This window comes from Pongo abelii, chromosome 6 (genome assembly GCF_028885655.2).
Source record: "Pongo abelii isolate AG06213 chromosome 6, NHGRI_mPonAbe1-v2.0_pri, whole genome shotgun sequence".
NCBI classification, from domain to species: Eukaryota; Metazoa; Chordata; class Mammalia; order Primates; family Hominidae; genus Pongo; species Pongo abelii.
The window spans coordinates 146,231,072-146,519,429 of record NC_071991.2 but is presented as its reverse complement, the minus strand read 5'-3'; the positions used below and the strand labels follow the sequence as shown (position 1 = coordinate 146,519,429).

The following is a 288,358-nucleotide window of genomic DNA, read 5'->3' as shown; positions in this document are numbered from 1 at the left end:
CACTTGAACCCAGGAGGTGGAGGCTGCAATGAGCTGAGATACTCCAGCCTGGGTGACAGAGCGACTCCATCTCAAAAAAAAAAAAAAAAAAAAAAAAAAAAAAGATAAGATAATATATGTATTATAGGCCAGGCACAGTGGCTCACATCTGTAATCCCAGCACTTTGGGAGGCTGAGATGGAAGAATCTCTTGAGGCTAGGAGTTCAAGACCAGGCTGGTCAACATAGAGAGACCCCATCTCTTAAAAAAAAACAAAAAACTGATAATATATGTATTATATACAATAAAATGTTACATTAAAAAGATATTTTAGGCCAGTGCAGTGGCTCACGCCTGTAGTCCCAACACTTTGGGAGGCCGAGGTGGGTGGATCACGAGGTCAGGAGTTTGAGACCAGCCTGGCCAACATAGTGAAACTCCATCTCTACTAAAAAAATACAAAAATTAGTTGGGCGTGGTGGCGGGCGCCTCTAATCCCAGCTGCTTGGGAGGCTGAGGCAGGAGAATCGATTGAGCCCAGGAGGCAGAGGTTGCAGTGAGCCAAGATTGCACCATTGCACTCCAGCCTGGGCGAGAGAGCAAGACTCCGTCTCAAAAAAAAAAAAAAAAAAAAGATATTTTAAAATTTCTTAAATGATTTACTATCCCAATTTTATCCAACCTTCTGTATGTTGTTTTGAAGAAAACAATTTTTTTCAATGTGATTTTACAGCATACTTTGGTGTTACTTTGTGGTTCTTTAGAGAGAAACACAGTGGCAGGAAAATAGCATTATTTACTAGGCTACTTGAGGACAGAGGCTGTTTCTCTTGTGTTTTCCTTGCCAGTGTGCTTTGCCAATAGCGGCGGCCAGTAAATATTTGTTGACAATCTTCTTGTGAAAGTGACTGGTGTTTTGCTTCTATGTAAAGGATAGAAAGGGGATGAGAACCCAAGTGTTAGGACATGGATACCTGGAACCCTTTTTGAATTCAGATTCTTAGGGATTAAAAGATCTGCATTTGAGTCAAACAAGTCCCTGAGTGCAATTATTTATATTGTTAAGTAACACACAAATATATAGATACAAAATCAAATAACTATTTTTTAATCATTGTGTTCAGTAACTAGTAGTTTGAAAACTCATCAAAATGGTCAAGGTCACTACCAATCCTCAATCCTGCTGAGTTTCATCAGTATTCCTAGTAGTTTGGAATCTTTTAAAGGTTGGACACAGCAACTCGGAGGTAAAGAGATCGAGCATCTTCTGGTGTTCATGTGATTCCTGAAGTCAACCTAGATCTTGCTTATAGTTGATAACATGGGTCCTTGTTTTTATTTTTTTATTTTATTTTAATTTTTTATGGTTTTGTTTTGACTTGAGACAGACTCTTGCTCTGTTGCCCAGAGTGGAGTGCAGTGGCATGATCTCGGCTCACTGCAACCTCTGCCTCCTGATTTCAAGCAATTCTCCTGCCTCAGCCTCCTGAGTAGCTGGGATTACAGACGTGTACCACCACACCCGGCTAATTTTTTGTATTTTTAGTAGAGATGGGGTTTCACCGTGTTGGTCAGGCTGGTTTCAAACTCCTGACCTCAAGTGGTCCACCCACCTTGGCCTCCCAAAGCGCTGGCATTACAGGCGTGAGCTACCACACCCAGCTTAATTTTTATGTTCTTTCTTTTTTTTTTTGAGATGGAGTCTAGCTCTGTCACCCAGGCTGGAGGGCAGTGGCGTGATCTTGGCTCACTGCAACTTCTGCCTCCCGGGTTCAAGCAATTCTCCTGCCTCAGCCTTCCGAGTAGCTGGGACTACAGGTGCGTGCCACCACATCCAGCTAATTTCTTAGTAGAGACAGGGTTTCACCATCTTGGCCAGGCTAGTCTCAAACTCCTGATTTCAGATGATCCATCTGCCTTGGCCTGAGTATCTTTGTTTTTTTTTTTTTTCTTTTTTTTTTTTTTTTTTTTTTGAGATGGAGTCTCACTCTGTCATCCAGGCTGCAGTGCAGTGGTGCAATCTTGGTTCACTGTAACCTTCGTCTCCCAGGTGCAAGCAGTTCTCCTGCCTTAGCCCCACCTAGTAGCTGGGACTACAGTTGCCCACCACCATACCCAGCTAATTTTTGTATTTTCAGTAAAGACAGGGTTTCATCATGTTGGCCAGGCTGGTCTTGAACTCCTGACCTCAAGTGATCCTCCCACCTCGGCCTCCCAAAGTGCTAGGATTACAGGTGTGAGCCACCACCCCAGCCTGGGTCCTTGTTTTTAAAATAAGCAACTCCTATGTAGAAGGCATTGAGGCTAATGAAACGAATACAATTGCATACCCACTACTAAAGAAGTTATTATCTATTTGGGGATATAAGACACATTTGCAAATTATTAGGAAACAGCAAAGGATATGCTAAATGGCAACATACAAAAAAGGAATAAACAAGACTCTTTCATGGTTTCCACAACAGAGGAGCAGACCCAAGGGAGGGGATCCAGTCCCATGAAACTGCGGAACAGCAAGGATCTGTCTATTGGTTAGAGCCAGAAGGGATAGACTCAGCTGGACACCCTCACAAGCAGCAGAAGAAAGTCAAATGGGGAGGTTTAGCAGTCAAGGAACCCTCTAAAATAACTCAGTAGTTCTTTTGAGGTCTCTGGCAGGGGAACAAAGGTAGTGGCTTCCATAAGGGCCAGCCTTCAAATCTGGCATGGGCTCTGATAGAATTGCCCTTGGGCACAGCAGCAGCAGGGGTTAGCTGAAGGAGTGGAAAGTTCTAGTCGAAGTCTGATATATTACTAAAAAAAAAAAAAGGTCAGGCTTTACATGAACAGCAAATTCTTAACTTGCTCCTTCGAGCTTGTGCCTTTCCTAGATCTGGCCGAAGATAGTTGCTCTGATTAATTTTCCCTTCTCTTACAGGAGAATGTATGAACAAACAATATCAATTTCATGTTTCACACACTTTCCTAACCCATCTATTTGAAATATTATCTGAGTAGAGGTGAAATTTTATTACAATGAATATTAAGGAACTGTTTGTTATTGTCTTGAACTTATTATTGTATGAGATATATAACTAGAAAACAAAATGAACAAACACAGAAGCAAATTAGTTTTGTAGTAAAGTGCAAAGTCCCAGAAGCCAGACTGCCTGGATTAGAATCCTGCTGTGCCACATACTTGATGTGTGCCCGTGGGCCACTCCTCTACCTCAGTTTCCTCAGCTATAAAACAGGCATAATGGCACTTACCACATAGAGTTATCATCAGTAGGAAGTGTTATATTTTTGTTAGATACTAAATAAATAAACACAGCACAACTCATTCATTGAGGAATTGGTGCATTAAATATCCAAAGTAAATACTCTACTATCCATTTCAAAATAATCAGTTGGAAAAATTATTCCAAGGATGTAGCCATTGATAAAAATGTATTCAAAATCTCGGGATACAAAGCTAACCAGGCGGCCTGCGCTGTAGTCCCAACTACTCTGAAGGTTGAGGTGGGAGGATCACTTGAACCCAGAAGTTCGAGGCTGCAGTGAGTCGAGATCGCATCACTGCACTCCAGCCTGGGCGACAGAATGAGACCCTGTCTCAAAACAAAGCAAAATAAAAACTTGGAGCCCAAGGCAGGAGGATCAATTGAGGCCAGAATTTTGAGATCCCAATATATATACACATTTTTTTGAGACAGAGTCTCACTCTATCACCCAGGGTGGAGTGCAGTGGTGTGATCTCAGCTCACTGCCACCTCCACCTCCTGGGTTCAAGCAATTCTCCTGCCTCAGTCTCCTGAGTAGCTGGGATTACAAGTGTGCACCACCACACCCAGCTAATTTTTGTATTTTTAGTAGAGGAGGGGTTTCACATATTGGCCAGGCTGGTCTTGAACTCCTGACCTCATGATCCGCCCACCTTGGCCTCCCAACATGTTGGGATTACAGGTGTGAGCCACTGTGCCCAGCCACAAAAATATTTTTATTTTCTTTTTTTCCCCAGATACTTCAGAGACGGATATGAAAAATTTTTGTTTGTTTTTTGAGACAAGGTCTTGCTCTGCTGCCCAGGCTGGAGTGCAGTGGCACGATCTCGGCTCATGGCAACCTCCGCCTCCCAGGTTCAAGTGATTCTTCTGCCTCAGCCTCTTGAGTAGCTGGGACTACAGACGTGCACCACCACACCCTGCTAATTTTTGTATTTTTAGTAGAGATGGGGTTTCACCATATTGGCCAGGCTGGTCTCAAACTCCTGACCTCGTGATCTGCCCGCCTCGACCTCTTTCCAAAGTGCTGGGATTACAGGCTTGAGCCACCGTGCCTGGCCTCAAAAATATTTTTTAAAAGTTAGCCAGGCACTGTGGCACATGCCTGTAGTCCCAGTGACTTGGAAGGCTGAGGTGGGAGGATCATTTGAGCCCAGGAGTTCGAGGCTGCAGTGAGCCATGTTTGCATGCCACTACACTCCAGGCTGGGTGACGGAGTGAGATCACAACTCAAAGGTAAATAAAATAAAATAATAAATAAAACCAAATGAGTTTGTCTTCAGAAGCTGTGAAATATTCTTTTTGGTATCTCTGGGGCAGCAAATTTCCCTCTTTTGAAGATAGATTTGCTTTTTAAAACGATCCAGAGTCCATCAAAGTCAAGGATGTTGAATATGATAACGCAATGGGAAGCACTGTCTTGGCAAAAATGAAGTGATGTAAAATAACACGACCCATTTTCTTGCATGGGCCACACTTCAACTTTGAAGGAGACTTTCAAAACAGAAGCGTTCCAAATATGCTTCAGCAATGGCAGCACTTCTTGGTAAAGTGCATGTATTAGTTATTGATGGCTGCTTAACAAACAAACCCAACACTTAACAACTAACATTGATTTCCTCACACTAGCTGTGGGTCAGGAATCTGGCCACAGTTAGCTGGGTGCTCAGGCTCAGGGTCTCCCAAGGCTTGAAATGAAGGTGTGGTCCACGGCTGTGGTCATCTCAAGGCTCAGTTGGGGAGAGATCGGCCGCAAGCTCTCTCACAGTGCTCAGGGCCTCCCTGGCTGTTGGCTGCATATATAGCTCCTTGCCTCCGTAGGGCTGTTCAGTACGTGACAGCTGGCTTTCCCCGGCAAAGGAGAGAGACACTTTACTTTTGTCTTATTCTATTCCTTAGAAATGAGTCAATAAGTTCAGATTACACTCAGGGAGAAGGAATTACACAAGGGCACAAAAAAATTAGTGCCAGGAGGCGGGATCCTTGCATAGTTCCCTGAAATGCAAGGGATGATAACATTCATTTCAACAAGATATCTTTCTCTCTCTCTCTCTATGGTTGCTTTTACATTTTTCATGTTCTGTAAGGATGCTACTTTTTTCCTTATACTATATACACAATATATAATATATATCATATCATATACACAATATATATCATATCATATACACAATATATAATATATATAATATACACAATATATAATATATCATATACACAATATATAATACATATCATATACACTATATATTATATATCATACACACTATATATAATATATATCATATACACTATATATAATATATATCATATACACTATATAATATATATCATATACACTATATAATATATCATATTATATATTATATTGTATACATAATATATATTATATTGTATACATTATATATTATATAGTATACATAATATATATTATATTGTATACATATATAATATTGTATACATAATATATATTATATTTTATACATTATATATTATATACATTATATATCAATTATATAATATATAATATTATATACATAATATATATTATATACATTATATTATATACATAATATATATTATATACATTATATTATATACATAATATATAATATACATTATTATATTATATCTTATATATTATATTATATACATAATATATTATATTACATACATAATAATTATATTACATACATAATAGATACTATATTACATACATTATATATATTATATTACATACATAATACATATTATATTATATTACATACATAATACATATTATATTACATACATAAAATATATTATATTATATACATAATATATATCATATACATAAAATATATTATATTATATTATATACATAAAATATATACATAAAATATATTATATATTTTTGAGATGGAGTCTCATTCTGTCACCCAGGTTGGAGTGCAGTGGCACAATCTTGGCTCACTGCAACCTGCACCTCCCAGGTTCAAGCAATTCTCCTGCCTCAGCCTCCCAAGTAGCTGGGATTGCAGGTGCCTGTCACCACTCCCGGCTAATTTTTGTATTTTTAGTAGAGACGGGGTTTCGCTATGTTGGCCCGGCTGGTCTAGAACTCCTGACCTCGTGATCTACCCACTTTGGCCTTCCAAAGTGCTAGGATTACAGGCTTGAGCCACCACACCTGGCCGAATTTTTGTATTTTTAGTAGAGACCAGGGTTTTACCATGTTTGGCCAGGCTGGTCTCGAACTTCTGATCTCAAGTGATCCGCCCACCTCAGCATCCCAAAGTGCTGGGATTACAGGCATGAGCCACCGCACTCAGCGATATATATTTTTTCATAAAAAATTATTTCACTCTAAAACCTGATCTTACTCACTGTCACTCTTGGGTTTGAGTCATAGGTTGAAGTTATATATGCAAAAGCTAAGTTCTGGTCCATTTCCTTCACGGTGGACCTCATTTCTGATTATTTGTCACCTGAAGTGGATATTGAAGTGCCTATCACATTTAGCACATTGAACAAGATTCTGGTATTCTAACTTTGTAGACTACCAGCCTTTGTAGAATTTGGGGGGGGCTTTGTATGTCAAGGCTTTTACATTCAGGACTCAGGTATTAATAGTTTAAGAAGTTTAAAACGGGACACAAAGTGCCCGTTTTCAGCAAGCTCTCAGCAGCTTGTGAATGCTCCTCAGGTCCTTATTAACAATGATGCCCTTTTTTTCTGTCGAGATTTAGTAACGATAGGGCCCTTTTGCCAGTTTTTTCGAGGGCATTTTTTTTTTTGGAGCAAATTTACAATAGAGGGTGCATATTTTTCAACAGTGCGGCCGTTTATTTGCTAATGAAGAAAGCCAGTGTGTTGGACTTTTTTGATTGAATCTGAGTGTCAACTCTAACCAACTGCTGGCTGACAACTGCAGACAGAAAGGCTGGATGAATGCCAGCGAGGAAGCCTTGCCAGGGAGGTGAAACCGACGAACACCTCCATTCTTACCTGGTTATAAATTGGATATTGATCCGAATCTGTGAACCTATATATTCTTAAAATTTTTTTTCTTATAGCTCTCAGATTTTAAAACCTATATATTTTATATCTGAAACAAATGAACAAGCTTATGCAAAAAATGTACATTATCTGCTCACTCACGCCTACACAATTATTGAATTTATAGCAACAAACTGTTGATATCTTTTTTATTTTTCATTTTTGAGACAGGGGTTTTGCCATGTTGCCCAGGCTGGCCTCAAACTCCTGGACTCAAGCGATCCCCTCCCACTCCCACCTCGCCCTCCCAAAGTGCTGGGATTCCAGGCGTGAGCCACCAGGAGGTGGAGGTTTCTGTGAGCCGAAATCGCGCCACTGCACTCCAGCCTGGCAACAAAGCACGACTCTGTCTCGGGGTGGTGGGGGGAAAGTATACATACATATATGTATACATACATATACATACATATATGTATACATACATATACATACATATATGTATACATACATATACATACATATATGTATACATACATATACATACATATATGTATACATACATATACATACATATATGTATACATACATATACATACATATATGTATGTGTGTGTATATGTGTACGTATGCGTGTATATATATATACATACACACATATATAGAAAATTAACCTTGATTATAGGGTTTATTAAAAACCGAATACAATATTTAATACATTCAAAGGTAATTAAAGCAAAATTATTCCTTTCGTGTAAATTTTCTTCCCAGGCATTTTGAAGGTTAATACTTCAACGCTGCTGGGAAGTTAATCTTACTAAAAGAAGATTATAACCAATAGGCTTCCTTGAAAGTTTTTCAAATCAGCTAAAAGCTACTCTTTCATTCAAACCGTCAACTAAAAGTTACTTCTATATGCATTTTGATTGATTTATGTAAACGTTGTCTACTACTGTTATTAGTGCAAAACGTCTAGCTAGTCAAGCGCGGTTGTGGGGGGAGACAATGTTAAATCAACTTAACAATAACCCACAACACTCGGACCAACTGCACTAACCCCTGAGTCTCTTGTTATTTATAGTGCCTAATTGGGGTCTTTTCTAGGTAAGGAGACTTTTCAGAGCCTATGCCATGATCGTAAAAAATAAAATGTGTAAAACTTTTTGATTAAACACAATGAAAACAAAACAAAAAAGCTCTCTCTTAAGAGAGTTTGTGAGAATTATGTTAATCAACCAAGGTTTTTCTGCATTTCATTTTTACAAATGCATTGTGGGTAGCGCCTAGCTAAATATGAAAGTAAACCCGGCGCGTGGTTCGCAGCCACGCGGGCTCCAGGCAGTTGCGCTTTAGTCTGGGTGGACAGCTTCGCCGGAGCTGGGAGCCCATGACCTGCCGGCCCGGGGCTGGCCCGGGGGTCAATGATCCAGGAAATGCAGTCACTCGCGTGCCTGTAGCTGAAGCGCGGCAGCTTGTCTTGTCCGTTTTCGTGTCAGTTTCAGGGCTGAGTGGCAGCGTCTGGACTTTGCGGACGCCGAGGACTCAGAAGCTGGGCTCTGGGGAGGGAGAGGGCGCCGGCCAGCCTGTCCCTCTCCAGGGATTTGCAGGTACCACCTGTCGGCTTTGTTTCATCATCAGGAGCCCCTTTGCCCAGAAATCCCGATCGTCTACACCCAGGTCTCTACTGATCAGAGATTGAGAGTGAGTCAACAAGAGTCCAACACGTGACCCCCATAAGTCTACCCTCTTTCTCCCCAATACTTGTAGATACCACCCGGTAACACCCGTGTGTGCTAAAAATCCTATTCTGGGAGTTCTTCGGCAGTTTAAATCGCCATGAATTACTCATATTTTCTCAATCCACCATGAGCCTGGCACATTTCTTTTCAGTAATTGATTGGGAAAGTGCAAGCCATTGGTGACCTTTAGAAGTTTTAAATGTTTATAATGAAAGGGCTAAGGACAGAGGAGATTACCCACACTAAAATATTTTGCACCTTAAAAATGCTAGCAAAAATATGAATTTATATTCCTTCAGGGAGAAGATTTCGTCTGAGGACGTAGGCTGAACCTTGTGTTTTATACGTCATATGAATTATGCTCTGAGACTAAAATATGAAATAGATTCCATAATTAAGCCCTTTGGAATATCAGCCTCATCTGAATTATTTCTAAGGATATTTTTGCCTTTTTTGGTTTATTAAAAACTTCGTTTTGGGGAAACTTGTATAGATTTTCTGCACTTAGGCAAAATAAAGCATTTTATTCGAAATATTTCTTAGGGTTTTCCTAGAACTTACTCTTCTTTCTTCCTGTAAAGACAAACCTAGGAAATTGTTCAGAAAAAGGCCCAAGGTGATTTCCTAATAACCTATAGTGATTAGTGAGAAAAACTTTGGATATTGGGGATTTCGGGGTTGATTTGATAATTTCAGGAAAATGAAGAAAACCTCAAATTTAAGATATTAAAATGTTTAAAAATTGTCCTAGAGAAAATGATGGTACTAAAAGCTTAAAAATTTCTGAAGATTAAGAGAGCAGACAGTGATTTAAAAAATACATTTAATCTAGGAAAGGCAGTAGATTAAGAAAGATATTAGGAATGTTGTCAAATGCTGTCTTTTAAAGGTGGATAATTGCTTCAGTGACACTTATAATTTTGGGAATTTTGTCTTATGATTAAGGTGGCAATTACATAATAGTCATCATTCTAGATTGTATAAATTATACTTTTTGCATTATTTCATTATATTACTGGTATATTTTTCTTTAGAATTGATAGAATGCATCAGCTTTTTATCTCCCTTTGTAATAGTTATTTAACCTAAGGGAGATCAGAATATGCCATGCCAAAATATGATACTTTGTCATCAGGATTATTTTGAGCTGAAGGCAATTGAGAATGAACATATAGAAAGAAACTTTCTCAGAGCTTCCCTTATCTGACTAAAAGCAGTGACTTCTGAGAAAGGAGGCTGCTATAAATTCCCCCTTTGGGTTAGGTCTACTCATATATGCATTCATCAGGGAAGTTTTATGGCCCTGAAGGAGACCACCCATACCTGTCTAGACAAACAGTCTCACAAACTTTCTTATCTCCTGTTTCTTCTCCTGAAAACTCCTATTTGTCTTTCCTAAGGAAACCCATTTGTTTTTCCCACGATAGCCTTTCTCTCCTCTCTTTTTCCTCAACTAAGTTAGGTATATAAGCCCCAAATGCGAACTACCCCTTTGAGTTGCTCATCACTGAGGACTCCTGTGTGTATGTGTATTACACACATAAACTGCTTTTCTCCTTTTGTTAAAAGTACCTGTCTTTTGCAGCTTAATTTGCAAGCCCCCAGTTATTGAACATGAGAGTGTAGAGGAAAAGCATTTTCCCTTCCCTACAGGCCTAAAGGAAACTACATGAAATATTAGAACAAGTACTGATTAAAGGCCAGGCGCGGTGGCTCAAGCCTGTAATCGAGACCATCCTGGCTAACACGGTGAAACCCTGTCTCTACTAAAAATACAAAAAAATTAGCCGGGCATGGTGGCGGACGCCTGTAGTCCCAGCTACTCGGGAGGCTGAGGCAGGAGAATGGCGTGAACCTGGGAGGCGGAGCTTGCAGTGAGCCGAGATGGCGCCACTGAACTCCAGCCTGGGCGACAGAGCAAGACTCTGTCTCAAAGAAAAAAAAAAAAGAACAAGTACTGATTAAAAAGGTTAAGGGGTTATGTGATGGGAGGGGAATTTTGTGGCCCAGGCTGGTCTCGAACTCCTGAGTTCAAGGGATCTGTCCGCCTCAGCCTCCCAAAAGTGCCGGGATTACAGGCATGGGCTACCGTGCCCTGCGTCTTTACTGTTTTATTGGGATGTACTTCCATGGATCTTCACTAGTATTATATCATTTCATCCTCAAAACAGCTCTATCAGGTAGTTACATCAGGTAAAGTAAATATCTTTCCAGCTTATGCCTGTTATGGGCACGGTGGCTCACACCTGTAATTCCAGCACTTTGGGAGACCAAGGTGGGAGAATCACTTGAGGCTAGGAGTTGGAGACCAGCCTGGGCAACATAGGATATCTAAAAAAATAATATCTAAAAAAATCTAAAAAATATCTAAAAAAAATTCTATAAAATCTATAAAATCTATAAAATATCTAAATCTATAAAAAAAATCTAAAAAAATAATAAACAATATTAGCCGAGCGTGTTGGTGCATGTCTGTGTGTGCCTGTGGCTTCAGCTACTTGGGAGGCTGAGCCGGGAGGTCGAGGCTGTGTCAGTCATGATTGCACCACTGCATGCCAGCCTGGGTGACAGAGGGAGAACGCTGTCTCAAAAATAAAAAATAAAAATAAAAGCAAAATAAATATCTTCCTCTAGGACCACAGCTGTAAAGAGCAGAGCAGATTTCCTCTCAGCTTAAAAGACTAAACGCTGATGTGCCTGCACGCTAGTGCTTGGCCCATGCATCTTTCTCTACCTCAGAGATAATATTGTAGGGGTCAAAGGTACCTAATCTAATGCCTGGGATATAGTACCTATGCTCACTAAGGTTCATTTGAATTTATTTATATTAATTAATTAATTAATTAACTTTTTGAGATGGAGTCTCGCTCTGTTGCCTAGCCTGGAGTGCAGTGGCGTAATCTCAGCCCACTGCAACCTCTGCCTCCCAGGTTCAAGCAATTCTCCTACCTCAGCCTCCCAAGTAGCTGGGATTACAGGCATGTGCCAACATGCCTGGCTAATTTTTTTTTTTTTTTCCTGAGACAGTGTCTCGCTCTGTCACCCGGGTTGGAGTGCAGTGGCACAATCTTGGCTCACTGCAAGTTCCGACTCCCGGGTTCACGCCATTCTTTTGCCTCAGCCTCCCGAGTAGCTGGGACTACAGGCGCCCGCCACAACACCCGGCTGTTTTGTATTTTTAGTAGAGACGAGGTTTCACCCTGTTAGCCAGGATGGTCTTGATCTCCTGACCTCGTGATCCACCTGCCTCGGCCTCCCAAAGTGCTGGGATTACAGGCGTGAGCCACTGCGCCCACCTGGCTAATTTTTGTATTTTTAGTAGAAACGGGGTTTCACCATGTTGGCCAGGCTGGTCTCGAACTCCTGACCTCAGGTGATCCACCCAGCTCAGCCTCTGAAAGTGCTGGGATCACAGGCGTGAGCCACCGCGCCCAGCCCATTTGAATTTATTAAGTAATGACCATTGAATTTGATTTTTCTGAGTTTTAGTTGTTTTTTGTTTGTTTGTTTGTTTGTTTTGAGAAGGAGTCTTGCTCTGTTGCCCAGGCTGCAGTGCAGTGGCGGGATCTCGGCTCACTGCAACTTCTGCCTCCCAGGTTCAAGTGATTGTCCTGCCTCAGACTCTCGAGTAGCTGGGATTACAGGTGCCCGCCACTACGGCCAGCTAATTTTTTCATATTTTTAATAGAGATAGGGTTTCACCATGTTGGCCAGGCTGGTCTCGAACTCCTGACTTCGTGATTTGCCCACCTCGTCCTTCCAAAGTGCTGGGATTACAGTTGTGAACTGCAGCGCCTGGCTTGAGTTTTAGTTTTGAAACTGACCAACACTACATTTGTGTCCTCTTTTCAACTCCTATTATCCAAAGCATTTATGCTAGTAATACCTTCTTTTTCTTTTGGCTATTTAGTTGAATATAACCAGCTTTGTTCACACAGCTAGAGAAAGACCTACAGTCAGCCCTCTGTTTCCGTATCCGTGGGTTCTGCATTCATGGATTCTTTTTTATTATTATTTTGAGACAGACTCTTGCTCTGTCCCCCAGGCTGGAGTGCAGTGGTGTGATCATGGCTCACTGCAGCCTTGACCTCCTGGGCCGAAGCAATCCTCCCACCTCAGCCTCCTGAGAAGCTGGGACTACAGGCACATGCCACCATGCCCAGCTTGCTTATTTATTTATTTATTTATTTATTTATTTAGAGACGGAGTCTTGCTCTATTGCCCAGGCTGGAGTGCAGTGGCACCATCTCGGCTCACTGCAAGCTCCGCCTCCCAGGTTCACGCCATTCTCCTGCCTCAGCTTCCCAAGTAGTTGGGACTACAGGTGCATGCCACCACACCTGGCTAAGTTTTTATATTTTTAGTAGAGGCGGGGTTTCACCGTGTTAGCCAGGATGGTCTTGATCTCCTGACCTCGTGATCCGCCCGCCTCGGCCTCCCAAAGTGCTGGGATTACAGGGGTGAGCCACCTCGCCTGGCCATTTTGTTTGTCTTTTGTTTTTTTTTTTTAACTGAGGCTCGCTATATTGCCCAGGCTGGAGTGCAGTAGTGCAGTCTTGGCTTACTGAAATCTCCACCTCCCAGGTTCAAGCAATTCTCATGCCTCAGCCTCCTGAGCACTCACCACCACGCCTGGTTAATTTTTGTATTATTAGTAGAGACAGGGTTTCACCATGTTGGTCAGGCTGGTCTCGAACTCCTGACCTCAAGTGGTCTGCCCACCTAGGCCTCCCAAAGTGCTGGGATTACAGGAGTGAGCCACTGCTTCCGGCCTAATTTTTGTACTTTTTGTGTAGAGACAGGGTTTTGCCATGTTGCCCAGGCTGGTCTCGAACTCCTGAGCTCAAGCAATTTGCTCACTTCGGCCTCCCAAAGTGCTGGGATTACAGGTGTGAGCCACTGTGCCCAGCCTTTTTTTTTTTTTTTTTTTTTTTTTTTTTTTAAGAGACACGAGTTTCCCTGTGTTGCCCAGGCTAGTCTCAAATTCCTGGGCTCAAGGGATCCTCCTGCCTCAGCCTCCCAAAGTGCTGAGATTATAGGCATGAGCCACTGTTCTGGGCCATTCATGGGTTCTCCATCCGTGGATTCAACCAAATGCCCATCAAAAATATTTGGAAAAAATATTTTCCAAATATTTACAATATTTACATTGTATTAGGTATTATAAGTAATCTAGAGATGATTTAATGTATACAGGAAGATGTGCATCGGTTATATGCAAATATTACACCAATTTATATAAAGGACTTGAGCATCTGTGGGTTTTGGTGTCTGAGAGGGTCGTGGAACCAATCCCTTGAAGATACAGAAGAATAACTGTATTGTATTGGCTAGGTGGGTCACATGTAGGAATGAGACAACTCAGGTGTGTACTATGTACACACTATGTAGTGGCGCTAGGAAGAAGGCAGCCCGTTTCGGCCCTGCTGTGGCTGTTCTGCCTCTGGCACCATCTTTCACACCAATGCATGGTGGCTGCAATTTAAATCCGATGTGGAAAATTCAAGTAGGGAATAAGAGCCAAGTGGTGCCAAAGGTTGGCCCTTGTAGGCCTGGAGGGCCTCAGGCTCAGTGTTGGCTCAGTGTTTCTTGTCTGCCCTTCTGTTGCTGGGCATCCCAGAGCCCACATGCCAGGGTACACAGGCGTTCTGAAAAAGGTGCAATTGCTGTTTCTGATTCGAAGAGCAATATATGATTATCGATAAAATTTGAACATGCAGAAAAATAGCAAGAGGAAAATAAAAATTGCTTGATACGCTCATTACTCAGAGTAGTTATTTTCTTCCAGTTCATTGTCTTTGCATTTTTCTTTAGTTGCAATCACACTTAATAAAATTTACTTACTTTGTTACATTTGCTTGAAATATATATAAGTTAGCTGGGTGTGGTGGCTCACGCCTGTAATCCCAGCACTTTGGGAGGCTGAGGCCGGTGGATCACCTGAGGTCAGGAGTTCGAGACCAGCCTGGTCAACATGGTGAAACCCCATCTCTACTAAAAATACAAAAATTAGCACGCCTGTAATCCCAGCTACTTGGGAGGCTGAGGCAGGAGAATCGCTTGAACCTAGGAGGTGGAGGTTGCAGTGAGACGAGATCATGCCATTGCACCCCAGCCTGGGCAACAAGAGTGAAACTCCATCTCAAAAACAAAAAACAAAAACAAAAACAAACGTTAAAGGCCGGGCACAGTGGCTCACGCCTGTAATCCCAGCACTTTGGGAGGCCGAGGTGAGTGGATCACTTGAGGTCAGGAGTTCCAGACCAGCCTGGCCAACATGGTGAAACCCTGTCTCTACTAAAAATACAAAAATTAGCTGGGCGTGGTGGCGGGCACCTGTAGTCCCAGCTATTTGGGAGGCTGAGGCAGGAGAATTGCTGGAACCCAGGAGGCAGAGGTTACAGTAAGCCGAGATCGTGCCATTGCACTCCAACCTGGGCATCAGAGCAAGACTCCATCTCAAAAAAAATAAATACATAAATAAAGTTAAAGCGGGCACGCATGGTGGCTCATGCCTATAATGGTGGCTCACACCTGTAATCCCAGAACTCTGAGAGGCTGAGGTGGGAGGGTTGCTTGAGTTTAGGAGGTCAAGGCCAGCCTGTGTGAGACCCTGTCTAAGTTAAAGCACTTCCCCATACGTTTAAAATCTCTTCATGGGCATCATTTTCCTTGCTGTGGCCAGCCTGCCTTTTACTCAGTCATACCCCGACTGGTGAACACGCCAGTGACTTCCAGTTTTCACTGTTTTACCTAATGCCAACACGTACATCTGAGTTCATGACTCTCAACTGGGTTATTTCCTTAGTATTTTTGGAAGTGAAATCACCAGGTCTCAGCATACTCTTCAGGTTATCGTAACATCTTGCCAAGGGCTTCTCAGAAAGACTATGAGCATGAATAGAGGGTTCTTGACTAGTGCCTCACCTTAGTGAGGTTTTTGGGGATGACCATTTTTCTTTTTTTTTTTGAGACAGAGTTTCGCTTTTGTTGCACAGGCTGGAGTGCAGTGGCATGACCTTGGTTCACTGCAACCTCTGCCTCTAGGGTTCAAGTGATTCTCCTGCCTCAGCCTCCTGAGTAGCTGGGACTACAGGCGTCTGCCACCATGCCCGGCTACGTTTTTGTATTTTTAGTAGAGATTGGGTTTCACTATGTTGGCCAGGCTGGTCTCGAACTCCCAACCTCAGGTGATCCACCCGCCTTGGCCTCTCAAAGTGCTGGGATTACAGGCATGAGCCACTGTGCCCAGCCATGACCATTTTTCTTTTTCTTAATCTTTGAACATTTGAATGGTGGCAGTGGTTTCTTGTGGCTTTAATTTGCATTTTTAATTTAATTTTATTTTTTGAGGCAGGATCTCGCTCTGTCACCCAGGCTGGAGTGCAGTGGCATGATCACAGCTCAATGCAGCCTCAACCTCCCGGGTTCAAGTGATCCTCCCACCACAGTCTCCGGAGTAGTTGGGACTACAGGTGTATGCCAGCATGCCCAGCTCATTTAATTTGCATTTGTTTGATTTGCAGTCAGCATGAACTTTTTCCATGTTTACTAAACATTTCCCCTTGAATGCTTTCCTTATTATTTGCATATGCTCTTTTATATATATATATATATATATATATATATATATATTCTTGAGATGGAGTCTCACTCTGTCATCCAGGCTGGAGTGCAGTGGCACGATCTCAGCTCGCTGCAACCTCCACCTCCCAGGTTCAAGCGATTCTCATGCCTCAGCCTCCAGAGTGGGATTACAAGCTCGCACCACCACACCCAGCTATTTTTTGGTATTTTTAGTAGGGGTTTCATTGTGTTTGTGAGGGTGGTCTCGAACTCCTGACCTCAAATGATCCGCCTGCCTCGGCCTCCCAATGTGCTGAGATTACAAGCATGAGCCACCCGCCTCCCGCCTCTCTAATATAAATTTTTGAATAATTAGCTGAATCTGTAGCATAGGCTGAAAACATTTCCCTAGTTTGTTGCTTGCCTTTAATTGTATGATGTTTTAATACATAAACATTTTAGTTTTTAGCAGTCACATGATTTACTCTATGGTTTCTTCTATTGTTTTTAAGTGTAGAACGTTCTTCTCATTGATAATTCAGTTAAATATTCCCTTACCTTTTTTTTTTCTAGATTTTCCTCTTATTTTCACTTAACTGTTTAATAATTTAATTTTATTTTGGTGTGAGTGATAAGAAACCAGCTTCTTATCTTTCTTGCCTAGCCCTTTCCTCTTATCTTAATTGAGATTTCTAATTTCTACGGTATTTCTTAGCTTCAAAACATCTCCAAGTAGTGTTAAAAACAGTTAAATTTTACTACACTGTACGTTATTTTCTGAGAACAAATTATAGTCTTTCAAGAACTAACGGGCTAAATGACTTCAGTCAGTTCTTTTCACCTCTCTTGGCCTCAGAATCTGTAAAATGAGACTTGGAACAGATCCGCTTTTCTACCAAGTATTCCAAGGAGCACAAGTTTGGTAGGGTTAAATGAGAAAAGAATTTTGTGGTCAACTCTGGGAAATTCTCAGTTATATTAAGTGTAAGAGGAATTTTCTTTTCATTTTATTTTACATTCAGTATTATCATTTATTCAAAAGCATTTATTTGAATGCCTCCTAGGCCAGGCATTGCTAGAGGTAGAGCCCTGAGCGACAACATAGTCCTTGTCCATTGAGCAGGCCATGGATTTCAAGGATGTTATGAAAGAGAAAATCCGGGACCGGGTGTGGTGGCTCACACCTGTAATCCTAGCACTTTGGGAGGCCAACGTGGGTGGATCACCTGAGGTCAGGAGTTCAAGACCAGCCTGGCCAACATGGTGAAGCCTGGAGTAAAAATACAAAAATTTTTTGGGCGTGGTGGCGGATGCCTGTAATCCCAGCTACTGGGGAGGCTGAGGCAGGAGAATAGCTTGAACCCGGGGGGCGGAGGTTGCAGTGAGCTGAGATCGCACCATTGCACTCCAGCCTGGGTAAAAAGAGTGAAACTCTGTCTCAAAAAAAAAAAAAGGAAAATGGGAGTGCATGGCAGGGGGCATCCTCAAAGAAGTGCTGAGCCCCGCAGGATGAGGAGGAGTTGCCCAGGTTATGATTGAGAGTGGCAGAGAAAAAGAGCAAATGCCCCTATTGAGAGAGCGTGGAACATTGGAGACACTGGGGAAGTCCAGCCTGAAGCCAGATGGATAGGGAGCTCAGAGGCCTTTTTAGGGATTTTGAACTTTGTTCTCAGGGAGACATGAAACTATTGAAGATTTTCATCAGGGGAGTGATATTTCTGTTTTTCTGGGAGCTTCTGGCTGCTTTGTAGAGAAGAGGGAGAGGAAGGCAGAACCATTAGGAGGCCCAAGGTGTTTTAGAGGAGAGACGTCACGCTGGCGGTTCTGAGTAATGGAGTGAAAATGGGGCAAAAGTGGACAGATTTCAGAACAGTTTTGGAGATGTAATTGCAAGAAGTAAGAGAAAGCGAAAAATCAGAAACGACTCCCAGATTTCTGGCTTGTGCCATTGGGTGGATACCATTTCCTGGAGTATGGAAAAAGTGATATTGACATGGAGACTATGAGGTGGAGGGCGGGATGTGTGGAGACCGATGAGCTCTGTTTTGGAGCTGATATTGTGAATCCCTAAAACAAATAGTATGTAGCATCTGTCATGTTTATTTGACCCATATGCATTTCTGTTTTTCAGACAATCTCTTGGGGCCAGGGTTCCACGGAACACATGTTGGTAAAGGCTAGTCTAGCTACTCTCAGAGGTCCTTCCCAGCTCAAATATTCTCTTTTCCCATAATGCTAATGAGAACCAGAAAGTGAACTGCATTGGCTGATGTTTTAAATAAACTTTTTAATTGAATTGTAAAAAAGACGTAGAAGATGCTAACATCCTAAGTGCAGAGCTTGATGAATTTTTACATAGTGTGCATACCCGTGTAACCACTGCCTAGAGCAACACAGCATACATTATTGCAGATGCCTCCCAGAGTGCTTGATTTTTAAGTATGAAAAGCTTTGGAGGGGTGGGCCATTTGGCTGAACCATCACTTCCAGTCTGTCTTCCAGGACAAGTTTGAGGATACAATGGTACAGAGCAGCTCAGACTCTGAGTGCAGCAGGAGTCTGGTGCACTTGGCCTCTTTTTCTTGGAAAGGGCATTAAAAACTAATGGATGAAGTGAAGGATGTTCATCCAGAGTTGGCCTCACCTGCCAAGTGGCCTTTGTGTGAAGATCTCAGGAAGGAAGGGAAGGTCCCTCATCCATTTGTCAAATAAGCCCCAGCAACTCTTGTTGCCTGGGGTTAACAATGACACAGTTTAGGGTCGACAGATATTGATAGGGTTAATGAGTGAATGACTACCAGAATCTCTGCTTCCTGCCCAGGTTCTAGTCTACAGATGCCAATGCCTCCGAGAAAGCAGCATTCAATGGTAGCTCAGTATCAAACTCCAAATGAGAGAGTAAATGAACACATGAATGAATTCATTTCCTGGACGGAAACGTTCCTCCCCTACCTCTTTCTCTGATGACTCTTCTATCTGCCTGGCCCTAATTTAATTGTCTCCCCACTCTAAGAAGCTATCCCTGAGCCCAGATGGTGTCAGGTCCTCTCCTCATATACTCTCCCAGCACCTTATACTTCCTAATGCTTGCACCACTGCTGTTATCAACGGTTCGCTGCCCTATGTGCACAGAAGCCAACAGCTAGGCAGGAAAGGCGTTTTTTTTGTTTTGTTTTAATTAATTAATTTTTTTTTTTTTTAGACGGAGTTTCGCTCTTGTCGCCCAGGCTGGAGTGCAGTAGAGCGATCTCGGCTCACTGCAACCTTTGCCTCCCAGGTTCAAGAGATTCTCCTGCCTCAGCCTCCTGAATAGCTGAGATTACAAGCATGTACCACCACACCCAGCTGATTTTTGTATTTTTAGTAGAGGAGGAGTTTCTCCATGTCGGCCAGGCTGATCTGGAACTCCTGACCTCAGGTGATCCACTCGCCTTGGCCTCCCAAAGTGCTGGGATTACAGGCATGAGCCACTGCACCCGGCTGGCTTTTTTTTTTTTTTTTTCTTTTTTTGAAATGGGGGTCTCACTATATTGACCAAGCTGGTCTCCAACTTCTTGCCTCAAGCGATCCTCCCATCTTGGCCTCCCAGAGTGCTGGGATTACAGGCATGAGGCACGGTGCCTGGCTGAGAAAGGAAAGGCTTTATTGCAAAACCTGCCAGCAAGGAGATGGGAATTGGGCTTAAATCTGTCTCCCTGACTTGGGATCTGGGGCAAGTTTACGGGCTCGGAGGGAGAGGGAAAGAATTTGGGAATGTTGGCTGGACAGGGTCCAATTGGAAGGCTTCAAATTTGGCCATTTATGGTAAGGTATGTGGAGGCCAATTTTAGTCCCGGATCTTCCGGCCACTGGACCCCTCGCTTCTGGAAGAGTTCCGGAGTTCGGGTTCCGGTCATGTCTCAGTCTTCTTGGTTCCGAAGCAAGGAATCGTAGGTTCCGGGTGTTGTTAGAGGGTCCAGCGTTTTCTATTGCGCCTGCCTGGGCTCCATGACGTGAGAGCTTTTTGGCTGTGTTGTACCTTCAAGGTAACTGACCATTTTGTTATCAACAGAGTAGGCCCAGTGTGGGCTGGTCTCAAGGTTACACAACTGTCAGCAAATAAAAGGCCCCTAGAGGTTGTCCCATGCCTGAGAGGAGGCCTAATGAGGAAGCCACCCAGAGCAGGGCCACTGACCTTGGACTTCCGGGGCTCAGGTCTTGGCTTCCTCTGTTGCTCACCAGCTTGTGCCTTTGGGCAGGTTACTTACCTTCTCTGTGCCTCGGTTCCTTTATCAGCTGAATGAGGGCGAGTACAGTACCTACCTGAGTCATGCCGTGGATATTAAAGGAGAGGATATTTATGAAAAGTGCTCAGTGCAGTGTCTGGGGCATGGGAGGTGCTCAAAAAACACTTGCTGTGTGAGCGAACGTTGAGTTACTGTTAGACTGAGGGGAGGTGGAAGGTCCTATGGGGTCTGAAAAAGGAGAGAGGTGGAAAAAGCAGGGGTTTGGCGGGGGGAAGGAGGGTGACAATGAAGGAGAGCATGGGATAATGCCAGAGAAGGAGACTGCGACTTTTTTTTTGTTTGTTTGTTTTGAGACGGAGTCTCGCTCTGTCGCCCTGGCTGGAGTGCAGTGGCGCCATCTCCGCTCGCTGCAAGCTCCGCCTCCTGGGTTCACGCCATTCTCCTGCCTCAGCCTCCGGAGTAGCTGGGACTACAGGCGCCCGCCACCACGCCCGGCTATTTTTTTTGTCTTTTTAGTAGACATGGGGTTTCACCGTGTTAGCCAGGATGGTCTCAATTTCCTGACCTCGTGATCCACCTGCCTCGGCCTCCCAGAGTGCTGGGATTACAGGCGTGAGCCACCACGCCTAGCTAGGAGACTGCGACTTCTAATACACACTTTCATTTTAGGATAGGGCCTGACTTGCTTTTACCCATACAAAAAATGCTTCTTAGCATTTGCCCAAGTTAGAATGAATCTGGCCTTGGAGATAAAGAAACAATTGTTTTCATGTAGATGTCACGAAGTCTGTCTCTTCTTACTGCTAGTTCCTGCCTTGGGAATTTGGGCAGGGGGATCACCTAGGTTGGACTAGGCTTGGCTGCTGGTGCCTACCCTGTTGGATAACCTGGCGATAAGGAGAGAAGAAAGGGTGGGGCTCATCCCAGAGTGTTTACCTGTGATCCCTGCAGATGTTCCCAGTGGGGGAAGTACTCATGGACCATCACACCTTCTTCTCCAATTCCCTTTATATTTTTATTTATTTATTTATTTTTGAGACGGAGTCTTGCTCTGTCGCCCAGGCTGGAGTGCAGTGGTGCGATCTCAGCTCACTGCACCCTCTGCCTCCCAGGTTCAAGCGTCTCCTGCCTCAGTTTCCTGAGTAGCTGGGATTACAGGTGTGCACCACCTTGCCCGGCTAGTTTTTTGAATTTTTAGTAGAGATGGGGTTTCACTGTGTTAGCCAGGCTCAGGTGATCTGCCCGCCTTGGCCTCCCAAAGTGCTGGGATTACAGGCATGAGCCACCGTGCCCGGCCCAATTCCCTTTTTTAAATTTAGATGTTTATGGACTTGATCCCATTCTACCTGAAAATATTTTTAAGGGTGGGAGGTGGAAGCAGAAAGGGATTTACGGAAAAGATACATTTGGTCATTTATTTTCTGGCCTACTTAAGATATGGTTTTGAAGACAGCAGGAGGCCTATGATCTGTTGGCTCTCTAGATGGCTTCCAGCCCTGTGACTCTATGATCTAATAGAATTTATAGCATTAAATATTCCAGTAGTGACTTGCAAAGATTGCTTTGAAGGGATTACAGATGGTTCTGTAAGTATATACTTTCAGAAGAACATAATGCAATTTGCTTTCTAGCCCAAAGCCCTAAAAATAATTAGGTAGGAGTTCAGACAAGTGTTAAAAGACAGTCGTTTCTGGTGAATCCAAGTGGCTTTTAAAAAAATCAATTTCACTTCTCATCAGAAGAGGGCTTGCATTTTAGATTCCTCATGGTTTGTTGAATAGCGATGCCCAATGAGCACACTGGCATTAAAAAAAAATAAGCAATGAGAAAAATTAGTGTGATATTCCAAGCTCAAATTAAGTATAATAGAGTGAGGAGAAAGAATTTCAGAATGCTGGAGTGAGTAATGTAACTGAGACCTAAGCACTCACCTTTAGGGATTCTTACTTGGTCCAGTTGTGACTTTAACATATGTCTTCCATCTATTTCTGTCTGTTGCCCCTCATGCCTTGGAATAGTTTTGGCCCATCTGGTTTCCTTTCATGGGATCCGAGGGAGACTTTCTCAGTGAAGTGCAGGTCAGAGTTCAGTTTTGGCTGCACGTAGAGAGGTGGAGATCACTCAAGGAGGAAGAGAAGGAACTAAGGACATGCCAGCAGTGAGGGTCCGGCTGCCAAGGGCTCTTGGGGGTGGGCCCCTGAAGATATTTGGCAGGCGAGAGGGAACCATTCAGGAGCTTTCTTTTCCATAACTTTTTATAATAAAAAGAGCAAAACGTTAACATAGAAAAACTAGAAAAAACAGAATAGTATAAAGAGGGAGATAAACATCCCTTGTAATCTCATCTCTCATTGTGGGGTTTTCTGTTTTTCTTTTTGGTTAGGGAGAGATGTGAAAGTGATACTCTTAGAACAGTAACTTGTTAGGTGGTAGTAGGTGTTATGGGGCAGGGGGAAATTCACTAAGGAGGCAGATTGCGAGTGTAGCAGGGCCCAGGGTGAAGTGCGTGATCAGGGAAAAGCCCACAGACTGGGGATTTTTAAATAAAGAACTGAGGCTGACTGGCCACAGTGGCTCATGTCTGTAATCCCAGCACTTTGGGAGGCTGAGGCAGGGGGATCCCTTAAGCCCAGGAGTTAGAGATCAGCCTGGGCAACATAGGGAGACCCTGTCTCTACAAAAAATAATAAAAAAAAAAAATTAGCCAGACATGGTAGTACTTGCCTGTGGTCCTGGCTACTTGAGAAGCTGAGGCGGGAGGATTGCTTGATCTGGGAACTCAAAGTTGCAGTGAGCTGAGATTGCACTACTGCACCCCAGCCTGGGTGACAGAGTGAGACCCTGTCTCAAAAAAAAAAACCAAAAAAAAAAAAAACAGAGTAAAGCAAGACTAATGGGGCTGAGGAAATAAGCACTGGTTACCTGGAGGTGGGAGTGTGCCCTTCAAAGGAGGAGGGCGTAATGGGGAGGAGGGAAGCCCTCAGCTGGCTGCTGTAAGCTGTTGTCTGACTTGGAGAGGGGTGAGGGTGGAAGTGAGCAGAGAAATGGCACTTCCACAGAAACAGGGAGGTCCGTTCATTTCCTGGCGCACATTAGCACCACCTGAGTGGCTTAAAAAAACAGAAGTTTACTTTGGGAGGCTGAGGCGGGTGGATCACCTGAGGTCGGGAGTTCGAGATCAGCCTGACCAACATGGAGAAACCCTGTCTCTCATAAAAGTACAGAATTAGCCGGGCGTGATGGCGCGCGCCTGTAGTCCCAGCTACTCGAGATGCTGAGGCAGGAGAATCACTTGAACTCAGGAGGTGGAGGTTGCAGTGAGCAGAGATTGCGCCATTGCACTCCAGGCTGGGCAACAAGAGCAAAACTCTGTTTCAAAAAAACAAACAAAACAAAACAAAACAAAACAGAAGTTTACTCTCTCACAGTTCTGGAGGCTGGAAGTCTGAAATCAAGGTGTCAGCAGGGCGGCTTCCTTCTGGATTCTTGCAGGCAGGACCTGTCCTGAGCCTCTCTCTCAGCTTCTGGGAGTGGTCAGCAACCCTTGGCTTGTGGACGCATTGCTCCACTCTGTGCCCCCGTCCTCACATTGCCTCTCCTCTCTTATTAGAATCCTTGTCATTGGATTTTGGGATCATCCTAAACCAGGGTGATGTCACTTTGAGATCCTGAATTGTATCTGTAAAGACCCTTTTTCCAAATAAGGTCACATCCACAGGCTTTGAGCAGGTATATCTTTTTGGGAGCTCCCCATTCAACCCATTTTAGGTCACCAGGAGGAACCAGTTTCTGGAGGAAGGTGATATTTGGTGATTCTCTACAGTTTCACAGGGCACGTGCCATCTCATTCTCCTCAAAATCTATGAGTTAGTTTTGCTTCTCTCAGCAACATCATCCTGAAAATGACCTGGCCATAAAGAGCCAAGTTCATAACCTTGAACCTTTCCAAGACATTTCCTCAAAAAGCCACAGCTCTACTGGTGTGTTCCCATCTTGTGATCTGCCCTGATAAATGACTGATCCTGGAGGACAGTGCGTGGCCCTGTCACTGTTCTAAGATAGCCTTTATTTGAGTGAATGAAGGGATAAATGAATGGCCAATTAAATCTGACCTCTGGCCAGTGTTGAAATTCAGTGATCTTCGGATACATAAAGTCAGTGGTTCTTATGCTTTTTTGTGGAGTCAAGGGTGTCCTTGGGAATATGATGGAAAATAATGGATCACTCTTCCCATACAATTGTACTTATTCTCACCGGGGCATGGTGGCTCACAACTGTAATCCCAGCACTTTGGGAGGCCGAGGCCTGAGGTCAGGAGTTCGAGACCAGCCTGGCCAACGTGGTGAAACCCTATCTCTACTAAAAGTACAAAAAAATTAGCTGGACGTGATGGTGCACGCCTGTAATCCCAGCTACTCAGGAGACTGGGGTAGGAGAATCGCTTGAACCTGGGAGGCAGAGGTTGCAATGAGCTGAGATCGTGCCACTGCACTGCAGCCTGGGCAACAGAATGAGACTCCATCTCAAAAAGAAAAAAAAAAAAAGTACTTATTATGTACAATTCCTAGAAATTCCCTGATAGAGAGTCAGCTGGCCGATGAGAAGGTGGCCACAGAGCATCTGAAAGTCATGACCACATTTTTCTTATGAGAACTGGATGGACCTGAAATCTTTACCCGGTAAAACTTCCCACCCTATTTCATCTCATGTGGCGTGGCAAAGAAGATTGGACCTGGAAGTTTTCTAGGGCCCAGTATGCCAGAGGGCTTAGAGGAGAAAAGAGACTAAAAAGAGGGCCTGGTCAGGAGATGGCAGATATAATCCAGAGGAGAGGCCACGAGGGCTCCACCACTGGCTCTGGGAAGGTCAAAGCCCACACTCCTTTCTGGAGCTCACTGGGTGATAAGCTGCCTGCAGCGAGCAAAGGAAAGAGGACTTAAAAATGACTCCAGGCGTGCAAGCCTCAGAGTCAGGCAAGACCCGCACGGTAACCTATAGGAAGAAGGGAACTATTTTTATAAATTCAATCTGTAGCTTTTTGAATCTTTATAAAGTCCATATTTAGTTTGCAGTCTTTAAATTCTAATCACGGAGCTTATAGAAATGATAGAAATGAGTAGCATTTATGAGCATTTTGGACTTCCTTCTCATAGCAAAGATGGACTTTAATTGCTGTCAGCTTCAGGTTACTGCTTACCTTTTTCTCTGACAGCCATTTTCATTAGTCTTAGGATCTGCATTATATTATATATAATTGTGTAATGAAAGTGTGCTAAAGTTAAATAAAATAGTTTTTAAATGGCACTTACAGTTTCTATTGAACACCCAACCTAAATCATAACAGCTTAAAACTCTTAAGAGCTTTTATATGTGAAGATAGTATATTGTGAAACATTTCAGATTGTACAGGATGTGTTTAAGAGGAAAAGGAAGCCCTATGGGTTTACGGAGGCTTAGGAATAGAAAGAGAATGATATTTATGTTTTAAAATTCTCTCTGTGTGCTTGTGTACATGTGTATATACAGAAATGCATAGAAGAAGGGAGGAGGCCCCACGGTGGGAGGGGAGGGAACATTCCCTTTTCTCCTGTGTGTTCCTGTGTTGTTTGAATCTTTAAAATGGAATATATTAAGGAATTACTTGTGAATCAAAATTAAAGTAAGATGGAGGCAAATCATCAAGGCCAACACAGCTGGCACAAACAGCCTGATCCGGGATGGACAGACACCCATACCTTTTGGAAAATGATATAGGTCAGCTCATCTTCTTAGGAACACCGCAGATAGCCTTTGCTTTTTTTGTTATCTTTTTTTTTTTTTTTTTTTTTGAGATGGAGTTTTGCTATTGTTGTCCAGGCTGGAGTGCAATGGCGCGATCTCGGCTCACCGCAACCTCCGCCTCCCAGGTTCAAGCGATTCTCCTGCCTCAGCCTCCCTAGTAGCTGGGATTACAGGCATGTGCCACCACGCCCAGCTAATTTTGTATTTTTAGTAAAGACGGGGTTTCTCCATGTTGGTCAGGCTGGTCTTGAACTCCTGACCTCAGGTGATCCACCTGCCTCAGCCTCCCAAAGTGCTGGGATTACAGGCGTGAGCCACCGCGCCTGGCTGTTTTTTTTTTTTTTTTTTTTTTATCTTAAGTAAACTTTGTCTTTCTTTTTTTTTTTTTGAGATGGAGTCTTGCTCTGTCGCCCAGGCTAGCGTGCAGTGGCGCAATCTCGGTTCACTGCAACCTCTGCCTCCCAGGTTCAAGCAATTCTCCCTGCCTTAGCCTCCAGTAGCTGGGATTACCAGCACCCACCACCACGCCTGGCTAATTTTTGTATATTTAATAGAGACGGGGTTTCACCATGTTGGCCAGGCTGGTCTTGAACTCCTGACCTCAGGTGATCCACCTGCCTCGGCCTCCCAAAGTGCTGGGATTACAGGCATGAGACACTGTGCCTGGCCTGTCTTTATTTCGTTTGGCATTTTGAGGAGTAAAATCAGTGCTGCCTTCAAAGCTTCTTTGCAAGGACATAGCTGGGTGGTGCCAGGCTGTGCTGGGGTAGTGCTGGGCGAGCCAGCTGGGCTTTCCCACAGGCAGCGCAGTGTGTGGTGGGTGCTTCCATTTGCTGCTGTTCTCAGAGTGTAAGAACGCGTCCAGAGAGCGAGATACTAAACACCCAATGACATGGTGAATGAGCACCCTGCTCTTCCTAAGCTTTTTTGATAACAAAATTGAATAGACCCAAATATAACCTGGGTTTGATGGGTTTTTCCTGCCCCAGTTGTCTCATCAGCCCTCCCCACGGTCCCGTGATGCCTGCCCTGCTGCTCATTTGATGCAGTTGGAAAAGTCTCAGAGAGGTGATGGGGGGACACATCTTGTGTCACCAGGCTTCTATAGGTACGTCCGTCACCTGGCGCCGCATAACAAAGTACCACAAACTGGATGGCTTCAAACAACAGAAATATGTTGTCTCACAGTTTTGGAGGCCAGAAGTCCGAAATAAAGGTGTCAGCAGAGCCATGTTCCCGGCACTCCTTGATGTTCTTTGGCCAGCAGCTGCAGCGTTTGGATCTCTGCCACCCTTGCCACGTGGCCTACTCCCTGTATTGGCCTCACACAGCTCCTTTCCTCTTCCAATAAGGACATCTATCACATTAGATTAGGGGCACATCATCCTGTGATATGATCCCATCTTAACTCTTTGCATCTGCCAAGACCCTGTTTCTAAACAGGCCGCATTCATAGGTCCTGGGCATTAGGACTTCAACTTACCTTTTCTGGGGGACACAATTCAACCCATAACAATAGGCCACGGCTGGAATTTGAGTTTTCATCTTTCCTTCCCAACAAACCAAACTTATGTGACTCACTTTCTCTCCTTACTCCATTTAAAAAATATCATAGGTAGCCCTTGGTAAATAACAGCATTAGGTGTGCCAGAAACTTTCTGAGAAGGGATGATCTAGTGGGAGGACCTGGTACCCTGCTGGGGAGCAATCCTGGATAGTTACAGGAGAGAGATGTTCCTGCGGATTTACCACGGGGGGACGTCCCGGCAGGAAGTGGTAGTACCACCCTACTGGCTGCTGTTAAAACAACTTGCTATTCTTCATCTGCAGATTTTGCCAGCCCATGAAATTACAGTAGCCATGGCTGATGTCATTCAAAATTCCACAGGCTTGAAACCTCCTAAGTGTAGTGACTCTGTGTGTGTGTGTATGTTTGTGTGTGTGTACATGGGTGTTTGTGTGTGCTGTGTGTGGACAGAGTGTATGCATGTGAGGCTGAGATTTAGGTGTGCTGATGACATGAGCTGATTGTCTTTTTCAGGACTGAAATCAAACCACAGTTTCTACAGATGTCCCTTGATAAGGGACACCTTGTAACCTAAAGCCTGGACATTTGAAGATTTAGCTAATTCTAGCTAGGGGTTTTATGGAAGTGGTTTAAGTGAGTTTCTTCTTTTAGGGAGTAGTAGAACTAGGACTTGTTGTTTCACAGGCCTCTAATATGCCCACTGGACACAGGCTTTTTGGCTGTAAACTCTGAGTGCAGAAAGAAAGACAGAAAAAGCTAGATAAATGCCGAGCTATCACTGCCGTCAGGAGCTTGGCGGGAGGAGGAAAAGGCTTACAGAGAGGAGGGAGGGAGAAGAGACAGGAGAGGGACAGATTGAGGGAGAGGCCTACGCCGACCTGAACTGGGAAGCACATAGACCAGGGTTCCCCAGGGATCTGACATCAAAAGTAGAGTTTCAGTGAATTAAAAAGATTATCGTTTTAACAAAGGCCCAGGATACGATTAGAGATAGCATAAAAGCTGTTTCAGGAAAAGTTCAGAATAGAAAAGATTCAGTTATGTGCTGTAAAGTTAATATAAATTATCTGCTCAAAAAGTGTATCATCTTAAACGGCACTTCCAGTAGCCTAAAACATACCTGCACACATAAAGATGTGTTTTCCATCAGACTGTACATAGTGGTGGCATCTCTAATCGCCTGGCAAGGAAAATGAGTGAAAACCACGGAATCCTTGGAGCTGCCTCCCGGTGACAGCCATGATGCTGTTTGTCGGGTCAGATTCACCAGATGACTTAGGAGAAAAGTGTATTTTTGTTTATTTATTTTTAACTTTTAATTTTTTCAAAGTGCATTCAGACTTTAATTGCTTTTTAATTTCGAGAGGAAAGAAACGTATTTTTAGAAGTGAGGCTGCTGCACTCATAGTAAGGCTTGGATATTAGACTCTCTAGTCTCAGGAAACTAATCAACTATTTTCTGTCTCTTTACCTGATAGACTGATAAGACAAAAGTAAGTTCTACAAGTGGAATTAAAAGAAAACTCATTAAGAAATTGCTTGAGAGTTACAGCTAGACATGCATAGAGGTCTAAAGCTGAAGTAGAATTTAACGGAATCCCGAAGCTCCAGGAACGACACTATCTACAGTGGGACTAGGATGTGAAACAGACACAAATGACACTGTCAGGGTTTCAGGATCGATTTAGACAGGTTTCATTTTGCAGCGATGGTCATGAGGGCATTTTCAGAGTCAGCTTTAGTAAGTAGATAAGCCCTTTACAGATGAAGAGAAACTTTTAAAATTTGGCCAATATTATTATCATTAATATACTAATTCAAAAATGAAAATTTTTTGAGTACTTGCTAAATGCTGTACACTGCTAAGCATGCATTTTCAGTACGTGTGATTTCTAGATGCTTGCTTTTTCAATAATAATTTTCTTTCATTCCAAGATAAAGATTTTTTTCAAAAAGCGTATCTGATTTTATAATAGAAGGATTTATTTAGCAGAAATTCATATTAAGGAAACTAAAATATTCTAATCCGTCAGGTGAGATATGTCTATACTGAGAAGATATTAATATGCACCAAGGCAGCAAGAATGCTTGCTTGAAATCCAATAATTTTTTGATACCCAGTACATGAGCTTAAGTCACCAAATATTAAAAAAAATTTTTTTAAGTGTAATTATTTCTTAAGGAAACTCCTAAGAAATCTTTGCAAGGCAGAGACTCTATTTTAATCATCTTTGTATCACCCATGGCACCCAGCTCAGAGCTTAGAATGTAAAACATGTTCAAAAAATATTCTTTGCAGGAATGTTTGATTTGGGAATCCAAACCTGACAGTGGCATTTATTTACCTGTAGTCATCAATGCTTGCTTTTTTAAAGCAGCATTTTTTTTCCTGCCCTCAGTGATAATTAATACTCAGCTCAGACTGCAGGGTTTGAATGGAGAAATCTGAACAATAGCTAGACAAGACAAAGCCTGTGAAATCTTATGCAGGCTTCTCTATTAATGTGGTTTAGAATGATATGTTAGGAGCACTGTATACCAGAAAAATATTGATTGCATTTCAGATAATGCAATTTACAGTTAATAAGATGGTTAGGCTGGTCCAGGGAAATATTTGTTTTCTTCAACAATGTTAGGCAGAAAACATACATTTTAATAAATACTACATGAGAACAATCCTTTTGGGTGAATTTCAAGGAAACAAACAGACTACCATATGGCTACACATCGGTGGATTTTCACATTTCTAAAATCTGGATAAATGTGTTATCAGTAATACTTTGCTTTACAAATAGATTTGTTTGAATTATTCTTGCTTTAGTACCAGAAACCTTTGCTGACATTTTGTATGTAACGTTTAATATCTTAGGATGATAGTTCTAGGACAGAATATATTATGTGATCACATTTGTTTAAAAAAAAAAATACACACACACACACACACACACAAGAAAAACTCTGGAAGACTAGACCCCAGGTTTCATGCGGGTTATGGTGAAGAACAGGGCAGAGTGAGATTATAGGGTATTTTTACTTTTAGAGTTAAATATTTCTGTGACATTTGAATTTTTACAATAAGTATGTATTGTTTTTGAAATCAGAAAAAGATATATTAATTTACGGGGCTGACACTGATGATGTTGACAGTCAAAATAGTATTGCAAAGAGCCTGAAAGTAATCTAGCTGCAGAATCATCTACCAAAACTGATTCCTGCCTGCATGTACAAGGTGGATGCTGCAGCATTGCTCAGAGTGGCCACAGATCTGCCACTCCTTGAAAGACCATCATCAGAGGGAGAGAAAGAGGAAGTACGAAGGCGCATCTGTCTGCATAGACTAGGAAAATCTTGCAGAGGATGAGAACCTAGTAACTCTAAAGTCACTGGGGGCTGTGCTTTTTCAATTTGGTACGATGTGCTTGATCCACATGTTAAAAAAATTGGGCGGCCGGGGTGGTGGCTCACACCTGTAATCCTAGCGCTTTGGGAGGCCAAGGCGGGCAGATCACAAGGCCAGGAGTTTGAGACCAGCCTGGCCAACATGGTGAAACCCCATCTCTACTAAAAATACAAAAAGTTAGCTGGGCATGGTGGCAGGCACCTGTAATCCCAGCTACTCGGCAGGCTGAGGCAGGAGAATCACTTGAACCTGGGATGTGGAGGTTGCAATGAGCCGAGACTATGTCATTGCACTCTAGCCTGGGCAACAGAGCCAGAATCTGTCTTAAAAAAAAAAAAAAAAAAAAAAAAAAAAAGACGAGTGTGGTGGCTCACGCCTGTAATCCCAACACTTTGGGAGGCCGAGGTGGGCGGATCACAAGGTCAAGATTTCAAGACCAGCCTGGCCATCATGGTGAAACCCTGTCTCTACTAAAAATACAAAAATTAGCCGGGCATGGTGGCGCGTGCCTGTAATCCCAACTACTTGGGAGGCTGGAGCAGGAGTATTGCTTGAACCCAGGAGATGAAGGTTGCTGTGAGCCGAGATCGCACCACTGAACTCCAGCCTGGGCGACAGGGCGAGACTCCATCTCAAAAAAAAAAAAAAAAAAAAAAAATTGAGACGGAGTCTTGCTCTGTCACCCAGACTAGAGTGCAGTGGCACAATCTCAGCTCATTGCAACCTCTGCAATGGGCAGAGTTCAAGCAATTCTCCTGCCTCAGCCTCCCAAGGAGCTGGAATTATAGGTGCCTGCCACTATGCCTGGCTAATTTTTGTGTTTTTATTTTTGTATTTTTATTTTTTATTTTGTTTGAGATGGAGTCTCACTCTGTCACCTAGGCTGGAGTGCAGTGGCATGATCTTGGCTCACTGCAATCTCCGCCTCCCCAGTTCAAGTGATTCTCCTGCCTCAGCCTCCCGAGTAGCTGGGACTATAGGCGTGTGCCACCACACTTGGCTAATTTTTGTATTTTTAGTAGCAACAGGGTTTCACCATGTTGGCCAGGCTGGTCTTGAATTCCTGACCTCAGGTTATCCGCCGGCCTTGGCCTCCCAAAGTGCTGGGATTATAGGCATAAAGTACCGCGCCTGGCCGGGCTGTGCTTTTTCGATTTGGTACCATGTGCTTGGTCCACATGTTAAAAAAAATTGTTAAAAGATTATATATTTTTAAAAAGATTATATTTAGGTTCACAAGCCACAAGATAGCAAAAGAATCTGCTGGGATATTTTCTGTCTCCTCTCAGCGGCCTTCTTACACATAGATGTTGGTTGTATTCTTCCTCCGTCAGGGCTTCTAAACCCATCCATGGTGAAAGACCAGTTTTGTTTTGCTTTTTATTTCTCCAAAGGCTTACAGACTGATACTTTAATACAATCAATAAAAATGAATTACTGGTAAAATGAAATTAAAAAACAACAGAAACATACAAAATTCAAGGTCCAATTTAAAAATTATTAGATGGAGCAGACATACCATTCCTCTGTCAAATTGCTTTTAAACAGTGGTTAGTGGTTCTCAACCAGGAAGAGGTAGGGAGGGCTCTTGATTTTGCCCCTCCACTTCCGAGGACATTTGACAATAGCAGAGACATTTTTGCTTGTCCCCCCTGGGGAGGGGGATGCTACTAGCATCTCGTGGGCAGAAGCCAGAGACGCTCAGAAGCATCCAACAGTGCAAAGGACGGCCCCCACAACAAAGAATTATTGGACCCCAAATCAGTAGTGCCAAGGTTGAAAAATCCTGCCTTAAAAGTTTCTACATTGCTAATCTCAGTTTTTTGTATTTATCTCTTGGCAGAATGGTAACATTTTTGGACTGTGGTCCACAGACCACATTTTGAGACAACTGCCCTTACATACTTGAACTCTGACCCAGTAAGGTTGCCAGACAAAACACAACTGGATTCTCTAATCCTTTAACTTTGTGAGGCTTCTGAATAAACAAAATAAGAATGAGCACAAGGGAATGGAGCTTAGTGATGTAATCAAATGAAACATAAATTATTCTCTGCAGTCTGCAGGACTGGGGCTTAAAGCCTAGCTTTGTTACTTCTTAGCTGTGTGAGCTTGGGAAAGCTATTTAAAAAAATTTTTTTAATTTGATTTTTTTTTTTTTTTTTGAGATGAAGTCTTGCTCTGTCACCCAGGCTGGAGTGTAGTGGCATGATCTCGGCTCACTGCAATCTCCAACTCCCTGGTTCAAGTGATTCTCCTCCCTCAGCTTCCCAAGTAGCTGGGACTACAGGTGTGTGCCACCACGCCCCGCTAATTTTTGTATTTTTAGTAGAGATGGGATTTCATCATAATGGCCAGACTGGTCTCAAACTCCTAACCTCAGGTGATCCACCCACCTTAGCCTCCCAAAGTACTGGGATTATAAGCATGAGCCACCGCACCTGGCCTGGTTTTTAATTAAACAAAATTTTTTTTTGGTGGAGATGGTGGGGGGAGGTGTCTCACTATGTTGCCCAGGCAGGTCTTGAACTCCTGACCTTAAATGATCCTCCCGCCTCAGCCTCCCAAAGTGCTGGGATTACAGGCGTGAGTCATTAAGCAAGGCTGGGAAAGCTATTTAATATCTTCAGACTGTCATTTTCCCCTCTGTGGAGTGGGGATAATGCCCTCTTCCTATGGCTGTGTGAGGGTTAAGTGTGATTTTCGGTATGGAGAGCGCCTAACCCACAGAGGCACCTGATAGTTGAACTTCTCCATCAAAGGTCACTGACAGCCCCAGAGCATTCTTCTCAGTCTTTTTATTTCTGCAGTGGAGCCTGAGGCAACACCCCTCACATTTCCTCCTCCTTCTCCGAAGAGTGGGGCTCACCAGGAACTTTGAACTGCCAGGTACCTGAGTGAAGGGCAGGTCCTAACTCTTCAAAGAAGATTCCAGGAAGCTGCTTTGTAAAGTGGAAAGTGTGATGCAAATGTTAGGAATCACTTCGCTGGTTTCGCTGATATTGACTGGGCCTCTACTGGATGCCCTTAATATAAAGCAGTGACAGTCTGGGCATGGTGGCTCACACCTGTAATTCCAGCACTTTGGGAGGCTGAGGCGGGTGGATCACTGAGGTCAGGAGTTCAAGACCAGCCTGGCCAACATGGTGAAGTCTCATCTCTACTAAAAATATAAAAATTAGTGGGGCGTGGTGACAGGCGCCTGTAGTCCCTGCTATTCGGGAGGCTGAGGCAGGAGAATTGCTTGAACCCGGGACGCGGAGGTTGTAATGAGCCAAGGTCGCGCCACTGCACTCCAGACTCCGTCTCAAAAAAAAAGAAAAGCAGCACTAGGCTCCCATTTATTCACAGGTATTAAATAAAAATGATCAGGGAGGAAGGGAAAAGACGATTCACAAGGAGCTTCTAGTCTGAGTTATAAGGTAGCCACAGTGCAGTCAGCTCAGGCATTGGCAGGAACTACTGGGGGGATGTCACCCAACAGATTCCACCTTCACCTTAAAAAGTAACTGTCCAGCTGGTCCTTGCCCTCCTGTCCAGACCCGGAGCAGCAGGGCCCATGCACCTGGCACCTGACCTTGCTGCAGGGAACCACAACAGCGTGTTCCTGTTCTAGGAACTGGGAAAGGGGTGAAGGGTGGCTGTGGGCCCAGCTGGAATGCTGGCCTTGGTGGAGGAGGTGCAGAAATGCCTGGGCAAAGCCAGGGGCAGACCCTCCCATCAGCGGGGAAAGGCCCTTGGCAGGTGGCACCAGAGGGGGCCACGTGGTAGTGTGCCCAAACAGGGGCCCAATAAAGTCTTTACTTCCCTAGCTGTCTTTCTTGAGAATACTTCCCTCTGTGTCATAATTGGAATGTGTGAGTCATGCTCTCAATCTCCGAAAACTCAGTGCTCTCGGTTCGTCTGAGTCTGTAGCAGGTGCTGCGGGGGAGGCTGCGGGAAGCCGAGGACTTGCAGCCACCAGGGGCCAGAGCTTCCCTGGACAGCACCGAGGCGTGAAAGGCATTGCACCGAAGACAGGGCTGGGTGGGGAGAGGTATGGCTGCAGAACACACCTGTTAACTACCGGTAGCTTTCTGGGGGCAGAATCTGTCTGTCTCAAGCCCCCCAGCATTGCAGCCACCTCTCCCATCACAGTCCCGCCACTGCTTCTGCTGCCAGGCAGGGCCTGGAGATATGGCTCTTGGTCACCTTTAGTACACAAGGTGCGGGCAGGCCCTGATAATGAAGAGAATTAAGACAGTTTCTCTCCCACAGACACTCACAGCCTAGACGAGGAGATGAACCATCAACAAATAATTTAACAAGGATTTGGGAACAGAGTGGCAGAAGCTATTCCTCTGCCCAGGAACAAAGAATCGCTCCTTTCTGTTTCCATGTGGGCTCCTGACACAGATACTCAACAAGCGGAGCCAACATGATTGATCTTATGCCCTGATTATGTGGCAAACACGTTTGCATTTTATGATTGTTCATTTTAATTCATATTATCAGGTTTTGCTACCATGGTAGAACATAACGGTCTTAAACCCTGCGTGTTAATCCCAGTTATCCAAGACTTCCCATGATACACTATAAAAATGTCTTTTTACCCCGGACATGCTTGTGACACTATCTTATATCTTACACGATGTGCCTTTCATTTCTAAGAGCAATTCATTCACATAAATGTTCCTGCAGATTGTTAAAGCCTTAGACTCTGGGACCAGGCATAATTGGAGAACGAATCAGATGTATGTTTCAAAGAAACAACCCCAACACGTATCCAAACAACATTTAAGATTTCTTCCTATTTCACAGGAGATGACTTACGAGTGAACACTCACCCTTTTTTGGTATGTTAGTCTCATATTACCTTTTTCTATTAAACCAGGCATGGGTACACTTTCCAGGGCTGAGCTTTTTGCACATGAGCCCTGTGACTCAACTTTGCCATAACCAGGTATCTTGGGGGCTTTTAAAAGTATGAAGACATTGTTAAGATTAGTAAAAACAGAACCTTCAAAGTCATGAACACTGAAAGTACAGAAATAAATCATTTTAGCTTTTGATGGTTTGATGAAACTTTCTATTCACTGGCTTCATAATTCATAAGCATCAAAGTAAAGGAAATTGTGGTGACATGATTTTGCAGTCATAATTTCTGAGCCTCAGAAATGCATTCAGCTGAATCGAATGTAGTATCTTTCTTTTAATTTGAAATGGGTAAAATACAGATCCACAGTTTAAGAATCAAATTCAGTTTAACAATTGGAAAGAACCTTTGAGAAACTGTGTTCCAAACACATTTTACAGATGAATACTATCAGAATACAACCAGTTGATGATCAGGCAGGCCCCTTAACTTCCCCAGTGCTCAGCTTCCTGATCTGTAAAGTGAGGGGCTGGGCTGTATGAACCCCTAAATCCCCTGTCACCTCAAATGTATTTCAGGATTCTAGTAAAAAGGTGCTGAATGAATGAAGCTAATCCCAAGAGAGACTTGGATTTGCTTGAGATCAGACAGTCAGGGAGAGACACACATCCTCTGACTCCCCGCCATTGCTCTTTATAGAGAACAGGTTTAGGGTAAAGATCTTGAGTTTAAAAAAAAAATTACACAGAGATTAATGAACAGAACACCTTATAAAAAACAACAACAACACACAACTCTATATGAAAACCAAGTCACGCAAACTTCTGAGCAATATATTTCAGTAACCTGCACTTTTAAATCATAGACTGGCAGCTATGATTTAAGCACCCTTAGACATCCAGCTTGTGTCCCTGGCATGACCAGGTATAGACTGGAGGAATGTCAGCCAGTGTACTGGCTTCTGCTGCTACATCATGAACTTCTCCAAAATGGAGAGACAACAATTCATTATACCATGACGTCTCATTATAGATTGAATTGTAACCCCCAAAACGACATGTTGAGGCCCTGACCTCCACTACTGTATCTGTGAATGGGAACTTATTTGGAAATAGGGTCTTTGTGATGTAATCAAGTTAAGATGAAGTCACTGGGGGGTGGGAGGGGCTAATCCAGTATGACTGATGTCATTAAAAGTGGAGGGAAATTTGGACACAGGGAGAAGATAGCCGCATAAAGATTGAGGCAGAGATTGGAGTGATGCTGCCACAAACTAGGGAATGCCCGGGGCTACCAGAAGCTGCAAGAGACAAAAAAGGGTCCTCCCCTAGAGCCTTCAGAAAGAGCATGGTCCTGCCAACACCTTGATTTTAGACTGTTAGCCTTTAGAACTGTAACACAATGAAATTGTGTTGTTTTAAGCCACACAGTGTGATACCTTATTATAGCAGCTCCAGGAAACAAATACACCTCTCATGTCTCTGTTGGGTTGACTGGGCTCACCTGGAGTCCTTCTCACTCAGGGTATTGCAGAGAGTGGCTGGAGCTGGCATCACCTGAAGTCTCAACCGGGCTGGATCCAAGATGGTACACTCACGTGGCTACAGTTGATGCCGTCACTGGCTGGGGGCTCAGCTAGGGTGTGGACCAGCACACGGCCTCTCTGTGGTGTGGAATTATCAAAGCATGGCAGTGTCACTCCAAAGAGGCAGGAAGTAGAGACTGCTGTGCCAGTAAGGCCCTGGCTGGGAATGGGTGCGGCATCTGTTCTGCTGTCTTCTATTAGTCAAACCCATTGAGGAGGTGTAGCAAGGTGACTACAGAAAAGCATGTGAGTTGGGAGAAAGTGCTGAGCCATGATTGGAACATACAATCCAGCTCAACAATGTTTAATTGGATAAGTGAATGTGAACCTACTAGAAATCATGTAATTCACTGTTAAGCCAAAATATTAGTGGATTTAGAAAGATATTTGAGATATTTGGAGCCATTGCTTCCCTCTGTTCTTTTTTTTTTTTTTTTTTTTTTTTTTTTTGAGATGGAGTCTCACTCTGTCACCCAGGCTGGAGTGCGGTGGCACGATCTAGGCTCACTGCAAGCTCCGCCTCCCAAGCTCAAGCGACTCTCCTGCTTCAGCCTCCTGAGTAGCTGGGACTATAGGCGCATGCCACCATGTCCTGCTAATTTTTGTATTTTTATGAGAGATGGGATTTCACCATGTTGGCCAGGCTGGTCTTAAAACTCCTCACCCGCCTCTGCCTCCCAAAGTGCTGGGATTACAAGCGTGAGCCACCATGACCGGCCCCTCTGTTCATATTGATTAATAAGATCAGGTTGTAGAAAACATGATTCCTCAGGACAGTTACTAATATACTGGGACCCAGAGGAGTTACTGCAGCCCCCAAGGGTTCTATATGACAAGGAAGGCTTCTTCAAACCAGATTTTCCCCCAGAGTCTTCATCACCCCTGAATCACAGCTCAGGAGACTGGAAGAGATACTTCCTCTCCCTGCTTGGAATCATTTGTTACAACTGTTATACTATGTTCAGTGATCCCCTAGCTGATGGGGAAAGATTCTCCCTGAAGCGCCTAGCAATTCCTTAGTCAGCATGCCTTTGTTAAATGCCTTCTGGGGGTCAGCATTGTGTTGGCTGTTGATGCCTGCAGTCTTGAGAGATGGAGCTGTGAAAACTTCTGTATTCCCCCTCTTTCTTTCTCCTTTCTGAACTGTAGGAGGTGTGGGAGCTCTGCGTCTTGGAGCCATCTGTGTCATGTCTCTGTCCTTTAGATATTCTTTTTCCCACTGTGTGGGCCTGAGGAGGCCCCTGGAGGCTGCAGCAGTGAGGCCGGACCATTCTAGGCTATCTGGTTCCCTTTCCTCTGACAGGGTAGGTGAGCTTTTTATGAGCTGGAAGGTCTCAGGTGGTGCTAGCACCTGGAAGGGCCACCCTCTGAAAGACAGATTCCTGCTACCTGTTTGGGGGAGGATGTTTAGAAGAAAGAAAGGCTGCTTAGAAGGGGGCCAGAAACGGGTGCTTAGAAGAGAGAATGGTGCAGCAACCATTTGGAGAGGGCTGCTTTTGGGTTCTTGTTCTCCTTGTGGGGTGGGGGTGGGGGGTTGTGGGGCAGTGGCTTTTTGTTGTTGTTGTTGTTGTTTTTGAGCTGGAGTCTCGCTCTGTCACCCAGGCTGGAGTGCAGTGGCATGATCTCGGCTCATTGCAACCTCCATCTTCCAGGTTTAAGCAATTCTCCTGCCTCAGCCTCCTGAGTAGCTGGGATTACAGGTGCCCGCCACCCTGCCCAGCTAAATTTTGTACTTTTAGTAGAGACGGGGTTTCACCATGTTGGCCAGGCTGGTCTCGAACTCCTGACCTCAGGTGATCCGCCTGCCTTGGCCTCCCAAAGTGCTGGGATTACAGGCGTGAGCCACAGTGCCCAGCCAGGGCAGTGGCTTTCATACTGTACATATTCAAGCCCTTGAAGACCTTTGGTGGCATCAGGGACCACCCAAAGGGAGGAGTGAGTTAAGAAGGGGAGGAAACTTTGGACCCACTTATTTATTTATTTTTAAAACAGATTTTATGTTTTTAGAGCCTTTTTAGGTTCACAGCAAAATTCAGTAGAAAGTGGAGGCTTCCAATATACTCCCTGCCCTTTGCCCCACTCCCCCAGCCTCCTACACCATCAACATCTTGCATCAGAGTGGTGCGTTTCTTACGACTGATGAAGATACATCACATGTCATTATCACCCACAGGCCATAGGTTAATTAGGGATCACTCTTGGTTGGAGTCATAAAAGTAGTTTCACTGCCTCAAAAATCCTCTGGGCTCTGTCCCTGCCTCCTCCCAGATCCTGGCACCTGCTGATCTTTTCACTGTCTCCTTAGTTTTGCCTTTTCCCTCACCGCTTTTCGACCAGAGCTTATCTGTTTTCATGTTGGTCTTTTGTTTAAAAATTCATTCGAAGACTAAATTATACTACTTAAAAAGAAAAAAAGGAATAAAGTTACAAGTTAACAGGCAGTCCTATTCCTTGTTAGCTGTGTGATCCTGGGAAAGTCACTTCACCTCTCTGAAACTCAATATTTCATCCATAGAATGGGAGGAATGATGACTGTCTCGCGTCAATACTGTTAGATATGGAAAGTATCCGACAAGCACCTGGCGAATAGCAGAGGCTCAACAAGGACAGGTTTCTTCCCTCTGCTCATCCTGCTCCTTCTCCCATTCAGTCACTGAGTTCAGCCTGTTTCATCTCTAGAGTTTAGAATTTCTCTCTTCTCATCCTCATCACAACTCCTTTCTGGTTCAGGCTTGATCTTATTCAGAGTGTCTACAAACAATGATTATCCCACACATTTGTGCCAAATGCTCACCGTTAATGCAACAAAATGTGTAGATACTGCTTGGCAATTTGGAGATGAGCGTAGGTAGATTCCTAGGGGTTGGCCGGTGAGTTCTGCTGGCTGTTCCCCAGTGCCGCTCTCTGGGGTCTTTTCCTTCACTCTGACAAACTGCCAGGGGACTTGGGTGGTTCCTGTAAGGGGCTTTCATGGTGATGGCAGGCTATCCATTTAGAATTCCACTTCCCAAATTCCTTATACACCAAGCTATTACACTAGCTAGCACTAATCTCACAAGATACAGTGTAACAGCAAACAACCACACCACACACACATAAGACCTTAGCGGGGCAGCTTCCTGGATGGTGTCTCCTTAAATTCTCACCTTTGGGTGTCTTTTGAGTAAACCCTTCCAAATAAAAGGCCCTCATTGTGTCTCTCACTGGGACTGCTCTGTCATCTCCGGAATGGTCTCTAGCCCTGCCCCCAATCCGGGATTTGAGAAATAGATCCTAAGATGAGCAGAATTGGGTAACTGACTGGAAGCTGGAGATGAAAGAAAATGTCAGGGTAAGTCCCGGAAATGGTGGCAGTGTCACCAAGTAAAGCAGGGAACACAGGAGGACCCGCAGCCCACAGGTGTGGAGCCCGGGCAGGCTGCCGGATATGTGCATATAAAGCTGAGTGAGTCCTTTGCGGGAGGCTTGTTTTGATCCACCTGAATTTCCCAGTCTACCTCTTTGGAGACATCTGTTTCCTCTTATTTCCAAGGTCTGGGGAGGGAGCAAATCATTCTCACCCCATGTCCTGTCTACAAGACAATTCTTGTACGGCTTGGCATTTAGTGTGATGCTTTATGCTTTATGGTGTGATACATCTAGTGTGTAGAAACGTGAAATACTGGTTTATCCTTTAGCTGAACTGACTAGTTGTGTTTTGATACTGTGTATTCATGCATATTACAAATACACACACATGGCTGGGCATGGTGGCTCATGCCTGTAATCCCAGCACTTTGGGAGGCCGAGGCAGGTGGATGGCTTGAGGTCAGGAGTTCAAGACCAGCCTGATCAATATGGCGAAATCCTGTCTCTACTAAAAATACAAAACTTAGCCAGGCATGGTGGTGCACGCCTATAGTCCCAGCTACTCGGGAGGCTGAGGCAGGAGACTCACTTGAACCCGGGAGGCTAAGCTTGCGGTGAGCCAAGATGGTGCCATTGCACTCCAGCCTGGGTGACAGAGCGAGACTGTCTCAAAAAAAAAAAAAAAAAAAGAAAGAGAGAGAAACAGAGGGTGAGAGAGAAAGAATGCTAAAGCCAGTGTGGTAAAATGTTAACATTGGGGAATCTGGGTGAAGGATATATGGGAATTCTTTGTACTATTTTGCCAACTTTTTTTCTCAGTCTATAACTTTTTCAAAATTGAAAAGTAAAACAAAAATTAGTTTAATATATGCTATAGGACCCTTTAAGGACTGAAACGAGGTGGTGGAGGTGGGGTGTGTGTGTGTGTTGGTGTTGGAAGTGGGTAGGGAGCACTAAAAACTTGATGGCATCAGCTCTAAGGAAACTGGTAATCACCCAACATAATTGTGGACAGTCACCTCAACTTCTCAGTTGTTTTGAGAAACAATCTTTTTGCTTTTTCTAGATGTAAAGAGGTATAATTGAATAAGTCACAGCAGAAAATGAAAAGATTATCTGTTTTCTGTTACAGCGATTGTGAAATGCACATAGATCTCAGCCCAGAAGGAATTAATTTGACTAACGTAGATGTAAAATCAAAATTAATAGAACTATAATCCCTTTGGTGATCTGCATTTGTCCTGAATGATCTTATCAAACGTTCCTGGTAAGACAGGACACAATATTATTGCTAAGACACCAGGAGTGGGGAGGGCAATAAGTCAGATGGAGAGAAGATACTAGATGTCATGTGCTTCCCTTGCTTAGAGAAAATGGATGAAGAGAGATTGAGCTACCAACTGTAGAGCCTGGACTGCCGAACCAGGATCCTGACCTTAGGAGCCCCTTCGTGATATGAATACACCGGGTCAGACTGAGATGTGGCCAGAGCATGTGGTCCTGATTTGTATCAGGGCACTGGAGGCTTATGAATGATTCCCAGACTCAAAGGAAACAGAGCACCCTTAATTACTTAAGTCTTGTTAAAGTCCAGTACCATCTGCTCCAACAGGTAGGTTTCACCAGGAAGACAGTCAGGGAGGGTTGCTTATGCAACAAGTATTTATATTAAGTGCCTTCTATGTATAAGGCACAGTGCAGAACGATGGAAATAAAATGGAGAATAGGATCTATGCCATTGGAGGACTCATAGGCTGGAGACTTCTGACCAAGGAATTCCCATACAACCCAGTTTCTCCATGTGTAAAAGGGGAGACCTACCTCCCTCACATGCTAAACATGAGATTAAATGAATTGAGGCCAGGGGCGGTGGCTCAGGCCTGTGATCCCAGCACTTTGGGAGGCCGAGGTGGCCGGTTTTAGTAAAAACCCTGTCTTTACTAAAAATATAAAAAGTAGCTGGGCGTGGTGGCACACGCCTGTAGTCCCAGCTACTCAGGAGGCTGAGGCAGGAGAATTGCTTGAACCTGGGAGGCGGAGGTTGTAGTGAGCAGAGATTGCGCCACTGCACTCCAGCCTTGGCAACAGAGTGAGATGCCATCTCAAAAAAAAAAAAATGAATAAAAACAAAAGAATTGATATATGTAAAGCAAGCAGTAAACACTTGGCATGTATCCAGTGCTCAGTAGTTGCTGGTTCCCCCTCTGTCTCTTCTCCAGGGTCCTCTCCTGCCTGAGCTGTCTTTGGTTACTCTGAATCTTGCCCACTCTGGTCTGTCCCACCAGGATAGTTCCACAGACCCAACTCTTGACCTTCTGCTGTTGTTTTAACCCAGATACCCTAACAAAGCCTGAACTTGTCCTTACAGTGCATCCCACCCTTGTACCAAGACCTCTCACTATAGGGCTGACATTTATTTGGTTAGGAAAGCCATCTGGCTTTAAAATGTGCATATATCTGGGCTGCAACAGTGATTTCAATTTGTAGATTTCACCATGGTTGTGCTGTGAAGCAGTGTTCAGGCTTATTAATTTTATATGCATTGGACTTTTTGAAATTGTTAGTTTGTATGTATGGAAATAAATTTTCATGAAACGAACTACAAGTTCCGTTATATAGGACATCTTTAATACCACAGTAAAACAGCTTTTAGATTACTAGAATGTCAGGTTTCTGCTATAAATTTTTGTCACAAAAGGGAAAAAAGAAAGCATGGATGAAATACAAAAAGAAAAAATAGATGTGAAGTTACTGTGGTTTTGATTATGTTTAGAGGGCAATTTTTACTGTTTTCCCAGGGACCCAGACCTTTCTCCATCCTACGAAGAAGGCCTGTAAAGGTTGGGGTTATTTATCTCAATTCCACTGGTGCTCAGGGCAACCTAGGCCAGCTGGAGTTGAGCTAGAGGCTGAGCCAGAAGGAAATAAGAGGCCAAAGTAAGGGCTGCAATTGCAGGCAGCCTCCAACAAGCACCTGGTTAGGTAACTGGGCTCAGACATGGAGGAAATAGGATCTCACAGCCTCCGGGTTGAAACCTTAGCCCAGACCTACCCAAGATGGAACCCAGCTGAGGCTCTGCTTGCTAATGAGCCCTGCCTGCTCTGTGGACCAAGGGTGGAGGAATATTGATGTTTCAGCTTGATGGTTTTCACTGAAATCACATCGATGGCTGTCTGCCTGAGAAAAGGCAGTTTAGGGTGCTCTTTTCTCCTTGGAGTTAATTTTCCCATCTGCCCCAGGCCAGAAAGCCATGGGAGATATTTCATAGCTGCTTACAGAATGATTCAGGTCTTCACAAAATCAAAACTATTAATAGTACAAAGTACAGAATTCAGCAGAAAGCAAGAAAAGGAGCCATGGAGAATGTCTGTTGTTAGAGAAGAAATGTGAAGAGTTGAACCAGAAGCTTAGATATTTAAAAAAGCACAAAGTTGCACGTGATACTGCTTTACTGGGACTGACAAGGAAATAAAATGGAAAAGCAAATTATCCTACTCCAGTCAAAAAAAAAATTATTTTTACATATTTCCCACAATTTTTGTTCTACTCCCTTTATATACTTTTTTCTCTGCCTAAGAATGAATTTTGAATCATCATTCTGCTGCCAGAAATTTGTCTCACATTACCAAGTGTGTTTGCAAAGTAAGGATACTGATTTCTGCAAATCATGCATAAGAATCAATGTCATTATTTCATAATCAAAGTATGTACACTATCTGTTTAGCAGATATAATTTGAGACATTGGCAATCTCTGATTTTACTTGTCAGAATATGGAGTTTGGATTTATTTCAGAACTTTGCATTTTCAAAATAGTTTATACTTCTAAAAGTAATCTTACCTTATTTAATAACTTAATATTATCTGCTGCCCTGCCCCCATTTGATAACGCAAGTGAGATTATCACTAGATTGTCTCAGATTATAAATTCTTTGTCAGCAGGGATTAGACCCCTGCAGTTTCCTGTATATAATATTTTGCAATTAGATGTTTGACATTGATAGTGCTTTGAAATAGGAACTCAGTTTTTAACTTTTGGTCTTTTTATTTTCAACATAATAAACCATGAAAATAGTGAAAATTCCATTTTTCTTGTTATATGATTTTAGGCATTGTCATTTTTTTCAGTTACAAGCTCAGTTACAGAGAGAAGGAATTATGCTACCTTATACAGAATCAGCAACCCACAGACTCACAACACAACCAACTGGAAAAAGCAGAACAGAACCTAGGAGCTGTATACTGTGGAAGACCAGGTTGAAAGACTGAGCTGACTTTAGGTCAGCCTTCTTCATGTAGTCACCCACAGATGGGTTTTAGGAGCTCTGGACATCCCCCAGAATTCCTTGTTGGAAAATTTGGGGGTGAATTAGTGTCTGTTGCTTACTCAGATGCCCAAAGAAGCTCAGGTATCCCCACTTCCCTCAAAAAGGTAAAATCACAATTCTGTGTTTTCTGTTTTCCTGCTTCCATTAGATTGAGAAGGCAAAGTGTTTAAGGGCAGCTAAGGCAACTTGCAGATGATGCTTGGGTGCCTTAGAGTCATTCCCTCTCTTCTTTCTGCTAACAGAACCCTGACTTTGCTGAGGACAACAGTGTGCCCAGCCTGAGGAGATCATTCATGATATTTCAAATCATGACAAGCTCATTCTCTTTCCTTGTAAATATCCCAGCTGCCCTTTAAGCTAGGACATGTGTTCCATGGACATGTGTTGCCTTTCTTGCCAATAAGATGCAGAGAAGTCTTCAGGGAGGCTTCTGGAGAGCTTCTGCTTTCTTGATACATGATAAAGTGGGGGCTGACTCAGTCCCTTCCCCGTCTTTCTGCCTTGAATTTGCATGTGATACTTGGAACTACAGCAGCCACCTTGCAACCATGAGCACACGCATGAGGATGATAAGCGAATATGCAAAATGAGAAGACAGAAAGAGCCTGAGTCTAATGAGTTTTTATGAAGCTGGCAGACCAATCCTGATATGGACTTTCTCTGAGTTTCTTGTTAAGTAAAGAGTAAACCATCCTTATGACTTAAGCTACGGTTAGTAGAGAGTTTCTGCTACTTGCAGCCAAATGTGGGCCTCAATGGATACAGTGAATAATCTTTTATGGCTTAAAATACAATAAATTGATTCTGTTAAAAAGGTACCACTAGATGATGTTTTCAATGAATTCTGTGAACTACATTATTTTGCTAGACTTCTAACTACGCCTGCAGGAAGTGCAAGGGAAAAATCAGGAGTGAATAGAGTGATCATCTGCATTTAAATGGTATTCCTCCTGATATAAAAAATAGTGGATTTCATCTTATTTTTGGTCTGTAATATTCAATGAGTGGAAATAGTTATATAGGCAGAGACTGCATCTCTACTTCCAACTGACGTGGACATTGTTTCTATGCTTTTCTGCTCCAAAGATTTCTTTTTCTTTTTCTTTTTTTTAAAAAACTTTAATTTTAGGTTCAGGGGTATAGGTGCAGGTTTGTTATATAGGTAAACTCGTGTCATGGGGGTTTCTGGTACAGATTATTTTATCACTCAGGTTAGTAACCAAACATGCATTTATAACTTGATAAAATTCTTGTACTATTTCATCATATTGCCTGCATACAGGTGTAAAAGAGCAACCCATTTATTAAGGTTTAAAATTTTTGGCCAGGCACGGTGGCTCACACCTGTAATCCCAGCACTTTTGGGGGTGAAGGTGGGTGGATCACTTGAGGTCAGGAGTTCTAGGCCAGCCTGGCCAACACGGTGGAACCCCATCTCTACCAAAAATACAAAAATTAGCCAGGCGTAGTAGTGCACACCTATAGTCCCAGCTACTTGGGAGGCTAAGTCAGGAGAATCGCTTGAACCTGGGAGGCAGACGTTGCAGCGAGCCGAGATCGTGCCATTGCACTCCCGCCTGGGCAACAGGGCAAGACTCTGTTTCAAAAAAAAAAAATAAAAATAAATAAATTTTTTTGTTTGCATTATATGTATATATGTTTTTTGAGACAGAGTCTCGCTCTGTCGCCCAGGCTGGAGTGTAGTGGTGCGACCTCAGCTCACTGCAAGCTCCGCCTCCAGGGTTCACACCATTCTCCTGTCTCAGCCTCCCGAGTAGCTGGGTCTACAGGCACCCACCACCACACCCGGCTAATTTTTTGTATTTTTAGTAGAGATGGGGTTTCATTGTGTTAGCCAGGATGGTCTCAATCTCCTGACCTTGTGATCCGCCCACCTCGGCCTCCCAAAGTGCTGGGATTACAGGTGTGAGCCACCATGCCCGGCTGTTTGCATTATATTTTTTATGTGTTGTAAAAAACTGGCTGGGCATGGAGGCTTACATCTGTAATCCCAGCACTTTGGGAGGCTGAGGTGGGAGGATCGTTTTAGGCCAGGAGTTTGAGACCAGCCTGGGCAACATAACGAGACCCTGTCTCTATGAGAAAAACAAAAGAAAAAAAAGAAAAAAAGCCCATTTGGACATGTAAACCACTTGGAATTTTAAAATCAACTTCTATTGTATTCAAAGATAAAGCACTTAAAAATATTGAGGAAGGAAAAAGCCACGGAATTAAGTTAGCATATTCTCCTCCAATAAATTTAATTACATGTATTTCTATAAATTTACATACTACTTCATATACATTTATGTATATATTTGTGGATTATTACTTTCATTTTTTAGAGACTGTGGTCTTGCTCTGTTGCCCAGGCTGGTCTCAAACTCCTGACCTCAAATGATCCTCCTGCCTCAGTCTCCCAATGTGCTGGGATTACAGACATGAGTCACTGTGGCCAGCCAGATTATTACTTTTTTAAAAACAGCTTTATCTATAGTATACCAAAGGTGACAGGGTTGGATATTTATCAGTTAGTATTGCTGTGTAACAAACCCCTCCAAAACTTAGTAATTTAAACAGCAAAGGTGTTATCACTTGTGATTGCAGGTCACTTGGTCTAGCCTGGGCTTGACTGGGCATCACTCCACACTGAAGGTTGGTTCCATGCCTGTCTCACTCTTCTTGGACCAGCAGGCTGGCTGGGACTTGTTTTTCTTATGGCAATGGCAGGGATGTGAGAGGGTAAGAGGACAAGCCAAATGTGCAGATGCATTTCAAGCCTTTGCTTGTATCGCGTCCCCTGACATGCCATTGGCTAAACTGAGTCATAGGGCCAAGCCCAGCATTCACAGTGTGAGGAAATAGACCTCACTGCTGGGCGGGAGGGACTGCAAAGTTAAATGGCCATGTTCCCAGGAAGATCCAAGGGACAACAGGTGAAAACTAGAATGCAGTGTGAGGGAAGAAACACTGGTAACAAAGGCCAGCTTCTGACATTGTTCCAGCTCAGTTTTTAGAAACTGACAGAGCTAAGAGTTAAAGAAACTATCTTAGGAAAGAGAGATGCCTGGTACTCCTGCCACAGAAGATAAAATTCTTCATACTGAACATGTTTAGGCAATGCTTAGAAGAATTACCTTGACAATGCTTTTAAAAAGATCACCATTCACTACTATTGTACTCATGTCCCTTTCTAGAGTGAGCCTAGTATTTCTGTGTAATAAAGAAAGTTTTTTTGTCATTGTTTTGCCTTTCTGTTGTGCCGGAATTGTACAGATATTGTTTTTACAAAACCCATAATATGTTTTTGTTTGGTTTTTTTTTTTGTTTTTTTTTTGTTTTTGGCGGAGTTTTTTGCTCTTGTTGCCCAAGCTGGAGTGCAATGGCATGATCTCGGCTCACCGCAACCTGTGACTCCCAGGTTCAAGGGATTCTCCTGCCTCAGCCTCCAGAGTAGCTGGGATTACAGGCATGCGCCACGGTGCCTGGCTAATTTTGTATTTTTAGCAGAGATGGGGTTTTTCCATGTTGGTCAGGCTGGTCTCGAACTCCTGACCTAAGGTGATCCACCTGCCTCAGCCTCCCAAAGCGCTAGGATTACAGGCGTGAGCCACTGCACCCGGCCATAATATGTTAATGACCAATTTTTTTTTTTTTTTTTGAGATGGAGTCTTGCTCTGTCACCCAGGCTGGAGTGCAGTGGTGCAGTCTCGGCTCACTACAACCTCTGCCTCCCGGGTTCAAGTGATTATCCTGCCTCAGCCTCCTGAGTAGCTGGGACTACAGGTGCCTGCCACCACACCTGGCTAAATTTTTGTATTTTTAGTAGAGACGGGGTTTCACCGTGTTAGCCAGGATTGTCTTGATCTCCTGACCTCAGGTGATCTGCCTGCATTGGCCTCCCAAAGTGCTGGGATTACAGGCGTGAGGCACTGTGCTCAGCCATGACCAATATTTTTAACAATTAGGAACCAAAATAACAGCCATGTTCTTCACATGCAGCATTTCATATTAATCTTCACAGCAACTCTATGAAGTAGGAATTATGTATTATTATATTTTATATTATTTCTGTTTTACAGATGAATTGAATCTTAGGTTAAGTAACCCGCTAAAGATCACACTTAACAGTCAGGATTTGAACTTAGTTCATCTTGGGTGGGTTGGGTGGCTCATGCTTGTAAACCCAGCACTTTGGAGGCCCAGGCAGGAGGATTGCTTGAGCCCAGGAGTTTGAGGCCAGCCTGGGCAATATAGCAAGACCTCACCTTTCTTTAAAAAAAAAAAAAAAAAAAGAAGATGAATTTTGATCATCTCATTTAGGATTAGGACCCACAAGCTTAACACGACACACACTGCTTCTTGTATCCCCTATGTGAAAACAGTGCCCATGCTTTTGTTGTTCTAGTGCAATTTGGCACATGAAACCACAACCAAACTGAGACCATGAAATATACATGCTGTAAAATAAAATAAGTTACGCATCTCTGTTTCAGCATTTTGGGTGTCGTATCACACCTGTAGTCCCAGCTATTTGGGAGGCTGAGGTGGAAGGATCGCTTGAGCCCAGGAGTTTCAGGCTGCAGTGAGTTATGATCATATCACTGCACTCCAGCATGGGTGAGAGGGCCAGACCCTGCCTCTTAAAAAAACAAACAAAAAATAAATCATTATTACAACTCTTTTTCAGTGTTGGAATACAGAAAATAGCCCATCTAGATTACTTTTGAGCACTCTATCCTGCAGATCTTGGTTGATTGTTGGAAGAATGCATTTTATGGAACACATGTTAATTTTCTAAGGTTCTGAGCTCTCTTATTTACAAGGGCCAGCAATATCACTGGCCTCATTGGCTTCTCAAACCAGTCTGGCCTGGGCTAGCCATGCCCATGATGGACTAGCGATCTGAACTCTTGTTCCATGTGCCCTGCCACCCTGTTTTGGCAGGTTCCAGCCCCAGGACCCCTTTCCCCGTTGCTCAGGACCATGGAGGAGTATGTAGGCAGCTGAGTCCCCACTGCTACTTTAAAATGTCTATTTTTTCCTCTCTCATTCTTGATCATGTTCTGCCTACTTTTCTGCAACCTGGTGTTAACTCAACACACAGAAAAACATTTGAAGAAACTTCTCACAACTCAAACCCAGAATTAACCCTTTAGCCTTCAGCCCCACTCTTTGTTTGCTCATGGATCTGAACGAAAGTAATCACTGGGTTTTTAAATGTTTTCAAGAGTCATGAATTATTGTCTTTCTCAATTGTTTTAAGCTATAAAAATTAATTCTTTTAAAAAGGGTATTCTTAAAAATACTTTTGATATGAATGGTAACAGTAGAACACATCCATTTAACCTAAAAGAGTTTTCATGTAACAGCAAGTCAACAATTATTCATTCAACTAGCATGTGATTTTTTCTTCTTTAACAAGAGTGGTACGGTTTTGTGGGTGCTTTGGGGATGGCTAATAAAAATGAGAGGACATACCTGGTTGATCCTGACAGTAGCAAAAGAAGAAAATAATAAATTTTAAAAAGAAATAGGAGGATTGTCAAGGCCTCTGCTGGGGTGGGTAGGGGAGGTGGAATTCAAATTTTTGAGTAACTGACAATGGCACAAGCACTGACCACTCAGAATGGACACTGGTCATAAACAGCCTGTGTGGCCGTATTGGTGTCACCTTAACATTAGATGGGTTGACTTTCCCTTGATGCCAGCACTTACTGGTTTCCAGCTCCATCACCCCAGCTCTGGCTGTAAACTTCTGTTAGGCACTTTTTTTTTTTGAGACGGAGTCTCGCTCTGTTGCCCAGGCTGGAGTGCAGTGGCACGATCTCAGCTCACTGCAAGCTCTGCCTCCTAGGTTCACACCATTCTCCTGCCTCAGCCTCCCTAGTAGCTGGGACTACAGGCGCCCGCCACCACGCCCGGCTAATTTTAGTGTATTTTTTTTTTTTTTTTTTTTACTAAAGACGGGGTTTCACCGTGTTAGCCAGGATGGTCTCGATCTCCTGATCTCATGATCCGCCCGCCTTGGCTTCCCAAAGTGCTGGGATTACAGGCGTGAGCCACCGTGCCCGGCTATAAATGTTTTATAATACATATATGTTTTATAATCTAAAATGTGGTATTTTAAAATGTTATGGTCTGTAACAATTAATGAAGAAGTACATTGTGCAGTTTTACTTTTTAAAATTATAGAAGCAACGCACATATTCTTTTTGTAAAAGAGTCAGGGCAAGCCACAATGGCACAGAGCTGAATGGGAAGGTTCCCTCCTCACTGTCCTCTTGCTTCCCTGCCCAGAGGTGACAGAGTTTTGTGCACATCCTTCCAGTCCCTTTCTATGTATTTTTCTTTGCATATATGTGCATGTATCCTTCTTATATTTACATAAATGTGGTAATACTATACATACTGTTTTATAAATTACATTTTTCATTTTATACCACATCTTACAGATTTTTCACTATCAGTATATACAGATTTACCTTACACTTTGTTCAAAAATTAAAAAAATAAATTTTATTCATTTGATCTCAATAGCTGCATAGTATTTATTAAATATATAAACACACATTGATAATATAGCTGTACCATAATTTATATACATCCTGAATTATAGAGATTAATTATATCCCGAATGATGGACACAAAGCCCTTTCCTGCTTTTTCTATTATAAATAATGTTTCAGTGACTATCCTTATCCTTATGTGCATGTAGATACCTTTTGTTGGAAAGGTTATCTAGCAATGGAGTCTCTAGCTCAGAGAGTGCGCACAAATTCAGTAACAGCAAACACTGCCCAACTGGATTCCTAAACACCGTGTCACTTTACACCCTCCACATGGATGAGTTCTGTTTCCTCAGATCCTAGCATTTTGCTGACATCGTATCTTGAAAAACAGCAAATTTATCAGGTGCGTTTGTCAGATTTCTTGAATGCGCATGTCTTCCTTTTATAATGAGAAAACATGTTTCAAAATCACACAGCGGCTGGGTGCAGTGGCTCACACCTGTAATCCCAGCACTTTGAGAGGCTGAGGCAGGTGGATCACCTGAGGTCAGGACTTCGAAACCAGCCTGGCCAACATGGTGAAACCCTGTCTCTACTAAAAAATACAAAAATTAGCCGGGCATGGTGGTGCGTGCTTGTAATCCTAGCTACTCAGGAGGCTGAGGCAGGAGAATTGCTTGAATCTGCAAGGTGGAGGTTGCAGTGAGCAGAGATGGCACCACTGTACTCCAGCCTGGGTGACAGAGTGAGACTCTATCTCAACAACAACAACAACAACAAAGTCTCATGGAAATGTCGCTTTTCACATCTGAAAGCAAAGACACCAAAATGGTAAAAGTGGTTCTATTTGGGAGATGGGCTGTAAGCAATTTTCATTTCTTTTATAATCTGAAAAAAAGGACAGTTAATGAAAAACAAGAATGTTAACATTCAAACATAGATGTTATAAAAAAAAATAGTGGTTATAAAAAAAAAAAAAGAGAAAGAAAGAGAAAGATACCAAATAAGTCCCTGTGCATTTAGCCATTGAACTAGAACTGGAGAACTGGTTTGTTTATACTGCAAAGTAATGCTAACTTGGGCTTTCAGGACACAAAAAACATTTATCCAGGATAGACATTTGAGTAGATCTTTTTAATATGTTATGAAAACACATATAATTATTATAATCTGAAAGTAGAAATGATTTAATACTTTAGAAAAAAATTAATAATCTATTTCTTGCTAGGATCCAGCCTACTTTAAAAGAACACTGTTTTGTAAAATAATATAAGGTGTGCCATATAAGAAAACTACAGGCAAAAACGAATGCCTTTTTACCGAGAAGTTTCTGCCAGTTCATTAACTATTACACACTATTTTCTTTTTCAGTCATAAGATGTAAAATATTGAGCAACTGATAATTCTTTTAAGATTATCCTAGGATAATCTTTGTATGAGAGTATTCACAAGTGAGTTTACAAGGTCAATTTCCTGTGCAATATTCTAAGTTCAGTGATTTTTTTTTTTTCCAAAAATTTCACAGGTCGGATTATGTGTGACGACACTGCAAAGTGAACCAGCTCTATCACTTGATATATTGCCCTTAGTTTAAAATGGCTGCTTTTAAAAACATATGGCTCCCAGCTGAAGTTTTATCACTGCTGTTTTTCTTCCCAGAAGATTCTATACCAATTTGATAAATTCCATCAGTGGGAAAATATTTTCTCCTCAAGTTAGGAGTGAATTTCTGTAATTGGAGATGTTTCTCGCATGTAAAATACTGAATCAGAACATGTTCTTTTAATGTCAGGAATGTCTTTAGCCAGCAGTTATTAGTACACCAAGAATTGCAAAGCAGCATGTTAATAGACTGTCATAGAACTTGTACAAAACTAGAGTTGCCTTGTCTTTACAGTGGGTGTCCTGGGCCAACAGGCCAGATATCAGCAGTGAGTGTGTGCGACGGTACTCTGCCTGCTGGCCCACGTGTCTAGGACACAAGGTGACAAGAGAACTTTGCAGCTCAAACTCACCAAGGACATGCAAGAGTTTGAGGGCATCACCCTGGATTGGGAACAGTGGATAAGATCAAGTTCAGGATCTTGTTGACAGATCTTTTATCCAGAGAGTTAGATTTCCAAGCTCACTCACTCTATCCAGTAACCCCATTCCCATCAGGAATGCCTCTGTCAGAAATCTGATTTCTGTCCTGGTTTCAGGTTCCAGGTCACACATGCTGCCTTGAGGTCCTAGGTAATGATGACTCTAGCGGTAAAGGAGTTAACTGCCCCGCCAACCATGGAAGTGGGCTGCTGAAGGCACCCAGCTCACTCTGGTCTTGGGAGCAGGTCTAGGTCGTCCCATCGCTGACCTGGCCACCTTCTTACCTTGGCATAGCTAACTACTCCTCTGCTCCAAATCCCACATCCCTTCCTTGCTTTCCTCTTGCTTGCTTTCTCGAGGAATCCTCTACGTCTCCATGACCTCCAACCCCCCATCTTTATTCCTGTAGCTGGGACTACAGGGCATAAAACAAAATAAGCACTAAGTAAATGTCTTTTGAATGAATAAATGAAGGGTCGTGTACAGCCCAGACTTTCCAACATTTTTGCAAACATTTTGAACCGTTTTACGTTTGTCTAATTATACTGTTTTTTTTGGGTAATGAGTTCTTTAAGCTAGTTACCAAGTCAAGTAATTCTGAACTGTTATCAGTAGACACTGCAGAGAATGCAAGAAGTGCTTTTTAGTTGAAACACACTGGAAATCAGTGAAAAAGAAACTGGGTTCATTTTATCCAGATAGATAGTATATATTTTCAGAGAGTTTGAACACTTCATTCACTTCTCGACCTTTGCGTTTTCAGCCTAAAGATCAATCCCTTGTCTTCATTTAACGGAATCTCTTTTCTTTTCCCTCCCTAACCCCTACCTCACTCTCTCTCTCTTAATCTTTTTAGGTGCAGTGATCAAACATGCTTGTAGTATTTACTTTTGTAGATACCTCCAGTTTTTTTTTTTTTTTTTAAGTTTGATCATGGCTCACTGCAGCCTCAACCTCCTGGGCTCAAGTGATCCTCCCACCTCAGCCTCCCATGCAGCTGGTATTACAGGCACAACCCAGCATGCCCTGCTAATTTTTATATTTTTTGTACAGATGGGGTTTCACCATGTTGCCCATGCTGGTCTCGAACTCCTAAGCTCAGGTGACCTACCCACCTCAGCCTCCCAAAGTGCTGGGATTACAGGTGCAAGCTACCACGCCTGGACTGTTAAGAAACTTAGATAAACAAGATCATACGATAAATATTGTCTTCTTTCACTTAACACTGTATTTATCAGATTCATTCACATTGTTGTATGTAGCTATAGATTCTCTGCATCATTGTAGGATATTCCATTATGTAAATTAACCGCAATTTATTCATTCTACTTTTGATGGGCATTTGGATAGTTTCCAGTTTGCATTATGAACTTTTTTGTACATGTCGTTTGGTAAGTATATACATAGAAACATACACTTGCTAGAGCTACACCTAGAAGAATGGCTACGGTATGGAGTATTCCATATTTGTTCAAGTTTCATAGATATTATCTCTTCTCAAATTTCCAAAGTGGCTGTACCAACTTGCACTTCCATTAGCAGTGCATAAAAATTTTCACTGCTTCATATCCTTACCTACACTTGGTATCTTCCGTATTTTTTCATTTTAGCCATTGGGTAGGTATACAGTGGTATTCCATTATGGTTTTATTTGCATGTCTCTGATAACTAATGAAGCTGGGCACCTTTTTATATGCTTATTGGACATCTGTATATCCACTTTTTTGGGTGCCAGTTTATTAAGGGTATCTCCCCTTTGGCCATTTCCTAACATTTTCTTTTTCAAATCATCTCTTGTGGTTTATATGATCTGGATGACAAGTGTTTTGTTAGGTAAGTGTATTGTGAATTTCTCCTATTCTTTGGCCTGCTGTTTGAATATCCTAATGGTGTCTTTTGACAAACAGAAGTCTTAAATTTAATACAGATCAATATATGATCAATTGATCAATATATCACTTTTTCATTTATGGTGAGCCCCTTTTTTTTTTTTTTTTTTGAGACAGAGTCTTGTCCTGTTGCCCATGCTGGAGTGCATGGCACGATCTCAGCTTACTGCAACCTCTGCCTCCTGGGTTCAAGAGATTCTCGTACTTCAGCCTCCCGAGTAGCTGGGATTACAGGTACCCACCACCACGCCTAGCTAATTTTTGTATTTTTAGTAGAGACGAGGTTTCACCATGTTGGACAGGCTGGTCTTGAACTCAGAACCACAGGTAATCCACCCGCCTTGGCCTCCCAAAGTGCTGAGATTGTAGGCGTGAGCCACTGCACCCGGCCATTTATGGTGAGCACATTTTTGATTCTGTTTAAGAACTTTTTGACTATTCCAAAATCATTCCCTGTTTTCTTTTACATTTAGATCAGCAACTCATCTGGTTTGAGGCAGGGGTCAATATTTCCCCTCCCCACCCCATAAGGATAGCCAGTTGACCCAAAACCAATTATTGAAAAGATGATCCTTTCCCAACTGCACTGAAAAGCCACCTTTGTTATAAACCATATAGGTATGAGTCTGTTTCTGGACTCTTTGTTTTCCATTGGTCTATTTGTTGATCTTTGGGGCAGTATCACTGTCTTAATTACAACAGCTTTAAAAAGCTACGTTTTGGCCGGGCATGGTGGCTCACGCCTATAATCCCAGCACTTTGGGAGGCCGAGGCAGGTGGATCACCTGAGGTCAGGAGTTCGAGACCAGCCTGGCCAACATGGTGAAACCCCGTCTCTACTAAAAATACAAAAATTAGCCAGGCATGGTGGCAGGCACCTGTAATCTCAGCTATTTGGGAGGCTGAGGCAGGAGAAACGCTTGAATCCAGGAGGCGGAGGTTGCAGTGAGCCAAGACCATGCCATTGCACTCCAGCCTGTGCAACAAGAGTGAAACTCCATTTCAAGAAAAATAAAAAATAAAATAAAAAGCCAGGTTTTGATATTTGGTAGTAAAGTTGCCCAGTTTCATTCTTCTTTAATTCTCTTGGCTCTTTTCGGCCTTTTGCATTTTGCATGTATTTTAGAATCAACTTGTCAATTTCTACACACAACACAGATGCAAACGCACTCACAAATCCTGCTGGGATTTTAATTGGCATCGTGTTGAATCTGTGCATCTTCCAAATCATAAAAATAACATTACCTCTATTTAGGGCTTTAAAAAAGTTTTCCTCAATATTGTTTTGTAATGTTTTGTGCATAGGTCTTACACATCTTTCATCAGATGACTAGATATTTGATATTTTCCCAAAGGTAAATGGTATATATCACTTTAAAAGTTTAATTTCCTGTTTATTGTTAGTACACAGAAATGGACTTTTTTGTAAACTAGGTTTGTATCCAGTGACCTTGTTAACTTCACTTATTAATTCTAATACTTGAAGATTACTTATACAATTGTGCGGTTTTGTTTCGAAGTCTTATCCTTTCCTAAAACCATTTTTTTTTTTTTTTTTTTGAGGCAGTCTTGTTCTCTTGCCCAGGCTAGAGTGTACTGGCGTGATCCCAGCTCCTTGCAACCTCTGCTGCCCAGGTTCAAGCAATTCTCGTACCTCAGCCTCTCGAGTAACTGGGACCATAGGCATGCGCCATCACACCCGGCTAATTGTTGTGTTTTTAGCAGAGACGGTGTCTCACCATGTTGCCCAGGCTGGTCTCGAACTCCTGAGCTCAGGCAATCAGCCCACCTCAGCCTCCCAAAGTGCTGGGATTACAGGCGTGAGCCACCACGCCTGGACTTAAAAAAAAAAAAAAAAAAAAAAAAAAGATGGGGTCGTTTTGTTGCCCAAACTGGAGGGTAGTGGCTATTCACAGGCATAATCCCACTAGCAGTAATCAGCACAGGAGTTTTGACCTGGTCCATTTCCAACCTGGGTCGATTCACCCCTCCTTAGGCAACCTCGTGGTCTCTAGTTCCTGGAAGTTCACCATACTGATGCTCAACTTGGTGCAGACACCTTATCAACACAGCCCACTACAGCCCAGCACTCCTGGGCTCAAGTGATCCTCTATGTCCTCTCTTTGTACAGTATTTTTTAGTCTTTATTGAGCTTCTCCTTTGTTATAGCCCAGAATAATGGTAAGATTAATAAGTTCTCTGCTTCCCCAAATCCTCAATAGTCTTTTACAAGACAGGTGTCACATCTGGAAAATGATACTCTGCCCAGGGGTTGTTTATAACCATATTTTGGCCAAGTACTCCTCAGTTTCACACTTGAATTTGTTTAAAACAGCCAGGTAATTTCTAGATAGTCAAAGGCTTTTATCTATTTTAGTCTACTTATTTTGTTTGATCAAATTTCTTTCTTAAACGTCTTAAAATGGTAACATCTTGATCAGTTTAGCTGAAACTCTGTTTGGGAAAGTGAATAATACAATACGGCTGGAACTTACGGTAGTGGAGCTATGAGATAAAGCTGAAATAGCAGCTTGTTACAGCCAGAGGAAGGGACACGGGAGCTGGGAGGTCACGATCTCCTCATTATGTAATTTTGGGGTAACATCCCATTCCTTTTGTGGCCATATCCTATTAGAAGCAAGCCACTAAGTTTAGCCCACAACAAGGGAGATTACACAAGGCAGTGAATACCAGGAGGTGGTATTAATAATACGGGAGCATTGGCTGGGTATGTTGGTTCACACCTGTAATCCCAGCACTTTGGGAGGCCGAGGCGGGCAGATCACCTGAGGTCAGGAGTTCAAGACCAGCCTGGCCAACATGGTGAAACCCCATCTCTACTAAAAGTACAAAAATTAGCCAGGCATGGTGGTGCGCGCCTGTAATCCCAGCTACTCGGGAGGCTGAGGTAGAACTGATTAAGCCCAGGAGATGGAGGTTGCAGTGAGCCAAGATTGTGCCACCGTACTCCAGCCTGGCCAACAGAGCGAGACTCTCTCTCAAAAAAACAAAAAAATAAAAATGAAAACAAAACCAAAAAGGGGCATTTTAGAGGCTGGCTACCACACCTTCCTTGGGTTTTCTAGAGGTGACTCAAGCTGGTTCCGAAAAGGATCAGGTTAATTTCAATCACAACCAAAAATTATGTTATCTTTATTAAGGTTTCTCGACATGCCACACATCTCCTGGCCCAGCCTGGGGTGTGTTCCAGGCTGTAGTATAATGCTACTCTGGGTCTTCATGAGCGCTCACCCCTTCTCAGGCTTCTTGTATTGAGAACGATACTCCTTATATGCAATCTTGCTTGTATCCTATATCCAATCTGTCAGGAAATTCTGTTGCTTATACCTTCAAAATATATCCAGACTCTACTTCCCACCAGCTCACTGTTACCGCTTTGGTCTGAGCCACAATCATTTCTTGCCTGGCTTATTACAACGGACTCATCGCTGTCCTCTCTGATTTGGCCCCAGCTCCGCTTCAGGATCCTTTCAACACAGGAGCTAGAATGATCTTGTTTAAATGATCAAATCGCCTTTCTGCTCAAAATCCTCTCATTTTGTAAAAGATAAAGACCTAACTATGGTCCACAAGGAGCTGAAAAATCTGCTTGTGCCTCCTCCATTCTTCATCATTTCCTACTTTTCTTCCCCTTCCCGTCCTAGAGCACATCAGCCACGCTTCCGCCTCGGGCCCAGGCACTGACTGGCCCTTCTCTCTGCCTAGAACAGTCTTCTCTCAGTAAATGCTCCCTCAGCTCCTTCAAGTTTTTCTTCATATGTCACCTTCAAAATGAGGGCTTCCCTAACCAAGTGGTTTTTAAAAAATTATTTTATTCCCAGGCTGGAGTACAGTGGTCCCATCTCACCGCAACCTCCGCCTCCCAGGCTCAAGCGATCCTCCCACCTCAGCCTCCAGAGTAGCTGGGACTATAGGCACTTGCCACCATGACCGGCTAAGTTTTGTATTTTTGGAAGAGATGAGGTTTCGCTATGTTGCTCAGGCTGATCTAGAACTTGTGAACTCAAGTAATCCTCCCATCTTGGTCCCCAAAGTGCTGGGATTACAGGCGTGAACCACCACATCCAGCCCCAAGCTGTTTTAAAATTACAGCATTTGCACCCAGTACTCCCCTCTTCCCACGCCTTATTTTTATCACCACCTCATGTTCGGTGTAATTATCATCCACAGAGTAAGCACTCCATAAATGAGTGCTGTATAATGTGTGCGAAGTAAATCCCATTTTTGGGGTTGAAAGGGAGGTTCTGAGAAGTGAAGGGATGGAAAGGGAAGTTCGGTGGCTGACAGCCTTAACTTTGCACTTCATGTTCTCCAGTTCCCCCAAGACAACCCTGAGAATCAGCTGTGTGCCGGGAACGCTAGGCCCTGGGGTTACAACTTTGGGGCTTAACTGTTTTTGGTTTCATCTTTTAACTTTAATACTGAATCTTTGTTGTTCACACAGGACAGAACAATCTTTACACAGAAATGAAAAAGCTTTGTGACCCTCAACCTCCATATCCACCTTTGTGTTTAGCCTGGCTTTCTGCTTCATCTAGGCCCCTTGAGTAACTGGCATTCACACACACACTTGCTTATATGTTTACTATTCATTACACACATTAAAAATTTTTTTTCCCATTGAAATAGTCATAGAGGTCTGTTAAACAGGCCTGTATATTTTCTTGCTTTCCTGGGTTAGGCATCTTCAGACAGTTTTTTTTTTTTGGTAGCAAAAGCAAAATACTTCTTCACCCTCCTAACTTTGCTGTATTTGTCATATACGGAAAGGAGTCGCAAGACATCATGAACCCCACATACAATGAAGTCCTTCTGGAATATTTTCAAATTATCCCTTTTCTGCCATTACTGTGGCCTAAACTACCTTGCTTAAATGGATAATGTCATCATTGAATGAAGAAAATACTGTGATCCACTGGCATCCCTTTTCACCCTAGCCTTCATATTATATTTATATTAAGTGTCTGTTATATATAGTATCATCCCACCTAGCTCTTTAATGGTTAGAGGCCAACCTTCACACTCTTCCCAGTGGGAATGGCTGCTCTATAAGTTCTTTGTACGTGTTTCTTGTTTTTCCTAACATTCACTTGGTGCCAATAATTCTATTTTGTCCAATCACTTTTTTTTTTTTTTTTTTAAAGAGATAGGGTCTCACTCTGTTGCTCAGGCTGGAGCGCAGTGATGCGATCATAGCTCACTGTAACTTTGAGATCTTGAGCTCAAGCAGTCTCCTCACCTCAGCCTCAGGGGCAGGTGGGACTATAGGTACTTCTGTGCCACCACACCCAGTTATTTTTTAAATTTTTTGTAGAGATAGGGTCTTGCTATGTTGCCCAGGCTGGTCTTGGAGCTTCCCACCTCGAGTTCTGAAAGTACTGGGGTTACAGGTGTGAACCACTAAGCCTGGCCTGGAACATCTTGATCCATCCATTCCTTGATTCTAAACGTCTAGCAATTTATATGACATTTTACACCATGTTGCACAGTTATATACTGCTTTGATTTGCTTTATGGTAGTCTCTAATTTCGTTGATCTTCCTCTTAAAAAAATGCCTTATTGTTCTAATATTTAATATTACAGGACTGATAAGTTCAGTAATTTGATAAGCAACTTAGGGATAAGTAGTTAATTTCTGAGATTTAAATTGCTGGTTTTAAAAAATTGTAAATTGCTGGCCTAGACAGATATATTTCATCTTGGAAAATGAATGTATTGGTGACTGTAAGTAATGACAGCTATAATTCGTTACGTTATTTTACAGTCACATCTCAGTTGCATAACCTATTTACTTTTTGAAGTCTTATCATTGATTCACAAGATAATTTTGCTTTTATCTGGGCACATGATTGCTTGTTTCTCCTTATCTCTTAGCTTCCCTTCATATATACTTTCCAACATTGGAGTGGTTCAGAATATATGTGAGGAATGGGATGGTGATTTAGGAAAGGCGGGCAAATTATGGGCTAAATCATCTGATGAAAAATTCTGGCCCAGCGCAGTGGGATTACGCCTGTAATCCCAGCACATTGAGAGGCCGAGGCGGGTGGATCATCCCGGTCAGGAGATCGAGACCATCCTGGCTAACAAGGTGAAACCCCGTCTCTACTAAAAACACAAAAAATTAGTCGGGCGTGGTGGCGGGCACCTGTGGTCCCCAGCTACTTGGGAGGCTGAGGCAGGAGAACGGTGTGAACCCGGGAGGCGGGGCTTGCAGTGAGCTGAGATGGTGCCACTGCACTCCAGCCTGGGCGACAGTGAGACTCCGTCTCTTAAAAAAAAAAAAATTCTGGCTAGTTATTAAAATCATTAAAAATATTTCTTCAGATTTTTACCTCAACAGTTCATAGGTGACCTTTTTTCAGTTTCCAGTCTGAACTCTCAATATGGAATCTCAGTTTACATGACAATGATATTTTACCCCATAGATACATCCTAGTAAAAATAAATTCGGAATACTCTTAACTGCATTGCCACATGAGGCAATAGGAGAGATTGTATCCTAAGCAGAAACCCTCTAATTCCTCTGGGTTGAGGCAGCTTGACCCCCCCGTAACCAAGATCAATTTTTTTTTTTTTTTTGAGACAGAGTCTCGCTCTGTCCCCCAGGCTGGAGTGCAGTGGTGCGATCAAGGCTTACTGCAAGCTCCACCTCCCGGGTTCACGCCATTCTCCTACCTCAGCCTCCCGAGTAGCTGGGACTACAGGCGCCCGCCACCACGCCCGGCTAATTTTTTGTATTTTTAGTAGAGACGGGTTTTCACCGTTATTAGCCAGGATGGTCTCGATCTCCTGACCTTATGATCCGCTCGCCTGGGCCTCCCAAAGTGCTGGCATTACAGGCGTGAGCCACCGCGCCCGGCCCGAGATCATTTTTTAATCACTAAAGAATATTGCAAATATCCTCATACTTTGCAGAGGCGGCAAGTGAACAGTGCTCACCTTCATAAACGATTTTTAACACTGACACATGCTTGGAACTACAAACAGTGGAAGGGTCTGAAATGGCAGCAATGTCGCCCTTTCACAAGTTTCTAGGGCGATAAGCACTGCGAACTCGGCCAGCCAAAGTCCAGCGGCGCGGGGATAAACGGCCAAGGTAGCAGCAGACATAATCAACGGGGCCCGGGTCGGCGGCGGTGGCTCACGCCTGTAATCCCAGCACTTTGGGAGGCCGAGGCGGGCGGATCACCTGGAGCTGGGAGTTCGAGACCAGCCTGACCAAGACCCGTCTCTACTAAAAATACAAAATTAGCCGGGCGTGGTGGCGCATGCCTGTAACCCCAGCTACTCGGGAGTCTGAGGCATGAGAATCGCTTGAACCCGGAAGGCGGAGGTTGCGGTGAGTCGAGATCGCGCCATTGCACTCCAGCCTGGACAACGAGAGCGAAACTCCCGTCTCAGGAAAAAAAAAAAAAAGAAGTAACGGGTCCGGCGGCAGCGAGCGGGCCGGGCGAGCGTCTCCCCGCAAATGCGGCGCCACAGCAGAGCCGACCTCCGGGGCCCGCGCCCTCCCCTCCCCGGGCACCACCAGGAGCGGCCAGCCCGGGCCTCAGCTCCGCGCGCGGGGAAACGAGCGCGGCGGTTAAAACCGTTACCACCCCCGAGTTTTGAACTGGTTCAAACTTGGCTTCCAGCCCCTGCCCCGCCCCTCCCCCGCCCGGGAACTCTGCGGCGCCGGTTCCCGCCAAGAGCCGCTGGCGCGTCGTCCCGCCCTTCGGCCGGTTCCCGCCACCTATCCTCCCCGCCTCCCGTCCGCGGCGGGCTTCGGGCCCCCGCGATGTCTCCCGGTCCCCGCGTGCCTGCACACCGCCTTCCTGAGAGGCGCCGTGTGTTCAGCGAAAGAACAAAGAGACGGCGGCGGCGCTTCCAAACGGCCAGTCGCGTCCCTTACAGCGAGCCCCGCCGCCGCCCGCGCGCGCACGCGCTGCCAGTGCCCGCCCGCCCGCGAGCCCTGAGCGCACTCTGCGTGGGGCTGGCTCGGCGCCTCCGAGCCCGGCGGGCCCTGTGATTGGACGGGCGCCCGCCTCGCGTCCCGCCAATCGGGGCGGCGCTTGATTGGGCTGGGGGGGCCAAATAAAAGCGATGGCGATTGGGCTGCCGCGTTTGGCGCTCGGTCCGGTCGCGTCCGACACCCGGTGGGACTCAGAAGGCAGTGGAGCCCCGGCGGCGGCGGCGGCGGCGCGCGGGGGCGACGCGCGGGAACAACGCGAGCCGGCGCGCGGGACGAAGGTAACGCGCCGCTGCTGGCGGCCCGGCCGGCGGGGCTCCGGGAGTGCAAACCGGGCGGCGGCGGCGGCGCCAGGACCTCCCCGCCACTGCTGTGCCGGTCCCGGGTATCGCCGAGCGGGGCTCACCGGGGCGCCGCGTTTGTAAGCGTGCGGGGGGCGGAGGGTGAGGGGAGAACCCCTCCTCCCCGGAAAGAGCTGTGAGCTTCGGGCTGGCCCGCGGGACCCTGCGAGTGGGGCAGCGCAGACCCCCGGAGCTGCGGGGCGGGGGGCGTGTGGGGGGCTCCTTTCCCGGTGCCTGCCCTGGCCGGGGCGCCGGGGCCGGGGTCGGGGCGTTCCAGTGCCCGGTCCAGGGTGGCAGCTCGAGCCTCAAGTCTCCTTTGTGTGGCGCGGCCGCGGCGGGAGCGCCCGGGTGGGACGGGACAGACACAAGTTGGTGGGACCCAGCCGCCGAGTCCGCACTCAGACAAAGGACGGACTGTGTCTCCGGAGGGCTCGGCGCGAGGGGAAGGGGCATGACACCCGGGCCCGCCGGCGGGCGGGAGAGGGGCGTGGGGAGGCGCGGGCCGCTGCCGGGGTGGGCAGGGCTCGGCCCCCGCCTCGCGCACGCCCCCGGTCCCGGGCGCGCCGACCCCGGGCTGGGGCCGCGGCGCCCGCGGGACAACGTTCGCGGCGGGGAACTCGGAGTAGCTTCGCATCTGACGTTTCCCCAGGACGCACCCCGAAATCCCCCTGAGCTCCGGCGGTCGCGGGCTGCCCTCGCCGCCTGGTCTGGCTTTATGCTAAGTTTGAGGGAAGAGTCGAGCTTCTTTGCTCTCTATTGATTGTGTTTTTGGAGGGCGTCCTGTTGAATTCCCACTTCATTGTGTACATCCTTTTCCATTCCCCCCAAAAATCTGTGCCACAGGGTTACTTTTTGAAAGCGGGAGGAATCGAGAAGCCCGATCTTTTGGAAAACTTGGTGAACGCCTAGTGAGTTGCCACTTTCTAAAGAATCGTAATCCTTAAACATTACAAGCTGTTTTGGCCAACTTGTGTGATACATCTGAGAATGGCGACAGGTGCTAACGAAATCAACTGTCATTCAGCCAGAGATTATTCCCCAAATCCCGACGGGTTGAATGAGGATGAGGTGGTAGAAGTAGGTGATCAAAATAGAATGGCTATGACAAATGTGTGTTTAGATTATATGGTTAGTAGTTTCTTATTAATTGGTCTTGTTTTCTGTGAACAATAGCTTTGGTGATTCAGAAAAGACTGGATGGAGAAATGTTTGTTGCCTAAGAAATTTAACGTGTGCTGTCCACAGTTAAACTTCCTTTGTTTATCGCACAGGATCTGTAACATTTAAATTCATTTGGAAATAAAAATGTGTCTTTGCTATTTACTTAAAGGCTTGCTTTTTAGGGTTCAAGCAAGTTATTATTAGCTTAATTTTGTGGCGTTTTCATGTCACCATAAAACAGCATTTAATAAACCTTTGAAAAACACGAATGTTGTCACAGTTGAATGTAGTCTGTACTTTTAGGGGTTTTGGAGTTTATTTTCTATTACTCTTCATAAGCATTAGCCAACTAATTCATATTTAGGAATACTGATCAAGTGTGTAATCCTAACTTGTTTATTTGTAATTTTATTTGCAGGAAAACAGAAGTATTTAAGATATATTTTAATTTTCTATTCATGGTCTCTAAAGTTAGGAATAGGTAGGATTCTAGTCATAGATATAAAGCATCTTGTTCTCTCTTTTCGGAGGTGTGTTGGGTTATGTAATATTTAAGGTTTCCCGGAAACAGGAACATTGCATCTTAAATTCTCGTTTTTGTGGAAAGTGAATATATTCCAAGAAAACAAGTTAGAAAAACATAGGCGTTCTTCTGGTTGCACTGTCCTATATGACAAAGATCTAATGTGCATCTGCTAACTTATGGTTTCATAAAAATGGAGACAAATAAATGCAATATAAATTTATTACATATATTTTGGAGAGTGTTGACACCACTGTACAGGCATTCCAGGTGCTGGTCTAAGTGTTGAGACATAACAAAAAAGTAACGTTTATATTAGTTACTAATAATTCTGTACTTAAAAAATCCTATTAATAATCTTGTCCATTATGAGATAAGCTAGTTATGCAGATTTTTGGCAGAAATTCGGATATCTTAGGATATATATGTGTGTATGTATGTGTATATATATATATATATATATATATATATATATATATATATATATAATGTTTTTTTTTTTTTTAAACAGAGCCTTGCTCTGTCGTCCAGGCTGGAGTGCAGTGGCTGAATCTGGGCTCACTACAATCTCTGCCTCCCGGGTTTAAGGAATTCCCCTGCCTCAGCCTCCCGAGTAGCTGGAACTACAGGCACGCACCACAACACCCGGCTAATTTTTGTATTTTTAACAGACAGGGTTTCACCTTGTTGGCCAGGTTGGTCTCGAACTCCTGACCTGAAGTGATCTACCCGCCTCTGCCTCCCAAAGTGCTGATCCAGACGTGAGCCACCACGCCCAGCCTAGGATAAAAATTTCTAACTTTGCCCTTGAGTGTTCCCTGTATTTGATAATTACTATTCTTTGTACTTGCCATGAGATATTTTGAAAAACATCTCTTTGGGGAATTGGTTTAAAAATTCATATTAAATTATTTTCTGGTACAACTGAGAATGTATTTAGTCAATTTAAGTAGCAGTGACTTAAAAAAAAAAACACACTTGTTGATCTAGTGTAGTTAGAAAAAGTTCTGATACTTTGATACCTAGCTTTGCCTTGCACAAATACATTTAAGTGAATATCTTTATGTTGGCCATTTAAAAATTTTAGGCAAATTTCTCCAAGTCATACTGGAATTTTCCCAGGATAGCTTCCTTCTTTTGAGGTAGTGTGCTCAAGGATTCTGAATTTATTTCAGTATTACCCTTTACATGAGCAGTGATTGAGAAAGTTGATCTGCTTTTTAAAAACCAACAAGGACAAATCCTCCAATATAATGTATTCTGTGGTTAATTAGCAATGATTTATGGATTAGCCTTGAAGTCTTTATATCAGTATAGATGACAAATTTTCTGTAAATCATGATAGATTCTATGTGAGTAGGTGAAATCTTTGGGGGAGAGCATAAGTGAACAGCAGCAATTCATTAAATTCAGAGAAAGGTTCATGGTCAGATGATACATACTTTACCTTTTGGAGGTCTTCCCTGAATTCCCACTCTCGTATTCCCACAGGGTTTTGATCATATTTTATTGTAGCATGACTCAATTATATTGTAATCACTTGTTTATGCATCCCTCTCTTCCCTACACTCAAAGTGCCTCCCGGTAGAGGCTCTGTCTTATTTTTTTCTTTGTATACCTAGTACCTATACATTGGTAGTTGCTAGAGAATAGGGGTTTTAAATATAGTGGAATGAATTAAGGAAACATGAAAAATGTAGGGAAATAATTTGACAAAGGAACTTGCAAAGTGAACAGGATATATCAGTATTCATGTGAGGAACTTTGAAAGGTGTTTTTCTCCCTCTTTAATAGGGAATGATTACAAAGAAAAATAGTTGTCAAGGTGAACAAGTTCCAAGTTTTCTCTAGTTATAATCTGTAGTACTGAAAATTAGATATCCTTTAGATGCAACTATTACACTCGGGCAACTGGAGAGAACTTGATGAATCATCTGGATATTTAGTAATAGTATCTGCTTAATTTGATTTAATGTTGATATTGATGATCTCTTTGCAAAAATATAAGGAAGGGAAAGGGCGAGAGAGGGTAGTAGATCTTTTAACTGAAAAGCTGTTTTGTTATAATTCATGAGTTCTTTATTGGAGTAAATTGAGGTAGGTTTTGGAGCTAAAACTGAAGGATGTAGTGACAGTGTAATTGGATCATTTATTGGGATGCTTTTCATCATTCTTTTAAAATGATTTAAATATGGATTAGCAAATTTAGTGATACCTCAAAAGTTACAGCTGGTAAATTTCTAAGATGGTTGTACCATTCCGTATCTTGCCACTGTTCCACTACTTGGTATAAAAATATGACAAATTTGTGTTTAGATTATATGGTTAGCAGTTTCTTTATAATTGGTCTTGTTTTCCATTAACAATAGCAAGACAGAACAAAATCATAGCTCACTGCATCCTTGAACTCCTGGGCTCAAGGGATACTCCTGTCTCAGCCTCCTGAGTAACTGGTACTACCAGTGCACACCATCGTGCTGGCTAATTTGATTTTTAAATTTTTTGTGGAGATGGGATCCTGCTTTGTTGCGCACGCTGATCTCAAACTCCTAGCCCCAGGCAGTCGTCCTGCCTTGGCCTCCTAAAGTACAGGGATGACAGGCTGAGCCATTGTGTTTGACCCAGATACTTTTTTTTTTTTTTTTTTTTTTGAGACGGAGTCTCAGAAGTGATTCTTGTGCCTCAGCCTCCTGAGTAGCTGGGACTACAAGCGTGCGCCACCACGCTCGGCTAATTTATTTATGTATTATTTATCTATTTTTTTTGAGATGCAGTCTCACTCTGTCACCCAGGCTGGAGTGCAATGGCACCATCTTGGCTCACTGCAACCTCCACCTCCTGGGTTCAAACGATTCTCCTGCCTCAGCCTCTCAAGTAGCTGGGATTACAGGCATGCACCACCATGCCTGGCTAATTTTTGTATTTTTAGTAGTGATGGGATTTCACCATGTTGGCCAGGCTGGTCTCGAACTCCCGACCTCAGGTGATCCACCTGACCTGGCCTCCCAAAGTACTAGGATTGCAGGCATGAGCCACTGTGCCCAGCCTCAGCTAATTTTTATATTTTTAGTACAAACTGGGTTTCACCGTGTTGGCCAGGCTGGTCTGGAACTCCTGACCTCAAGTGATTCACCTGCCTCGTCCTCCCAAAGTGGTGAGATTATAGGCGTGAGCCACCACACCCTGCTGTGTTGTTTTTGTTTTTTGATACGGAGTCTCACTCTTGTTGCCCAGGCTGGAGTGCAGTGGCGTGATCTTGGCTCACTGCAACCTCTGCCTCCTGGGTTCAAGCGATTCTCCTACCTCAGCCTCCCGAGTAGCTGGGATTACAGGAGCGCACTACCACACCTGGCTAATTTTTGTATTTTTACTTGAGATGGGGTTTCACCATGTTGGCCAGGCTAGTCTCGAACTCCTGACCTCAGATGATCCGCCCGCCTCGGCCTCCCAAAGTGCTAGGGTTACAGGCGTGAGCCAGTGCGCACGCCTGGCCTGGATACTTTTTAAACATTTTTAAATTAAAAATTTTTTTTGGAGACAGGGTCTTGTTGTCACCCAGGGTGGAGTGCAGATGCATGATCTCAGTTCACTGCAACCTCTGCCTCCTGGGCTCAAGTGATCCTTCCATCTCAGCCTCCCAAGTAGCTGGGACTGCAAGTGCATGCCACCACGCCTGGCTAATTTTTGTATTTTTTGTAGAGATAGGGTTTAGCCATGTTGCCCAGGCTGGTCTTGAACTCCAGAACTCAAGAGATCCGCCTACCTCAGCCTCCCAAAGTGCTGGGATTATAGGTGTGACCCACTGCACCCAGCTTTTGTTTTTAATATTTGTAAGAACCACCTTTTGTCTATCAACAGGTGAATTAACAAAATGTGGTATATAAACCAATGAAAACATAAAAGGAGTGAAATAAAGACATAAAAGGAGTGAAATTCTGATATTTCAGAATTTCAAAAGGAAATTTCAAAATAAAAATAAAAAGATTTCAAAATAATTCAGACATAAAAGGAGTGAAATTCTGATACATGGCTGGACCTGGAGAATATTATGCTGAGTGAAATAAGCCAGACGCAACCTTTTGTACAAAAATACAAAATTGTGTGATCTCATTTATATGAGGTAGTTAGAAGAGGCAACTCTATGGAGACAGAAAGTAGAATAGAGGTTACCAGGGCTGTGAGGGTAGAGGTGAATGGGGAGTTTAATGAATACAGAGTTTCTGTTTGGAATGGTGAAAAAATTCTGGAGATGGATAATAGTGATGGTTGAACAATGTTTTGAATATACTTAATGCCACAGAATTGTACACTTAAAAATGGTTAAAAATGGTAAATTTTACATGATATATATCTGTATCTCTATATCTTACCAGAATACAAAATTTCCTAACACACCCCGAAAACCTTTACAGATGAGGAAACTGAAGGAAACTGTCTACAGGGGAGGAGTTAAGAATTTGCCCAGGATTATTCAGCTGGGAATTTGCATTCGGGATCCAAACTTAGTTCTGTTTGACTCCATATTATCTACTCCATATTATCTGTTCTGTATTATCTGCTGGCTTTCTGGATGATTAAAGATATTGTCAGCTCCGAGAAGAATGAGTTTATTTGAATCATTCAGAAAGTTACATTTAAAAGTAGGTAATTGTAGTTTGATGAAAGGTACAGTGTGAAACCCTAGACAGACTAAAGGTTAACTTTGAGGATTTCTTTCTCAGCCAGAGTGGTAGTAGTATGCATTTGAGAGGGGAGGAGAGTAGAGTTCTAAGGATGTGGTCTTTGGAGACAGTTTCTTGGGTTCCAGTCCCTGAGCTACCAATTTGTGTCTGGGATGTTATCCTCTTGATGTCTCAGCATCCCTGTCTGTAAATTGGTGAGGATAATGATAACATCTGATAAGGTGGTTGTGAGGATTAAAGGAATTGATACATGTGACATCCTTAGAACTGTACCTGGCATGAAGTGTTTGATAAATGATTTTTAGTTATTGTGCCAATATTATTTTAAAGAGTTGATGTACTTTCTCATTAATGGAACCAAACACTTCTCAAGTTAAAATTACGTGCTTAGGACTGGTAAGTCACAAAAATGGTACCACACATGTTTTATCTATTTCAATTTAGAAATGTCTATTGATTAAATGTGTTCAGTTTAAACTACTGAAACAATGTAGACATTTATAAAATGAAAGCGTATTGATCCGTGTTATCTCATTCCCTACCTTTAACAGTTTGGTGTATATTCTTCCCCAAATTTTCAAATATATTCATATATGAATATGTATTTTTACATATATTTTATAAAAATGGGACCAAGTTATTTTGTTCTAACATGGCTTTTTTTTAAGGTCAATACAAAGATCTATTTTTTTAAAAAATAATTGATACTCCTTTAGGGCTCACTATATGCTTGGTACTCTTCTAAGTCATTATTTTATATAGATACTATAATATCGAGAGATGGAGAGATTAAGTAACAATTAGTTAGTGGTAGAGGAAGGATTTTAATTTGGGCACGTTAGCTTCAAAGTCCTGATCTCCCAGCCAGGGATCATTTTTTGTAAGGCCCGCAAGCTGGGAACGTTAACATTTTAAAAAGAGTTGTAAAACACCACCACCCCACTTCCCTGAAGAATATATAAGGGAGACTAGATACCGCCTGCCAAGCCTAAAATACTTACCATGTGGCCCTTTACAGAGAAAGTTTGCTGCCCCTTGCTCTAAGCCATCCAGCTGTACCTCTTTGGTAAGTGGGATGCATAGTATTCCAGTTTATGAATGTGCATTATGCAGCAAACCAATCTATTGTGATTGACGTTGTTTTCTCTCCTGAAAAGAAGTGAACATCCTTATGTATCTTTGAACATTTGTGTGACAATTTGCTATAGAGTTGGGAGTTGGCTGTTTCAAGATTATGAACATTTCTAGTTTTAATAGGTGGTGTCAAGTTATATTAATTTTTAGTTAAAACAACAACTGTATTGAAGTATAATTTATATACAATAAAAAGCACACATTTGAAGGGTATGATTTGAGGAGTTTTGGCAAATGTATGCACCTGCACCGCTGCCTTGATCAAGATCTATAATGGTTGCCATCATCTCAGAGTCCTTTCATGCTCCTTTACAGTCATTCTCTCAACATTTTTTTTTCCTCCAAGATGGAGTCTTGCTCTGTCACCCAGGCTGGAGTGCAATGGCGTGATCTCGACTCACTGCAACCTCCGCCTCCTGGGTTCAAGCAATTCTCCTGCCTCAGTCTCCCCAGTAGGTGGGATTACAGGCGTCTGCCACCACACCCAGCTAATTTTTGTAGTTTTAGGCGAGATCTCAGCTCACTGCAACCTTGACCTCCTGGGCTCAATCGAACCTCTCACCTCAGCCTCCCAAGTAGCTAGGACCAGAGGCATGTACCACCATGCCCAACTAACATTTATTATTAATATTTTTTTGTAGAGATGGAGTTTTCCTGTGTCACCCAGGATGGTTTCCAACTCCTGGGCTCAAATGATTCTGCCTTGGCCTCTCAAAGTGTTGGGATTACAGGCATGAGCCACAGCACCTGACTTGTAGTAAACTCTCTGAATTAATATTCCATTGTAGGCATATGCTACAGTTTTTAAATTCATTTACCCATGGATGGACATATAGGATTGTTGTCAGCTGTTGATAAAGCTGCTATCACCATTTGTATGTCTTTCCTGGACATGTTTTAGTGGTAAATATTGATTTTTCTTTGTAAGAAACCGTTAAACTCTTCTCCAAAACAGTTGTACCATTTTACATTGAAAGTTACAGTTGTAACTGTGCAGGAGTTACAGTTTCTTCACATTTTCATTGACACTTTGTGTTGCCAGTCTTTTAAATTTTGGCCATCAAATGAGTATTAAGTATCTCATTGTGGGTTTGTGTTTTTCAGATGATCAATGATGTTGGAACATCTTTTCATATGCTTATTGGCCATTTGTATACTTTTTTTGGTTCAAGCTTTTTGTCCCTTTAAAAAATTGGATTGTTTGTCTGGTTGAGTGGTAAGAGGTCTTTATATGTTCTGGGTACATAGTCACATTATCTGTCAGATTGTGTTGCAAATATTTTATTGTCCAGTTCTGTTTGATTTTGTGTATTTTTAATAATATAAAGATCAAGTTAAAACTTTAATATGGGAAGCATAATCAGATAAATTATGTGAAACAAATTGTTCTTAATTCATGAGTCATTTGTGTAACAAAATGTTATGCATTTGCAGAAACATGTAAACTAAAAGGATATTATTCATATACTGTTAGGTGTATGGCATGATAAGTTTTTTTGAATTAAACTAGTTTTGAAAATGGTTGTATTTAGTAATTCTCTTCATTTTGCATAATTCACACCTTTTCATTTATTAGTGAGTTAAACCTTAAATTTTTTCTTCAAAGGATAAATGAGAATATTAAAAGTAAAAAGTGACCTTGATCTTAGAATGTGGTGTGTAGAAATGATGATTGCCAAACTTAGTCTGCCTACTTTGACAATCGAGTAAAATTTTTTTTTTTTTTTTTTTTTTGAGACGGAGTCTTGCTCTGTCCCCCAGGCTGGAGTGCGGTGGTGTGATCTCGGCTCACTGCAAGCTCTGCCTTCCGGGTTCACGCCGTTCTTCTGCCTCAGCCTCCCATAAATTTTTTTATTATAGAAATGGATGGCTTTTCAGATGATATATACTTGGTTTCTGTACACTATTTTTGTAAAGTACCAGTTCTTTTGCTCAACAGCTGAATTGCCCCCACAATAAATTTTTAGTTTTTCTTCAATATTCAAGTAATACATAACTTTTCCTTTTCCTGTTTAACAAAGAAAAAAATATATAAAGCAAGCTGTTGGACCTCCATTGGGTGTTGTTTACCACCACTGTAGGTGATCGTGGCATTGTCCACCTCAGTCTTCTCATGGCTGTGGATTCAAGTTAAGAAATTCCTGAAGGTAGCATTCCAGGTAGTCTGTAGAACAGCCCAAACTCTCTGAATTAGTATTATCTCTGATAGTTTTCTTTGCTTTTTTATTTGAGACGGGGTTTTGCTCTGTCACCCAGCCTGGATTTCAGTGGCACAATCTTGGCTTACTGCAGCCTCCACCTCCTGGGCTGAAACAATCCTCCCACATCAGTCTCCTGAGTAGCTGGGACCACAGGCACATGACACAATGCCCAGCTAATTTTTTGTATTTTTGTAAGAGACAGAGTTTCACCGTGTTGCCCAAGTTGGTCTCAGACTCCTGAGCTCAAGCGATCTTCCCATCATGGCCTCCCAAAGTGCTGGGATTACAGGCATGAGCTGCTGTGCCTGGCTCTGGTAGTTTTCTTCTTATATCTTTCTCCTGTTGATCTCACTTTGTTTTCTTACTAGTCTACAGGAAATTTCACGTGGAGATTCTGTGCCTGTCCTCTTTCTGGAATATCTTCCTTATTTTAGCATCTCAAGATGCTGTTTAGCTTCTGGCTTGAAACCACCCCTCTCCCATCCCAACCAAATTAAGCAGCTTCTTTCCTGCTTAGAAGTACCATAACATGTGTATTAATCTTTTGTCTTTTTCTCTCTCCTTCCCTTCATTTTAAGCTCCTTTTTATTAATCTGTAGGGCAGAGCTTAGGAAAAGGTTTTTGTACATTGTAAGTACTAATAAAATACTTGTGAAGTTGATTTGGGACTTGGGAGACCTCTCTTCTGTAAGCAACTCAATAAATAATTATTTAAGTACCACCCTCACCCAGTGTACTGTTAGCTGCTGTTATGATATTGATTACTATAAAATTTTAATGTATATCCTTGGTAGACTTGATCAAAGTCAGAAAGCTTGAGAAACTCTGAGGCAAAAAAAAAAAAAAAAAAACCAAACAAAGAAGAGCATGAAATGATTCTGCAAACTGATCTTACGATGATGTTTCTTTTTTTTTTTTTTTTTTTTGAGACAGAGTCTCACTCTGTCACCCAGGCTGGAGTGCAGTGGCACGATCTTGGCTCACTGCAGTCTCTGCCTCCCAGGTTCCAGTGATTCTCCTGCCTCAGCCTCCCAGGTAGCTGGGATTACAGGCACACGCCAGTACGCCCGGCTAGTTTTTGTATTTTTAGTAGAGATGGGGTTTCACCATGTTGGCCAGACTGGTCTCGAACTCCTGACCTCAGGTAATCTGCCTGCCTTGGCCTCGCAAAGTGCTAGGATTACAGGCGTGAACCACCATGCCCGGCCTCTTTTTTTCTTTTTTTTTTTTTTTCGTACACAGAGTTTCACTCTGTTGCCCAGGCTGGAGTATAGTGGCGTGATCATAGCTCACTGCATCCTCAGACTCCTGGGTTCAAGGAATCTTCCCATCTCAGCCTCCCAAGTAGCTAGGACTATAGACATGAGACATGATGTCTGGCTAATTTTTAAAATTTTTTATTTTTTATAGAGTTGGGGTCTTATATGTTGCCCAGGGTGGCCTGCCACCTTGTCCTCCCAAAGCTGGGATTATAGGCTTGAATCAGATCCCAGTGATCTTTATCCCTCAGCTGCATTTATATGGGCTAAATTCATACATAGTATATCAAGATGTCTCCAGGAAGTTAAAAAAAAAAAAAGGTATCAAAAAGACAATATGTCATGACTGCTTTATCTATTTTAGTGCCTTAGTTTTTGATACTAAAGACTAGACTGGAGAAATGCTTTAACAAATCACAAAAATCTAAGAAAATAGACAGTTAATTATTTTTAAACAGTGGAAGAATTTCAGTCATAATTAAAGCAGCTTTTGTATTTTTTGATGTCATAGCCTATAGTGAAATTTCATATATTCTATTTGTAGATATACGAGTTCCTACCATATGCTTGCACATAATAGAACTGATTACTATTTGTTGAGAACCTGCCCTGTACCTAATATACATGTAGTTTCTAAATCAAACATTTTACTTTTTAAAAAAATTCTAAAAAGCCCATAGTAAATTAATCGTGTTTACCATTTAAAAATATACAGTTCAGTAGTGTTAAATACATTCACATTGTTGCACAACAAATCTCTAGAACTTTTTCGTCTTGCAGAACTGAAATTCTGTACCCATTGAGCACTAATTCCCACTTCCCCCTCCCCCCACATTCTTGGCAGCCACCTTTCTACTTTCTGTTTCTATGATTTTTGACTGTTTGAGATACTTATATGCATGAGATTAAACAGTATTTGCCCGTTTGTGATTAGCTTATTTTGCTTAGCATAATGTCATTGAGGTTCGTCCATGTTGTAGCATGTGACAGAATTTTTTTCTTTTCTTTAAAGGCTGTATACTATTTCGTTGTATGTATAGACTGCATTTTAAAATCCATTTATCTATTGGTGGACATTTGGGTTGCTTGGTGATTTGGTGATTCACGATTCACGGTTAGCCAAGAGTAATATGCAGTTAATGTTGGTATACAAATATCTCTTTGAATTCTTTTGGATATACGGTTGCCCATTGAACAACACAGGTTTGAACTATGTGGATCCATCTATAAGTGGATTTTTTTCAACCAGCCATAGATAGAAAATACACTATTTGGCTGGGCGTGGTGGCTGATGCCTGTAATCCCAGCACTTGGGAGGCTGGGGTGGGAGGATCATTTGAGGTCAGGAGTTCGAGACCAGCTTGGACAACATAGTGAACCTCATCTCTACAAAAAATAAAAAAGTTAGCTAGGTGTGGTGGCATGCGCCTGTAGTTTCAGCTACTCAGGAGGCTGAGACAGGAGGATTGCTTGAGCCTGGGAGGTCGAGGCTGCAGTGAGCTGTTATTCATGCCATTGCACTCCAGCCAGGGCAACAGAACAAGACCCTGCTCAAAAAAAAAAAAAAAGAGAAAATACACTATTTGTGGGATGTGAAACTTGTGTATAGGGTGGGTGGGCTTTTTGTATATACAGGTTCCATAGGTCAGATTTTGGGGTTTGAGTATGAGTGAATTTGGATGTATACAGGTGGTCCTGGAACCAGTCTTATTCTTCCTCTTTTTTTATTTTTTGGAACCAGTCTTCTGCATATGCTGTGGGACGACTGTATATCCAGAATTGTGATTGCTGGATCATATGGTAGTTCTATTTTAATTTTTTGAGTAACCTCAGTACCGTTTTCCATAATGGCTGCATGATTTTTACAGTCTTACCCACAGTGCACAAAGGTTTCGATGTCTCTGCATCCTTGCCAACACTTGTTATTTTCTGTTTCTTTTGGTAGTGGCCAACATAATGGGTGTGAGGTGCTGTCTCATTGTGGTTTTGATTTGCATTAACAATGTTGAGTATCCTTCATGTTTATTCACCCCAAATATTTTACTTTTGAATTTATTGAAAATCATGCATTTTAATTATGTAAAACTCAATACCATGCGTCATTTGTTAAATGGGAAAAGGAGAATTTGTCCTTATGACTATTATAAAAGATTCTAATAAGGTGAACCTTTTTTTTTTTCTTTTGAGACAGGGTCTCGCTTTGCCATCCAGGCTGGAATGCAGTGGTGCCATCTTGGCTTACTGCAGCCTCTGCCTCCTGGGTTCAAGCGATTCTCCTGCCTCAGCCTCCCGAGTAGCTGGTATTGCAGGCATGCATCACCACACCTGGCTAATTTTTGCATTTTTGTAGAGACGGGGTTTCACCATGTTGGCCTGGCTGGTAATAAGATGAACTTTATACTTTTTTTTTTGAGATAGAATCCCACTCTGTCACCTAGGTGCAGTGGCACGATGATGGCTCGCTGCAGGCTTGACCTCCTGCGCTCAAGTGATCCTCCACCTCAGCCTCTCAGGTGTCTGGGATTACAGGTATGCACCACCACCCCTGGCTAATTTTTGTATTTTTTGTAGAAGATGGGGTTTCGCCATGTTGCCCGGGCTGGTCTAGAACTCCTAGGCTCAAGTGATCTCCCACCTTGGAGTCCCCAGGTGCTGGGATTACAGGCATGAGCCACTGCATCGGGCCAGAACTTTATACTTGTTAAACAGTGTGCTGATGATAGGAAAAAACTGTGCAATCCTTATTCACAAAATTCTGATCTAAAACGTGTTATGTTAAAATTAATTAATAATGCAAGCAAAATTGGCAAATTTATTTGTAAACCCCATTTTGGGTTACTTCGAAAATTATTTATGGATCAGAAAAGGTTGGGAAATACTTTTCTAGAGTAATTGAGCAGGCCCTGTAGATGACAGAAATGTTGCTTGAACTGGCATAGAGGAAGAAAGTGTTGAATTGCCCCCACTTAATTCCTTAAGTAATGTTGCCTCTTTGGAGAATATTTGCCTGAAATAGAGAGCTCAAGTTATGCTATAAAGATTCTTTTTGAAAATTAGAGACAGGGTCTCACATTGCCCAGGCTGGTCTCAAACTCCTGGGCTCAAGTGACCCTTTCAACTTGGCCTCCCAGAGTGCAGGGATTACAGGCATGAGCCATCATGCCAGACCAAGAAGATATTTTGGAGGGCTACATCCCACCAATAGCTTGATGTTGTACAAAGAGTGGTAGGCACTGGGCGAGGCTCTGCCATTACACGAGTTGTATTTCCTTGGCAAGTAGCTTTTGTGGATCTCTCCTCTTCATGGTAACATGAATGAGATGAACAAATAATGGAACAACTTGTGTTTATTAAGTATCTACCATGTATGTGCCTGCAGAGAGGATGTCTTCATTTTGCAGATGAAGTAATTAGTAAATAACTTGCCTAGGTTCCCTCAGCTAGTGGGCCCTTGAATAGGCTTTTATGGCCAAGTGCATTGACTCACACCAGTAATCCCAGCACTTTGAGTGGCTGAGGTGGGAGGATTGCTTGAGCCCAGGAGTTCAAGACCAGCCTGGACAACAAAGTGAGGCCCCATTTCTACAAAAAATTAGCTGCATGTGGTGGCATTTACCTGTAGTCCCAGCTGCACAGGAGAGTGAGGTGAGAGGGTCGCTTGAGCCGAGAACGTAGAGGCTGCAGTGAGCCATGTTTGCACCCCTGCACTCCAGCCTGTGTGACAGAGTGAAACTGTGTCTCCAAAAAAAAAAAAAAAAATAGGCTATTGCTGCCTATAGGATCCTTTTTAGTGCAAATACTGGGATTCTAAGCACTTGGTTTCTGTTATCCAGGTCAAACTATTTCTCTGGAGAGTTTGATTGCCATCACAGGTGATGGTAAGATTCTCCCTAGCTGGCATTTAATCCAGTGGTTATATGCATCTCTCCCAAATTCTTTATCAAGTTAGTCAATTCATAAAACATCTAATGCTGATTATAAGCCTATTATCTTGTTTGTGTCTCTGCATTATGGGCATAATAGCACCTAAAAGCTTTTGCTATAATGGACTATGATGTATCTGAATAAATTACCTTTATAAACAATCAAATCTAAATTGGCAAGTTCAAATTTACCCAGTTTTTCTTATAGAATTTACCCTTGCAGTTAAAGAAATAATTGTTTTTTACCATTTGTCTGGTATGACTTGTTATTTACGAATAGCATGTAACTGGCCAGCTGTACTATACACATTTTCTAGAAAAGAAAATTTCTTCAAATTTCTTATTGGGTGCCTTAGTCTTTTACCCATTAGGGCTATTCAAATAAAGAATGAGATATTCTTTTATTCTCTAGAAAGAGACATTTTATACTAATGGAAATACCAACTTTTGAATCTAGACTACCAAAGAAAAAGTCATGTTTTTCTACTCTAGAGGCTATAGATTCTTAATGTCAGCCACTCATCCTGGCCCTCTCATTTTCCTCTTCCCATATGGAAGTTCTGGGGTGATAAAGTTTGGCTCTGTGGCCCCACCCAAATCACGTGTCAAATTGTAATCCCCAAAGTTGGAGGAGGGGTCTGGTGGGAAGTGATTGAATCATGGGAGCAGACTTTTCTCTTGCTGTTCTCCTGACAGTGAGTTCGTGTGACAGTGAGTTCTTGTGACAGTGAGTTCTCGTGAGATCTGGTTGTTTAAAAGTATGTAGCACCTCCCACTTTGCTCTCTCTTCCTCCTGCACCAGCCATGTATAATGTGCTGGCTTCCCCTTTGCTTTCCGCTGTGATTATAAGTTTCCTGAGGCCTCCCCAGCCATGCTTCCTGTATAGCCTGCTGAACTGTAAGCAAATTAAACCTCTTTTCTTTATAAATTACCCACCCTCAGCTCTTTATAGCAATGTGAAAATGGACTAATACAGAAAATATGTACCAGAGAAGTGGGGCATCGCAATAAAGATACCTGAAAATGTGGATGCAGCTTTTGGACTGGGTAATGGGCAGAGGTTGGTACAGTTTGGAGGGCTCAGAACAAGACAGGAAGATAAGGGAATGTTTGGAACTTCCTAGAGACTTGTTGAATGGTTTTGACCAAAATGCTGATAGTGATATGGACAGAGATGGCTAGGTTGATGAAGTCTCAGATGAAGATGAGGAACTTATTGGGGACCTGGAGTAAAAGTCACTCTTGCTATGTGTTGGCAAAGAGACTGGCAGCATTGTGCTCCTGCTCTAGGGATCTGTTGAACTTTAAACTTGAGATGTTTAGGGTATCTGGTGGAAGAAATTTCTAAAAGCAGCAACGTGTTCAAGATGTGGCCTGGCTGCTTCTAAAAGCCTGGCTCATTTGCATAAGCAAATAAATGACCTGAAACTGGAACTTAAATTTAAAAGGGAAGCAGAACATAAAAGTTTAGAAAATTTGCAGCCTGCCATGTGGTAGAAAAGAAAATCTCACTTTCTGGGGAGAAATTCAAGCTGGCTGCAGAAATTTACATAAGAGGACGATACATGGGGTAAAATGCTTTTTCCTCCCCTAAAAGCCTTGGTATTAATCTGGAAATAGCAGGAAGGTAACTGTAGGAATTATATAATGGTTTCCCTGTTGCTTGGTCATTTCTTTGTATCATTTCCATAGGTCAGTGGAAACTCAGAAAACCAGTTTCTCTGGGCTTTTGGTAAGTAATGTTATAGTAATCAACAGATGGTAACTTTTCGGTAAAACAAATTGTCTTCGTTTGTTTTGTGCTGGTATAACGGAATACCTGAGACTGGGTAATTTTTAAAATTATTTATTTATTTATTTATTTATTTATTTTTGAGATGGAGTTTTGCTCTTTTTGCCCAGGCTGGACTACAGTGGCGCAATCTCGGCCCACTGCAACCTCCGCCTCCTGGGTTCAAGTGATTCTCCTGCCTCAGCCTCCCAAGTAGCTGGGATTACAGTTGCCCACCACCATGCCTGGCTAATTTTGTATTTTTAGTAGAGACAGGGTTTCACCATGTTGGCCAGGCTGGTGTTGAACTCCTGCCCTCAGGTTATCTGCCTGCCTCGGCTTCCCAAAGTGCTGGGATTACAGGCGTGAGCCACCACGCCTGGCCAAGACTGGGTAATTTATAAAGGATAGAAGTCGGCCAGGCGCGGTGGCTCACGTCTGTAATCCCAGCACTTTGGGAGGCTGAGGCGGGTGGATCGCTTGAGGTTAGGAGTTTGAGACCAGCCTGACCAACATGGTGAAACCCCATCTCTACCAAAAAATAAAAATTAGCTGGGTGTGTTGATGTGCACCTGTAGTCTCAGCTACTTGGGAGTCTGAGGTGGGAGAATCACTTGAACCCAGGAGGTGGAGGTTGCAGTGAGACAAAATCACGCCGCTGCCCTCTAGCCCAGGCAACAGAGTGAGACCCTGTCTCACAAAAGGAATAAATATATATATAGTATATACATATATACATGTATACATGTATATATATGCATATGTATGTATGTATGTATATATATATTTCTCACAGTTTTGGGGGTTGGGAATTTTAAGATCAAGGTGCCTGCATCTCATGAAGGCTTTCTTACTGTGTCCTCATATGGTAGAAGATAGAAGGGCAAGCTGGGAACAACTCCCTCAGTCAGACTCTTGTATAAGGGCATTCACAAGGCAGGAACCGTCATGGTCTAATCACCTCTGAAAGGCCCCACCTCTTAATACTGTTACATTGACAACACCTGAGTTTTTGAGGGACACCTTCAGACCATAGCACAGATACTGACAAGTCTCATCAATTATTAAGTAAATAGTACTCGAAGGGTTTGAAATTTTGTAGTACCCCGGCAGTGTGTTTATATTTGTGATAAATTTTAAGTATAGGAAAATCATGGAAAGACTTACTGCTCATAACTGCCCTACCTCGTTTATTTCTATCTTTCCCTAAACTACTACCGTTCTTAGCAAGATCATGAACTGTGGGGCCGACATAAGCCAGAGGAGTTTCTGAAGAGTCTGCTTCAGTGAGGGGTTCTGTTGGTAGCCATAGAATAAAGAAATGGCACTTTGCAGACATTGGTACTTCCTTGAAAGAACTGGCTGTGGCATATACAGAACTCAAAAATTGAAATTACTAGATAATGGTTACTTGGTTTAGGTTGCCTGGAAATTATGAGAGGTTCTGTAAATGCTTTGGGATTAGTAGTTTGAACCACCTAGTCCATTTTATGATTCTGTCTTCAGAATATAGAAGGAATTGCATCTTATTTGGGGATTAGGATATAAAGTTAGTGTACAAGGCAAAATAGCATGTAGGCAAAGTTACCCATGCAGAGTTTGTGGGAAGATGCCTTACCACAAACCAGTACCTTCTTTTTAGCTTCAAGACCAGCCCATTTTTCCTCTAGAATGAGAACAGATCATTGCTCTTCTGTTGAGCCCAGAGTTGTTGGTTTGTACCTAAGGGCAATCCTATTAGAATCACTCCTGAGTGGCTAAATATCCTCAGTCTGAGAGACTTGGCCAGCAGGTTATGGCAACAGCAGATTCATGTCGCCTCTCTCGTGTTCGCTTAGGCATACGCTTAGTGTCTGGAATGGTAGGTAGAACCCTTGTATTTACTACCAAAATTGAGCTTTCTCTGACATTTTTGCTCGATGTATGTTAGATTTGTGTAAGTTAAATTAGATGTTGGCTTATGCGTGGTATAAGATTTAAAATAGACTTCTTAGCAAAAAGCACACCTGGTATCAGATTGACTTACTCCTTCATTTTGTTTGCTTTTATTCAGTGGAGTGTTGAAATAGCAGGTATCTCATGTCTCATCTTTGAATTATAATGAATTTCATATCATAGCTTTAGTTTCTGGTACTTTTTTTTTTTTTTTTTTTGAGACAAGTCTCACTCTGTCACCCAGGCTGAAGAGCAGTGGCGCAATCTCGGCTTACCGCATCCTCTGCCTCCTAGGTTCAAGTGATTCTCCTGCCTCAGACTCCCAAATAGCTGAGATTACAGGCACCTGCCACCATACCCGGCTAATTTTTGTATTTTTAGTAGAGACGGGGTTTCACCATGTTGGCCAGGCTGATCTCCAACTCCTGACCTCAGGTGATTCGCCCACCTTGGCCTCCCAAAGTGCTAGGATTACAGGCGTGAGCCACTTTGCCCCGGCCTCTGGTACATAATTTTTTCCGTTTTCCCTCCAACAGTGTTTCAGTAAACTTGAGTATATACTCGATGAAATGAGAAGATTTAACTTATAAAATCGATTTAGTATAGTTTTCAAGAAAAACTTAAACCTTTTTTTTTTTTTTTGAGACAGTCTCACTATGATTGCCCAGGCTGGAGTGCAGTGGCACAATCTTGGCTCACTGCAGCCTTGGCCTCCTGGGCTCAGGTGATTGGTTCTCCCACCTCAGCCTCCAGAGTATCTGGGACTATAGGCACATGCCATCACACCTGGCTAATTTGTATTTTTAGTAGAGACAGGGTTTCACCATATTGCCCAGGCTGGTCTCAAACTCCTGGACTCAGGCAATCTGCCTGCCTTAGCCTCCCAAAGTGCTGGGATTACAGGTGTGAGCCATGGCCCCCAGCTGAAAACTTTAACCTTTAGATGTCAGTTCAATTAGTGAGTCTGTTTTATCTGTTGTTCAAGCAAATTCTTTAAAACACTTAAAATAGTTCAGTTCTTCAATTGGTTGAAATTTATATGGCCATTTCTTTTCTAAGCAGTACTTTCAGATAAACACCAGAATGCTGGTCTGTGGACTTCAGTTTGAAATCAGTAGTTTACTCTCTTACTGGAAGGAGGAAAGTGATCTTATTGTTGTGGAAAATATATTACTGCAGAATCTACTCACTTTTGCTGCAACGGTCAAGTTAATGTTTTCTATCATTCAGCTAACATTACTAAATTAGTATAACTTTCCTTTACCTCTGAACTTTTTAGCACTACAGAAACCAGGACTACAAATATGTTCTTTACTTTTTTCTGTTATTTTCCCCTATCATGAGACTTCTTGAACGCAAATGCTGTTCATTATGCTTTCTCATCTGTAGTTGCATGTACATGCAATCCACTGTAGTGAAGGCACTACAACCTGTTGTACTTTCCACATTTCGATAGATCTCTCACAGGATTTAACACTTTTGGAATGCTCAGTAAATTATTATTGACTGCTTGATAATACCTCTTTGTTCCTGCCTTTCCCCAAGTCCTTCAACAGAAGTTTCTTCTAGCACTTTGCAGGTCAGTTGAGTGGAATATTTGGGTCCCCCACAGTAATGAGCTTGTGTGTTTTTGTCATTCTTTTTTCTTTCTTTGAAAAAACAATAGAGTCATTTAAGGAAGCAGAAAGGTCCCTGGATCAAGATTTTTATTTTATCTTTTATGGTGGTAGGGTGAGGTGTGAGTATTTAGGGAGATGGTTGGTAGGATGGCGTTGTCTTAGGGTTGCAGGAGGGTCAGAAGGGTGACTGTAACTACTGATGATATCTTACAGTGGTGAAGGAGAAGATAAGTGAAAACAGAAGCAATTTGTTTAAACAAATTTTAGTAGGTATTAGTCTCTTAATTTGGCACTGACATATGACAGATTATTTCATTTAAATTCTGTAGTTTGACAGGTATAATAAAGTACCCTTCATTAAATATTGTTCACATATACTCTTGTTTGCCTTTTTCTAGTTGCAAGAGTGGTGATTTCTATGTTTCATTATACATTTTAGAAATATATAATTTGAATATATGGTCTGTTCTAGGTTCTCTGTGAGTCAAGAAAAGGCAGGGTATTATGACTTCTGATTCATATGATGTCTGGATATATTTAAGGGAGCAGTTCTCAAAGTGTGGCCTGGGATTATGGGATCAAAACTATTTTTTCTTTTTTTTTTTTTTGAGACAGGGTCTCACTCTGTCATCCAGGCTGGAGTGCAGTGGCGACATCTTGGCCCACTGCAACCTCTGCCTCCCAGGTTCAAGTGATTCTCGTGTCTCAACCTCCTGGAAACTATTTTCATAATAATACTGAGTTGTTACTTGCTTTTTTTAAAAAAACAACAACAACAACAACAAAAAAAACCGTGTTGGACATTTGTACCCATGGTGTAAAAGCAATGAGTAGACACTGTTGGCACCTTAGCACTTGCAGTTAAAAAAGCCAGTTTTGTTTGAGAATGTCCTTGATGAAGTACTAAAAATGATTAATTTTATTAAATCTTGATCCTTGCGTGCATGCAATTGTAACATTCTGTGCAACAAGATGGGAATGTGTGTAAAGTGCTTCTGCTGCATATTGAGATATGTTGGGTTTTGAGCAAAAGCACTTATGTGATTAAGTTGTGAGCTCCACTAGCCACTTTTTTCATGGAAATTTCATTTTTACTTAAAAGAGGGTCTGACAAACCATGATTATTCAGACTTAGGTATTTGGCAGACATTTTTTTAAATCAATGAAGTGAGACTGTCACTTCAAGGAAAACAACTGACCATATTTGTTGGCAGAGAGAACATTTGGGCTTTCAAGCAAAAATTAAAATTTTTGGAAAACTTTTGTCTGTTACTGTGAGCATGACAGCTTCCCAGTACTTAAAGACTTTCTGATGAGATTAATGGATTTAACAACATGATTTTTTGAAATATGCCAACTTCTGGAAAATCTGCGTAACTCAGTGGACCAGTACTTTTTAGATGAGGAATGATGATTTATAACATCGTGCTTGGGTTAAAGATTCATTTAAAGTGAATAGACTAATGAATGTTAATGTGGCAGAGTAGGAAAAGTTCACTGATACAGTTTCAGATTCCATGTTGCGTCTAATCTTGTAAGAAAGAAATTACCACTGCTAACTGAAGTATGGTGGTTATTTTGAGGAAAAATACCTGTGAGATTGAATTGTGAACTGAACTAGCCACTTTTTAATAGAACTGTTTTGGTGTAATATCAAAGCACGAGATCCACAATGACCTCAGAAGGCTATTCAAACACTCTCCCTTTTCTAAGCTAAGTGTGTTTGAGATTGGATTTTCTTCATATACTTGAACCAAAACAACATATTGGAACAGATTGAATGCAGAAACAGTTATGAGAATCTGTTTCCTATTAGACAGATATTAAAGAAATTGGCAAAAATATAAAACACCACTTACTAATTAATTTTTTTTTTTTTTTTTTTTTTTTTAAATAGAAGAAGGCTATGTTGCTCAGGCTGGTCTGAAACTCCTGGGCTCAAGTGGTCCTCCTGCCTCAGCCCTGCAAAGTGCTAGGATTACAGGCGTGAGCAACCACGCTTGCCCTCACTCACTAATTTTTTTTTTTTTAAAGGAAAATAGTTTCTTTTTAAAAATGTGTTATTTATATTAATAGGTACAGTTGGCCCTTCATATTTTCAGGTTCAGCTTCTGTGCATTCAACAACTGCAGATCAGAAATACTTGTGGAAAAAAGCCAATAAAATAATAGAACAGGCCAGGTGCTGTGGCTCATGCCTGTAATCCCAGCACTTTGGGAGGCCAATGCGGGTGGATCACGTGAGGTCAGGAGTTCGAGACCAGCCTGGCCAACATGGTGAAACTCTGTCTCTACTAAAAATACAAAAATTAGCTGGGCATGGTGGTTTGCACCTGTAATCTCAGCTACTCAGGAGGCTGAGACAGGAGAATCACTTGAACTCTGGAGGCGGAGGTTGCAGTGAGCCAAGATTATGCCACTGCACTCCAGCCTGAGTGACAGAGTGAGACTCTGTCTCCAAAAAAAAAAAAAAAAAAAGATACAAATAATACAGTATAACAACGATTTATATAACATTTACATTGTATTAGATGATCATCATAAGTAATCTAGAGCCAGATGATTTAAAGTATAAAGGAGAATATGCATAGGTTATATGCAAATACTATGCCATTTTATATAAGAGATGAACATCTGTGGATTTTGGTATCCATGAAGTTCCTGGAACCAGTACCCCCTAGACCGCCATGGATACTGAGGGCTTGCTACAACAGTTTTTAATAAAAATAAAAAACAGGCCAGGTGTAGTGGCTCACACCTGTAATCCCAGCACTTTGGGAGGCCAAGGCGGGCTGATTGTTTGAGCCCAGGAATTCAAGACCAGCCTGGGCAACATGGCAAAACCCTGTCTCTGCTAAAAATAGAAAAAAATAGCCAGACATGGTAGTGTGCACCTGTGGTCCCAGCTACCTGGGAAGTTGAGGTGAGAGGATCACCTAAGCCCAGGAGGGCAAGGCTGCAGTGAGCCTTGATTGCACCGGTGCACTTCAGCCAGGGCCAGAGTGAGACCTTGTCTCAAAAAAATAAAAAAATAAATAAAATAAAAGTAAATTGTAAAAAACTCTTTAGTTTTTCATTTCTATTATGTTAAATGTTAATAGCTATAACACATATAAACTAAACAGGTCATGAGACCAAAATGCTGAAGAATGGTGTTAATGGTGTTCTTACTTTGAACTACCGTTTTTGTTTTTCTGTGCTAGCTAATTACTATGTGAATAATTAACCTCAATGAAGTTCTGTATTCTCTGTTGTAGCAGTGGCTGATTTAGGGCTCAATTGTCTTTTGACCTGTTCTTCCTTCTCATATGATTGCATCTCGATTTTTAATTTTAGACTTAGTTTTTAATTCTAAAATTAAAAATCTTTTTTTTTTTCTTCTATGCCCACTGTTGTCAACCCAGTCAGGGCCCTTATCACTTTATTCTTGAATTACTTCAGTACTCCATTTTTTTTTCTCATGTGGTGTTTTTCAAACTTGAGTGTTGATTGGAATCCCAGGGTTAATTTGACTTTAATTTTATGAATATGAGTTCATATAAGTTCCTTATGATAAAACCAGAGAAGATTTACAAATTAAATATAGACCATCAAATTAGCTACACATATTTAAGGATGAGATTTTGTTAGAACCAAATAGTCAATGTTAGAGCTTATAGAATGACATAGCCTCAGGATCAGCTTTATAATAAATCAGTTTTTTTTAAAATTTGGCTTGATAATACTAACAGAGAATGGCTATTTGCATAAATATGTTTTATAAAATGGTGTTAACTTTTAGTCTTTGTTCAGGATAAGGAGACCTACTAGTTAACCAGAACGGGGCCAGCAAGCAACTCTTGAATGCTAGTTTTAATGCCTGATCAAAATTCTGCAAAGCTGTGTTGATCACTGAGGCGTTGCGGATATACTGAATCTGCATTAAGTGGATATTTAATCTAATTATTTCTGGAATCTTTACCAGAAAACATGTTCTTACCTAGTTTGCTCCTGGGTTTGCTGTTGGTGAACTGCCATTGGTTGGTGGGATCTCTGTGTCCCATGGGCTTTGCCAACACAGCTGGGCCTCTGAGTACTTCAGCTTACATTCCTTAGTGTGCCACCCTTGCCTTAACTCACTTACCTGTATTGTTTTTTCTCCCATAGCACTCAACATCATCTTACATGTAAACATTTTACTTTGTTGTTGTTGTTGTTGTTTTTGAGACAGAGTCTTGCTCTGTTGCTCAGGCTGGTGCAGTGGCACATTCTTGGCTCACTGAAACCCCTGCTTCCTGGGCTCAAGTGAGTCTCATGCCTCAGCCTCCTTAGTAGCCGGGACTACAGGTGTGTGCCACCACTCCTGGCTAATTTTTGTATTTTTAGTATAGACGGGGTTTCACCGTGTTGGCCAGGCTGGTCTTGAACTCCTGGCCTCAGGTCATCCACCTGCCTCCGCTTCCCAAAGTGCTGGGATCACAGGCATGAGCTACTGCACCTGACACTTTGTTTTGGACTGTTTCTATCCAACTAGATTTTAAGCTGTATAAGGTCACAGATTTTTGTCTGTTAATTGCTAAGTCTTCAGTTTCTATTGTAGTCTCTAGCTTGTATTAGATGCTCAATAAATATTTGTTGACTTAATGAATGCATATTAACCCTTCTGCTTTTCTTTATTCAACTGCAAACTCAAATGCTCTTTTCTGAGTTGTGTGCTCCCACTGTGGGTAAAGACCAGTTTTTCTCTTCATTTTAAACACAACTAAACTGGCCCTGAATTGTATAGAAGAATCCTTTTGATTTGTTGTTTGATCAGTACAAGTTCAGTCAGTGGCACAGTTATTTCCCTTGATTCAGATTCTGTAGAAGCCTAAAAGTGCGTTATCTCTTCAAGTAGACATGTCATCATCATATAGGCTGCTATGGAGATCTTTTTTTCCTTTTAAATTGTTTGTGTAACGTTTTCTGTTTTAAAACAGTGGAATTAACAGCCTGGGCACTATAGTGAGACACTTTCTCTACAAAAAATAAATTTAAAAAAATTAGCTGGGTGTGGTGGAGTACACCTGTAGTCCCCAGCTACTCGAGAGGCTGAGGCGGAAAGATTGCCTGAGCCCAGGAATTTGAGGCTTCAGTGAGTTGCGATTGCATCACTGCACTCCAGCCTGGACGACAGAGTGAGACCTTGTCCCTTCCAAAAAAATTGAAAAAGTAGAATTATATTTGGGAGTTTTTTTCTCAAATTCCTTTGAAGTTAAGATTTATAAAAGTATGGGAGGCCAAGCTGGGATTATCATTTGGGCCCAGATGTTCCAGGCTGCAGTGAGCTACGGTTGGGCCACTGAACTCCAGCCTGGGGAACAGAGTGAGCCCTGCCTCAAAATAATAATAAAAAAAATAACAATAGTACAAGCTCTCTTAATTACTACTTGGTTTTTTTTTTTTTTTGAGACAGAGTCTTGCTCTGTCACCCAGGCTGGAGTGCAGTGGTGCTATCTAGGCTCACTGCAAGCTCTGCCTCCCGGGTTCACGCCATTCTCCTGCCTCAGCCTCCCGAGTAGCTGGGACTACAGGTGCCTGGCACCACGCCCAGCTGATTTTTTGTATTTTTAGTAGAGACGGGGTTTCACCATGTTAGCAAGGATGGTCTCGATCTCCTGACCTCATGATCTGCCCGCCTTGGCCTCCCAAAGTGCTGGGATTATAGGCGTGAGCCACCGCGCCTGGCCACTACCTGTTTTTTTTTTAACCCTATGTTTTAAATAATTCTAATCATCTATTCATATTTTTTGTTTTTCCTATTTAACATTTTATGTAACATTTTTAGATTTTAAAATTTGTTTCTGTTATCACTTCTAAAAGTGAATGTCATTTTTAAAAATGAATGCCTTTACATTGGGTTGTTATGTAACCTAATTTGCTTTAACAAATAACTTTATTTTGGAATAATTATTTATTTATTTATTTATTTATTTGGGACAGAGTCTCGCTCTGTCACCCAGGCTGGAGTGCAGAGGTGCGATCTCAGCTCACTGCAGCCTCCACCTCCTGGGTTCAAGCAATTCTCCTGCCTTAGCCTCCCAAGTAGCTGAGATTACAGGTGCTCGCCATCACGCCCAGCTAATTTTTGTATTTTTAGTAGAGACTAGGTTTCACCATATTGGCCAGGCTGCTCTTGAACTCCTGACTTCCGTGATCCACCTGCCTCAGCCTCCCAAAGTGCTGGGATTACAAGCGTGAGCCACTGCACCTGGCCTATTTTGGAATAATTTTGGATTTATATAGCCATGGTATGTTTGTTAAAACTAAGAAATCAGTATCACTATGTTGTCATTAACTAAACTCAAGACTTTATTTGGATTTTGCCAGTTATTCCGCTAATGTCTTTCTTTGGTTGGTTGGTTGGTTGGTTGGTTTCAGGATCCAATCCAAGATACCACAGTTCATTTAGTTATCATGTCTCCCAAGTTTTTCTGATCTGTGGTTCTCAGCATTTCCCTATTTTTCATGACCTCTTAATCATTTTAAAGTGTATCGGTCAGATGTTTTGTAAGAATGTCCTTTGATTTTGGCTTATCGGATGTTTTCTTATGATTAGACTGAGGTTATGGGTTGAGGTTTGGGGGAAGGATACCACAGAGGTGAAATCCCTGTCTCATTTCATCATATCGGGGAGTACATAATGACAGCAGTACTTACCATTGCTCATGTTAATGGTTATGGTTTTTTTTTTCACAGAAACGTTACTGTTTCCCTTTCCAGACTCTTCTTTGGAAGTGAATCACTGAATCTAGCTCACGCTCAGGGGGAAGGAAATTGAATTCTACCTCCCAGAATGGGGACATACACTCATGTATTAGTTGGAATTCTTGTCAGGAAGAGTTGTTCCTTCTCCTCCATTTGTTTATTTAATCACTTATTTATATCATAGACTCATGAATAATTATTTTATTCTGTTATAATACTGTTATGATTTATTCTGCTGCTCAAATTATTCCAGCTTTGGCCACTGAGAGTTTCTTCTATTTGCTTCCAGTCTTGGACCTATCCCTGTCCTTTCATCTTTGGAGCATTTCGCTTCTGCTACTGGCTTGCCTTGTAGTTTCCCTGTCCCGACCCTAGAATCAGCTGTTTCTGCAGACCCTGCTTCCTTGTATTTATTGGAGGGTGGTATTTAGAAACAAAAGTCTTGGGTGCAGGGTATGCTTATTGCTCCTGGGGTGTCACTGCTTCTAGGCCCTCTGTTGGACAGACCCTGGAAATGCACGTATTTCAGCTAACCTACATGTGCATACATAGCTATGTTTCTGTATCTATCCGCATTTATTTGAAAATACGTGTGAGTTCATATTGATACATCTGACTAATTCATCACCACCCCTTGCTTATTTGTAACTTCTTTCTGTGACATTGAGAAACTTGGCTCACATTATCTATACTTTATTTACTTATTTGTTTAACCCTAGTGTACATGTAGAGTATTTTCAGAATTACAGACTGGTACCCTTATGAGAAACAAATTTACCAGCTAGAGTACAGTGTAGATTGTCCAAAGTTCTGTAGATTAGCTCCTCCGGACCTCCTGCTCCTTCCATGAGATTATCTCATAAAATTATAATACTGTTAGACTTGCTGTATAGTTTGCATTCTATCCTGAGATCCCCTGACATCCTGTTTTGTTTTTATTTGCATAGTTTATCATTTTAAAAAAGTCTTTATATTGAGTTGTTAACTTTTTAATATAAATGTTGTAATTCCTGATGTCGCTCATCTGCCATTTATGTAGTTGATAGTCACTACTTTTTTTTTTTTTCTTTTTTTTTTTTTTGAGATGGAGTCTTGCTCTGTCACCTAGGCTGGAGTGCAGTGGTGCGTTCTCAGCTCACTGCAACCTCCGCCTCCTAGGTTCAAGCGATTCTCCTGCCTCAGCCTCCTGAGTAGCTGGGATTACAGGCGTGCATCACCACGCCCGGCTAATTTTTGTATTTTTAGTAGAGATGGGGTTTCACCATGTTGGGCAGGCTGTTCTTGAACTCCTGACCTCATGATCCACCTGCCTCGGCCTCCCAAAGTGCTGGGATTACAGGTGGGAGCCACAGCGCCTGGCTGATAGCCACTACTTTTTTAATGCTGATATAGTGCTTACCATCTGCCAGGCACTGGCTATGCACCGTAAATAAATTTACTTCTCACAATTACTCTGAGGTGGATGCTCTTGAATTAGCCTTTTTTCATGAGGAGAGTGAGGCACAAAGATGTGCAGTAACTTGGCCAGCTTCACACCCAGCTGCTAAGTGGGAGAACTGGGATCTGAACCCAGGGAATGAGCTTTGGAGTCCAAACTCTTGCTTTTTGTTTAATACTGTGTATAGGACTTAGAATTAATACGACTAACTCTTCTTAGTTTCGTTTATTATTTGAATTTGATTTGAAATGGAGAGTGCTGCTACCCCAATTCTCTGCCCCATGTCTGTAACAGGCATTATTAATCATGACAGCACTCTCTCTGCTGAGCTAGAACATGGCCTGGCCTAAGGCCAAGAATCCTTATGGACACAACCCTCAAAGTGGTTGTATGAGATGAACTCTCCTTGCTATCTCTGATCTTGTCTGTTTTAAATCCTGATTCTAGTGCCCAGTGCATGGCAGTGTGTGCCGGCTTCTCCTGGATTCCCCTCTCATGGTCTTCCTTTTTACAGGGACAGGTTTTCTATATTCCCCCTCAGGCATAGGATCTGTTTCTCTTAAGTAATTAATTTTTATCACTTACCAATAGTTTAACATCTATATGTCTAAGTTCTCTTTATATTGCTTTTCTTATCCTTACCTACAAAATCTCATTTACCATTAATTTAAATTTGAGTATATTGAAACAATGGATTGTAACTTTAAAAATAAATGAAATTGCCAAATGATACTAACAGCTGCCTTCAAAGCATTTAAACATACAAACAGGCACTACTGAAGACTGGAGAGTTATCAAAATTGGCAATTTTTTGGCAGTCTTGCTGTTAAGTAGACATTTTTAAAAGGAAGGACATTGAGAATATTGTAATCATATTACTTATATCTTGTTGGGTTTGGATTTGACGTTACTTAGCCTGGTATTCAGTTAAGAGTCAAAGTTGCTGCTATTAATTTAGTTGAGAAGGATAAATAGTGCATGTAGTTTATTGTTTTCTTTAGACAAATAGAAACATTTATTTGGCCAGACCAAATAGGTGGTCATTCCCTTGATTTAGCAAATCCTTGAGGTAGAATTTTTTTTTTTTTTTTTGAGACGGAGGCTCGCTGTGTCGCCCAGGCTGGGGTGCAGTGGCACAATCTCGGCTCACTGCAAGCTCTGCCTCCCGGGTTCACGCCATTCTCCTGCCTCAGCATCCCGAGTAGCTGGGACTACAGGTGCCTGCCACCATGCCCGGCTAATTTTTTGTATTTTTAGTAGAGACGGGGTTTCACCGTGTTAGTCTCGATCTCCTGACCTCATGATCTGCCCATCTTGGCCTCCCAAAGTGCTGGGATTATTGGCGTGAGCCACCGCGCCTCCCGGTAGAATTTTTAAAGAAGCAGTAAGGGCTCTGACAATACCTATGGGACTTTTTTCAAATTATTCAGTTATTGGCAGCTGGGTAAGAAGGGACAGAAATGTCTGATTTAGGAAAAGACCTCTCACAAGTGGAGTAGGGGCGTATCTGGTAGAGAACAGTGCTGATTCCTTGGACTTGTGTGGCCTGGCCACCTGAGAGGTAGGTCGGAAGGTGTGTCTTGGCCATGTCCTGGGGCCTCTGTAAACCTGAGAGGTTGGAGGAAGCTCTACTTTTTCTGACGATGCTGTTGGTGATAATGAGGTAGGCTATGAGAGCCCATCTTCCATTAATTCAGACGTTCCTGTACAGTTGGCCCTCTGTAAATGGGATTCCACATTTGTAGATTCAGCCAACTGTGGGTAAAAATATTTGAAAAGAAACAAAAATGTGTGTACTGAATATGTACATACTTTTTTCTTGCCATTATTCCCTAAACATAATAGTTTAACAACTATTTATGTAGTATTTACATTGTATTAGGTATTTAGTAATCTAGAGACGGTTTTAAAGCAGGGGTCCCCAGTCCCCAGGCCATGGACTGGTACCCATCTGTGGCCCCTTAGGAACTGGGCTGTACAGCAGGAGGTGAGCTCCGTCTCCTGTCAGATAGGCAGCAGCATTAGATTCTCACGGGAGCGTGAGTCCTATTGTAAGCTGCACACGTGAGGGATCTAGGTTGCACACTCCTTAAAAGAATCTTTTTTTTTTGGAGACGGAGCCTTGTCTCACTGTGTTGCCTAGGCTGGAGTGCAGTGGCATGATCCTGGCTCACCTCAACCTCCACCTCCCGAGTTGAAGTGATTGTCCTGCCTCAGCTTCCTGAGTAGCTGGGATTACAGGCGCCTGCCTCCACACCCAGCTAATTTTTGTATTTTTAGTAGAGACAGGGTTTCACCATGTTGGCCAGACTGGTCTTGAACTCCTGACCTCAAGTGATCTGCCTGCCTTGGCCTCCCAAAGTGCTGGGATTACAGGTGTGAGCCACCATGCCTGGCCATCCTTATGAGAATCTAACTAATGCCTGATGATCTGAGGTGGAACAGTTTCATCCTGAAACCATGTACTCTCTCCCCTCTTTGTGGAAAAACTGTCTTCCACAAAACCAGTCCCTGGTGCAAAAAAGTTGGAGACTGCTGGTTTAAAGTATATGGGAGAATGTGTATAGGTTATGTAATAGTGTACCATTTTATATCAGGGACTTGAGCCTTTGTGGATTTTGGTATCTGTTGGGGGTCCTGGAACTAATCCTCCGTGGATATGGAGGAACAACTGTATATATGGTCTCAGTAATAAATATGTATCTCAGATACCCTCTGTATTAAGAAAAAAAAAGATGGGGGGAATTTCTTGGCTCATATAACTGAATAGTTCCGAAATTTGTTTGGGAAGGTCTGCCTGACTTAGGGTTTAGGTCATGAGACTACAGTTCTTTCTTGGCTTTGACTTTTGTTTTTTGTCGTTGTTGACTCTGTTCTTTGTAGGCTCTTCTCTCAGTGGTTGCAAGATGGCTTCCAACAAGTCCTTGGGCAAACATTTTTCCAGGTTTAGACCTAAGGGGAGAAGAGTGAGCATTCTTGTCCTAGCATTGCAGGAAACCTGAGATTTTCACTGTGACTGCACTGATTGTGGCCATGTATCTAACCCTGTACTGGTCACTATGTCTAGGGAGATGTACCTTGGTCAGGCCAGGGTCACAAGCAGCTTGAGTCAGCTTCCTCCAGTGTACTTGGTAGTCCTCAGAGAAGAGGTGGTGTGAAGTTCCCAAGAGAAGGGTGAATTGACCCTGGGTGGCAAAAACAACATAGCATCTACTGTAGTGGGATAAAGTAAGATGGTAAGGCATGGTGTTCAGGGTATTTCTGAGTTTGGTTTCATTCACAAAATAGATTGTGAACACTGTAATTGCCCTTAATTTTAGTTAACCTATGTAAATGTAAATCTGTGAGGTGTCACTACATTCTACTAAAGCTTTGATGGGCTCCTGCCATATTCTGGTTTGGCTTTTGTATTAAAGAGCCATTGTTGTTTTGGTTTCACTGTATACAGGTAGACTTTTGTTTTAATGAATAGAGGTATAATCTGTTTTGAACAGGAAAAGCTGCTTTTGTATTCTGGATAAAGTTCATACTAGAGGGATTTCACCTATGAAACTAAACAAATCTTTGAAAAATTTAAAAACCATATGTATTCACACAGTGTCCATTCAGTAGAAGTCGTTTAAATAAAGGCTTCTGCCAATATATGAATATTTAGAGCTGTATTTTATTATTTTACTTTTTTTGAGACAGGATCTCGTTCTGTCACCTAGGCTGGAGTGCAGTGGTGTGAAGACAGTTTACTGCAGTCTCCACCTCACAGGCTCAAGAGATCCTCCCACCTCAGCTTCCTGAGTAGTTGGGACCACAGGTGTGCGCCACTACACCTGGCTTGCTTGCTTATTTATTGATTTGAGATGGGAGTCTCACTATGTTGCCTAGGCTGGTCTTGAACTCCTGGTCTCAGTCCTCCAAGCTTGGCCTCCCAAAATGCTGGGTTTACAGGCTTGAACCACTGTACGTGGCCTTGAATCTGTGTTTTGATACTATGCTTACTTGGCTGTGGTGTTGTGAAAAGATCACTGAAAATGGAGTCAGAGGCCTGATTTGAGCCTGTCGTTTGTTGTGGGGGAAGGAGGTCAGAGGAGCTAACATCTAAAGGCTCACTATATGCCAGGCACAGAACCAAGTGTTGTTTGCATGTGTATTTCGTTTTTGTTGCCGGACTTTGAGGTAGGTTTTATGGATAAAGTCTTTAAGGCAATATCAGCTTCCTTTTTAAAAAGAAATTCCGGAAACTTGAGTTTTAGGCTCAAGATCTCTAACTGGTAGTAGGGACAACTGAACCACAGGGTCCTAACTGACCCTGCGATTTATCTCCTTTTAGGGGGGTTTCTTGATAATAGGGTACACTTTACCTCATTTTTTGGCTCAAGCATGGTTAGGCCACCCTTCCTTTTCATACCTATAGCTAAGCTTTACAAATGATATGCTGATAAGATACAAGCTACTTGTTATTCGTGTGGGTTAATAGACCTGTTTGTTTGCTTGTTTTTAAGTCTATAGCCACCCTACCCCCAATCTACAATTTTACCTTCTAAGGTTTTAGTTACTCAGTCAAATCGCAGTCTGAAAATGTTATGATATTTTGAGAGAGAGGAGAAGACTCTAGCTACATAACTTTTGTAACAATATATTGTTATAATTGTTCATTTTACCATTAGTTATTGCTGTCAATCTCTTACTGTGCTTTATTTATAAATTAAACTTCATAAGTGGGTACGTATAGGAAAAAACATGGTATATTCAGAGTTTAGTACTATCTGCAGCTTTAGGCATCCACTGTGGGGTTGGCGGGGGGCGGTCTTGGGAGATAAGTGGGGACTACTGTACAATTATCAGGCGCACACAGGCTCTGGGATTTTACAAATGAGTAAAAGTGGTTCTTGCTATTGAAGCACTTACAGTGGGAGTAGAGTGAAATACATGAAAATGTGATTTTAATATGTTATAAATGCTATGATGGTGGGAGTTTGTTTTGTGTAAAACATCCTTTTAATTGGTACTTTAAATTTTAATATTCTTTCACAGGTCTACCTATTTAGTCTTATACTTTCAAAGAACTATCTGGACACTGTAGATCTGTCATGATATACTTTATTAGGTATGTTATTAATGGTAGAAACAGCATGGAAAGTCTTCCAGAATATTAGGCAAGGACAGTTCTAGTACTAAAACATAAAATGCTAACTAATGTCTTCACCAAGACATAAAATATGTATCTTAAAAAATAAATTGTAGGCCGGGCGCAGTGGCTCACACCTGTAATCCCAGCACTCTGGGAGGCCGAGGCGGGCGGATCACAAGGTCAGGAGATTGAGACCATCCTGGCTAACACGGTGAAACCCTGTCTCTACTAAAAATACAAAAAATTAGCCTGGCGTGGTGGCGGGCACCAGTAGTCCCACCTACTTGGGAGGCTGAGGCAGGAGAATGGCGTGAACCCGGGAGGCAGAGCTTGCAGTGAGCGGAGATTGCACCACTGCACTCCAGCTTGGGGGACAGAGTGAGACTCCATCTCAAAAAAAAAAAAAAATTATAATAACACCCACATCATACATCAGTGAAAACTAAACACGTTACTACCCTAGGCCTTATTGCACAGGGGTGCTACCTCCAAGGAGAAATTTGTCTAGGCAGCAGATGGACTAGAGGTGATTAGCCTATGAGCGAATGAGGCTACAGATCGTTCCTTTTTATCTGATTCCTTTTCTTTCTAGTTCCTAGGCCTTGGAAGTGCTAAGTGGTCTTAAGTAATTTGCATAGAATTAGTTGAGTTCATCTGTTAACTAACTAGCAGATAGGAAGAAAACTATTGTCATGAAATTATTTAAAAAATAATAATCCTCCAGTTTCTTCCCATCTTTGACGTCCTTTGGTCCTGCCTCACTGCCTTCCTAACACCATTTTCTGCTTTACCTCAAAGCTGGGGTCATCTTGAGTTTAGCCTTCTTAATCTGAGTGACTGTCAGCTTTATTCCACTTTAGGAACTCGCAGGCAAGGCCACACTTGGAAACTTTTCACTTGGAATAGTTCTATCTTGGTGATTTCATCAGCCTTCTTTATGTCAAATATACTCAAATTCCTGCCCATTCTTATCTCTTCATTCCCTTCAGGTCCTTAGTCCTTTTAATTTGTGACTTTCACTCTCCAGGTCCATTCTTGTTAAATGTCTGCCAGCCAGACTTTAGTTGCCCCCTGTCCAGCTTTCTCTTGCTCAGACCTAAGATTTCTTTAGGTTCTTTTTTTGCCTTTTGAAATCCAGCTCAGCTTTTAAGATTGAGTTCCTTGTTACCTTTCCTGCCATCCTTCTGCAGTTCCTAATATTCTTTTCTTTCTCCCAAAGTGCTTTTGTATAAACAGTCAGCCTTCCATATCCGTGAGTTCCAAATCCATGGATCCTGAATTCATGGATTCAACCAGCTGCAGATAAAAAATATTCAGAAAAAAAAAAAGATGGTTGCATCTGTACTGAACATGTCTGTACTGTTTGCCTTGTCATTATTTTCTAAACAATACAGTATAACAACTATTTACATGGCATTTACATTGTATTAGGGATTATAAGTAATCTAGAGGTGATTTAAAGTATATGGGAGTCTCTCATATCCCAGGAAGCCAAGTAAAAAAAAAAAAAAGTATATGGGAGGCTATGCATAGGTGATATGCAAATATTACACCACTTTACATCAGGGACTTTTGAGCATCTGTGGATTTTGGTATCCGAGGGGTGTCCTGGAACCAATTCCCCAGGGATACTGAAGTATGTCTGTCTATCTCATACTATATTTTTCCCTTTATCTTAGGTAGAATATCAGCTCCGTAGGGGCAAGGATTTAATAATATTTGTATATTCATTTTATTCAAGTTCGTATACACTGCTTGGGTCATAATATGTATTACATGCTTGAGAAAATGAATTTCTTCCCCCATTTGTTACAGCTCTGAGTAAACAGCCATCTGCTTTCTTTGTCATCTGTTGGTGGTTGAGTATTTCTGTAGAAAGCTTCCCATTGGCCTCAGGACTCTTACTCTGAATCTTCTTCTTAGGTAGTTTTCTCTGTGCATGAAGTTTTTATGTAAACAAATAGATGAAGCGTGCCCTACTCATTTATTTGTTCAAGACAGAAAGTCACCTTCTTCTTCACTTTCCATATTTAAATCATCATTTGGTGGAATTTTGGCCTAAGCAACTCTTGAATTCACGTACTTTTCCCTGTCATCGCTAGTGTGGTGTAGAAGCCTCTGTCACCCCTTGTCGGGATGCTGTGCTGCAGCATCATCTAACCTGGTTGCAGTTATTCTTTTACTCCCTCACTGCACACCCTTTTACTTAAAACACTAAAAGTGGCTTCCCATTGTTCTTAAGATAAAGCACAAATTGTTAGTGTGGCCTGTAAAGCTTTGCATAGCCTGACAGAGAATGTCCTGCTAATAATTTGAAGGTACAGGATGATTTTAATACTTTAGGAGAAAATGTTCTAGGAAAAGACGCTTGTTTAGACTTAAGGTGAGGACTCTGCAGTATGAATTAGACATCTGGTGAACTATAAGCTGTCCCCGCATTTAAACATAATTGGTTCTGAGAGCCTGCAACTAAAGATAAGGCAGAAGAATTTACTTTGCATTTCCTGCATTCCTTTATTAACATGAGCAGAAACCCCTCATGTTAATAAAGGTGGCACAAGAGGCAAAAATACAGACTTTATCAGTGTTTAAGGAGAGGTGCATGGTTAAGTGTGTGGGGAGAGAGTACCTTTGTACATTTTATTATATGGTGAACTATATGTTTTCTACCTTTAGTACTGTTTGTAAATTTTACTTCTTGGATTTACCTTTTTCAGTTATATTATTCCATTATGCCTTGCTCCTGTAACAGATAATTTAATGATGAAAAACTTAGGATATGTCTTTATATTTTCTTCCCTCCACAAATGTGGATCTCATAGAGTTAAAAACTAGGTTGTGATATATAGTATACCTAATTCCTGTAATGGGATCATGTTCCTATAATATGGCTGCAATTTAGTGTAGAATTTTTGTAAATAAAAGTGTATTTTAAGTTTAACTTAAACTTTCAATGAAATGTTTTAAGGATTTAACCATGCAGCACAAATGAGCACCTTTCTGCAAATGCCAACAGTGTAATATGTGTCATTTCTTCACTGATTGTTAGTTTGCTGCGGATTAAAACACAGGTGATCATATTCAGGCTGGTTAGATTAGTGATTTTAATATGAAACCATTGCTTTTAGAATAATCATGGGCCAGACTGGGAAGAAATCTGAGAAGGGACCAGTTTGTTGGCGGAAGCGTGTAAAATCAGAGTACATGCGACTGAGACAGCTCAAGAGGTTCAGACGGGCTGATGAAGTAAAGGTATAATTTTATCTTTTGTGAAAATGAATATACAATTAAGTATAGGTTTTTTTCCCCTCCTAAGTTCAATGAGTTTTTATTTAAAATAATTCTAGCCAAGTTTTTATTTACAATAAGATGAGTGAACACTTGGAAGCTTAGGTTCTTGATCTGTCTTAACATTATACCATGCACATTAATCAGTCTTTGTTTAGTATACTTTTATTTGCATATGCAGCTGCAGGACCTAAATGTAAAGGGATGCATTTCATGATTTTATGTTTCTAAAGTCATTGTGATTTAAAAAAAAAAAATACACACACACACACACACACACACACACACACACACACACAGTCAACAAAGAAAGGATGGCAGTCGTTTCCTGTTCTCTAACCACGTGCAATAAAATAACAGATGTGGTGTTTTTGTATTATTTGAATGTGGGAAACTATAGTGTAAAATCTATATGCACCTAAGAAAATGTTCTTGATATTTTTGAGGATACACTAGATTTTTAACCTGCTTTAGAGGTGTTACACATTTTCTAACAATGAACAATTTCTCCTTTCCTCTCCTTCATTTTTTTTTAAAGAGTATGTTTAGTTCCAATCGTCAGAAAATTTTGGAAAGAACGGAAATCTTAAACCAAGAATGGAAACAGCGAAGGATACAGCCTGTGCACATCCTGACTTCTGTGAGCTCATTGCGCGGGACTAGGGAGGTTGGTTAACATAACATGTTGTAGTAATTATCATCATCTTTTGGTTTATGCTATTGGAACATTTGTTTGGTTATTGGGGGGAAATCATTGACCTCAGGGTGTCCATCTTTTTATTGCTATTTCTTTTTAATGTGCAACTGTTAATGGCTGCTGTAGATCACACTATTAGCTATTCCTATAACAGAGTTCTAAGTGTTTGGAATATACTTTGAACTAGGTAGATGCCTAGATTTTATAAGAATGTTGATTTAAAAAAAAAAAGCTTTTAAATCAAATACTCTTTAATGTCCTCATCAGATCACTATTTAGAGCAAGGTTTTCTGACTCACTGTTGTAACCCCAATTTGAATTAGCCATGTGGTAAGAAATGTTTTCATATTCATGGACAAGAAAGCTTTTTATTATATATTTTGTTCAAAGGCTAAGCCTCTCTATAAGAATTTTTAAATTTCATGTTGAGAGATTGGAATTTCTTTTTCTATAGTACTTTCTGAACGAGGTAGCTCTTAATTACTCCAAGAGTTTCCTATATTCAAAGAAAGGCAGTAAATCTATGGTAGAATCTATAATTAAATATCCCATTAAAACATGATTGTAGCAAGATGAGAAGAAAATGGCAAAAGCCTAAATAGCTTTAGGCATTTCTGTTTTTAAGTGCCTGTGTTGTATAGAAAGACATGGCATAGGATATTTAAATGCGAGTTGAAGCAAAAGGGGAAAGAGTGAGTTGGAATTAAAATTACACTATGTAGTAGATTGTTTATCTGAATGTCTAAATATGAGAAGCACCTAAACAATGGAATTTGTTTTAAGATAATTTTTCAATGAGTAGCCATTTTTAATATAACATTGTTGTAACAAGCAACAGTTTGCTATTGTATGAGGCCTTCTGGAGATTGTGTGACATATGAATTTCAAAGACTTGTCAGTGATATCCCAGTAGCAACAGACATAATCCTAATGATGATTTCAGTGATATTCTGGTGGTCTCGACGGTGACACTTGGAATGATTCTTAGTCATTTATGCGTTTTGTTAGGTGACACCTCTGTAAAGCTCTGACTTATAATTGTATAAATATTGATTATACACTGACACTTTCCTCTTCATCTGGTACAGGCCAGAGCCTAGATGTTAGAGGTCAGTGGCATGGGGGAAAGGGATTCTTTTCGATGCCCATCAGAACGTTCTTAAAGGGAATAAGGATGGGGCTTTTAAGTAATTGCTTTGAAAGTTTTTATCTGGTTTTAGAAATGTTGAATTGAAAGAAAAACCTCATTTTCTCTCTGGAGGAATAAATCTTAGAAATTTGGAGAAATTAGGTAGATTCACATGGAAAACTTATTTTTGCCACCCATTAGGAATCTCAGAATGCTACCAAAAGCCTAACTTAGGTTTATAATAAAAGTCAACAGAAATAATGAATTATGTCACTGTGCTAGGTACTTTATACACATTACCTCATTTAATCTTCATGATAAGGAAGGAGTATTACACTTTTTTTTTTTTTTAAATCCAGGCAAGGAAACTGAGCCTTAGAAGCATTTAGTCAGTTTGCCTGCTCTAATGATCTGATGTGGGCCCAGAAGAGCACACTTTGCTCAGACCCATGAAGTATTAGTGAAGTACATTATTGACATACAACTTGAATTGCTCATAGTATATTTGGCATTAAATTTAAGAGTATTGTTTGTTCAAGTGGATATTTACTAATTGAAATTTTCTTTTAATTTTGTCAAATGGAGTCAAGTCATTGAATATAAAGATACCTAATGTTTGTGAGTTTATGTGAAAAATTGTGAGAAGAAATCAGCATTTTAATAAAACAAAATTGTTTTCTAAACTTAGTACTTCCACAGTACCACACACACACATAGATTGAGAATAAACATTTTCACAGAATATGGGGGAAAAGGAGGAAAATAATCCCCAGCCTTAGGAATTCAGTTTTTGTTGCATAGAACTTTGACCTGATTAAGGTCAGTCGTTTTTTTTTTTGTTGCTGGTGTTGGTAGCTGATCCTGCTTCAGATGATCCATCTATTATTTCCCCTTTCTCCCTTTTTAAACCATCACCACTGACTTATAGAAGCCAAAGTTTATATCGTTTGTGATAAGCTTCTTGGTGTTATCACAATAAATCGTAAAGGTTTAGGGCTAAAAAGGACTGTAGTGGTCTCATGGTCCAGCCTCCTGACTTTTCAGATGAGACTATATCCCTGTTTATTTTTTCTTTCGTTTAAGCATTTCCATCTACATATTATTTCTTTTATATATTTGAAAGATTCTAGTCTGAAGTAGGTCAGGCAGGAGGAGAAAATAAAAGTGATTCTTGTTTGGCAAAGACTTTCCTAGTGGTAGGCTTGGCAGAATTTCAGACTGCAGTGTTGATTCAAACACGTAAAGTCTATAGCATTCAACATTTGAAGTGCCATTATAGCATTGTTTTAATTAACTGCTTGCTTTTATAAGCTAATTATATGTAAGTGCTGGTGTCTTCAATTTAAATCCTCTGCAGCATGACAAATCAATGACAATTTTTAGTTCTTTTGTCAGGTCTTAAACTTATACTCCTGTTTGTAGTTGTAGAAGTGGATATACTCAGTTTGAAAATGACTGATTTTCTCCAAGTTATTTTGGTAAAGAATGTCTGACAAAAGTTTACTGAAGTGAGTGCTTTAGATGCTGACTTAAGGTCAGAGAGCTCTGCATTTGAACCCAAAGAGCACATCGCTAGTATGTGGTTTTCTTACTGTGTGTGGTTTTGTTTTGTTTTGTTTTTGTGACAGGGTCTTGCTCTGTTGCCTAGGCTGGAGTGCAGTGGTACAGTCACAGCAGCCTTGACCTCCCGGGCTCAGGCGATCCTCTCACCTCAGCCTCCTGAGTAGCTAGGACTACAGTCACACGCCACCACATCGGGCTAATTTTTTTTTTTTTTTTTTTTTGAGACAGAGTTTCGTTCTTGTTGCCCAGGCTGGAGTGCAATGGTGCAATCTCGGCTCACCGCAACCTCTGCCTCCCAGGTTCAAGCGATTCTCCTGCCTCAGCCTCCTGAGTAGCTGGGATTACAGGCATATGCCACCATGCCCGGCTAGTTTTTGTATTTTTAGTAGAGATGGGGTTTCATCATTTTGGTCAGGCTGGTCTCGAACTCCTGACCTCAGGTGATCCACCCACCTTGGCTTCTCAAAGTGCTGGAATTACAAGTGTGAGCCACCGAGCACATCGGGCTAATTTTTTTGTATTATTTTGTAGAGACAGGGTCACACCATGTTTTCCAGGCTGGTCTCGAACTCCTGGGCTCAAGCAGTCCATCTGCCCTGGCCTCCCAAAGTACTGGGATTACAGGTGTGAGTCACCATACCCGTCCCTTAATGTGTTTTTAAGATACTTTGGGGCAACTCTTTTTTTTGTTTGTTTTTGAGATTACAGAACCTAAGCATTATTGTTCCTAGAATTTTAATACAGAATGTGTTTACTTTAAAAAAACACTTCTGACTTTATGAAGACAGTGACTATATCTGTTTTACATTTATTTCTTTTATTCTTAAGTTAATCTTTTAAAGGAGCATCCAGCTTCACACTGTCATTACTCAATACGTATAGGTTGAGGGATGTACATTTTATTCCCATAATATGTCTCTGTTCGTCAAGAAATTGTTTCTAGGTGACTTTCATAACTTTGTCTTGTCAACCAGTAATAACTATGTTCTGTAGGTCTTCATATTGGTAGTTGTATTCTTCAGTGTGTCTCTTTTTCCATTTTTAATGAAGAAACTGGCTTAAGAGTTACTCTTGAGGTTCTCATTAATGTATTTCTTTTTCGTACATCTGCCCATTTCTTGCTGATAATCACAATCTCCTTCACTGACTTCATATCAAAATGTTTTCTACTGTATGTGTTATGACTGAAAGAGAGGTTTGCTTAGATAATCCCTGTCTTCTGGGCAAATGGTATGATTAGTTTAGTAATTTAATCCATCTTGCCAATATACATTTCTAGATTCCCAGGAGAATATAATGTTCTTGTAAGAGTTCTGTGTCTTGTTTACTAAGGAAAAGAGAGAATATGGTGTATATTCTTGGGGCTTCAGAAGGTCTAAAATAGAAGCAGCATCAGAAGGGGATCATGGTCCTCATATGAAGAATTTAAAAACTTTTGGCCTTTTAAATATTTACAGATTTGCTCTTTGTAGTAATATTTGAAATGATTGTAAGTTGATTGCTTAGCATTTGATACTAGCAGATTTTTTTTTGGGGAGAAGCTTCTATCAAAATAATGTGTAAATTATTTCGTATGTTGGCAGTTTGGACTTAACATTTTTGTTGAAGGAGAAGAAAAATACCTGTTACATGTAAACACTCGATTGCATTTTTTATTGATTTAGTAATGAAGTTCCTTCAGTTAATTGTAAATGAAAATTTAGTTACTGTTTACAAAGAAAAAAAAATATCCTAGTGTATTTCATGTATAATTTAGTGTACTTTACTCAGATACATTCTTTGAGTGTAGTAACATGGTTTCTTTATACATTGCAGGATTATAGGCCCTATAGGTTTAGATTCTCATGAGCCTTTTGAGCAAATATGGCAGAAAGCTGGTCACTTTTCTCATGTCTTTGAATTAAGTGGATGGCTCTTCAAGTGTCTGTCTTACTCTTAGTCTGAACATATACGCTCATTCTTATTGCCTCAAGGAAGTGGTCTGTGAGTTGCTTTCTGTGGCTCCTTGCCTCTTTTAACTATTATTGGTATTTACTTGGAGAGTTGAGTCTTGTTAGGTTAACTGTCAGTCGTTCCCACCTGTATAACTTGTAAATCCATGCAGCCTTTGCTTTCTTTCTGGCTTTATTTAGGCTGAAATAGATGTAACATTTCTTAAATGATCAAATAAGGATTTTTTTTTTCCTTTTGAACAGAAACTAATATAAACATTTTATGCTTTTCCAAAGGGTTAGCTTAAAAAAAAAAGGTCATTTGTGACATTTGAGTTCATATAGCATCATATGTTAAATACATGTCATTTATTATGTTTATATTTTAAATTTGATTATATATCTTCAGTTTAAAAGGTGAATTTTAAAAAGTCAAATTTAGGCAACTAATAAAACTAGCAGAAGTTGCTTTTCATTTGTAGTTTTTCTCCTGGAATATTGTATATATAGTTTGTGTTTTATAAATTATTGTTACAAAGATCATGTATCTTCCCCAAATGCAAAACCGAGTTCTGACAGCTATTTAAAAATAAAACAACAAATCCAAACAAACAAAGGTGCTTGGTTAATCTGGAATGTTAGAAATTGTTTTATTCTCTGAAGAAACAAGAAAATTGCATTAGACTGAGGACTTTTGCCATAATTTAGCTTTATAATAGGGATTGACTTAAATTTACTCCTTAGGATTCTGTCTTACCTTCTCTTAGCAGATTTTATAAAAGAATATCACTTGAGTAACATTTTGGGAAGGCTGGGCAGATTTCATAAGCTGCCCAACAAGGCAGTTTTATACTAGCTAATGTGACTACCTGTTGGGCTAATGAAACTAGTTTAAAAGTTTTATCTTTTTCTCTCCACTGAACAGATCATTGTAAAATGATTATTGTAAAAATTTACATAACAGAAATAGGTAAAACAGAAAGCAAAAGTCCCTGTAGTCCAACTGCTCTGGCTTTTATTCTTTCAGATTTCATTTTTATATATACTAGGAGGTTAATAATATTTTATTTTTAAAAATTATTGGGCAGATATACATCCTTTCCATTTTGGGCCATCACTTTACAACCTCTGTCCAAATTTTCATTCTTTTAAAAAATGTGTAGTGTTTGACATTATGGATATACCATAACTTATTGCCCCATTCTTGATGGACATTTAGATTTTTAATTTTTACTTTTGCAGTCAGTGCTGTACTGAACTTTATATACATCCTTGCATCTTTTGAGTAATTCTGTAGAAGTTCCTAGAAATAGAATTATTAGATCAAGATGATATGCATATTTAAAAATTTAGCAGATATTACCAAATGCACCCTCAAAAGTTTTACATTACACCCCCACCAGCTGTTTATGGAAGATCTGTTTACCTATATTCTCAACACAATATTATCAATCTTAATCTTCAGTCCAATAGGTAAAACATTGTTAGAATTGGTTATTATACCGTGTCTTAATTATTCAGTGAAATTAAATGTCAGTTACTGTGTGTTTATATTTGTGAATTGGCTGTTACAGTGTTGGATCTTGTACAATTAGGTTGGGCTTTTTTTATGATTCATAAGGACTTTTTGTGTATTACAAATACTAGTTTTGGCTGGGTGCGGTGGCTCACGCCTGTAATCCTAGCACTTTGGGAGGCCAAGGTGGGCAGACCATTTGAGATCAGGAATTCTAGACCAGCCTGACCAACATGGTGAAAGCCCATCTTTACTAAAAATACAAAAAAATTAGCTGGGCGTGGTGGCGTGCGCCTGTAGTCCCAGCTACTTGGGAGGCTGAGGCAGGAGGATGCCTTGAACCCGGGAGGCGGAGGTTTCAGTGAGCCAAGATCACAAGACTCAATCTCAAAAAACAAAAAACAAAAAAAAATAGTTTTTTTGTCATATGTTTTACAGATTTTCCCCCCCATTTTGATGTTATTTCTGGTATATCTTGGTTATACAATTCTTTTTCTTTTAATTTTTGTCTTTCTTAAAGGTTCCAAAAGTCTTTCTTCACTTCAAAATTATAAATTATCTACCTATCTTTCCTTTAGTTCTCTGTTTTCATTTTTATATTCTAATATCATTTAACCCATCAGGAATTTCCTTTGGTGTAAAGAATGAGTAGGGGATTTGGTTTTTAATTTTGTTCTTTTTAGTTTCCTGGTTGTTTCAACACTATTTACTGAGTAATTAATGAATAGTGAGGGGCAGCTGTAAACTTGTTTTCGAAGATCAGCAGAATCAGCCTTCTTGGTTGGTGGTTCCCTGGGCAGTTCTACCACTTGAGCAAGACCTGAAGTGTTTCCCTTCAGAAACCACAGCCTGTGCCATCTTGCTCACTCACTTTTCTTTCTTTCTTTCTTTTTTTTTTTTTTATAATTTGACAGAGTTTTGCTCTGTTACCCATGCTGGAGTGCAGTGGCATCATCTTGGCTCACCTCAACCTCTGCCTCCTGGGTTCAAGCTATTCTTGTGCCTCAGCCTCCAGAGCGGCTGGGACTACAGGCATGTACCACCACACCTGGCTAATTTTTGTATTTTTAATAAAGACAGGGTTTCACCATGTTGGCCAGGCTGGTCTTGAACTCCTGACCTCAAGTGATCCGCCCACCTTGGCCTCCCAAAGTGCTGGGATTACAGGCCTGAGCCACTGCGCCTGGTCTTGCCCACTCACTTGAACTCGAACCTCTACTACTTTGTAGTATTAAACCCAGATCCACTGATTTAAGCAAGGTTTCAAAACAATTTTACTGCCACAGCCTATATAAACTATAGATTTATATAATACTCTCTGTTCCATTTTAGTTGTTTTTTCCCCCAATGACAGAAATTGTTCTGTTTTCTACTCACAGGACTGTTACTGAATTAGAAATTTGAGTTTCAGTGTGATGGATGAACATCACTCTTGTTACCTGCTTCGTGTACTTTTTTGAGTGCTTACGTCCTGTGATGATTATTCTATTTCTGATCTCTGGTACTTAGCAAAACTGGAGTTTTTCCGCAAAGCTGCAGATGAGGGAATGATTTACCTTAACAGCCCTTCAGGATTTTAACCTAGGATTAAGTAGGTTTGTATGTTCGTGATTCCTTTCATTCAGGGCCCGGCTTCTGAAGGTAGGATGCAAGGAAGAGCTTTAAGGATCTAAATTTCCTCCCAGCCTGAGCAACATAGTGAGATCCCATCTCAATAAAAAATAAAAAAATTAGCCAGATGTGGTGACACATACTTGTAGTCCCAGCTACTCAGGAGGCTGAGGTGAGATAATCACTTGAGCCCAGGAGTTTGAGGCTGCAGTGAGCCATGATTGCACCACTGCACTCTAACCTTGGCAACAGAGCTAGACCCTGTCTCAAAAAAAAGAAGAGTCTAAACTTCCTGATATTGTATTCCAAATGTCCTATGTTAAATGCTGTGTTATCATTCCCTGCCCCTTGGAATGTAGAAACCGTTACTTACAGATAAAAGTGAACTGAGAAGCAAATACCCTTGTGTTGTACGGTAGAGGTTCTTCACCCAATCTGGAATTGGTCTGTAACAAATATTGAACAACACAAACTGAAATAATTTACAATCTGATATGAATTACTCTTTTTCATTTCTTAACTCCAACACTTGATTAGTTGCTTTCATTAAATACATCTGTGTCGATATCTTAATAGGATTTTTTCTTCCGTTTTTATTTCTGCCTCTCCTGTTGGAGCGACTCATTTCTTTTCAAGTGTCGTCTTCAATCTCCCTTCTTCTATTTTGCCTTCTCAACCTGATTATGAATTCACTTCCATTATTGAGCTTCTCTTTACTTTATCCAAATTTGCTATTTATCTCATTGCAGTTTTTCTTCAGTACTTACTTTGCATAAAAGTAGCCTGAACTTAAATTATATACACGGTCATTTTCACCAGAAGGGCTAGCTAATTTAAAACTTGGGCGTGTTATCTTTTCTTTCCTCAAATCCTGCAGAATATAGGGTAGTTTCAGAAATCACCCCCAGCTTTTCTCTAGACTTGGTGACAGCTGATGCTTTCTTCTGACTCTTCCTCTCCTGGAGTGCCGAACTTCCTGCACCTTCCTCGCTGTTGTCACATGGAAAGGCTACAGGATGTTAGACAATGTCAACAGTTTACTGTGTCTCTGGCATGAAATAAATGGACCAACCAGCATCTGAGAATATTTTTTACTTGGCTAATTGATTGTGTATTTTCCCCTACTATATGGAAGTTGGACTTAGCCCTTCTCATGTTAAAGATTATTCAGAGGCAGGACAGCCATGGCTGTTGTCTTTGGGATGTCCTGCTGTAAAATGGGGAGTCATACCTACCTCACTGGGTAGTTGTGAAATTTAAAGACGCTAACTTTGGTAAAGTCTCTAGCACAGTGCTTGGCACATAGTAGGGTGTGTTAATTTCTTTCCCTTCCCTGCAGGCCATTCACCTGCTCTTCCCTCTACGATTTTCCATAACACAGTTTTTACTTGGAACCAGCCTTCTGCCAAGAGTCTCAGTTTGGTTGTGTACTCCTACAACTACTATTTTTGGCTTGACTTCCCTCTCCAGCTCCCAGTGGTCCAGCCACACAGTCGCCTATTGTACCAGCTGGTTGATGTAAGTCTATCCATCCTCAGAGGAACCTGGTTACTTACCAGTAAGCTGTGTTTCTCTGAAAATGTAGCATCCTTGGTAATGAATCTAATCCCCCCCCACCCCCCTTTTTTTAAACCATTGATGATGAATCATCTCTAACTTCCTTGTGTGATCCTCAAGTTGGAACTGGAATTAGAGAATCTAATTTGTTGGTAAAGGTCTCCTAGTAAGTTCCTGAGTCCAGGACACATGGCTCTGACCAGGTGAAATGTGGAGACCCATGAGGTAAAAATTCTTTTCACTACTCTGAGTGACATGAGACTTAATTATGTAAACTGTCAAGGATGATACATTTTCAAAGAAAAATAAGTTGCTGGTAAGTAACTGGGATTTTTGAGTAATTTTTCTGTAAGTCAATAAATAAGAATCCCACGTTTGTTTTCACAAACAAATGCTTTTGCATTTGAATATTTCATAAATGAAAGGAATATGGTTATTAGTTATGGTTAATAGTTAAAGAATGGGATAGGTTTCTAGAGATACTAGAAATACAATGAGGTGGGGGTAGACCGTCAGTTTTCTAAATAGGTGCTCTCTTAGCTTTAAAAAGAAATTGAAGTCTCCATTAGAGAAAATCATCAAATGTAGTCTGTTCATTCCAGAAACATTTTTTGAGTGCCTACTGTTTTTTTGAGACACTGTGCTGAGTATCGTTTCAAGACAGAGGTGAAGCCACACTTGGCTCAGCTGCTTTTGCCCTCAGAGAGCTTATTTCTTGTCTCTTAGTGACTCTCGCATGACTCAGAACTGAGGCGATGGGATACTGGGGTATGACAGGTATGGGACTGGAAGTAGTACTTAGTGCTGCAGCCTGTGCCTTAATATTTTCTGTGCTTCCATAAGTTCTTTCTGTTAATGGGAAAAATCAGCTGACTTCATTCAGAATTTGCAGAGTATTTGCTGTATCACTAGAGCAACCATAGATGAAGCAAAGCCAATGCTCCTTCTTTGTTGTAGTTGAAAACTCATTCTCTAACCCGTATGTGTGACTTTGGAGTTAGGTGTTAAAGCAGGTGAATAAGTAAGTCAGAGTCAGAGAGGCAGCCCACTCCTCCTTAAGCTTTAAAAGCGCTTCTTCCTTCAGAAGCCACAGAATCAATTTATCCCTGCCAGATGTAAAAAAAATCGGATTTTTTTTTTTAAGAAATGAAAATTGTTTTGTACTTTAAGTCACTGGATAGTATTTGATACTATCAGTATCAGTAATTATATTCAGTATATTCAGTAATTATAAACACCTCCACCCCCAAATTTACCCAGTTAAGTAGAAAGAAGGGAAGAAGACTTGGTAGTATTAATAAGTTGTTGTTGGAGGAGATGCTCCTATTACATTGTCATATGTCTCTATTTTCTTTTTTCTTTTTTTTTTTTTGAGGCGGGGTCTCCCATCACCCAGGCTGGAGTACAGTGGTGCTGATCACGGCTTACTGCAGCCTTTGCCTCCCAGGCTCAAGTGATCCTCCCACCTCAGCCCCTCAAGTAGCTGGGACTACAGGCACGTGTTACCTTGCTGGGCTAATTTTTTGTGTGTTTTTGGTAGAGACAGGGTTTCCCCATGTTGCCCGGACTGGTCTTGAACTTCTGGGCTCAAGCGATCTGCCTGTCTTGGCCTGCCAAAGTGCTGAGATTATACGCTTGAGCCACTGTGCCCAGCCATGTCTCTGTTTTATATAGTAAATACTGCATGGTTGTAATTGTTATTTTACCCCATGAGCATTGCAAGGGCAAGAACTACAGTGCAGTAATTAATTAAGCTCACGGGTGTTGCAGTCAGACTTTAAATCCAGGTTTTAATCCTGGTTTTGTAATTTGCTGCCTTTCTGACTAGACAAATTATATAACTTCTCTGAACCTCAGTGTCCTCATTTGTGAAGTTTTGATGCTAAAACTACACCATAAGGTTGTAATGAGGAATAATTAAGATAATGTATATAAGCACTTAGCACAGTGCCTGCAACATAGTACGTGCTCAATAAATGTTAACTGCTGTTTTTATTGGATTATTGGATGGATGGATGAAGGATTGTATCAGAGGCCAAACAGCAGGAAGGGGAAAGACTGTGGGCTCTGGAGTGTTAGTAAACTGTTCACACCTTCTTGTTTACTTGAGTTATGAGCCTTATTAGTATTATTATCTTTATCTTTGCCTTTTTGGAAAGCAAATTAATAGATGAATCACTGTCACAGTTCTTCCTAACTACTCCATCCTTAAACCTTTACTTCCACTAAGGAAGGAATTATTTTTGTGCTGCAGTGACTGTGATGATTGAGAGATTATCCCACTGGCCTGATGCAACCCAATGCTGAGGGTCAGGTGTGGCCCATATGCCAGATTTCTACTCTGAATTTCACCACACCTAGTTCTGCTATTTTTAAGACATTTTAGATAAAAAATTTAAACATTTAATATGTATGTGTGTGTATATATATATATATATATATATGATTTTTCGGTTTCATTTTACTACACTTCTTTTTTGCTGTATTTTCATTGATTGTGGATTATGAATGTATGTCTAGGATATTTTTGAGAAGGCTCTGGAGGACTTACACCTGGGCAGTAGTACTCTTTAAGGAATCTCGGATTCGTAGACAGGGTGGAAAGTGCTGTGGTTATTTGGGCACAAGAGTTTTACCATATTTCAGAGAATCAAAGATGCAAAATTTTTCACATTTTAACATTGGAAACCAACATGCATCTTAGAATCACTGTGATAAGAATGGATTATATCTTTGTTTAGTTGGCAGCATTTTTTCTTAGTGATACAGAAGATAATGATGTACCTTGAAATCGCTGTCATCATAGATTGTATGAAATATGGTGTTTCAAGGGACTATGTGCACTGACACATTTTAGCAATATGGTATCATGGCAATATAAGGAGTGGGAAGAGCCAGGGGCTCCAGAGTCAGGCTTTTGGAGTTTACATTCTAGCCCGAGAACCATGCGCAACCTTGGGCAAGCTACTTATCCTTTCTTTTCTATAGTTTTCTCACCTGTAAAATGGGGGCTAAGAATAGTACCCATCTTACAGTGTTATAATGAGGATTAAATAGAAGACATGTAATGTGTTTAAAATAGCCTAGCACATAGAAAGTACTTAGTAATTAGCTAATATTATTAATTCAGAGATTACAGTTTTGCAGAATAGATTTGAATTTACTTTGTTGTGATTGAAACACAAACCCATTACCCTTAATATTTATGTATCATCTGATAATATCAGCAATTGACACTTAGATTTTAAAAAAGGAAGATAAAGATAAGGAAGATTAAGTTTTCTTATTCTTGTTAAGTAAGATTTAAGTGGCTTATTTGCTATACATATTACTATTCTGTGTGGTTGGAATGTAAGAGAAATGAAGGATGAGCTAGGAAATAAATGTATAAAAGCATGGAGCAGTTAATTAGATTGCTGAATCTCACATAAGTACAGTTTTTGATTCTTACTGATATTGGTAAGTATGGGAAGGGTTGGAGGATTTGGAAATTTGGAAAATTTGAAGCATTTTTGCACCCTAAGTAAAAGAGAGAAAAGAGAGAATCCTATTTGGTTTATATGACCACTTTACTGTCCTAGGTAAGGACTTTTTTTTCAAAATTAAATATTTAGATAGGCAGCATCTCTTTACAATAATGATGGCTACAGCTTAAGGTTGTCCTTTTAAGAGTCAATTTTATTTTTTCTGTTTTAGTGTTCGGTGACCAGTGACTTGGATTTTCCAACACAAGTCATCCCATTAAAGACTCTGAATGCAGTTGCTTCAGTGCCCATAATGTATTCTTGGTCTCCCCTACAGCAGAATTTTATGGTATGTAAAGAAGATGTCTTCTGCTTATCTGATAATAACTTACTGGAAACGAAAAAGCATAGATAATTTTATTGTCACGGTGAATCAAGACAGTGTAAATTCTAAAAAGCTATCAAAATAACACTTGAAGTAATTAAAAAAAATTGATTAATATAGTTTTTTTAAGGCCTGTGCAGTATCACTCTTTTCCTATACTCTCCAAAGGAAAAGTGTTAAGGAGTAACCATACCTAGGATTAAAAATATTTAAAAGATAGGCTGGGCACTGTGGCTCATGCCTGTAATTCCAGCACTTTGGGAGGCTGAGGCAGATGGATTACTTGAGTCTGGGAATTGGAGATCCACCTGGGCAATATGGCAAAACGCTGTGTCCTCAAAACAAAAATTAGCTGGGTGTGGCGCATGTCTGTAGTCCCAAGCTACTCAGGAGGCTGAGGTGGAAGGATGGCTTGAGGGAGGCGGAGGTTGTAGTGAGCTGAGATTGTGCCATTGCGCTCTAGCCTTGGTGACAGCCAGACCCTGTCTCAAAAAACCAAAAGGAATGAAGCTTATAGTTCTTATCCTTAAAAAAGTCAGTGTCCTATAATCTAAGTCTGACTGAGTTTTTGTTAATTGAGAACTTATTACTTAAAACAATTTTAGGTAGCATTTTATTGTGATAATGTACCTTATGATGTAATATTCATAGGGCTTGTAAAACATGAGCTGAAACATATTTCCATTGCTAACTCTGACCCAGCAGCTTTTGTAATAAAATGCTAGAGAGAAACTGAAGCATGTGTTCTTGACTTGTATTGCTAAATAAAAAATATATAGTTGTATTACTTAATTGATATATAAAGTGGGAAGGCTAATAAAATGTTGATAGAAGTCCTTGGTGAACCTGCTTTAGGGAAGTTTTTAGTAACTTTTATACTTTGTACAGTACAGTGTCAACTTCAGTTACTCTTCTGTAGTTGTATAAATTTGAGTGTAGTTTGAGAATTACATTGCATGACCTTGAGGGAAGTTTCATGTTTTCACAGACTGAAATTCTGGAAGAATATATTATTTAAATTTGTCATTAAATATAATTTGTGAATCATCCATGGATTTTGCTGGTCTAGCCTGGGTGACAGAGCCAGACCCTCTCTGATTTTGCTGACCAAAGCAGATTAGGCACACAATCTTTATTATAACTAAGGTACGTTTTGGAGAGCAGGATGATGTGGATATCATTGAAAAGACAAAATATCTAAGTGTCACTTAATTTTGGCTTAGATATAAAGAAATCAACCCCTAGTTTAAATGAGATTAGTGCAAGTGAAATGAGATGAAAACAGGCCTCTAGTGTGTATATAAGCTTGAATTTGAATATATGAATACATTAAAATCTGCATTTTAATTATATGCTCCTTTTATCCCACTTTTTCTTTTCCTTGTCTGTCTACGGTACTGTTATCTTTATGAACTCTTCAGTTGTCCTAAATTTGTTACCTAGGGATTATTTGAGATTTTCTCCACATTCCCTGGCTGCTACTATTCCTGTGTGTGGGCTTTCCCAGCATGTTCTTCCCTGTGGGCCACGATCATAGTGCCGGGCCGAGCCTACGCCATCTCACCCTTTAAAGAGCTTCTGTGTCCTCCCAGTCAGGCATAGCCAGTCCATTCTGCTTATCAGAATTACCTTTCTAAAATTCTGTTTTCAACCAATACCCTTTTCAAAGGCCTCTTAAGACTTAGACTTATCTTCACTCGGAATTAGTCTCTTTAAACATATACTTCAGAACTGTCCAGTCTTTATCTATAACTACTGTCATTTTTATTCTTCATTGAAAATGCTCTTCCTCCTATGAATGTCAACTTTCTTTATCTTGTATTCTTAAGTATTCTATTCTGTCTTAACTTTTCTTTGATTGGCTCTTCTTTCTTCTCTGTTGTCTTCCAAAGCTTGATAAAAACTCATCTATCATCTTTACTAGCACTGTCAACTTTGATATTCATCTCATTCATCTAAATATTGAAATATTTTGTTTTTGTAGAATGTTCTTATTTTACATATAAGTACATATCCTTTTGGCATAAACTTTAATGGACTATCAATACTCTGTATCCCTAGAATTTTATTATATTGGATGTCTTAAATTTTTTTTCATTTTACCTTAAACTATTATAAGTTAATGGCTGTTTTAATAACTGGATCATCAAGTGGAGTTTGGGAGTCTTACGGTAGTTTTTTGGTATGGGTCTTTATAGTTGATCTTGATATACCGTATTTCATCATCCTCTATTAACATCTAAAGTGTGCCTTAAAACTGATGATGGCTGGGCATGGTGGCTCATGGTGCCAGACACCTGTAATCCCAGCACTTTGGGAGCCAAGGCGGGTGGATCACTTGAGCTCAGGAGTTCGAGACCAGCCTGGGCAGCATAGTGAGACACTCGTCTCAATTAAAAAACAAAAACAAACGGATGATGTCTTCTCATAATCTAGAGCATCTTTTTCTTTCTTAGAGGTATGTAAAATAATGGTAAGTTTTAATGATTGATGACAGACTAAGTGCAGTATTTTTTCTAGAATTAAATTTTTTTTCTGTCAACAGTTTTCTCAGATATGCTTATTGGTGAGAGGGGTCTTTTATTTTTTGATAAATTTTAGAGTTTGCTCTCTTGACTAGTATTTTAAATCTGGAGAACTGGGTACAGACATGTACATATGAAAAGTTGTATTTTAGTTATTTCACATTTGATACTTAGAGTAAACCTGCTTTTTAAATACATTTTTTTCTTTTAGGTGGAAGATGAAACTGTTTTACATAACATTCCTTATATGGGAGATGAAGTTTTAGACCAGGATGGTACTTTCATTGAAGAACTAATAAAAAATTATGATGGAAAAGTACATGGGGATAGAGGTGAGCCATATGCTTCTTCTCTTGGAATAAGGGGCTAAAGAACTGAGAGACACTTTTGTTTATGAAGCATATAGGGCATGAGAAAAATTTTAATACTAAAATTAAGTTTTGCACTGAACTATAAGGGACTGAACCTGGGCCCAGGCCTAAGATTTTCAGTATTTTCCCTAAATATTTTTGGGAAAATTAGTTAGGAGGATTATGTTTGCCACTTGATAATTATGCATAGTTGGTTATAACATAATGGCAATAACATGTAAATTAAATAGAACTTGAGTGTATGTAGATTTTAAGATTCTTTAGTAGTAAAATTGATTAGGATTGGGGCTCTGCTTCTGTGGCATATGGGAGCTCCAGCAGCCCCTACTGCTAAAAAATACTGCTCCTCTAGGGACTACAGTACCTGAAATTCAATCATTAGAGTTATGGTTTCAGTTTTTTATGTCCAGGAGGCCCTGTTAAAGTGTCTGAAAGGATAATATTTGTAATATCATCATCCATTGTCATTATCAGCAGAAAGCAGGGTCTGAAATGATCAGTTAAAGGACAGATCCATTGTTTGGGAGGAGGCTAAAGCCACAATCAGTTCCTAGAAGATTCAGTTTTCTACTAGAAACTTTTGGGGAGGGGCCGTTCTACGGAAAGTAGCAGGTATTAAAGATAATTTTGCTTCCTAACTTTGCCTAACGCCAGTCTTGAAAATGATCTTATCTTTTCCTTCCCTCATTTCAATAATAATGTTTTAGTGCTAGTTACTAGGCTATGCCTGGTTTGTCCAAGTAGAAAAAGGATACATAAACTTTTGACGTTACTACTTCTCCTGTGTGTTTCTGACATTTGATGCATTTCAGAATGTGGGTTTATAAATGATGAAATTTTTGTGGAGTTGGTGAATGCCCTTGGTCAATATAATGATGATGACGATGACGATGATGGAGACGATCCTGAAGAAAGAGAAGAAAAGCAGAAAGATCTGGAGGATCACCGAGATGGTATGCCTGATTATTAGGATTCTGTGTAGCCATTACAGCTTTCTTTCAAAAACAGTAGAAAGAGTAGAAATAGGGCTTAGTTTCTTCTTTCTCTTTTTCTTTCTTTGTTAAATATCACATTGATAGCAGTATAATCAAAATTAGCATATTATGGCCAGACAGGGTGGCTAACCCTGTAATCCTAGCACTTGGGAGTCTAAGGTGGGCAGATTGCTTGAGCCCAGGAGTTCAAGACCAGCCTGGGCAACATAGTGAGACCCCATCTCTACTAAAAAGTAAAAAAATGAGGCAGGGTGGTTGCCTGAGCCCAGGAGGTTTAGGCTGCATTGAGCTGTGATTGTGCCACTGCATAGTCTGGCGGGGTGGCAGAGTGAGACCCTGCCTTTAAAAAAAAAAAAAAAAAAGCATAATACTTGCAACATTATCTTCACTTGAGTATCTTTGTTTCCTTTGGCTAGCAAAGAATGTAGTTTTTTGTGTGCTTCACTGGGCATCATTATAATATATAACATTGATATTCACTATGTACAAATTGTGTAATAATCACTTCTTATGCACCAGCTCACTTAATCCTCATAATGGCTTCACGAGATGGATGTTATTATCAGATCCATTTTCTTTTTTTTTTTTTTTGAGACGGAGTCTCGCTGTGTCGCCCAGGCTAGAGTACAGTGGCGCCATCTCTGCTCACTGCAAGCTTCGCCTCCCGGGTTCACGCCATTCTCCTGGCTCAGCCTCCCGAGTAGCTGGGACTACAGGCACCCGCCACCACGCCCGGCTAATTTTTTGTATTTTTTAGTAGAGATGGGGTTTCACCGTGTTAGCCAGGATGGTCTCGATCTCCTGATCTCGTGATCTGCCCGCCTCGGCCTCCCAGAGTGCTAGGATTACAGGCGTGAGCCACTGCGCCCGGCCTATCAGATCCATTTTCTATTTGAGGAGATAGATTTAGAGAGGTTAAGTAACTTATAAGATTATACTATTGGGAAGAAACAGTCAGTAGTTGGTATTCTCTGCTTGGCAAAGCTCATGCTAAGGCAGCATAGAATAATTTGGCGGGTGAAATAGCAATTTCTAAGAAGCATATTTCAAAAAGAGAAAATAACAGAAAGTTACCTTACTGACCTTATTGATCATCTAGTTCAGCTCCTTCATTTTATAGATGAGTAGACAGACCCAAGAGGTAAAGTGATCACTCTCAGTCACAAAATCAGTTAGTAGCAGAGCTGGGAGTAGAACCTAGGTTTATTGCTTCCCAGTGCTCTTAAAGCTTTTCATATTTGAATTTGAATTTGAATTTTGTTTTTGACTGAGTGGCATTCCACAGACCTGTAAAGTATGTGAGAAGTAAGTAAAACACAAAATTGAGATGATTTCTTAGAAAATCAGCTTTGTTATAGAGACATAGTTGGGTGGAGAAAATGAAAGATCAAAAACTTGTTTACTTCCATTCTTTTTTTCCTTTCATATTCTCCTGTTTAGATAAAGAAAGCCGCCCACCTCGGAAATTTCCGTCTGATAAAATTTTTGAAGCCATTTCCTCAATGTTTCCAGATAAGGGCACAGCAGAAGAACTAAAGGAAAAGTAAGATTTGTTCCTTTGAGGCAATCTTGCCCTGTATGGTATGTAACTCACCATTTTGGTTTATTACAAATGGAATCAATGTAGCGGATGAGCCACTACACTTTGTTTACAATGTTTGCAAGATACTTGAAGCAACATGTATACTTGTGGTACTCTGCATTACAAAATATTTCCTGTAGATAGAATAAATACATATGTATAATTTATATGTACACATAAACACACACATATACACATAAAATTTACAGTAGTACATTTACAGGAAAATTATCTGGATACTGGTAGAAATTTGGTGTTTAGTTAAAACTAATATAATATCCTTTTCCATGATATATTTGAATCATATCAATGAATTTGATTCTTGATAACACCATGCACAATATTTAGTTGTCTCTTTATCTAAATAGAGCCATTCCTTTATGTTTTAGGCAAGATAAACATCAAAAGTAACACATGGAAACCTTTTAGAAACTGTTTTCAAAAAAGTGATTTTTGTTTCATGTTTACTTAAATTTTTCTTGGTTAATGTCAGATATAAAGAACTCACCGAACAGCAGCTCCCAGGCGCACTTCCTCCTGAATGTACCCCCAACATAGATGGACCAAACGCTAAATCTGTTCAGAGAGAGCAAAGCTTACACTCCTTTCATACGCTTTTCTGTAGGCGATGTTTTAAATATGACTGCTTCCTACATCGTAAGTGCAATTATTGTACGTTTTCATTTTCTATCTTTGTTGTGGAATTAATGTTTTTAAGCAGCTTGCAGAGTGCTATCATTTATTACAACTAGAATTTATCATTTAATCTTATAGTTACTTTGAAAAATATCTTTAGATCTCAGTATTATTATTTTTACTTTGTTGCTTGAGGATTGCTCTGAAATCTTTTGCATGTATTTCATTTGGACTACTATTTTCCACTAATACGGAATTCAGGTCAGTGATTTTTTTTTTTTTTCCCCCGTAAGTGCTAACTAAGCAGTTGTTTTACAATAAAACTATTATTATGAACTGGTAGCCCAGAGCAACATTGCTGATATTGATGAATAAATTGTGTTAAATAAGAAATTGGCCAAAAAAATGTTCAGGTAAGTGCTTGTTGATTTAATGTAATTTTATTTTATTTTATTTTTTTGTCCTCTGGGTAAGTTGTTTTTTTTAAAATACCTGCATTTGAATACAAGTAAAACGTAAAATGTTCTCAGTGAAAATTTAAGTATGGTATATACAAAAATACTTTTTTCCTCTGGCATTTCTAGGGAATGTGGTTTCTTAGTAAATTTTCCTGGTAATTGAAACTTTTAAGCACAGTTTAAAAGCATCAACTACTTTTGAGGCACATATTTTGAAAATGTATTTAATACTTCCTAATTTTCCTAGAGTAGTTTGCTTATTATAGTTTGGTTTTTCCTATATTGTATTTTAGTACGTCTGTCTATGGCATGGTAATTTCTTTAGGGGCTTTGACCCATTATAAAATCGTTTTCCCCTGTACTCAACGGCCCCACATTGCTTTGTTGTTTTGAGTTCCTGTGCCTACCATTGACGGATTTATTCCTCCTCATTCACCAATGATACGTCCTTTTAAGCTTGCCCAAGTAGCTGTACCTCACCTCCTCCTAAGTGTTTGCTCTACTTGTTTTTGCTGCAGCTAATAATATGTTGAGTGATGTATACATTGGTCTGGAAATGTTAAGTTTTGTTTTTGTGTGTGATATATTAGTGGTTTAGTTATCTTAAAATAGAAAAACTTGAAGTAGATTTTTAGAATTATCATTATATTATTACCTCTTTGCTGTTGTTCTAACTCCACATCTAGTTTAAATTGATTTGGTAGTTTTAAAAATTCGTAGTAAGTCATCCATTTGTTGCTTCAGCCATTGGACAGTTAAGCCCTTGAAATAGTTGTCTTGAATTTCATTTTAATTCCCCTTTACACACCATGAATTTATGAATTACATCCGGTTTTTGTTAAGAATATTGTACATTTTATGTAGATACCATTATAGCAAAAGAAATGAGTGGAAGCACTATTTTGGAGTCGCTGAAAGGTCCTTCCAATTTGTTGTTTATAGATGTAGCATTTAATAAAGATTTTTGCTGTAAAAATGAACCGTAGAAGTAGGACACTACTTTTAAACATTACAATAGAGTTTTTTATTGTGCTATTCAGAGATGAGTAATTTTTTTTTTTTTTTTTTTAACTTGAATCTTGAACCTGTTACTTATCTCATTATTCTAGCTGGGGGAGAAGAGAGGAATATTTTACTTTAATAAAGTTGGCTTTCATGGGGCTAATTGGCTGCCTCCTTGTAGCATTTGGTGGCCATAGGTCCAACTGTGCTAGGCCCACTTTAGTTCTTTTTACAGTAGAGCCAATGTCTTCATCATTCAGTCCTGTTGAGTTCTGTAGGAACTTCATTGTTTTACATTAACTGTGACAAAATACCACACATGGTATATTTTTCTTAGGTAAAATAAGTTACTAAATAAATCATTAAATATATACAATCATGCATTACTTATGGATGGAGATGCATTCTGAGAAATGTGTTGTTAGGTGATTTTGGCATTGTGTAAACACAGAGTGTACTTAAACCTAGATGGTACAGCCCATGACACACCTAGGCCACACATCCCTGCAGCATGCCGCTGTACTGGATACTGGAGGCAGTTGTGACACATTGGCAAGTATTTGTATATTTAAATCATAATAAACATAGAAAATATACAGTAAAAATACAATATTATCTTATGGTACCACTGTTATATATGCGGTCCATCATTGACTCAGATGTTATGCAGCACACGACTGCTTTTTTTTTTTTTTTTTTTTTTTGAGATGAAGTCTCGTTCTGTTGCTCAGGCTGGAGTGCAGTGGTGTGATTTCGGCTCACTGCAACCTCCGCCTGCTGGATTCAAAGGATTCTCCTGTCTCAGCCTCCTGAGTAGCTGGGATTACAGGTGCCTGCCACCACGTCCCGCTAATTTTTGTATTTTTAGTAGAGATGGGGTTTCACCATGTTGGCCAGGCTGGTCTTGAACTCCTGACCTCAAGTGATCCACCTGCCCTGGCTTCCCAAAGTGTTGGGATTACAGGCGTGAGCTACTGTGCCTGGTCGATTGTATGTTGAATATAGCATTTTGTGCTTTAGTTTTCTGGTCTCTATCTTGGGGATATGGTAGTACTTCCTTTACAGAGCTGTTGTGAGGATTAGATGAATTAATGTGGGGAAGATATTTAAAATGGTACCTGGCTCTTGTTAGCTGTTGTTATTTTTAAAATAGGTCATCATTCACATGGTTATGTTTCCAAAAAGTATTAATATGAAGATATGCTGGGCGCGGTGGCTCATCCTTTTAATCCCAGTGCTTTGGGAGGCAGAGGTGGGAGGATTGCTTGAGCCCAAAAGTTTGAGGCTGCAGTGAGCTATGATCATGCTGCTGTACTCCAGCTGGGTGACAGAGTGAGACCCCATCTCTTTTATTAAAAAAAAAAAAAAAAAGGTATGAAAATGTGTACAATAAAGTCTCCCAATGACTTTCTGTTCCCCATCCTTCGAATTTTTACCTCACTCCTTCCACTTTTATTAGTAGTTAACCACTTTTATTAGTTCTCTTGTATTTTTTTACAGTTTCTTTGACAAGTACAAAGATACTCTTTTTTCTGACCATCTTATTTAAATGGTGCCATAGCATTTAGGCTTTTCCCTTTTTTTGGAATAAGGATAGGATTTAATATTGTAGCTATTAGCTTTATCTGTATAGCTGCATAGCCTGTACTGTAGGAGGTTCCAGAACTTACTGGACTGGTCTCTAATGGTGACCATTTGGATTATTTTGAGCCTTATGCTGTAACGGTGCCACAGCAAATATCTGTACCCATTTCATGCAAGTTTAAGTTTACCAGATGAACTCTATTTAGGTATTGCCAAATGACCTGCCATATGGGGATGCAGCACTTTAAAGCCCTACCAGCAAAGTCAGAGAGCCCTGCCCATAGAAGGTGTTACCAAACTAATTTTTAAAATTGATTTTATAAGTGAAAAATGACTTTTAGCATTATTTTTAAATTCTTGTTTTTCTTTATTTTTTAATTTCAGCTTCCCACAGGTGATAAGCATTGTTTTAATATCTGGATTTAATTCCTTTGAATGAGGGTAGGATCTTCGTATATGTTGAAGAGTGACCTATTTTTATTCTTTGTTTTTTTGATTTTGTGAGACAGGGGTCTCGCTCTGTCGCCCAGGCTGGAGTGCAGTGGTGCAGTCTTGGCTCACTGTGACCTCTGCCTCCTGGGTTCAAGTGATTCTCCTGCCTCAGCCTTCTGAGTAGCTGGGATTACAGGCGCGCACCACCTCGCCTGGCTCATATTTGTATTTTTAGTAGAAGCAGGGTTTCACCATGTTGACCAGGCTGGTCTCAAACTCCTGACCTTAGGTAATCCACCCACCTCAGCCTCTCACAGTGTTAGGATTACTGGTGTGAGCCACCGTGCCTGGCCTATTTTTATTCTTGGTCTCATAGGTCTTTTTGATGTCTTAGGAGCTTTTTATATAATCAGGAAATTAGGTTTTTTGAAATATGAGTTGCAATTTTTTTCAAGTTTATTTGGTAAAAGTCCCATAAGCAAAGTTTAAACTTTTTATTTATTTATTTATTTTTTTGAGACAGTCTTGCTCTGTCGCTCAGGCTGGAGTGCAATGGTGTGATCTTGGCTCACTGCAGCCTTTGCCTCCTGGGTTCAAGCGATTCTTGTGCCTCAGCCTCTGGAGTAGCTGGGACTACAGGCACGTGCTACCACATCCAGCTAATTTTTGTATTTGTAGTAGAGATGTGGTTTTGCCATGTTGGCCAGGCTGGTCTCAAACTCCTGACCTCAAGTGATCTGCCTGCCTCAGCCTCTCAAAGTGCTGAGATTACAGGTGTGAGCCACTGTGCCTGGTCAGTTTAAACATTTTTTAAAAAGTAGTTGAATTTATCAGTTACCTTTCCCATTCCAAGATTATAAAGGGTTTCTCACTTTTTCTAGTATGTTTTAGGCTTCATTTTTTAAAACATAAATCTTTGATCCATTTGGAATTTAATATGATGTGGATTATAAATCTGATCCTCTTCCTCACTTCCAAAGTTGCCTAGTTGTTTCATTTACTGAAAAGTTCATCTTTCATTACCTTGAGATATTTCCTTCATTGCCTGTTGCCATATATATTTGGGTTTCTCAACATTGTGTTCCTTTAGTATATTCATGAGGCGGTATTCAGAGATCTCCTGGCAATTCTTGTTTTTCTATATATATTTATTTATTTATTTAGAGAGAGATATATACATACACACATACATACATACACAGGGTCTTGCTCTGTCACCCAGGCCGGAGTGGTACAGTGGCACAATCATGGCTCACTGCAGCCTTGACTTCCTGAGCTCAAGCTATTCTCCTGTCTCAGCTTCCTGCGTAGCTGGGACTACAAGTATGCACCACCATTGCTGGCTAGTTTTCTTTTTCTTTTTTTCTTTTCTTTTTTAGAGATAGGGTCTCACTATGTTGCCCAGGCTGGTCTTAAACTCCTGGCCTCAAGTGATGCTCCTACTTTGGGCTCCCAGAGTGCTGGAATTACAGGCGTGAGCCACTGCACCCAGCCTATATACATTTCAAAATGTTTGTCTAGTTCTTTTTAAAAAAAATTAGTGGTATGTTTATTGGAATCTCATTAAATTTATAAATTACCTAACTTCTTTTTAAAATATAAGGGTTAAGTCTAACTAACCATACCATCACCTCTCTGTGTCCTTTAATTACCTCCCAAGTTTTCTTTATGTGACTCTTATACATTTTTTGTTGAGTATTTGTAGGTATTAAACTTGCTGCTGCTGTTGGGCTTTTTCCACATTTTGTCTTCTGTTTTGTACCCTGCTACCTTACTGCATTGTCTTCATGTTTATCAGTTTCTCAGTACATTCTTAGGAGTTTTCCAGCTGTGTAATTATACTGTCTGTAGTTATTAATGGTTTTGCCTTCTATCCAGTCTTTATAACTGAAGCTTCTTTCTCTTTTCTACCTACTTTATTTATTTATTTTTTGGTTGGGTGGGGGCGGGGAGTGGGGAGGCTTTCTGATAAAAACCAGAAAGCCTGCTAGACAAATTCTAAAAGAGCTGTAACTGTCTTTTCTACCTACTTTAGCTTGTATTTTCAGTACAGTTTAAAAATTAGTAGTGCTGGTAGATAGAGATAAATGTTCTGTCTCTTCTGGATGAGTTTTAGAAAATTATTCTTTACATCCAGGTTTTGAGATTTATTTGTATGCAGTTTATGTGTTCTCTAATGTTCGTTTTATTTTTGTTAATATTCTTGTTCTCTCTATATTTCATTGTCACTTTTTTGTTAAGAAGTGGTTTTTATATTTTAAATTATGTATTTTTTTCTTCAGAGAACCAGCTACAATGTTAGTTTAACTCATAAACAGAAAAATAGTTGTATTAGGGTTCCTAAGCGAACGTAATCCAGCACCAGATTAGTATTGGTGTTAGGCTGTCTGGAGCCTAATTGCTCACACACTTCCAACAGAATCTGAGCCTTGAATTTTTCTTCTTTAAAAACACAACTTTGTCCTTTTTTTTTTTCTTTCCTTTTCTCATCAGTCTTTAAGTATGGCTTTTTACAAATATTTAAAAGATGATTTGTTTCGTGGAAATGTCACTTGTTTTTCTCCAAATTAATTTTCATCTTGTATAGTTCTTAATAGTCCATTTCCAGCATTTCCCTTTTGTATATGAGGAAGCAAGTTTTTTGCAAGAACTTCTGTGAAGTTTGCACTGCTGTCAGTGTTCACACTCTTTTAATGCAGCAGTGTATCTGCATTTGAATCTTTCTGTTACGTTATTTTGGAATTTTAGGTTTCAAACGGTGTATCTTTCTAAAATCCGTTTTTTTGACATTGCAATTTTCTGTGGCAAGACACTATAAGCTCTCACCAGGTTCTTGGATTGGGTATGATTCACAGGAATTGAATGTTAGTAATCTAGGGCTGTCCTCTTTATCATTAAAAATGAGTTTTTACAACTGGTGACAAGCTGATTGCTGACCTTTCTTTAGAAATCAAGAAATTATATGTCAGAATTAATCTGATTTAATTGTAGAAGGACTATCAACTGCTTAAACAGAGATAGTAAGATTCAATTTAAGTAAATGTTTATAACCATAGTTATGTGCATCAGTTTTACTTGCAAGGAGAAAAATGAGAAATCACGACTCATTCCAGAATTTACTGTTTTTCCTTCCTGCTTAATGGTTGGAGGAGGAGGAATGGAGAATACATTGTGATCATTCAGTAAGAGCCTGAAGGAAAGTTGTATGAAGTAACGTAAACCACATATTAGCAAGATTATAATCCATTAATTGACTTTTCCAGTGGAACTGGAAAAGTGAAAAAGTAAGTATTTTATAGTTATATTAGATTCTTTGTTTCATTTATTTTGCAGCCTTTCATGCAACACCCAACACTTATAAGCGGAAGAACACAGAAACAGCTCTAGACAACAAACCTTGTGGACCACAGTGTTACCAGCATTTGGTAAGACTTAGTGCCTTATTATTGCAGAGGGTACTTGAGAGGACTTAATTTTGCACTTTGGTGGAGGTGATCAAGTCAGCGTTAATGTTGTCTGCACCCGTGCTGTTATGGGCCATATGATAGACAGAGCTTTCTCACCCATGCTGTTTCTTCCATAGCTCATGTACTGCACATTTTAGTCCTTCATTAATGTGGTATTATTCTTTTTAAAATCTGTGTTATCTCTTCAGCAACATTTCAAGGTCTTTAGGATCAAGGACTTTTATGCCTTCCACAAAGTCTATGAGAGTTGCAAGGCACAGATAGTCCACTTAGAAAGCAGGCATGCAGTAATCATATGCAGTAGATCCCAAGCCCCTCTCATAGCCATATCCCTCTGCTTGAGTTATAGATGCACTGTCATTTCAGCTATATGATAGGTTCCACAGATTTTTTTTTTTAAATGATGGAGAAAAGGTAAGGGGTTAGGAAAATATGAGGTAGAAAAGTTGTTTTTTACGGGTACTCTCTTATTTTTACCATTTCCCCTCTTTGAACCAAGCCACTCCTACCTAGGAACTAAATGGGTATATATTGCCTGTTGGATTTTGGACAGAAGATTCATTGAATGGCACCTGCAGAAGGTATCCTATTTTTAAGCAATTTGGTTTTTGTAGAATGAAGTATAAAACTGTTGGCTGCTGTCAAACTTCTCCCTTCTATTTCCACTAAAAAAATGGAATTCTTGAGCACTTGTTTTATAATATTCTTTACAAGGCAGAATTTTGTTTGGCTCATCTAAAATGTTTCTGTGGTCTCTATAAACCATGCTCTTACCATTGTTTTATACTTTGAGACTGGATTATTGTACTTCATAATGCAAGATGTAACCCTCACAGTCTTATTCCTGAAGTTCCTTTCATGTCTTCCTGTGGCTGTGTATCCTTCACAGGAAAAAAAATGCTGGATGTTTTAATAGTAAGACAGGAAGTGACAAAGTCAAGCATGTTTGTGTTTTGTGTTCTTGTATACTTTAAATATTAACACGAAGAGGTATGCATTATCTTAATCTCTGCATAGGTAGTCTGACTCCGTGCACATTAGGTATATGATTCTTTCGTAAAGATTCACTTTTAAATAGACTGTATGTCCATAGAGATAATTACCTTTATTACATGAAGTATATTTCATACTTTATCTTCTTATATTTTAACTTAATTGTAACTAGTTAATATATTTTACAAATTCACAATATAGAACTGTCTTGCCTGATTTTTGTACCATTCTAGGAATATATAGAACCCATATTTCTTTTTCTGAAATTTTCAGACTATCAAAAGCATATCAAAACAAGTATATTAGACATGCAAATGATTATTTGTGATAAATGGATAATGTGATAAATTTTTTGACTAACCTGGCTTATATAGTATTTTTTTTCTCTTCCATCAAAATGAGTTTTAGAACTTTGCCCTGATGTTGACATTTTTCATTTCGTAGGAGGGAGCAAAGGAGTTCGCTGCTGCTCTCACCGCTGAGCGGATAAAGACCCCACCAAAACGCCCAGGAGGCCGCAGAAGAGGACGGCTTCCCAATAACAGTAGCAGGCCCAGCACCCCCACCATTAATGTGCTGGAATCAAAGGATACAGACAGTGATAGGGAAGCAGGGACTGAAACGGGGGGAGAGAACAATGATAAAGAAGAAGAAGAGAAGAAAGATGAAACTTCGAGCTCCTCTGGTAAGACACGTCTAATAACTGGGTTTTACTGTTCTGCGAAAGTTCATATTGTGAGGATTAAGGATGTATAATGCATTGAATAATTTTCTTAAAGTTGGTTAGTTTCAGTATAAAGACCAGAGTCTAAGACCAGAGTTATCTCAAGAATGTGTAGCTGTGTTGTTTCTGTTTCCTGCCTCCACCCCTACCTTAGCTTGTGGTGTTTGCCCTGCTTAGTTGTGTGAAAGTTGATGATGCACTTTATTCTCATTCTTTGTGCCATTTTCCTTTTTCGATCTTTCTCAGGTAGGGAATAATGAAATTTGGATCATTTGGTTTAATATTCTTGATGTTCTATGAGTAGTTTTGTTGGAAAATGTGAACTACTGATGAGTTAGTATTTTACCGATTGGATTTTAGTTGTCCTTACCTTTTTGCTTTTTTCTTAAGCACACCCTGAATTTTACTTCTTAATATTATTTCCAATCATTTCTTGACCAGTGCTTACATTTGGTTTTGTAGAAGCAAATTCTCGGTGTCAAACACCAATAAAGATGAAGCCAAATATTGAACCTCCTGAGAATGTGGAGTGGAGTGGTGCTGAAGCCTCAATGTTTAGAGTCCTCATTGGCACTTACTATGACAATTTCTGTGCCATTGCTAGGTTAATTGGGACCAAAACATGTAGACAGGTAAGATATCTGATAAAAATGTTGTTAAAAGAGCTTCAAACATAGAGATAAAAATGTACTCGTTGTCCAAACAAAGAAAATTCTTGGTTATTACTAAGCTCCTATTCATCTCCTAAAAATAATTTTTTTTTCTTCCCAAGAGGGAATTGAATGAAAATTATTCTCCAGGTATGTTGCAGAATTTCCCCACTGTAGACTTTTAAGGTTAGATAGCAGTAGATTTTAAAAGCTAGTAAGAATTTAAATTTAGCATCACAGTTCTTGACCAGAATATAATTACAGCTACCCCTAATGTGAGGGTAGGGACAGCGATGTGTGTTATGTCCCCAGCATCTAGCAGTGTCACAGAACAGACAAAGACATTTTTCTGGTATGCATGAGTATAAGAATGGTTTGCCTAAATAAGACTGTCCTCATGGCTCTGTGACTGTGCCTCTTGTCAGGTGTATGAGTTTAGAGTCAAAGAATCTAGCATCATAGCTCCAGCTCCCGCTGAGGATGTGGATACTCCTCCAAGGAAAAAGAAGAGGAAACACCGGTGAGTCTGTCATGAAGCTGCTTAGAGAAGTCAACACAGATAGACACTGCAGGCAAGGCCCTTCCTAAGGACTGTTGTTGGTTTCTACTTAGTCTATTTTTAAAAAACCTGAAACTGCCATCAAAAACAGAACTATGGAATCTTATTTCCACTGGGAATTGCTAGTATTTTTCTATAAGAATACAGTAGCCTTCAGTATATTTGGTATGTTAAGAGTCATAAAAATTATGGTTACCAGACTGCATTTGGGTTAAGAAAAACATATTTAGTAGCTTTTGCAGTAAAGGTTACATAAACAATTACTTTAACATCATGAAATGTTCTGTGTTTCTGATGTGAGCTCTGGGCCAGTTTTTAGAAGTATCTTTTATTCCAGGAGCTTGAATTTCTAAGTTGTGTGGCATAGCATTCTGATACTCCTAATGGGTACCCTACTTTAAGCCTGTGTGAATGTTATTTTCACCTTAGTGAATGTTTTCAGGCTGATTTGATTTGTAAATGTAGAGCCAGAAAAATTGATGAATGGACTATCTGCTCTAATCTCCCCATACCTCCACCTCACATTTTAAAAACGAGAAACATAATTGGGTAGGTAAGGGTGCAGTTAGATTATGCTTCTTAAATTGTGTACAGGCTCATGTTACATTTTGTTACTGTAACATTTTGTTACTTTAACAAAAATAAGTGTAGGGCCAACCCAATTTAGAATTTTTTTAAAGTCAAGTTTTTATTTTTATTTAGGCTTTAGGAGATGCTTCTGAAATTTTGGTTGAATGATTTCTGACCATGTAGTTCACTTGATTGGTTTATGATGCCTGAAATAAGAGGAAGTGATCAGTGTCATCCACATCAGAATAAATCAACAGGCAGACACACCTGCTGCTTTGTGCAGCATTGGGAGCTCAGGAGTTCTGACCAGGAGTCATGGATGAACACAGGAAATGACGACTTGCCACACCTGGGGCAGCCTGCGCCATCAAGCTGTTCAAGTTGCTTCAAACTGATGGCAGATAGAAACTGGGCAGGGCATGACTCTTGGCTTTAACGCATTCCTGTATTCATGGCACAGATAGATCCAGTTAAGCAGCTCTCTGTTGGATTTGTAGCTTCCCGCAGAAGTTTGGTTTAATTTTCTTTGTGTTTTTGCAGGTTGTGGGCTGCGCACTGCAGAAAGATACAGCTGAAAAAGGGTTAGCATCTTTCCATTCCCCTCATTATTAACTTAACAATGTCTGCTTTGTTTTCATTTGTTTTAGAATAGTAACTGGATTAGAGCTTGGGTTATTCTAATATAATTGCCTTCCGTATGTTAAACCAATTTGAATGGAGGATGTCTACTGATGAATCCCCAGTCAATTCTCTTCTGTAAAAGTGGAGGCTGACTGGAAGGTGTGAGTCCGAGTCAGTTGAAGGAGAAGTGCTTTGGGATGGGACTGAGATGTAGCCATGCTCTAGATGGAACTCATAAGCACTTGGGGGTGGGACAGTATTTTTGCCATCGTTTTGGAAACCGGAATATGTGTAATGTTATGCATTCAGTAAAGGCAGGCCAGTTACACTCCACAGGTAGTAGGGAAGAATGTACTCGTGTTAATTGTGTATGATCGTTTCCATCTCCCTGGATTCATTGGCCTGCATGATGTTATCTTTACTCAGACGGCTCCTCTAACCATGTTTACAACTATCAACCCTGTGATCATCCACGGCAGCCTTGTGACAGTTCGTGCCCTTGTGTGATAGCACAAAATTTTTGTGAAAAGTTTTGTCAATGTAGTTCAGAGTGTAAGTATTTGTTGCTTTGATGCAATTGCATGAGAACTAAATAGGTCTTTGGTTAGCAATTTAAAAAATCAAAAAGAAGAACACGGGAGCACTCCCTTGTTTACTTGACGAAACTCATCAATTTGACAAGTGTTTATTGAGCCCCATACCTGGCCCTGTGCCAGTGGCCAGTCAGTCGCCTGGGTGTTGTGTGTCTATGTGTGTGAGGCAGGCAAAGTTGTACTAAAGGAACCTGAATTTTATTTTTTTCTTCTTTGATCATTTAAATTAAGTTGTATTAAAGTTGGCACAGATTGTAAGAGGAATCTAGAAGGAGCTACCCAAATAATTTTTGGGCACCAGAAATTGTCAGAGTAGGAGAGTTTTAGTCTTCAGATTAAGGGAATGTAGCATAAACATAGATTTTTATAATTGTTTAATGAGACTGCACATGAAGCTTGGGTACTAAGGGAGTGTTTAGAACTAGGGGCTATTGGAATGGTCAAGGACCATGGATATTGTTCCATCCAGACCCTTTATTCACACTGACTTTAAATATATACACTATTTAACAAATGGAAAATGGAAAAACAACTCAGTGGTGGTCTTTTTCAGTGCAAACAGCTATAACTTCGCTGTTAATACTTCCATTTCCTTGTCTATATAGTAGGGTAATAAGGTGGTTGTGAGGGTTGAGAGTCAGTCAGATGCCCAGTACAGCCCTTGCCATGTATCTTTCTGCAAGTTTTTGCATATGGTGATGATGGTGATGAGTGAAGAACCTCCAAACCTCTCTCTCAAGGTCAAAACCGCTTTCCGGGATGCCGCTGCAAAGCACAGTGCAACACCAAGCAGTGCCCGTGCTACCTGGCTGTCCGAGAGTGTGACCCTGACCTCTGTCTTACTTGTGGAGCCGCTGACCATTGGGACAGTAAAAATGTGTCCTGCAAGAACTGCAGTATTCAGCGGGGCTCCAAAAAGGTGAGCAACAAGTCGCTTCTGGAAGATTGTTTGTAGTTAGCTATTTAGTGATGCAAATGTCAGGATTGTCTTAGATGATTTAGCTGGGGCAAAAAGTAAAAGTGACCCTTGAAAGGTGCAACTGATGAGAAAGTGTTGATAATTTTCTCTGGGTAATGCACCCTTGGGCAGTCTCTTCAGTTTTATATAGAGCACCGTACTCTGATAGTAGGAGAAACCAGCAAATTCTGAGAAGTAGCCATTTATGGTATCAGATTTAGGAATAAGAGGTATTTTTTCTAGCTGTTTAATAGATTATTTGAATTTCTCTTTTAGTTAATAGAACTAGTAGTTTATCTAGTATCCTTAATGCAAATAAATGGTAATTTCTATCAAAATATAGACTCATTCTCATCAAAGAGTATTTATAGATTCCTTGTTATGTAGAGTAAAAGATGAAATTTCCCATGGCAGGTTTTTATAGACTTACTTCCTGTTTGTTTAATAACCTTGAAAAAAACCCAGCTAGGAACTCTATATTTTTAGTCTGGGGAATTGTATGTAGGTGATTTAACTCTATCAGCCAGGAAGTAATGATTGAGCAAAAGACACTTCAGCAGCATGTATTTGGGAAATTACGTATCTTTTTTTTTTTTTTTTTTTTTAGGGCAGATGATAAGTTCTTTCTTCAGTCAGTTCTTTTTATAATAATAGCTGACATTTATTAAGCATGTAAAAATAGCAGGCACTGTTTTGAGTGCTTTAGTGGATTCGTTCATTGATTCTCCTAACCCTGTGAGTGAGGAATAAGTGTTAACCCCATTTTACGGGTAAGGAAACCCAAAGTCACAAGACTTATTAAAGGAGCAGGAGATCAAATCCTCCAGGCTCCCATTAACCTGCTCTTACACTCTGTGTGTGTGTGTATGTGGGGTGTAGAGTAGACATATCTTTGTTGTTGGACCATTTATTTATAATTGAGAACACACTTCTTACCAGCAAGTCCTCTTCTACCAGAAATTCTGCTCCAGGCAAAACATTGAAGTTCTCTTGGTTTTGTTTGTGTCTTTGAACCAAAGTCTGTGTTTATGGCAGAGAGTTGTGCAGGGTGGTGGGTTTTTTGTTTTTGTTTTTAGCTTTGACTTTTTTTCTTTTCTGTTAGACGTTTAGATCATTTTACTCTAGGCAGTTACATGTCCATTTAGGTCATTGGATCACAGTGACTCTGGTTCAGTTTCCGATGGCATACCTGCTCAGACCTAAAAATCTCAATTTCCCCCCCAAACAACTTACCATTGTACGCCTTCCTCACTTTGTTCAGAAAGTGGGTAATTCTATTCATACTGACATGTCCTGTTTGTAAGACATTTTTTAACTCTTAAAAATGTTAAACTATGGAGATACCTTTTACCAGCTGGGTTTCATTTGCATAGCAGTATTTAGCTAATTTAGTTTCTGATCAGAAGGCTATTTGGGAAGTTCACCCTGACAGTTGAGTGGTAAGATGGTCCAGAGTAGGAATAGATAGGAAGCCTTTGGAAAGGTCACAAGAAAATTTTGGATGAAAGCATAATACTGAGCCGTGATGAAAAATTGGCATATGTTTGGGAACACATCCCTAAATACATAATTTACAGCAATGATCATCTTGGCATTTCTGCTGAAAGTAGACTGCTGGACTGACAAGATCATGATAACACCTCCCAGTAGTTTCTTGTGTTATCCTGAGGAGGTGAGGTGGAAGAACAAATCCAAAGCCAAGCTGCTATGGGCTTCAGAGGGAACCAACGCCAGTGAACAATCAGGGGGTGTCCTGGGGCTGAAAATGGAATAACTATTAATAGAATCACTTGGGGGAAGTAGAGGGAAAGGTATGAAGAGGAAGAGTGATTTGGTGGTGTCCTTATATTAAATTCAGGTTGAAAGTGAATTACTCGAGGAAATCAAGGGCTGAAGAAACAGGGAAGCCAAAAGTGCAGCAGGCCTAGAGCACCTTGCTGAACGATGGTCATTGCAGAGGACCAACACCAGCAAAAGATTTTCTGTAAGACAGAGATTCTTATCTGCTGCATGAGGAAAACATAATGTTCATAGTTAGCCATTCTCAGCAGCTTTCACATTGACTGAAGCTGTGTGCTCAATTACTGCCTTAGAACAAACAAGGTCTGAGGATTTACATTGATAGCTTTTGTTTTCATTCTGTAGTCTACTTTGTCCCCAGTCCATCTTCACCCTCCTTTTTTGATTATGTGATTGTGTTTTATTTTCTAGCATCTATTGCTGGCACCATCTGATGTGGCAGGCTGGGGGATTTTTATCAAAGATCCTGTGCAGAAAAATGAATTCATCTCAGAATACTGTGGAGAGGTAAGGCACTGATTACCTGTATTCAGGTGGCATTGTATATACTAACTTTTCTTTATTTTAGATTGATTTTATTAGATAAGTCTGTGGGTTTGATTGGAAATAAATTGCCGTAAACTGCCTTTTCAGCCTGGACTTCTGCATGTTTGTGGATTTGCATGCTTAGTAACTGGATTGTGCTGGGCGCAGTGGCCGACTCCTGTAATCCCAGCATTTTGGGAGGCCGAGGCAGGTGGATCGGTTGAGCTCAGGAGTTGGAGACCAGCATGGGCAACATGGCAAGACCCCATTGCTACAAAAACTGCACAAATTAGCCGGGCATGGTGGTGCCTACTTGTAGTCCGAGCTACTTGGGAGCTGAGGCAGGAAGATCACTTGAGCCTGGGAGAGCCTGGGAGGTTGAGGCTGCAGTGAGCCATGTTTATGCTACTGCACTCCAGCCTGGGTGACAAAGTGAGACCCTGTCTCAGAGGGAAAAAAACAAAACAAAACAGGATTGCTTGGTTCTAGCCACATTTAGCTTTTCTCATCTAGGGACAACAGGGAGAACAAGAGCTTTACCATAGAGTGTCCTGCTTAATCCACAACCTAGTTGATAAGGACCGAGAAACAATGTCATTAGTTATTCACCTTTTACATTGTTGAGTTACCGAAAAATCATAGGCCTAGCTTCAGTTTGGAACCAGCTCACCCAAAAAGAATTTTTTTTTTTTTGAGACGGAGTTTCGCTCTTGTTGCCTAGGCTGGAGTGCAGTGGCATGATTTTGGCTCATTGCAACCTCCGCCTCCCGGGTTCAAGCGATTCTCCTGCCTCAGCCTCCCAAGTAGCTGGGATTATAGGCATGCGCCACCGCACCCAGGTGATCTGCCTGCCTCGGCCTCCAAAAGTGCTGGGATTACAGGCGTGAGCCACTGCAGCTGGCTTTTTTAAAAAACTCAGCAAAAAGATTTTGATTCCTCACTTTCTCCAAGGATAATTACTTCAGGATGTGGAAATATTTCTGAGTTGGGGTCCTTAGTAGACAGTTATTCTTTGATTTATTAGTGTGCAGACTGAATGGGAAAGAGAACTTGGCTGTAGTGACCCTTTTTGTTGCGTTTTCTCCAGAAGGTCCAGTATTCACTCTGTGTGCTTTTGTGTGTTCTGTCAGGCTTGATCACCTTTATCCAAAAGAATTTTCTCCTGTGTCTTTCTTTTTAGATTATTTCTCAAGATGAAGCTGACAGAAGAGGGAAAGTATATGATAAATACATGTGCAGCTTTCTGTTCAACTTGAACAATGGTATGTTTCAGAGCTGGGAGGCAGTGAGTTCCTCTGAGTTGCATGTGGCAGCCTTCTGCCGGCCGAGTGTTCAGAAACGAGGGTAGAGGTCAGGGCGGTGACCAGAGGGAGGATCTCCTTAGAGGCATGGGGGGGCTGCTTGCTTGAAAGGAACTGCAGCAAGGAATTCCTCGGAGCAGATAGACTAGATGTGCAGGAAACCGCCTCTTTCGAGTTCGGGCCGTCTGTGGGTGGCGCTATCCCAGCATGTGGCTGTGAAGGGGACGTTGTGCTCTTGCTGCTCACCTCACCTCTTGTGTTCAGGTAGCTCAGCACACCTCCTCCAGTCAGTGCCTCTGAGCGGGGAGGGAGGGGAGGAGCACTGCATTTGCAACCATCTTCCAGACTCCCCTGGATATTCTCAAAGGACTGAGAGGAAAGGCAGCTGCTTTCATAGCTGATGTTCTGGGATAGAATGTAAGGCTGTGTAGGGATGTTTCTGGTGGGATTATGTGAAAATGGAGGTAGGCTTAACATGTAAGATATTCAGAGAAACTCTTAGTTGGAACAAGTAGAATAGGTTTTTTTCTATGAACGCTTTATAGACATTATAATGAAAAAAACTAATTTTAAATGTGAAAATGCCTATTCTTGATGTTTGGAAGGATTTTGTCAGATTTTTTTTTTTTTTTTTTTTGCTGTGTTTTGCTCAGTAATGTATGTTTATAGTTGATAATTAATAGCTTTTGAGTCAGATAACCATCTTGAATTATAGGTAATTAATTTTAACCTGGAACAATAGTGTATTCTTCCAAATGTCATTTCTTACTGAATGAAGTTGCTTGAATGATTTATTTGCTTTTGCAGGCAAACCCTGAAGAACTGTAACCAGTTGCATTTACAGAATCATAATAACTTGATTTACTTATAACTGAAATTATTCAGTGGGCTGTGCTTATTTCTTTTTAGATTTTGTGGTGGATGCAACCCGCAAGGGTAACAAAATTCGTTTTGCAAATCATTCAGTAAATCCAAACTGCTATGCAAAAGGTAGGTACCTTTGACGTCAGGATTGGAACTCCCTTTTCAGTCCTGTGATGAGGGACTTGAATGCTTCTGGGATAGTTGTTACGTGAACAAGTCAGTTAAGCCCCCGTGGTCTGTCTTCATGCTCACTGACACCAGTGTGTCTCTTTCCAGTTATGATGGTTAACGGTGATCACAGGATAGGTATTTTTGCCAAGAGAGCCATCCAGACTGGCGAAGAGCTGTTTTTTGATTACAGGTTGGTAAAGTGCATTTCTAGCATGATCTCTAAGGGCTTTTGCTACTGGATTGTGAACTCTGGACAAAGGAGGGTTTTTAGTTCTTTGCTTCTTTTGACGGGTCACTTTGCCGTGAGCATTAGTGGGGAATTAGGTTACACTTTCCTGTTATGTATTCATTATCCATTTATTTATTATACAAGTCGTGCTTATTTTAAAAATAGAGTAAAATCCATGCAGAAAGCCCCATTTCTCACCCTGCTGTTGACAGCTGGGTGAGTCCTAGACCTTCTCATATCATGCCACATGCTGCATGCTTGCTCGTGGAGCGTTTTCCAGATAAGTGTGATCACACTGTCCTATAGATTTTTCTGCAACATGGTTTTACTTGACAGTATACTATGTATATCTTTATGGATTAGATCTACTTAATTTATTGTTTGCTATGATACTTATTACACATATCATTACCATTTTAAAAGGTGCTATTGGCAAATCGCTGTCTGATCACCCTGTGGGGATGCCTGGGACACGTGGGCCACTGATGGTATCTGTGTGGTGAGGCATTAGGCTGCCAGTTGACACTGTCAAGCTCTGTGGGATACATTTAAGTCAGCCATTGAATACAGATTTAGGTGCAGTCAGTCAGATGACTGTCTAGTTAATGAACTCCTGTGGCCCCGTGTACATCCCACCCAGAAGCTGTCTTTGAGTACTGAGTTCTTGCATATTCAGGCTGGCCTTTAATGGCTGTTGCACAGCAGAGAGCTCTTAGTGAGGCAGACAGGGTCTGAGTGAAGGGCCCACTTTAGCAAAGGCCGCTGCCTTCACTCCAGGCTGGCTCTGAATGAAGTGTGTGGGGTGGCGCTTCCTTGGGATGACCCGGTGGCCTCACCCCCCGTGGTGGGCTTCTTGTGCTCTTTTCTGGGTGTCTGCTGCACTCCAGTTCTGTCTTCACCTGGGGGAGCAACTGGCGGGCTGCTCTTTGGCCCTGTTTGCCATGGTCATCATGTTTTCCAGACCATGGTTCTATTTTGCCTTTCCAGCGTCAGGCCTAAACATCCTGATGTGAACCAGCCTTCCTGGGGCCACTTGCTTCAGAGGCATAGGGGAGGCTGGTCAAGCTCTGAGAATGCTTGTAGACAGGTTTGTTCAGTTCAGAACTTGGCAGCATCTCAATTAGATGGCCAGCAACACAGACCTATGCATTGCCTTCTATGAATGTGCCCTTATGCAGGCAGCTGTGTAATTGGATGGGTTTTTTTTTTTTTTAAAAGACATTTTAATGCACCCACTATCTTCAGCAGGCTTTGTTGTGTTAAGTCTCAGCACATGTTGGATGGGTGGCCATCCAGCAGACATCTCCTTCCTGTTGTTTCAGATACAGCCAGGCTGATGCCCTGAAGTATGTCGGCATCGAAAGAGAAATGGAAATCCCTTGACATCTGCTACCTCCTCCCCCTCCTCTCTGAAACAGCTGCCTTAGCTTCAGGAACCTCGAGTACTGTGGGCAATTTAGAAAAAGAAAATGCAGTTTGAAATTCTGAATTTGCAAAGTACTGTAAGAATAATTTATAGTAATGAGTTTAAAAATCAACTTTTTATTGCCTTCTCACCAGCTGCAAAGTGTTTTGTACCAGTGAATTTTTGCAATAATGCAGTATGGTACATTTTTCAACTTTGAATAAAGAATACTTGAACTTGTCCTTGTTGAGTCATTTCTCATAACGTGTCAATAACTGCTTTTAGGACTGCTCAACAAAAAACTTTTAAATTTAACTCCTTGGGTTTGTCTTCGTATGAATCTTGATTTAACTAATACTGCCTGTTAATATGTGGTAGACATATATGAAGAACACTGCTGTGCATCCTGAGGGCTTACGCAGTAAAGGGCTTGATCTTATAGACAAGACCAGGGTGGGTACGTTCCAGTCAGCTGTGCAACCTGGAGAAAGTGATTTAACCTCCAAGTCTGTTCCCCATATATAAACTGACAGAGTAGACTTAGGTTATTTTTAAGAACTTACCTAGTTCTAAACTCCATTAGTCTAGATAGAGTTCTTTAGAAACACAATATAAGTTGGGATTCCTTACCTACCTTATCACAAAAGGTGATAGATATAACCAAACTGTAGTTTTATATCTTCTCAAAGAGGTAAAAATCACAAACTCTGAAAGCATCAAGGAAACGACATGTACCTTGCATGCCTTATGATAATGTGGTTGGTCTCAGAATTTGCGTTTAACTTCCTGCACCCTCTGCAGGTACATTCACCAGCAGCATCATGGGAACCCTGACAACCGCTGCAAACCAGTCCATACTGTCAGTTACTTAGCAGTTGCTTTTCTACAGTTAGATTTTTATTTACAATGTGATAGTATTAATGTGAAACCTAATTAAATGGACTCATCTTGCTTTCCAGTTCCACAGCATTTGCGGGATCAGGTTTCCGACACATCAGTGCACAGGCGCAGCAACTTGAGTCCTAAAGTTAATTTGCCACTTGATTTGGGATTGAGGAGATCCTCCCTTAGTCTCGTCCCATGGTTTCTTAATGACAGTGCTGATCTATTTTACGTCTAAATAACTCTCCACTCTCACCCAGAAAATGGTACCATTCACTTCAGAGCTTGTTGCCCTCGGTGCCCTCACGTTCCACTCGGCACTCAGCAGGACCCTGGGCAAACTGGGCAGCCATCAATCTCCTGAGGCGGTTACTTCATTATTTGGGTTAGGTCATTCTCTAGATGGCTCAATGGCCTTGCCTAGGCACAGGCGAATGGAGCCCATCTGTTCATCATCGCCTGTTCATGAGACCCCAAAGATTACTTGGGCTCAAAAGTACCTGTTGACATGGCTCATTCCAGCTATAGCCCTCAACCCATCCTCAGGAACAGCTGGGAAGCAGATCCTTGAGGCCTCCAGTGAGCTCAATGTACCAGAGCCCCAAATGTATAGGAAAGACAAAGTGGCATTGATGGAAAGCAGTAGTTTTTGAGCCCTGTCTAGTGTATTCTCAATGCACAGCAAGCTTTTTATACCATAATCTGAAATGCGCGTCCCTAAAAGCCTCCTCAGTGACTTCCATGAACACAGATTTTCTGAACAGAAATCCTTGACGTAATGACCCATTTGATATAACCTTCTATCAATGACCCATTTGATATAACCTTCTATCAAGCTTGTCTGGCCTGTGGACGGCCGGTTGCATACAGCCCAACACAAATTCGTAAACTTTCTTAAAACACTGAGGTTTTTTGTGATTTTTTTTTTTTTTTTTAAGACAGGGTCTTGCTCTGTCACTACTCAGCCTGGAGTACAGTGGTGTGATCTTGGCTTACTGCAACCTCCGCCTCCCAGGTTCAAGCGATTCTCCTGCCTCAGCCTTCCGAGTAGCTGGGATTATAGGCACGGGCTACCACGCCTGTCTAATTTTTGTGTTTTTAGTAGAGATGGGTTTTTGCCATGTTGGCCAGGCTGGTCTTGAACTCCTGACCTCAAGTGATCCACCCGCCTCGGCCTCCCAAAGTGCTAGGATTACAGGTGTGAGCTGCTCCGCCCAGCGTTGTGTTTTTTTTTTTTTTTTTTTAAGCTCATCAGCTACTTAATACAAGGCTTGACATATACAATAAAGCAGGACCTCACCCACAGACTAACTTCTGTGGGTAAAGTTAGAGGCACCTAGAAGCTGTGCTAGGTTTTCATTATTGTCTGGTTCATCCCATCTCCAGTCTTCACCATATCCATGCCAGGTCCTCACTTCCACTTCTGCCCAAGATGTTCAGCAACTCCACCAAAAGTCAAATCAAATGTAAACCCACACATTTAAGCTTGTAGATAGCTCATCAAGACTGGATCCAAAATGTAAACATTTTGAAAACGGTATTCTGTTTAAATCTTAATGGAACTAGTTGAAATAATTGCCTATCCGCTCAATCCCTTGATATAAACAATTCCAGTGAGGGCTACACATGGATACCTGGCATTAGAAGTGGTCCACACTCACCTGTTACAGCAAGGGCACTGTTGGGGCTGCCCCTGGACAGGGTCAGGAACTGGGCAGATGAACGATGACGGTATAAAAAATGAACCTGGGCAGCCAAGTGACTGTGATTCCTACAAACAAGAAGTTGTCTTCATTAGAAGGGGGATTCAGTTCAAATAGCTGAAGGCCAGCAAGCATGGAAATTCTAAACTTCAAAGGAAAATTAGGTACCAATATTCATCAAGGAGCAGCATCTTAAAATGCTGTCAGTAAAGATACGTACATTACATTACAGGCACCTGTTGGTTCTGTAACCAGTGTTTCTTACCCTTCAGATTCCTGTCATGTGGTGTGCCTAACCAGCATTCCGAGTCTATACCCCATGCTTAACAGAGCCCAACCAGGAGACTTACCCTCCCAGGCGCTGAGATCAAGGTCCTCCCTTCCCTTGTTCCCTTAGGCCACAGCGCTACACACTTAGCCTGTGCATCTGGTCTTAGTGCACGGCCCAGCTCTGATTAAACCACTGAATTTTTCTACAACCCAGGGGTCAAATATTGATTTTATAAAATATGAGTTAAAGTTGTCAATAGATTAAACCTTTGTTGCTGTGATACTGTTTCCAACCTCTTTGGCCATGATTCCAAGATAATAAGCCTTGGTCTCAGTGGTAACAACCACACTGTGTAGGCCCCCACTAGGATTTGGCAGCAACTAGCCCCAGATGTCTGGTGTTCCACAGAGAGGCTCCCCTATACTTCAAAAAAGGGTAAAAGCAAGAGTGACAATGTGAGCACTCTGGGGCTGGATTAGTTCAGTGATACTGCGCTTGGTGGTTCTTTGTAAACTCTTTTTGACAGGGAGTCTTGCTCTGTCACCCAGGCTGGAGTGCAGTGGCACGATCTCAGCTCACTGCAACCTCTGCCTCCCAGGTTCAAGCGATCCCCCTGCCTCAGCCTCCCAAGTGGCTGGGACTACAGGTGTGTGCTACTACAACTGGCTAATTTTTGTATTTTTAGTAGAGATGGGGTTTCACCATGTTGGTCTTGAACTCCTGACCTCCAGTGATCCGCCGCCCAGCCTCCCAAAGTGCTGGGATTACAGGCGTGAGCCAATGCACCTGGCCACAATTTTCACAATTACAGCTAGTAACAAAAAGCCAATTGTGCACATACAAGTATTTTGTCCAAGGAGAATAGGGCTTGAGAACTGGGAGGAATGTGACCTTCCTCCTGGCTTCTAACCATGCTGCCCACGTATAGGGACTGAACACCCGGGGTTTCCAGAAGCCTGGGACTCTGCCTCTAAGCGACTTATTAAGTTGTCCTGAAAAAGAAATGCCTCAGGGAATGTCTCCCTTTCCATGTCTTACCAAGAGAAATGCAGTCAACCTATACCCATAAGGGACATTTGGACCTAAACCCAGATCTGGAATTGCCTTTTCTTTCACACCAGTCAACACGGTATTTACCCAGTGCGAAGGGGAGCAGGTAAAGGCCAGGAATCTGAAGGTGTGGGGCGAACTCCCGACTCGCCCATCACTCAGCTCACCTTCGCTTAACGTGAGGAATTTCCATGGGACCAAGGTACTTACCCAAGTGCCTGCTTGATCCTGGAGGAACTGAAGAGACCAGCAAACTCATGACAATATTTCCTATCATTCGCAGGACTGAAATTCACAAGCTCTTAAGGCAGGTCTGTGGTTTTCCTTTGCAGCATGCTTTTCTCACAGGCAGAAAAATGGACTGGTTTGAGGAAAAGCAAGAGGTGAGCTTTACTCCAAGTCCGGCGCGACACGGCAGTTTCCGGGCTGTCCTGCGGAGGGCGGCGTGGAGTTCGGAACACCAGCTGCCTCCTGCCTGGCTTCTATACTGGGACTCTTCACTAGATTGTTAAGTGCTGGGTTTAACCCAGGTTAAAAAGTTAACCTGTGTAACTTTTTTGTGACAGGGTTGCTTTGTTGCCCAGGCTGGAGTGCAGTGGTCTTGGCTCTCTGCAGCCTCAACCTCCTGGCCTCAAGCGATCCTCCTGCCTCAGCCTCGTGAGTGATTAGGACCACAAATGTGCGCCACCAAGCCCGGCTAATTTTTGCAGAGACGGAGGCTCCCTATGTTGCACAAGGCTGAGCTCTCTCCAAGTGCTGGGCTTACAGCCGTGAGCTATCTTGTGCCTGGCCCTCCGGGTTTTGTTTTTGAGACAGAGTCTCGCCCTGTCACCCAGGCTGGAGTGCAATGGCGCACTCTCAGCTCACTGCAACCTCTGCCTCCGGGGTTCAAGTGATTCTCCTGCCTCAGCCTCCCAAGTAGCTAAGATTACAGGTACGCACCACCATGCCCAGTTATTTTTATTTTTAGTAGAGACGGGGTTTCACCATGTTGGCAAGGCTGGTCTTGAACACCTGACATTGTGATCCACCCACCTCAGCCTCCCAGATGGCTGGGATTACAGGCATGAGCCACCGCGCCTGGCCCTTATCTTTTTAAACTAACCCGTCAGGTGTCCGAGTTTCCTGAGAAACCCCAGGAACTTGTAGTTTGTTAGCTATGCCTTGCCTCCACCTGGCTAACTTGCACTTGGGCACAGGTATGGTGTGCTAAGGATGTTCAAGATTTATCATTTGTAAAACCTGTGAGGTACCTGAAGCTTCTATGAGGAAAACAAAGTCACTGGGAGCAAAGCAGCATCCCTGACCGTGGCTGGGGAGTGAGTGACACGGCAAAGGAGACAGAAGGAAGAAGCTACAGAGGCGCAGGCAGGCGACATGTAGGGTTCCTGGGGGGGCTGCTCCCAGGGCTCCCACAATGTGGTTACATCCATGCCAGGAGGAGAGGGTGGGGTGTGCACCCCCATAGCCCAGGACCTCCTCTCCTGGGGACACACTGGGGCAAACATCCCATTCTCAGGGAGGAGTAACTTTTTTTTTTTTTTGAGACGGAGTTTCGCTCTTGTTGCCCAGGCTGGAGTGCAATGGCGTGATCCTGGCTCACCACCACCTCCACCTCCCGGGTTCAAGCGATTCTCCTGCCTCAGCCTCCCAAGTAGCTGGGATTACAGGCACGCGCCACCATGCCTGGCTAATTTTGTGTTTTTAGTAGAGATGGGGTTTCTCCATGTTGGTCAGGCTGGTCTCGAACTTCCAACCTCAGGTGATCCGTCCACCTCAGCCTCCCAAAGTGGAATAACTCTTCTAACAGTCAAGAACATGGTCCAATTTGCCAGCAGGTGCCTGAAGAGCAAGAGAACCTTGGCTCCCTGACGTAGTGCTGGTGTGAGGGTGAGTCCAGGAAGCTTCACCAGTCAAAGCTGACGTTTTGATCTGTCAGCTCCTCATAACCACCTGCTGCGACCGAACAGAAGTGTGGACGAGCAGGCTGTGCCGTGTCCCGAGCCCACAGCCGGAACAGAAGTGTGGACGAGCAGGCTGTGCCGTGTCCCGAGCCCACAGCCGGAACAGAAGCGTGGACGAGCACGCTCTGACGTGTCCCATGCCCACAACCGGAACAGAAGCGTGGACAAGCACGCTCTGATGTGTCCTGTGCCCACGACTGGAACAGAAGTGTGGACGAGCATGCTCTGATGTGTCCTGTGCCCACGGCCGGAACAGAAGTGTGGACGAGCAGGCTCTGCCGTGTCCCATGCCCATGCTCTCCATGCTGACTCAAACTCAGGCAGCAGAGGCTGGTGATGACCAGGGATCCTGGAGCCCGGCCACTCACCTTCAATCCTACCTCCTCATTAGAGGCATCTTCCCTCATCTGGCCTCAGTTTCCCCACCTGCCGAAAGGAGGATACTATTTCACACATAGGTTGTCAGGGTAACTCATTTAGTCCTTCCAAGTGTCAAGGAGGATCAGTGTGTGGTCACTGACTCTCACTGAACACAGTGACACAGTGACACGGTGCATTCAAGTCACCACAGAAGTCACAAAAATAAGCATGATTTTTTTTTTTTTTTTAAAGAGGATTACACAGGGGCTTAAAATTTTAAGATCTTAAAAACTTTTCAATCCAAAGAATACAGCCCTTTTAAACTACAGGAAGATACTAGGAATATAAATTTGCACAATCATTATATCTTTTATTTACATATAGAAATTAGTAAAACTTAAAACAAAACCAAATGCGACTTGTACAGAAATCCTTTAATTTTCTTTATTTTCACACATTAAAAAATGAAACACACTATACAAATGGTTTTCATAGCAGGTTACATGTGGGTCCATTCAGACTTGCTCTCAAAGTGCTGCCAACGTGACAAGTGCTGCCAAGATGACAGCTGCGAATCGGGGAGCCCATGTATTGATTTAGATGCGGTAGCATGCAGCCCTCGGCATGGAGGGTCAGTCCCCGCTGTTCTTAAATTAGGGTAAATGGCGTTGGTGTCCGTATTTACAGACTTGAAATGTATCAATCCTGAGCAGTTCCGATGTAAATCCGAGACCAGCTGATGGGAGTCTTGGTCTCAGTTTTAAAAAGGGAGGTCCAATGGCGGCAGGCTGGCTGCTATGAACTTGAATTGTTTTCATTCCTTCCAACATGAACTATTTGCTGCGGGTCACACAGACAGACCCTTCCAGAAGGGTTAAGCCAAGTAACTGTAGGTGTCCTTTTCACCATCCACTCGCTCCAAATATTCTTTCTCAATTAGAATGTCAATGCATTTCTGGGTGTTATTTTTAAAAAGGAAGAGGTAGTGAAAGAGAAGAAAAACACAAATTATCATCAGAACAGAGAGAGGCTGCCCCCACCACAATCTCCCCTGATTTGGAGCTCAGTGGGGAGCAGTGTCCCCCGCTCCAGATCTGTTAGCATAGAGTTTTACTTCCTGGGCAGCTAAGCCTTCATGCATGGAGCTCCTTCAATTTCCATTTCCCTGACACTTGCTGAGGGTGACTCCGAGTCCCTCCTGCACCCGCCCCAGGAACTGGAGTCAGGTGCTTTGGGAGCCCCGTGGGCCAGTCTCCCTTTCTACCACCGAAGTCTGCTTGCCTCTGGGGCAGGACTCAGTCTCACAAGAAGAGGCCATGAACAGGGAACAGGGGACTGTGGAGAACTCCCTGAACAGCCATGAACGAACTGGCACCTGTGCCAAATGTAACCCAGGAGGGACACTGGGCCTCCTGCCTGTTGGGGGAGTCACCTGTCCATGCCACCCTGAGGTTCTCCACTGGCTGTGACTTACGCAAGTGGTTTAGGAAAAGGAAAGTCCTGCTTAGTTACCATTTGAAACAAACCCAATCAGAAATAAGCAAAATGTCAATTAACAGTAGGCTACATAAAGGAAGGTGTGTTCCCATAACAGAGCACCCATAAGAGCAACAAAAACGACCCAGTGCTTCTCGAGACCGCAATGCGATGAATCTCCCGAAGATCCTGCTGAGGAAATTCTTACCAGGCACAGGAGTGTGTGCTCTAGAATCTGTTTATGTATCACGCAAAAGCAGGCAAAACTGTTTATGGTGTCAGAAGACATGACAGTGATTTTCTACGGGACACAGGTGCTGGCTGGGGTGGGTGGGCTTCCGGGATGCTGGGCATGTTTTCATTCTTACCTGGGTGCCGATCACACAGTGTATTGACTGTGAAAGTAATCAAGCTGGTGCTTCATCACCTGTGTACTTCTTTGTATGTGTGTTTCAACAGAGTTAAAATGAAGCCGACTTTCTTTTATAGAAATCTACTACATACAAAGAAGCCAGCTCCCTCCTTCTTCATGCTACAGCAATCAATCTACTTTTTGCTACATCTTTTATCTTCTAAATTAAGAAAGGAATGTGACTGCCATGTAAGTCCTGTACCTTGATCACAGGGACCCGAGGTTTGAACCTGGAGGACAGCTGAGTGAGGACCTCGCCAAGTAACTGCTGGTGTTTCAGAACCTTCCTCATCTTCATGATTCTCACGATGGCCGCCTGTGCAACCAGATAAGGAAAAAGAGGTGCATTTAGAGCTGTAACAACGTAGTATTGATAGCATTGATAGTTAAGGACAAGCTGCACAGAGGCTGCTGACGCCTATGCACAGGATCACAATTTCCTAACAGGTAACAAACATCCTGCAGGTGAGACGGGAGAGGGAACCAATTCTACCTGCCTATGTTTCAACTCTAATGTGGCAAACATTACAATGTTTTGGTCTTTTGAGCAATTTTACCTCAATAATTTAACTCAACCATAAAGCATTAAAAAAAGGAGACAAAATTAAATCTTCAAGGCCACGGAAGCTGCCCATCCTCCCCACTGAAGAACTCTCCTTCCCCCTCATTTCAGCAGAACCTGCCACAATATTTGCTTTCCAACATTTAGAGCAAGAGGACTGCCCTGTTTTGCCTGGTGACATAAAGGACTAATTCAGATAACCAGGCCCTGGCTCTCGGCCTTGCCACCTTCTGCCATCACAGACCCATTCATCTGGCAATCACTCCTTCGTCACCCCAGCCTACCCTCCACGTCCCGTCCTTGCCAGCCATCCCCGCGTGAGGGACAGCACACCCAGCACAGGCATACAGGTAAGTCACCTGAATCAGTAGTTTGCGGTCTTCCTCGATATTTTTGTGTGTGGTTTCTTGTTCCTGCTTCTGTTCGGTTTTCATTGGCACATTGATGTTAACCCTTAATTTCTTACTATCAAGAAAATTGAGGAAACCGATCACTATTATGTTAAAAGTTAGGCAATGAAGGCTGCTTTCTATTTTTCAACCTTTAAGAAGTGCCCTGCTTCCCTAGACAGAGGGGGAGAGTGTTGATTTCTGTGGGCTCTCTGTGAAAATGTCCTCTACCCAGCACTGGGTAGAGTCCGATCATAGCACAGTTTCCTACTCGGACATTAACAGGGACATCCACATTACAGAAAATCCAGGTCCCTAATCTGCTCTCCCAAATTTTGTCAAGTGAAATAAAATCAAGCCACTTGGACATAAAGGTCCAAACTTTCTTGGTGAGCCACTTAAGGAGACTTATTTGCCAAATAAAGAAAAAACCCAGAAGCTCAGAACTGGAGAAACATGAGGCTCGCTGAATGGAATCAAAGGCCTACCTCACACTCCCAGCTAGTGCCTGTTGCTTCATACTGAGTCCCCGGTCTCCCTCGGTTTGTAACAATACTGAGATCCGTGCTAGGACTCCCGGGGGACGTGTCTATGGTCTAGGGCCATCTATTTATTAGATTTTTCTTACTTTTTATAACCAAGATATAATTTTATTAAGGTATCTGGCTTCAATTCCACCTCATCAACATTTGCATTTTCATCTTCCAAGACCTGTAAGAAAACAATTGTTACTCTATAATCTCAGGAAAAGGCTTCTTCTAGCATAAGATAAAAAGGGCACAAACCTACCAATAGCTTCGACTTTAATAAAATCTGTAAAACTTGAGCCAAAATGTCCTGCAATTAAAGAGAAAAAGAGGAAGTTAAGGGGAAAATGCATTTTTCTTTGCAATAACCACCACAGGCAACCTCACAGTCCATTTTCCATTAAAAAAAAAAAAAAATCACCCAAAAAGAAGAATATGCTGCAAGGAAAAAAGTTGGTACTTCTTAGAAGTTCACTAAATGTACTGCTCCCTTCCACCCTGACTTCTAGAAGTGAAATCAACCCCTTTCTGGCCTTGAGCACGCAGTAAGGAAAATGAACGATTCTGTCACACTTCTATCAGGCTGAGTAGCCCTCATCTGCAATGCCTGGGACTAGCAGTGTTTGCATTTCGGAATACTGCACTGGATTTACGGATTCAGCAGCCCTGATTGGAAAATCCGAAATTTCAACTGGGCCATGAGCACTTTTTTTTTTTTTTTTTTTTTTTTTCTGAGCATCATGTTGGTGCTCAAAAATGTTTGGATTCTGGAGCATTCTGGAATCTGGATTTTTGGATTAGGGATGTTGAACCTGTATTGGAAACCATGCACAATGAAATCTTCAGGAACTCTTCATTTCTTAAGTGCCTGACAGCTCATCTTGGACACTGATCATCACAAAAGAAATATTAAAGAGCTGCCCAGCAAGACTGAAAATAATGTCCTGCTCATGAGAACGATGGGGCTCAGCGGCAGGTGACCTTGTCAACTTGGCTTTGATGCACTCAAGCACGTTGTGTGGCCTCTCACCTGGAACGGTGGGTGTGGGAAACGCTTCCCAGCCCTCCTTCAGCCTCACAGCTTTATGATCCCATAAATTCAAGGGGACCAGCCTGAGGGCACTCACACAGTCACACGGACTCTTACAACCCACGGACAGTGGAGTCCTGTCGTCATAATGGGTACCCATTCTGGTCTGAGGATACGTGGTTAAAGCTGTCAAAGCGAGAGGCCTCTCTCTAGTCTAGTAACTGACCCAGAACTGCACAGCAGCCATTCGAATACTGCCCGCTGCATCTAGAGCAGGGTGCGGGGGTGCCCACCTCCTCAGCCAGGTCTGATTGGACAACATCTACTGTGGGCAGAAAGGAGAGAGCAGCGGCAGCCTCCTGAGGGAGTTCTAACACTGAGAACCACTCAGGAGACTGGCCTAGAATCCTGATCAGAAGCAGCCAAGCAAAGACTTGACAGTCACACCTGTCAGCCCTGTCCTCGGAGACCCGTCTGCACAGCCCTCCCCACAGTCTAGGGGGCAACCAGGCCTACAACCTACAAAGGTACAAACTCATTTTGTTATTAGAATCTGAAGATATATTTAGAAGTAATTCGAAGAATGACTACAAAATAGTCATTCAAAATGACTTTCCTAACTCAGTCCATAAGGCCAGGATTAGCCAGACACTAAAACCAAACGAACATCTTGAGAAAACAACAGAGCAATATCCCTTATGAATATAAATGCAAAACTCGAGAAAATTCCGGCAAGCTAAACCCAACAACATAGAAAAAGGATTATATACCATGACCAAGTAGGATTCGCCCTAAGAACACCAGGGTAGTTCAACATCAGTGCAATACACCATATTAACAGACAAAAACGCAGTTATTTCGACAGAGTAGAAAAAGCATTTTGACAAAATACAACACTCCTGCATGATACAAAATTAAATAAACTAAGAATAAAAGGGAACCTCTTTAGTCTGATAAAGGACATCTAGTAAAAACTCACAGCTAACACCATCACTGTTTAACATCGCAGTTAAACAGTAAAAGACTGGAAGCTTTCCCAGTTAAGGGCAGTAACAAGACAAGGATGCGTGTTCTTACCACATCCATTCAACAGTGTACCACAAATTCCAGCCAGAAGAATCAGGCAAAAACAAAGACAAACAAAAAAGAAAGAAAAGGCAAAAAACAAATAAAAAGCAGCCAAACAGGAAAAGGAAGAAGCAAAACTGCCTGTATTTATAGATGATATGACGGTATATCAAAAAACTCTAAAGAATCCCCCCAAAAACTATTTGAGCTAATAAATTAGAGTTAATAAACATTTAGCAATGTTACAGGAAACACAATCAAAATACAAAAATTAGTTGTACCCTTTTTTTTTTTTTTTTGAGACAGAGTCTTGCTCTGTCACCCAGGCTGGAGTGCAGTGGCGCGATCAGGGCTCACTGCAAGCTGCACCTTCCGGGTTCACACCATTCTCCCGCCTCAGCCGCCCGAGTAGCTGGGACTACAGGCACCCACCACCACGCCGGGCTAATTTTGTTTTTGTATTTTTAGTAGAGACGGGGTTTCACCATGTTAGCCAGGATGGTCTCGATCTCCTGACCTCGTGATCCGCCCACCTTGGGCTCCCAAAGTGCTGGGATTACAGGCGTGAGCCACCGCACCCGGCCAATTAGTTGTACTTCTATACATTAGCAACAAGCAATCAGAAAGTGAAACAGGCTGGCATGGTGGCTCATGCCTGTGTAATCCTAGCACTTTGGGAGGCCAAGGTGAAAGTGTTACTTGAGCCCAGGAGTTCAAGACCAATCTGGGCAACACAGTGAAACACCATCTCTACAAAAAATACAAAAATTAGCTGAGCATGGTGGCAAGCACCTGTAGTGTCAGCTACTCAGCAGGCTGAGGAGAGAGGATCATTTGATACTGCAGTGAGCTATGACTGAACCATTGCACTCCAGCCTGAGCAAGAGTGAGACCCTGTCTCAAAAAAACAGAAAAAAGTGAAATTAAGAAAACAATTCTGCCAGGCACGGTGGCTCACGCCTATAATCCCAGCACTTTGGGAGGCCGAGGCAGGCAGATCACATGAGGTCAGGAGTTCAAGACCAGCCTGGCCAACATGGTGAAACTCTGTCTGTACTAAAAATACAAAAAATTAGCCAGGCGTGGTGGCGCACGCCTATAATCCCAGCTACTTGGGAGGTTGAAGTGGGAGAACTGCTGGAACCCGGGAGGCGGAGGTTGCAGTGAGCCAAGATTGCACCACTGCACTCCAGCCTAGAAGACAGAGCAAGACTCCATCTCAATTAAAAAACTAAAAACCAATTCCATTTACAATAGCATCAAAAATAATAAACTGGGAATAAATTGAAAGTAGTAGAAGAGGCATACATTGAAAACCATGAGACACAGTTGAAAGAAAAGACAACCTAAATAGATGAAAAGACATCCCATGTTGATGGAGTGGGAGACTTAAAATACTGCTGAAATGGCAATACTTCCCCCCAAAGCAATCTATAGATTCAGTGCAATCCTTATCAAAATCTCAACTGCACTTTTTGTAGAAAGGGACAAGCTGATCTTGAAATTCATAAGGTGACATAAGGGATCCAGAATAGCCAATATAATCTTGGGGGAAAATAAAACAAAGTTAGGGGTCTCAATTTCAAGATTTACTGCAAAACAACAGTAATCCAGACAGTGTGACACTGACATAGTAAACATATACAGATCACTGAAAAAGAATTGAGAATCCAGAAATAAACCCATATATACCTATGGCCACTTGACTTTTGACAAGTTTGCCAGCACCAAACAATAGGGAAAGAATAGTCCTTGGCCTCAGACTAGGCAATGATTCCTTAAAAATGACACTAAAATCACAAATAACATAAAGAAAAAACAGATAAAATAGGCTTCATCAAAATTAAAAATGTGTGTATATAAGAAAGTAAGAAGACAACCCACAGAATGGGAGAACATATTTGTAAATTACATATTTGATAAGGATCTAGTATACAGAATATTAAAAGAATTCTTACAACTCAACAACGAACAGACAAATAACCCAATTGAAAAATGGGCAAAGAATTTGATCAAACATTTCTCCAAAGAAGATATACAAATAGCAATAAACACAAAAAAGATTGTAAACATCATTAGTTGTTAGAGAAATGCAAGTCAGAAACTGAGAGATAGTACTTCACATCCACTGGGATGGCTATAATTTTTTTTAAAAACGAAAATAACAAACGTTGGTGAGGATATGGAGAAACTGAAAGCTTTATACACTGTTGGTGAGAATATGAAATGGCACAGCCATTACGGAACAGTCTGGCAGTTCCTCAAAAAAATTCAGCTATTACATGACTCAGCAATTCTATACCTAGGTATATACCCAAGAAAATTGAAAACATGTATTCACAGCAGCATTGTTCATAACTGGAAACAACTTAAATGTACATCAACTGATGAACAAATAAAATGTGGTCCATCTATACATTGGATTATTTGACCACAAAAAGAAATGAAGTGCCAACACATGCTAGAACATGGGCAAACCTTGCAAGCAGTATACACTGAGGGAAAGAAGACAGGCACAGAAAGTCATGTGTTATATGATTCCATTTATATGAAATGTCTGGAGTAGGCAAATTGATAGCAAATTAATGGTTGTCAGGGGCTGGGAGCCAGTGGGCAGTTACTGCTAATGGGTGCAAGTTTCTTTTTGGGGTGATAAAACATTCTGGAATTGGATAATGGTGGTAGTTCTATAAGCTTGTGAATATACTAAAAACCACTTTGTACACTTTAAAATGACTTTTATGTTATGTCAAATTTTATTATCTGAAATATATCTCAATAAAAAATATGGCTAGCAGGAAAAATAATACTAAAGTGGAAATTTAAGCTTAGTAAGAAAAGCCTAACTGGTTAAACGAATGAGAGAAAAGCATGGATGAGGAGTATGTGTGTGTGTTACACCAAGTTTTATTTTTAAGAGACAGGGTCTCTGTCGCCCAGGCTAGAGTACAGTGGCATGATCATAGCTCACTGCAGCCTCGACCTCCCAGGCTCAAGTGATCCTCCCGCCCCAGCCTCCCAAGAAGCTGGGACTACAGGCATGTGCCACCATGCCTGGCTCAACAATGAGTTTTCACATTAAGCTTTTTGTAGTGTGTATTAAAATCCTGGAATAAGGCCATATTCATATTCATGAGGCAAACATCTATTTCAAATTAAAGATGCCCATATCCTCTTCCTTATTTTTCCTAACAATATCCACGAGAACAAGGAAATGGCAACTTGATAGAACAGAGACTGAGATGAGAATACCATTTTAATTTGAGTGCTGTCGGTCAGCTGCTGCACGGTGTAGGCATCTTCCGTGTTGTACTGAAGCAGGATAGCCATCTGGAATGTCGATGCCTTTGCGGCCCCCCATATAAAAGAAAAAGAAGGAAAATTTAAATGCATGGAAACTCACCTCCCAAAATATATAGCCCAAGTTTGAAGAACTTATTTATGAAACAAATTCTTTAAACAAGTACAAAAAAAGCACAGATCTATTTAAAAGGGAATATAAAACGTGGCAATGCCACTACAATGCAATATTTTCCCATAGTCATTCATTTTCCATGTTTACAAACATTAAAATAATTTGAGGGTTTTTTAAAAAATGTATTGTCTGTGTGGATATATACTATAGATATGTCTCCATGCAGTTATAGAGAAAATCACATATACACACACCTGGTATATATTGACATGTTAAGCATCAATCTCCAAATCTGTTTTTGGCACATGAGCTAAGGAGTATTATCTTTTGGCACATTATTGATGTAAAACAACACAAATATCAAATTATATTTGGTTTTCTAATCCTAAGTACTTTATTATGAAAGTATGAAAAAAGTAAGTAAAGTATGAAATGGCAGGTGTACTAAATTTCTTTTTTTTTTTTGAGACAAAGTCTTGCTCTGTCACCCAGGCTGGAATGCAGTGGCACAATCTCGGCTCACTGCAACCTCCGCCTCCCAGGTTCAAGGGATTCTCCGGCCTCGGCCTCCCGAGTAGCTGGGACTATAGGCGTGCGCCACCACACCCAGCTAATTTTTGTATTTTAGTAGAGATGGGGTTTCGCCATGCTGGCCAGGCTGGTCTCAAACTCCTGACCTTGTGATCTGCCTGCCTCAGCCTCCCAAAGTGCTAGGATTACAGGCTGAGCCACTGCACCCGGCCCTAAAGTATCTTCTAAAAGACAGGTAGCACATGTTGGTTCCTGAATGCTGACTGTGTGCAAGCGGATGAACGCCCCCTGAGGACTCCTTCCTCTCTTCTCCCTCTTTTCTTGCATAATCGACAACAACAAGTGATGACTCATGACTGTCAGTCACTGCTTGCCTCGGCAAGACCTCAGTCAATGGAAAGAGAAACAAACAAAAAACGCCACATGCCTGTTTCAGGGTGGTCCACAGACAACAGTGCTTCCAGGGCCTTGAACAGAGATACAAGGAAACGAGCGTGTTGCTCATGTTTTCTATTGGGCCCGCTCTGGGCTGCCTTAACATGGCAGACACACCCTAGGCAAAGCCTCCGCCCTGTCAAAAACTGGACACTGAAATTCCAGGTACTGTAGTGGAACACATGGATTCTTCTATGTATATTTGGGGATAAATGAAACAAAATTTCAATTGTATAGTAAGAAACATTCAAGTTGATAAAGACCTCTGGAGCCAGCATAATACTATGCATTTTAACAATTTTAAGTCACAGTAGATTTATGAAAAGTTTAAATTAATGAGCAGCTTGAGTCTGCAGAACAACCCATTCTGGAGTTTCTTAATACTTAAACACAGACTTGCAATTCTTCTTAGAAACTCACTGGTGAAACCTTCTCAGAGACTAAAATACGCCATTACTTGTGAAGCCCACTCAGTACAAAAGTGGAAGTAGAAAGAGCTTGGACTTTTTTTTCTTTTTACTTTAAAAAATATCTAGAGATGGGGTCTTGCTATGTTGTCCAGGCTTGTCTCAAACTCCTAGCCTCAAGTGATTCTCTGGCCTCAGCCTCCCAAAGCGTTAGGATTACAAGCATGAGCCACCACACCAGCCACGCTGGACTTTAAGAGAAAAGACTTTAACTGAAATTTTGGCTCAGCTACATATAAGCTAGGATTCAGAGAAATTCACTTAAATTAACCCAAGCCTCAGTTTTCTCCTCTACAAAATGGAAATATTCTTAGTTACATAGTTATAAATTAGGTTGTACTCAATATTGTTGTAAGCACTGAGTGTTATTAATGTGAAACTGCTTTGTCAAAGGTGGAGAGCTGATATAATTAAATGAATGCAACTCCAGCTTTTTAAGTCACTACTTGAACAGTTGATGTGTGTCAGGCAGGAGCGGTGCCAAACACTTACTAAATACATTATTTAATTTTCACATCAATTCCCAACTATAAGCACTAACACTCCCATTAATGGAGGAGAAAACTGAGGCTCACAATCATTAAATAACTTGCTCCCCAGCCAGAAAGAATTGGAATTTGGCTCATCTGATTCTTATAACTCCATGCTTTAAACTTGCCACTATTTCACCAGAAGCTGAATTCTAGATTCTGCTGCTGAGTCAGCTGATAATGATTTCTATAATTTGCCTTATGTTCATTTAGAATAGAAAAATTTTAAGATAAAAATGTGATCTTACCTGCAAAGTATATCTGTTTTTGAAGCAGTTGGTTACCAATTCTCCTTTAGACAACTGATATAACCACGTCAATTTTCGGCCACTGTGGCGGCTGGCATAGAAAGCTGTGAATCGCTGATAACTACGTTCCAACTAGATAAAAAGACAGCATTATATGGAATACAGATCTCACCACATCCTACAGGCAGCGTTTCTAAGTAAAGCACACTGTTCCAAGCTTACAGTACAAAGTCAGTGCTTACATAAAAGTAAAATACAAACACCAGGTGTCTGCCTCTCTTGTAAAGCACTTTAAGCACTGGAAGGTACAATCTTAAAAAAGGTTTGTACTTCAAGACCAGCAGGTCCATCGAGGTGTTCATTACAGAACTAATTAGGTTCTGCTTTACAAGATAAGGAAACATGTCTGTAGAGTTGGGACAGACAGCCCACCTTTAGACATCCAGACCTGCCCCACTGCCCAGGGCTCTTCCCTGAGTGTTGCCCCCACGGTTCACCGTGACGCAGCCAGACAGCAAGAAGGCCATCTGCAGGCCTGTCCCCTTCCACAGTGAAGGCTGCCCTGCCCCACCCTCCACTTAGCACTAATGGGATGGCAGACAAACCCATCCTTACCTCTGACGGCAAGGCAAATGTGCAAGACTGCTGGAAGGGCCAGGACCCGGAGCTCAGCACTTGAATGCTGAAATCCACTGCGGGGCGGAAGAGAGGGGAAAGTGTTCACTTTATAACTAATACATTAATTAGTTTATAAATTGAAAAATTCAGTCATTTCAGATGAATGTGGATTGCTCTTTATTAAAAAGCATATTAAATAAAAATCATGCTTGAATACAAAATTAAGAATTGAACATTTTATTCAATTAAAATTAGCAAAAAGTGCAAGAGCCAGATATTCTTTTCTTCCAAAGAATGACAGTCTTCATTTTGCTTCCACCTCGGAATTCTGCTGTCACACGCCTGCCCCGCTTCCCTTGCTTTCCTTTTCTGTCCTGAATCACTCAGTCCACTCAAGCCATGCCTGTGCTTGCCAGGCCCGGCATCATCACAGCCCCAAACTCATGCAAACTCACAAGCAGGAGAAAAGTGCTAACTTCATTACAGTGTATGTTTCACTTATTGCTGTGAAAAGACACACATGGTCTATAAATTATAACAGTAATTTCATCTTCACAGATAGTTAAAAAGCCCACTGGCAAAACCGTCCAGTTTTATAATGGAATTGTCATTCTGATTTGGGAAAAATAAAATTCTCCATTTTTCATTTACAAAGACAAAGATGATCAAAAGATGATGTAAGCATAAATCTGCCATCCTACTACTATGCAAGGCCTTAAAATACCAGCCCAGCTGCCTCTCCTGGAGAACTGAATCACCTGCACCTGCCTGTACTGATCCCTAATCCCAATCTGAAGCCACAGGTCTTTAGCTTGACTGTTACCTATGCAGGCCAAGTGAACATTAAAATAAATGCTAGAATGGATCCCAGCTAAGGTTTACAAGACAAAACCACGCCTGTGAGTCCCTCCCCAGATCCCAACAGGTGGTGACCTTGCCCCAGTAGAGCTGACACCACTTCAGGGGTTGTCATCTCCTAATGTCACACGGGAGTCGGGGGAGGAGGGCTGGGCATTTGGGAGCAATCTCCCGCTTCTTAGTTCTTGAATTTCTGACAAAGCCCCTCCTATCTTCACCTAATATTTTATCATTTCTTCATTTGCTACAAAGAACTCTGCCTGTAAACACAACATAGAGACACACGGATACTCACAGTCTAGGGGTTCTGAATTTGTCAAGTGCTTTTTGAATTGCTCGTTCAGATCTTTGCTCACGCCAATGTCTTGAAACATGCGCTGAAGTTTAGAGGTGTACTCGAACCCGCAAGCTTGCTGAGAAGAACCCAGATGACTGTCTTATTAATTTGTACAAAAATATAAATGTATACAAGGGAATCTTAGAGAAATCAGAGTATACAATATATACTTAATCATATGGAACTACTAGCAAAGCTAGTAACATTTTGCTATATTTTACAGTACAAATATTCATGGATTAATATTAATACACTGTCAAAAAACCCCACAACTCTATGTTGCACAGTGAAGTCTTCGCACACACAACTCATACACAACTTGTGAGCATCTAAGAGCAAGGTGTCCTGACACTGGTAGAATACAATGATGAAATAATCTGTCTCTATCTCTTACCAGAAGCTGAACTGTGTGCCCCCAAAATCCCTATGTTGAAGCCCAAACCTTCAAGGTGATGCTATGTGGAGGTATGCGGTCTTGGGCATGAGGCCTCACAATGGGATTGGTGTGCTTGTAAGAGATGCACAAGAGCTCTGCACTCTCTCTGCCACATGAGGCACCGCAAGAAGGTGGCTGCCTACAAAGCAGGAAGAGGGCCGCACCAGGAACCGAATCGGCTGGCACCCTGATCTCGGACTTGCAGCCTCCAGAATTGTGAGAAACTATTTCTGTTGTTTAAGCTACCTGGTCTATGGTATTCTGTCATGGCAGCCCACGCTGACAAGGATACCTACGTAATTTCAGGTCAAAGTAAAATATGCTCCAAGTCAGAAAAGAGCACTCGACAGCATCGACACACAGGCGTGCAAAGGAGGTGGTGGAGGAAGAGCTGTGCGACAGCAAAGTAACCAAGCCCAGAGCAAACAAAACCTCCACTCAGCTCCAGGCCAGCAGAGTGTGAAAGTGTGAATGTGCTGCAAGGCTAAAGGTGTGGGAGGCAGGAGAGGCCCCACAGATGGTGAGCTGAGCCCAGCCAGGCCTGGGCAGGAAGGAAGCCCCACAGCTTCCACCCTGTGGGGAAGGGGTCGGGAAGGCACTGGGGCCCAACGAGAGTAGAGTGATAGTTGTGGGAGGCTTTCAGAAGAGCAGTGGCAGAGCTTCTTGTACAAACCACTGCACAAACTCCTCTGCCTGCCTCCTAACCTGGAGAGACTAAGAGCTTTTTTTTTTGAGACAGAGTCTCGCTCTGTTGCCCAGGCTGGAGTGTAGTGGTGTGATCTCGGCTCACTGCAACCTCCACCTCCTGGGTTCACGCCACTCTCCTGCCTCAGCCTCCCAAGTAGCTGGGACTACAGGCACCTGCCACCACACCCGGCTAATGTTTTGTATTTTTAGTAGAGACGGGGTTTCTCCTTGTTAGCCAGGATGGTCTCGATCTCCTGGCCTCGTGATCTGCCCACCTCGGCCTCCCAAAGTGCTGGGATTACAGGCGTGAGCCACTGCGCTCGGCCACAGAGCTGTTTTAATAATGACTCAGAAGCTGGGATTTTTCAGGAAAAGATGAAACTCACCTTTAACTTGGAGATCATGCTGGCTTCGGCATCGTCACTTGCACTGTTCTGGTGGACGAGCCTCTTGGCGAGCATCTTCGCATAGAACTTCTGAAATACGTCTTTGTCTTCTATGTACTTGAAGACAACCATCTGGCAAAGCCACCGAGACAACACACTTAACAAGCACACAAACAAGCCGACAGTGCAGAGCCGACTGTCACCGGCCACAAGCCAGGAGCCAAGATGTGCCCTTGGCTTTGGGCAGGTCTGTACGCCAACGTTTATGATGGCAAAATCTCCGCCCCAGAGTCTTGAAAGTTTTGTGAATCCCTTAATTCAGTGAGTTGGAATGACTGACTGTTAATGAGAAAGGCATGAATGCTGAAAGTAATAACTCAATTTACGAAGCAAAACCAGAGATTCAAAATAAAACCAATGATTATTACTTTTCACATTTCAGAAGCCCTCTATAAATAACACTACAAACAGCTTGTGAAATACACAGCTACTGGAAATGGGTATGATCATGAAGCACTTACCACTTGATTGAGTGTGTCTTCTAGTTCTGCCTCCTCTGGGTTCTTAGAACTGAAAATTTTAAAAAGATACCATGTTTTAAAACATCAGTACATTTAAACAAGCACGACTTAGCCAGAATGCAGGTTCAAGCATTCAAAAGACCAGTTCTTATCAGATTAGTGCAGAGGAAGAGGAAGGTTGACTTTCCTTACCTACAGCAAACTGGCAATCTCATACCATAACCTCAACACTGAAGAACAGATTATGAAGTAGTCATTTAGAATATCCAAGGTGAAAACCAACAGGAGATATTTATAAAACGCTTCCAAAAACATTCTGAAGAAGTTTGCCTTTAAGATAATCCACTTAAACTTCAGTAAAGGAAATTCACTTTACCAACTGCTTTCTAGTCTGCTGTAATTTAACTTTGGAGAAATAAAAAGGCACACAGATTCCTTTTCATAGCCCAGTCATTAAAGATGATGAAGGGGTTTAAATTCCTACTAAACTGCTGCCCTCTGTAGTTGTATGTACAAGAGATGATTGTCCTTTAACAACTGATTCATTCTATGAACAAACAATAATTCAAAGGTGAGTTAAAGGTAGATGAATTTTTGTACAGGTCTTTTCTACAAGGCTGCTTTAAAAACAAGACCCCCTAATTCATATAAAACGAATCAGCCACCACAGAAACTCTGAAGAGGTGTCTCCAACTTCAGAAAAGTTGGTTCAGAAAACCCAACCCTATTCTTGGCACCCTTGGGTCAGGGTGTTCCTCTTCCCTTGGAGCAGTTTAACTTAGTGCCTCCCTGACTCCACTCGCCCAACACATGCTCGTTAAAGAGATGCTGTGGAAATGTCTCTGCCATTCTGTCTGCATCAATGGCCTTAACTAGTAATCAGTAGACTTGACGAGGGACATTTATGAAAAGACAAGGGATAAAAAGGACACTAAGGCCAGGCGTGGTGGCTCACACCTGTAATCCCAGCACTTTGGGAGGCTGAGGCGGGTGGATCACTCGAGGTCAGGAGTTCGAGATGAGCCTGGCCAACATGGTGAAACCCTGTCTCTACTAAAAAAAAAAAAAAAAATTAGCCAGGTGTGGTGGCATGCCTGTAGTCCCAGCTACTCAGGAGACTAAGGCATGAGAATCACTTAAACTCAGGAGGCAGAGGTTGCAGTGAGCCGAGATTGTGCCACTGCACTCCAGCATGGGTGACAGAGTAAGACTAAGTCTCAAAAAAAAAAAAAAAAAAAAAGGACACTAAGTGTTCTGTCAAACAAACTGAAGACCCAGTAGAGTATCTCCACAGTCATAATACGCAACTCCCCAAAATGAAACCAAGTCATCAGAGGCCTTCCAATTTAAAGCCCCCTCTCATTTCTGGAGAGGATCTGATCACAATTGTTAAATTACACATTAAACCAGGAATAAATATTCCTGTTTATTGCAACAAACAGGAAAAAAAAAAATCAAACACTCAAGAGTTTCTCACTGGCCTTGGGTAAACTGTGTTAAGAGAAAGCTATTGACCTTCATCAAATGTTTTCCCATCATTTACCAAAAAGGTCACATAGTTTGTACATGGTTCTCTGTTAATGCAGTAAATTACATCAGACTTGGTACTGCTGGGCTATCCTTATGTTCCTAGAAAGCTATACTATGTTTTGAAGAATTATTATTTAGTTCACTGGTAAATCTGGCTTGATAATATTTTACTTAAGATTTCTGCAACTCTATTCTCAAGTGACACTTGTCTGTAGTCTTTTCATTCTGGTATGTGTGGGTATTCTTGGTCTTCTTTCGTATTGGGGTTATGTTAGCCTTCAAGAGCTGTTTAAAATATAATTCATTAATATCAAAACCAGTATAATTTGGGCGTATAGAAAAATATTGCAACAGAAAGCCAGAAGGAGATTAGCTTCCTTCATTAAAATCTTTAAAAGTTATTGCTGTGATATTTGGAATAGAGCATTTCTAAACTGAAGGAAACTTAAAGTGAAAGAGAAGCTGAGAAAAACCAGAACACACAAACAAAAAGATCAGTGAGAACTTCAAAAAACACAACGCAGAAGAGAAAGCTATATATTATATTGCTTCCAGACCTTAATACACATAAATTGATTAGAAAACATATCAATTGAGAAATAAGATTCAAAAGTAAAGAATATGAAACAGCAACAAAAACTCATCTAACAAAAATAAATTTAAAACTACACAGAATAACAAAGGTAATCTACGGGCATACCACTCTGAACTGAACGTGCCTGATCTTGTCTGATCTCAGAAGTGAACAGGGTGGGGCCTGGTTAGTACTTGGATGGAGAATAACCAAAGTCCCACAATACATTGAGACATTTCTGTTTGAAAAACAGCCAGTGGGAGGGAATACAGATTTTCAACCGGAAAGACGATTATGTTTAAGCATTTTCTCATAAGGTACAAAAATTCCAATTTAATGTATGTAAAATGTAATGTAAGTTTTAATTCCTCATATAAAAGCTGAGATTTTAAACAGGCATACTAAGAAAACATAGGGTCATTTAATACCTTTTCTTTAACAAGGAGTCACAGTATCGAGCCAGCAGCTCAGGGGATTTACTGGATGATTGGGCCATCTTGGTAACCGCGTTGTTGTTTATGAAGCGACCACAAGCCTGTGTTACACAGAATACAGTTAGAGACAAACGCCCCATCCATATATACTACAGGCAAGTCACAACCGTCACACACCTACCTTATCAAGAGCAGCCACAAAGCCAGCGTCATTGTTGAATGCAGACATTACCAGGGCATTGTATTTTTTATGAACATCAAGCACTGTCTGTACATACATTTTGGGGTCCTTAAATGGGGGCAGAAATAGAAACAAAAGTTAGTTATTGGGGATTAAATTGTGTATTAACGTATACAATGCATGTACTAGCATATAAAATATTCTAAAAGCTATAGATACCTTTTCAAAGTTAAGAGATAAGATCAAGAAATACTCTTGGTACCATCATTGAAACACATAGGACATTTTGTTTATATATATAAAAGAAAAAACAATCTATTCTCCACACTTAAAACTAAATATTGATTCTGAGCTTGCATTAAAAACAGTGAAAACTCAAACAGATCATGAAAACCGCATTTTCCAAGTGACAGTTCTGCTTTGCCAATTTCTCCTTGTTAAACAGTGGAACTCTGGACTCATTTCAGCTGAAGAAGGCGTTTAGCCGCCGAGGTCGGTCATCAGCCCGGCTGGGTAGGCAACGCGAGGGAAAGCGGGGCTCAGGGAGGGAGTCTGACTGCGGCCCCCACCCACTGCAAACCAGAGGAGCGGATCCGCGTGGCGCTGCCGGGGGCCAGGGCCTCATCGCAGGACGGGAAGAGGGGCAGAGCGCGGCGCAGGGCAGCAAAGGGGCCTCCCCGGAACAAGGAGCAACGTGGAAATGCAACGGGAAGGCTGGCTGCAGAGGCTCCTGTGGCCAAAGGAAGGCGGCGACAATGGAAGGCAAAGGAGACCGAGCTAAGTGCTAATGAAAAAAACAGCGCTGCTGCTGGGCATGCAGTGCACGCCACCACCACCCTTCATGAGACCGCGACAGCCCACACTGGGAAGCAGGTGCTGTTTTCATCCCCATTCTACAGATGTAGAAGCTGTCACAGCTAAGCACACTGCCAGGAAATGGCAGCAGGCACAGGCTTGGTTCCGAGCCGCGGGGGAGCCCGGCTGGGAAGGTTGGTGGGAGGGAGCTCTGGGCTACCCCTAGCCAAGCACAGACCCAGGCGCCACGGCACGCCCATGTTTCCACATCACGATACATTAATCTGCAGGGCTCAGGTGCCAGAAATCAGCATTCCCAATTCTACCTATTCTGCATTTTTTATAACATTTGATTTACTTGTTTTTTAAATAGTAATGAGTAACAGTAAGGATGAATGATTTTTCTGCAACAGGGTTACACTAAGAGTGTCAGAAGTTTCCTGTTAAAAAAAGCTCTATATAATAAATGCAAAGTTTATTATTATTATGAATATATTGCGGCAAGTTCAATAAGATATAAATATGGTCTCCACCTGACATAAACATTTGATAAGCAAAAACATTAAAAGGGAACTTAATGCAAAATAATTGCCAAATAAAAATCACTTAATATTGAAAGGCAGTATGGCAGATATTTAATATTTTAAAATTACCATCTTAAAAATGTTAAAACACACAGAGTGTTAACTGCACTACCAGATAGCCTTGCTCTTTGTTTCATGGCTATCCCAGACAGAGGGAACCTTCTTCCACTTTGCCTGGATGGTCTTAATCTTCAGAGTGAACCAAAAGCACCTCCAAGTTGGGCCATATCTTACTTCATATAAGCTTGCTTCTTTTAAACAATGAAAATATTTTCTGCTTGACCTAATTGTGGTTTTGCCACTGAAACAGATACTGCTTCTGCCAAATTCAGATTTTAGATCACTTTCCGATTTCATGTCAAATTATTCCAGAACATTCACATATTCTTCTCTCTGCCTTCCTTCTGTTACAGTATTTACAAAGTGCTCCTGCCTACAGCGAGGATTCAAACACTGGAAAATGCTAGAAACGTTATTGGGTAGTTTTCGAATACGGTAACATGCAGGATCTCTTAACAAGTTAACAGCCCTACAAACAACTGCGTGTCAAAACTGCCAAATTTAAGGACTCAATTTGCTTCCAAAACTTGCTATTTTTTTGGAAGACCCCTCACAGGATTTATATATAGTATGTTATGTATATAAACACTAATACTTATTTTATTTGCAAGAATGACTTCACCCTTAGCAGCAGAGGGGCTACAGATCCACACTTACAAGGCCTTGCCCACCTGGCAGCCCGACCACTCAGCCTACACGGCCTTCCTGCCACACGCCTTCACCCTCATTCCCAAAAACGCCAGCCTCGACTTACTCCACGCTCTCGCTTGCGACTTGTCATTGGTGGACTCCTCTGAACCGTGATGTCTCTATGTTGACTATAACGTTTCCGAATTATAATACTTTTCCGTATTTTCTCAAAACGTTTTGGCCATTTTTCCTCAGATTTGGAATTTGGAAAAATACCAATTTCCCAAGGAATGCCAGTAACAACTTCTCACATGGAAAGCCAAATCTCCAGGAGTAAAGAAGTCTTCAGACTCCAATTCCAAAATTCTTTCAACTACAGCAGTCTGGCTGGTGAGATGGGAGGACTTGCATGGAACCTACTAAGGGAAAAGTGTCAAAACACTGGCCTTGGCTGGGCGCGGTGGCTCATGCCTGTAATCCCAGCACTTTGGGAGGCCGAGGCAGGCAGATCATGATGTCAGAAGTTCTAGACCAGCCTGGCCAACATGGTGAAACTCCATCTCTACTAAAAATACAAAACATTAGCCGGGCATGGTGGCAGGTGCCTGTAGTCCCAGCTACTCCGAAGGCTGAGGCAGGAGAATTGCTTGAACCCGGGAGACGGAGGTTGCAGTGAGCCGAGATCACACCACTGCACTCCAGCCCAGGTGACAGTATGAGACTCCGTCTCAGAAAAAAAAAAAAAAAAAAAAAAAATTCTGGCCTTGAAAATGTGAATTTAGGATTTGAGGTTCAGAGAAAAGCCATTTAGGAACTGGTCAAGACGCAGACAACACACTAGAATAATATACGGGAGAGAATTTTAAGGAAGTAGACAGCAAATAGAGAAAAGATGTTCAAAAGGGGAGTAGATTTAGCATTCAGGAGGTCAATGATGAAGACAGGTTATAAAACAGAAAGGAGAGAGATCAGCTGGATCAAATGCATGTTTTTTCAAGAAAACAAAGAACGAATGTTTGAGGTTTAAAAAAATAAAGTAGTAATGGGTTTGATTCAGGACGCTCCGTGTATTCACCAGAGCTTTTCACACTAAGAAACAGGACATCTCCTGGGGCTTGTCCCTAAGGGCTCATTCAACTCCTACATGATTTCAGTTGTTGTTATACCGAGGATGGACACATTCACATCTACACCAAACTTCCCCCAGGTGAGCCCGTGTGGCCTGCCCTGGGCCATCATGGGATTCCCAAAGCCTTATGTCACAAATGGCCTGATTTGCTCCCCAGTCCTGTGTTCTCTGGAGCTCTTCTTGGCAAGTGCCACCACTCACCCAGCGGCTCGAGCCAGGCACCCAGGACTCAGTTCCTGCTTTCCGACTCATGAATCCTGTGAATCCACTTGATCCATACAACCCGTCCATTTCTTTTCAACGTTTTATTGTGGAAAAAATTGAAATATATTCATAATTAGGAAGAGTAGTAAAACTTACCCCATGTACTCATCATCCAGTTTTAACAATGTCGAAACACGAAACCTGTCCGTTACAAAGCCAGCGTTTCTGCATCATTCTTCTCTCCGTTCCCCCGATGACCAGCCCAGTCTCCAGTGGGCCACTATCACTATCTGAACCACGACAACAAACCTAACTAACCTAACTGGTATACTTGTGTGTTAGTCAAGGTTCCCTAGAGGGACAGAACTAATAGGAGACATATATATATATACGGGAGTTTATTAAGTATTAACTTACACAATCACAAGGTCCTACAATAGGCTGTCTGCAAGCCCGAGGAGCAAGGAGAGCCAGTCCAAGTCCCAAAACTGAAGAACCTGGAATCTGATGTTCGAGGGCAGGAAGCATCCAGCATAGGAGAAAGATGTAGGCTGGGAGGCCAGGCCAGTCTCGCCTTTTCATGTTTTTCTGCCTGCCTTATATTTGCTGGCAGCTAATTAGATGGTGCCCACCAGATTGAGGGTGGGTCTGCTTTCCCAGCCCACTGACTCAAATGTTAATCTCCTTTGGCAACACCCTCACAGACACACCCAGGATCAATACTTTACATCCTTCAATCCAATCAAGTTGACACTCAATATTAACCATCACAACTTGTAACAACTCTTCTTCCTTTTCACCCACGTTCTACATGGCAGCAAGCACATATATCCCGTTGATTTCATGACTGTATCACTCTCTGCTGGTTTCCTCTTGCACCCTTAGGATTAAGCCAATATCATCAACACAGCTTTCAAGGTCTTCCCTGGTCTGGCCAGCCCATGCTGCCTTCACGCTTACCTTCTACCTCAGGTCACACCTGGCTTCTTCGTTCTTAGAATGGGCTGTGTGTATGCCCACTGAGGGGCTTTGTTCTGTCTGGGATCCCCCTATGCCTAGCTAGCTCTAACTCTTTTCTCCATCTCAAACACTTTTTTCAGGGATGCTTTCTCTGAATTTCCAAGATAGGCCGAGGCTGCCCTGTTAGACTACCCAAACCCCATCCCAATACTAATCACACCTGCCAATTCCTTGCTGGGCACATCTCAGTGTTGCCCACTGGGACCCTGTCTGCCTGCTACCACTGCCGTACTTCTAAGTACCTAGTGCAGTGGCATTCATCAACTAATCTCCTAAATGGCTAAACCAGGAACATAGTGATAATCATAACTGAATTACGACCTTTTATTCCATACATTTCCACTAAAAGGATAATTCTAACGGCCAATTTCAAGAAGAGAAAATACACGTTAAGAGTCTCACATAACTTTTTATCTTACTCTTTCTTAAAAAGGTAAACCGAGTATGGCATACAAAGAGGTGTGAGGGCCATCATCTCATGGAGAGTTGGTATATATTTACACACAATTTCTGGGGATAAGTTGTGGTGCTAAGTGATACTTTAACACTCAAACACTTCCTAGTAACCCAGCACCATTCAAAAATATTGCTAAAGAGGAATAATGGGGTGCTACAGCTTGAAGGGAGCATCCTTCACCATTTCATCTACATAAACTGGTGCTCTCCAAGCTGAGGGGACAGATCTGACAGTCTGTGGAAAGCTGCTCTTGCCTACACTACCTCTGAGGGTACATTCAGCCTCCACATCTTTCATCCAGCCAGGGCTAAAGAGAGCAGATCAATTACAAGAGCTTTAGGAGAGTTCCCTGAGGACAGGCAGTCGACAACAACAGATCAACCTCAGGACACCAGGACCTAGCTTGACACTGTCCACAGTCTTACCTCTAGATAATTTTTCCTTAAAAAGGGGAGAGACATGAGGCCCCATTAAGTAACAGCAACAACAAAAAAACATGCAGTTCTTTGGGGGCAGTGTCATTCTTCCCATTAGCATCAGCACTTGGTCTTCAAGTAACATTATCTCCATGCAAAACATAGAGAAGCAAAGGCTTCAGAAAAAAAACAAACAAACAAACCACAGAGAGTATATGTGTGCAGACCATGCACTTGGATCATTATCTGGGAAGGTGCTCAATGGTGTCCCCACCACCCAGCATGGTTCTGAGGTGCCCACCACTGCCAGTCTGTGCGTGCCCAGGGGAAAACATTAATTTTGATATTAATAGGCAAAAAAAAAGGGGGGACATGAATGTTAGACCTCAAAAATCATTTAGAAATAATCTTGCATTTTCTTAATAGGCCTTTTCTACTGTATCATCTAACCTCTTTCAATAAGCAGAAACCAACAGTTCTTCAGATGGAGCGTGGTTTAAAGTTTAAAATACTGAGACAAAAACACTAACAATTTAGTAAGTGCTCTCTTTTCTCATTCTTCTTCTTCTTCTTCTTTTTTTTTTTTTTTTTTGAGACACGGTCTTGTTCTGTCACCCTGGCTGGAATGCAGTGGCATGATCTCAGCTCACTACAACCTCTGCCTCCCTGATTCAAGCGACTCTTCTGCCTCAGCCTCCCAAGTAGCTGAGATTACAGGTGCATGCCATGACACCCAGCTAATTTTATCTTTAGTAGAGACAGGATTTCACCATGTTGGCCAGGCTGGTCTCAAACTCCTGACCTCAGGTGATCCACCCGACTCAGCCTCCCAAAATGCTGGGATTACAGGCATCACCCACCATGCCTGACCTTCATTATTTTCATGGTGATGTCCTGGCAATGTTAAACAATCCCAGCAAGAAAATGCTCCTTCCCCAAAGCCTCTATTGGTCTAAATTAAAAAATGTTGCTGCAGTTGCTCCTGGATTTCAGTCATATACATGTAGGATTGGAATGAGCATATTTTAAGTCTTCCCTTTACTACACATCATATACTGCATAAGAGTTAATTTGGAGAACTCTCCAACACATGCAGACTTAGCTAAAACATTTGTTTGAAGAAGGAGTTCCTTTGGGTTCCCCAGGACTCACATGATTAATAATAAACCACTGGTTGACATCTATGGACTACTTCATCCAACAACAGCAGAATTTCTTCTCAAATCCGCCCGCCTCAACCTCTCAAAGTGCTGGGATTACAGGCGTGAGCCACCATGCCCAACCTTTTTTCATTATTTTAACCGGCCTACCTGCTGCTACTTTTTGCTTCAATCATTAATATCTATCTTGGAATCATGGCTCTGCACCTCAGACCATAATTTTTAAATCTTTAATCTCATTGTCACCTTTGGATTCTGATCTACTATCTACACATTCCTGATCCCAGCGCCATAACTGTGTGGGTTTCATTTTGATTCTGGCCTTTGTTAGGCCCCCTGGTTGTTCCCCTAGTCCTGGCTGACACCTACATTTTCCTTTAGTTCAAGGTGAGGCTGAAGTCCTTGTTTTCAGCCTTTCGGAATGTACTCTGTAAATGTGGAGGCTGTAAGTGGACTAGATTTAGGGGCTGAATGTTTAGAGACGAAAATGTTAAACTTTGAAAGCAGAACTAAGACTTGCCAGGAAAGACTGACTTCTCTGAAGAGAATGAAAAGATTCCCCAGGTAGAATGATGTTTCAGAAAGGAATAATTAAGTTAGTTCAGAAACAGAAGTAGTGTACAGGAAGATGAGTAGTAGGGCTGCCTGACTCAGTGAGGATGGACAGGAAAGAGAAGTTCATGGGCAGCATCTCTAATTGGCCTTGAACCAATCAAGGGTTACTTCAGTACTTATTTAAACTACAGTTTAGTGGATGTGGGTATAAAGTCAAATTTGGGTAGGGACGTGCATCCATAGTGGATTTACTTGTGAAATGATTAAAGTCTTCCCTACAATTAAGAGAAAGAAGGGTGTATGTTGGATATAAAAATGACAGCCTGGGCAGGGTGTGGTGGATCACACCTGTAATCCCAGCACTTTGGGAGGCTGAGGCGGGTGGATCACCTGAGGCCAGGAGTTCGAGACCTGCCTGGCCAACATGGTGAAACCCCATCTCTACTAAAAATACAAAAATTAGCCAGGTGTGGTGGCACATGCCTATAATCCCATCTACTCAGGAGGCTGAGGCAGGAGAATTGTTTGAACCTGGGAGGCGGAGGTTGCAGTGAGCCGAGACTGCGCCATTGCATTCCAGCCTGGGTGAAAGAGTGAGACTCCATCTCAAAAAAAAAAAAAAAAAAAAAGCCTGGTTATGTAGACTCCAAAATGACAACTGTGTACATTTTCTTTTAGGGAAAATGATTATTCTCTTCGTCTCATGGCAAGACAAAATAAATCCCAACCATCCTTGTTTCTCTGAAGTTATGCACCTATAATTCACAAATTTAGCTACATGCTATCTGAATCAATGTATATTATCAGCATATATCAGTTTTTTGTGTAATTAAATGTTTGACTTACTGTACAAAACCGTGCTTCCTTTTGTCCTGAAGACACTCTTTCTCCTTTCCAACATCCACTTAATCAAAACCTGAACATTTCTTTTGTTTCTTAAAAAATGTTTTAATATAGAAAATTTTCAATATATTCAAAATGAGAAAAGAATAGTAAAATCAAGCCCCATAAACCCATTAGCCAGCTTTAAGGAATAGCTATGGCTCTAAGAGACTATGAGTTTCTCATCTGACCCTCTTCCTGTGTGTGTAAGCCAATTTTATCAAAGTGTATCCTATCTCCTTTGAACAAACCAAGCTGGGTTACACTCCAAATATAAGGTTCTGTAGCTAATTTTATTAATGATTGGACAATGTTCTTTTCTTACCATCCAGAGAATGTTTGCATCAAGACTCAGTTGTTTAATCATGCACTTAACTACAGAAGAGAAAGGGGATCTTGGATGTCTAAACTAAACCCAAACTCAAATCTACCAGAAGTAGCTGGTAGTACATTCGTCTGTTCACTGGTCTAAGTTCACACGTGACTGGGCTTTTATAATTATTTCTAACTCAACTTCCCAATCCAAATCACAGAACTTTTTCTGCTAAGGTACTAGGATCTACCCCTTAGTCTTCCATTGAAAAATAACTTGCCAGAGCTACCTAATTTCTGCCTATCAAATTCTCTATCTGACGTGCTGCCTTTTATAAGTATTATACCATCACCCCAATCCTGGAGCCAGCTACTGAGAGCAGCTTCTGAAAATTTCTCCTGTTTCAACACAGCATTTCTCTCAGAACTGCAAATAAAGCTCACAACACTTCTCCCCAGTCAGTGTCTGCAGCCCAACACTCCAATGTTAGACCCAGCAGCCCTGCCGGGTGTTGAAGTATCTAACAGACCCATCTCTGTTGGGCCACACTGCAATACCTGTTAGGCTGAGGACACTAAATCAAGATATGGTTTCAAAGAGGACTTGTGCTTTTTTGTTGCTACTTCTGCCCTGAAGACCAAGAGTAAGGAGATATTCTCTTATAGCCTGATTTATGTTCATTTATAAAACTGTCTTTGTGGGGGAATACAGTAACATCCAGACTGCTGAGCAATTGTCTGTTAAACATTCAAAATGGAATCAATTGTATAGTCAAGCATTAATTAACAAGAACTTACAAGTCTGCATTATTTGACCCTTCTCCTGAACTTTATTTTGGCATTATGCTATAAGCTGGTGTCATGGAAAACTATCAAACTACCCAAGGACTTGACATCCTATTTCCTTGTTAAGTGTATTGCTGATGATGCTGTCCACGGCACTACCATGCTTTTTAGGATGAGCCACTGGAGAAAGTATCCTCAGCTCTGACCACCAAGAAAAATCATTCTTCTGAGTTACTAGCTGATTGTACCCCATGGCGCTGGCTGTCTTTAGTGGCAAGCTCTCTGTACTAACTACAACGATTTCGAGGCAAATCATGACCTACCTCTAACAAGAGTAACGGACTGCATTGCACACACTTTGAGAATTACATTAAGCTCTATTTTGTGTTTCATATCCTTATTTTGCTATTCTCCGATTTATTTAATTTATCCTATTTTATTTCACGTATTGTGTAAGCAGCCCCGAGTCCTTTTCGGAGCAATGGGAAGTATAACTAACATGTAAGTATACTGAAACCTATTCTGGATAAGGTGTCGTAATAAGCTCTGAGGACACAAAACTGGATAGAGCCATCTCTGCTACAACAGAGGGACAGTCACAGGGACATCTAAAGCATAAAGCAGTGCACGTGTCACATAAACAGTCCAATGTGCCACTATTTCAAGGGGGAGACGCTACCATTCCAAGGTGATTGAGAAAACTTTTGAGCTGGGTTTTGAGAGATAAATAGGTATTTCACAGGTAGAAAAAAGAAGGACTATGTCTAAGAAGAGAAGACAGAAAAACTAGGAAAGCAGAGTGAGGCAAATCTACGCAATGGTGAGTTCCAGCTGAGATGACACATGCAGTGGGGTCAAGAGTCGTGCAGCCGAGACGGCAGCCCTGCAGCAGATGGCCTTCACCATTATCATCCACAGATCCTTGCTGGGTGAGAGGCTAGGCCCGAAACCACAGAGCATAAAACTATAATGAGGCGTGAGCTTTGCTCTCAAGGGTTGTACAACCTGTGGTGCGGTGACAGGAAGCACAGGAAGTTATAAACACATGTACACTTGTAATGAGAGTTTTACAAATAGGGCTTAGGATAGAAGAGTTAAGGTCAGCTCTTTCTAGAAGGGAGGATTTGAGCTGGCCTTAAAAGCAGGACTAAGACAAGCAGAAGGTAAGGATGACTGTGTTATAAGTAGAGACATTAGCCGGAGTTTTGGGGTAGGGGAATGATATTATAATAGTTTCACTGGAAGACGGGGTTCATGAAAATGTGGGCTAATTAGAGGATTTGATTTAGTATAATATTATGATTTATATTATCACAAGGAAGGGCTTTATCTGCTTTGTTTAAAACAAAGGATGAAAAGAACACAGAGTAAAATTATAAATGTATTAAGTGATATTTCTGAAAGATGAAACTGCTAATTATTATGAGGGATGAATAGGAATGGGAGAGGTGTGGGGCCATTTGGGAGGTGAAGTGATAGATGAAGCCCAGATTAAGATGGTAGCCTTGGGACTGGAGAGAAAATGCACAGAAAACAGTAAGAGCCAAGGGAGGATGAAGTCCCATGCTCCACTGACTCATCCCCGAAGACAGAGGAGGAGAGAGCTTGCTACCGAGACAGGCAGGCTGCTACTGCTTTGAGGAGGATTCTGAGGCTACATCCAGACCCTGCAGGAAATTATACCCTATTAGATTACTAATGCTTATGATGAACAAAGCATGAGGGCAGGGTGACTCATGCTACACAGCTGCCACCTCTGTGCTAAGGAATGGAGAAGAGGTGAGTTTCAGATGAACCTGCAATGTAGGCACTAAACTAGGCAGATGAGGTCACGGAGATGTGACAAGGACAAAGGCAAGGCATTCTAATTCAGAATTCTTGACATCATGTCTGCTACAGGAATGCCCTAAATGCTTGCTGAAGAAATGAAACAACGATTTCAGTTTGATCTGCAAAATTTGTTCGCCCTTTGAGTTGAAACACCAACCACATCATGCAGCTAAAAATACTCCTCAATTTGGGATTATGTTTCAATAAACCCATCATAAACTGAATGTGTGGGTTTTTTTTTTTTTTTTTGAGACGGAGTCTCGCTCTGTCGCCCAGGCTGGAGTGCAGCAGTGCAATCTTGGCTCACTGCAACCTCTGACTCCCAGGTTCAAGTGATTCTCCTGCCTCAGCCTCTGGAGTAGCTGGGATTACAGGTGCCTGCCACCACGCCCGGCTAATTTTTGTATTTTTAGTAGAGACGGGGTTTCGCCATGTTGGCCAGGCTGGTCTTGAACTCTTGACCTCAGGTGATCTGCCTGCCTTGGCCTCCCAAAGTTCTGGGATTACAGGTGTGAGCCACTGCGCCCGGACCTGAATGTGTGACAGTATTTTCCATGTACGATGAGTTTACTGAAAGTATCATAAATGCCTATTGTTTTCATGCCATTTTAAAGTCAAAAAAATCATTAAGGTGAGCCATTCTAAGCAGGGGACTGTTTGTAGTTGCTTTGGTCAACTAAGAAAAATTAAGAGCCTAGCACAGGGCCAGGCACACACAGTGGGCATTCAATTCTTTTTAAAATGACCATGTGAAGGAATGGTCTCTGCTTTCAAGATGCTCCCTTCAAGCCTCACTAAGTGGATGAGGGCCATCGCCTTCTATATTTTAATATAGATTATTTTTTGATACATTCCCAACCTGTTCCTGGGCCAGCAATCATGCATGCGGTCACTTGCCTATTAAACAAGCCATTTCTCCTATCCCTTGCTCAGCTCGAAACCAGTTTTAAATCCCATCCTTGAATATTTGTGTGCAAGGTTCCCAAAGTCCTCCTGGCGCCCCAGTGCAATAGGCTAATTGATCACCTCACATATCAGTTGAGCACAAACGCCCTTGATCATGAGGCTCTCTGAAGGCTGGAGAGAACGCTTCCAAACAGCAGAATCCTGACGGACAGTCCCCTCCCCACTCCCAGGTTTAGAGGGCTCTCTCTTCAGTTTCACTTCACTGAGGGCTGCCAGCTTTTAGGCAGCGAGAGGGAGATGCCATGAGGGAAATTCCCCTTGAGCCAGTTTTCCAGAAATAGCCTTTAATTTTTAAATTGGTTTTAACTAGGGGAAAAAAATGCCTTAAGAAAAATTCATAAGTAGGTTCTAAAACATCGAACACAAAAAACATTTGACTTACATGATAAATTGGAAACCTCTAAGAATTTCAGTCTAGGCCAGATATTAGCAGTAAAGCTGGTTTTCTAACCAAATTAGTGGTATAAAAGGATTAGCCAGATAAAAAACTTTTTTTGGCCTCTCAAAGGAGTTTATTTCATCAAGAACAGCTTCAGTGTAACATATATAGTGTTCTAGTCCAGAGAAAGACACAGGACTGATATTACACTTTTTTGCACTTAAAAAAAATCACTTAGGTAGTGCCTTCTATGGCATTTAATATGCTAATTATAAATGATTCTCGTACACTATGATTCAACTTAATTAGGCAAAAATTTTTAAACTTTAAAAACTGTGTTCTCAAGGTAATTAAATCCCACTTAAAATCATGTACAATAATTCTAACTTTTACTTTTTTTCTCCTGATTTTTCATAATCAGTGGGTTTTTGAAAATAATTATGGTTTGGGTTACAATGTGTCTTTTACGTTTACCACATAAATGATAAAAACTAAAACCTATTTTAAAGTATTTGTTTTTTAGCAGCTGTGTTTCTTTCTTACAATAAGTAATCAAGCACCTACTGTGTGCCAGGCTATGGCCCGGGCACCCACACTCCCCGAGCTTCATTTCTGTGAGCTTTCACAGAGATGGCGAATGGAGGTGGCAAGTGTGAGCTCAGAGCAAGGAAGGGCACGAGGAACCTACGCACCAGTCAGACAGCATTCCAACAGAAGGAGCCAACCGCAAGTTTACAAATAAGAATAAAACTGGATTTTAGGAAACACTCCTTTTGCAGAAAATTGGAAAAGTATTTGCTTTCCCGAACATTTTACTTCATAAGCACAACAATTAAAAAATTCAGGGAGTTTCATGAGTTCAATGTAGAAACAGCTCTTATGTAATAATAAATAGAATCAGTAACTTACTAAAAAAAACTAGTATTTGACTTTTGCGAGTGAAGGCACATGCAATGTGGGTTTACTGAGCTATAACTGTTCTTCATGGGAGAAAATCTTGTTTTGGTTCTTAAATTCAGGTTAATCAGTGGCTTAGATTTAAGTAACACGAGCATTGTTTAAAAGCTTGATTTCTCGTAAAATATAACTGCTGGTAAAGACAGTTTATTTGTGCTGTCATTGCTGACGGATGAAGCTTCCTCAAATAGAGAAATTATTTTACATAGAAAGTATACTTTTGCTTTAACTGATCGAGTTAGGTAAATGTCAGATTCAAGACTCATTGACAAAGTCAATCGGGCAGCACTTATTCAGTGCCCAAAATATCAGGCAGCTGATTGTATCCAAGAAAGAAAACAATGGAACATGAGAATCATAGTTGATTATTTCTCCAATTTAGAACCTTACTTTGGTTTGGAAAAGATGAACATTAGAATTAACATCCCATCTTTCCTATAAAACTGAAAAAGGAGACAGGGTCTCTCTACATTGCCCTAGCTGGTCCCGAACCCCTGGGCTAAAGTGACCCTCCTGCCTCAGGCTTCTGAGTAGCTGGGACTATAGGTACACACCACTACACCCAGCTATCATGTTTATTTTAAATCTAACTATATTCACATAGAACACAAGTTCCCTAAGGCCAATCTCATACCTAGTATATAGCAATTTACATGAAAAAAACAAAAACTGCTTCATTAATCTATCTGATGAAATAACAGACTTCCCACTTAACTCATTTCAAGGAAAGTCAAGTCATTTACTTGGCTCTGCTGCCCATATAGGTAAATTGAGTTTTGAATCAACAACTGTGAAGGCACCTTATATTACTGAAAAAATGTCTTCACTGAATTGACCCCTTCTGAATCACAGGGGGGTGAGCGTTGTGTGTGTGTGTGAGTGTGTGTATGTGTGTGTGTATGTGTGAATCAGGCTCTTTAAAGAAACATTTAGCTTGGAAATAAAGTCATAAAAACTGAAGGGTAATTCTGAAATGAGTTTTTTAAATTAAAAAAAATTGTGTGTACTCATAAGAACGTGCAGCAGTCATCACTGCTGAGCAATTATGTGCCCTGATTTAAGCACTTTACATGTATTGTTTATTCACAAATATCCTATGGGATAGGCATTATCATTCTATTAAAAAAAATAAAATAAAATAAAATGACAGAGACAGAAGTAACTCGCCAAGGGTGAGATAGCTGTCAATGGTGGAGCTGAGATCTGAGTGCAGGCAGCCTGGCCAGGCTCTGTAATCACCACACGGTAAAGACACCGTATGTGCCAACACTGAGGACTCCATACTTAAGTTTTTACTAAAACCTAGAGATCTTTTTCACAAAATCCACGGCTAAGCCAGTTTCCTCCCATCTCGTGAGCATAAAATTGTTTTAAAAACCTAAAGGAAAGTTTTATACTCAACCCTTTAATAATTCATAGAGGTGGCTGAGTGCCAGCAGCAACTCCCAAAATTAAACATGGAAAAGAAGCCTTCAAAAGATAACAGAAAAATAAGGATTAAAAAAATACTATTTTTGATAATGCTATCAAAAATAATTAATCATTAAGCACAATAAAGTCAAAACAAGAGAAGCTTTCTGTATTCAGATGTAAGAACCAATGTGTTTTAGAAACTCTTCTTCTCGGCCGGGCATGACGACTCACGCCTGTAATCCCAGCACTTTGGGAGGCCAAGGCTGGCGAATCACCTGAGGTCCGGAGTTCGAGATCAGCCTGGCCAACATGGCGAAACCTCGTCTCTACGAAAAATACAAAAACTAGCTGAGAATGGTGGCGGGCGGCTGTAATCCCAGCTACTTGGGAGGCTGAGGCAGGAGAATCACTTGAACCCAGGAAGTGGAGGTTGCAGTGAGCCGAGATGGCACCACTGCAATCCAGCCTGGGCAAGAGAGCTAAGACGTTTTCTCAAAAAAAAAAAAAAAAAAAAAAAAAAGCTTTTCTTCTCTATTGTTCTCCCAGTTACAACTGAAGTTCACAATAGGAGTAAAACTGGAGGCAACTCATTTGTGTCTTAAAAACGCAATTATTTCCAATGTGAAATTATCACCTGAATTACAGATGACCTAGCAGGAATATTCTATGTAGCCCTGGGGAAGATGAGGGGTGTATAGAAATGCTATAAACTGCAGGGCCTCTCGAGTACAGCCCTGTGGTCTTCAGCCAGAGGCTACTATCCAGATCAAAGTTCCTGTAAGGCACAACCTGTGGACTGTGAGTGGCACAGTAACAGCTTCCAGGAGCCTTTTGTTTCTAGGGAAGCAACTTCTCCTAGTGAGTGCAAGGAATTTAACAGTGAGAAGGCATAAAAGGAAAAAAAAAATAACATTATTAACGCCTAAAAAGTGCGAGGGAAAAACTTCGGAGGTATTTACTAAACAAAGATGTTTGTGAACTATCTACTTCAAAAAGCCAAAACATGGTTCTCAGAGTTCTAATGAAAATGTTACCACTTAGATTTGGAAGTAGAGATGCATAACACATGCTTGCAGTTCACATGTGGAAATAATCAGCCTGACTGATTTTCAATGAAATCTTACTTACATTTAAAGCAGCTTCTCCACACTTTTCAATGGCTGCAAGACCCTGATTATGAATGTGTGTCTCCAACAGTTTTTTCAATTCTCCTAGGCCATCCTGGATTCTAGATACAAGATTATACATGCGTCCCAAATCTGAAAGAGGAAGAAACCCCTTTTATGCACTGAAACAAATTCTGCATATCCATTCTACTAATTATGTATTTATACTGAGATGAAAAATACTCTGCAAAAGATAACCATGTTTTTAGACTTTAATAATCAATAGCATTTAATTATAACCAAACATTCTCTATTTGGTATATTTTGCTAAAAGTAACAATGAAATTGTTACTATTTACTATAAATTTACTATTGTAAATTTATTTTCCCCCTTACTATGAGTCTTACTAACATAAGACTAAGCAAAAAAAAAAAAATTATCAGAAACAACTCTAATGCTTCCTAAAATTCTCAAGATTGAAATAGTATTTATGCCTGACACATAATAGGCACTCAAATATTTGTTTAAAAATAATGAATATATTTAAGGAGAATATGGATTTCTATCTCAATTATAAAAACAAATGAGTTGAGAAAAGGTCTCCCAAATTCATTTAAGACATGTATATAGCATATGGTTACTTTATGAGGACGACAGAAGAAAAATCCAAACTTCAATCTTTTATTGAGCTCCTAACATGCCCCAGTAAAACATGGGAGTGGCTAAGGGAAATATAAGATGACAGTCTCCTCATCTCAGAGAATTTTCAAAGGAAGAACAGTCAAGAAAAAACTTAGGGTAGCATCATTTAATGCTAAAGTGTATGGAGCAAGTCATATTCTAAATATACTCCTCCCCCTAAGTCAAACCAAAATGCTCTGCAGAAGTCTGAAATCGGCACATAACGATGTACAAACACATGCATCTTTTTAAAACTGACTGACATGGGCAAGTAATGCCATTGACTCGAGAGTCTAGAATCAAAAGCAATATCAAAACTTCAGATAATAATAAATACCTACATTTTATGAGTCTTGTGGCTCACCTTCATTTTTGTCAGCATCCAATAAATTCTGAAATTCTGTGTGGAAAATTTCCAAGTGTTTTTCAATGAGGACTTGTTCACATTTCCTTGCTAATTCATCTTGTGTGCTTTCATGAAGGTAAACCTGAACTCTTCGTTGTTCCTCAAGCAGACGAGCCTCTGCCTGGAGAAAATTAATTCAAGTGAATGGTTTTGATTCATTGGTAAAGAACTGTCACAATTCTTTAATATGTAAATTAAAGGAAACTGAATAATGGCAAATTAAATTCACATGCCAGCTCTAATAAAATATGATTAAGAAAATAAGGGAGGGCTGAGTATGATGGCTCATGCCTGTAATCCCAGCACTTTGGGTGGCTGAGGCAGGAGGATTGCTCGAGGCCAGGATTTTGAGACCAGCCTGGGCAACATAGTGCGACCCTGTCTCTAAAAAAAAAAAATTATCCAGGTGTGGCACACGCCTGTAGTCCTTCCTAGCTACTCAGGAGGCTGAGGCGGGAGGATGGCTTGAGCCTAGGAGTTAAAGGATATAGTGAGCTATGATCGTGCCACTGCATTTCAGCCTGGGCAACAGAGCAAGACTCCGTTTCTCAAAAAACAGAAACAAAAAGGAAAAAGTTCTTTGATTTTATGGTAAATAACAACCATATTTAAACAGCCACTGATGTCTGCCATTTTCTCTGTAATACATATTTCCATTTCAAACTCTCTTTTTAAGTGCCCTAACAACATCATCATTATTACCAGTTAACATGTCTTTACATCATTTTGATCCCTCAGAGAATGGTATTTTATCTTTTTGAGGTAATGTCTCTGCCACTCTAAGAAATGAATGCATCTTCTGTGCAGATACTAAGATGTGGTACTTTAGATTAAAAACTACTTGAAGCCAAGAGTCACATAAATATAAGCCCTGAAGTCATTACATGGAAATCATCATCAGAAATCAGACTTTTCAAAAATTTAGAGAGAAACTACTAAATTATCAAAGCAAGGAAGAAATTTCAATAAATTATTCAGGTGATCTGAATAAAGAGAATTATATTTTGAATTATAAAAACGCCAATACTCTCCAAAATGATTTTTGTTTTAAATATAATTTTTTCAGAGACAGGATCTTGGCTCTGTCTCCCAGGCTGAAGTGCAGTGGCACAATCATAGCTCACTGCAGCCTCAAACTCCTGGGCTCAAGTGATCCTCCTGCCTCAGCCTCCTGTGTAGCTGGGACTACACCAGCTACACACCCGGCTAACTTTTTAATTTTTTCTAGAGACAAGGTCTCACTATGTTGCTCAGGCTGGTCTCAAACTCCTGGCTTCAAGCAATTCTCCTGCCTCGGCTTCCCAAAGTTCTGGGATTATAGGCTGTCCAGCTACCGTGCCTTGACCAGATTTTCAAATTTGGTATAATTTTGGAGAAATCTGGAAAAATTCAACTGGTAATGAATCAATACTCAAGAGCCAAGAAAATATAAAATGAAAAAACGATTAGGTGGGACTTGTACTATCAAGAACTAATAATAATGGGACAATTGTTTAAACCACGTAAGTCAGAACCTTATTACACATTCTAAATAGCTAAATGTGAAAAATAAACTTGGAAAATATCTGTAGTATGTATCAAAAGGTCAATATTCTTAATACATAATGATCTCCAGCAAAGCAGTGAGTACAACCAAATAAAAACACAAAGAAGAAAAGACAACTCATAAATGAATAGAAAAAACCTTGAAGTTAATACATTTCCAATAAGAGGTAGTTATTACATGTTCAGTTAATGAACTATCATTACCCACTAAAATAAACACCAACTACTAATAACAAATCATTAGTGCACAAGTTACAAAAAACCTATACCATGATTCCAATGTGGTTTATATAATCAGCAACAGTGCCCCAGGCTTGTAGGTTTATGTTATTTGTATTTTCCAAAAAGTCTACAGTTAATATGTAATTTTGTTTTTCTGATTATAAAACAGTAAATGCTGCTTTATATCTAATGTTCCACTAAGACTGATAACTCAGGAATCTAAAGCTGGTGGAATATAGAACATGCAAACCAAACAGCACCACTTTTTCTGTTTTAAGTTATAACTCTTTCTTGGAAGAACATAATCATCTCAGGCAGCAAAACACAGTTTTACCCCTTCCGAGATGAAAGATTAGGCTTTGATGCCATCCCTGATTCATCCTCTGAGAGGCACAGCTCTCCACCTCTTAGTCTACAGACCCTTCCTGCAGGGACTGAGGGGCAGAAGAGTGAACAGGTACCTAGGTGATTACAGAAACATTCATGGCCGAGGGGCCTCAACACTAGCTTATTTTATATATTGGCAAGGAAACCAAGGTCGTAGGTATTGTCATCAGGTTTCAGAAAGGACAGCCATTTAGGTTCTCTATTGATTCCAAGTCAAATAGGCTCCTGATCATCACTGTACTTGGCAGACTGTTGTATTAGAACACCAAGGCCAAATTCAAATGACTAAATAAAAGTATGCAATTAAAGATGGTCTTTATTAATTCACTAGGATTGGTTCTCAGTAAAAACAAAAGGAAAATAAAAACCAAAAAAGACAAGCAAATTAATGAAGTATGGTATATTTTTAAAGTTTTTAAAAAATGACATTAGAAACCTAGAGTAGTCATACAGAGTTTCTGTAGCTCAGATCAGTCTCAATCGCATGAGACAGTCAAATCTTTTAGAAACACTAACATGGTTCACTCTTCAAAGCCATCCTTGGAAAGACAAGCCAAATATTCTTAGATGTTTCCTGTAAAACACTCCTAATAGAGAAAAGTGAACACAGACCCAGGGAATTTGAACTGCTCTCAACTGGCTAGAATTTGCAGAGTGTTTCCTGAAGGGTCATGTTTTATCTCGTTGTTATTCTATTTCCTGATAGAAGGTTTGTTGTAATGTAAACGTAATTGCTCCCTAAGTTATTGAGTAAGATCTGCCACCCTTTCTCCTGCGGTTTTGCACCCTCCCGGGCATACACTGGAGGTTTTGTGGGATGTATATTTGTAATACCAAATACATTAGCCTTGCTCTTTGCCACACACCATTCTAAGCACCTTTTAACAAATAAATACCTCATGTTAAAATTTGTAAATACTAAAGCTCACTTAATCCTCACTATTACCTATTATTATTCACATTTTACAGATAAGGAATTTGAGGAACAGAAGCATCAAGGTCATCCTCCTAATAAATGGTGGGGTGGGGATTTGAAAATAGACTCATAGCTCAGTTTGAGATGCAAGGCTATAGGATGAGAGCAGAATTACATGGTCAAATTCCAATTTTATGCTTCTAGACTCTCTGCATTATCATCTTTCAGAATATGATGGAAGTTGTGTTTGGTGTGATCCAAGTGGATTTGGGCCAAACCTTTAACTTCTCTAGAAATGAATCCCCTCTATGGGAACCGGGATGTAGGAAGAACACTGCTTCCTTGAAGGCAGGGCTCATGCTGGATTGAAAACATCAAGGCCATTGGAAATTCTTGCTCCTCAACTGTCTTTGGTGTCAGGCCTGGTTTTATTTTTATTCATTTTTTTTTTTTTTTTGAGACAGAGTCTCACTCTGTTGCCCAGGCTGGAGTGCAATGGCACAATCTTGGCTCACCGCAACCTCCGCCTCCCGGGTTCAAGTGATTCTCCTGCCTCAGCTTCTCAAGTAGCTGGGATAACAGGTGTCTGCCACCACACTTGGCTAATTTTTGTATTTTTATTAGAGAGAGGGTTTCACCATGCTGGCCAGGCTGGTCTCGAACTCCCGACCTCAGGAAATCTGCCCACCTAGGCCTCCCAAAGTGCTGGGATTACAGGCGTGAGCCACCGCGCCCGGCCTAGGCCTGGTTTTAAAAACAGATTTACCTGTTCTGGGAGTGCTTCAGTAGCTCTGCCCTAGAACACCGGTTTCCTTGCCCTAGAGCACTACTGCTTCATCAGTGTGGACAAAGGAGATGACCACAATTCTCTAATAAACCCATAAAAAGAATAGGCTCACACCACTGTCGTGGATGTGCATCTGGATAAGAGGTCTTTGGGATATATAGTTTTAAAAGAATCACCATATACAGCAGAGTTTAATAAGAGAAGTGTTTAGGAATACAACACTGTCATATTAAACAATGAAATAACAGGCAATGTTAACATTTAAAACAGACTGTTTCAAAAGTTCATTTGTTAGGCAGTTGTTTGAAACTCTGGGTGAGCTGATTAGGTTCCAGATCGGCATACGAAAGTCAATTTAGCCCACCATTATACACAAGGAACTATTAATATTCCAAGTATAATACCCTGAACAGTTCCATTTTTGTTAGACTTTGAGATAGCAGAGATTTGTCAAGGACTTTCAACTTCAAACTTCTAAGCCCATTTATAACCACTATCTCCTATAGGAAAATGCATTCAGGTCACCACAAACAAACTGGATAGGACTTTCTCTATGAGGTCAGAGCAGAGCTGTTGCTTTTAACTGACTTTCTATCTCAACATATGGAAAAGAGATTCCACAGTCCATTCATACTCCAAGTGAACAGGGAATAAAGGGCAAGCAGGTGTCAGGCTTGGAAAGATCCAGACTCCTGGAGATCTCCTAGTACAAGGATCCTCAATCGCTGGCTGTGGGCCAGTATGGGTCTGTGGCCTGTTAGGAACTGGGCCTCACAACAGGAGGTGACCAGCAGATGAGTGAGCATTACTACCTGAGCTCCGCCTCCTGTCAGATCACGGGCGGCATTAGATTCTCATAGGAGCTCGAACCCTATTGTGAACTACACATGTGAGGGATCTACGTTGCACGCTCCTTTGATCTGAGGTGGAACAGTTTCGTCCCAAAACCATCCCCCTTCTTCCCCCAGCCACCGTCTGTGATGCCAAAAGGGTTGGGGACCACTGTCCTAGTACGGCTAGGTCAAGGGTCAGCAAACCGTAGCCTGTAGGCCAAATTCTGCCTGCCTGCCTTTTTCTGTAAATAAAGTTTTATTGGAACCCGGCCACACTCAGTTGTGTACATATCCCACTGGCTGCTTTGTGCTATAATGGCAGAGTTGAACAGCTGCAAAAGAGATCACATAGCTCACAAAGCCTAAAGTATTTCCTTTCCAGCCCTTTACAAGATAAGTTTGCTGACTCCAGACCCAGGTCATTCCTTAGAGTCTAAATCCAGGATATCTGCATTTCTTTTTCTTTTTTTTTTTTTGAGATGGAGTCTCACTCTGTCACCCAGGCTGGAGGGCAGTGGCACAATCTCAGCTCACTGCAACCTCCGCCTCCCAGGTTCAAGTGATTCTCCTGCTTCAGCCTCCTGAATAGCTGGGATTACAGGCACGTGCCACCATGCCCAGATAAATTTTTTTGTATTTTTAGTAGAAACGGGGTTTCACCATGTTGGTCAGGCTGGTCTCAAACTCCTGACCTCAGGTGATCCACCCACCTTGGCCTCCCAAAGTGCTGGGATTACAGGCGTGAGCCACCACGCCCAGCCAAGATATCTATATTTCTAAGAAAGAGAACAAAGAGTAATTCTACTAGATCTTTATTATCAGTGGGCCATGGTTACTCACATCTGTAATCCCAGCACTTTGGGAGGCCCAGGTGGCAGGATCACTTGAGCCCAAGAGTTTGAGACCAACCTGGGCAACCTATCTCTACAAAAATAGCGAGACCCTATCTGCAAAAATAAAACAATTAGCTGAGTGCGGTGGCTCACGCCTCTAATCCCATTACTTCTGGAGGCTGAAGCGGGAGGATAGCTGTCCTCTCATATTAGAATTTAAATCCGAGTTTCAGAAGAACTCTTCCTCTAATATAATCATGAAAGCTATGTAATAGATTCTTAGGGGTATTTTAGAAGCAAAAAATTAAAGTTTGCAAATCTGAAAATATTTGTTTCTTAAAATTTTCTCATTGACATAACTGTGATGCCCATTGTACATAAATCCACATTCTACAATAAACAGTTAAAAAAAAGTCATGTAGCTATTGTGGTTATATCCTTAGAACAGCAAGGAGAACTTTCAGTCATGATTACCAAATTAATTTATAGAAGCTCCTTGGAGAATTAAGAGAAACACTTGCACCTGATAAAGACACTCTAGAAAAACAATGCCCAACAAATGACTTGTAAAGAATGCTGTATATGCTAAAAAGAACTCACTTGAGTAGCAATGACTTTAACTTAAGTCTACTTAAAATACTATATTTAAGCTTACCTTTTTCATATATTCAGTAACTGGGTTCTGCTGCAAGAATTCAGTACTCTCTCTGGTATAAAATCTCTCTGTGTCAGCCAAAAATTGAGATTCAAAGGATTCTTTATACACTGTTAACGTAGGGCCCTTTGCAAATGCATCATCTTCATTCAGCCCCAATTCCACTAGAAATGAATATGAGCTATATTTCAATTACCCTATTTTTTTGGTTATATTTCACAGAATATACTTAGGTGTAGCATTCAGTTTAAGTTATGTTTAAAAGGTAAATGTGAAATGGCAGGACATAAGTAACTCTTACTCACTAGTATTAAAGTACACTCTTTCAATAAAATAAAAAAGGAAAAAAATCCAAGACGTATAAAAAGCAAGTAATTCTGACCCATGGCCAGGTATGCTTCAAAATTATGAAGTTCCTTTAGAGAACTTTTGTATTTCCAAAAGCAATCAAAATAACTAATTTTAAATTTGCAAAGAAATACAATGCTACCCAAGTTTTTAAGACATTGTATTACTTTATCAATTTCTCAATCTCAATTTTTCAAGCTGATATAGATTTCTGGTTATCATTGAGCTCACACGCTAACATATCCAGTAATTCACTATGAGACCAGAAAAGAAAATAATTAAAATGTCTATTTCATCAAAATTTCCTTAAGGCACACGGATCAAACAGCTTTTATGATGGATAAAAACAAATAAAGTCACACTGACTTCAAAAGAAATGTAAGTACCTTTGTAAATGCTAACAATATCCTTTATAATATTAAAATATTTTAAAAATGAAATCTGTTAGAGCATTGCTGTAATTGCCATTTGATGTGAAAACTTTGAATAAACTAAAGGGAAATTATTTACCGTAAGACTGTACAACTCCACTAATCAATCTTGTATTGATGGTTTCACCATTCCTTTCCTTTTCAATCAGCTTTAAAACAGCATTTGTTACCTTTAGAAAGGATGTAGAAAAATATTACACAGGTTATAGAATATGATATATATTACTACATATCCCTTAAACATTCACAGCCACTAAACAGTGTAAGATGGGATAATCCGAAGGAGTGACGAGACAAAAGCTAAGCAACGAAACTGCGAAGGGATTTTAAAAGGAACACGCACACGCTCACACCAGTAGGTACCTGTTTATTCAGTGGCCTGAACAGACAGTCTCTCCAAGTCACCAATGCAAGCTGGAGAAAAAAAAGTACAAAATGTCTATACTTTTACTATGTTTTTCCAAGATTGAAGTCATAGGAAATAATCTAAATCTCAAATTACTTTATCAAAATTTCTAGATTACAAGTTGGTCAAAATCTGCTATCAGGACGAAAGCAGAAATCCACTCTCTAGAGTCAACAACTTCAAGAGGTATTCAAGCACAGACATTTGTCAGCTCAACTTCTTTATTTATATTTTAACTGTTGTTGAAAACAGTATAGGAAAAGTTTAAAAACCGTAATGATTTTTAGGAGTCTGTGATGTTACTGTAGGGTACATTTAGATCAAGCAGGTTTCCAAAAGGAAATGAACCAAGATCATCCTGATTCCTACACTAACAACTTTTGAGTCTCAAGAAAGCATTTATATGTGAAAAAGAAAAAATCCCATTAGCCATTCCACAATATACACATATTTCAAAAAGGCATGGTGTACACATTTTTGTCAGTTAAAAAAATAAATAAAATGTTAAAGGGGAAGCACGAAACCCCAAATCAAACAACTAAACCTAGAAAGTTTTGTTAGAACTGGATTAACTACATAGCAAAGTATCATTATGAAGCAATAACAATTTTGGTATAGAAACTGGAACTATACAGACAATAAAAACTTGTCATGCATCCGGGATACATTATGCTTTTCTTTTTTTCTTGAGACAGGATCTCACTCTGTCACTCAAGGTAGAGTCCAGTGGTACGACCACGGCTCACTGCACCCTCCACCTCCTGGGCTCAAGTGATCCTCCCACCTCAGCCTCATGTGTGGCTGGGACTACAGATGCGTCACCATGCCTGGATATTTTTTTTGTAGGTCTCATTATGCTGCCCAGGCTGGTCTCCTGCCTCGGTCTCCCAAAATGCTAGGATTACAAGCATGAACCACTGCAACCAGCATTGTTTTTCTTTTAAATTTGTCAAAAGTGAAGCTACAAAGTACTGCTATTATAGCAACATTCTTGGATATGGTGATTAACTCCTTTATGTAGAATCTGACATTTTAACAAAACTAGTTTTAAAGGGCATTGTCTGTGTTGATCTGGCAGCCTATGAGTCCTCCCTTAATTGCTCTAGAACACTGGTACTCAAACTGGAGCATGCATCAGAATTGTCTGGAGAGCTTGGTAAAACATTGCTGGGCCCCATCTCCAGAGTTTCTCTTTAAGTCTAGGATGAGGCCTGAGAATGTGCATTGCTAACAAGTCCCCAGGTGATGCTGACAGAGCAGGTTTGGGGACCTGATATGGTTTGGCTATGTCCCCACCCAAATCTCATCTTCAACTATAGCTCCCGTAATTCCCACATGTTGCGGGAGGCACCCAGTGGGAGATAACTGAATCATGGGGGTGGTTCCCCCATACTGTTCTCATAGTAGTGAATAGTCTCACGAGATCTGATGGTTTTATAAGGGGTTTCCGCTTTTGCTTGGCTCTCATTCTGTCTTGCCTGCCGCCATCTAAGATGTGCCTTCTGCCATGGTTGTGAGGCCTTCCCAGCCACGTGGAACTGTTGAGCCCATTACACTTCTTTTTCTTTATAAATTACCCAGTCTCAGGTAGGTCTTTATCAGCAGTATGAAAACGGACTAATACAGGACCATACTTTGAAAACCAATGGACAAAAAAAACCCCTTTCATTGACTGAAGAAACATATATTAATGAGGGTGATTTAGTAATTAATTAATTCAGGGTCCTCTCCCTGAGGCAGGGTTTTCCAGACTCTAAAGCATGGGAGGGCTAATCCTCAGGGCTCGCCCTCAGGTATGGTACCTGATTTGCCTGGGACTACCAGGACTCAGGACTTTCAGTGCGAAAACTCAGGCAGTTCCAGGCAAACTGTGATGGTAGGGTCAGGTAATTAAAGAAGAAATTTTTAAAAAGCAAATGCAGAAATGGGCAAATTGTATTTTAGAACTCCAATTTACCCATTCTTCTACGTTCTTGCTAAAAAATATTTAAGGGACATTTATTGATAAAACAATGAAAATTAGTTTACTATTCTGAAAAAAGCTTAATATTTGCCTAGATTCTTTTACTGAAAGACAATTCGCCATTAAAAAAAAACAAAAACAAATTTAAAACGTTTTAAAACAAAACTCTTACTGAATAGATTTCATATATTCCTTTTCGTCCTTCGTCACATTCACGGCGAACCCAATGTCTATTGAGGTAGGCACAAATTCCATTCAGCACTTTGCTTGAAAATCGATAATCTTCCCATTGTTGAGTGTAGAATTTCAGTACACTCTCATCCATCAAATCTTCTCCATCCTAAAAACAAGTTAACTAAAGCTTTAAGATGACTAATTTGTCACATTATAAATTAAAAATAAAAGTGAATAACATCTACTGTATTAAAATACATTCATACATGTGATTTTAGATGGCTTCTTTAAATTATTCTGTATACAAAAATATGCTAATAAATATAAACTCACAAGAATATAGTAAAATAATTCTTTCATCTCAAATTAAACTGGAACATTTTACATGGTATTAAATATGCAAACACACTCAAAAAAGTACCCTGAACATTTGATATGCAGGTAATTCCTTTTTATTAAGAAATGTACCTCAAAATCATCTGTATTTTTGATATTTGTTTTAAAAAAAATTGGCTGGGTACAGTGGCTCACACCTGTAATCTCAGCACTTTGGGAGGCCAAGGTGGGCAGATCACTTGAGGTCAGGAGTTCAAGACCAGCCTGGCCAACATGGTGAAACCCTTTCTCTACTAAAAATACAAAAATTAGCCAGAGCGTGGTGGCACACGCCTGTAGTCCCAGCTACTTGGGAGGCTGAGGCAGGGGACTCGCTTGAACCCAGGAGGCGGAGGTTGCAGTGAGCCAAGATCGCACCACTGCACTCTAGCCTGGGCGACAGAGCAAGACTCCGCCGACCCCCTTCCCCCCAAAAAAAAGAAATCAACATGTCCTATTTAGCAATTCAGACAATGAGGCTAATACTATTCAATTTTTAAATGCATCTTCTTCCTTCTTTAAACTTACTTAAAAACCATAAAAACACTTTTTTGTGGTAATCTATAAAAATAAGGTAAGTACAATAGTATAACAATATTTCTTCTTTAACAAGCCCTCAAAAAGAAAATGTGCATTTACCAAAATTATTTTTATCCAGATTTCCACAACTTGAGTCACAAATTTTTACTTGAAGGAGACTAACTTGAAATTTTTTCTTAGGGATTAATGGCATCTACAAAGTAAGCCTTACCCTTTAAAAACATTAATGGCACTTTATGGCAGCACTGCCATTTAGGTGTGTGCAGCAGAGAAGCACGAAAGACGAAGGTCGGGGCAGAAGGGCTGCAGGAAGGGCTGGGGCGAGCCCACTGGCTTCTCTGAGCCTCAGTGTCTTCAATGAAAATTAAATGGCTACAACAGACTGGAAACTCCACATGTATAAGGTACACGAGTGACCGAACAAGCCATGTAAAAACCTGATCATCTCTTGATACAAATAATATTTTGTTCATTTAAATTTAAACAATATGAAATGAACTTTAAAATGTAAAGCTAAGCTATTTTGGATGATGGTACTTCACCTTTTTAAAATGCAAAAATATCACTGATGGCATGGTCATCAACATTTTTACTTAGCACAATATACTGTTTCTTACTTTAGTACTAAAGAATAATTAATTAATTACAACATTCACTTTATGATGTGTTGTGAATAAAAAGAACAGTGGCTTCAGCAAGGCCTTAGAAACACCATTTGGGGAAGATGAAAATAATACACTAGTCACAACTTGTGGCCAGCCAACTACATACAGTCTGTTAGCAAGATGTTTTAAAGTTTTCAATTAGCTTGCAAAAATAAATTAGGTAAAACAATTTTGCAGCATGCAAAAATTTTTGCACATTGTGTAAATAAAAAATATTTAAAATATATACACAGAAGAGTTCCTGCAAATTTCCCTGGGTTCACAGTATAGATGTCTTCACTCTGTGACAGTGTAGAAGCAGATGAAGGACCCACTTGCTCACCTTGTGGCTAGATACAGGGGAGTCACACTGCCTTTGCTACAAAGGATGAAGACCGAGGAAGAAAAAGGCGGGAGATAAAGGGGAAAAGACTCCACCACTGCCCAACCAAAGGCTTGGAGTGGGAGGGACCTATGCTAGAAGGAAATGGTTATTCACAGTGAAACTCATGCTAGTCACGAGCACCATTTCACAGCAGTTTTGAAATACACATCATGGCTAGGCACTGTGGCTCACACCTGTAATCCCAACACTTCGGGAAGTGGAGGTGGAGGACTGCTTGAGCCCAGGAGTTGGAGACCAGCCTGGGCAACATAAAGAGACCCTGATTCTACAAAAGATTTAAAAATTAGCTGGGAGCTGGGTATGGTGGTACATACCAGTAATCCTAGCTACTCAGAAGGCTAAGGCGGGAGGATTGTTTGAGCCCAGGAGTTGGAGGCTGCAATGACCTATGACTGCACTATTGCACTCCAGCCTGGGTGACAGAACAAGACCCTGTCTTAAAAAAAAAAAAAAGGAAAAGAAAAGAAAAACAGTACTTCACAACCATGTGTAAAGAGCAAGATAACATTTGAAAAACATGGTTTCCAAGACTGAATAACCTTACAATTATTTCTACACCTTGATAGGGAACACCACATTGGGTTCACAGTAAAATGCAGATTAATTTGAATACGTATTTGCTTTAAATGAAAAAGTTCATCATTTCTAACAACCAAACCCAAAATGGTTGGTAATTTAAGGAAAGCACTATTATGCTAAAAGGTTATCAAAGCTTTTTAATTTTAAAAAAACAGAATGAGCTGGGCACGGTGGTGAGCATTTGCAGAGTCTCAGCTACTCAGGAGGCCAAAGTGGAAGGATCACTTGAGCCCAGAAGATCAAAAATCCAGCCTGGGCAACATAGTGAGATCTCCATCTCGAAAAAACAAAACCCCAGAATATAATTTATGGTGATTTCATATTCACAGTAGGTAAAAGACTATGCAATAGCAAAACACTGTCATCTACGTTAGTGTCTAAAACAGTAACAGATGACAGTGAAAGATTTAACAAGTTAGAACCACTATTTCAGTCCTTTTTTTTAATATCCTGTTATGAATACTCAGTATATATATAAAACATCTTACCTTAAGAAGATTTGTCAAGTAATTCTTCAAAAATTCCTTAAGTCGTTTATATAATTCCAGGCCAACAAACTGAGCTCCTCCAGGTGTCTGCCCCTTTTTTGACTTAGAAGGAGGAACTCCAGCTCCTCGTGCTTGGTTTGACTGGTGAACACTAGTACAGTAGTTATAAACATGACTTGGAGAAAAGTTAAGGAAACCAACATATATCACAGATGTTAACGGTCATTAACATAAACATATTTTCTTATATTTCATTACCAATGCATTCCCAATATATCAACCAAAACCTGTTAAAAACTAGAATGGAACAAAGATCCCATTCACACTATCCATAAAGCTAAAAGTCAACAAGCCCCATTCACAAGGTTGTTGGTAGGCCTTGAGAGCCACACCTTGGAGAAGGGAACATTCCAGGAGGGAGGTTGCCAATAAAAAAATCTGGACCTTTTAAATTATCTAATGTGACTGACTTTGTGGAAAACCGTCCCAAAAGAAAAATGCAATTACTGACTCCAGGAAAAACAAAAAGCTAACAAGCACTGTCGATTATGATGCTCAGCTGTAACTTTTTCAGAGGCACAGATTCTAAATATTGAAATAACACAAACTGTATTTTAAAATGACTCAGAGAGCCAAGTCCTTATATTACAATAGTCATGGACATCTAAAACTTATCAGTGAATGGCAGCAGTGTCCACACACTCCCGAGAAATACAGAGATGTATAAACCACAGCAGACACAGCTGATTGCAAAACAGCTGCATCTGCAGGGGGAGCACAAAGAATGAGAAGATGGGGACAGGCAGGGCAGAGAACCACCGTGTTCTGTTGTATCCTTTAAATATGATGAGCTTATCTGCATGTATTATTAATTGAATAAAATGAACGGAAAGATATACTCAGAAAGATCAACAAAACAGAACAAAACAATATTCTGGTATAATTAAGAATTTACTATATAAAGATACTTCAAGACAGCGGGTAAAAGATAGATTATCTAATAAATGGCATGAGGGCAAGATATTTCTAAATATTCCATGTTATATTCCAAAACATATTACAAATGGATTAAGATTTAAAATATACAAGCTAAAACAGTAAAACCAAGAATATATATGTGAACACTTATCTATTCTCAGGTTGGAGGGGCCCTTTCTAAGTAAGATCATACAAAAAAATGAATTCAGGCCGGGTGCAGTGGCTCACGCCTGTAATCCCAGCACTTTGGGAGGCTGAGACAGGTGGATCACGAGGTCAGGAGATTGAGACCATCCTGGCTAACACGGTGAAACCCCGTCTCCACTAAAAACACACACAAAAAATTAGCCAGGCGTGGTGGCAGGAGCCTGTAGTCCCAGCTACTCGGGAGGCTGAGGCAGGAGAATGGCATGAACCTGGGAGGCGGAGGTTGCAGCGAGCTGAGATCGTGCCACTGCACTCCAGCCTGGGCGACAGAGCAAGACTCTGTCTCAAAAAATAAATAAATAAATAAATTCAAAATTGTAGATTAAGATGAAATACCTTAAACTATCTTTAATAAATTAAGGTAATTTAAAGCAAGTAAAAAATGAATCTCTATGGAAACATGAACAAAATATACCACAGAAAATCTAAAAGGTAAAATAAATATATACTAATGCCCCGAAACCTAATAAAATACTCAACCAATCTAGGTAGTAATCAAAGAACTATATTTTAAAACAATGAAAAATTATTAACTATTTCAATTGTACAGAGAATCACAGATTACAATAAACAACTACTGTATATTCATGACCCAGTTTTGATAGATCTTACTGCATTCCCACACTTGTCTCATATTCCACCTACAGCCTCTCTCAACTTTTGAGAAAATAAAATATTACAGGTTACAAGTGAAGCACTATATTCTCCCTGTTTCATCCCACTCCTTCCTCTTACCCTAGCAAATAGCACTATGATTTGGTATATATCATTCCTATGTTTTTATATTTTGCTGGATAAATGTGTATCAAATATATTTCACATGTTCTACATTTTGTTTTGTTTTTTTGAGATGGAGTTTCACTCTTGTTGCCCAGACTGGAGTGCAATGGCGTGATCTCGGCTCACTACAACCTCTACCTCCTGGGTTCAAGCGATTTTCCTGCCTCAGCCTCCCGAGTAGCTGTGGTTACAGGCAGGCACCACCACGTCTGGCTAATTTTGTATGTTTAGTAGAGATGAGGTTTCTCCATGTAGGTCAGGCTGGTCTCAAACTCCCAACCTCAGGTTATCCGCCCGCCTCGGCCTCCCAAACTGCTGGGATTACAGGCGTGAGCCACCACGCCTGGCCATGTTCTACATTTTTAAATTATACAAACTATAATATGTACATTTGCTCTGCCATTTGTTTTTGATGATATCTGACATAGCCGCAGCTGTAATATACTGTGTAACGCACATTTACAGTACTTTATCAACTCTCTTGGTGGTGGACCTTGCTAATAGTCCTTTTGGCAGGTACCTATTTTTTGTGTATTTACAAAGCTGCAAAGAATAAAACTAGTAGGTCTCCTTGAGTACATGTACAAGTTTCTTGGAGCACAGAAATACTAAGTGACAAAGTGACGAGAGGTATATATATATATATATTTTTGAGACAGAGTCTCACTCTGTCTCCCAGGCTGGAGTGCAGTGATGCAATCTCGGCTCACTGCAATCTCTGCCTCCCGGGTTCAAGCGATTCTCCTGCCTCAGCCTCCAGAGTAGCTGGGATTACAGGCGCCTGCCACCATTCCTGGCTAATTTTTGTATTTTTGGTAGAGACAGGGTTTCACCATATTGGTCAGCCTGGTCTTGAACTCCCGACCTCAGGCAATTCACCTGCCTTGACCTCCTGAAGTTGCTAGGATTACAGATGTGAGCCACCTTGCCAGGCCCTTTTAAACAATTTTTTGTAGAGATGGGGTCTTGCTATGTTGCCCTGGCTGGTCCAAAATTCCTGGGCTCAAGCAATCCTCCTGCTTTGGCCTCCCAAAGTGGTGGGTTTAACTTTATTAAGAGTTGCCAACTTGGTGCTACAAAGCGGCTGTCCAGCACCCTGTAATGCATGAGTTTTCATCGACCACAACCTTGGCCGTCTGTGCATTCATACTGTGGTTTACCATGGTTTTAATATCCATTTCTAGGGCATAGACAGAGTTTTTTTTGTTTTGTTTTGTTTTTTAAAGAGACAGGATCTCACTACGCTGCCCAGGCTGGAAAGCAGTGGCTATTCACAGACATGATCATAGCAGGCTACTGCCTCAAATTCTTGGTCTGAAGTGATCCTCCCACCTTAGCCTCCTGTGAAGCTGAAAATACAGGCACGTGTCACCACATTGGCTTGACTTAGCATAATTCTTAAGGGCCTTAGGATTTTCAGAATGGTAAGTGATCACTCGTTTCAACAAAGTCACCAGCTACATTCACCCCTAAGAGAGTCAGCCTGTCCTTTGAAGCTTTGACACAAGCATTAACTTCTCTCTAGTTTATGAAAGTCCTAGGTGGCATGGAATACTATGCAGCCATAAAAAAGGATGAGTTCATGTTCTTTACCAGGGACATGGATGAAGCTGGAAACCATCATCCTGAGCAAACTATCACAAGGACAGAAAACCAAACACTGCATGTCCTTACTCATAGGTGGGAATTGAACAATGAAGACACTTGGACACAGGGCAGGGAACATCACACACCGGAGCCTGTCATGGGGCGGGGGCTGGGGAAGAGATAGCATCAGGAGAAATACCTAATGTAAATGACGAGTTAATGGGTGCAGCAAACCAACATAGCACATGTATACCTACGTAACAAACCTGCACGTTGTGCACATGTACCCTAGAACTTAAAGTATAATTAAAAAAAAAAAAAAAGTCCTAGGTGGCATCTCCTTCCAATAGAAGGATGTTTTGACTAAATTGAGTATCGTTTGTTTACGCAGCCACCTTCATCAATGATCCCAGATTTTCTGGCTAACTTGCTGTTCTCCATCAGCACTTGCTGCTTCACCTTGCACTACTATTATAAAAGATGGCTTCTTTTCTTTAATCGCATGAACCAACCTCTGCTAGCTTCTAGCTTTTCTTCTGTAGCTTCCTCACTTCTCTCAGCCTTTACAGAATTGCAGAGAGTTAGGGCCTTGCTCTGGATTAGGGCACTGGCTTAAGGGAATGCTGTGGCTGGTTTGATCTTCTATCAAGACCACTCCAACTTTCTCCTTACCAGCAATATGGCTGTTTCGCTTTCTTATCATTTGTGCATTCACTGGAGCAGCGCTTTTAATTTCCTCCAAGAACTTTTCCTTAGCATTTACAACTTGGCTAACTGTTTAGCACAAGAGGCCTAGCTTTTAGCCTATCTCAGCTTTCAGCATGCCTTCTTCATTCGGCTTAATCGTTGCTAGCTTTTGATCTAAAGCGAGAGACATGCAACTCTTCATTTTACTTGAACACTCTGAAGCCATTGTGGGGGTTATCAACTGGCCTCAACTCAAGATTGTTGTGTCTCAGAGAGTAGGAAGGCCAAAGAGAGACGGGGGAATGGCCAGTTGGTGGAGCAGACACATGCATTTATGGATTAAGTTTGCTGTTTTAGATAGGTGCAGTGTGTGGCGCCTCAAAGCCATTCTTTTTATCATTAATTTTGCCAGAGGCTTGTCGGTTTTTTAAATAATTATTTTTCGTTTTAATAATTTTCATTACTGTATCTTTATTTCATTTCTGTACCTTTTTACTTTTTTTTTTTTTTTTTTGAGATGGAGTCTTGCTCTGTTGCCTAGGCTGGAGTGCAGTGGTGCGATCTTGGCTCACTGCAACCTCCGCCTCCCAGGTTCAAGTGATTCTCCCGCCTCAGCCTCCTGAGTAACTGAGATTACAGGCGTGCACCACCACGCCCGGCTAATTTTCGTATTTTTAGTAGAGACGGGCTTTCTCCATGTTGGTCAGGCTGGTCAGGCTGGTCTCGAACTCCTGACCTCAGGTGATCTGCCCACCTCTGCCTCCCAAGATGCTGGGATTACAGGCGTGAGCCACCACGCCCAGCCTACTTCTTTCCTTACATATGCCTTTTCTCTACAAATCCTTGTTTTGGTTAACTTTGTAATTTCTTTTTTTAAATAAGCATTTAAAATACTTATATAAAATGTTCATACTACATGGAAAGTATAGGAAAAACTTATACTAGAGTTTCTTCTACATGCCACTTGGCTGCATCACATAAATCTGATGTGTATATATTTTCCTTATCATTCAGTCATATTTTCTCTTTTCCTGTTCGTTCTAAGAGTTAAAGTTTAGATTTCCAAAATGTATTTTACCTTCAAAAAAATTTAATTTCATTTTAAAATTAAATTGCAGAAACATGAGAACGTTATCTTTTTGATAGTTTATTTAAAATGTGATGAGACTTGTTGCCAAGTATGTAATTTCTGCTGGGCCAGAACAGGGTGGGCCATTACTTCACGTGCCTAAAAGTAATGCCCATCTCTAACTGTTGGATACAGGGACCCACTAGAGCTGGTCAACTCTATTTTTCATATCTTCTATATTGTTTCTGATTTGTCTGCTTATTAATTACCAAGAAATTTTTGGTGAAATCTCCCAATGGTTTTATCAATTTATCTTATAATTCTCTAAAATATCTGCCATATTTTGAGGCAGTGTTAACTAATATACATATTTGAAATTATATTCCTGGTAACCTGTACCTTTTATCATTAGGAAGTAACCACGTTTATTCCTAACAATATTGCCTTAGAAACTTATTGTATCTGATATTATTATACCTATCTTTCGGTTAGAATTTTCCTTAAATGTCTTTGTTCCAGCCCTTTATTTTCTACCTTTGTTTCTGTGTCTTGGTGTGTCTACTGTAAACCACCACAGCATAATTGACTTTTTAAAAAAACTGAGTCTAATATTATCTGATAGAGTTTGGTTTTAGATAAACTGTTTTATACTGTTATTTGGATTAATTTCTACGATCCTATTTTGTATTTTCTATTTTAACTCTCTTTCTATGTTTCTGGTTTTCCTCCCTTTCCCCTTCTACTGGAATGGTAGTTTACTTGTTCCCTTATAGCTCTTATTTTATTTTGGAGTTATACATTCTTGAAATGGTTAATTACCTTAAAATATGACATGCCCACTTTACCTTGCAACAATTCTGGAAGATTCTATTACCTCTTCAAATATTTCCGATCGCCTTTCTATTTTCTCCTAGCTCTTCTATTACGTGTATGTGAGATATTTTCATGTTACCTTCTATACCTTGGCTGAAAGTCTTCAATGATCTTCTATCACTTTATCTTTGTTCGAACTTTCTAACTTTTTCTGATCTGCCATCTGGTTAAGTGATTCTCTTTCAGTTGTGTCAAATTTACTGTTTAATTTTAATGACTTCATTTTACATTTATAGAATTTCTCTTTTAAAAACCTGTCTTGTTTTCCGTAGTGTTTTTTGCTCCTTGATTCTAAAGACAAATTTCCCCACTCTCCTTATATCCAGAGCTCAGCTTAAATCCTTAGGTAGTTCCTTTCCTGGGAGAGCAGATCGATGATTATTATTTTTTTCAGTTCACCTATACACTTAAGGGTATTTAGGCTTCTGTCTTCCAGGTTTCCATGGAAACATCAGCTCTCAGCCCCTCCCAGCCAGGGGGTAAGGCTTTGTTTCCTTTTCTGTGTGACCCCTACCAGCCAGCCTACCTTGCTCAAGTCCTTATGCTGCCACACAGAGGCTCACAATGGTTAGCGCCTTCATTTTCAGCTCTCTTTTCTTCAGACACCTGGGAATTCCCTCTTACTTTTGTGCAGAGGATTACACTTTGCTGTATTTCACACAGCACCCAGTTTTAGGTGCTTGGTTCCAGGATGTTTTAGGTTATTTAGTTCAGCCTGACTTCTGTTCCTTGGCAATCTATGGCTTCCCAGCTACTAAATTAACAAAGGTTTTCTAAAAAACAAACCCAATGATAGCTAAAGTGCAGGAAAATGGGAGCTTCCATATGCTTAAGAGTGTACACAATTACACCGTTTCTGAAGTAAAATCTGGAAATATTCAAAAGCCTTCAACAAGGGCATTCCTTTTGATACAGCAATTATATTCATAAGCATTTATCACGGGGAAATCATCACGGAAGTGTACAAATACTTAGCTAGCAAACTATCACAGCATTGCTCCTAATGGCAAAACACTTGTAACAAGTTATTTGTCAAACAAAGGGAATTAGTTAAACTCACTCTCGGATCCACCTGAAGATAGAGTACGCAGCTTTTAACAATGTCATGGAATAGATGGTGGTTAAAAAGACTGCAATATATTTATCAAATTTCAGCTAAGACATCAATCGTAACATGTATCCTTAAGTATATCTAAGAAAAGAAAATGCTGCCAACTAGAATGCATTTTCATCAGATGGAATTTTTACTTTTACTTACTAAAGAATCACCTGTTTCAGACTTAAACAGATTTATCCTAACATCCTTGTAAGTGGATAAAGAAAAGCTACATAGATTGGCTAGGACATTGCCAAAATGGTTTTACAGAGTCCATTCTGAATCATTATGACTCTTACTAAGGATGTCTGTGTTTTTCCATATAACGTTGTCCTCTGAGCCACTAAGTATGTTAGCACTCCTTAGTAGTAGTCCAAGGCTAATTCCAGGATTTTCTCCTAATCTGTGCCCATCCATTTTCTAAGTCTGATCCTGAGCTTTCTTGATATCCAAAGGTTTGTTCTTTCAGGGCAGATTCTTACAATGGTCCTTAAATAATTTGCTGACAGAAAGAACAAGGCTGCACTCAAGTGTGCATTGATGCAATGATGATGACTAGGTCATCACTGATACCTGGCCAGCTACCATACTATGTGCACTGACTTTGCAAATGCACTCGAATCAATGAATCAATGTAGCAGTTGCTTCTAGAGAGCAGGGCTAGGGGTTTCAAACTTTTGTCCACAGAATCCTTTCATTCTCACCAAGTGTTCTTTGTGAAGGAAAGCTCAGTGCCCAGAACACTGCCCCTCCCCACCATTACTTCCTCCTCCAAGCCCACCCCTCGGAGAGGACCTCACACACACACAGGCAAGGGGCCTCACAAAACAGATTGAGAGGCACAATTGAAACGAAACGAACACCTCTTAAAAGGTGTTTTAAAGTTTCTACTCAGTTTAACATCACATTCATTCCCAAATTAGCATCACTCCTCACCATTATCTAGTCAGGAATGGAAAGCATTAGATGATAGTGGTTAGGAGACTTCCTGCTTGTGACAATTTAGGTTCAACGTATATGTAAATTGAAGAGATGAAACAAGCAAAACAACTGAAGAACAAGCCAGAATTTATGATCCAACCCTCCCCACCCATAGTGGGAACCATCTTTAACTGTTTCTAGAGTTAGTTCTTCATTTTTAGCTGAATATGTACATGTCTTTAAGTCATATGCTTGTTTTGTTCTTTGATCAATCAACGTTTGCATAAATTATTGATTTCCTGCGAAGAGAGAACACATCTCCTTTCTACCCCCTACCTCCAGTCCATCTTCATCCTAATAGTCACTATGGAGCCTCTGAAACTTTCAATTACTTAAACCATGATTCCAATTTTAAAAGTACCAAAGTACCTAACCACATTTCTGGCAAATCACGATGAACTCTATAAAAAATATTAAAACAATGATCTTGAAGGCACCAGAAAACCACCAAAAGGAGGTGTGTACTGAAAAGTGGCCTAGTGTTGGAAGAAGGGAATGGCACAGTCCAACATTGTTGATGTAAAAGAAACAGGAAAATGAGATCCACTCTCAAGACAAAAGACAATCAACAGAGACCAGCTGTAGTTGACCCAAATGTTGGAATTACGAGACAAAGACTCTAAAGCAACTATTATAGTTCTAATAAAAGATATAGAAAAATATGTTCATAATCAATGAAAATTGCAGCACAAAAATAGAAACCATCAAAAAGAACAAAATAAAAATTCTAGAACTGAAATACCAGGAAATCTAGAATAAATTACTCATTGGATGGTCTTGACAGTAAAATAAAGACAAGAGTCATGGGTTTGCAGAGAGACCAACAGAAATGATCAACTCTTGAGAGGAAAAAAAGATGAAAACTTCTAGAAAACCAAAGGGGGAAAATTCTTGAAAGCAGACAGGGAAAAATAACGTAACACAGAAAAAGAATTCACATGACCAGTAACTTCTCATCAAAAACTTCAAAGGCCAGAAGACACTGCAATAACACGTTTAAGTGGTGAAAGAGAAAAAAAATGCTGAAAGAAAAAAAGTAATTATAGCCAGTGAAAATATCCTTCAAAGATGAAGGCAAAATAATGCTATTTTCAGGTAAAATAAAACTAAGGGAATTCATAGTACAGACCTGCATTTTGGGTGGAAGCAAACTGACACTACAATAGAATCCTGCATCTTTAGGAAGGAATGAAGAGCAGTAGAAACAGTAAGTATCTGGGTAAATATACTTTTCTTAATTCTTTAAAATACAAAGGATGGTTTAAAATAAAAATTTATAATATCATCTTGTGGGTTTAAAAACATATGTAGAGGTAATATAAAGGAGAGAAATAGGAGTAGTAAATGGAACTATACAACCACAATTCCTCTACATTTTCTATGATGTCATACAATCTTAACTCTAAGTAGAATGTTAAGAAAGAAAAATGTGTATTATATCCTTAGAGCAATCTTATTCCTTCTTCTCTCTTTCACACACACACACACACACACACTCTGCAGAAACAATCAACAAATATATTAAAAAGGAACTATAAAAAAATTTCAAATAATCCTAAAGAAGGGTGGAAAGCAAGAACAAAGAAAATTTTTAAGGGGAGAAAAAAAACAAAATGGTAGGCCTAAAATTAATCTATTAATAATTATAACAAATGTTAATGGGCTAAAACTACAGTTAAAAGACAGAGATGGTCAGAAGGGGCAAAGCAGTAAGACTGCTCTATATGTTGACATGAAGGACACAATTTAAATATAAAAATACATATAAATTGAAAGCAAATGGATGGAAAAAGATTATCATGCAAACATTAAGCATACAAAGAGGCTAAAGAAGCTATAAGTATCAGACAACAAATTACTACCAGGGATAAAAAGGGACACATTTCATAATAAATGTACTTAAAAGACATATTCGCAAATGTATTTTTGTCTAACAATAGAGTTTCAAAATATATGAAAAAATATTTGTTTTTTGAGATGGAGTCTTGCTCTGTCACCTAGGCTGGAGTGCAGTGGTGAGATCTCGGCTCACTGAAACCTCCACCTCCCGGGTTCGAGCGATTCTCCTGCCTCAGCCTCCAGAGTAACTATAGGCGCCCACCACCATGACCGGCTAATTTTTGTATTTTTAGTAGAGACAGGGTTTCATCATGTTGGCCAGGCTGGTCTTGAACTCCTGGCCTCAGGTGATCTGCCCGCCTTGGCCTCCCAATGTGCTGGGATTACAGGTGTGGGCCACCACACCTGGCTTAAAACATATGAAAATTTGACAGAATTAAAGGGTAAAGGAGACAATTTCACAATCATAGGATAAGATTCAACATTCCTCTCAGCAACTAGACCACAGGAAAAATATCAATCACAACTTGGATGATCTGTATGGGCAGTTGTAACATTCTACACCCAGTGGTATACTGGTAAATTGGCTCTCTGACGGGGGAGAAAAGAAAAAAAGAAAAGCCCTGATTTGTAGCCTCTGTAGATGTCTATTGTATAAGGTTCCCACCATGGCAGATGCAAGCTACCAACAGGACAATATCACACAGGGAGATGGGGAGAGATGGGCACAATCATCTCCCGCAAGCTGATCTGATCCAGCTCCAGCACATCACCATCTACAGCCAACAGCTGCAGATTCCACATTCTTTTCAAGAGTACATGGCACATTCATCAAGATAGGCTATTTTCTGGGCCACTGAACATGTTTCAATACATTTAAAAGGACTGAAATTATACAGTGTGTTCTCTGATCAAAACGGAATTATAATTAGGAATTAGTAACAATAAGCTACCTGGGAAAATCCAATATTTCTAAACAATATCTTTCTATATAATTCAAAGGTCAAATAAAGTATTTTGAATTAAATGATAATGAAGATACAACATATCAAAATTTGTGAAACGAGGCTAAAAATCCTTACAAGGAAATTTATACTTTCAAATACTTATATCAGAAAAGGTAAAAAGAGTTGGGCATGATGGCTGATGCCTGTAATCCCAGCACTTTGGGAGGCTGAGGGAGGTGGATCACTTGAGGTCAGGAGTTTGAGACTAGCCTGGCCAACATGGTCAAACACCCAGTCTTTACTAAAAATGCAAAAATTAGCTGGGCGTGGTGGTGCATGTCTGTAATCCCAGCTACTCAGGAGGCTGAGGCAGGAGAATCACTTGAACCAGGGAGGCAGAGACTGCAGTGAGCCAAGAACATGCACTGCACTCCAGCCTGGGCAACAGAGTGAGTGAGACTCCAACTCAAAAAAAAAAAAAACCAGAAAAGGTAGAAAGATTTAAGAATTAAAATGGCAATACTCTCTGACATGGTTTGGCTGTGTCCCCACCCAAATAGCACCTTGAACTGTAATAATCCCCATGTGTCAAGGGCAAGGTCAGGTGGAGATAACCGAATCATGAAAGCAGTTTCCCCAGATAGTGTTCTCGTGGTAGTGAAAAGTCTCATAGAATCTGATGGTTTTATAAATGGGAGTTTCCCTGCATAAGCTCTCTTGCCTACTGCCATGTAAGACATGACTTTGCTTCTCCTTTGCCTTCTACCATGATTGTGAGGCCTCTCCAGCCATGTGGAACTGTGAGTCCATTAAACCTCTTTCCTTTATAAATTACCCAGTCTCGGGTATATCTTTATTAGCAGTATGAGAACAGACTAATGTGTTCCCCAAATTGATCCAAAGATTCAATGTAATCCCTATCAGAATCCCAGTTGGCTTCATTGTAGGAAGTTAACAAGCTGATTCCAAAATACATATAGAATTTCAAGAGACTCAAAAGAGCCAAAATAATCTTCAAAAAGAACAACGTTGGAGGACTCAAACATCACAATTTCAAAACTTACTACAAAATAACGGTAATAAACTCATGAGTCTGTGGACCTGATTTTCAATAAGGGTGCACATCAAAACCACAACGAGATACTACTTCATTCCCACTAGGATGGCTAGAATCAAAAAGTCAGAAAATAACACATGTTGAGCCAGATGTGGTGGCTCATGCCTGCAATCCCAGCACTTTGGGGGGCTGAGGCAGGAGAATCACTTGAGGCCAGGAGTTCGAGACCAGCCTGGCCAACATGATGAAACCCTGTCTCTACTACAAACACCAAAATTAGCTGGGCATGGTGGTGCGCACCTGCGGTTCCAGCTACTCGGGAGGCTGAGGCAGGAGAATCGCTTGAACCTAAGAGGAGGAGGTTGCAGTGAGCTGAGATCTCGCATGCACTCCATCCTGAATGACAGCAAGACTCTGTCTCAAAATAAGTAAGTAAGTAAATAAATAAATAAATACAACACAACACAACAAGTGTTGGCCAGAATGTGGAGAAACTGGAACCCTCATACACTGCTGGTGGGAAAGTAATATAATGCAGCCACTTTGGAAAATAATTTGGCAGTTCTGCAAATGGTTAAACACACAGTTACCATCTGACCCAGAAATCACACTTGTAGGCATCTAAGAAAAATGAAAACATGTCTACATAGAAACCTGTACACAAATATTTACAGCAGCACTATTTGTAATAGTAAAAGGTGGAAATAACCCAACTGTCCATCACCTGATGAATGGATAAACAAAATGTGGTATATCCACAGAATGGAATCTTATTTTATCATAAAAATGAAGTACTGACATATGCTACAACATGGATGAAGTTTGAAAACATTATACTAAATGGAAGAAAGCCAGTCACAAAAGACCACATGTATTAGTCGGCTTAGGCTGCCATAACAAAATACCAGACTAGATGGCTTAAACAACAGGAATTTATTTTCTCACAGTTCTGGAGACTAGAGGTCCGAGCTCAAGGTACTGTCAGGGTTGGTTTCTGTTGAGGGCTCTCTTCCAGGGTTGCAGACGGCCGCCTTCTCGCTGTGTCCTCACATGGCCTTTCCTCTGTGTATGTGGAGAGAGAGCTCTCTGGTGTCTCTTCCTCTTCTTATAAGGACACCAATCCTATCAGGGTAAGGCCCCACCCTCACGATTTTATTTAACCTTAATTATTCCCCCAAAGAGCCTTACCTCCAAATACCATCCAAATATACTGGGGGTTAGGGCTTCAAGATATGAATGGAGGAGGGGCACAATTAAGTCCATAACACCACATATCATATAGTTACATGTATACAAAATGTTTAGAATAGGTGAATTTATAGAAACAAAGTACATTAGTAGAAGGTAGGGGTAAGAAGGAAGTGACAACTAAAGGGCACAGGGTTTCTTTTTGAGATGATGAAAATCTTCTAAAATTGAATGTGACAGTTGAACATTATCTGTGAATATACCAGAAACTATTGAAATGTACACTTTAAATGAGTGCATTGTATGCTATGTGAATTAGATCTCAAAGACATTAAGGCCGGGCACAATGGTTCACACCTGTAATCCCAGCTCTATGGGAGGCCAAGGTAGGTGGATTACTGGAGGTCAGGAGTTCAAGACCAGCCTGGCCAACATGGTGAAACTCTGTCTCTGTTAAAAATACAAAAAAATTAGCTAGGCGTGGTGGCGTGTGTCTGTAATCCCAGATACTCAGGAGGCTGAGGCAGGAGAATCGCTTGAACCTGCGAGGTGGAGGTTGCAGTAAGCCAAGGTTGCACCATTGCACTCCAGCCTGGGCAAAAACAGCAAAACTCTGTCTCAAAAAAAAAAAAAAAAAAAAAAGCCATTAAAAAAATTCAATACCATTCCCATCAATCAACTTTTGGGGTAGAAATTGATAAGAAGTTGACAGCCCACTGAGGAAAAGTTTTTTTCAAAAAATGACACTGGAATAATTGGATATCCACACAGGGGAAATTTAACCTCAAGCCTTACTGTACACCACATACAAAAGTTAACTCCAGGTGGATCACAGGTCTAAAAGTAAATGCCCAAATCATAAATCTTATGAGGAAAACACAAAATATATTTGAGATCTAGGCAAAGGTTTCTTATGTCACAGAGGCAATAACTGCAAAAATAAAATAAATCCAATAAATTAGGTTTCCCCAAAGTAAACATTTGCTCACTCAAAGACACCATTAAGAAAATGATTAGCAAGCCTCAGACTTGAAGAAAACATTAGCAAAATATATCTGACAAAACACTGGTATCCTTGACATATAAAGAACTAAAACTAACAAAAAGCAAAATATCCCAAAAATGGAAAAAACAGGAGGCGAAAGACTTGGACACTTTACAAAAGATGACATACAAATGGTGCATATAAAAAGGTGCTCAATGGACACAAAGTTTACATGGCAGCCCGAGAGGTGCCCCCGGTTTAGGGCACCTTCGCCTAAAGAACAGGATCAACTGTGCTTTGAATCCAGGCTGAGTCAGCAGAGGCAGGAGTGAAAGCAGATCTTATATAGCTCTGATGACACACAGTCTTAGCTTCACAGTATTTTTATCTCAGCTTTAAATCAACTGAACTATATGGAGAAATGTTATCAGAAATGGAACGAGCAGGCTCTTCATGTGATCAGAAGCTGCCTGAGGGAGATCTGTCCAGGCCACCAGCCCCTCCTCACACCTCACTGGTATGAGACCTGAGGAAAAAGAGCTATTGGGATAATTCAAGTGTATTATCTGGAAGGGGAGAATTCCCCATGTTCAAGGAAGGACTGTAAAATGGACGTATTCCTGAATTATGAGGTGTGCCATTTTCCTGAAGAATGAGCCCTGAAGGGCGCCTGTGTGAAAGGACAGGGCCGGAGCCTCCCGGCTGCTCTCTATGTCTGGGCTCCTGCTGCTCCCCTAACCCGCCGCCCCCACAATGCCACACTCACCACCTGTTGCCCCAACATGCACACAAATTAAGTATTCGTAAATCATTTACTTTAGAAGAGTAGAAAAACGAACTATGACTAATCTTTAGGAGAAAAATGGTCACATCTAAAGTTATTCTTAAAGGAAAAAAAATTAAAACAGTATGAGGACAAGTTAAATATACGAATTAAGATGAAATAAGAAAAAGCAAAAACATCAGAGATAAAAAATAAAAAGTCTGCAAGGCAATAAAATAGAAGTTTCATTCAGCAGACAACAGATTAGCTATTTTATACTAAGGCAGCCATAGACTCTAACAAACCCATACATTTGACTTTTAAAACTCTGAGGTTCTTTGCTGAAGGTCCTCTGAGAGCTTCTTTGGCCAGAAAGCAGGTGAGAACGTAAGCAGGTATCTGGGGCCTCCTCCGCAGGCAGGTGGGGAAATGGTGTAAGGTGGTACAGGGGTTTATGTTCAAGAGCCAAGCCTGGTTCAGCCTCCAAAACAGGTCCTACAACTCTTCTGTCATCCTAGAAACGTCTGCCAAGGCATGCTTCTGTACTGATGGGCAGGGGCAAGTCACTGTGAAAGGGTCCTATTAGATGCAAAGCTTCACATCTCACTTTTCAGCAAGCAGACACCCTCTGGGCACCTGCCCAGTGCCAGGCACCGTGTGTGTGACTTAGGCTTCACCAACAGACTGCCTTCCCGGAGTTCAGCATCTACTACTAATGTAATATAAAGTGAGCAGCGGGGTGACGGAGCCAGTATTCTCAAATGTCTCTGTTACCCACAGCACCATGCCTTATTTCTGAAGTGAACACACCTGGGGAATCAATTCTTGACTTTTAGTTATTGCCAAACTCCAACCATTCTCATTAGCTAAAAGAAAAGTCAATTCAATCAAAGAAGCAAAACTAAACAGAACAGAATCATTTCCTACTACCACTTGTTTCCCAAATGCGACTTAAGAAGTGGAAATTTAAACAAGTAACTTCTATTAAAATCACATGGAAAGACTCTGCACTAAAAGTTTTATTAAAAATACAGTACTTCCTAGGCTGGGTGTGGTGGCTCACCCCTGTAATTCCAGCACTTTGGGAGACCGAGGTGAACAGATTGCTTGAGGTCAGGAGCTCGAGACCAGCCTGGCTAACATGAAACCCCGTCTCTACTAAAAATACAAAAATTAGCCAGGCATGGTGGTGCGCACCTGTAATCCCAGCCACTCAGGAGGCTGAGGTATGAGAATCGCTTGAACCCAGGAGGCGGAGGTTGCAATGAGCCAAGATCGCACCACTGCATTCCAACCTGGGCAACAGAGCGAGGCGCCCTCTGAAAATAAATAAATAAATAAATAAATAAATAAATAAACACACACATATATATAGTACTTCCTATCTTCACACATTAACAAGTTAACCTGTACCAAATGGCAGAACAGCAGGCTCACATACTATCCTGTATAATCCGTCTGTAGTTATAAAAGAATAAAGTCCTGTCCAGTCTGTTGGTATGTGCATTTCTGAAAAGAAATATCCCATACAAAGCAAATAAATTCACATCTAATAGCATACTTCGAAAGCAAAAACTAATTGCAATTGATTAAAATGTGTTACATAATGTTCAAAGTACTCTGAGTATATATACCGTGAATCAAACTTTGAAAAATAGCTGAAGAACATGCCATATTTATACTAACTGCCCACTCTCACCAAAAAAAAAAAAAAAATCACTTGTGACAAGTATGCAATCTCATAATTTCTACAGGGTCTTACTTTAAGATAGATAAACAATTTCTCAATCCTAAGAATGATTTTAATAGTACCAGGTCAGTAGTAAAAGATAGCAAGAACTTTGCAAACTAGGCTTAATTAACATTTGCAAAAGGCAAACTAATAAACTACACTTTTAAATGCATGCTCTATACGAAAATCTAGAAGGCAAAGAAGAGCAATTTTTAAAAACTCATATGTAAGTCCACCACCTTGTAAGGGACAGATCCTTTCCATATGGTGTACATAAACTTTTTCAAAAGCAGGAGCGTGTGCTGATGGTTCACAATTCACATACCACTTCATATCCTGCTTTCCCACAGCAATATATTATGAACATTATTCCATGTCAACGGTCTTCACTGCATTTTTAATAGCAGTTTATAGTTATCCTTAATATTGAAGACTGAGGTTGTTTTCCATTGTTTCCTATTATTAAAATGTGCTGAAGAGCCTTGCATATGCAATTTTGAATACAACTATTTCCTTAGGATAAAGTTTAAAAAATAAATTGCTGGGCCACAGTACATTTTTATGTCTCTAGAAAGGCCAGGCTTGTGTGGCTCATGCCTATAACCCCACAACTTTAGGAGGCCAAGGTGGGAGGGATTGCTTGAAGCCAGGAGTTCAAGACCAGCCTGGGCAACACAGCAAGACTCCATGTCTGCAAAAAATAAAAAATTAGGTGTGGTGGTGTGCGCCTGCAGTCCCAGCTACTCAGGAGGTTGAGGTGGGGTGGGGGGTGGAATCACTTGAGTCCAGGAGTTGGAGGCTGCACTGAGCTATGACTGTGCCATTGCACTCCAGCCTAGGTGAAAGGGCAAGACTCTATCTCAAAACAAAAAAATATATTTCTAAATTTCCCTCCAGAAAGATCATAGCAAACTAACATTTCTGCCTGCACTGTAGAGCTTGGTCTCCTTGCCAACACTGGCTGTAATAGTCATTTCTTAACAACGTTTTTCAACCTGATAGGTAAAAACAGGGTCTCACTGTGTTGCCCAGGCTGGAGTGCAGTGGTGCGATCATGACTCACTGCAGCCTCGACCTCCCAGGCGCAAGTGTTTCTCCTGCCTCGGCCTCCTGAGTAGTTGGGACTACAGGCATGCACTACCACACCTGGCTTTTTTTTTTTTTTTTTTTTTTTTTTAAAGACAAGGTTTTGCTATGTTGCCCAGACTGGTCTCAAACTCCTGATCTCAAGTAATCCACCTGCCTTAGCCTCCCAAATTCTGGGAATTAAAGGCATGAGCATGGCTGGCCTAATTCTTCATTTAACAGTTATAAGGTTGAACATTTTTACATATGCTTACTATTTGCATTTCTTCTTTCTGTGAACCAGTATGTCCTTTTACAGACTTATGCTAAAAGTATGGATAAACATATATATATATACACACACACACACACACACACACACACACAGAGAAGGATAGATTACATCTGAAAAATATGAAAACTTTCTATGTTTAGGTTCATTTGATGTAAGCCATGCTCATTAGGTGAGCAGAATCAGATTAATGTAAGACTCCTAAATTAAGAGTGCAAGATGAAAAGTGTCCAAACACATTTGTTGGGATGGATGGTTATTCTAAAACAGACATGGATCATCATTAATCTACTTTGAAGACAATCTGTTATTCCTTCTGTGTGATCTACTGTTCTTTGAAATTTTGGTTTTCTATAAAGGAGAGAATTTTGCAGTGAGCAGGCGAAGCAGGAAGGCTGCCACCTGAGCACTCCCCTGCAGCGCAGCTCCTATGGAAGGGAAGGCGATGGTCAGAGTGTGGACCTGAAAAGAGTGGTGGTGGCAGCCAAGACGGGACTGCTCAACTGGCAGGTGCAGAGCTGCAGCAGAGACCAGCGTGTCCTGGCACGGTGTCCCTGCAAAGCACAGCCGCAGGCTCCAAGGGCTCAGCAGATTGACTTGGGTGAAAAAGTGCCCCGACCCCCAACAATCATGAACGTTATCACTAAATATCAAAATAGACGATTAAATGTGAATTCTGAATGTGCTTACGTTATGACTTACTGAGAGCAACCAAGACTAATCTCATTCTCAAATATGAATGAATGATTCTCAAATCAACCAATCTCATTCTCAAATACGGATGAGATTCTTACGGTGCTAGTGGGGGAAAAGAAGACTGGAAAAAACAGGCTAAGGAACAGAACAAACTGATTCAGGCCACAGCAATGTACAGGAAGACAAATAGAAACTTCAAAGTTTATGAACATTTATTCAGGTAGAGAGAAAAAAAAGACATCAACATGAAAGTTTAAACTGATTCCAAGGGAAGGTAAAATTATGAATCTGAGGTACCTGACCTGGAAACAAGACACAGGTAGGTCTGGAGCCCAGAACAATGAACAGAAACCTCCAACAGGTGACCTGACACCTGCACGAGCTAGGCCGGACCCTCATACTTCACTGCATCCCCTTAAATGCCTCTCCTCTAGCCAGGACCCATGTTTGTGTTCCAACCTAAGCACAACACCTGAAATATAGCGGTGTCAATAAATTGAATAAGAAATGCCGATACCTATTTCAAATTCAAAAGTAAAGAAACCTGGTATTATTTACCCACCTGCATAGAATTTTATTCTATGTATTTTATTGCAAAAGAAAAACAGGCCAGGTGCAGTGGTTCATACCTGTCACCCCAGCATTTTGGGAGGCCCAGGTGGGCGGATAACTTGAGTCCAGGAGTTTGAGACCAGCCTGGGCAACATGGTGAAACCCTGCATCTACAAAAAATACAAAAATTAGACAGATGTAGTGGTGTGCGCCTGTGGTCCCAGCTACTTGGAGGCTGAGGTGGGGTGATCACCTGACCCCAGCTCAAGGCTGTAGTGAGCCATGAACCCATGACTGCACTCCAGCCTGGGTTGACAGAGTGAGACTCTGACTTACACACACACACACACACAGTTGCTGCATGGTAACTATACACATGAAAGACATCATAGAAAACTAGAAGTGAATAGTTGGAAGCGCTTAACAGACAGACTCACAGTGGAGAGTGATGGCTCAAGGCTAAAACTTTAGGAGAAAAACCAAGTCTTTGAGAAACGGCTGAAAACCAAGTTAACTAAAGTGGATTTTTCTGTCTGCAGATGCTCTTGTCATTTTCTTTTCTTTTTTTTTTTTTTGGCTTTTCCAAAATTCCCTTCTTTCACCATTTTGAGTTGAAAAGTCAAGATAAATATTTATGCTGTGTAATAACCCACCTCCCTGCTACAGCAACCACAAATGTCACAGGTTCCTAAACGCTCCAAGAATATTTGTTTTACAGCAAGAAGCAGTTGCTTTTTCTAAAAAAAACACTCAATTTTCTCCTCCGGGATACATAATGGGTAAAAACCTAGCTGTTAACTACTAGCCAGAGTTACGGGAAGGAAAAGAAACTGTCCTTTTTCTCTCAACCAGTTTTCCTTTCTAACCCACTTCCTTTGCCAACTGCTGATGAGGCATGTCTAATTTTGCAGAGTGATACTAGAACAGTGAGAGGCACTGCCAGCTCCTTCTTCCCCGGTCCAAAGCACCTCCTTCCCTGAAATGCAACCTTACAACTGCAAGTATTAGATGTCACAGCGAACAAGCCTTTAGGAGATTATTTTAAAATGACCAAATATACACCAGTAAGAGAAAACTTCTGAAAAACTGCTCTGTTACGCAACCTGGGCTGGAATAAAACAGCAATAACAGCAACATATACGCAATTCCAAAAAGTACTATGCGTAAATGGCTTTAAGTCAAGATGGCTCTACAAAAACATGACAGATGACTCAAAATTCTTTCAGTTCTCACAATGATGCTGAAAAGATATGTGAAGGGTTAGGGGGTAAAATCATATTTTACGATTTTCAACAATTAATAAACATAAGTACATACTCTACTGTTTCACTTCTATCCTAATATATTGAAGAGTTAATCAAAATACTTCTTCACAACTTCTCAAAGAAAATATGGAAATGTAATACTCTGAGAATTGTGATCCATTCAAATACAGTAGCTGAAAACTACATAGAGTGTCTAAAGGCGATTCTAGATTCAGACTGCTGAGAACCTTAAGACCTGCCTCACCACCACCACTGGCTGCTATACAACCAGGTTCCTGAAGCTTATCCACAGAGGAAGGTGACTATCACCAGCCCGCGGTGAGATAAGGCTTAATGAGGTGTGGATGGTTCCAAGCACAAATTCTGAGGCATAGGACTCAAACTGTAGCCATTATTTCATTATAATGTCTAAAGAATTAAACAAAGGTATTTTAGACTTGGTTTAGATTCTCCAATTTTTTGTAAATATATGGAGCTATTATTTCTCAGACAAAACTGGAAAAAAAACTACCCAATTTGAAAGGCAGTCCCCCAAAAAATTAAAGTTGCAGGTACCAAAACAACTACAAATTATACGAATTTAATTATTTGTAGAATACAAGAATTCGGTAACTTCTGCTAGCATACAAAGTCTCACTGCCTTATGAGCAAAAATAACCCATCAGAAAAAGGACCAACCTGATTTAAAAAAGAAAGAACACATTAAGAAACTCCCAAGGCTGGGCGTGGTGGCTCACGCCTGTAATTCCAGCCTTTGGAAGGCCAAACCAGGCGGAATGCTTGAGCCCAGAAGTTCGAGACCAGCCTGGGTTAAATTGATGAAACAGTCTCTAGAAAAAAAAAAAAAAAAAAAAAATTAGCCGGGCATGGTGGTGCGTGCCTGTGGTCCCATCCACTTGAAGGCTGAGATGGGAGGATCCTTTAAGCCTGGGAGACAGAGGTTGCAGTGAGCCGAGATTGTGACACTGCACTTAGCCTGGATGGCAGAGCGAGACTCTGTCAAAAACAAAAAAAACAAAAAAAAACAAAAAAAAATGACTTACAAGGCATATTAATTATATCTCAATAAGGTGGATTTTAAAAAGAAATTCTCCAGAGACAGATCAGCAATGACACCTCCTTGGGCTCTGGAGCAGTGCTCTCCTGCTTTCGGTACATCAGAAATCCCACCAGTGTCTTCCCTCACCAGTGGAACTACCACCTTCAGCTTTCTTACAAGAATTAAGAAAATGCCATACCTAGCAAGCCAGAACCCTGTTGGGGGCATAATATCCTCTCACTTGGCAAAGACTCTATCTTCTTTAAGAGCATCCTACCCATCATGGCACCCTGCAATCCCACTCCTACGTACACACCCTGGAGACCAGAAGTCACAGAGCCACTCAAAAACTTGCACACAATGTTTACAGTGGGATTAGTAACAGTCAAAAGGTGGAAATAACCCAAATGTCCATCACTGATCAATGGGCAAACAAAATGTAGACTAGCTATACAACTGAGTCATAAAAAGGAATGATGTACACAGTGATACGTGCTACAAGGATGAAGCCTCCAAGCATGCTAAAAGAAGCCACATAGGCAGCCCACAGATCATATGACTCCATGTATGCAAAATGTACAGAATGGGCAAATTCATAGAGACAAAGTAAATGAGTGGTTGCCAGGGCCTCGGGGGAAGAGGGCATGAGGAGTGACTGCTAATGGGTACAAGGTGTCGTTTTGGGGTGATTAAAATGTTCTAAAATTAGATAGTGGTGATAGGTGCAAAACTCTGTAAATATACTAAAAACTACTGCATTGTATACTTTTTAAAAAGTTGAATTTTATGGTACGTAATTACATCTCAATAAAGCTATTATTTTAAAAGTATTCTATATGTAAGTGTATATACATGTATAAATATGCAAACACATTTTATGCTAATTCAGAGATTGACATAGTTTTATATCTACTTAATTTTTTTTTAGGATTCTAAAATATTAACATGCAAGAACATACTGGAATATCACAAAAACTAGTTTGATAGTAACTGATATAGTCTAAAAATTTAAACCTGAAGCTCCGTTGAATCAGCAACTTTAAAGTCCTAGAAACAGTGGCAATCTCCTCTCTCCTGAGTGAGCTTAACTCTAATTTCAATGTCATATTTGTATGGAATTAAGAAAGCCTCCAAATTAGCTGGTGCATCTCCAACCACACGAATAGCGGGAGTCGCATCTTTTCCACACTCATCACCTTTGTAGCACACAGCACAGTCCCCCATGCACATCGTGGACCAAAAACTAAAGGAATAAAATTCTTTTTAAATATTGTACTTTAAAAAATAGGGCCACAGCCTGGGCAACACAGCAAGACTCTGTCTCCATAAACAATAAAAAAAAATTGGCCAGGTGTGATGGCACGTGTCTGTGGTCCCAGCTACTTGGGAGGCTGAGATGGGAGGATTGCTTGAGCCCAGGCAGTTGAGGCTGCGGTGAGCTGTGATCATACCACTGCACTCCAGCCTGGGTGACAGAGCGAGACCTTGTCTCAAAAACACAAAAAAATATAACAGGAAAACTTTTGCTCGATGTTCTATCCCTTTAGATCAGGTAAATGAACTTTTCCTGTAAAAGGGCAAGTAGTAAATATTTTAGGCTTCATGGACAAAACTGTTTCTGACAACAACTACTTAACTCTGTTCCCATAACAAAAGGCAGTCTCATAGACAATATACAAACAAATGGACATAAAACAAATGATCTGCTGAGAACCTCAGGACCTTGCTTTAGACCAGCATTGCCCAATGGAACCTTCTACATGACAGAAATGTTTTATTTATTAATCACACAGCTAGTGTGCCTAAGGAACTTTAAAATATTTCAAATGTAAACAGCCACATGTACCCAGTGGTGAATGTACTGCCCAGCGCTGCATTTGACTAAAAATGAACCAGCTCTACTCTGTTCAAAAACTTAAGGCTAAAAATGAACCCTGCGATTATTTTACATGAACTGGGAGGAGAAAACAACATAAAATTCTAATAATTCATAAGTCATACTAGTAAATAATCAAAACTCTAAGCAAATCAACCTGCACTAGGCAGGAGGATACGTGTAGAGCTCCATATATCTGGACTTGGCCATGCTCTGCCGCGTGTACACCTGCTGGATGCCGGCTCTGAGGTCGTCCCAGATCTGGTCCAGGCCAATCTGCTTCAGGCCATGGGGGTTCTGGCTCCGGGTTGACGACATTGTGAGGGATGTTCTAAAGACGTCCAGTGCAGCAATCCTTATTCAAAGTACAGCTAGTTCTCCATTAGATGAAAATATACAGTACCATTCCAAATTTATTCACAGCAGCTCAGAAACGATGTCCTTTAAATGTGGAGAACGAAATCTCATTGCAGGCAAACCTGAGGAAGAAATAAAGAGAGTCAGTGGCTTGTCTCTGGGGTACTGTAATAGGGTGAGACACACTGACAGAAACACTCAGTCTGCAGGCATTAGCAGGGCCCACTCTAGAGACCATTTCTCTTTCTATGTGGAAACTCACTCACGTTAATCATATGGTCTGTGTACAAAAATACGCTTAGAATTTTAGTTCAAAATCATTATGATATTAGCACTCAAGAGAAAACCTGGGTAAAAGTTTGCACAAGCACGACTATGTTGCCTTTCTTTGCCTTCTAAAGTTATCAAAAATATATATCACTTGATCTAGATGACAATTAGAAAGACAAATTCAAAGAAAAAAGGGCAAAGGATATGCTCAGGAAATTCCCAGTTAACACAAACAGCTAATAAATAGGAAAAATCATTCAATCTCATGGGTTACCTATGACTTTTAGTAACTTTTCACTTGGAACTCAGCAAGAATGCAAATGTTGGTGAGTCTGAAAATGAAAGGAAATAGGCACTCCCTTTTTAAGGAGGGAATCTGGCAAGAATTATCAAGATTCAAATGTACTCTGAATTCAGAGAGACCTGAGTTTGAAGCTCAGTGCCACATCTACTAGGTAGGTACCTGTGCTACTGGGTGAGTTTCTTAACCTCTCTAAGCTTTAATTTCCTAGTCTGCAAAATGGAGGCCAATTAGTTTCCTCAAATGGATATGTAGAGTTTAAATAAGATAATGTATTAGAAAATACTTAACACAGAGTAAATGCTTAACAATGGTAGTGGCTATTATTTCCAAGTATATGAAGTTAATGACAAATACAATATATAATGCTTCAGCATCTTGGACACATAAATAAAGTAACTTAGGTATTCAATATTGTATCAAACCAGTACTTCTCAATGCACAGTATCACAGACATCATTTAAGGACTACCTATGTACATCACATCAAAACGTAAAGGTTTTAAATAGGTATTTCTAGTGCAAATCAAGAAACACTGAATTATTTGAATGGTTTCATAAAGCAAATGTTATTGGGAAGTAAACGAGATCTGGAACAATGAGGCTAGGTTATTGAAGCCTGCAAACCTATGTCCGAGTTACCTTGTCAAGTAATTCAGCTCATCCTATATCCTCAATGGCATTACAGAGCTCTGTGTAATCTAAGGCACATTTAGGGACCCTGTGAGGTCATGCTTAAGGAGTAAGTCTGAACCACTGAAACCTATTCTCTAATATTTATTTACATTCTGGGCTATGGGCTTAATATTTTATGAATCTACAACATCATTCCTGATCCTGAAAGTATTTTATGTCTTACATTCAAATTGGTATGTTCAAATGTGGAATATAAAAATATTTAACACAAGGACTCCCTCAAGTTTTAAGAAACTAACAACTCAGCAACCACTCTGGAAATGTTTCCTGTGTGTAGTTTCCATGTGCTTTCCTTTCGTCATCTACTTTGGGAGGGTCAACAGCACACTTAATAATAATAAGCATGTTTTGGACTGGTGGTGCCATCTGATAGCATCAACTGTTTGGACCTACCCTACTTTCCCCATCACTTAATTTTTCCCTAAGGGGAAATAATCATTTAAATTCTCCAAACTCATAGCCCAGTTAATTCTATCTTAGATGAGCTTTCTCGTACCTCTCTAGATGCTCTTTTACTCCTTTTCCTTTTACTTCTCTTATAATTTCTATCAGCAACTGAAAAAAATGTTCTACTCTGCCCCCCAAATGCCTTTCTCCATCAGTGTAGTCCATGTCAGTGAGTGGCAATGCCACATGTATCCACAAGTCAGAAACCTGGGAATGTGTCTGAGGCCACAGCCCTCATCTTTCACATTCAACTGCTACGGACTTCACTTCAAATCCATTCGCTCATCTCCACCTCCTCCTCTAGTAATCATCCTCGCCATCTCTTACCTGGGCCACTATTTTAGTTGTCTAAACTAGATTCCAATACCTTGTATCTGCGTGCATCATTCTTGACATGGCAGTCAGCTGTCTAAAATCGCTGTCATCCTGAGACGGTGTCATCCTAATTCTGAATAGGCTGTCACCCTAAGAGCAACAGGGAGCCAAGGCAGAATTTGAAGAAGGGAAATCCTTAATATGGCACTATCAGATCCTTTTCTCTCTTCATTTGCCTCTTACAAAACCTCAACTCTCCCCCTCCCTCCCCTCAGGTTCAGCCACACAGATGTCCCCTGTGGCCACCCCAGTCTCCTTTCCCTGCCACAGGATCTCTGCATCTGCTGCTGCTTCTGCCTAGAGAGTTCTAGAGAGTTCCTCCCTTTCTTCAAGTTGCCTTCCAGTCATACTTTCAAAGGAGGCTTACTAGGAAGTCCCAGAAGATGTACAGGTTTGCTTCAAATGGGATTTTCCATTCTTAACACTTACTCCAGGCCATAACCCTGCACTTGTGTTTCTTTACTGTAACTCCCTCACTTCACAGGGGTGCAAGCCCCACAGGCTCGTGAGAACCTCATACAGAGCCTGGCTTGCCGTTCAATACATATTTTACACAAATAAATGAAGGAATAAATTAAGGAACTGAAAAGCTATATGTCTTAAAAAGATTTAGGAATAAAATACCAGTATCATCAAGCATCTGAACTTGTTCAAAATCCCTCTTTAGAATCTCTACAAAATTCTATCTCGTTTCTTCTAAACTTTTTCCTTCAAATATTGGATTTTGGGCTAAAATTTATGTCTTGCTGTTTCATTTAGTCATGTTTTGTATTATTTTGGTCACTGCAAATGTATACATACCCCAACACAGTGTTTAAACAGGTTTATGAAAATTACAGAATTTTAGTGACTACTTAGTTTTAATGAATATTTAGTAGGATGCTACCATATGCCAGGCACTGTCCTAGGCATTATTTACTCTTGATGGTAAACAGACATGGTCTACGCTCATAATGCTACAGTGACGGAATAAAGCGTGCTTATTTATTTATTTATTTATTTTTAAATAGGGTATCACTCTGTTGCCCAGGCTAGAGTGCAGTGGCGTGATCACGGCTCACTGCAGCCTCAACCCCCTGGGCTCAGGTGATCCTCCCACCTCAGCCTCTCAAGTAACTGTGACTACAGGTTAGGACAACCATGCCTGGCTAATTAAAAAATTTTTTTTTTTTTTTTTTTTTTTTTTTTTTTTGTAGAGACGGGGTTTCGTCATGTTACTTTATGTGCTACGCATTTGTGTACCAAAAGCATTTGTTCTTAAGAGCCAAATATAATCACTGGCAATTAGAGGTTAACCTTAATGATAGTTCTGACTCTTCTTCAGATGAAGAAACTAATTCAAAGAAGCAATCAAACTTGGCAAGCTTCTAATGCTACAAAGTAGTACACTCTAGTCTGAATTTTAGGTTCTTCCGTTTTTAAAGTGTCAAACAGAGAAACCACTGTAAGTCATAGGAAGAAACAACCACCAATTGCCTATTTGTTAAATGAGGAAACCTCAACATCTCCAATTAAAAGAGCCGATAGCTTTAAAGAGTTAATAAGTCAGTCCTAATTGTATCAGTATTAAATCTATTCAAATATTTTGAAATTTAAGAAAGCTCACTTTTTTTTTTTAAAGCTTGACTTTTGAAAAACTAAGATAAACTGTGCAACGATCAGGACAATTTAAAAGATAAAGTCAAGATACCAGTTATCCTCCAGCAAAGTTAAAATATGCCAAATACAATGGTCAATGTGGATTTTTCTCCACAACACCTCTATTCTCCTATCTCAGCATAAGCACATCAAATACATTATTTACATATTCTCTATTCCTTGTATTACATTTCTGATTCCAATTATGAATCTTACTCTATTAAAACGCACTGTTAATCTATGAAATCAAATACAACTTTTCATGTGACACTGTCAAGTTTACTTGCTGTACATTTCTTGTGTCCAGATCTACGCATGGTAACTTTATGCCACATCACACCTCAGTTTATATTCCAAATATGCTGAAAAATTAGCAAAATCTTTATTCCTGCTGCTATGTGATTTATTCTTCTCTATCCATTCCCTTTTTCTAGTTGTTCCCACTGAGTATATAAAATGCATGCATAGATGATCTGAGGTTTTCAAAAATTCATACTTAAGTGGGCGGGTTTAAAGAGGATGACCTAATCCTACATTTTTAATATCCCCTAAAGAGCCTCACCTATGTACTTAAAACATTAATAACTAATACAGCAAAGAAACCTAAAACAAAGTCTACAAGGAAATGTTAGAAGTGAGCACATCACGAAAATGGCTAAAAGGACAGAGGTCACACACATGCTGGGCAGCAACAGAGACCTGTGAGGAGGTCCCAGGCAGGGCTCTCGGAGCAGATGCTGAGACCTGGCTTGGGTGGAAGATGCTTCTTAGAGATGGGCACCCACGAGATGACAAGGAGGAAGCAGACGGGGCAGAGAAAAGATGAACTGTGATGTAGGCCCTATAAAGCCAGCATCACCCTGGCAGGGAACTCTGTAACAAGTGTTGCCAGAGGGTCTCACATGGGCTGCAGGCCAGGCCTTTAACTCCCACTGGGCTGAGAAGGGTGCAGCCCGGTCCAGGCAGCTCTGCAGCTGAGGCCCGATGGCGCTAACACTGGGAGTCAAGTCCTTCCTTGAAGGGGCATCTGGGTGTGTCACCTGTGTATCTACCAGCCTGCTCCAATGGATACAAGAGGCTCAGGCAATGAAGTTTTCCAGTTTAGAGGGTGTGTGTGTGTGTGTGTGTGTGTGTGTGTGTGTGTGTGTGTGTCTGTGTGTGTACACACACACACGTGCGCTGCATGCCCATGATTAATCTATTGATGCATCACTCAAGTGTCTGGTGAACTGAACTGATTGTAAAACTGCCTGGGACAATAAAATAGAATATAGGTGCCCACAAAACACTTGCTTCTCTGTTAATGTTGAATTTTACTTTACAAACTATATATCCATATCTTGTAATCAAGCCATCAAAAAATGTCACTCTTAAGCAGATTTCATAAAAGTCAGAGAGGTTCAAATGGTTTTTAGGTAAGGGGTAAAAATATTTTCCTCATAAATCACGTCTCATAGCTAGAAAACCTAGGAGGTCCCCAAACCTAAAGATATTAAAAACAAACAAACAAACAAAAAAAACAAAATATACTTTAGGAAATCAGGTAGTTTTCAAAAGTACTCAGGTATAGGAGATCCTTGGCATCGCAGGAGTTACTAATTGTGGTTATGAATGTCCACGCGTTTTGGGCATGTACCCTGCAGATGTGCCACCTCCTGACTTGGACACACAGGTGGCTGGTGAGTGAAGCAGGCCGACAGCAGGGGCAGCCACAGGGCCCCTCACAACTTCAGTGTTCTCTAGACGGCCAATCCCCGGAGAGGAATTATCATTTTCTTGACAGGAAACCAAGGCATAAGATGCAATTAGTCAAGGACAAGAAGCAATGGCAGAGCCAGATGTGCCTCCACACAACTAGCTGCTGGCTCCCGGAGCCCACATGAGCTTTTACTACAGACACACACGCGCACCACAGTTACACTTCACTTTCGTCTAACCCTTGGAAAATAATGGAACACAACAGTCAAAATAAACAGGTCTAACAGAAGAAAAGCAGTCATATATTTAAGAACTTGTCTCACAGAAAAGACTGTTTTCCAAAGGAAGATGAAAGCCAACAGAATCAATATGAAACAAGCTCCCTAACAATTCTAACTGTGAACTAATCAAACAGGCTGTTTCTCAAGATTAACGGTGCACAAGATTCCTTCACTGAGTAGAAGTGTGAACTAACTAAAGGACCTGCAAAACTCCTGAAAAATATATCTTCTTTGGTATTAGTAATTCAGTTTCATCCATACATACTGGAAGGGCTTTTGAAAAAGAGCACTTACAACAGTCTTCCACTAAACACTAATTGGAACATCAACTGAACTGAACATCAAGGGATTACTAGCTTTAGTCAAGTTAAATACTTTGTTTGCTAGAAGACTTCAGAGGTCTTGATAAGTGAACGTGTCTTATGAATTTCCATCAGAAAAACACAGTATAAAGCATCTTCCCTCAAACTTACTTGGCCATGAAATATTTTTTCCTGAACATATCTTGAGACCAGTAGTAATTCAAGAAAACTCCAGTATTTCAAGGAACATGGCTTTAAAAAGAAAAAAAAAAAAATTTGTGCTGACCCCTACTGATTTCTAGCTCTTTGGGGATCAATCACACTGGTTCGGCAACTTTTTTCATTTAAAAATGATATACCTCACTTCACTTAATGAAATATACCTCTTTTTTTTTTTGGTGAGTCATATATTCTATTATTTATCAACAACAGTACCTAACATAAAGCTTTCAAGTATTTACTTTTTAACAATTATAATGGTGCAACAAGCAGCCTTATAAGTATTTACTTTTTGCTTACTTGAGTGATTGATAAACACCTGTATGTACCTATCTGATAAATATGATATTGACTATGATGCCGTCTACCAAGACAGCAAACATCAGAGAGGAACAGGTCTACAGGAGGGTAGTTGTCCTTGGACGTGTGAACCTGAGGTCCTTGTGAATCATCCCAGGCAGCTGGACACACAGGGCCTCAGCAGAGAAGAGAAGGTGGCCCTAGACAGCTGATCTCTGGGGTTCACCACCTGATCCTGGGAACCACAGTTCCTCAGGGGAATACGGCAGACAGAAGGCCCAAACTGAGTCCTGAGTAACATTTAAAAACTGACTAGATGATGGAGAACCCATAGTTTGTAACTGCAAAGTTACAGCCAGAAACAAAGAGAAGGAACCCAAGCCTAGAAGCCAAGAGAAGAAAAGGTAGCGGTTGCGTGAAACTGTGTGACCTTGTAAGTTCTTTCATCTCTCTTAACCCACCTCATGGGTTTGTGGTGAGGATAAAATAAGCCAATACTGTTTCAAAAATGCTATTACTTTAGTAGAAATCTAACTGGAATGGGTGGGGAGGGACAGAAAAGACAGACGACCTTGAGCATGTGGGCTGTGAAGGAGTAAGAAAGCTGGAAAGGGTATGATTAGTGCATGATGCCAACCAGGCTCATGTGCCTCGTCCTCTTCCTGCCTCTGGCTGGGAAGAGGGTTCTCAATCAAGGGGCACTGTGGGAGTGCCACAGTCCAGCTGAGAAGGCTCAGCAGGGCCCCACCTGCAAATGACTAGAACAAAACACAGCTCAAGGAAACAAGGCTGAAGCCTGGGGTGGCCTGCAACCACCTCTGATAATAGGTTTCAGGAGTGGAGAGGAAGGTTCTGGGCTGTGCCAAAGTGTCCAATTAATTTCTGAACTCTGGTGGTTAGCAGATGACCACTGCAGGGAGAGAAATGGCTAGTGCAGAGAGGAACTCCAGAGTCTTTCTCTGGGTCTACGGCTGTCAACCCACACGAGGAAGAGGGGGACCCCCGCCTGCAGCCTGGAGGCCTGCAGGATGGCAGGGGACAGGAACAGCCACATCTGGAGAGGGCTTTAAGGGGTCTTGGTCTTTATGGAAGAGCAATGGGGTTGAAGCAGTGTGAGAAGCGGCTATGGAGGAGTTTCGCATTCATGGATGAGGACTCTAGAGAGGTCCAAGAAGAACTGAGGTGGGTAAAGAAGTGAGGGGAGTGGAGTGGGGAGTCTCAATCCGAGGATGTAGCAGGCAGCTGAGGGCATTCGTTAGTCCAGACGACAGAAAGATGACCTGATGGCCTATGTTAGTCGGTGACCACAGGGAGAGCCACTGAGGATTCAAACCTCCAGCTTCAGGAGGGAAGAGCTTCCGCTTTGCAAGATTCAGCCATGGCCCCGAGACTGGACAGGGCCAAGCATTTCTTCATCAACTATCTAACCAATTACGCCTTATGTATTTTCCTAATCTATTACTCCTTTGACAATTCCTAAATACACAGTAGAGCAGAATATAACTTCTTAAAACTTTAAGAATTTTAAGTTTTTACTTGCAGTGTGGCACATAAGATATGAAACCGACAGTAAAACAATTTAGACTTAGAGAAACTCTTGTATATGAACGCCAGAAAATATGCAAACACATGCATTTGCTGCACTGTTTATAATAGCAAAACACAAACAAACCTGGAAACAACTCACATGTCCACCAACAGGAGAATTCACAACTAAGCAGTAGGACAGTCACACAACAGACCACACAACATGAGCCAACTTCAGCTACACGCTTCAACACAGGTGAATTTCAGGAGTCTTGAGTGAAAAAAAAAAAGGTGACAAAGGAATATATACAGTATATCATTTTTATATCTAAGATTAATTTTAAAGGAACACTTCTACGAAGAGAGAGGTTAGCTGTCCCCGACATGAATGGAAGGCACCATAGTGAACCACACACACTTATCTGCTTAAAACACTGGCTACTGTGGTTTCATTGTACTTACGTTAAAAAAAAAAATACTAGCTAGGGATACATATTTTTATGATTGAAATGATATGATGCCTGGGATTTACTTTAAAATTCTGCAGAGAAAAAAAAAGCTGAGAGACAGGTACACTGCAGTTTCTACTTTCCATAATAAAAAGCTAACAAAAAACTCAGCAAACCTATATAACATAAGTAAAAATAGAAAAGCAAAAGCATTTAGGGTGAGGGGCAGGCAATTAAAATACTGTGGGGTAACAATGGGTTTGGGAAGAAGCGCTCAGGGAGCTTCCACAGTACTGGAAATATTCTATTTCTTAGGGGGGAACAGGTTGGTGGGTATTCACTGCAGTAGTAAGCTTGCTTCTTAACATGGAACATGCTATGTTCTCTTGTGATCTATTTGCTACATACATAAGAAAACAATTTAGCAAGTTAAAGGATACTCTATGCCACTCAGAACTGAGACTGGCAAGTTCAAGCTCAGAAATTCTTGAATTCCATAAGAAATTATTAAATTCTCTTTAAGTTTTAAATGAATGGAATGCCTGAAAAGAAAAGAGGCTAATACAGCCAACCTGAGTTTTAAGTGTACAGCCAAGATTAGGTAAAACTGCCTAGGCAAGAAAACTGAAGCTTTAGGCTATATATACATGTTACAAAAAGCTCTGTTGAGGATTTTAATAATACATTTCTACAGTTTCAAGTTAATAATTTCAGGAGTAAGAAACCAGCAACAAGCCACCAGATCTGTTGTGGCACCTTCTGCTTTGCCCAACCCTCGACAACTCCAAGCTGCTCCTCACTCCAGCTCTTCCTCCTCCTTCCGCTGGATCTTCCAAAGGCCACAGACTCACACGTTCAACACAGAACTCTCTCCCTGCCTTTCTTCCCAACTTAGTTGTCAGAAGCCTCGGCTGCCCAGCTTGGAATCCTAGGAGTTATGAAAGCACCACCCTCTCTTCTAACTGCCCAAACATCTAATCCTATCTATTTTCCTCATGTTGCGTGCAATCTCACTTTTCCTCCCCATTCCCTCTACCAACACTTTCAACTGAGGGTCATGCTTCGCCTCTTGACTGGTCTCTCTCCCTTCAAACTCACTCCCCCTTCTGCATTTCCCATCAGCTTTGATTCCTCTCTATTCTTACCCCTGATGAAAAATCAGTTCTATGAATTCTATCTCCTTCTTATCCTACTTCTCTTTACACTCCCAACTGCCAGAGTCTAGGCATTATTACCTCCCATCTGGCTCACTAACTAAAGGGTCTTCACTGGCCTCGTCCCCTCCAATCCATCCTCCATATTGTGGCCCCACAATTTCTAAAACACAAACAGGCACTCACTCTGTTAACTGAAGGAACTGCAGGGACCTTCTTCTATACGCACGTTTTATTTACCCACACCCATGGCACCTCCAGAATGTCCACTGAGTACAACTGTTCCATGTCAGCTTATTAACTATATAAAGAAAGGAGCTAATATTTACTATAGCTGCTACGCTAGACTCTGTACAACAGCTTTAATGCTTTTGCTGATTTACTCCTCACAGTAAGTATATTCTCTGCATGTACAAGCTACACTTCACAAATGAGGAAGCCCAGGCTCAGAGGTGTTACCCATGCTGTTTCCTTAGAAGGTAGGAGTTTCTCATTCCACCTCCTTAAGAAGTATGCTACCAAGAGTTACTCCTGCATTTGACATTACAACCTGGCTTCAAAAGGAAGCATGCAAAAAGACAGGTGAAAGCTTCATGATATGAATACGTAACGACACATCCAAACTGCTGCCAATGAATAGTTCAGGGAAGAACTAGCGAATTCATGAGCTTGCCTTTTATTTATATTTACATGCCCGAAGCTAGTTAAAGCTCTACTTTGTTGGATCTTCGCTGGTTACTATTTGAATGTTATATTATTCTACAGTTTTTAATCAAGAAAAATTTTTAACTAAAGATGCCAGGACAGGGACTAGCATCTTGTAAATATAGACCAAGAACTTGTGCATTCAGTGTTTGGACATCTACCAAGAAAGATTATCTAATTAGATAAGACTTCATGAGTTCGTTACTGAAATTCAAGGCTTGAAAAATTTGCACTTATTTATAAGATTTATGCTATCCCTTTCTATATAAAACTATGGAAACTCTCAAACAATTAAAATTGACAAGCAGCATAAAAAAATTTCAATTAACAAACACCCTAATAGATGGCTTCCTAGAGACAGTAGCTAAGGTTTTTTTTTGTTTGTTTGTTTGTTTTTTTTTTGAGACGGAGTCTCGCTCTGTCACCCAGGCTGGAGGGCAGTGGCGCAATCTCGGCTCACTGCAAGCTCCACCTCCTGGGTTCACGCCATTCTCCCGCCTCAGCCTCCCGAGTAGCTGGGACTATAGGCGCCCGCCACCGCGCCCGGCTAATTTTTTGTATTTTTAGTAGAGATGGGGTTTCACCATGTTAGCTAGGATGGTCTCGATCTCCTGACCTCGTGATCTGCTCGCCTCGGCCTCCCAAAGTGCTGGGATTAGAGGTGTAAGCCACCGCACCTGGCCGACAGTAACTAAGTTTTACCTCTACTTACTTAAAGCCATTCTAAACCTTCAAGTCCACTGGCTCCAAAGTCAGAGAAATAAAATAAACACATACCCAAATAAGAAATGGGTTCTGTTTCTCAAACAACCAATTCCAAGTCAAATTCTCAAGACTTGAATTTATCACATATGCTTGCATTGCCTTGTTCCTGTTGTTACCCAAAGCTAATAATTAAACATCTGGGGCATTAAAAGACCATGTCCACTCAACATAAATCTGTCACATGCTCCATTATTCTACCAGATATCTACCCCCCAAAAACAAAAAAAATCATACATCCACCCAAAGACTTGTACATGAATGTTCACAGCACTTTATAATAGCCCCAAAGTGGAACAACACAAATGTCCACCAACAGGTGAATGGATAAGCAAAATGTGAGGCACTCATACAATAATGCCAAGTAGTCAGACTATTTGGCAATAAAAAAAAAAAAATCAAGTACTGATGCGGCGTGGATGAACCTCAAAAATATTAACACTAAATGAATGCCAGATGCAAAACACCACGTATCATATGACTATATTTATTACATGAAATGCCCAGAATAGGCAAATCTATAGAGACAAAGTAGGTTAGTAGTTGCCTGGGGTTGGGGGGAGGGTGGGAATGGCAAGTGACGGCAAAGAGACACAAAGGATCTTTTCAGGGTGATGGAAATGTTCTAAAATTGCATTGTAGTGATGGCCACACAACTCTAACTTTACTAAACATCACTGAATTATACATTTTAAATGAGCGAATTTTATAGCATGTGCATTAAATCTCAATAAAGTCGTTAAGAAAAAACAAAGAACAGACTTAAAGCATCTAGCTGTAAATCTTATGGTTCAAATTCAGTTCATTCACAGAAAGGAATGCATCTCTGCAAGACGAACAGGTTCTGTGTACATATGGGTCTCGGTATCAGCACCAAAAGCAGTATTACTGAGTATTCTACCAGAAAGTTAGCTTTAATAAATGCTATGTAAGACATTACCAATAGAGGGGTTTATACTCTTCTGCAACAATATATAAACAGGCGAAAGCACAAATGTCAAAGTTTTGCCTGCAGGTATTGGAAGAGATTCATATGGCATGGATGATTTGCTGCAATATTAAAGATACAGACAAAAATGGCAATACAAGTTAATAGGGGAAAGAAGTCATTTCAGGCTACAAGATCAGGAAGCCTTTACAGAATGTGTGCTTTGAGCGTTTCTCAGAGGATGAGAAGGATTTGAACAGCAGTAGAGGTACAGGGACGCTGATATCCAAGGGAAGACAAGCATGAGGCAGAAAACTGATCACAGGAGCCCGGTGAAAGATTTGGGCAAGTCATGAGAGGTGGCGGCTGGGTCGGTGGGAAGAGGATGCAAGGCCTTTATTCTGTGAGGGTGACAGAGTTATGGAAGGTTTCGGAGAAGACAAGTGACACCGAGATAACGGCTCAACTTAGACCAACAGCAATGGAAAGAGAGAGGCCCAAGACACAGGCAACACAAAGCAGTTATGGTGGTAACTGGTCAGACCGGATGGGGTGACACAGGTAAGAAAGAATTCAGGATGACAAAGGCTCAAATTTATACTTTTGAACTTCCAACAATTTATTTCTGGATTCCAGAACTTGACAGACACTACTTTCAAAATTCAAAACAAGGCCGGGCATGGTAGCCTGTAATCCTAGCACTTTGGAAGGCTGAGGCAGGCAGATCACCTGAGGTCAGGAGTTTGAGACCAGCCTGGCCAACATGGTGAAACCCCACCTCTACTAAAAATATAAAAATTAGCCGGGCGTGGTGGCGCGTGCCTGTAATCCCAGCTACCCAGGAGGCTGAGGCAGAATTGCTGGAACCCTGGAGGTGGAGGCTGCAGTGAGCAGAGATCAGCCCACTGCACTCCAGCCTGGGTGACAGAGCGAGACTCCATCTCAAAAAAAAAAAAAACAAAACAAAAACGAAAAACAAAATTCAAAACAATACAGCTTTTGCTGAAGAAATGTTCCATGGTAAGAATAGGAATTTGCCAGATCTAGTAACATGACAGATGCATTTACCCTTTGACCTAGCAATCCACTTCTAGGAATCTATTCCCAAAACGTACAGCCAAAGCCAAGAGAAGTGGTAACTTCAAGTTTTGTCACTGCAAAAGACTTGAAATCAACCCCAAATCCATCAGTAGGGGACAGGAAGACTAAGTTAGGACAATGGAGCACTGCGCAATGATACAAACTGTTAAGAAAAAAAGAAAGGACCTCCACATACTGACAAGAAAGTAAATTCTTAGCGGACACTTAACTGAAAACAGGCACCTTTTGTGTGTGATGGGAGTAAGTACTAACACGTAAGTGTAGATATATTTTTCTTTTCAAGAAGAAAAATTGGACTGCTAAACTGAACACTAACAAAAATGGTTACCCATGGCGGAAGGAGAAAACAGTGTGGGAGATGGGTGGAAGTGAGACTACAGTGGGTTCCATGGGTGGATTTCAGGGGGCTTCTCAATGTAGATGGGGCAAAAAATTACATCTTTATTTTCACTAACCTCTGATGGAAATTTGACAATTCCTTTGATTACGAATGCAGGCAACAGATGCAGTATTTTTAACAAAGTGTCTAACTTTGTCAGCAAGAACTCATAAAGATTTTCATTATTCCATGCTAGACATGCCAGTATCATTTATGCTCATCAACGCCTTGAAATTATAGTAGTTACATATAAAGTCTATAACTACCGGATCTTAAATAGGAAGATGTCTGCATGTGTTAGCATGTGGAATTCTCAGGAATGGACATGTTTGCTACACTTTTGACACTTTTTATGATTAAAAAAAGCAAAAAAGTTGTACTGTAAAAGCTAGAAGAACATCTTGGAGCCATATGTGGCCTACAGGATCTGAAGCAATTATAGCCTCTGTCCTAGGTAATTATCCGGCAACAATATAATTGTAAATAAATATGAACTCACAAGTACGAAATATCATGGCAGTTCTAGGTCACAGGATGATCATCCAGACATATAAATGTATTTATATGAAATTCTTTATATCACTAAATTGAACACTCAGTTTAAAAATTCTCATGCTGGCAAAACCCCAGGAGTAAAGGGAGTTAGAGAGGAACAACTCTATATAAGAAAGTGAGGATTAACAGAAATAGATAAGTTACGAGAAGAAGCCTGAAACTAGAAAGAAGATGAAGAGCTTAACTTTAGATAAGTTGAATGTGATTTTTTTTTTAAAGGCTGGCAGTTTAAAAATTGTAGCCCAAAGGAAATCACACCTGTAGAAATAAATTTAGTAACTGACAAAAAAGTAAAATTGTTGGCAACAGCGCAAACAAAAACCTTCAAAGTGTGAATAAAGAACTTAATAGAGATGAGGACTAAAACTCTGTGCTCAAAGGACGTGGGCAAACTAGTCCCTTGCCTCCCACCCCTCCCAAAAAAGGAGAGAGAATGCTTGCAAGAGACAGAATATATAAGTAAGAGAACCAGGAGGCCAGAAGGCAAGCCAAAGGAGGCTCATCCATGAAACTTCTAGTTCGACAGTGTTAAGGGTGAAGATAAATCAAGGAAAAGGTCTATTACGAAAAAGTCAACGACTGGTAAGTGCCAGGAGACACGGCCTTCAAGAACATAGCTCCGAACGAGTAGAAAGCGACGAAACCTGGCTGCAGCCAAGTAGAAATGGAAATGACTCGCTTAAAACGATGGTGAGAAGACAATGGTGGACTCTGTCGCTAGCAAAAATCACCAGATACCTGCCTCTCCCAACATCGCTGTCACAAGAGGATCCTCAGGACTGACTCAGAGACCGTGATGACTTATTACCCCATTCACCATGATACAATGATGGGTAGGAGTGAGACATGAATTTTCCTTTTAAATTCTAAAGCCAGTATACAAGCATAATTACAACAAACTTGCAAATGAACAGACATGACAAACATCATGTCTTCCAAAACCACATACCTTATTCAAAAATAAGGTACAACTCGGGAGGCTAAGGCAGGAGGAGGGCTTGGGCCCACGAGTTCCAGGCTGCTGTGGACTGTGATCATGTGACCACATTCCATCCTGAGGGACAGGGCAAGACCCTGTCTCTCACACACAAAACAAACAAACAAACAAAAAACAAAGTACAACCAATGATACTTACAGCAGAAGTCTCACAACAGAACTTCTGTGCGTGTCTCTCAGCTGGAGGTATGTAACCCTGGATTCAAAGTCTGGTGTAAAGACGACCATGTTCTGCCCAGGAGTGATCATGCTTTCCACTGCCCTCTAAAATGAGTCCCTTTGGCAACCTCAACAAGACGACACCCACTCAGATCACCACCAGATGGCAATGAGGAAATACCACACCAATCACTACAGAGAAGACAGACAGACTCCAAACTAGCCAGCACTGCTATTCCGATTCTCTTAGAAGGGACATTGGTTCCTTCTATAAGGCCAATTCTAATTTTGTTCATTCATTTTTAAGTTTTCCTTAAAAAATTAAGCACCAAGGAGGGGGATGGGGAGATACTGGTCAAAGGTGCAAAGTTTCAGTTAGATAGGAGGAATAAGCTCAGGAGATCCAGCACCCAGCATGGTGACTCCAGTTAATAATAATGTACTGTATTTTGAAAACTGAAAATTGCTTAAAAGCAAAACAAAAGAGAAAAAACTGCTTATAGTACATCTTAAAAGTTCTTACCATAAAAAAATGTTAAGTATGTGAGGTGATGGATATAATTAACTTGATTTAATCATTTCATGATGTGCAGCGTACATATATCAAAACATCAGGTTGCATGCTATATGTTTTGTCAATTATACCTTAATAAAGCTGGGAGTGGGAATTAAACACCAAAATACTGACTTCTCAGAATTGCTATAAAGAATAAATTAGTAGAGCCTCAAAGTTTTACTAAATAGATATAGCAGCCTTCTCGTTGTGATCAATCTTTGTCCTTCTAATTATATAAATATACACACATGCAGCCAGGCGTGGTGGCTCACGCCTGTAATCCCAGAACTTTGGGAGGCCGAGGCAGGTGGATCACATGAGGTCAGGAGTTCAAGACCAGCCTGGCCAACATGGTGAAACCCCATCTCTACTAAAAATACAAAAATTTGCCTGGTGTGGTGGCACACACCTGTAGTCACAGCTACTTGGGAGGCTGAAGCAGGAGAATCACTTGAACCCAGGAGGTGGAAGTTGCAATGAGCCGAGATCGCACCACTGCACTCTAGCCTAGGCGACAGAATGAGACTCCATCTCAAAAAATATATATAAAATAAAATACACACACATGCTAATTTAATTCATTCCTTCAAATACACACATTTTATAATTACGAGAATTCTCAGATATCATTACGTAGAAGTACAGAATTTTCTCCTATGAACATCTTAGGAATTAGAAAACAATTTTTTTTCTCTTAGAGTTGATACCTGAATAAGTAATAGAGGAAGGTCCTTTTTAAATCCTAAAAAATCCACACACAAGCACTAAATGCCTTAAATATTGCTCAATTCAGAAATGAATCTTAATTAAGTCAACATCTATATTCTTCCTATTTTACTACATGACTTCCAAGTAAGATGCCACAAGTGTCATTGGTAAAATTTGCTCCGGAAAACCTGAAAACTTACAGAAAATCACAATCACATTATATTTAACAGGTGTTATAAGGACTGCCCAGTTTGTCCAAATAAACTAGTTTTAACTGCTGAGGACTGAATTTCAGTTCTCAGTTTCAGCACAATGCTTTTATTCAATTACCTAGATTAAATCATGCTTACTCAATGGTCTAGATTGGTACTTGCATGTATTTTGTTTCCAAGTATTTGCATTCACTTTAGGACAAGAAAAAACAGTATTACATTTGATCATGATCATCTACACCACAGATGCTTTTCAAACTGAGGGCTGCAATTCATTATTGTGTAGATCATGAAACCAACTTAGTAAAAGGGAACTGGAACTTTTAAAAAATCAAATAGAAAAAAAAGAGCTCATAGAATGTAACAAGGTAACTATTACTCAGTGCATTTTTTTTTTTCCCAGTTATGTCTGTGTGGGTGCTGGGTTATCCCACAAAAAACATTTTACTAAAGAAATAATTCAAGAGGCACTGATTGACAGTACACAGTGACAAATTTCAAACAGCTAATATAGAAATGCGTGGGATGTCTGTGGAACTTCACAGTTCTGGCTCCACAAGTCACTGGCAGTGTGAGCTTGGTGAGATTCCTTAACTTCTGAGCCTGTATTTCATTATCTGTACTAGAGATAATACTGTAGTACCTGTTGTATAAGGTGGCTGTGAGGAATAAGTGAGTTATGAAAAGAAAATGCTTAGCAGAGTCCCTGACACACAGTAAGCATTTGCTACTATTCATGTTAACACTACTATAAAGGGTTTCTAATATCTATGCAATTCCTAAGATAGTATTTAAATGTTAAACCACCCATGCTTATTTTTGAAGTCAAAATGAAGTAAATTAACGTTACGTGAAAACTCCACAATACCTTTGATAACCGATGACACCAGAGGTGGCACTTCTCTAAAATTCCCACCAAAATGTAACTTTCAGCACAGGGTGGAGAAATCCTTTGTATCGGGACAGACCTGGGGATCCAGCCTAAGCTGTGACAGAGTTAAATTTTCCTTGAAATATCACTCTACCTTAAAATTCACATGCATCTTTCATTCTACCATGAAATACATGTTTAACGGAATACTTTAAAACACCAGCTTCACAGGACTTCCTAGCTCTCTTGCTAGTGAATGAATGGGATGCTGTTGTATGAAACCCACTGACTTTGGAAAAGCCACTACTGAAGAGCTTTCACTGCACATCAGCATCCAAAAAGTTTCTGTCTTGGCACCACTGTATTTTCAGAACCCAGCTTAACACAAATACAAAGATACAAACAGCAAGCCATTCTGCCCTCCTTTTAGAGGGCCTGTGGAAGTGGTGCTCCAGGGAAACATCCTCAGGCCACTAAGCGTGGAAGGCCAGATGTGCACCTCCTGGTGGGTCTCTCCCTCTCCCAGTGAGGCGTGCACATGAGGTCCACTTCCGTAAAGGATGCCCTTAGTCAACCACAAACGCTATTAACTCCCATTTAGATGAACAATCTCAACTCACAGTTCCCACAATCCTCTTCAACTAATTTCCAAATTTCCCTCATGCGTGGTGAACCGTTTGCCTTGCAGTTGAGTGTGGGGCCTTGAATAAGTATCTGCTCAGTAAGCAGATTTTGGAAACTAGTGTATCACTAAGTGAACATGAATCTACTCATCAATAAGACACCCCTTTTCATTATTTTTCTTTCCACTAAGATAACTGAACCCTGACTCGAAAATTCTGATCAGCAATTTTCCCTAGCTGAGCAAACTTTCAAATAGACTTCCTGTTTCACTACAAACTGGTTCAAAAGGAGAAACGGCACTACCATGCTCTTTATTTGATTTAAGGCTTTTATGTTTTTTGTTTTAAAGACAATTTACCACTTTAACTGCTCTCCTGAAGGAACTGGGCACAGTTAAGCAACACCTCTTTCCGGTAAGATGCTCCTGACACATGTCCCCCGTGGTCCCTGAACCACTCAAGGCTCACAGTGAGTGATGTCACCCACCGCACCTGTGGTTCCACCTGTCAGATTTGCACTCCCATTCTCTGCACATATGTTCAATGCTGCATTTGCTGAAAAGTATCTTGCTGAAAATTTCCTTACTAGCTATTACAACATCAAGTACTAAGAACTTTTTAGGATTTTCCGAAATTATGGACACTGGGGAGACAGTATGAGGAGAAACATATATGCACAGAAGTGTACATTTAAATCAGCCAAGAATAAATAATTTGGAAAAACAGTTTCTCAATCATTTGAGTATGTCTTCTGAGCTCACAGAAATCTGCAACTCGATGACAACCTTCAATAAGAGGCAGGGTTCTCTTGGGAAGGGGACTTTTTAAATTTTGCTTCCCACTCTGTCTCAAAACAATCTGGCCATACCTATAATAAAGGAGAAAATGTGAACTGGGCACGATGGCTCCTGCCTGTAATCTCGGTACTTTGGGAGGCCGAGGCGGGCAGATCACCTGAGGTCAGGAGTTCGAGACCAGCCTGACCAACATGGTGAAACCCATCTCTACTAAAAATACAAAAAAAAAAATTAGCCAGGTATGGTGGTGGGCACCTTTAATCCCAGCTACTCGGGAGGCTGACGCAGGAGAATTGCTTGAAAACCAACCGGAAGGCGGGGGTTGCAGTGAGCTGAGATCGCGCCATTGCACTCCAGCCTAGGAGACAACAGCGAAACCCCATCCAAAAAAAAAAAAGGAGAAAATGTGGTAAAACCTGTAGCATCAGCTTCGCTTATGATTCCGAAACAGCAGTAAGCCTCTAGACATTTACATTTGCTTGTATTTTTTCTGAGACGGAGTCTCACTCTGTCCGCCCAGGCTGGAGTGCAGTGGTGTGATCTCGGCTCGCCACAACCTCCGCCTCCCGGGTTCAAGCGATTCTCCTGCCTCAGCCTCCTGAGTAGCTGGGATTACAGGCATGCGCCACCATGCCTGGCTAATTTTGTATTTTTAGTAGAGACGGGGTTTCTACATGTTGGTCAGGCTGGTCTCAAACTCCTGACCTCAGGTGATCCACTCGCTTTGGCCTCCCAAAGTGCTGGGATTACTGGCGTGAGCCACCGCGCCCGGCCCGCTGGTATTTTTTATAGTAATGCCCCTAGTCAAGATGCACCTTTCTTTGTAGTTACACAATTTTCTAGTCAATTTCCCTCATGGTCTGTACAATTTGTATTTATTTGTCACCTAAAGAGTGGTGGGTTTTGGAGGTTATTGCTAAGGGGCAAAGACATAAAAGCATCAACAATAACTTAAACCCATATTTTACTTATTTATTTTTGACACAGGGTTTCACTCTGTCACTCAGGCTGGAGTGAAATGGCGCCATCTCGGCTCACTGCAACATCTCCCTCCCTCTAGGGCTCAAGCGATCCTCCCACCTCAGCCTCCCAAGTAGCTGGGACCACAGGTGTGAGCCACCACACCCGGCTAATCTTTTCATTTTTTGTACAGATGGGGTTTCGCCACATTGCCCAGGCTGGTCTCGAACTCGTAAGCTCAAGCGATTCGGCCACCTCGGCCTTCTAACAGTTCAAATTACAGACGTGAGCCACCACACCTGGCAAAACCCATACCTTAAGCAGGCATAAAGAACATCCTGCATGTTAAGATTGCTACTGATTTCTGTCACCACTCTAGCTGTGGCTGGGACAATACCATAGTCCTCACTGCCCAGCCTAAGTTTCGTGTGGAAAGTCTCAACAATAGTCTGTCCATATTTTTTATTTCATACAATTTACATTAAGTTGTGTATTTTCTCAAGCAAGCTTTTTAAGCTTATACTTCAAGTAGCTTATTTTGAAAACCATAAATCCATGTTCCCAGTTGAAAACACAGTTAATATTTTTAAAAAGGTAAAGAACTAATGCTAACATCACAAAATCCAGATTTTTTCCCCATAGTTTTGTTATTGTCAAGAACTCATATATAATAAACTTACTTTAGAGGACTTGAACCTCACAAACTTCATTCAATTTTCTAAAATAAAATGTATACATCAAAACTGCAAATAAATAAACTTCTGAAAAATATAAATACAATGGAATAAAGAGATGCACACTTTAGGACTATTTTTCTTTTTGCCAAATCACACACACAAAGCACAGAGTATGTATGCGCATATACGCAGTTTGGCCTGTACTCAATTGTCAGTAAAACAAATCCTCCTCTGCATTTTTGGTGGGGAAAGTACTCTTTTTAACGTGAAACTGTAGTTTCATTCACTGCCGCCAAGAGAGGCATCAGAATGCTTTTTAGAATAACTTTTCCTATAACTATTAAGGGAATCACTATCCTAGTTACACATACACGCTCACCTATATGTTTACCATAAAGAGCTATGTGGATACTCATCTTCCACAATATCCATATTTTTGAAACAAAACTTTAGTGCAATATATGGTTTGCTGGTTATAATCAGTGAATTATTTAATCAGTTTTCCACAAGTTAGCCTTATCAATAGAAAAATTCCAACATTTATAATTTATTATGGCAAAACCTCAAAGTTAACAGAACTTCCACAAACTGGTTGCTTTGTTGAAATTTTGCTAAATGTTGTTATTAGAAATCACATTCCCAGTTTGAAGAGCTGAGATAGAGACAAATACCCAGAACCAACATCCAGCTACTTTCAAGTGAGAATTGCAGCAGAGCCAGTCTTTTTAAAAAGCATGTTAGCATGATACACATAGCTAGATTTTCAGGATTTTTTTTAAGCTTATGAAGATGAGATAGGATGGTTGTGGCAAAGCGCTGACAAAGACGAAGAGCAGAGCTCACTCTATCAAATGCTAGCAGCCCAATACCTGCCCTGGAGAGCCTCTGTAATCAAGGAAGCCAGGCAAGTTCTGAACGAAGCACGCACTGCATCGCCAGGCGTGAGGGCAGAATGAAGCTGGTGATGGCAGGGCCAAAGAGGAAGGTATAAATACAGAGCGTTATAGGGGAGGAACTAGTAAGATTTGGTAGATCGTTGAATATGGACAAACAAAAGAAATAAAGTCTGAAATCTGTGTCTCTGACATAACGCTAGAAATAGAGATGTCGGATATGGTCTAGGGAGCAAAAAAGAGATCGGTTTGGGGCAAGCCAAGTTGGAAGGGCAGGTTAGTCAAATGGAAAAGCCCTGAAGGCTATTAGCAGGACTGGAAGGCTCTCAGCTGAAGTTGCTGAGAATTGCTTAACCTGAAAAAACTGAGAAACCACAAAGCAAAAAAGACTAGAAGAGAGGATCAAGTTAAGCTATCTCCTGAATGCTCATGAAGAGTTACAAAAGACAAGATGAACTGGAACAGCAAGTATTCTGCATAGAACCCTAACCTCAGGCGGTCACCCAAGAAAAAAGACAGGTAACCTGGTCCACAAGTCTGGGAAATGGGCAATGTGGCCCCTACTCAGAAGGGGACACTGAAGAACAGACCTGGTGATGCTTCCTAAACTCCTCTAACGCAAGACATCCTGAGAACAGCGTTCACCCTCTGGAAACCATGAATTAGAAATGCAAGAGAACCAATCTAATGAATCAAGTACAAATCTAAGAGTGCCTTCAAGAGAAGTATTGAGATGCTTTTAAAACTCAGGAAGTTTTAGATTTTTAAAGAAAAAATGTGAAACAACTTTGTAGTTAAACCATTATTTTACAGGTTTAAAAAGTGTTCTCCATGGACACTGGGAAGGGAACAACACTCACTGGGGCCTGTTGGGGAAGGTGGGACCAGCACCAGGGAAAACAGCTAATGTATGCTGGGCTTAATACCTAGGTGATGGGTTGATCGGTACAGCAAACCACCATGGCACACGTTTACCTATGTAACAAACCTGCACAGCTGCACATGTACCCTGGAACTTAAAAAAAAAAATTATTTAACAAAATAAAAAGTGTTCTCAACATATGACACCACCAATAACATGTAAATGACATAGGCTTTGATTGTGTTGTCTCCCATATGCCTTAAAATTTTTTAAATATAATTCCTCTGATAGTATTTAGGATTTAAACAAGGACTAGGGTGAAGCAAAAATTATTTCTAGACACTAAACTTATAACCATACTCATTAGGATCCTGGCCTCTATGGCACTTCCCACACTGTGCTACAAAGAACCATGAATATTTCCAGGTGCTCGTTCCAAGAGAAAAAAATGAACACATCAATTCACTCCATATCAAATCTCTACTGTAAGGACCTAATTTTCCACATTCTATGATTTTAAAATCAGTACGTGTTCTACAAAACATGTTAATACGGTAGGGGAGTTTTCTTCCTTCAAAGGTAATTTCTTATTAAATTAGGAGTGTACTTTTTAATATATATGAATGTATGTATATATACATACCCTATAAGATAGATCTCCCTGTAACAGCAGCAAAACAAATTAAGATTTTAAAGGCCCTTCAATATGCCACCTGGCATTTCCTACATTTATTCACAGATCTTCCCTCCTATTCCCATACCTTACATATCACAGAACACAGATAGCCAAATATTGGTCTAAATAAAAATCCTGAAAATGCAGTAAAACAAGTGGAGTGGTAAGGCAGAGCTCCATTATAAAAATAACAGTGACCAAAACAAACAAAACCTTCATAATGTCAAGAGAGAACACATACGTTTCACCTGTGAAGCCCCAGCTAAACTGCAGACATTAAACACCCATCCCGCCCCCGACCGCCCCCCAACACACACACCTTGTGTAAGGCAAAGTCCCCTATACATAGAACATGTGACAAAAGGCACTACTGAAGAGCCAATTCCAGTATGTGTCTTCAGCATCCTAACCCTTCTTCCCTTTGTGTGTTTTGGGTCCCTTGTTGGTAGGACCTACTCTACACAGGTGCCCAAGCAGCCTTTCATCAACACATCAAATAGGAGACCCTCTCATTTCAGTAGTCTCTACTTGATGATTGATGTAATATATTCCCATGCTGTGTGTCAAAGTCCACCCTCAACCAGGACTGCATTAGACAGCCTTCTGTCCCATGTGAGGTATCTGCAAGCAGCAGAAAGCTGAGGGCAAGCAGCTAGGGAGTCACAAAGCAAGCTCGGCACGGTCTTTGGCTCATACCAAGCCCTGAACACAAACTGAGTATCCCTTATCTGAAATGCTTGGGTCCAGAAGTCTTTTGAATTGCAGACTGTTTCATATTTTGGAATATTTGAGGTACCTTGGGGATGGGATCCAAATCTAAACGGGGAATTCAGATGTTTCATATACACCTTATACACACAGCCTGAAGGTAATTTTATTTTCCCCTTGGGGACACTGAATAAACTGTTGGGCACCTGCATGTTGACCGTGGCCCATCACATGAGGTGGGGGTGAAATGATCCACTTGTCACACCATGTTGGTAACTAAGGAAGTTTTAGATTTTGGAGGATTTAGAATTTTCAAATTAGGGATGCTCAACCTAGACTAAGGGTTACTATTGCATGTAAGATAAAATGGCAAGTAAGCCTTTTGAAGACTTTAAATATTTAAGATGAGAGAAGTCAGAAGAATCAGTCTGGAATTTTCCTTCTCCACCATCCCCCACACCAAAGTCTCCAAGTTCCTACAGATAAGCTTGAAGTTTGGGGAGGGGGAAATGGCTCTATTCCCTGAATTCCACTTGAGATCAAAGAGTCTGGTTTATTGACATCATCTAGGGTTCCAAACCTTTCCCTCCAGTCTCACCAAAGCCTCCTTCCTGCCTTGAGAAAAGGAGGTCTGAGCTGTCTGCCTTTTTCCCCCGTTCTGACTTTCGGATGCCTATTAGGCACACATAACTATTTTAGTTAGCATTTAATTAATTTCGACATAGCAAAGGCGCCCCCTCCCAGCATGAGGTGACACGTTTCTGTGCAACTATTTTCTCATAATTACAACAGTATTTCTCATTTGTACTATTTAGCATACATTTCTTAAATAATTGATAGTAGCCTCTGAATTTTCCAAGCTACTGCAGAAACTGGATCAAAATACTTTTTCTAACTTTTAGCAAATTCTTATCTTAAGCATAATGACATTAAGTTTAAACATTAATTTAAAACACATCTACTATCACTAGGAATTGTGAACTAAGCAAAAAAAGAAAGTTCACACTATTACGAAAAAAAAGAAACTTCCACACTGAAGACAATTCATTAGTACCTAATCTAGGTACTAATAAACCATCAAAACATCAATCAGTTTCATGATATTAGGACAGTTTCGTGGAGGGCATTAAATGAGGGGACTAAAGTATTTGAAGGATTAAGATACGGGGAAATAAATGAGAAGAAGATTAGTCCAGCAAAGGAGAACCTGACCGCTGGAAATACAGCCCAACAAAAGTCAGATATTTAACCCTGTGCATCAACACACCTGGAAAGGGGCTGCCAGTATGGCAAACACTAAGTGATTTCAGCATTAAACTAAGCAGAAATGTCTTCCTTGCAAGTAGCTCCCCTGCTTCTCCTGTTTTGGGATTTCTTGATATTATAAATTAATCCACTGTATTATAAATATATGTGCACTGTAGAAAGTTGGAGGAAAATAAAAAAAACTAAAAATAACCTACTGCTAAGAGAAACTAAAAATAACTCCACCGCTCAGAGATAATCAATGTTAACATTTTGGTTTTCATCTTTAAAAAAAATGCATATACTCACACACCAAAATAAAGTTTAGCTATTACTTACATATGTTGTTTTATGTTGCATTTTATCATTAATACTAACTAAATATTCATTAAATATAGTATTATGGAAGTTAAAGATTGATCTAAATGCTGAAATAATCATCCTTAACAACAGCAAAAAACCCAAAACAAATGCTTAAGAGGGTATTAGTTAAATAACAGCATACCCTGGACAGAATATTAATCTATTAGTCTTTTTTTTGTATTTTCTTAGACTAAATTCTTAGAAATGGAATAGCTATTTCAAAGCACATACATATTTTACAAGCTTTTGTTACATACTTTGCTCTCAAAAAATCATATTAAATTACACTCTTTCTAGCAAGGTATGAGTGAGCTCACTTCTCCATACCTTCACCATAAGTAGTTTATTTTTTAATCTACGCCAATTAAAAAAAAACAACAGTATCTCACTGATTTGCATTTCTGGGAGTACTGCTAGTAAAGCTGAAAGTTTTTTCATGTTTCCTGCTCCTCTTTTTATAAATTACCAGTTTGCCCATTTTTTTCCACGGGGGCGGGGGGGGCCTCTTTTGTTGGTGGTGTTCACATGCCCGCTTTTTACAGTAAGGAAAGTAAATTTGCTTGTAAGTTACAATATTTTTCTGTTTGCCAGTCACCTTTTAATTCTGTTTATGGAATTTTAACACAGAGAAGTTTTATTATTCTAAAGTACTCAAATCTTTCCCTTTACAGTTCCTGTGCTTGGTGTCATATCTAGGTCTTCCCCATCTTGAGATCACCATGCTGTTATTTTTTGGTTCTTAAATTTTTTCTTAAAAAATATTTTAAAAGCACCCAAGTTTACCCCCCTAAAATGACAGCCATTTTTACTACTTTAAATATCCTCACGGCCGGGCGCAGTGGCTCACGCCTGTAATCCCAGCACTTCGGGAGGCTGAGGCAGGTGAATCATGAGGTTAGGAGTTTGAGACCAGCCTGGCCAACATGGTGAAACCTCGTCCCTACTAAAAATACAAAAAATTAGCTGGGCGTAGTGGCAGGCACCTGTAATCCCAGCTACTCGGGAGGCTGAGGCAGGAGAAGCGCTTGAACCCAGGACACGGAGGTTGCAGTTAGCCGAGATCACGCCACTGCACTCCAGTGGGGGCGACAGAGTGAGACTCTGTCTCAGAAAAAAAAAAAAAAAAAAAGGAAAACCTTCACTAGTACATATATACTTCATACATATTTTAAATGGCTGCACCCATTTTATACAATCTATTTTCCGAAGTATTTTCTGACACAGACCTTTAAAAAAATTGTGGCTTGTTATATTTGAACAGTCTTGAATGGTTTTACAAATTTTTGCAAGGCCAATGAGTCATAACATCACACCCAATTTAACAATAGCCCCAAAGTTCCAGAACTGTTCGTGTCTATGCTATCAGTGCCCAACTACTCTCCCACAATGTTACTAAAAGACCAGGAAGAATAAGCTCATTCTTGGTAGTGGATCACAGTTCTGCATAATGAATTCTGCCATAATGATCAGATATCAGTCCTTAAAGCATTTTCATTTTAATCTCTTCTAGTCTTCTTCCATCTTCACATAAACTAGTCAAACACTCAGGGAACATCTGGTTAAAAGCCTGAGCTCTGGAGTTATCCTGTCCCATTTAACTCGGGCTTAACTACCTTCCTAGCCCTTACCTGCACCACTCAAAGTCTCAGCTCCTTCACCTATATTCTGTAAAGTGGGTTAAACCATAGTACTCACACTTCAGAGGGCACTGTAAAGATTTCCAGTGGAAGGATGTATGTGAATGTTGACACATGCAGTATGCTAGGCACTGGGGACAGATGCATATCACAGTGTCCCTGTCCCAAAGGAGGTCAGTTTGGTGAGAGAAACCAAGTACAATCAAAAAGTTAAATACTGTGATAGTGACATAGGCAGGACAACATGGGAACCCAGAGAAGGCTCCTAACCCAGACCAGGACATCAGGGCCAACTTTCCAGAGATGGTGATGTGGGAGCCGTCAGGTGATAGAAAACGCAGAGTCAGATCCAGAATGGAACTGCAATAGCGCTCAAGCATGGAGTGAACACTAGGAAAGGCAGACTAGTGCTTACTTGGTCCAAGTTTCCCAAGGGAAAAAATTTAACTATCAAACTTAGGTTTCACAACTCTGCTTTTCAAACATGAATACAATACTTAATGTTCTTTAAGACCGTTTTTCCAAACTCCTGTTAATGTTAAAAGCTGTCGCATTCCCATGGAATCCACATACTTTCGGGGCCTAAGGAAATCAACAGTGTCAATTAAAAACCACCTCATTTTACAAATGAGGAAATATATGCCCTGCAAAGGTAAGCCTGAACTAGACTCCATGTCTTCTCTCCCAAGCAAGATGTTCTATACCTAAGCAAAAATAAATGACTTAAATCTCTCTCTCTCTCACAGAATTTTTAGAAATGAAACACCTCCATGAGTGAATAAAAAACTTAAGTCATTAAATGTTATAATAATTCTGTTTATAGTGTGTTTACTAAATCTTCATATTATAAACAGGAAACTTCCTATAAACAGGAAATTATGTCCTCAGTAGTAAACATAAGGCTTTTATCCAAATTGGATCTATTTTTCATTTAATGCTCATTTCTTCATTTGGAAGCAAAACAAACACACTGATAAACTACCAAATGTTTTTAAAAAGCAAGGCAACTTTAGAATTGGCCCTTAAAATGGTTAACACGCTTTTCTCCAGACATACCTAAAAGACAAGTTCATAATGAAGCTGACAGTCCCCCAAAGACATTTTATTCCAGAATGACTCAAGGTCACTAGCTTTAGGACCTACGGAGGGCTGAAACAGCAAAACAAACAAAAAACCAAGTTCCTAAGTTTTTAAGGCCCTAATATTTTTAATTTGAAGAATGGCAAGTAACAACTCCTCAATTTAAAGTACATTCATTTTAATTTTCCATGCTGAAAGACAGACACAACGCCTCTGGGTATACTGGGAATGACATTCTGATGAATGGCCCTCAGAGACCCAGGGATGGTTCCTCCCACAGCAACTTCCTATCCCACTCCAGCAGAACCATGGGGCTTGCCTCATCTACAAGGAGGAGCCTTAACTACCAAACTGCTTCATTTCAAAGGCAAGGCTGGATACTCTACCTGGGGGGAAAAACCTGATCGTGTTTCCAAAAAAACACCAAACACAAAAAGTAAAAAAATCCACACCTTAAAACTAGTTTTAAGGGGGAAAAAAGTTAAAGTTTCACAACCTGTTTTTTTCGCACTTTCCCGGACTTCCATAGGTATAGAAAACCTGGGCATTTTTGTTAGGGCCCTGTACTAGATACTGGGGTGTTTCGGGGAGAAGGGAAGTGAAGAGGGAAGGGGGAATAGAAAAGGAGGGATGAGAGAGACGATCAATTTTACTCGAGAAGTGTATAATAAAGCTTGCATTCTTAACCGGCTTAAGCGCAACGACTGTGTTTTCTGCAGCCAAAAATCAAGGCATGTTTTCAAACGTTAAGTTAGAATTATTCCAGAAAACTCATGCATTAAAAAAAAAGCAACTGAGGCACCACCACAACCAAGTTCTGTTACTCTGGGGACGCAAAAACAAATAAGGAATATCCCCTGCTCTGGAGGAATTCACAATCGGAAATGTATGGAAAATAAGGCTGTAATGTAGTTAATTACAGCTAGAAGATAACATTCAGTAAGTGGCAAGAGTCTAATGAACTGTAATATCTAAGGAAACCATGCAGAATCAGCTCAGGCATGCGTGTCTGTCTTCTGATGTGGTACACACATTAGGAGTGGGGGGTGGGGCTGCCTATAAGGACCTGAGCATGTGGCTCTCAGGGAGGGAGGCTTTTATAAATTGGTGAAAAACCCTCGCATATCTAAAGTTGGTTTGTTTTTTGACAAAATCGTTTTCAAAAGATGAAGCCAATGAGAAAAAAATTTAACATATTTAGAAAGCAATTCAGCCATCCCTCTCAAGCTTAAGGAACAAACACTCTCCTGAAACCTCCAAAAATGGGCATAATAGAGTTAAAGCGAGCCAGTCTTGTGTTTGCATGCTTTGGAATTTGAAATGCAACGCAACTATTTCGACTCACCATGGAAAACAACAAATAGAACCTTCAAGTAAAACATTTTTCAATGTCCAAAAACAAACCTTCTTTAAACAAAGAAAAATCTCATCTCCAAATATTTTTTTCAAACAGAATGACTGGTTTTACATTTTAAACATCATTACATATTTTACTACATAATACACTCTCCAGGATTTCAGAAAATCGGGTACTGAAGTGTTAAACTTAAAACTGCACACACTTCTGCGAGGCGTTAAGCTATGCTTAGGTCCTAGAAGCTCATGGCTTGAAGTAAAAAAGGAATCTAGTTCCTCTTCTGCCGCTTCGTTAAGTGCATTCCAAAAAGTGTGATCGTTTACTCCACTCAGAACTTTTGACGATTTTAATGCTACTACCGGAAAGAGCAATTACACGGAGCAAATAAATACTTAAGTAGACTGCAATTCAGTATTTGCGCACTTACCACTAACCCCTACTACGAACCAGAAGCAACCAAGAGTGACCCAATCGGAAAAGAGAATCCTCTTTTTGGCAAAGCCAGCAAGGGAGAAAACCCTAACTTTGGGGATTCATTTCAAGGAATGTCTACAAGCATTCCTCTCTTTCTTATCTTATGTCTGCGCTACACAATACTGCACGGGTGGCAGAAACAGGGGTCTTTCAGATCTTGGGGGGAAAAAAGCGCACGACCCCCAAGTCTGGGGACCCCAAGTCCCAGTAGCCTGGCGGGCGCACGGCTACCCTCAGGGTCAGGGCGCGCGCTCCCGTTGGGGCCGGGGGCGCGCCGAGGCCGCAGCGCAGGGCCCGGCCGGACTAGCGAATGCTAGGCGGGCGCCGGGGGGCTCTGTCCGGTTCGGCCGCCGGGCTAGCATCCCTGCGCGCATGCCCTGGCCCGCTCTCCCAGGAGAACGGGGCAAAAGGGCGACTGTTACCCAATAATAGCGCCCTGCACGTTCGCAACAATGCAGGCGGGGAACCCGAGAGCAGGCAGGGAACCGGAAAGCGACAGAGCCCGGCTCCGCGGCTGCTCCTGCGCGTGAGCCCAGAGCTCACAGGAGAGCACGCGTCGGCCGGAAAGCAGCGCCGGGAAGAAGCGTGGGCGCGAAAGGGCAAGGGCACGGGTCCCGGCGTCCCGCGGAGGTCGCCTCACCAGGCGAGGCGCGGACGCCCCAGCCGCCCCGGGCCACAGGTCGGCCCACCCTCCGAGAACCCAGCCCGGTCGCGGCGGGGAAAGGGGCCGGCGCCACCAGGCCGCCGCCTCCAGGCGCGATGAATCGGGCTTTTTCCCAGTGCGTAGTCCAGGCCCGGCCGCCCCGGCCCGTCCGGGGTGACTCAGGGCCCGGCCCCGCTCGCTCTTCTGCCACCTTCGGCGTCCTCCGCCCACGAGTCCCCCGGCCCAGCCGCCATTCTGCCCGGCCGCGTTTCGGCGGCTCAGGCCTCGACAGGAGCCTGGGCTTGGCCGCCGCGGCCCGAGTCACTGCGACACCGCGGCTCGGGGCCGGGCCTGCGCCGCCGCCGCCACCTCCTCTCGGCCCCGGCGGCTGCCGACACTCACCCGCATCTCTGTGGTGCCCCAAAGGCTTCCGCGACGCCTCCGCCTGGTCCCTGGGCCTGGGCCCCGGAGAAAGCCCCGTCCCGCCAAGGTCTGGCTGCGTCCCTCAGCCACCGGGGCTGCCCCGCCTGGAGCTGCGTGCGACACGGCGCCCGCCTCCTCCTCCTCCCCTGCCTGCCCGGCCCTCCTCCTCCCGCCGCCGCCTGCACCACGCAACCTCCGCCCTCTCGCCTTCCCTCCGCGGCTCCCCGCCCTCTCGGCCTCACCGGCTCCGGCGACCGCGGGGGAGAAGCTGTTGGGGGAGGGCCGGAACGCACCGCCATCGGCGTCCGGGGCGGGGGAGCCGGGAAACCGTCGTCGCCATCGCCCCGCCAGCCCGAGGCGCGGGAGGGGCCCGGAAAGCTCCCGCCCGCCCTCCGCTGCCGGCGGCCCCGGGGACGCCCCTTCCGCGGCCGAGGCCCCCGCTCGCGTGGGGAGCTTCTACCTGCGAGCCCGCGGCCCCTGCCCCGGACACCCGACATCCCCGACCAGGCGCGCCGGATTCTCTGCCAGGTTTTACAGCCTCCCTCGCCTTGGGACCGCCGCGGAGGACCCGTTCCCGCCACTTCGGACCTCGCGAGCGGGGCTGAGCTGCTTGGGTCGGGGACACCACCAGCCTCTGGAGAAACGGCCCGAAGCACCCCGAAGAAGAGGGGGTCCCAGTCCCCTGCCCTTCCCCTGTGCGCACCCCCACCCCCAGCTTGCCTGGAACCTGATTCCCCACCTTTGTCGACCGGGACAGGGACTGGGGGATGCACCCCAGATCAGAAAGTCAGAGGTGGCCAGGTGGCCTTCCGAATCGGCGCAGACTTCCGAGGAACCTTCAGCCAATTCTCGACCCCCTTAACACCTGCAAGGCCTTAGGAATCGGCTCCAGAAAGCTCGAGCTTATCTGCGTGTTCCTTTTTAAAAATCACTTCTAAGATAAAACCTCACTAGGCTTTCCCCTTCAGACTTTCACTTACTCCTGTTTGGCATTTTGACATTCACTCTACCCTTCGTCTTTGTAAGGACAAATGAAGACTTAGAAGGCTTTGATGACACGTACGGATGGCATGAGTCGTGATATAAAATAGTATTGTTTTCACGTGTACTTCGAAGTCATCTCATTTGAAATTAACTGTCATAATTGACTATTTGGAATATTCAAGCTAAATACTACCCGCTGCTGTGGTGACGGGAGGTGGAGGAAGCGTGGTGGAACCCCCACACCTAGTGAGGGGTGGCTGATTAATACCACGGCTCACAACAGAGCGGCTCATTCCATGAACAACCCCGGGGGGATTTCGAATTCTGTCATCTGGGCAAAAGACGTGATGAGTGTAACTTCCTGTTTTCTCCAAACTAAAACACTACGCAGATTCCTGTACCACTCTGGGACAGAAATCCTCAGCCAGAGCAGAGGCCGTCCCCAGAGTCCACACTGTTTCGTGCATAACGTGCGTTTATCTCAGAAGAAATATCCCACTGGTCTGTGTGATCCCTCTATTGAAATGTGGTCTTTTATCTACATCTAAGTATCTCTAGAAGTAATGGGTTTGTATGTATTTGTCACTCAGATATGTAATCCCTTAATTTGTGCGGGGTGTTGGGGTGTGAAAAATTCTTGGTTTATATCCTACACTTTTAAATAACCTCGTCAAAACTTAGATGTATTTAACACCTTTTTTTGTGAGCACATGGTAAGGTTGGAAGTAAAAATGGAAGGTTTATCCCTGTGGCCCATGTGTTCCAGTGTACCTATGTGGGTTTTTAAAAAAAAGTCCCAATTTCTTCCTTTTACTGGAAGCTGCGTTTTTTACACAACAACTTACCTTCCTATTCCCTAACCAGTCTTCTCCAATCTTACCATTCAATATAGCCTCCTTTTCTGTGACTTCCTCCAGATGAATAGAAGGGCTGAGTGGGTCAACCTTCCCTGTATTGTTTGTTTCCTCCACCCTCTCTTTTGCCTTAATAGCAGTATTTGGTCCACCCACACCACTCTCCCTCTTCTCACTGCCTCCATTCCTGGTTCTTAACTCTTCTATTCTTTACTCTCCACCTGCCTACACGATCATTCTTAGCAGCAAATTTATTCCATCGACTTTTATGTCCACTTAACATCCAGATTGCATTTACTTTGCGCAGATAACCTTGCCTCCTACCTCACAGGTCAAGGCCACCTGCTGCTCTCTTTCTACTTTAAAACATCCTTCCTCCATCTTTCTCCCCCAACTCAGCAAAATTGATGTCCCTCTTGGATGACCCAAAGTTTGGAGGGATAAGTAATTTGATAGATGTCAGAATCAAAGTTCAAAACAGTCTCAACAGACTACAACATTAGGCCAAAAGCAATGAAATAAAATATAACTTTCAAATCTAAATATGATGTGCTAGTTGGAAAAGCCCAAGTTTTAGATTTTAGCAGACCTTGGTTTATATCTAGTTACTCAAATTTGAGTCATATCCAGTAACTCAGATTACTATCTTTTGCTTTAGTAAGGTCAACTGTTAATTTGAGATAAAAGTACCTACTTCATAAAAGTGTGAAGAGTAATTTCTTTATAATTCCCACATAATTCGTGGAACATTCACCAACCATTAGTTCCCCTCCCTTCCTCATCTTCCACAAAGTAGATGTCTCTGTTGCTATTCATAACACATTCTTTAATTCATACAGACCTGGAAACAGACTCAAAATCCTGGCCCGTTCACCTTGTATCCCAGAGCTGTCACCATCCTAGAGAAATCCTTTGCCTATTTTGGGTCAGTCATTATCATCATCATACCCATTTTTTCAATGAAAAAACCTAAGGCTCAGAGATGTTAGGCAATTTGCTCCAAATCACCCAGCCTGATCAGTGGCATAACCTGACTCGGTGACTCCCAATTCTGTGTACATCCACTCCTTTACTAAGATATTCTCCCACACTTATGTTGGTCCTTTAACCTTCTAAATGCTTTTCCTGGTTCTTATCTCTTCTTTATCCTTCCACTTGTGTTATGACTGATGGCAGATTATTCCTTCTAAACTGATACCTTCATCTTTGTAATTTTGTCCTTTCAAGCTTCAGTGGTTCCATATTGTTTATAGTGTTCAATCCAAATTTGGACCTGGCACTTAAAGTCTACCAGATCTTGTCCTAACTTGCTTTTCCAAATTTATTTCCTGCCATTTCCCAGAAGGAACTCTCAATGCCATCCGGTCCTGTTGGTTGTACTCACTGGCCCACAGATGAGCTGTGAATCGCCATTTATGAGGGCCTCCTTCAGTTGTTCCCTTAACAGATACCGTTCCCCACTTCTTTCCTCCATCTCCAAATCATGCTCACTTTTCAAGATCCAGCTCACACCCCCTCCCAGGAAGCCCAACTTACACCTTCTACCCAAGCTTTGTGATCTCTCCCTGATTGCCTGTTCACATGTGCCTTTAGACTAGGTGGTCTGTGCTGTGGGGTGAGAGACAATTTCCTAACGTTCACCTGCCCCCTCAGCACTGTGCCCGAAGAACACTGAAGCAGATTTCAAGCAAATTTGCTTACTACTGAAATGAAAGGGTACAGGTGTTACTTGATTAACCATATGAACTATTATTTCTAAGACACAGGTAAGTAACTAGCCATCCAGTGCAAAGTGAATTAACAGGATGGTTCTCAAACCTGGCTTTGCTTCAGAATCAGCTGGGGACTTTACTAATTCAGAGGGCCCCGTTCCAGATCTACTGAATCAAAAGTGGGTGGGAAGCAGCAGGGAGGGAACATGAAACTGCCAGAGTTTATATCCTGGCATCGCTGCTTATTATCTGGGGAACTTTGAGCAAGTTACTTAACCTCTCTGTGCCTCAGTTTCTTTGTCTATGACACAGGGATGATAATAATAGTAGTTTGGCCGGGCATGGTGGCTCATGCCTGTAATCCCAGCACTTTGGGAGGCCAAGGCAGGTGGATCACTTGAGGTGACCAGCCTGGCCAACAAGGTGAAACCCTGTCTCTACTAAGAATACAAAAATTAGCCGGGTGTGGTGGCATGCACCTGTAATCCCAGCTACTCAGGAGGCTGAGGCAAGAGAATTGTTCAGACCCAGGAGACAGAGGTTGCAGTAAGCGGAGATTGCGCCACTGCACTCCAGCCTAGGGTGACAGAGTGAGACTCTGCCTCAAAAAAAAATAATAAATTAATAGTATCTCATATAAGGTTGTTGTAAGTTAAATCCTTAATAAATATTACTTATGACAATAATAATTTTTCAATTAAACTTGTTTATTTAATCCAAATCATGAAATATACATTACTTGTGATTTAAAAAAAAATTAGTTCTGCTTATAAAAGTAGTTACATATATGCTATAACTATACAGAGTAATTCAACTAGATTAGTATCCAAAGGAAGCAGGAAAGAGATGAAATAATCGAATGATTCCTCATACCTAGATTTTTAAATTCTTTTTGAAGAAGCAGGTGTTAAAGTCCCCTACTTTCATTTCTTTCTTACTTTCTCTCCTTTTTTTTTGAGACAGGGTCTCACTTTGTCACTCAGGCTGGAGTGCAGTGGCATGATCATGGCTCACTGCAGCCTCAACTTTTTGGACTCAAGTGATCCTCCCACCTCAGCCTCCCAGAGTGCTGGGATTACAGGCATTACTGTAACCTGGCCTAATCCTCTACTTTGGTTTCATTAGAAAGGATTTCATAGCTAATTTTGGTCCATCAAATGCCAAATAAGATTGTAAAAATAGAGGTAACTAGATGTAAAGTATGATGCAGAAATATACTTACCAAAGTCACAAACTCTCTGAAGGGGAAACATAGTATTGGTAGACCTCATCCTCTCGACTCTTGACTTATAAGTTGCCTATCTAAACAAATACCCAAAGGCCTTGTTTTCATTGCCTGGAATTCCACCAAAGATTCTTAAGTATCATTTCTTAAAGATGGAAATGGCTCTAGGAGGTAGGAGGACTTGATAGTCATTCACACATTGGCATTAACTAGTTCAATCAGGTTTTTTTTTTTTTTTTTTTGAGACGGGTTTCACTCTGTTGCCCAGGCTGGAATGCAGTGACATGATCACAGCTCACCGCAGCCTCGACCTCCTGGACGCAAACAGTCCTCCCATCTCAGCCTCCCGAGTAGCACCTGTCACCATCCCCAGCTAATTTTTTTACTTTTTTATAGCAATGGGATCTTGCTATGTTGCCCAGGCTGATCTTGAGCTCCTGGGCTCAAGTAATCCTCCTGCCTCGACCTCCCAACGTGCTGGGATTACCATACTTCATGTGGCCAGGTCACCTTCCTTTTAACACAGATCAGTAGCACCTAAACACAGAAAGTTTGGGACAAATCAAGTTTTGGAAAAACACAGAGTGCCTCAGGGAAGGCTGAAGGCCTTAGACCAGAGGTTCTGGGAGGAGGAGCCTTAAGCAAAAGAAGAAAATGAAGAAAAGGAGAAGGAAGGATTTAAAAATTTAACCTGTCCAATTTCAGATCTTGCATATTTCCAGTTCTAGGCCTCTTATTTTGGAATCCAGAAAATACTGCTGTAAGATAGTCATGAATTAACCTTTTGAGTCTGACCTGGGAGACCTAAACACCATCGCAACATTGTATCAGTTTGGATCAGATGAAATAGCAATGTATTTTCCAATTATTCAACCTAGTTTCTATGAGATATTATTCAGAGAAAGAAAAGTGTCCTAAAATATTGTTTTCTTTTTCCTCTTCTTCTTCTTCTTTTTTTTTTTTTTTGAAGACAGGGTCTGTCTCTGTCACCCAGGCTGGAAGTGTGGTGGTCTGATCACAGCTCACTGTGGCCTTGACATCCCGGACTCAAGTAATCCTCCCACCTCAGCCTCCTGTGTAGCTGGGACCACAGGCATGTGCCACCATGCCCAGCTTTTTTTTTTTTTTTTCTTTTCCCCTGCAATGTTGCCCAGGCTACTTTTTTCCCTTTGTTGTTGTGTATTTCTGTGTTTGGTTTTTTTTTTGAGACCGAGACTTGATATGTTGCCCGGGCTGGTCTCGAACTCCTGGGCTCAAGTGACCCTACTGCTTTAGCCTCCTGAGTAGTGGGGACTACAATGCACCCCTGAGCCTGGCCTAGAATTGCTTTTTCCAGGAAGTTTTCTATGATCCTCCATATCTCAACCCATCCCATGTCTGCACCTGGATTAGTTGTCCTTCTTGTGCAATTCTTTTGTACCATGTAGTTATTATATTGCATTATAATTTTTCCCTTCTCTATCTCCTACTTCCTCACAGATTGTGAGCTCCTTGAATTCAGATGCTGTGTCTTTTGTCATTATATCTACAACATTTAGCACAGTGCGTGGCACATATTATACTGAAAGTGGTTAGAACCCAACTCATGCACTAGTGGGATTGTTTGTACTATGAAATTCAGTCATTCCACTTTCCTGCTCAAAGACCTTTTGTAATTCTCTGCTTCCTAAAAGAATCTCAAACACCTCATTCCTAATATTGAAGCATTCTCTACACTTTGGCTCCAATGGATCAGTCCCTCTGGTTTCTTATACATATCATACCAGATCCAAATTAGATTCCTATGAATGCCTGATTAGGCTCCATGCATTTCCTCATCCAACTGCAACTTCCACAGAAATTGCTCTTCTCCAGTCACTGCTTACCCAAATATAACCTGTCCTTCTGGGCCTACCTTAAATGCAATCTCTTTAGTGGAACCTTTCCTGCTCTTCTACCTGATGTGAATTCCACTTCTCCCCTTGCACTGGGTAAGCTTCTTAAAGACATTCTTGAACAAGTTTGTATCTCTACAAGACTGTATTAAATTATGGAGGCTGGCAAGTCCAAAATCTGCAGGGTAGGTTGGCAAGCTGGACGCTCACAGAAGAACCAACGTTGAAGTTCAAGTGTGAAGGCCATAATCAGGGTGGCAGAATTTCTTCTTGCTCAAGCAGTGTCAGTCTTTTGCTCTATTAAGGCCTTCAACCAATTTGATGAGGCCCACCCACATATGGATAGCAAGTTGCTTTATTCAGAGTCCGCCAATGAGGCCAGGCACGGTGGCTCATGCCTGTAATTAATCCCAGCACTTTGGGAGGCTGAGGTGGGTGGATCACTTGAGGTCAGGAGTTCGAGACCGGATTGGCCAACATGGTGAAACCCTGTCTCTACAAAAATACAAAAATAGCCAGGCATGGAGGCGCACCCCTGCAATCCCAGCTACTTGGGAGGCTGAGACAAGAGAATCGTTTGAACTCGGAAGGCAGAGGTTGCAGTGAGTTGAGATGGTGACATTGCACTCTAGCCTGGATGACAGAGTGAGACTCTGTCTCAAAAAGAAAAAACAAACAAAAATAAATAAATAAAACAAAGTCCACCAATGACTGTTAATCTCATCCAAAAAACACCTTCACAGAAGCATCCAGAATAACGTTTGACCAAATATCCAGGCACCATGGTCCAACCAAGTTGATGCATAAAATTAAACACCACAAGAACTAAGTGGGATACCCTGGATGTAGCAAATGGCATTTTATTTCTTTAAAAAGTAATTTATACTTGGCCGGGCACAGTGGCTCACACCTGTAATCTCAGCACTTTGGGAGGCTGAGGTGGGCAGATCACTTGAGTCAGGAGTTTGAGACCAACCTTGGCAACATGGTGAAACCCTATCTCTACTAAGAATACAAAAATTAGGCAGGCGCAGTGGCGGGCACCTGTAATCCCAGCTACTTGGGAGGCTGAGGCAGGAGAATCGCTTCAACCTGGGAGGCAGAAGTTACAGTGAGCCAAGATCACACCACTGCACTCCAGCCTGGGTGATGAACTGAGACTCTGTCTCAAAAAAAAAAAAAAAAGTAATTTATACTCATTGCCTCAAGTTTCCTACCTCCTAATGACTCAGCCCATCTCTACCCACCTACTAAGTTCAACAGTTCCTCTCCTGCATTTGATGTTCGTTCTACCTGCCCCTCCATCATGAAACCACTCATCCTTTGACTCCCAAACTCTTATGCCCTCGTGGCTCTTCTAGCTGATAAATCTTTCTGCATCTGGCTGTCTTCCACCCTCCTCTTAAATGTGGGTTCCTGAAGGTTCCATTCTTGGCCATCTTTTCTTGCTACATCTTCTTCTTGTGTGATCTTGTCAGTTTCACTTGTCATCTATGTTAAGTTATCATCTCCGACTTTATTCAGGGACACTTCTAGGTTTCATGGTGCTTGAAGTTTATATAATTTAACACAGGAGTACTCTTTAAGAAAATGTCTATACTAGGATGGCTAGCAATAACTTAGTTACACATGGAACTCTCCTAAATGTATCCCATGAAGCCCAACCTATATTGTATCTCAAACTTATCTTGCCCCTAAACGGGTCCCCCAAAATGCCTAGAGGACTCCAGTGCCACCTGACCTGGAGGGAAGTGTGAAGAAGAAGATGTTAGGGTGGAAAGAGGTAACAGTCTTAGTCTTAATCACAGCAAAAATAACCTTCTTTTAAAATTTCTACAAAAAAGAAACATGACAACATGAACATATTGCTAAGGCCCTTGCCAGGTGCTTGGAAGACCCCATGCGGGTGAGGAGAGCTGAAGCTAACGTTTGCTACCTTCAAGAGTAGCTGGTCCATCTCTGTCTTCAGCCTGACCTCTCCCACACTTCAGGTCTGATTCTCTAGCTGCTTGCCAGACGCCTCTACTTGAACGTCCCTCATATTTCAAACCATTTGGCCTCAAATAAAGACCATTATTCCTTATTCTACCCCTGACCCATCTCATATCTTTTCCTTTGTTTTTCTGTCTCTGATATTGGCATCACCATCTGCCCAGTTATTCAGGTTAACAGCCTCAGTTATTTCCTGTTGTGCCCTTTCCCCGCTCCGTATCCATTTGTTTACTAGATCCCATCGAGTTTGTTCCTGTATTTCCTTTCATTTGGACTGCTGAAAGGGCCTCCTCACTGTCTGCCTGCCTCTGATCTCCTCCAATTCATCCTCCACACAGCCGTGGAGCTATTTTTCTAAAATATGGTAATGACTTCCTCAAGAAGCAAGACAGCGTGCGCTCTGGAGCTAGCACGCAGGTTTAAATCTTGGCTCTACTGCTTACTTCCTGTTTGACTTTGGACAAGTTATTTAATCTGTCTATGACTCAGTTTCCTACTTATAAAATCGGAATACTGGCCAGGCGCGGTGGCTCACACAGTAATCCTAGCACTTTGGGAGGCCGAGGTGGGCAGATTGCCTGAGCTCAGGAGTTCGAGACCAGCCTGAGCAACATGGTGAAAACTTGTCTCTACTAAAAATACAAAAAAAACTAGCTGGGCATGGTGGCAGGCGCCTGTAATGGGAGGCTGAGGCATGAGAATTGTTTGAACCCTGGAGGCAGAGGTTGCAGTGAGCCGAGATCGTGCCACTGCGCTCCAGCTTGGGTGACAGAGTGACTCTGTCTCAAAAAAACAAAACAAGACAAAAAAACAGGGAATAGTTGACACTTCATAGGAGATTTTAACAAATAAATTATAGCATTTTTTGGTGTTGGATATTTGATACATAGAAAGCTTTAGTATGTTATTATCACTATTAATATAGCTATCAAAAACTTTTGATGGGACCGGGCACAGTGTCTCACGTGTGTAATCCCAGCACTTTGGAAGGCCAGCGCGGGAGGATCGCCTGAGGTCAGGTGTTCGAGACCAGCCTGGCTAACATGGTGAAGCCCCGTTTCTTCTAAAAATACAAAAATTAGCCGGGTATGGTGGCACACGCCTGTAATCCCAGCTACTCCGGAGGCTAAGGCAGGAGAATCGCTTGAACCCGGGAGGGAGGTGAAGGTTGCAGTGAGCCAAGATCGTGCCACTGCACTCCAGCCTGGGTGACAGAGTGAGACTCTGCCTCAAAAAAGCAAAACAAAACAAGACAAACTTTTGATGGTTTCACGTACTGGAACAAGACATTCAATAATCATCTTCACGTTGAGACCTCAGTCCCTTTTCCCAGTGTCTGTTCTTGCCGCGTCTCTTCCTAGACCTTGTGCTGCAGACACACTTGAAACCAGGCAGATGCTCCCTGGGCCATTTGGGTGCTCCTGGTTTTCCTTTGTTGGAAATGTCCTCTTCCTTTTTCTTTCTGTGGAGAAATCTCAGTCATTCCTCAGGTCCCTGATCCAATGTCATCTTCTCTCTGAAGTTTCCTCAGCCTCTTTGCCCTCACTGTATCCTGGTGTTTCTTAATAAACACCGAGCAAAAGACCTCTGACAAACCCCTCCTCCTCCTGAACTTTCTTTTTTCAATTGCCAAAAATGGATTTTAAGTGTTTGAGTCACGATTCTTGCATGCATGCTCTCATGTAATACTTGTAAAGTATATCTTGGATTATTCCAAGTTTTTATTGGCATAAATCAGAGAGAACATTCTAGTCATGAATGATGAAGTGTGTTTTCCAGGTCATACTACATTCATGCCAGGAACATGGCATAGCCCATCAACACCATTTTTTTATATGATGTATTTTAAAGAACAATTATAGTATTTAGATAATGTGCACAGAGAATTTAAGAAATTTCAATGGCTTTAGAACTTTGTTTTCTTGGTCTGTAGGGTCAGTTTCTTTTGACTTGATATTCACTCTGGGAATGGAAAAATGGAGCTGGCAGGCTGAAATAATCAATTAACAGATAATAACTAGAAAGATATTATACCGCCGCTTTATGGGAAAAGGTACTTTTTGCCAGTTAATTTTTCTGTGGGATGCCAAGGGAAGAGACTACTTTAGAATTTGCCTAATCTCTCTGACCACTTTTAAAGAATAAAGGTGTTTTTGTTTTTTGTTTTTTCTTGAGACAGAGTCTCAGTCTGTCACCCAGGCTGGAGTGCAGTGATGTAATCTCGGCTCACTGCAACCTCTGCCTTCCAGTTTAAGCAATTCTCCTGCCTCAGCCTCCCAAGTAGCTGGGACTACAGGTGCGCACTACCACGCCTGGCTAATTTTTGTGTTTTTAGTACAGACGGGGTTTCACCATGTTGGCCAGGCCGGTCTTGAACTCCTGACCTCAGGTGATCTGCCCACCTTGGCTTCCCAAAGTTCTGGGATTACAGGCATGAGCCACTGCACCCGAACTTAAAGAATATATGTTTAATTTATAGTTGAAATCTGGATTAATTTACAGTTGAAATCTGGCTAGTTCTGCTGACAGAGTAAGTTCAGAAATCAAACTCACTGAACAATGAGAGCTGTATGTTATTTTTGCTGATAATGTCCCAGAAACTTAGTCAGTGCTATTAACCACAACTCCTCTGGTTTTGGCTCCTCTGAGGACTCCATCAGCCTACAAGTCTGTTTCTGTGACCTTAACAGCTAATCAAGAGAGAAATACCAACATGAAAACAAGAATTTCAAAGATTCCTCTTGCATGATTGCGTAGGAGAGAAGGAGAGACAATGTAGGTGGGAGGCTGGCAACTAAATATTCAAGAGAAAAACTCAAATTTTCCTCCCAGTTGGGAAGCCAATCCGTCTTCCCCATTCTTCTTCTTTTTTTTTTGAGATGGAGTCTCACTCTGTCACTGAGGCTGGAGTGCAGGGGTGCAATCTCGGCTCGCTGCAACCTCTGCCTCCTGGGTTCAAGCGATTCTCCTGCCTCAGCCTCCCGATTAGCTGGGATTACAGGTGCGCGCCACCACGCCGGGCTAATTTTGGTATTTTTAGTAGAGATGGGGTTTCTCCACGTTGCCCAGGATGGTCTCGATCTCCTTACCTTGTAATCTGCCTGCCTCGGCCTCCCAAAGTGCTGGGATTACAGGCCTGAGCCACGGCTCCTGGCCTCTGATTCTTTTGTCAATGATATTTCCTTTTATTTTTCCCATCTCTTTCCTTCCAACAGCTCTAACCTTTTACTAAAGGATTAGAAATGGGTAAATATTCAGTAATCTAATCCCTGGTTATTTTAAGACAGCCGACTTAATTGCCTTTGAAAGAAATGCTCCTTGGACAGTGCAAGGGCACTTGTATTTTGGAGGTACCGGCAAGACAACCTGGAAGAAACTGGTAACAGACAGAAATTTACTCGGAGCCACAGATGCTTAAGACACTTAAGTTTTCCTGATAGAATAAGATGAGTCGATGTAAAGAGTGAATATAAAACTCTAATGGTCAAAATAAAGTGATTTTTTTTAAATCCCAGGGTACACACATGTTTGAAAAATAGTCAAGCATTTACTGAGATGTGTTTCTTGAGTAAGCACTTCATAAACCACTTGCTAACTGACCTACTTTTTGTTTTTCTTCCCTGTAGTGAGAAAAAAAGCTTTTTAGCTTAGACAAGGGAAGGAAGGGTGGCTCTACCTTGCACAGAGCAGGATATAATCCCATTGGATTTGTGCTACAGGTGTGCTTTTTCCAGCTCTGCTGTCAGTCTGAAGAAGACTGTGGGAAGAAGCAAGGGAGAGGCTCCCACGGGAAAAGGATTGACTCAAGTATCCCAGCCTGTGCCTGGACAGGTGGCAGAAGAGGGAAAGCGCAGGCTCAGAGGCAGCCCAGCCTTTTCCGTCCTGCTGCCTCCAGGCTCTTCCAAAGGAGTGGATGGGATCTTTCAGGACAGCCCCTGGCTAAACAATCTCATTCTTCTGAAAGCCCAGAGTTCATTCCTGCCAGAGTTGCCTGCATCTTATTGTAATTATCATTTTGTACCTGCAAGCTATTTGGGAGCAGGGCTGTGTCCCCACACTTTGTCCTCAGGAACCTTTCCAGGCTCACTTCCCATCCTGCCCTCCCTCACTCCTTTATCTGTACTGGCCTATGCACTGCATACGTGTTCCTTACACTTTCCTTCCACGTAGCTTTTGCTAATTCTCCTCTGGATGTGCTTCTTACTCCCAGGTTCATCCATTACAATCCTACTTAGCTTTCAAATCCTGCTTCAGTTCTCATCTCATCAGACTTTGCAGAGTCCTTGGGCTGAAATAAATCTCGTTCTCCTTTGTGTTCTCACGGTTGTTTGCTTGGGCCTCTTTGATACACATGGCTTCTTGTTTGTATTTCCACTGTGCCAAACTCTAGGCTCTTTGTCTTTTCATCCTGTTAATATGGTCTTTCGCAGAGTGAGAAATTTTAATTTTGGCAATGTGCGGTTCATCACTTTTTCTTTTTATGCATTGTGCTTTTGCTGTCAAGTCTGAGAACTCTTCACCTAGCTCTAGGTAGGTCCTGCAAGTTTTCTTTTATGTGTTTTTCTAAATGTTTTAGAGTTTTATGTTTCACATTTAACTGTGGGATCCATTTTGAGTTAGTTTCTGCATGAGGTGTAAGGTTTAGGTCTAGGTTCATTTTTTTTTCTATGGCTATCCGATTGCTCCAGCAATGTTTGCTGAAAAAGCTCTCCTTCCATTGGATTCTTTTTGTAATTTTGTCAAAAAATAGTGGTACATAAGCCTGCGTGTGGTGGCTCACACCTGTAATCCCAGCACTTTGGGAGACAGGTGGGTCACTTGAGGTCAGGAGTTTGAGACCATTCTGATCAACATGGTGAAACCCCATCTCTCCTAAAAATACAAAAATTAGCCGGGCGTGGTGGCAGGCACCTGTAATCCCAGCTACTCGGGAGGCTTAGGTAGGAGAATCATTTGAACCCAGGAGGCAGAGGTTGCAGTGAGCTGAGATCGCGCCACTGCACTCCAGCCTGGGTGACAGAGCGAGACTGTCTCAAAAAAAAGGAAAAAGTAGTGGAGCATATTTGTGGTCTTCTATTTCTGGGTTTGCTGTTCTATTCCACTGATTTATGTGTCTAGATTCTAGGTGCTTTGAGGACTAGACATATGCTTTTCTTTTTACAGCGCCTTTGGCATATTGCCTTGCAAATAGTACCATCTAACTCAGTGGCTGGCACATAGTCAGTGTTCAATAAATTTCTGTTGAAAGAAAGATTCAATAACAAGTACCTTATAAATGTGAGTTAAATTATTACTGAATTAATTCTTAAATTTTTTTTTTTTTGAGACGGAGTCTCACTCTGTCGCCCAGGTTGGAGTGCAGTGGTGCGATCTCGGCTCACTGCAACCTCCACCTCCCAGGTTCAAGTGATTCTCCTGCCTCAGCCTCCCGAGTAGCTGGGACTATAGGCGTGTGCCACCACGCCCGGCTAATTTTTGTATTTTTAGTAGAGACGGGATTTCACCGTGTTAGCCAGGATGGTCTCAATCTCCTGACCTCGTGATCTGCCTGCCTTGGCCTCCCAAAGTGCTGGGATTACAGGCTTGAGCCACCGCACCCTGCCAATTCTTAAAATTTTGAGAGTCAGACCTCTGTATCCTTGTAGTCTCAGCCTGGTGATAAGCTTTCCTTGGGCCTCTTGACACAGAAACTAGAGCCTCTCACGTCCTGCACACTCTGGAGACCTCTTGCCCTCCAGCAGGGTCACACACTCCACAGCAGCTTCATCTGCAAGTCTCACCGTCCCCCACACAGCCTGCACCCCCAAGGCCTTCTGCCCTGCTGGTGCCCCAACTCCCACTGCACATCCACACCTCTGGTTGTTGATCCCCACTGCCCTCTTGTGCTCTGGAGGGTGGCTTAGTGCTTGTGCAGCATCTCCAGACCAGCTCTGGCCTGGCAAAACCAGCGAACTCTGCTCTCCTGTAGGCCAAACCACACCTTCACCAGTGAGCTCTGAACTCCTTCAAGGTCTGTCCTTCCTTGGGGACTCTCCCTCACCCTAGGGTAACAAATAGAGTTTGCTTCTGTCTTATAGTCAGCCTTTAATTTTTTTAAGTAAAAAATAATTTTAATTTTTAATTTTTTTAAGAGACGGAGTCTTGCTCTGTTGCCAAGACTGCAGTGCAGTAGCACGATCACGGCTCACTGCAGTTTCAAACTCCTGGGCTCAAGTGATCCTCCCACCTCAGCCTCCCGAGTAGCTGGGATTATAGGTGTGCACCACCACACCTGGTTAATTATTTACATTTTGGTAGAGACAGGGTCCTGCTACATTGCCCAGGCTGGTCTTGAACTCTTGGCATCAAGTGATCCTCTCTCCTCAGCCTCCCAAAGCACTGAGATTACAGACGTGAGCCACTGTTCTGGCCTCTTCCGTCATAATTAATAATGCTTTATATTCAACTTCCTGTCTAACCTACACTGTGGTTTCTTTTTTTATTGCTGTTTTTAATTTTTAATTTTTGTAGGTACATAGTAGGTGTATATTTTTATAGGGTACATGAGATGTTTTGATACAGGCATGCAATGCATAATAATCACATCAGGGTAAATGGAATATTCATCACCTCAAGCATTTACCCTTTCTTTGTGTTACAGACAATCCAATTATACTCTTTTAGTTATTTTATTTTATTTTTTGAGATGGAGTTTCTCTCTGTTGCCCAAGCTGGAGTGCAGTGGTGCAATCTTGGCTCACTGCAGCCTCCACCTCCCAGGTTCAAACGATTCTCCTGCCTCAGCCTCCCGAGTGTCTAGGATTACAGGTGTGCACCACCACACCTGGCTAATTTTTGTATTTTGAGTAGAGATGGGGTTTCACCATGTTGGCCAGGCTGGTCTCGAATTCCTGACCTCAAGTGATCCGCCTGCTTAGGTCTCCCAAAGTGCTGGGATTACAGGCGTGAGCCACTGCACCTGGCCCTCTTTTAGTTATTTTAAAATGTACAATAAATTATTATTTTGCTATCAAATACTAGATCTTATTTGTTCTATCAGATTATATGTTTGTACCCATTAACCGTTCCTCACTTCCTCTACCCTTACTACCCTTCCCAATGTCTGGTAACCATTGTTCTACTCTCTACCTCCATGAATTCAATTGTTTTAATTTTTAGCTGTCACAAATAAGTGAGAATATGCAAAGTCTATCTTTCTGTGCCTGGCTTATTTTACTTAACATAATGACCATCCATGGTCCATCCATGTTGCAAATGACAGGATCGCATTCTTTTTTGCGGCTGAATAGTACTCCCTCATTTATATATACTACATTTTCTTTATCCATTTGTCTATTGATAGATCAGTTGCTTCCAAATTTGGCTATTGTGAATAGTGCTGCAATAAACATGGGAATGAAGATATCTTCGATATACTGATTTCCTTTCTTTTGAGTATATACCTAGCAGTGGGATTGTTAGATCATATGGTAGCTCGATTTTTAGCTTTTTGAGGAACCTCCAAACTGTTCTCCATAGTGGTTGAACAAATTTACATTCCCACCAACAGCGTATGAGGGTTCCCTTTTCTTTACATCCTCACCAGGATTTGCTATTGCCTGTCTTTTGGATACAAGACATTTTAACTGGGGTGAGATGATATCTCATTGTAGTTTTGATTTGCATTTCTCTGATAATCAGTTGTGTTGAGCACCTTTTAATTTACCTATCTGCCATTTGTATGTCTTCTTTTGAGAAATGTCTATTCAAATCTTTACCAGTTTTTAAATTGGATTATTAGATTTTTTTATGAGTTGTTTGAGTTTCTTATATATTATTGTTATTGATCCCTTGTGAGGTAGGTAGTTTGCAAATATTTTCTCCTATTCTGTGGGTTGTCCCTTCACTTTGTTGATTGGTTCCTTTGCTGTGCAGAAGCTTTTTAACTTGATGTGATCTCATTTGTCTATTTTTGCTTTGATTGTCTGTGTTTATGGGGTATTACTCAAGAAATCCTTGCCCAGTCCAATGTCCTGGAGAGTTTCCCCAATGTTTTCTTTTAGTAATTTCATAGTTTGAAGTCTTAGATTTAAGTTTTTAATCCATTTTGGTTTGATCTTTATATATGGCAGGAGATAGGGTTCTAGTTTCATTCTTTTGAATATGGATATCCAGTTTTCCCAGCACCATTTATTGAAGAGTCTGCCCTGTCCCCCAAAGTACGTTCTTGGCACTTTTGTCAAAAATGAGTTCACTGCAGATGTTTCGATTTGTTTCTGGGTTCTCTATTCTGCTCCATTGGTGTAAGCGTCTGTTTTTATGCCAGTACCATGCTGTTTTGGTTACTATAGCTCTGTAGTATAGTTGGAAGTTAGGTAATGTGATTCCTCTAGTTTTATTTTTTTGCTCAAGATAGCTTTGGCTAGTCTGGGTCTTTTGTGGTTCCATATAAATTTTAGGATTGTTTTCTATTTCTGTGAAGAATGACAATGGTATTTGGATAGGGCTTACATTGAATCTGCAGATCACTTTGGGTGGTATGAACATTTTAACAATATTGATTCTTCCAATCTATGAACACAGAATAGCTTTCCATTCTTTTTGTGTCCTCTTCAATTTCTTTCATCAATGTTATACAGTTTTCATTGTAGAGCTCTTTGACTTCTTTGGTAAAGTTAATGCCTAAGTATTTTATTTTATTTGTATCTATTGTAAATGGGATTACTTTGATTTCTTTTTCATATTATTCGTTGCTAGTATATAGAAATGCTACTGATTTACTATTATTATTATTATTATACTTTAAGTTTTAGGGTACATGTGCATAATGTGCAGGTTAGTTACATATGTATACATGTGCCATGCTGGTGTGCTGCACCCATTAACTCGCCATTTAGCATTAGGTAGAAATGCTACTGATTTTTTATGTTGATTTTGTATCCTTTAACTTTACTGAATTTTTTTATCACTTCCAATGGTTTTTTGGTGGAATCTTTAGTTTTTTTTCCAAATATAAGATTTTATCATCTGCGAACAAGAATAATTTGACTTCTTCCTTTCTAATTTGAATACCCTTTATTTCTTTCTCTTGTCTGATTGCTCTAGCTAGGACTTCCAGTATTATGTTGAACAGGTGAAAATGGGCATCTTTGTCATCTTACAGATCATAGAGGAAAAGCTTTCAGTATTTCCTCATTCAATATGATACTAGCTGTGGGTTTGTCTTATAAGACTTTTATTGTGTTGAGGTATGTTCCTTCTATACCCAGTTTTCTTCAGGGTTTTTATCATGAAGGGATGTTGAATTTTATGAAATGCTTTTTCAGCATCAGTTGAAATGATCTCATGGTTTTTGTCCTTCATTCTATTGATATGAGGTATCATATTGATTGATTTGCATATATAGAGTCATCCTTGCATCCCTGGGATAAGTCCCCCTTGGTCATGATGAATGATCTTTTTAACATGTTGTTGAGTTTGGTTTCCTAGTATTTTGTTAGGATTTTTGCATCAATATTAATCAGTGGTATTGGCCTGGAGTTTTCTTGTTTTGTTGTGTCTTTGATTTTGGTATCAGGGTAATACTGGCCTTGTAGAATGACTTTGGAAGTATTCTGTCTCCCTCTATTTTTTGGAATAGTTTGAGTAGGATTGGTATTAGTTCTTTTTGAAATGTTTGATAAAATTCAGTAGTGAAGCCATCAGGTCCCGAGGTTTTCTTTGTTGGGAGACTTTTTATTATGGCTTTGATCTTGTTACTCATTATTGGTGTGTTCGGATTTTGGATTTCTTCATGGTTCAATCTTGGTAGGTTGTATGTATCTAGGAATTTATTCATTTCTTCGAATGTGTTCAGTTTATTAGCATATAGTTGCTCACAATAGCTGTAGTGATTCTTTCAATTTCTGCAGTACCAGTTGTAATGTCTCCTTTTTCCTCTCTGATTTTATTTATTTAGGTCTTCTCTCCTTTTTTTCTTGGATAACCTGGCTAAAGATTTGTTGATTTTGTTTATCTTTTCAAAAAACCAACTTTTTATTTCATTGATCTTTTGTATTATTTTATTTCTGCTCTGACCTTTATTATGTTTTTCTTCTACTAATTTTAGGTTTGGTTTGCTCTTCTTTTTCTAGTTCTTTTTCTTTCTTTCTTTTTTTTTTTTTTTTTTTTTTGAGAAAGAGTCTTGCTCTGTTGCCTAGGCTGGAGTGCAGTGGTGCTATCTCAGTTTACTGCGACCTCTGCCTCCCAGGGTCAAGCCATCCTCCCACCTCAGCCTCCTGAGTTGCTGAGATTGCAGGCATGTGCCACCATGCCTGGCTGATTTTTGTATTTTTAGTAGAAATGGGGTTTCGCCTGTTGGCCAGGCTGGACTTGAACTCCTAGCCTCAAGTGATCCTCCTGTATCAGCCTCCCAAAATGCTGGGATTACAGGCATGAGCCACTGCGCTCAGCCTTTAGTTATTTTAGATGTATCATTAGCTTGTTTATTTAATATTCTACATTTAAGATGTAGGTGCTTATTGCTATAAACCTTCTTCTTAGTACTGCTTTTGCTATATCCCATAGGTTTTGGTTTTGATATGTTGTGTATTCATTTTCATTTGTTTCAAGAAATTTTTCTATTTCTTTCTTAATTTCTTAATTGAACCACTGGTCATTCAGGAACATATTGTTTAATTTCCATGTATTTGTATAGTTTTCAAAATTCCTCTTGTTATTGATTTCTAGTTTTATTACATTGTGTGTGGTTAGAGAAGACACTTGATATAATTTCAATCTTTTTGAATTTTTAAAGACTTGTTTTGTGGTCCCACATATGGTCTGTCCTTGAGAATGATCCATGTGCGGAGGAGAATGTGTATTCTGCAGCTCTTGGATGAAGTGTTCTGTAAATATCTGTTAGGCTCATTTTGTCTGTACTGTAGATTAAGTATGATGTTTCTTTGTTGCTTTTCTCTCTGGAAGTCTCCAGCTATTATTGTATTGAAGTCTATCTCTTTAGCTTTAATAATATTTGCTTACATATCTGCGTGTTCGAGTGTTGGGTGCATATATATTTACAATTTTTACATCCTCTTGCTGATTTGATCCTTTTATCATTATATAGTGACCTTTGTCTCTTCTTATAATTTTTGTCTTGAAATCTATTTTGTTGGATATAAGTGTAGCTACTCTTGGTCTTTTTTGGTTTCCATTTGCATGGAATAGCTTTTTCCATCTCTTTATTTTCAGTCTATGTGTCTTCATAGGTGAAGTGTGTTTCTTGTAGGCAACAGATTGTTAGGTCTTGTTTTTTATCCGTTCAGCCACTCTATGTCTTTTGATTAGATAGTTTAGTTCATTCACATTCAATGTTATTGATAAGTAAGAACATACTTGTGCCATTTTGTTATTTGTTTTCTGGTCTTCTCTTCCTCTTTCCTTCCTTCCTGTTTTCCTGTTAGTGAAGGTGATTTTCTCTGGTGGTATATATTAATTTCTTGGTTTTTAGTTTTTGTGTATCAGTTGTATGTTTTTGATTTGAGGTTACCTTACCATGAGGCTTGCAAATAACATCTTATAACTTATTATTTTAAACTGATGACAGCTTAACACTGATTTGCATAAACAAAAAAACAAGCAAAGAGAAAACTAATAAAAACTCTAACTTTGCTCTCCTGCTTTTTAACTTTGTTGTTTCCATTTATATCTTGTTGTACTGTCTATGCCTTGAAAAGATGTTTTAGTTATTATTTCTGATCAGTTCATCTTTTAGTCTTTCTACTCAGTAGTTTACACACTGCAGTTACAGTGTTATAATATTCTATGTTCTTCTGTGTATTTACTATTACCAGTGAGTTTTGTACCTTCATATGATTTCTCATTGCTCATTAATGTCCTTTTCTTTCAGATTGAAAAACTTCCTTCAGCATTTCTTGGCTAGGTGTGGTGACTCATGCCTTTAATCCCAGCACTTTGGGAGACCGAGATGGGCAGATCATCTGAGGTCAGGAGTTTGAGACCAGCCTGGCCAACGTGGTGAAAGCCTGTCTCTACTACAAAACTTACCCGGGCATGGTGGCAGGCACCTGTAATCCCAACTACTTGGGAAGCTGAGGCAGGAGAATCACTTGAACCTGGGAGGCAGAGGTTGCAATGAGCTGAGATCACACCACTGCACTCCAGCCTGGGTGACACAGTGAGACTTGGTCTCAAAAAACAAACAAACAAACAAACAACAAAAAACCCCCAAAACAACAAACAAACAAAAAAACAAAAAAATTTCCTTCAGCATTTCTTGTAGGACAGGTCTGGTGTTGCTGAAATTCCTCAGCTTTTGTTTCTCTGGGAAGGTCTTTATTTCTCCTTCATGCTTGAAGGATATTTTCACTCAATATACTATTCTAGGATGAAAGTTTTATTTTTTCAGCACTTTAAAGAAGTCAAGTCACTCTCTCCTGGCCTGTAATGTTCCACTGAGAAATATGCTGCTGGCCATATGTATGTTATTTGTTGTTATTTGTTTCTTTCTCTTGCTGCTTTTATGTTTCTTTCTTGCTTCCTTCCTTCCTTTCTTTCTTTTTTTTTTTTTTTTTGAGATGGTGTTTCACTCTTGTTGCTCAGGCTGGCGTGCAATGGCATGATCTCAGCTCATACCTCTGCCTCCCTGGTTCAAGCAATTCTCCTGCCTCAGCCTCCCAAGTAGCTGGGATTACAGGCACCTGCCACCACGTCCGGCTAATTTTTTGTATTTTTAGTAGAGATGGGATTTCACCATGTTGACCAGGCTGGTCTCAAACTCCTGACCTCAGGTGATCCACCCACGTCGGCCTCCCAAAGTGCTGGGATTACAGGCATGAGCCACTGCGCCCGGCCTCAGGTTCCTTTCTTTATCCTTGACCTTTGGGAGTTTAATTATTAAATACCTTGAGGTAGTCTTATTTGGGTTAAATCTTCTTGATATTCTATAACCTTCTTATACTTAAATATTGATATCTTTCTCTAGGTTTGAGAAGTTATCTGATATTAGCCCTTTGAATAAACTTTCTACCCCTATCTATCTACTCCCTCTTTAAGGCCAATAACTCCTAGTTTTGCTCTTTTGAGGTGATTTTCTATAGTTTCTAGACATGCTTTGTTCTTTTTTCTTTTGACTTATTAGACTGTGTATTTTCTTTCTTTCTTTTTTTTTTTTTCTGAGACAGATTTTCGCTCTTGTCCCCCAGGGCTGGAGTGCCATGGCATGATCAATCTCAGCTCACTGCAACCTCTGCCTCCCAGGTTCAAGCGATTCTCCTGCTCCAGCCTCCCAACTCCCAAGTAGCTGGGATTACAGGCATGCACCACCACGCCTGACTCATTTTTTCATATTTTTAGTAGAGACAGGGTTTCACCATGTCAGTCAGGCTGGTCTTGAACACCTGACATCAGGTGATCCACCCGCCTCAGTCTCCCAAAGTGCTGGGATTACAGGTATGAGCCACCCTGCCCGGCCCTAGACTGTGTATTTTCAAATAGCCTGTCTTCAAGCTTACTACCTCTTTCTTCTGCTTGATCAATTCTGCTGCTAGGAGACTCTGATGCATTCTTTATATGTCAATTGCATTTTTAAAGTCTAGAATTTCTGCTTGATTATTTTCAATTATTTCAACCTGTTTGTTAAATTTGTCAGATAGGATTCTGACTTTCTTCTTTGTGTTATCTTGAATCTCACTGAGTGTCCTCAGAACAGTTATTTTGAATTCTCTGTCTGAAAGGTCACATATATGTCTCTCCACGATTGGTCACTGGTGACTTATTTAGTTCATTTGGTGAGGTCATGTTTTCCGGGATGGTCTTAATTCTTGTGGATGTTCATCAGTGTCTGGGCATTTAAGAGTTAGGTATTTATTGTAGTCTTTGCAGTCTTGGCTTTTTGTACCTGTCCTTCTCAGGAAGGCTTTCCAGACATTTGAAGGGACTTGGGTATTGTGATCTAAGTTTTTGGTCGCTGCGGCCATATCTGCATTAGAGGGCACCCCAAGCCCAATAATGCTGAGGCTTTTGCAGACTTGTAGAGGTACCTACCATCTTGGTGGTCTTGGGTAAGAGCAGGAAAAATTCTCTGGATTACCAGGCAGAGATTCTTGTTTTCTTCCCTTACTTTATCTCAAACAAATAAAGTCCCTCACTCTGTGCTGAGCTGCTGGAGCTGGCAGAAGGGTGACACAGTGCCCTTGTGGCCAGCCTAATGCAGATATGGCTGCAATGTTCAAAAACTAGAACTGTGCTGGGTCAGACTGGGTCTCGCCCAGGGTCTGCAGTATCCACTGCCTGGTTACCAACCATGCATGCCCAAGGCCCTACGGCTCTACAATCAGTAGGTAGCGAAGCCAGCCAGGCTTGTGTCCTTCCCCTCAAGGTGGCAAGTTCCTCTCAGTCCTGGGTGAGTCCAGAGATGCCATCTTAGAGCCAGGGCCTGGCATCAGAAACAAGAATCTACTTGGTGTTCTATTCTGCTGTGGCTGAGCTGGCACCGAAGAACAAGACAGAGTTCTTCCTACTCTTCCCTCTTCTTTACACGAGCAGAGGAGTCTCTCCTTGTGGCCACCCCGTCCAAGGCCTGTGGTGAGTACTGCCTGGCTACTATCGATTTTCATTCAAGGTCCAAGGACTCTTCAGTCAGCCTTTGAGGACTGCTGTCAGGCATGGGACTCGCCCTTCAGGGCAATGGTCTTCCTCAAATGCCATCTAAGAGCTAAGGCCTGGAATCAGGGATCCCAAGAGCTCACTTGGTGCTCTACTCCATTGTGGCTGAGCTGGTACCTAAACTGCAAGATAAAGTCCCTTTACTCTTCCGTCTCCTTTCTCAGGCATGAGGAGTCCCCATAGCCACCAAAGCTGGGTGTATGCTGGATCACACCTGAAGCCAGCATGTCTCCGAGTCTCACCCTCACTGCTGATTATTTGAGGCCCAAGAGCTCCTTGGTCAGCAATTGATGAATCCTGCCGGGACTGAGCAGGATTCTAGGTTTGGGAAATTCTTTGATATTATGCCTTTGAATAAACCTTCTACCCCTGTCTATCTCTCTACTTCCTCTTTAAGGCCAATAACTGTTAGATTTGCTCTTCTGAGGCGATTCTTCAAGGTAGTGGGTTCCCCTCTGGCGCAGGGTGTGTCTAGAAATGTCATCTAGGAGTTGGGACCTGGAATGGGGGCCTCAGGACTCTGCCTGGTGTCCTGTCCTGCCGAATTGGTCTCCAAGTTGCAAGACAAAGTCTTCTTTACTCTTCCCCTGCCTCAAGCAGAAGGAAGGAGTCCCTCTCAGAGCTGTGAGTTGTGCTGCCTGGGGTTGTGGGAGGGGCAATGCAGGCACTTCCTTGGCTTCTCCCAACTGATGTCTTACTAGGTTGCATGCCCCCCAAGTCTACTGGCTCCAAGCCCCACACAGCACGAGGACTTGTCCAGGAATTGCAGTTCTTGTGGCCTAGACTGCCTTTCAAGTTTATTTAGAACCCCAGAGCACTTTTGCCTGCAGTGGTGGGGCTTGCCAGAACTCAGATTCCAGCTGCTGGGATGTGCAATTCCCCTCTGGCTAGGGCTGGCCTAACTGCTCCCTCTGCGAGCACCAGCTGAGTTCAGCCCTGTATTGCTTTCTGCTGTTCAGCCCTGTATTGCTTTCTGAGTTCCAATGCAAAGTCCCACAATCACTGTGCTCTCCCTCTCCCCAACACAGAGGATTGTGTCTCCATGCCCTGTGGCCACTACCAGGGGGTGGGGGAGGAGTGATGTCAGCAATTCAAGGCTCTCTTTCCTACCCTCTTCAGTGCCTCTTTCAGGGCTGTGAAGTTCAAACCAGGTACTGTGATCACTCACCTGATTTTTGGTTCTTATGAAGGTGCTTTTTTGTGTGGATAGTTGTTTGATTTGGTGTTCCTGTGGGGAGGATGATCAGTAGAGGTTTCTATTTGGCCATTTTGCTCCACTTCTTCTCCATTGTGTTGCTTCTGTCTCCTGAGTGGACCCAGAATGCTAGGCTTGGTTAGCCCCCACAGTTATCTGTTAGGGTCCCTGGGATATTCGGTCTCCTTTCTTCGCCTATGCAGCAGTGCTCCAAGGCACATCTCTGAGAACTGTGATTGACATATTGGTATGAGTTACATTATCCTGTTACAGTGGGAAGATCTAGGACTTTGAAATAAAAAGCCCAGAGGTTTTTTCTGGCCCCTACTGTTGAGTGATATTTTCAACACTGTCTGGGCCAAGTCACTATCCATTGAGACCTCAAAGGAGAATGATTTTGATGATCCTACATGACAGTTTTGATGTGCTGATCAAAATGAGATAATGCATATCAAATGTTTTGGACCAGTATTATGTTCCAAAAAAGAGTAAGTACTTTTATTTAACCTTAAGACAAATTATGGAATGCAAGACCATGACTCCTCCTGATTACCTTTCAAATATTCAGAACAGTGGAGAATTTCTTCTGAAATCAAACCACAGAGGCCAACCCCTTGGCACAACGCTGGACCCGGGCACATAAGAAGACCTTAACATGTATACTCCCAAGAGCAGTAAAATAATAACTCTCTACTTTATTTTAAAGACAAGCAAAGGGAGGTTAAATATAATGGAATTATTATAGAAGAAAAACTGCTGTGTTCACATGCTTTAATTAAGATTTCTAGCTGTTTAGATAGACGAAATAGTTAAGGATATAGGTGCGTGAAAGAACAGGGTTAAATCAAGTGTTTTTAGCCAAAACATTTGAGTATAGAATAATTATTGTAATAAAAGCATGATGTCAAATCAGATCTCAGCAAGCAATTTTTTGAAACTGATGATTCATATTAATGTCAAAGAAGAATGAAAAGAAAGAAAGAAAGTTACAGAAAAGGTTTCTCAAGAATTTCTGAGTTTCTGAGGCAACTTTAGCCCAGCTTTAAAGCTCCCAATATTTATATTTTGCACAAATTTAATAGGCAGGATGTTCAAGTGCTAGTGAACAATGTAAAAAAACCCCCTCCAAACTGCAAATACCATATGATATTCAATATTTTAGGATGATTTTAACACTCATTACATAAGGTATGTTAAAAGTATTTTCAACAGGATTATTTGAAAATAGTACTTTGTTGAGACATGATTTTTTTTTTTTTGAGATAGAGTTTTGCTCTTCTCGCCCAGTACAAAGGAGTACAATGTACATTGGAGTACAATGGCACAATCTCGGCTCACTGCAACCTCCACCTCCAGGGTTCAAGCAATTATCTTGCCTCAGCCTCCCAAGTAGTTGGGATTGCAGGCATGTGCCACCACGCCTGACTAATTTTGTATTTTTAGTAGAGATGGGGTTTCACCATGTTGGCCAGGCTAGTCTCAAACTCCTGACCTCAGGTGATCTGCCTGCCTCAGTCTCCCAAAGTGCTGGGATTACAGGCGTGAGCCACCACGGCCAGCCAAGAGATGAATTTTCTAAACCTATCAATTTTTAAAATTGATTTGTATTGACAAAGAAACTAAGAATACTAAGAGTTTTGCTTATTTGTCTAGTTTTAATGTCAGCAATGATGTGGGCTCTGCCAAAATCAGATGTTATCATTTAAAAACATGATTTGTAGATGCAAAATTGTATAATATTGTATCTGCTGCATATCACTTCCATCTACCCAATGGAGACCTCAATCTTTGATTTATAGTAGTCCTCAGAATTAATGTTCTTTATGATGGCTTTAATATAAGTACACAGTATGTTTCTTCTTTTAAGACAGGGTCTCACTCTGATGCCCAGGCTAGAGTGCAGTGGTGTTATCTTGGCTCACTGCAACCTCCACGTCCTGGGCTCAAGAAGCAATCCTCCCACCTCAGCCTCCCAAGTAGCTGGGACTATAAGCACAGGGCACCCTGCCCAGCTAATTTTTTGTATTTTTTTTTTTTTGTACTGACGGGGTGTTGCCATGTTGCCCAGGCTGCACAATATTTTTATACTCCTCCATTTAAGAGGTGGAACCAAATTCCTCTTACCTTGAAGGTATACTAGACTTAATGACTTGCTTCAAATAAGTAGAATAAAATGGAAGCAGGGATGTGAACCTTGGGACACTTGGGAGAACATGCTGCCAAAAGGCAGTGTGGTTTCTTCTTTGCTCACTCTCCCTTGGATTTCTTTCTCTGAGGGAAGTTAGCTGCCATGTTGTGAGGAGGTCCCCATGTGGTGATAAACCAAGGCCTACAGTCATGTGAGGGTGATAGATTCAGGAGGCAGATAAGGGAACCTACACAGGGTCTTGCCTGGGCATGCCCACAACAGACTGGAGGCCCACTTGCACTGGGGGAATGGGGTAGAGCCACCAGGAATTCATGCCTTATGCAGAGGGAGGAGCCTGGCCTCTCCAGCTCGTGTGTAGTGGCCTGGTATTCAGTCTGTGATGTGGCAGCCAGTTGGCAGGATCCCCTCTTTCTTTGCTGAGAGCTTTCTTTTCACCAAATAAATCTGCCTTCCTTAACCTTCGATGTTCCACATGCCTAATTTTTCCTGGTTCTGAGACAAGAACCCAGATTTTAGCTGAACTAAGGAGCAAAAAAATTCTGCATCGAGGGCACCATGTTAGAAGTGGATCCTCCAGCCCCAGTCAAGCCTTCAGATGACTATAGCCCCTGCCGACCTCCCGCCCAAAACTGTAAGAGAGACCCTGAGCCAAAACCACTCAGCTCAGCCATGTCCAAATTCCCAACCCACAGAAAACGTGAGATCATAAATATTTGCTGCTTTAAGCCACCAAGTTTTGGGGTAATTTGTTACATAGCAATGGATAACTAACACAGTCTTAGAAGTAACAAATATCTTTTCTGTGTCCACCAGGAGAAGATCACCCAGGGTAAAGCACCTTTCCATTAATATGCTACTCGAACATCTGACAAGACTGTAGAATTCATCAGACTTCTAATACCACGTGGAACTGGGTCAGGGCTGGAGGGAGCATTTGAGGCCAGCCAATCCAAGGAAGGCTGTCATCCTTTCCCCCACTGTATCAGTTTCCTACTGCTACTGTAACAAATTACCCTGCATGTAGTGGCTTTAGATAACACAACTGTATTATTTTACTGTTCTGGAGGTCAGAAATCTACTCTCTATCTGCAGGGCTATGATCTTTCTGAGGGCTTCAAGGGAGAATCCATTTCCTTGTCTCTTCCAACTTCCAGGGGCTGCCCACACTCCTTGGCTCACTGCCCTACATCACTGTGACCCCTGCTTCCAATATCACATCTTCTTTGACCCTCACCCTTCTGCCGTCCACTTAGAAGGACCTTTATGATTATTTGGGCCCACCCAGGCAATCTGGAATAATCTCAAGGGTGAAGATCCTTAGCTTAATCGTATTTGCAAAGTCCCTTTTGCCATGTAAGGTAACATATTCCCAGGTCCAGGGATCAGCCATGGACATCTCTGAGTGGCCACTTTTCTCCTACCATGCTTACCATTGCTCACAGTTCAAAATGCAGAGCCAACCTGCTCTCTGCTCTCTTCCGTTTGCAGAGCAGCACCACACCACCAACCCCTCTTTACTCTATCTGAGGAGCCTTCTGATTTCCTGTTTTCCCACATGCTCATCTTCTTTGGAGAGGGCTCTTCATACTTCCTCGTTTTAACTGAAACCCGAATCTTCCCTAAGAACACTGCTTCCACTACAGTTCTCTGAAAGCTGAGTTTTCAAACTCATATGCTGGGCTGGCCACAGGACAGGAAGGATTTCTGTATCATCCTAATTTTGGATTGTCATTTCCAAGGCATTCATCTTTGCCCCTCATTCATGTCTTCTTCATTTAAGAATTATGCTACCTTCCTCGCTTACCACTGACATTTATCAACTACATCTATTATTTTTTGCTTCTTTCCAAAACTCAACAGTTCTCTTCATCCTGCTATTTTCCTAGGGGACTGCAGAGTGTATGAAGATGACTCATCTCGTGCAGTGTCCTGAGCTCCTCTCAGCCTCAGCTCCAGTGACTTTACCTCCATGCTTATGATCATACTCTGAACCTTTCTTCATCATTGTCTAAAAGTCTTCCTCCTCTGAAAGTTTAAAGGGCAAGATTCCATTCTCTCATCACAACTTTCCTATCGTTCCAGCCATCCCATTCCTCATTCCTACAACACCCCATCACCACTAGCAATGACTCTAATACGTAATATGTTTGTAATAGTTTAAAAAATTATTCCCTCCTCAAAAAAGTTAAGCATAGAATGACTGTATGATCTAGCAATTCGTCTTCTGGCTACATACTCAAAAGAACTGAAAGCTGGGATCTGAACAGATATTTGTACACCCAAGAAGCAGCATAATTTACAACAGCCAACAGAAAAAGCAACCCAAGTGTCTGTCAACAGCTGAATGGATTAACAAAATGTGGCCTATCTATACAATGGAATATGAGTCAGCCTTACAAAGGAAGGAAATTCTGATGCATGCTACAACATAGATGAATCTTTAGGTTTAGGATATTATGTTAAATGAAATAAGCCAGATTCAAAAGGACAAATACAGTATGATTTCACTTATACGAGGAATCTAGAATAGGCAAATTCACAGAAACAGAAAATAGAGGGCCAGGCCCAGTGGCTCACACTTCTAATCCCAGCATTTTGGGAGACTGAGGCAGGCAGATCACTTGAGGTCAGGAGTTCAACACCAGCCCGGCCAACATTGTGAAACCCCGTCTCTACTAAAAATACAAAAATTAGCCAGGTGTGGTGGTGCGTGCCTGTAATCCCAGCTACTCGGAAGGCTGAGGTGGCAGGATCGCTTGAACCTGTTAGACAGAGATTGCAATGAGCTGAGATGGCGCCACTGTACTCCAGCGTGGGCAACAGAGTGAGACTCTATCAAATAAACAAACAAACAAACAAACAAACAAATAAATAAATAAATAAATAAAGGTAATAGAATAGTGGTTGCCAGGGGTTGGGGAAAGGGGGAGAATTGGGAGTTAGTATTTAATGAGTACGGAGTTTCAGTCTGGGAAGATGCAACAGTTCTGGACATGGATGGTGGTAATGGTTGAACAACAGTGTGAATATGCTTAATGCCACTGAACTGTATATCTAAAAATAACTAAAATGGTAAATTTTATGTTATATATTTTACCACAATAAAAAACTATCCCGATTTTTCAGGTGAGAAAATCAAGGCTCAGAGAGGCTAAATATCTTGCCAAAGATCCAATGAAGGTCATCTAATTTGCCAGTGTTTTCAAGTGGGAATCAAGGCTCAGAGAGGTTAAATATCTAGCCAAAGAGCTGATGAAGGTCATCTACTTTGCCAGGGTCAATGTTGGAGCTAGGATTTTGACCTGAGCAGTTCGACTCCAGAGCTCACACTCTTAATCACTATCCCATTAAGAATTACCAACACTCTGACTCTCACTTGTTTCTCATTGTATCACCACCTTTCCAGTCTGCCTCTGTCCCTTGAAATTCTTAAATACCTCGACACTTCCAACTATCCAGGCAAATGGGCTCCTATAGCCTGGGGTCAGCCCCAGGGCTTATAGGTGCAGGTGCTGGCTGTGGGCCATGAACACTGAAATGGTGAAGGATCTGGGGGACCTGGCAGAGCATTGTGGGCACCTGCCCCGCGTGTACGTCTTTGGACTGCTCTAGTTTCCCCTCTCCAGGGCAGCCTGTCTAAACCCTGCCACTCTTCTCAAAGCAGCCTTCCTCTCTTGCCACTTTTCTCTCAGTAGATGATCTTCTACTTCCTTGGGAAAACTGAAGCTTCCAGTCTTGCCTCAGACATGTCTGTCTTTCTGTCCACTGATAATTCCTCCATCTGGGCTCCAGCTCTCATTTCCTTTCATCTCCATGCAGCTCCCATTCCACCCATGGTCCCCCTCTCTATTTTCTGTGATCAACCTTTTACTATCTTGTTTCTGCCTTTCTGTAGAGTGTGTAAATGTACCCCATCTTAAAAACAAATAAACAAAAAGTCTGCCAGACGTGGTGGCTCATGCCTGTAATCCCAGCATTTTGGGAGGCCAAGGTAGGTGGATCATTTGAGGTCAGGAGTTTGAGACCAGCCTGGCCAATATGGTGAAACTCCATCTCTACTAAAAATACAAATTTTTAGTAGAAATATGTGGGTATGGTGGTGCATTCCTGTAATACCAGCTACTCAGGAGGCTGAGGTAGGAGAATCGCTTGAACCCAGGAGGCAGAGGTTGCAGTGAGCCAAGACTGCGCCACTGCACGCCAGCCTGGGCAATGAATGAGATGCTGTCTCAAAGAATAATAATAATAAATAAACAAATAAACAAAAAGTCAAAACCCCAAAAAGACAAATAAAAGAAACTACCTTGGCCCTGTGTTCTTCCTAGCTATTGTCTGCTTCAGAGCCACTGTCTCCCATGTACTCCTCAACCCTCCTCAGTTCAGTTTCTATCCCATCACTTCACTAAAACTGGTCTTCCTAACGTCCCCCCGAATCATAACATAACATAACAACATAACATAACATAACATAACATAACATAATGTAACATATTTGTATTAGTCCATTTTCACACTGCTATAAAGGAAAGCCCAAGGCTGGGTAATTTATAAAGTGGTTTATTTGACTCGTGGTTCCTCGTGGCTGGGGAGGCCTCAGGAAACTTGTAATCAATGTCAGAAGGGGAAGCAAGCACCTTCTTCACAAGGTGGCAGGAGAGAGAGAGAGCAAGCAAAGGGGGAAGCCCCTTATAAAACCATTAGATCTCATGAGAACTCCCTCACTATCACGAGAACAGCATGAACAGCATGAACAGCATGGGGGAACAGCATGAACACCCATGATCCAATCACCTCCTACCAGGTCCCTTCTCTGCACATGGGTATTACAATTTGAGATGAGATTTGGGTGGGGACACAGAGCCAAATTATATCAATAACATAACATACATAACACACCATAACACATAAACATAATATTTTAATTACCTAGAGGAGACTTCTCAGTCCAAACACTAGCTGATCTTTCTGAAGCTTTTCAGTTTCCCTTTGCCTCCTTTAAATTCTTTCTTCCCTTCATCTTGGCAACACCATTCTTTCCTAAATCTCTGTATCCTCCAACTGCTCCTTAATACTTATTGTTTTCAGCTGTGCGCGGTGGCTCACGCCTGTAATCTGAGCACTTTGGGAGGCCAAGGCAGGCAGGTCACCTGAGGTCAGTTTGAGACCAGCCTGGCCAACATGGTGAAACCCTGTCTCTACTAAAAATACAAAATTAGCTGGGTGTGGTGGCACATACCTGTAATCCCAGCTACTCAGGAGGCTGAGGCGGGAGAATTGCTTGAACCCGGGAGACAGAGGTGGCAGTGAGCTGAGATTGCGCCGTTGCACTCCAGCCTGGGCAACAAGAGTGAAACTCCATCTCAAAACAATAACAACAACAAAAACAACTTAGTGTTTTCCAGGATTGTCTCGTCTGTTTGCCCTCGTGTTGAGGGGCTCCCAGCAGGGCTTTAATTTACTACCTATGTGTGAATGAGTCTTGAATCTACTTTTCTTCCACTGGCCTCTCTTCCAAGTTCCTACTCACATCTCCACATGTCTTCTTGGAATCTCCACCCAGTTGTTCCCCAAGGGTTTCAAGCTCTCTCGCTTTGCCATCCTGATAAAAGAGCCAGCCAGCCACTTTGATTCCTTTGTAGCCTCATCTTTCTTTCCCTGGCTTTTAAATGTTGGTGTTTCTCAGAAGGCCTGGTCTTAGCTTTGCCTTTTCTCACCCTATGTTCTTTTGATTACAGGCAGATGACTCACAAACTTATATCATTAACCTAAGACTTTTTTCAAAGCTCTGGACCAGGGGTATCCCATCTTTTGGCTTCCCTGGGCCATATTGGAAGAAGAAGAATTGTCTTGAGTTACACATAAAATACACTAACTATAACAATAGCTAATGAGCTAAAAAAAAAAAAAGAAGAAAGAAATACTATCTCATAATGTTTTATGAAAAGTTTACAAATCTGTGTTGGGCCACATTCAAAGCTGTTGTGGGCCACATGTGGCCTGTGGGCTGCGGATTGGACAAGCTTGCTCTAGACCACTGTACCAAGCAATCTCCTTGATTATTCTTCTTAAGTATCTCAAAGGCTCCTAAACTCAACAGACACAGAGTAGACTCATGATTTCACCCTACGAATCCTATTCTTCAGAATTCATTATTTGAACCGCTGGTTTTGCCATTTAGTCAGTTGCTTAACAACTCTTGTTCCTTCCTCTCTGTAAGGTCACTTCACAGGAATTTATCAACCCATAAGTTTTACCTTTAAGTATTGTTTACCTTAAAAAGACAGCTTTTTTGGAGTATAATTTAGGTGCAATAAAATTTAACAATTTTAAGTGTAAAGTTGAATGAATTTTGACGAATGTACACAGTTACATAGCCACTACCACAGTCAAGATACAGAATCTGGGCCGGGGTGGTGGCTCACGCCTGTAATCCCAGCACTTTGGGAGGCCAAGGTAGGTGGATCGTTTGAGCTCAGGAGTTCGAGATCAGCCTGGCCAACATGGTGAAACCCTGTCTCTACTAAAAACAGAAAAATTAGCCAGGCATGGTGGCATGCATCTGTAATCCCAGCTACTCAGGAGGTCGAGGCAGGAAAATCGCTTGAACCCAGAAGGTGGAGGTTGCAGTGAGCTGAGAACGGGCCATCGCCCTCCAGCCTGGGTGACAGAGCAAGACTCCATCTCAAAAAAAAAAAAAAAAAAAGGTATAGAATCTTTCCATCTTTCCATCAATCCAAAAAGTTCCCTTGTGCCCTTTTTCAGTCATTCTTCTCCCCCATCCCAGCTGCTTCTGGCAACCACTGACTTTTTTTTTTTTTTTTGGTAGAATTTCAAATAAACAGAATGACATAGTCTTTCGTGGCTGGCTTCTTTTACTTGGCATAATGCTTTTGAAATTCATGTTGTTGCACATGTGAGTTCATTCCTCTTTATTGCTGAGTGGTATTCTATTGTGGAGATACACCACAGTTTGCTTATCTGTTCACTAGTTGTTGGACATTTGGGTTGTTTTCAGTCTGTGGCCATTATGAATAAAGCTAACCACAGGTCTTTGTGTGGACATATGTTTTCATTTCTCTTGAGTGAATTTTATGAGTGGAATTGCTGGGTCTTATGGTAAGAGTATGTGAAACTGCTAAACTGTTTTCCAAAGCAGTTGTACTGTTCTACATTCCCATGGACAATGTATGAGAGTCCCAGCTGTTCTATATCCTTACCAATACTTGATGTGGTCAGTCTTTTAAATGTGAGCATCCTGATAGTTGTGCCGTGGTATCTCATTGTGGTTTTGGATAGCATTTACCTAATGACAAATGGCATTGAGCATCTATTCACCTGTTTATTTGCCATTTGTATATCTTCTGAGGGGAAGTGTCTGTTCAGATATCTTGCCTATTTTAAAAAATTGGTTTGTCTTTTTGCTATTGAACTGTAAAAGTTCTCATATATTCTGGATACAAGTATCAGATACTGTATGTTTTGCAAGTATTTTCTGAGTGTACAGTTTGTATTTCATTTTCTTAAAAATGGCAATTGAAGAGAAAAAATTAGAGTTCAATTTATCATTTTTTTCCTGTTTTAATGAATTTATTTTACAAAACTACTCTTACAAAAATGCACACATACCACCATTGTTTGTAGAAGAGAAAACTGAAATCTGGCCCCCACCCTCTACCACTGACTGTTGCATCTGCCCTGTTCCTAGAGATGAAGGACAGAGCAGGTTCAGCCCCCAACACCACAGGGCTGGAATGTGAGCCTGGGCAGGGGCCTCAGAACCCACCCCTGGGCATGTAAATCCTGGGCAGAGATTCAGAAGACTGAGCAAGAGGAGGTAGGCAGTCTGTGAAGTGGAGAAAGAAAAGCAAGTTGCAGAGCAATGCACGTGGTATGAGAGCATTTTTACAAGAAACAAAGCTCTGTATGCTGCGGCCAGGACTGGTTTCTGCAGTAACAGGCTTGGGAAAGGAGGCTGCTCCACCGCAAACACTGCTTCTCTCTGGAGACCGGGTTGGTGCAGGAGAGGGCAGGAGAATTTCCGTTTATTTTGGATAGTCTTGCATGACCTAAACTGTTTTTTTTTTCTACACAGAGACTCTATCATTATTATTTTTAATAGATAATTTTTAGAAAAGTTTTAGGTTCACAGAAAAATTGAGCAGAAAGTACAGAGAGTTTCCATATACTCCCTGCCCCCCAATAAAGGCATAGCCTCCCCTACTATCAACATGTTTGTTACAATAGATGAATCTATATCGACACATCATTATCACCCCCAGTCCATAGTTTACATTAGGGTTCGCTTTTGATGCTGTACATTCTATGGGTTTGGACAAATATATAACAACACATATCCACCATTAGAGTATCATGCAGAGTAGCTCCACTGCTCTAAAAATCCTCCGTGCCACTCCGATTCATCCTTCCCTGCGTACTGGCCCCTGGCAACCACTGACCTTTGCAATCATTTAGTGTAAGTCCCTCAATGTTGTTTTTCTTTTTAAAAATAACTTTGGCTATTCTAGACCTTTTGTATTTCTTTATAAGTTTTAGAATCATCTTGCCAGTTTCTGTAAGAAAGTCTGCTGGGGGCCAGGTGCAGTAGCTTGTGTCTGTAATTCCTAGCTACTCAGGAGGCTGAGGTTGGAGGATCACTTGCGGCCAGGAGTTTGAGACCAGCCTGGGCAACACAGTGAGACCCCATCTCTAAAACAAACAAAAAAAAAATTGAGATTTCTTCTCCCTAATTAACTCTTGGATCTGTTTGTTTCTCTCCATCTCTACCACAATCACCGCCCTAATAGAAACCAAGATGAACAATAGTCGGCTTACTGGTCCGTCTACCTTCATTTTGGCCCCTCATCTGTCCTTCACCTGTAAATTGAAGTGGCATTTTTTTTTCTTTTTCTTCTTTTCTTTTAGATGGAGTTTCACTCTGTCGCCCAGGCTGGAGTGCAGTGGTGCAATCTAGGCTCACTGACAGAGCTGCCTCCCGAGTTCAAGCATTCTCCTGCCTCAGCCTCCTGAGTAGCTGGGATTATAGGCACATGCCACCATGCCCAGCTAGTTTTTTTGTATTTTTAGTAGAGATGGGGTTTCACCATTTTGGCCAGGCTGGTCTCAAACTCCTGACCTCAGGTGATCCACCTGCCTTGGCCTCCCAAAGTGCTAGGATTACAGGCGTGAGCCACTATGCTGGGCCTCTGACGTGGTATTTTCAAAACATGTATCTGATCACGTCACCTACTTCAAGGATGTCTCTTTATTCTTGTTAAATTGTGGAAAAGCAATATCGCACAGGTACTGATCCATCAGAACACATGCCAGCATCTTGGAGCAGCATTGAAAAGCTGCTGCCCCCATATCATGCCAAATAGTACTCTTTTGCTTGCCAGATCTTGGGGAAGTCCAGACAGGGACTGGGCAGCTGGATTAGTGTGTGGGGTACTAGGAGGAACACTTGGGGGTAGCTCTGGGCAGCAGCTATTCACCCACTGGTAGGAAGTATGTGATGTCTTAACAATAGGGCGGCCATGTTGGTGCAGATGGGCTGCCGCTTGGGCCTGCTTCCAAGGCCTTCTGTGGTCTGGCATCTGTCCATCTCCCCAGCGTTATCTCCTGGCCTCCCTGCTCCAGCTACACTGGTTTTCTTTGAGTTCCTTGAAAATGCCACACTCCCACTACAGGGCCCTTAGACATTGTTTCCTTTGTGAATGTCTTTCTTCCCTCTTTCTCTTAGCTAACTCCTACTCATCTTTCCTGTCTGACACCAATCCTCTGACACTAATTCCTCAGGAAGCCCCCTTGACCCTCAAGGAGGTGAAATCCCGCAATGATAAACCCTCACAGCACCATGTTCTTCTCTCTAGCGATCATCACAGGGGTCGTTTATACATATAGTTACGTGATTACTCAGTCTGTTCTCTCCTGTGAGCTCCAGGAGGTTGGAGATCTTCTCTCTTTTTGCTAACCATTGTGACCGGCTCATAGCGGGTGGCCAATCAATACTTGTTGAATAAATAAATAAAAAACCAAACTCAGTATCTTTCCTGCCGTGCCCATTCTTTCTGAATTTCCCATTTTGGCTAATGGTGTCATCTATCTAGTTGACCTAGTAAGAGTCTTAGAAACCACTCTAGATTCTTCCTTCTTTTTTATTCCATTAAGATGGACACACATACAGGCTGGACGTGGTGGCTCACGCCTGTAATCCCAGCACTTTGGGAGGCCGAGGCGGGTGGATCACGAGGTCAGGAGATTGAGACCATCCTGGCTAACACGGTGAAACCCCATCTCTACTAAAAATACAAAAAATTAGCCGGGCGTGGTGGCGGGCACCTGTAGTCCCAGCTACTCGGGTGGCTGAGGCAGGAGAATGGCGTGAACCCAGGAGGTGGAGCTTGCAGTGAGCCAAGATCGCGCCACTGCACTCCAGCCTGGGTGACAGAGCAAGACTCTGTCTCAAAAAAAAAAAAAAAAAAAAAAAAGATGGACACAGATCCTGTCAGTTCTACTTCTTAAATCTGTTACGGCTTTGGCTCAGGTTGGCGGCCTTTCTTGTCTGGACTGGAACAGCCTTCTCCAAACTTATCCCGTTGTCTCCAGTTTTGCCCCTACCCTGTTTTTTCTTCCTGCTGTCTTAGGGTGATCCTTTGAACCTGATCAGGGACAAATCCAAAGTCACTCATGATCTGATTCTCGCTTACTGGTCCAAGGCCAGTTGTCTGCCACCTCTCGCAGTACATTTCCTGTGCTCTCAGGTTCTCTTAGTGAGAATGAGAAACCCCGGATGCAGGGCCCAGGTTTCATTCATTTCTATTCTTAGAACCCAGGATCATGTCTAGCACAGAGAAGGCAAACAAACACATGTGGTATTGAATGGAAATTACCATTATTTTTGTCTCTCCATGCTGTTACAATGCAGTTCAAGGAACAGTGTTCATAAGGATGACTGCAAGTCATTAAGAAGTGGATTAAATTATATTTATAAACTTAATACAGGCTGGGCGCGGTGGCTCATGCTTGTAATACCAGCACTTTGAGAGGCTGAGACAGGCGGATCACCTGAGATCAGGAGTTCGAGAACAGCCTGGCCAACATGGTGAAACCCTGTCTCTACTAAAAATACAAAAATTAGCTGGCGTGGTGGCAGGTGCCTGTAATCCCAGCTACTCAGAAGGCTGAGGCAGGAGAATCGCTTGAACTTGCAGTGAGCTGAGATGGTGCCATTGCACTCCAGCCTGGGTGATAGAGCAAGACTCTGTCTCACAAAAAACAAAACAAAACAAAACAAAACAAACAAACAAAAAACATAATACAGTACATCTTGGAAAGTATTCAAATGAGAGTGATTAGGCTTTTAAGGTTTAGATTCTTAAAGGCATAGTAGTTTAATTGTTTTGGAAAGTTAGCTATGCTAAATCACATTCTGTAAGTCCTTGGGTATCAGGGCAATTTGACTATGGATTAAAAATATTGTTTCTCTCTTGATTGGGGGGGAGGGAGATTTAGCATTTGTGAATTTGGCACAGTCTTTCTTAAATTCCACATTTACATCATTTTTCTGTTCCTCTATGTTATTGTTATATCACAAACTTACAAACTTCTAATTACTTGTTTTTATTTGCTGCTCTGAAAGACTGTGTTTGGAATTAAAATTAAATTTAGGTATAATTTAAAGTGTGGCTAGAGAGGCCCAGAGGCAAAAATGTATGCAATTCAACATGAAACAGGAAGAAACAGTGCCAGCAGGTACCATGATAGACACAGCCTATTTAAGGGACCAAATTTCCATCTGCGTAAGGCAGCTGGCCCAGCAAGACTGAGAAACAAAAATCAAAAGGAGATGACTTCGGATATATGGTATAAATCTCCTTTAAACTAGGAAACTCTAACCAAAAGCTGAACAGCATAATTTTACGAAGCTATTTTAGTGAGGGATGGGGCGGTGTTTATGGAACAGCTGTAGTAGAAAGGCTGAATAAGACACTATAATTATAGCATTTGAGACTCTATGACTTTTTCTAATGTGTGGTATGAACAATTAAGATGATTAAATGATAATTGTCTCCATTTTCTTACCAGGAAAATGACCTTGCCTCTAAAGGTAAGTAAACTGGTTGCCAACAGTTTGAGTGCCGACTTCCACATTCAACTTGGAAATTCACTTGGAATTAAGATCTAACCTTAGGCTCTGTCCTAAGAAACAGGTGATATGTCTTCCAACAGCCAACATAAGGCATTGGCACAGTCAGGCCATGTAATTTGAAGTTGTTCTTTTTATAATTCTGTGAATTTCTCAAGTTTGGTCAGCTTTCCTACTGTGGATAATGGTACTAAGGGACTGATGAAGACAAGTGTTACTGTAAAGTCTTATTTATAGTGAAATCTCATATATTGGCCCTGATTAATATAAAATTTGAGTTAATTTGGACAGGGCCTAACTTACATCTTACCATTATACTATGTTTGTAAAAAATATTTAAAAATTAAATTTGCATTGTCAATAAGACTTCAGGCCAGGCGTGGTGGTTCACACCTGTATCCCAGCACTTTGGGAGGCTGAGGTGGGCAGATTACCTGAGGTCAGGAGTTCGAGACCAGCCTGGCCAACATGGCGAAACCCCGTCTCTACTAAAAATACAAAAATTAGCTGGCGTGGTGGTGGGCGCCTGTAATCCCAGCTACTCAGGAGGCTGATGCAGGAGAATCGCTTGAACCTGGGAGGTGGAAGTTGCAGTGAGCCGGGATTGTGCTGGTGCACTCCAGCCTGGGCAACAGAGTGAGAATCTGACTCAAAAAAAAAAAAAAAAAGATTTCAAAATGATTAAACCATTTTTAGGCACCCTCAAGGATTTACAAATATCATTTAAATGTAACTTACTATAGCACCATTGTCTTTTCATAAAATAAGTTTTGTTAGTAGGTAGTAATGTGTTACCCTACATCCAGTCTTTCATGTCAATACACTTTTTCATTGAATACATTCTATGTGCCTAATACTATGTTCAGTATTGTTGGAGACAAAAATAAATACCAAGGAGCCAATAATGCATTTCGCAGGATAAAACTTTCACCCACAAATATTTTTATAACAAAATGAGAGTAAACAGTAATCCCTAGGTATCTGCAGTGGATGGGTTACAAGATCCCCATGGATACAAAAATCCATGGATGCTCAAGTCCTTTATATAAAATTTTGTGATGTTTGCATATAACCTGTGCATATCCTCCCATATACTTTAAATTACTTCTAGATTACTCATAATACCTAATACAATGTAAATGTCATGTAAAGAGTTTTTATACTGTGCTTTTAAATTTTTTTTATTTTTATTATTATTGCCATTTATTTTTTTCAAATATTTTTGACCTGAGGTTAGTTGAATCTGCCAGCACCAAACCCGCAGATAACGGAGGGCTGACAGTATAACCACAGGGTGACACGTGTCATGATTAAGTATTACAGAAATTCAAAGCCGGGCGTGGTGGCTCACACCTGTAATCCCAGCACTTTAGGAGGCCAAGGCGGGTGGATTGCCTGAGGTCAGGAGTTCGAGTCCAGCCTGGCTAACATGGAGAAACTCCATCTCCACTAAAAATTCAAAAAATTAGCCAGGCATGGTGATGGGCTTCTGTA

At 41.3% G+C, this 288,358-nt stretch overlaps 2 protein-coding genes and 1 non-coding gene across 23 annotated transcripts; 1 reads left to right on the top strand and 2 right to left on the bottom strand.

The window, feature by feature from the left end:
- The first annotated feature begins 64,152 nt into the window (after window positions 1–64,152).
- Window positions 64,153–140,267, top strand: EZH2 (enhancer of zeste 2 polycomb repressive complex 2 subunit). 17 transcript variants are annotated; one of them, XM_024250000.3, is made up of 20 exons: window positions 64,163–64,314; window positions 101,000–101,123; window positions 101,698–101,826; window positions 114,860–114,976; window positions 117,749–117,869; window positions 118,721–118,861; window positions 120,344–120,446; window positions 120,979–121,142; window positions 127,931–128,022; window positions 129,502–129,742; window positions 130,244–130,413; window positions 130,857–130,951; window positions 132,101–132,141; window positions 132,608–132,733; window positions 133,515–133,693; window positions 135,944–136,039; window positions 137,238–137,319; window positions 138,268–138,348; window positions 138,499–138,583; window positions 139,945–140,267. In XM_024250000.3, exons 2-20 carry the CDS (start codon window positions 101,007–101,009, stop codon window positions 140,003–140,005), a joined length of 2,241 nt encoding a protein of 746 aa, XP_024105768.1. In that variant the 5' UTR covers window positions 64,163–64,314; window positions 101,000–101,006; the 3' UTR covers window positions 140,006–140,267. The 17 variants fall into 17 exon arrangements, with proteins under 17 accessions (XP_063581875.1, XP_054416676.1, XP_024105768.1 ...); XM_054560699.1 differs by having other exon boundaries at window positions 64,168–64,314; window positions 101,698–101,799; XM_024249999.3 differs by having other exon boundaries at window positions 64,185–64,314; window positions 120,979–121,157.
- On the bottom strand, window positions 126,554–126,615 carry LOC112134464 (U7 small nuclear RNA). Its single transcript, XR_002915890.1, has one exon. It is a non-coding gene; the product is annotated as a U7 small nuclear RNA (small nuclear RNA).
- Window positions 140,268–146,670: 6,403 nt separating the features above from the next.
- Window positions 146,671–248,913, bottom strand: CUL1 (cullin 1). 5 transcript variants are annotated; one of them, NM_001135479.3, is given in 22 exon segments: window positions 146,671–147,212; window positions 148,348–148,461; window positions 149,067–149,172; window positions 149,725–149,807; window positions 149,886–149,933; window positions 154,974–155,066; window positions 157,348–157,479; window positions 157,963–158,039; window positions 159,119–159,236; window positions 160,670–160,801; window positions 161,191–161,239; window positions 163,723–163,829; window positions 163,910–164,017; window positions 179,573–179,703; window positions 180,597–180,759; window positions 186,817–186,980; window positions 187,675–187,765; window positions 187,959–188,009; window positions 190,137–190,304; window positions 193,171–193,345; window positions 216,903–217,203; window positions 248,331–248,449. In NM_001135479.3, coding segments are annotated over 21 exon segments (2,331 nt in total). In that variant the 5' UTR covers window positions 217,043–217,203; window positions 248,331–248,449; the 3' UTR covers window positions 146,671–147,131.
- Window positions 248,914–288,358: the final 39,445 nt, after the last annotated feature.

What these genes read in the sequence shown, in the direction of transcription:
- CUL1 (XM_054559108.2), bottom strand. Translation starts at nt 217,042, where the DNA reads ATGTCGTCAACCCGGAGCCAGAACCCCCATGGCCTGAAGCAGATTGGC. An exon ending in TCAGGCCACTGAATAAACAG is followed by an intron (nt 187,766 to 187,958) that starts GTACCTACTGGT and finishes TCCTTTCTAAAG; the next exon opens with GTAACAAATGCTGTTTTAAA. An exon ending in AAAACAGATATACTTTGCAG is followed by an intron (nt 155,067 to 157,347) that starts GTAAGATCACAT and finishes GGGGCCGCAAAG; the next exon opens with GCATCGACATTCCAGATGGC.
- EZH2 (XM_024249999.3), top strand. Translation starts at nt 101,007, where the DNA reads ATGGGCCAGACTGGGAAGAAATCTGAGAAGGGACCAGTTTGTTGGCGG. An exon ending in AAAAGTACATGGGGATAGAG is followed by an intron (nt 117,870 to 118,720) that starts GTGAGCCATATG and finishes GATGCATTTCAG; the next exon opens with AATGTGGGTTTATAAATGAT. An exon ending in TCTGTTCAACTTGAACAATG is followed by an intron (nt 137,320 to 138,267) that starts GTATGTTTCAGA and finishes ATTTCTTTTTAG; the next exon opens with ATTTTGTGGTGGATGCAACC.